The 288,358-nt window shown below is 42.1% G+C and overlaps 1 protein-coding gene across 3 annotated transcripts; it reads right to left on the bottom strand.

Annotated features, from left to right (window-relative positions):
• Positions 1–1,095: 1,095 nt before the first annotated feature.
• Stac (SH3 and cysteine rich domain) lies at positions 1,096–128,061 on the bottom strand. Of its 3 annotated transcripts, none has more exons than XM_036191763.1 (11): positions 127,701–128,059; positions 75,281–75,572; positions 46,968–47,068; positions 45,296–45,377; positions 43,849–43,964; positions 42,371–42,449; positions 32,907–32,971; positions 26,983–27,071; positions 14,451–14,502; positions 14,214–14,351; positions 1,096–2,421 (listed from the first exon to the last, which is right to left on the bottom strand). In XM_036191763.1, the coding sequence occupies exons 1-11, from the start codon at positions 127,809–127,811 to the stop codon at positions 2,323–2,325; spliced, it is 1,224 nt and encodes a 407-aa protein (XP_036047656.1). In that variant the 5' UTR covers positions 127,812–128,059; the 3' UTR covers positions 1,096–2,322. The 3 variants fall into 3 exon arrangements, with proteins under 3 accessions (XP_036047656.1, XP_036047657.1, XP_036047658.1); XM_036191764.1 differs by having other exon boundaries at positions 1,105–2,421; positions 75,281–75,539; positions 127,701–128,061; XM_036191765.1 differs by lacking the exon at positions 75,281–75,572 and having other exon boundaries at positions 1,105–2,421; positions 127,701–127,748.
• Between the last annotated feature and the right edge of the window lie 160,297 nt (positions 128,062–288,358).

The raw sequence follows: 288,358 nt of genomic DNA on the forward strand, positions 1-288,358 counted from the left end.
TCAATAGGGAGACTACATGGGAGGCTGGATGCCATATCTTCCTTCTATTCAACTTGAAAAGGCAAGCTGATATTAAAATGCAGATGTGGTACCCCTGTACCAGAAGCCTGCGGTGGATATGAGATCAATGGGATGAGTACAAGACACACGTGTTTTACATCTCTTCCAGCCACTAGGTTGTCTTGATTAAGTGGAAAATTGATTGGAGGCAGAAACTGTCTGCACTGGGTGTTCAGTTTTACAAAAGGCTGTGCTCCCAAAGGTTTTGAGTCTGTGAACCTGCTTTTACAAGCAGTATTGGATGAAGATGAAACTGAATGCTAGCTACAGGATGGGAGTAAGGATGCTGGCGACAGAATGGGAGTAAAGATGCTGGCTACAGAATGGGAGTATGGATGCTGGATACAGGATGGGAGTATGGATGCTGGATACAGAATGGGAGTATGGATGCTGGATACAGGATGGGAGTAAGGATGCTGGATACAGGATGGGAGTAAGGATGCTGGATACAGAATGGGAGTATGGATGCTGGATATAGAATGGGAGTAAGGATGCTGGATACAGAATAGGAGTATGGATGCTGGATACAGAATAGGAGTATGGATGCTGGATACAGAATAGGAGTATGGATGCTGGATACAGAATGGGAGTAAGGCATCCAGTTACTGTGAGACCAGCTGCTGCTGTAGCTCAGCTCCCGACCTCACTCTGAGCAGTAACAAAACCATTATCATTAAACAGACAAATGATACTTTGGTCTAGGGAATGAGGCTGACATGCCCTGGATATAGCCATCTCAGTCTTTAAAACAGAACAAAACAAAGCAAAACATTGGCTTTTAGGGTCTGAGATGTAGATCAGTTGGTAGACTGACTGCCTAGCATGTGTGAAATCCTGATTGAATCCCCAGCACTGCCTGCATGGGATGTGGTAGCACATTCCTGGAATCCCAACACCATGGAAGTGGGGGCAGAAAGGTCAAAGTTCAAGGTCATCCTCAGCAAAGCAGTGAGTTTGAGGCTATCCTTGGCTAAAGATCCTTGCTCCAATAAACAAAGCAAATCATAAAACAAAGTAGAACCAAGTCCAAACCCAATGATTCTAATGATTTTATTGCTCAGTGGCAAAATAAATCAAAGCAATATTAATTTCAAAGTCACTGTGAATCACATTGAAACATGTCAGTGACTGCTAGGAAGCAAGGTCTGATAGCTGGGACCGGGCTTGGGAGGAAGGCATCGCAGTGTGTATGTTCTTGTAAACATCAGTACAGGTAGAGAGCAATTTCCCTAGGTGATGTGAGCTAAGCTCCAGCTCCCTCTGTGTACAGAAAGACGAGGCATCACAGGTTCATTTCCACTTCCCACCTGCCGGAGCTGAAAATGCTGCCCTAGAGAAGAATGGATTCTAAGTTGGCTACATTTATTCTAGGATGTTTTTCTCAGGTGCTCCCCTGTCCCTGGTCCCCTGCACAGTGGACTCCTCCTCCTCCACAGAGTCCTACAGGCTGCACGAGGGAGGGAAGAAGTCATGGTCCTGATGTGGAGGGTATGAAAGAAAATGGAGACTCTCAGCCTGTTCCCAGCCCCGCCTGCTTTGGGAAAGAGCACCCCTTCTGAAAGGGCTGTCTAGTCCCCATACATAAGGACTCCTTCCCTGCCCTCACTCCCACTTCTTACTGCTGCTTGCTTCTTTCTGGGCCTCTGACTCGGCTCTGTCACCTCTATGAGTCATTGAAGTAGCAAGGACTCCCCAGCAAGCATCTGTAGGTAAGTCAGATCTCTGCCCTTGGTACCGTGTCGGTTCAGCCCTGCCTAGGATGTCCTCCAAGGACTGAAGAGAAAGAAAGAACAATCCTGCCAGCAGAGTCACAGACTGAGCAGGAGCTGGAGTGAGGCCTGGGATGTTGGCAACTGGGAGGTTGGCCTTCTAGATTCTCCGCAGGAGTCGTCATGTTGATTGGCCAGCATTGGGGACAATAATCCGGAACCAGAGCAACACTTGGCTACTCAGATCCAAACTAGGACCACACCATGACCTGGAGCATACTCCAGCCTTGCACAGGTGGGCAGGGAGGGAGCTGAGTGCTGGGGCAGCCTTGGCCAAGGCCCACTTACTGCCCCCAGCAGCCCTCAGCTCTGGGATGCTGCTTGGGCAGCCTGGATGTGCTGTGCAGTGGGTCTGCTTCCAGATTGCTACCACACACAGTCTCAGCTATTCAAATCTCCCTGTTCCTGGGCACTTGTCGGGGCAGCTGCTCCTCTGGGTGGATGCAGTGAGATCAGCAGAGCTGGCCTCCTGCACTCGGAGGGACTGCCACAGTCACACATTTGCCAGTACATCCAGCGGGACGAGGCCTCTCTTCTTCCCACTGAGGACTCTGATGAAGCCGTCCTGTTCTTCCTCAGAAGTCACACAGATCTGAGTGCCAGGGGAGAGAGAAGAAAGGCTTCAGTTCAGCAGGAACAAATGGGGACCTGCAGCGTAAGCTGCTGCTGACTGAGGGTACAGGAGGAAAGGAGAGGTGGCTCGGGAGGGGGGAGTCGGGGGTGGCAATGTGAGGAAATGCTCACTAAAGCAAAACACACAAACCTGGGTTTGGAACCAGGCCCCAACACAGAATATTTTCCAGGATCCAGCTTTTGAGTAAGGATTAACAAAATGGTATTAAATGCTGTGACTCCCTGAAGAGTCACCATAAGGGGAGAAGGACAAAACTATCTCATAGACCTGGCATGAAGCATGCGAGTTTTCAGCATATTATGCTGAAGACTCCAAATAATAGCTGTCACTCACTGGTTCCTGCCCAGTGCGTGGAGTTTTGTATGTGAATTGGCTAACACCAGGAAGCCAAGGGACAATTTCATTAGTAGCTCCAGGCAAGTAAACATGAGCATCTCTCATATTCCAGAGCAGGCACCTGTGTGAGACTTCAAAGGAGACCGTGAAAATCCATTCGGGTGCCCTTGTCACTCACTGTTCACAGGCCAGTGAAGGACAGAGAAGGGGATGGGACCAGATGTGGGAGAGGTTCCTGGGGAGGGTAGTTCTTTTTTCCTCCCTTCATGAGCCACCTCCACAGTTGAAAGTTATGCCTTAGTATGTATTTCCCAGACCTAGCCTGAGGCAGGACCGAAGAGCTACATGGAAAGGGGCTGCTAAGAGCCTGAGAGACACCGCAGTGGTCCAGGGAGGGAAGAAACCAGGCAAGAGAGAAGTCACAGGAGTTCTGCACTCAGATGGCCCCACTTTGAGATAAGGAGATAAGAGATGCACAGAAGTACAGTTGAGGCAGCGCTGCTTTCCTAAGGGGGCTTACTAGGAAGGAAGGAGCTGGGAGTGTTTACAACCCAGAGGTAGCAGCACCCACCAGTAATGGAACCTGGATGAGGTTTCAGCAGAGCCCAGAGCTGGATGTGTGACCCCTAGGGGCTGGAACACACACGGGCTGGTATGTGAGCTGTGTTTCAGAAACCTGACTGCAAAGAGACTTAGCACCCTGGGAGGAGTTAATGTCAGAGAGGGGGGATATGCAGAGTGCCACAAAGCCCAGATGTCTGTCATCTGTGAGACAGAAGTAGCTGGACAGACAGACAGACAGACAGACAGAGGGTTCAGTGTGGTCAAGACAGAGGTGGATAGGTGAAGGCTGGAAGAGGAAGGTGGAGATCACTGTCAAGGCCTGGAACACACTGGAAATAGAGGCCATGCTAAGCCCTGCTAGGCCCTTCAGCTCATGTTCTGATTGTCTCGGTGGCTAGAACTGGGTCAGAGCCAAGCACTAAATAGTCACAGACAGTGGAATGGGACCAATTTGGTCAGCTTAGAATCGTCTGGGTCACATGGGATGTAGGTGGATCACAAGACTAAGGCTCGACCCCATGCACCACAGCTAAAGGGCAAATGTGACAGGAGGCAGAGGCTAAGGGGTTTCCAGACAACAGCTGAAGGGATCAGATTGACTGGAAATGGGATCGTCTTAATTCTCTTCGACCCCTTGCCACAGCCTTTTGTTCCCCTGCCTTCTGTTCCTTCTGTACCCTCTTTCTCTTGCTAGCTAGAAGACTTCTTAAGGGCTGGCTATATTTTCTCCCTGCCCAGGCCAGTACAGTCACTGCTGGGGCAGACCTGGTCTGGGCACACGGTGTCAGCCTCTATGGTGGAGATGGTGCAGTGCATTCTCAGGAGGGACACCCTGCCCCTACACAATGCATGGCTCCAGCCATCTGGGCCAGCTATGACTTGACCCTTTTTAATGTGGGGTGAGACTGTTTATGGTCTCCTAATTTTAGTACTGAATTTCTTTCCAAGGCTATTTTCCAGAGCACAGACTCTTGCTGGGTTGGAAGCTCCTGCTTTGGACTTAAACTCCAGACCCCTTAGTCTTTTGCCATAGTAGTCATCATCATCACCACTATCAGCAACTTTAAAATGATTTATTAATTTAGTTATTATTTACTTTTGTTTTATGTGTATGTTTTGCCTGCATGTATGTATGTGTACCACTTGTGTTCCTGGGGCCCAGAGGTCAGAAAAGCGTGTTTGATTCCCTGGAACTGGAGTTAAAATGCTGTCAGGATTGGCCATGTGGGTGTTGGGAACCAAACCCAGGTCCTTGGGAAGAACAGCAAGTGCTCTTAACCACAGAGGCATCTCTCCAACCCCACGTTACACTTTTCAACTGAATATATGTGTGTATCTCTGTGCACACAAGTACAGGTGCCCATGGATGCCAGGAGCATCAGATCCCCGGGAGCTGGAGTTACAGGAAGTTGTGAGCTCCTGATGTGGGTACTAGAACTGAACTCGAGTCTTCTGTAAGAGGAGAATGTGCTCTTAACCGCTCTTTCCAGCCCCCATCATCATCGTCTTCAGGCCGTGCATCTGTGTTTCTTCCCTGGGATTCAAATCCAGTGAGCTGGCTGGACTTAGGCTAATGTCTTCAGTGTTTCTGGGAGGACTCACTCTGTACTAGCCACGGCTTCCTCTAATGGGGCAGGTCCCAGAAACAAGACAGATGGAATATCTGCTGTCAGACTTTGGGTAAAGGTTTTCCTGCTCTCCCAAGAGGTGTACTCAGAACATTTCCTCCATTGTCTAAAAGGGATTTGTTAAGTGTCTGTGGGCATCTGTGACCTGTAGTGGGAGGCAGCCAACTTTCTGGAGACCCTAGAGGAGAAAGGTGACGGAATTTAGATCTTTGCCATGGAGTCAAGACAACCCACAAACCACACTGCGGTAGACCCTCATTGTGCGTCTTAAAGGAAACTTGTGAGGTTGAGTCAAATCAGTCTCCTAACTTGTGATGTGCATGTTTGCTATTGTTGTCATAACGAATTATGGCCAACTCAATGGCATTAAGGGACAACAACCTACTGCACTGTGGTTCTTAGGGCTGATGGCATGGGACTTGACAGTTTTTTTTTCTTTTTTCTTTTTTCTTTTTTTTCTGTTTAGAGTTCCAAGGTCAAGGTTAAGGAGGACAAAGGACTCTATTTTCTTTCTTTTCTATTTCTCCAGGGGTGAATTCAGTTCAATGTGCACTGAATTTTTTGCTGCTGTTGCTTGTGAGGCTGAGGTTCTCACTTCCTCACGGTCTATCTCCCAGGGGCCACTCTCAACCGCTGATGCTACTTGCACTTGGGCTCTGTTCTCCATCTTTAAATAAAAAACAAAACAAAACAAAACCCAGTGGGTAGAGTCATTCTTGGGCTTTGTCTTTCTTGGACCCACCCTTCTATTGTGTCTCTCTCATGCCTTCTGCCAATGCTTCTCCCTGCTTTAGCAGGATACATTTCTGTCCTTCTGGGGCTCACACAATTAGATTTGGCTGTCCATCTGACAGAAGAACTAGTATCAGGGTCCACAACCTTCATCACATCTGCCAAGAGCATTTTGCATAACATCTGGACTAGCTTCCAGTGCTATAAGCAGAACGGCTCAGGACAACACACCATAGTGCCCAACATCAGAAGTCTTAAAGTCCAGCTGTTTCTCAGGATGGAGTCTCTTCCTCAGATCTCAGAGGCGATGCGTCTCACTGTCCCTTGCAGCTCCAGGAAAGTCTACCTGCTTTCCTTGGCTCACAGACTCATATCCTGTCTTCTAGGCCAGCACCACAGCATCTTCAGCTCTCTTTGACTTCTGCCCTCATCTCTTTTTCTGCCTCTGACCTACTGATTTCCTCTTAGAACTTCTGCATTTACACTTTCCCCACTGAGATAATGCAGGACAGTGTTTCCCCAACAAAAGCCTTAGCCATATCTACATGGTTCTTTTTTTTTTCAACATATAAAATAGGATGCTCAAGGATTAGGGCATTAGGGCAGGGGCAGCTTTGGGGAGCTGTTGTCTGTTCAATAAAATTAAAGCCTTGAAAATATGCAGGAAGTCTGCTTATGCATCTGAGAGGTTGACATTCTTTGGTGTAGTTGAAGATTCACTCTTGATGTTATAGTGTAGAATCTCTGGAGGTGAAAAGAATCATGGGATGCAAACGAATTCAATGTAAAGGCAAGAAGGTTGACTGAAGAAAAGCCTAGGAAGAAATAACATTTGCACTGAAGCCACTGGGTCAGTCACTTTCCTCACTGCTGTGGTAAGATGCTTGACAAAGAAACATAAGGGAGGGAAGGGGAAGGGGAAGGTTTGATTTGGCTCACAGCTCTGTAGAACCAATCATGGAAGGGAAAACATGGTGGTAGAGTGTGAGGTGCTTGTGTCCCCAGTCAGCAAGAAGAGATAGATGGGTGCTGGCACTCTATTTGCTTTCTTCTCTTTATGCAGTCCAGACCCCGAGTCTGCGAGATGGAGCTGCCCACACTCAGGGTTTGTCTTCTGTCCACAGCTCAATATTTTAGGAAACACTCTCACAGACCCTCCCAGAGGTGTGTCTAAGGTGACTCTAAATCCTGTCAGGTTGTCAGTCAAGATTCATCATTCCATCCACATAAGAAGCAATGAGAAACTGACTCGAAACTGAGGGAAATTCAAGTAAAATAGGGACAACCTTGAGACGTTCACTTAGGGAAATAAAAGAAATATACGTGGAAGATGTTTAAAACCTGGAAGGGAGATATGGTAAATTAGAGATGCACCAGCAAAAGGATTATTAAGGTAAAGGCTGAAGGCATAGTAGGATAAATTGGGAAAAATATTGATCACATATCACAGACCATGTGTAATTATTTCTTCTGCTCTCTTGATAGCGTAAGAGACTATGAAAAGCACATAAGCAAATTATATAATTGCCCCATAGGTCTGTGATAAAATTACAGCCTCTTTTCTATTCAATCAATGTAGAATAGCATAAAATATTATTTACCTCTCTAACTTGACAGGCATAAAAACTAGTCATGTTTCATTCTGGCAAGAATACAGTGACCTGGGTATTCACGAAAACAGGGATGGGTAGAGATTGGGACCAGCTTTTTGGAGGCAGTTTAGCATAGATCAAGGATGGTAAATGTCTTTTAGGTGGAGCTGGTCACAGTACTTGCTGCCAAACCTGATAACCTGTGTGTGAACCTTGAGACACACATGATTGAATGAGAGAACCAACTTCCCCAAATGATTCTCTGACCTCCACATCCATGCTGTGGCGTGCATACATGCACATACCACATGCAGACATACATATACACACAGGTATACACACACAAGTCAGTAAATGTACAAAAGTCTCATATCCATTTTCCTGTAACTTCTAAAGTCTGAACTTAAAAAATAATCAGAATTAGAGAGAAAGATTTAACTTCAATGCTGTTCATTGTAGTTATCAATAATAGTTAAAAATAAAAAAGCCTCTTGAATATACAGGAGCAGCAGATATTTAAACACATTTTTTGTAGATCTAGACCAGGGTTAGCAAACTCATTCTGTAAAGGGTAAGTAAATATTTCAGGCTCGCAGGCCATGCCATTTCTGTTGCAGTGGCTTTACCCAACCATTATAGGATTAAAAAAGATACAGAAGTCTATACATACATACATACATACATACATACATACATACATACATACATATATATATAATGTATGTGTGTGTTCGTGTGCATGCACGTGTGTATGTGTGTGTGTGTGTGTGTGGGGTGATGCTAAGACAGAACCATGAGTATATTAGGTAGGCATCTGTCCCCAGCTCCAGTGTAGACACATTCTAAAAATGTTATTTAAAAGACAGAATGGGGACTGAGATGACTCAGTGATTAACAGTTCACACTGCTTTTGGTTCTTCACCCCCATTATCAGCCATCACAATCTCCTGTAACTCTAGCTCCAAGGAATAGGATGCTTCCTTCTTTCTGGCTTCCATGAATATGACACTCATGCACATACTAACACATGTATATATATTTTAGAATAAAAGTAAAATCCTAAACCTTATAATAAAAACCATAAGTTACCAGATTTGGCCAGTGTGCCAAAGTTTGCCACTCTGATGTATGTACAACTGCTAAAAATTATATTTTGATGAAACTTAATAGAATTAGATAGACTAAATAAAATATGATATTAAGCTATGCATTAAAACGAAAACTTGCCATGAAATATATCAAAGATTTTAATACTAATAATAACTTGATGGTTTAATTGTTTTGGTTGCTATTTTCTTCTATCTTTAAAAATATTATTTTCTCAATTTCCATATAATAAACAAATTTCAGTTTTATAATCTAAAAATAATTTCTGGTTTAATTTTTTTTGCAATAGCACAAGGAATCCATGAAAACATTTCTACAGTTATGACAGAACCATGGATGATGTTATAAAAATGTTTTAAAGGAATTTAAAGATGATTAAGTAAGATTATTCTTAAGTTTAAAAAAAATGAAGAAAATTCATTCTGTCAAGGCAGACTCCTACGTGTTCATAATGGATAACTTAATTCCATCTGGAAACTAGTGCTCTGTGGATAAACAATGTAATAATTATGAAAGATTAACCTCAGAAACAGAAATGTGATTTAATAAAGAAGCATTGCATTTATTTTCAGAATCAATTTTCTATTTCTCTGTTAATGGCCACTTGTCTCTTTAAGTTTTTAGAGTTATAAATATCACACTGGCTATTTTCTGTTGCCCGCAGGGTGCCTTACACTGGTCTTCACCATTGCAGATGACATTCCCCATTGAGACCTGTTCTGAGTTAGGATGGTGGGAAATGACTTTTGTTAAACACCCATGGTGTCCAGGCACCATGCTGTCTCTATACAGGTGGCCACACTGAGCTCTCAGGTCTGCATCAGGAAGATGCTGCTATAATGATTTTTTTAGGTGACATTTGGAGGTGACTATCCAAACCACACAGAATACAGATCCATTTCTACATGACTTTGGCACCAATGACCTTCCTACTGTGTTACATTTCTTTAAAAGGCTTTTAAAGTTTACACATAAATTAATAATATAAGACGTTAAAGCGGATGTCAAGTTTGAACTTTTTTATTTGTTATTATTATAACATCGATTTTTTTTTTTTTTTTGAGTCAGGGTCTTACTATGTATGTTGCCTTGACTGACCTCAAACTTACTATGCAGACCAGGATGGTCTTGAACTCACAGAGACTGGCTTGTTTTTGCTTTCTGAATGATGGGATTAAAGGTGTGCTTCACTGCTGTGGGATGTTCTGTATGTCAAATGCACTGCTCTGATTGGTTAATAAATAAAACATTGATTGGCCAGTAGCCAGGTAGGAAGTATAGGCGGGACAAGCAGATAAGAGAACTGGGGGAAGTGGAAGGCTGGGGAGAGACCTGCTAGCCGCCGCCATGACAAGCGAGATGTAAGTTATGATAAGCGACATGTAAGGTACCGGTAAGCCACAAGCCACATGGCAAAGTATAGATTAATAGAAATGGGCTGAGTATAAGAGTAAGAACTAGACAATGGTAGGCCTGAGCTAATGGCCAAACAGTTTAAATAGCGTCTGTGTGTTTATTTTATAAGTGGGCTGTCAGACTCACAGGGCTTGTTAGGGGCTGGAGAGAAGTTCTCCAGCTACACTTCACCATGCCCAGATTTAACAATAATTTTTTTTTTTTTTTTGTGTGTGTGTGTGTGTGTGTGTGTGTGTGTGTGTGTGTGTGTGTGTGTGTTTTGAGACAGGGTTTCTCTGTGTAGTTTTGCACCTTTCCTGGAACTCACTCTCTAGACCAGGCTGGCCTTGAACTCACAGAGATCTGCCTGCCTCTGCCTCCCGTGTGCTAGGATTAAAGGCGGGTGCCACCACCGCCCAGCTGACAATAATATTCTTAAATTAAGGCTTTTGTTTTACCTTATGTAGCCCAGGCTGGCTTAGACCTCCTGATTCTCCTGCCTTTACCTCTCACACACTGAGATGACAGAGCACCACCTCAGCTCAGCTCAGCTCAGCTCAGAGGATTTTCTGTACTTGAAAAATAAAACCTAACCATCAGCATCCCCACCCCTTCCCTTATCTGAGTTCATGTCTTCAGTGAGCCAAGTTGAGTCAGAAGAAGTAGTGTGTGTTGTGTGGGGTGTGGGGTGTACATGGCATTTAGAGATGTGGCTACAGCATGGCGATAAAGTGTCCAAAGCTTGAAAGAGAGCAAAGTGCCCAACAGGGAGCCAGCTTGTGTGAGCAAGGGTGGGAGGGCCTGAGAGGAATGGGAGAGGGTGTGATCAGGGTGCGTTGTGCGAAATTCCCAAATAGCTGATTAAAAACGTTATGCTGGGGGGTGGGAATGTGCTCAGTAGAGTTGCTGACTTGGGTGTGGAGGCCCGTGTTTGTGTTTATATTCTTGCCTGGCACTCACATGTGCCCCTAGTAAGGCACATAACCTCTGTTGGAATCTGTTTCTTCTTTTGTAAAATAGAAACACTCCATGGTTAATCCACACAGTTCACAGGGCATGTGAAAAGAAAACGTGGGACCTAAACGTTATATATACCCGATGTTAAGCACCTTCCCTGCTTTATTCTTGGAGATGGGGATCTCTTTGTGAACCCGCAACCGGGTGATTTGGCCAGTCTTGCTAGCTGCTTTTCCCTGGGGGTCCCTTCTCCACTTGGCTTCTGGGAGGGTGCTACAGATCTGAACTCCTGTCCTCACACTTATACAGTAAGTACTTTACCTGAGCCAGCCTCTCCCTGTTGTTTCTACTACATTTTCACCCCACTGAAAAAGACCCCGCCTGTCTTTCCTGGGCCTCTCTTCAAGGGGGAAGGTTTGACACAACACATGACTCAGGGGCTCACCACTGTCCAAGCCTAGGTCCGTTCTGCTGTGTTTCTTCCTGGACCTTTGGTTTGGCATGGGCCAGCCAGTGCCACTGGCTCCTGAACTTCAGGGTCTCCCATAGTGGTGGTGGTGGGGTGGCCATGGTGAGGGCGAGGTAAGGTGCTGTGATAATTTGATCTTTTGTGTACTTTGGTCACACCTGATCTCCTTACTGTTGTCCAAGCCTGAGTATGGGTGGCTGAGGACCCTCTGAACCTGTGCCTCTGCTCTTTCACCTTTCAGAGCATTTTCTTTGAGAGCTGTCCTCATCTGGGCACAGCAGTGACTGGACTCTGATCTGTATTCTGTCTACAAAGTTATCATCCATCCTCCAAAGCCCTCCTCTAAGGAAAGCCTTATTGTTGACTACCCACGGTCATTGTGTGATTGTCTCTAATTCTCACCATTATGAGATCACTTTGAAGATCATCATTCCTTGCCCAGCTTTTCTCCCAGTGCATAGATAGATTATTTTCAGGACTTTATTGCAGAAAATGGAATTATAGCATGCACAGGGCTGAATAATTTCCAAGGCTCTCACTACATAGTCTGAAGTAACTACTCAAACTGAGTGGACTGATGCATGCTAGTATTTACAGAAAGCCAATTTCACTGACTCCATGTGCTGCTGTTGTTCAGATATATTGGAAAACAATGCTCTGATTTATTGGTAGATTATTTTATTTTTAAGAATTGTTATTTACTTGACTCTAAAAGAAATAGACAATAATTTTTTTCTCAAAGCCCCTTTTCACATTGTAAATTAATTTTCTTTAGACTTTCAGGCATTCTATTGACTAGCCACAGTGAAAGATGAATCATTACATCATTACTTTGCATGGAACTTCTTCTTCTTCTTTTTTTTTTTCTTTTAACATTAGAAAGCAAGCCCAGGGCCTGTGTTCTATCACTGAGTTACCTTCCAAGCCTTTGCTATTTTGACACAAATTCTTGGTTGTTATGTAGTTCAGCCTGGCTTCGAACTCACTATCTATGCTGACCTTGAACTTGAGATTTTTTTTTTTTTTGCCTATATTTCCTGAATGCTGGAATCTTGTGGTGTAAACTACATGTCTGGTGTCAGGAAGTATTTGTCAATTTGATAATGTTATTTGGAGCCACATAATGGAAAAGAAAATGGTTGATAAAGTTGAGTAAAACAGTATTTTAGAACAATAAATCAGTTATTAAAAAGTAATGACGGATGGATCATGTGTGTGTGTGTGTGTGTGTGTGTGTGTGTGTGTGTGTGTGTGAGACTTAGCAACTGTCTTTGAAGATAACTCCCCCAAATGGGGGAGGAAATGGCTCAGTAGAGAGCACCTGCTGCTCTTGTGAGTACTCAGGTTCCATCCCCAGCACCCCCATAATGACTCACAACTGTCTGTAACTCCAGACCCCAGGGGAGCCAACAATGCCTCATTTGGCCTTCACAGCACCTGGCATGCACATAGGACACAGAAATCTGTGCAGGCATAGTCTCCACATGTATAAAATAGAATAATAAAATTAAATAGATGGTGTCCAGGGTATGTTTGGGGCAACTGTATTGAATTATGAATGCATGTTTCATTCTTTACTTTCTTGTAGACTGAGCCTTGTAATTTCCACATTTTCAACTAGAGATACTCATTGTCTTGAGAGTTGCCAGAATGACTGCATGTCAAGAATGCTGAAAGAGGCCAACTTCCTGAACAGAACCTTGAAATCACCTATGAGACTGCATTGAGAAAGATTTCTAACTCTGGTTTCCCACGTCCTCTTCTACCTTCTCCAGAACAGTCTTGGAGATTTGAGCATGTCATTTTGCCCTCAGTGAAGGTGAGGTTTGTGACTTGAGAAGAAGTAAACAGGGTGGAAGAGGACACATGGAAGAACATGACAGCGCTCTGAGCTGTGTGGTCCTACCTGTTTCTATCTATTCCAGAGCTGAGATAAGGAATCCAGAAGGAAGCAGCTTCAGGACATTATAGACGTAGAGGGCTCAGGAAAACGAACAACCTCACAGAGAACACTTCATTCAACATAGCACTGAACGAAAAGATATCAGGAACCAGTAGATGAGTACAGGGAGATGGCCAGTCTCTGCCTGAGATAGTTTTCAGTCCGTGTTTTGTTTCTGTCTTACGTTATTATGAGATGTGTATGGACTTTAGGGACACATAGAGTCTTGGAGTCTTGATACGGAGATCTGAGAGAGTTGTGTGATTGGAGCCAACACACCAAGTCCTGGAGCACAGTAGCACACCATGACGAAGTTCTCCCATTATGTATTGGTGGGTACAAGCCCATAGTAAAAACTGGAGTAGCTGCTACCATCAGTGTCTTGTGATCCTCAGACACAAGTGCAGGGTGAGATGTTCCCTTATGATACTGTGAAGTTATATATGTATCTTCTCTGACAGAGACCACTAAGTATCTGTGGTTTGAATGAGAAATGTCCCCTATGGGCTCATGTGTTTGAACATTTGGTCTCCAGTCCATAGCACTGCTTGGGGGAGGTTATGGAACCTTTAAGGAGGTGGGGCCTTGCTGGAGGAAGTATGTCACCAGGGGCAGGCCTTGATGTTTTATAACTTATTCCCACTTCCTGTTCCCCTCTCTTCCTCTTCCTCTTTTTCTCCCTCTTCCTCTCCTTCCCTCCCCCTCCCCTCTCCTTTTCCTTCTCCCTGCTTCCTGTGTTTGAATGAAATGTGATCAGCCAGCTTCCTGGCCCTGTTACCATGCCTTCCCAGCCACTATGGACTCTAACATTCTGAAAAATCTAAGCTCAAATAAATCCTCTCCTCTCTATAAATTACTTTTAGTTGTGGTATTCTATCACAACAGTAAAAACTAACTCAAACAGCATGTTTCCCGGCCTTTGGTTTTGCATGTCAGACTCTACCTACCCCCACACCCTTGGCACAAGATCATCTTTTCTCCTTTGTCCCAGCTGTGTATGTGTGGTGGCGCTGGCGTTCTTTGCTTACCTGGTTCTCTTTCAGTGTTATCTGTCCCTGGTCCTTGCAGCCAATGAAGGTTCTAACACACCTATAAATCCTCTCATGCTGCTCTACTCTCTGAACGAAGTTGGCTGGAAAGAAACCAACCCTGTCCCGAATCTTTCCCTGAAATGGAAGAGGAGGCGTTCAGTGGCAAATGGAACATTTATTGTTACCGTCACCACCAAAGGACTCTTGTTTCTTCTTAAAGACTGAACTACCTACTTTCCACCAGTCTTCATTGGAGTCTTCTAGAAGAGTGATCATGTCTCCTGGCCTAAAAATGAAAAATAGATGAGTTGGGTGGGGAAGTAAAACGAGGAAGGGAAAATATACTTTAATGTGAGATAGTTTTTCATTTACTCAAACTATCCTAAAATAAATAGAAATAAAACAACTACTATTTCACTGGCTCTTCCCTCCCAAGGAAAGGGAAAGCAAATACAATTTTTCGTGCCTTATTGTTTTTAAATGGTGATTATCTTTACTAGTAGTACATGAAGATCATAGTCACATTTCACAAGTGCCCAGAGATTCAGTAAGTATCAAGGTATGTTTTGCTCTGAATCTTCCATCTTCTGTATGTCCTACCAGATTTCTCCTTGCATCTATTTAGATATGGGCTGTATTTTGCTTTTATATTGTTTAGTACCTACATCTAAAGTCAGCCACTCTCTTTATTATTATCTTTATTTTTGATGGTTAATTCATTATCACATTGACTGGATTAAAAAACACACAAGTGGGACTGGGGAGATGGCTCAGTGGTTAGGAGCACTGGCTAATCTTCTGGGTTCAATTCCCAGCAACCACATGGCGGCTCACAACTGTCTATGATGTCAGGTCCAGGGGATCCAACTCCCTTAGACAGATAGACATACACACACACACACACACACACACACACACACACACACAGAGGCAAAACCCAATGCACATGAAATAAAAATAAATAAATTTAGAAAAAGGAACACATGGGACATTGGTGTGGCAAGGTTTCATGTATGTTGACCAGGCTGGCCTCACACTTGGTATGCAGCTAAGGATGATGAAAGGCTACATTTTCATGTTTGTCTCTTTATTGGCCAACACCGTTCCTAGGGCCAATCCAGACACAAGAGACTAGTAGTAGGCTCCACACCTGTGAGAGGTGCTGCACCACCTCAAGCTAAGGAGCACAGATACAGGGAGGGAGGAACTTAGAGATCAATGCAGCTGTGCACTGCAGAGCCAGCATCAGGGCTCTTGCCTACTTTGGAATTTGCTCCTATACTTAGGAATTTATATTTTTTCTGAGTACAATTTTTATTTTTTAAGACCTGCTGCTCTTGTTCCAGTGCCTAAGAACATCAAAAATGAGTTTCTTCAAGAGTGCTTCCACAGGCGGCGGCAACGCACACCTGTAATCCTAGCACTCGGGAGGCAGAGCCAGGCGGATCTCTGTGAGTTCGAGGCCAGCCTGGGCTACCAAGTGAGTTCCAAGAAAGGCTCAAAGTTACACAGAGAAACCCTGTCTCGAAAAACCAAAAAAAAAAAAAAAAGAATAAAACAAAAACAAAAACAAAAACCAACCAACCAACCAACCAAAAACAACAACAACAACAACAAAGCAAAGAGTGCTTCCAGTACCACACAAATAAAAAGAAAGACTGCCAGGAGAGGACAAACCCTGGGAAATTCCTGACAGGGAGCAGCAAGCCCAGGCAGGGGGAAAAAGTGACTAATAGCTGAAGAATGGCAGGCCACTGTGGCACAGCCTGGGCATCCGAGCATCAGGATGCTAAAGCTAGGGGATTGCCTTGTTCAAGACAAGCCTGGGCTACAAAGTAAGTCCCAGGCCAGCCTGGGCTACAATGTAATATCAGTGCAGTACCTCTGCCTGGGTTGGACATGGTCCTAGGGTATTCGAACCCAGGTCCTCATCCCCTCACCTTAAGTCCTTAGACACTGCACCATCTCCTAGTCCTTTTCTTCTTCTGAAGCCCATTGACCCCTGACCTCTGGCTCTGTGGGAACGGCCGTATTTTCCTTTCACAAAACTTAATTTTTTTCTACAATTCATGTGAATGCTTCAGGATTTAGAATCTCCCATGAAAGTGATGGATCATTAAAAGATTAGGAATGCAGGCAAAAGTCACAGTTCCTGCCCACTCTGTTACAGCAGCCCCGCAGCAGTAAATACAACTGACATTTTGCCATTTCAACAGTCACAGCTGCTTGCTGATGCCACTGAAAGAGAGATGGCTGAAGAAAATCGCTCTTTCCCAGGTGAGGGATTTAATTAAGCACCATGGATGAAAGTCATTGTAGAAAAATCTTCTAAGCTCCAACAGATTTTATTTAACCCCGTAACCTAAGAAACGGCACATCAGTATCAAATGCAGAGGCTTTGCTGATGGTTTTTTAGAGGCCTTAAGCAGGGGGTTGGAGCCGGAGACTAGGAAGGTGCCTTTCCTAAGGATAAGAGAGGAGGAGGCTTGCATTAAATTTTGGTATCAGAGACAAGCTAGAGAAACACTCTTTAAAGTGCTCAGAACACCTATCCTGTGCTAACTAAACTATCTACCAGAAAAAGGCACACACTGGAATATCAGCTATAATTTTATGTGAAATAACATATATACCCCTGACAGTATGGTGAGGATTCTGTCTTTTCCAACAAAAGATCTTGATCGGGACCAAAAAAGTGCTTGGTAAGTGAAGAGTGTTACATTGATCCATTTATTATTTGCTTAAAAAAAAAAAAACAAAAAAACCAACTCTCTCCCTCATTTAATAAATATCCACAGAAGGTAGATTCTGAAAGAGTCATCTTCCTACACATTGCAGAATAAAATCCTTGCTTAGAACTTAATTTCCATGCAAAAGATGAGTTATAAACAGGTAAACAGAGAATAAACCATTTAAAACAACGTAAGTGATCACACCTTGTCTTAAAGTCTACGATGGAAATAAACAAGATTTGGCAGTGAGAAGAGAAGTGGATTCCTACAGAGGTGAGTCAAACTACCTGCTCTTCTGGCAGAAATAGCTAATGCTGGTGTCTCTTGCCTTCAAAGCCAAGACAACAACTTTCTACGTGTGACCCCCAAAGCTGGTGGGATCTTCTCTGTTCACACCGAGCCACGAAAGCATCCTTTTCCATGGAAACTGAACTCTTACTTTTTTTTTTCCAAACTGAGTGCCAGGAGGTAGATCTGGATGGACATGCTATGTTAGGGGCACTGTAGTGATAGGGGACAGTCAGGGGCACCTTTAGAGTTCATCCTAAAGGAGCACCCCACACTTTGTATTAAGGGAGTCTGCATATTCACAGTGTAAGCAGCCCAGAATGTGATCTAAATGGTCATTTGGAAGGAAGTGAGACGCAGCCCCACCTTGGTGCATTCAGAAACTCCTGCCACTTGGAGAGGAGATGATAAGGAGAAAAACACTCAGGTCACAGTCTTACTGACAAGGCTGCTGAGTGGCTGGCTTGAGGGGCAAGACTAAACTCTGGGGTGATGGCCTCTGTGTCCACTCCCAGTGTCTGGCTACAGTTGAAGTGGAAGAACACTATTTAGGATTTTGATCCACTTTCTTTACCTGCTCTCTGGGTAAAGCATGATTTAAAGATTCTATCTCTGTCTCTGCTTACTGGATGATTCTCAGTGACAGGGGGCATAAGCTGCTTTGGCATTCCAGTTACAGTAAGACCACGCAGTTGCATAGTCTGTTTTATTTAAACAGATGCGTTGGCCCATTTTTGAGGCTCCAGCTAGAGTTTGCTCAGTTCTCTTTATCAAGCACCCGATTAACTCACCCATCCTATGACTTCCCTTCCTGGAAGTTATTACTGAAGATGGCTTGATGCTTTGTGGATGAGAGTTCCTAGAGGTAGTAGGTTGGTCTAAGACCCCACTGCCACTCTCTCCCCATGGCCCGTGTAGAGCAGAGGCTCTTAGTGGAGACGCTCTCATTCCCTGATAAAGCCACTCTTTGAGAGAATGCCCCTCCATTGTTGGACAGCAGGAGGATTGGGGACATCTTTGCCTTCTATTTGGAAGTTAGAAAAATGATCTTCACTCCTCTATCTCTGCCTGAATAGCCAAAGGAGATTCTAGGACGTCAAGCTTCTATTTTCTGAGTGCTTATGACTTTCAGGTCTTGCCTATGCACCAGAAACACAGAGATGGCAAGATTTCTCTAAGCCTCTGTTTCCTTGCCTCGAGGATGGGTTTAACTTGGCAACCTCTGATGGTGCCTCTATTTTCCTTTCAGACAAACACTATCTTTCTACAAGTGAGATGAGGAAAGGAAGGGGCTTAGAGAAGCCTCCTCAGAGCTTAGAATTCCACAAGAAAGGGGTGGGCAATTGAAGGAGTAGGGAAAGAGACACAATGGTTTTTATTTTTAAACACTAAATTGCATTAATAATTAATTATTCAAAATATTTAGGCATCCACAACAAGTGGTGGCCATCATTGCTGTTAAGCCACAATTGCTGTCTTCAGGATGTTCACAATCGCAAAAGCAGAAGTCTATAAACTGGGAGTTGACAGTAAGTATCTTCCATGAGTGAGAAACAAATGCCAACAGAACCAGGGTGGAACTGGATCCAGGCAAAATCCCAGGCACCTATGCCCCTGATTCTCAGCTATCACAATGCTACTCCTTAAGTTTATATGTTATGCATAATAAATACTTTATGGGATACAGTTACTTTGCAAAGTTGTTCTGTGGATTGAGTGAGAAAACATATGGAAGTCTTTGGCACTATGAAATTGCTAATTCTGTCCCAAGCCTATCATTTTCCACTTAAGAGTTAAGAAGATCTAGTGAGTGTGGCCTTCTTTCTCTCTCTGTCTCTCTCAGATGTGGTCTTTCTATGTTTCCCAGACTGGCTTTGAACTTGCAATCTTTTGCCTTAGCCTCTAGTGCAGCTGGGGTTGCAGAGGCACGGCACTGCCCTCATTTGTTTAGGTCAGGGACAACTAGTAATGGGATGTTTGCTTCCTTCAGTAGCCTCAGACCTTGGTCTTTGGAATGATCCAGAACTTGGGAAGGCTTCCACCTCTCTTCATGTAGACCCAGTCTCTTTGCATTCCTCCTGACCACAAAGTAACATTAAAGCTGGGCTTAGTAGTTGACCGTCCAGGTGCCTCAGTGCAGTGGTATTTTTGTAGGGCTAAACCCAGCAGATAACCTGGAGCTGGAACAATGCCCACTGCATGAGGTGGGCATGGCCAGACACGCTCATGCACAAGTCAACAGAGGCAGAGAGATTTGACTACTTACATCAGGTTCAGCTGCATGGCTAACTGCAGGATATCAAGCTGCCTCTAACACTACTCATGGCTTATCAGAGTGCATGAGAGTCGCCCATGTCACTCTGCAGGCATTTTGGACAGTTTTGATATTCTACATCCTAGCCTATTTATTAGACAAAGAGAAGTCCACACCGAACTTCCATTAACACCACCACTCAACCAAAGCAGATGTCCTTGAAAGATCCAGCCAATGGGCAAAGCAAAGGGAACCAGCCAAATTACTCTGTTCATCTGAGATTTACTGTTGAATTTTTTTCACCAGACTCATTTCTCAATCTTCATTAATCTGGTCCAGAATTGTTTACAGTCTGGGCACATAAGCAGATCATCAGGAACCCCTGGACTCTGCGATTTGATTCCCATCTTGAACCTGAGAGCCTGTTTGCATTTTCTTCCAGATTCTAGCAAGAACATTCAGCTAAAGGACCATTCAGAAGATTTTGGGGGAGCTGTTCCTGAACTGTTATGGATCACGCTCTCTAGAACCTAATTGGGAGAGGCATTTGAGCGAGAGGGAGGCTGCTAAACACATTAGTGACATCCACGAAGGTCTGGGTTTCTTGACATAGTGCATCCTCACAACATAATATGCATCGGAGACTTTCCTCAAATAGCCTTAATTGGATTTTGATGTCCTGGCGACTGTGAAGATTATTTTTAAATCAAATTGGTGCATTAGAATTACATTTAGTTTTAATTAAGTTGATGCATTTGCCAAGCAGTAATGTACTCAGAGAATGGAAATGAGACACCAGGGGAGTCTTCTGTCTCATCTGTTTTGAGTGTTCCTTTTTTCTTATTTTACATAGGTGCATATAACTGGCAAGGTGAAGGACATTAGAGAGGGCCCAAACATGAATGCAGGTCTCTTGTACAGAACCAGGAAACTGGGGTTCTGTGTGACAAAATAATGGACAAAATAATCAGGTCATTGCCTTCCTTTTTAATGGCTTTGTTATTTTTTTGTTTCATAAAAGTCATTGAAAAATTATAAGGATGCAATTATCACTGTCCATAGAAATGCACCAAGAGGGTTGTGCCTGCTACAATCTAGTTGGGATACCCCATGAATTCTGGCTGTTCTTGCATTGAATTGTAAATTCCCACCAGCCGTCCCCACTGGGCTCCCTCTGAACCAGGGGCAGCATCTTACCAGTCCTCTCATGTATTGGTGAGTCAAAGAATAGTTAGGATGTATGCTCACTGCATAATTGCATGAGAATCACAGTTTGATCATCACTATAAAATTTCCGTATCTAGAGCAATGAATGATGTATCATGAGCACAGCCTGCAGATCATAGGCTCACAGGTCAAACCTCATTCTGTTAGACCTATTGCAGAGTAATGTGTATGATGAACTCAGGATACGTTACTACATTGTCTGAGCTCACTGTCCAACAACAAATCAAGGAGTATAGATGATGGGTACAGGTCTGCAGGGATAAGAAGGAGCTTCCAATCTTCTGCAGCACAGTGGGCTGACTGTGGTCAGCAACAGTTAACTTCATTACACTTTTTATATTTAAAAATAGTTACTGGAGATGATTTCCAACACTCCCAACACAGAAATGATAAATCTTTAGGGTGAGAAGTGTGACAATTAGCCTGATTCAATCAATATATACTATATACATCTACTAAACTATCACATACTATCTTATAAATACATGAAATTATGTGCCAATGAAAAATAAAATTAGGACTGGGGAGAGAGCTTGGTCAGGAACTGAGCTTGGTTCCCAGAGATCACGTTAATAAAACAAAGCGGAGCATGGTGGTGCACACTTGTAATCCTAATGTAGCATAGCAGAAACAAGCGGATTCAACAGCCTACTTGGTGAGTTCAGGCCAGAGTGAGACCTTGTCATAAGAAATAAAACTGAACATAAAGGCAGGCAAGTCCTAAAAAAAAATACTTGAAGCTATTCCCTGCCCTCCACATGTACATGTGCATATACCATGTACATCCACACACACTCTCACTCCTGCACACACATGATGTCCACACACACATTAAAAAAATGACTCAGGTCCTCAGCTTTTTCAGAGAGGATCCTGATCAATATCCACATAGGGTGTTAAGAACAGGTGGGGACAGAGCCAGCCTGGTCAGCCTCCCCGGGCTCTGGCCCCAGCCTCTACTTTCTACCCATATTTTTAATGCTGGTCCTCCTATCCAGTCTCCCAGATGATAGGGAACCATAGGCTGTGTCACTGGCAAAGAACCAACAGTTCTTTGGCATCATATGCCAGACCTTCTCTGGGTTGGCATTTGGCCCCTGCTTGGTGCTTCTAACTGGATATATCTAGTTCTGGAGTTTAAGTTTTTCCTCTTTATCCTTTACCCCATAATCTCACAAGCAGACTTCAGCAAGCTGAGTGCGGATGCCGCCTCTTTGTAGAGCCTTCTGTGAAGTCCTAAGACTGGGTGGCCCTCTGGGGTGTGTTGTAGCACCAACAGTCCACCCTGTCTAGCACCTCACAATGGATTGTAACTTCTGTGCTCTTCCCATGCCTCCCTGCACTATGACCCACTGAGCTCAAACAACGGACAGCTCCTTGGGAATACATCCTGGAAAAAGCCATATATAGGTTAAAGTCACTTTCAGTTCAATGTCAAATTTAGAAAAGAAAATTCAGAAGAGATGAATTCAGGCCACCTATCTCCAGGGGTCCTTGCAAATATTAGCTAGTCAGACTCATGCTTGCTTGATTTCATTCAGACACTAGCTAACAAGACACATGCTTGCTCTCATTCAGACTCACCCACAGAATATCAGAGACTTGATGTTTCCAGGAGCCTGGTGATTCACAATTCTAAATCCTTATTTGGTGTTAAAGAGATGTGTTTTACTCTGAAACTCTCTCTCTGTTTAGGCATTCTGACATGCACAGTCTTTAATTCATATCTTCCTTAGAATTTAATAATATTGAAAAAGCAATTCCTTCTTCACCTGCCTTGGCTCCTAAGCCTGTCTCCATCACAAACCTGCCATTTCTTTTCTCCACCTGAAGAAAAATGGCCATTATCATATAAATCTGTTTGAAGAGAACTAATAAAAATGAAAATGACTTAGATGTGGAACGTCCAAGTGGATTCTTTAAAATAGACACTACATGGTCACTGGAATACGTATCTGAACCTTTCATTTTTTTCATTTAGTCTCCACCCTTTACTTGTGACTTTCTAAATACTTTGTGCCAGTCATCTCCATCTCCTGATGATTCATGAAAGAACAAGCTGGCAAAGTCATCTAGGTTATTTCTACTGATTAAGAACAAAGGGCGCCCTGTGTGAATAAGAAGAAATTAAGCCTTTTTTTTTTTTTTGACAAACTTCTCATCCTCACAGCTGTAGAGACACTGGGGCTGGTTACACTGTGGTTACAAGGTTGAGTTTCCCAAGGGAGTTTACAAGGGAAGCAGATAGAACTAAACAACCCCAGAATTGTGTGAATGCAAGTTGAGGAAAATTCTCTGAAAGAAATAATCCAGAGTCACCAGGAGAAGATGCTCCACAACCAAGAGATGCTGTGGTGGGTCTAAGAAATTGAAGAAAGTCAAGAGGTGGACAGGTGTGTGTGTATGTGTGTGTGTGTGTGTGTGGTGTGTCTATGTGCATGTGTATGTGTGTTTATGTATGTGGTGTGTGTGTGTGTGTGTGTGTGTGTGTGTGTGTGTGTGTGTGTGTGTGATGCAGCATCAATAGGATGACATAGATTACAGAAGGGAAAGATCCCCTGTCAAATGGAGCTATGGTTCTTTTGTGAAGGGAAAAGAGAACAGAATCCAGCAGGAATGAGGCTGCACAAGTTTTGAGTCTCCACGATGTTTTAAATCCAAAGACAATGGAGGTCACCAGGGCTTTGAAGCTAACCTGATTACTCCGAGGCACCTTGTACACGTTCAGGGGTAAAGCAGACAGCTTGTGTCGCTTCTCCAGACATGTGGGGTCATTTAACTGTATGAGTGACTTGCCTGGGGCTTAAACCCAGGCCAAGTGGTGCTACACTTCACATTCTTAATCATTCAGTGAATTCATGCTGCCTGTCCCTGACTGCCTTCCTTCTTTCCCTCCTCCCTTCCCCCTTCCTCCCCTCTTCTTCCTTCCTTCCTCTCCCTCCCCCTCCTTCCCTCTATTCTGAAGATAAAGAATCTACCTTTGAAGATCTTTGGAGTTGGCTACAGTGGCACATGCCTATCATCCCCGCACCCATGGGCCAAGGCAGGAAGACTCTGATTTTGAGGCCAGCCTGGGCCACAGAGTAAGGCCTGGTCTTAAAACAGCAACAACAAAAATAGAACAATACAAACAAAATACAACGATATATAACTGGAATACATTGGAATTAAAATGGTAAGGCTTCTACAGTGTATTGGATACTATCACCTTTTGTAACCACCTCATCCTAGAAGCCTAGACTTGATAATCCTTATTTCCCATATGAGGGAGCTGAAGTTCATAGTTGGACTTTCTGCTCTGTTGATGGATGAGAGCAGGGGAGGGAGCCCTTCCACATGACTCATCGGTTTAGACGAACCTATGAAAATGGCACTGTGCCCTTGACCACATCAGCCATGCTCCAGCCATGATGAACAGTAGGGGGTCACAGAGTGGGAACACAGAGACCAGGCAGCACCCTGACAGCAGTCTGGCACACACTCAAGGGGTTGGCTGTACTAGGTTTCAGACCAGTAAGTAGAGAACGAATATTGAATACATTCTGGACGTGAGGGTCAGGGAAGCCTCTCAGGCTGGCTGGAGGCCAGAGAACACAGACTTCATTCTCCATGGGGACAGAGCTTTGGGGAGGCAGTGACAGGGAGATGCCCTGATCCAGGGATTGCAGGAGGAAGGTAAGTTAACATGGAGGACCACGGAGAGGCCTGCACCACTGGTCTCTGGGAGATAAAGCTTTCTTGTTACCAGGTCGATCTCTAAGGCATCTGTTAAGGCCATGACTCATCTGCTCTGACTTTTGATAGCTGACTTGGACATCTGGGCCTTTTTTGTCCCCAAATTCACATTCCCAACATTTCTTATATGTTATTCCTTTGCTTTCTTTCCCAAGGAAGGTACCAAGAATGCTGCCTGGGGTAGGTATGCAGACAGATAGGAATAATATCTTATCAAATTGATTTTTCCCCTTATGGTTTGAGGAGAAAAAGATAATTTACAAAATCCCAACTCATTCAAGGAATTATACCCAGTCCTCTCAGTATTACCTTGAATATGCTAAGCAAGCTCCTGGCTTTTAAAAATAGGAACCACAATGCCTTGGTTTTTAAAAAAAGTTAAGTAAATAAATAAATAAATAAATACAAGTATGATTTATTATTTCGATCTTGCAGCCTATAAAATGCAGTCATTTCATTCTTGGGAATGAATAGCTCTGCTTGCCTGCAAGCAGATTGTAAATGTTGGAGTCGTGACCAGACATCTTGGATTTTAATGGCCTGCAACCAACAAAAAATAAACACAGAATTACGACAGCCACCACATAGGCAGACACTCTTTAATGTCCTTGGTAACATTCGGTATCATTCTGCAATTGCTGTCAAAAATCAGGAAAATTCAGAACACTAGCCTAACAAAGCTGTGGGGTCAGCACACTAGGGAGTTCTTTCATTTTAAGTTTATTTGTGTGTGTTCATGTGTCTGTAGGTACCCACGTGTGTGCATGGGTATGTTGCAGAGGCCAGAGGACAATTTTATGTATTGTTCCTGAGGAACTATCCACCTTGATTTTTGAGGTAGGGTCTCTCACTGGCCTGGGAACTTTCTGGTAGATGAAGATGGCTGGCCATGGAGTCCCAGAGGTCCATCCATTTTTGCCTCCCAAGCTCTGGGTCTACAAGCCTGTGGCACCATATCTCCTCCTCCTCCTCCTCCTCCTCCTCCTCCTCCTCCTCCTCCTCCTCCTCCTCCTCCTCTTCTTCCAAGCAGGTTCTGGGGATTGAACTTAGGTCCTTGCTCTTGTAATGCGAGCACTTTGCCGACTGAGTCATCTCCAGTACCCACTGTAAACTCCACACATCTGAATGGCAATCTCAAGGAACTCAGTGCATTGCACCATCACCACTCTTGCCTCCATCAGCAGATAGTCAACTGGGGCATCTCCTGAGGGTCCCATAGCAGTCACGAGGCCACAGAGGCTGTGATCCAGGGGTTTGGACTGTCTCTGATGAAACAGAGACCACCTGGAAATGCTATATCTTCTCCCAGCATTCTAGGACAAACCAGGCAATGCTCACACCCTAGACAATGAGTTCATTTCTGGCAAGTTTACCAAGTGAAGGAGAAAACTCAGAACTGTTGTGGCAGCAGTGTAGGGTGGAGAATAAAGTCAAAATCTGCACAAAGAAACCAGACTGGAAGACCTTTGCACCAAGGCTGACATGAGTATACACAGAGAAATTGAAAAAGTGAAAGCATGCCCCATAAAAGGTGACAATCTGTCAGGCACAGGTTCTGTGGATCCTCCTCCCTCATCTCTGGTTCATTACTTCCTTGAAAGTAATGATTTTTGTTTGTTTGTTTGTTTGTTTTTTCTTCTGCAACATATTTTCTCTGCTACTACGTATCCCTGCCAATTTATTGTTTGGTGGCACAAGCCCCTGGGAATTCCAGAGAATGCCCTTCAGACTCCAATCTTCACCCATAGTGGTACTTGAGTGTCATCATCTGAACAGAAAGGAGAAGCCTGAATGCAGACCCTGACACTACTCTAAGAAGGCCCAAGCGTTCCATGGAGGCAGACTACAGCAAAGCTGACCTGAGGCAGGAGATTAACCCTGACAGTTGTAGTGCTAACATCAATGTTAACGTGGAAATACATAAACCTTTTGATTACCTATTAGACTCCACTGAACGTCAAGCGCATTCAACGTTTAACCTTCATGGAAACTCTCACATTCCATGGGCCATGAACCAAAGAAGTGCTTTGCAAAGTGTGGTCCCCAGACTAGCATCAGCACTACCTTCAAACTACTTACAGACACACACTCTCTGCTTCCCCATAGACCAGATGAATAAGATGGTTGGGACAGAACCCAGTAAGCAGCTCACATACCAGTCTCACAGATGAGCCGATGCATAAAGACATTTATGAGTCACTGTTCTAATGATTCCCATGGGATTATTTTTGTTACTGTTGTTGTTAGTAGTGGTAGTGTGTGTTTATGTGTGTGAGTATGTATACGTGCATGTATGTGTGCACATATGTGTGTATAGTATATGTGTGCATGTGGAGGTCAGAGGACTACATTGGGAGTTAGTTCTCTCCTTTTATCATGGATTCTGGGGCTTGAGCTCAGGTAAGAAGCCTTGCTCTTACTTGCTGAGCCACCTCACTGTCCCCACTTTTTCCCTTTTTACATTGAAAGTACCACTTGAAAACTGTCTTTCATTCATTTAATTTTAACTTTATAAACTTTTATTTTTTACCTCATTTCCAAGTCTTCATTCTCTTGGGGCACAAATCTGTACAAGGCAACGTAGGTGTTCATCTGTAATGGGTCTTTGGAAAGAGGTGCCTGCCAGAGAAGATAAAAAAGATGAGCAAAATTGAGAGAGGAAGGAAAGGAAACGGACAGGAGACGTGACTGCCATCGAGTGTCCCCATGGAGCTCTCAGGAGTCAAAGCCGATGGCTGTCATTACGTCTTCCCTCACACCCTTAGCTTTCTATTGATTGATTGACTGAGACAGAGTCTCTCTTCATAGCCCCGGCTGTCCTGGAACTCATGTTGACCAGGCTGGCCCTGAACTCATAGAGACTCACCTGCCCCTGCCTCTCTAGTGCTGGGATTAAAGGTGTGTGCCACCACACCAAGCTCCTTAGCTGACTTTGAATTTTGGAGTTATACTCCACTACAAGCTATTTGAAATGCTTGGAATGTGTCAGAAATAGTCATTTTCTTCAGGTGATTTTTTTTTCTTTGACATAGTTCTTCATGAAAAATGTCAGAAATGGGAATATTTTCTTCCTATTTTTTCCATTTCAAGTGTGTGTGTGTGTGTGTGTGTGTGTGTGTGTGTGTGTGTGTGTGTGTGTGTGTGTGATGCATATGTGGGGCTCATGTGTGTGGGTGTAGGCTTACATTAGAACTCATCCTAATCACTCTTCTACCTATCCATTGAGGCAGGGCCTCCCAGTCAAATCCAGGGCTTGTAGATAGAGCAAGTTTCTCCCATCAGCTTGCTCTGCAGAGTCCCTGTTTCTATCTTCTGAGGCTGGAATCACAAGTGAGCCTCCATGCCTGCCTGGCTTTTATGTGGGTGATAGGAATCTGAGCCCTGGTCCCCAGGACTGTGCAGTAAGAACTTCAACTACCAGAACCATCTCCTCTCCCATGTGAGAACATTTTCTCTGAAAAAAAGAGAGACATATGAACAGGGACAAAATAAATTTTGCTTCCCCAAATAGACTCTTATAAAAAGATTTATTCATTTGTTTATTTAATTGTATGTGTGTGTGTCTCAGTGGATGTATGTGCACCACCATATATGCAGTGAAGGCCAGAAGGGGGCATCAGATCCTCTGGAGGTAGAGTTACAGATGGTTGTGAGATACCTCATATGGATGCTGGGAACTGAACTTGGGTCTTCTGGAAGTGTGATGTGAGGGTAATTTTTATGTTAACTTGACACAAGCTAGAGTTATTGGAGAAGAAGGAGCCTCAATTGAGAAAATATCTCTTTAAGATCCGGCTGTAGAGCATTTTCTTAATTATTGATTGATGTGGGAGGACCCAACCCACTATGGGTGGTGCTGTCCCTGGGAAAGTGGTCCTGGGTTCTACAAGAAAGTAGGCTAAGCAAGCCATGAGAAGCAAGCCTGTAAGCAGCATCCCTCCATAGCCTCTGCATCAGCTCCTGCCTCCAGGTTCCGGCCCCTCTGAGTTCCTGTCCTGACTTCCTTCCATGATGAACAGTGATGTGGAAGCACAGAAAGCCAAATCAACCCTTTCCTCTCCAGGTTTCTTTGGTCATGGTGTTTTATCACAGCAACAGGAACCCTAACTGGGACAGAATTGGTACCAGGATACTGAGGTATTTTGACAGACCTGACCACATGTTTTTGGGAGGATTGTGGGAGGAATTTCAAACTTTGGACTGGAAAAACCATCGAATTTTCAAAGCTTGGTGAGCTGTTCTGTGGGAGCTTGGAAGATTAGAATGTTGAGGGTGCTGCAGACAATGGCAGCCTGGCTTGTGAAGTTTCAGAGGGAAGTATGAAGGAGTCCTTTCATGACTATCAGGGCCATTTGCTATTTTGAGCTAAGAATCTGTGGTTCTTGTTAGCTGAGGCTGAAGAATCAGCTGGAATTAGCAAGATACCAAGACCACTGACATAAAACCTTTGTTTTACTGGGACAATTGATGCTGCTTAGCTGGGGCTGAGAAATTTGTGGTGTTTAAGAAGAGACCAGCATTACTGAGGTGAAATCTTCTGGGAAGATTCAGAGTCAGCACATACATGCTGCATTCTAGAGGCTGTCAAGGTGCTGGCAATTGAACTTGGTAGCATAAGAATCATGTAGGTGGTGCTGGGTTTGAAGCTGTGAAGGGATTATGGCGAGCAGCTGAGGCTTGGCATTATGGCAGGGTTGAAATCCCTGAGGAGAGCCCAGGAGAGGCTATTGGTGAAAGTGCAGCCAAGTTGCACAAGAGACCCCAACATTTTGGAGATGCCATTACCATGGGATGGCCGAAAGGAGCAGGTATGCAGTGCAGCCGGCCTGAGCCTAGGAGACAAGGTGTGTGTGCTGCAGAGCAAGGAGCCAGAGAAGTGACCCAAGCCCTTTGGAGGAGTCCAAAAGATCATTTGTGAATCCCAGACGTTGGACACTGAGATATTTACACTGTTGGGTTTGGGTTTTGTTTTATTCAGATTGTGACTGTGCCCTGGTTCTTCCCTTTTGAAGTAAAAAAGTATTTAGCTTAATTTTGATTTTTATGGGAGCCCACAGAAGAGATTTTGAACGTTTAAAAGATGGGAATGGAGGGGAGGGGCTGGGGGGAAGGTGGGAGTGGGGGCGGGAGGGGGAAGGACAGGGGAACCCATGGCTGATGTGTAAAACACAAATATAATAAATAAAAAATGGAAAAAAAAAGATTTTTTAGATTTTTAAAGAGACTGAATTTTATTTAAACTTTTTATTGATTCTTTGTGAATTTCAGAGACTGAATATTTTAAAGGGAATGAACTTTCAATGTGTCTGAATTTGTAAAGCCTGGGGAACTTTCAAAGTTATTTATGTTTTTAATGTGAGATCTTGGGGGTGAATAAAAAAGAAAAGGAAAGGGTGTGGCTTAATGGTGATGTATTTGTGTTAAGTTGACAAGGAGTAAGTTGTGCTAGCTAGTTTTATGTCAACTTGATACAAGCTAGAGTCATTGAAGAAGAGGTAGCCTCAATTCAGAAATTCCTCTATAAGATCAGGCTGTAGGCAAGCCTGTAGGATATTTACTCACTAGTGATTGACAGGGGAAGGCCTAGCCCATTGTGGATGGGCTACCCCTGGACAAATGGTTCTGGGTTCTATAAGAAAACCATGAAGTTTTATCACAGAAATAACAATCCTAACTAGGACAAGTAAGAGGTGCTTTCAACCACTGAGCCATCTCTCTGGACCCCTAGCACTGACTTTTTATCAGTTGGTTGAAAGTTGGTATATAATACATCAAAGAGCCCCTGTACATTCATGTGGCAATCAGAGCATTTGTGGTGAGGAAAAAGCATAGATTCGGGCATTAGACTGGTAGCCTATGTCATAGAACCACAATCTACTGACTTGGAAATCTTGCAAATATTAAAATAAAAGCTGTTAATTTTGATAGCTTACTGGCTGTCTGGTATTTTATTATTTGTATTAACATAACTTGACTTCACCACAAACTTGTTAGATAGATTTTACTATAGTCCTCAATTTATTAGACTATAACAGAGTCATGTCATATAAATATTAGCTATTATCACTGACCAAAAATTGTAATGCTATAGATGCATTTACATTTTGCTTTTGTTTTTTTCGAGACAGGGTTTCTCTGTGTAGCTTTGTGCCTTTCCTGGAACTCACTTTGTAGACCAGGCTGGCCTCGAATTCACAGAGCTCCGCCTGGCTCTGTCTCCCAAGTGCTGGGATTAAAGGCATTTGCCACCACCGCCTGGCTACATTTTATAATATACAAGCTAAAATGATATTTTACATACATACAATTGCATAATACTCTTGAGTATATTATATAATATAGTGAATATATTCTACTTATGAATATAAAGCATAAGAGTTGTACAAAACTATATTGCAGCCTTTTGAACCCTGCTATTAATTTTTTACATTTATTTATTTATACTTTACTATTAATTTTTTACGTTTATTTATTTGTGTGTGTAGCCTGTGTACTCCAAAGTATACATGTGGAGGTCAGAGGACAACTTAGAGAATTAGTCCTCTCCTCCCACCATGTGGGTTCAGGGACTGAACACAGGCCAGCAGGCTTGGCAGCAAGCACCTTTACCAACCCAGCCATCTCACAGGCCTTTCAACTTGAATTGAAAGGAGATATGATATAGATATGATAGGACAAAAGGGTAGATTAGTGAACTTACTTCTAAAGAGCAATAACTCATTTAAAATGTTTTACATTGGTATAGATTTTAGTCTATTGATACAAACTTAAAGTTAATTTTGTTATAGTGTGTGTATTTCTACTCTTGTTTAAGATATTATGTTTGTACAGCTCATTTAAAATTGTAATGGACAATTAAAAATAGATTAATAATAACTGGTCATCTATGATAATCATACTCATAGCCATGTTAGTTAAGTTTTCTAGGTATACACAGAGATATTTCAGATAGACAGGTAATCTTCAAACACTTCAAAGGTGTACAGAATATGGCATTTAAAATATTTTTAAAATTTAGACTTTCTGGACAGTGAGACATGTCTGCTCCTGGCAGCACCAATTCACTTCAGAGAGGAGGATGGGCATTGAAGACACTTCATATGGAGTTTATCATCACCTTGGCAAAAATAGCCATTTGGGCAAGAAACTGTTCTTGCCTGGACTGCTTGATCAACTGGATGCGCAGGACCCATAGAAAGGTGATCACTGAACTTTGCTTGACAAAATGATCCTTCAGGTTCCTGCTTTGCAGAGGAAACTGCCAGACATTCTACAGGACACTGAGAGAAGTGACTGAGAGACTCTAGCCTTGTGGGCTAAAGACAAATGCCCAACTTTACAAAGGAACATTAGGTGACTGTCCAGGCTGCCAGCTGTCTCTGTCTATACTTGCAAGACTCCCGAAAAATGCTTGCATCCTTCTCCCAGTTCTCAGGTAATATTATATCCTTCTGAGGCCTTTGATATGGTTGAAGACTAGATAGTTATAATTTCCTCAGTTATGATAAAAGATAAGTTAGATATGAAACCTTAGACTCACAAATATAAGATAGATAGGATATCTTCTTTAATATTGTAACTGTAATTCTTGCTTGATAATTGTTTTATTATCTAAAATTTTACTATATAAAAGTTAAAACCTTGCTTTAAAAAAAAAGAGAAAAGGGAAAGTGCTGTGGGATATTCTGTATGTCAAATGTGTTGCTCTGATTGGTTAAAATAAATAAAGTGCTGATTGGCCAGTAGCCAGGCAGGAAGGATAGGGTAGGCGGGACAAAGAAGAGGAGAAGGCTGGGAACAGGAAGGCTGGGAGGAGACACTGACAATCACTGCCATGAGAAGCAACATGTAAAGATACTGGTAAGCCATAAGGCAAAGTATAGACTAACAGAAATGGGTTAATTTAAGATAAAGGAAGTAGATAACAAGAAGCTTGCCACGGCCATACAGTTTATAAACAATATAAGTTTCTGTGTGCTTTCTTGGTTGGGTCTGAGCAACTGTGGGACTGGCAGGTAAGAGAGATTTGTCCTGACTGTGGGCCAGGCAGGAAAAATCTAACAACATTGAATGTATTGTAATTATATGTGTATATATGAATGGATATATCTATATAACAATACAAGCTTGCATACAATAGCATGCAATGTAGTCATAATATGATTTGGTGATTAACACATTGTCTTAACTTACAGTAACATATGACAGACAATTGTGCATATCATAAATGCAATGTTCATTTTCACCTTTTATATGCTGTGTTATTTATTATGTGACACCACATCATGCTTCACTGGCACTTATTGTTAGCATGTTACATTTTTCTCCAAATAATTTTAAAAAATGGACATGAAACCATGGCACTCCCTATAGATTTTGTGATTCACTTGAGTGATGATTGGCAGTTTGATCCAGGAACTCTCACCTGATCTGTGTTCTGTGATTTCTACATACCTGGTGGTTTATGGTCTTTACTTGGTCTCTGAAGTCATCGGTGCCATTTTCTGGATATGTAAACACTGAAGGAGGAAAGAGAGCACAGGTGTTTTGTGTGGCTGGTAGCCATGTTTGGGGACATGCATGATGGGCACAGTTCTGATTATTCCCTGAACTGGAGCTTATCATTGGCAGTTTCCTGCCCATCCCTGTCTTTACCTCCCTACCTTCAATCTTCTTTCAAGATGTTCTCCCTGCCTCCTCATGCAACATCCTTCTAACCCCAGTTGGCACACCACAGTCTGTGTGTACTCAGTGATACCTCCCTGCCATCACTGGCCAACTGTGTGTTCTAAACTAGGTCTCCTTTGGCGTGTTCTCTCAGAAGCAGAGGTGTGTTCACTGTGTGGAATCACTTGAGGAGACAATTCCGTTCCTTTGAATAACCTTTCTTAAACACCAGAATCTTTAGACTCAGTAATGTGGTGGTCTTAGTGCTGTCTATATTCTGTTTTGAAGATTGAAGCGTTAGATTTAAACCTCAGAACACTCCCCCGACCGCTCACTTCCAATGTACTGAGGCCATAGGCCGGATCTTCTGTGAACTTATTTTTGGACTGTGTAATCCTCTTCCATGTGTGCTGGGGCATCAGCTTGAAGGCATTGCCTTTGATAATGAAACTTCTCAAGATGGGCAGTTCTCACTGTCCAGATGCACACTTGTCCAGAGTTCTCACCATCCAGATGCACACTTACCCAGAGTTCTCACCATCCAGATGCACACTTGCCCAGAGTTCTCACTGTCCAGATGCACACTTGCCCAGAGTTCTCACCGTCCGGATGCACACTTGTCCAGAGTTCTCACTGTCCAGATGCACACTTGTCCACAGTTCTCACCATCCAGATGCACACTTGCCCAGAGTTCTCACTATTCAGATGCACACTTGCCTATAGTTCTCACTGTCCAGATGCACACTTGCCCAGAGTCATTCACAGAAACCTAGTGAGTTTTACTTGCCAGATATGGTCCAGTGACCATGGGCATCTTGTCATTCTCACTAGACAGATATTCCTTAGATAAATTGAGGCAGAAGGTTCCAACTTATGCAGTTGATTTGGTCTATAAATTATTCTACCATTGGGATGGCTTGGCATTTTAGAATAACATATTTATTCTTCATTCTTTTCCTTTACAGCAAGAAGATCAGCACACGATGGTACATACCACAGGAATCCATATGATCTGGTTCATTGGTGTCCTGATTCTCTCTACTATTTATTTATTAATTTAGTTTTATAAAAATTACATTGTGTGTGTGTGTGTGTGTGTGTGTTGCACACCACAGTGTGCCTTTGGAGATCAGAGGACCACTAGTAAGAATCAGTTCTCTCCTTCTACTATGTAGGGCCTGGGGATTGAACAGGTCATCAGACTTGGAGGCAAGCTCCCTTACCCACTGAACATCTCACCAGCATCTCTACTGTTAGCATAGACTGAGGAATTCTATGTTTAAAAACACATTCAAAACAAGGGTTCCTGCAGAAGTACTAAGGAGTCTTAACTCTCCAGGGTATTCAGTTTATAATTCTAGAGTTTACAGTTTCATCAGCACAAGGATGCCCAAGATGCCCATGTGCTACCAATGGAGCAGCACGGAGTCCTGGAAACTGGTCCCTTCCAGTTTGCCTGAAACATTTGGTCACTTAACTTGGTTTTTACCCATTGAAACAAGGCAGAGACCAGCAACACTTTTTTCTAGTGTTACATCATCTCCTCAAACCCTGGTATAAGCATTTGGTTCTGTAAGTATAAAACTACCTTCTTCCCAAAAGAGTAGTAAATAGTTGAAAATGGTAACATGCAAAGAGGTTCAAAGAAGGGAATTCTACCGGGTGAGTCTACAATGTCCAGTCCAGTTTGGAATGATTGTACAGTCTTTAAATTTCATATTATTTTAGCTTCTTATTGAATATCCATTGGGTCTTATAGTTCAAAATGTGTATTTTTCCTGTAAACAGTTGAGAAAATTATTTGAAGTGACCTTAAGTTTTTCAGCTATACAATCAAAAGCAGAATACAACCAGGAGCAGAAGAAGTTTGAAAATCTATTACCTCAAGCCATTTCTTCTTCTTCCAAGATTTTATTTTATTTTTAGTTGTGTGTGTGTGTGTGTGTGTGTGTGTGTGTGTGTGTGTGTGTGTACACAAGCACACATGAGTGCAACTGCCTGTGGAGGCCAGAAGACATTGTCAGATCTCCTGGATCTGGAGTTATAGGTGGTTGTGAGCCACCCCACATGAGTGTTAGTGATCAAATTTGGGTGGGTGCTAGAAACTGAACTCAGGTCCTCTGCAAGAGCAGTATGCCTCCCTCTCCAAACTGTTTCTGAAACTAATTTGCAGCAAAGAGGAGAAAAGTAAGCAGCTGTCTGTATACTGAACAACTATGTATGCTGCACAACCAGGAATACTGCACAACGTGTATACTGTACAACATTTATACTGCACAACGTGTATACTGTATAGCTGGGTATACTGCACAATGTGTATATTGCACAAGTGTGTATACTGTACAACATTTATACTGCACAGCGTGTATACTGTGCAGCTGGGTATACTGCACAATGTGTATATTGCACAAGTGTGTATACTGTACAACATGTATACTGCACAGCGTGTATACTGCACAACCAGGTATACTGTAAGCTATTATTTTTGCTGCTTTAAAGTGGTTTTTTTTTTTTTCATTTTCCACTTTGCAGACCTGTGATATCCATGTTCTTTTTCTTTCAAATGATACTATGCCAGGTTACACTAGGAAATTATGGACCCAAATTTGAGTTCTTGGTCTAATTCCAATGTAGCTATCATGCAGTACCTTTTAAAAGTACAAAACTGGCTTCAGCTCATGAGAATTTTACTTCAGACTTTTGCATCCATATTCAAGAGAGAGCGGCCAGCAATTTTCCCTTCTCCAGCCTTGTTTGGTTTTGAAGTCAGTATTGTAATAACCTCGTAAACCAAGTTAGAGAATGCGCCTGCTCTCCCCCCCTGCTGTGCTGTCGTTTCTCGGAAAGACTTTATGTAATGTGAAAATTCTCTATTCCTTCATTGTTTGATCGAATTTACCTAAGAAGCTGTCCAGGCTTGGTAGTTTTGCCATGCAAAAATGTAAATATTGATTTGGTTTCTATAAGGGTTAGAAACAACTCACAGTTTCTACTTCCATTCCTCTGCAATTGGGCCGCAGTCACTGGTGATTTTGGTATCAGCTCATTTAAAGTTTTCAGGCTTTTCAGAGAGAATTTGGTCACGACAGTCTTTTCTTCCAGTGTGCCACATTCCTCTTTTAGTTACAGCATCTTGATCCCCTACCCTCTTCCATCTTAAAAATTGTTAGAGCTTATAAATTTTATTCTCTTTAATATCCACTCAGGATTTATTGTCCTGTCTTAGCAAGTTAATGGTATCTGCTCTTATCTTTATTATTACCATTTTTATGTTGTTTTTGGATGGGAGTATCATATTTTGTTTTCTGACTTTTTATTGACATGTGTATATACATGCTCACATGTGTGTGTATGGTGTATGTTCATGTGTGTGGTTTGTGTTTGTGTGCACGTGTGTATTTTGTATTGGGTGTGTTTTGTGTGTGTATATGGTGTGTGTTCATGTGTGTGGATGTGTGCATATGTGTATGAATATTTACGTGTGTTTTGTGTATGTATGTATGTGTGTTTGCGTGTGTGTGTGCTGATGTGTGTGTGTAGTCTGGAGGATAGCCTCAGGTAGAGTTCCTAGTGCTTTCTCTTTGATTGGTTGGCTCCTTTTTCCCAATCAATTCATTCAACTTTTGTTACCTTTTGTAGTTTGGAAAGTTTGCTCTATTTTACTATTCCTTGTGGAGTTGTCTTGGATCTCAATGAAGCACATTTTAATAAGATCTAAAGTGAAGTATTTTTAAGCTTCCTGCAAACAATTTGAGGATCACTGAATGTCCATTGTCTATTTATAGATTGGCACTTTAGATGCTTTATAACAACATTTCAAAGCACTATTGCTTTTTTTTTAGGTAGCCAATGTATGCTTGCCTAGATTAACTGTACATTTGTCACTTCCTTTTTTCCCATTTATTTATTATTACATGTGTAGATGATGTGTGAAGGTGGCAGGCATGTGCAGGTCATAGGGCAACTTTCCTTATCCTCAGTGGGATGTGGGGATCAAGCTGAGTTTGCCAGGCTTCCATAGCAAGTGCTTCTACTCACAGGCCCCATCACAGGCCCCATCACTCTCTTTACTGTTCATCCCTTCTTGTCAGAGTGTCAAAGAAAATGGCCTCTAAAGGAAGGGCACTATTAGGAGGTGTGGCCTTGTTGGAGTGGGCGTGGTCTTGTTGAAGGAAGTGCATCACTGTGGGGGCTTTGAGGTCTTCTTTCTCACGCTTCATTCAGTGTGACAGTCAGTTGACTTCCTGTAGTCTCTGAGTCAAGATGTAGGACTCTCAGATCCAACACCATGTCTGCCTGCATGCTGCCATGCTCTCTGCCATGATGATAATGGACTGAACCTCTGAAACTATAAGTGAGGCACCCCAATTAAATGTTTTCATTTATTAGAGTTGCTGTGGTCATGGTGTCTCTTCACAACAATAAAAACCTAAACTACAACACTGTGATCACTTTAATGATGATTCCAGGTTAAGAGTCTTTCCTTCCTCCCTCCCTCCCTCCCTCCCTCCCTTCCTTCCATCTTTCAATGCCATTTTACTGTTAGCTTCAGCTGTAATCTGTAAGACACTGTACCATTTCCTTCCCTCTGTGTGTGACCTGCCTTTCAGACCCATCAGTAGTTTGCTGTCTTGGCAGTTCTGTTGTGTCACAGAGATACCTAAATGTGGCACTGAGGAATGGTGTCTTCAATTCGTTCTGCTAAGTTCTCAGCCAGAATGTTCTCTTATTCCCATCTCTGTGTGTGCGCTTCTAGAGTGTCAATTGGGTGTGCATTGGAATTGTCCACTCTCTTTTCACAACATGTTTAATTTTTGATTCCAGGTCTTTGTTGCCCAGGGTATTCACTATCTTTATTGGTTCTGTATTTCTAGATTCTATTTCTCTCTTTAGCTGTGTCTGATACCTTATTCAACTCACCAATCACACTTCTACTTTACAGTATTCTAGAAGCTCTCTTTGGAGAGAGTTTTCTTCAAATTTTCATATTTGATCATCCCTTGTTCTTTTGTTAGATTTTCTACACTATATTTAGCATCATAAACATAAATGACTATGTAATTGTTTGATAACTCTAATATATATGCCTCCAAGGCTCTGATGTTAAATTAATTGATCCTGCTACCTCTCCCTGAGAGTAGCACATGTTCAGGTGGGCTCTATGGCTCAATGGATAGAACAGTGGACTTCCTGGGCAGTGGTGGCGCACGCCTTTAATCCCAGCACTCGGGAGGCAGAGCCAGATGGATCTCTGTGAGTTCAAGGCCAGCCTGGTCTACAGAGTGAGTTCCAGGACAGGCACCAAAACTACACAGAGAAACCCTGTCTCAAACAAACAAACAAACAAAAAAAGGACAGTGGACTTCTAGAGCGATAGCGGCACATTTTCCTGCTTGGTGAATTTTGATTGTTAGATTATGTTTGTTGAAAGCTTATTGTGGGGATTGTTTGAGTACTTGATTTAAATTCCATAGACAGGAGTTACCTTTGCCTTTGTGCATGAATTATGACCTGATCTCACTTGACAGTTTAAAACAAAAATTCTTATTTGCTTTGCTCTTACAGGGAACATGGATTCAGACTGTAAATTCAAGAAGGAAAGCTCTCTCTCTCTCCCTCCCTCCCTCCCTCCCTCCCTCCCTCCTTCCTTCCTTCCTTCCCTGCCTCCCCCCTCTCTTTCTGTTCTGTCTTCTCTCCCATTCCTCCTCCATCTCCTCTTCTTCCTTTCCCCATTGGTGACAATTTACCATTTGATATTTAGAAAAAAACATATGTTAAAGACAAAAGTCAATGTTCAAAACCAAAATTTGCTTATTTTTTTTTCTGGGCAAAAGTTCTTCACTCAAATGCCAACTGAGGCAACCTCAGGCTTTGTGACATCCTCAAGTGGATGTGACTGGCTCAGTCTTTTTGGAAGAAAACTTCTAAGAATGTGTATTGCTTATACTCTGCTCCTATTCCAGGGAAACCATGATCAATAATGTCCGAGTGAAATGCAGCCATGGAAGCCTGCTGGGAAGGCTGTTACCTGCCATTTTGAGCAGAAACAGGCAGCTGCCTATTGCTTCTCAGTTTTCATGTTGCTTTGCTATGAGTGAAGTATTTAACAGTGAAGCCTAGGGTGAAAGCCAACACCTCCCCCATCTATATCTATGATAGACCCAGGAGAGCTGAAACAGGACTTGGACCTGTCCAAGACAAGTCAGGAGAGGGAGTGCAGGCTGCAGTCTTAGCAGTAATGACATTAGCATGAATGTCTACTAAGGAGGCTGGAGAGAGGCATTCCTCAAGAAACTTGGCATGATGTTTGACTGGAAGATATAACATGTATGTGAACTGTGTGTGTTTTTTGGACATGATGAAACATGCCATTCAGAACTGTGACCAGTTCCACAGAACTTCTGAAAGGCCAGACCTTCTTGTCATGATCAAGAGGACCCTAAGGAAACTAGAACATATCAGCATGCTTTCTCTCCATTATCTCAGACACTGCATGGATGAGGGATTGGGATCAATCAAAAGAGTGTGGAGCAAACTGCTGCGGAATTAATCCCCTCCAGCTGCTAAGGCATTGTGAAGAAAGCTATTGCTGATCAAAGGGCTTGTACATAAATCTCTAAAGCTTGTTGGCAGTTATAGTTTGCTATAAATGGATCTTTCTCTTCCTATTACTTGCTTTTGTTTTTTTTCTTTTCCTTATTCTTTACTTAAAAACAAAATAGAGATGGGCTGCTCATGTAGTTTGGGCTGGCCTTGAACTTGTGGTTGTCCTGTCTCTGCCTTCTGAGCATTCAGATTTCAGGTGTGTGCTCTCATGACCAGTCCCACAAGTGAATTGCCCATTAACATGGAACAGATGGAAAACAGTCAGTTTCATGTCTTTGAGTGTGTTTGTTCCTCTTTCCCCATCTATTTGGAATGTGCTATGGGAATATGTGTGTTCATGTTAGGAGTGAGAGAAACCCAATGCTCTAACCCAACTTCTCAAACACCACAGATCATATATACATGCAGACTAGGTAGGTCTAGCTGGCCTGGAATTCTGTCCTTCTAACAGGGTCCCAAATGATATGAGGCCTGCTAGTCCATGGGCAGGTAGAGTGGGAGTCTCTGCACTGTGTCTCTGTTTTGGGGAGCTTATGAAGAATTCATTACTAGTAATCACACTTCATAATTGTAATTTCCAAGTCCAGCTCTTTGCAATGTATAAGTCTGTTAAGAGCAGTTGGTGGAATACCTCTCTCATTAAGGGAAGTCTTTACTATCAAATGGATGAGTATAACAGGCTAGCTTTGATGGGGTTAGACCTGGATGGCTGAGACAGAGTCCAATGGTAGGCATGTGATGGTTGTTCTAATGAGCTATAGGTAAGATATGGAGGTGTGTGAAGAAAGGGGGAGACAAACCAAATACAAAAGACTTTGGCTTAATCAACTGGTTGAGTGGTGTTCCTAGTTCCTGAGCAGAGACAGATGTGGGAGAGTCCATGTGGGTGGGTGGGTGAGTGAGTGACTGAACAGACCAAGAAAAAGCATGTGTGTTTGTTAATTTTATGGAGCATGTTCTGAAGCTAGAAACTAGGCCAGAGCATGAAGTCCAGAAGGCCTTATCTGAAGCCATACAAAATCTGCATACTAAAAACCAAGCCAAAACAAAACAAAAAGGTAAACACTTTACACAGAAAAAGGCTGGAAAAACCCTGGCCAAGGCTGACTAGAACTGGCCACTGGTGCAGGCATGCTGTTTCAAATCCATTTGGCGCTGCACAAAATCTCCATGCCCTTGGGTGGAGAGTTAAGATGCTAATGAGGCACCTGAAGGATGGAGTGGTAGATAGAACCATGTAACAGAGCTTGAGCAAGATGGTCCATGCTGTGCAGAGGAGCCTGAAAAGCCCTAGACTTTTGTGTACGAGGCACCACTGAGCCCCTAAGCCATCTCTCTACTCTGGCCAGCTTCCCCATCCTTTCTCTTTAATAAACTATCTCTGGTTCCATTGCAAATATGTGTCTGTCTGTTTGGAGACACAAGAATCCAAAACCCATCTTGAAGTACCCAGGAACCCTATCATCAGCCAATATTAGTTCCACATTCCAAAGACTGGGCCTTGTGGGCTATAGATATCTAGAGAATCCTAATGCTGGAGATGAAGCCTGGCTTATTGTGTGTGGGTGGCATTACATTATTATATTCAAAGATCACGGCAGCCTTATGGATTCGCAGTTATTGAAACAGCACTTAAAAGCTGCTTCTCTTACAAGCACTGATTCTCCACTTGGGCCCACAAGGTAACTAAGGCAAGGTGTGAGAGCCCAGACTTCCTGCCTTCATTCTGCTGTAACCTTCTAGCTGAGAATCCTACTAGTACAGTGTGTGTGTGTGTGTGTGTGTGTGTGTGTGTGTGTGTGCACATGCATGTGTATGTGTGTACACAGGTGCCCATAGAGAATCCACTGGAGCTATAGTTTTTTGAGCTGCCTTACATATGTGCTGAAATCCGAACTCTGCCACTCTGAGAGCAGTCAGCTCTCTTTACCACTGACCCAACTCTCCAGCCCCCACATTGCTTTTCTTTTTTTCATGTGTGTATGTGGGGGTGGGTGAGTACATGCATATGCATGTTTTTATATATGCAGTACAGATGGGTGTCCAGGTTTGAATGTACATGTGTGTCAGTGTTTGTGGAAGCTGATGTGGCCAACCTCTGCTATCACTCCTCAGGTACCACCCACTTTTATTTTTTTAATGTAGATTCTGGACATTGATCTCAGGTCCTTGTGCTTTGAAGGCAAGCACTTACTGAGATACTCCCTATCCCCACAGTGGCTTTTGAGTCTTAATAATCTAGAAGGACTGGAATTTGTCACACTCTCTCTGACTGGCACCACTGCCCACCTAATTCAGGTATCTCAGATATGGCACAAAGTAATGTCCACAACATCAGGTTTTGATATCTAATCCGGGTCAGTGGAGGAAAATCTTATTCACAAAAGGGTTATAAACAACTCCCAAGCCTTTTAATGGCTAGTCCTGTAGGTCTGAGAACACAGGAGACAGGGTGGAGGGAAATGGAGTCAGGGCATTGGAATTGCCTGAAATGGACACCCACCTTTCTTCAAGAACACCGGGCTCTTGCCCATATCATATTCCAGAGCCATCAGTGAATGAGTGGGGTATGAGAGAAATGGACACAGCCTTTGCAGGCCCTGACAGTGTGCTCAGGTCTCTCTGCAGGGTAGTCCCCCACTCACCACTGTTGCTGCGTGTCCTGAGGTCAGATCCATCTCCTGGGCCATCAGCCTCTTCAGGAACTTCCACGAGCTCTGATGTCTTGGAAAGAGGAGACAGCACAGAATAAGCCAGTGAAACATGATGTATCATGGGCCAACTGAGTATAGAACTTTAATGCCAGTACTGGAGCTAAAGAGGAATTTGCATAATATTTGTGAATTTTTAGCTGTTATAAATGGTCCATCATAAACTGACATGTTAAGTGGCATACAACTGTCCATAAACATTCACACACTTTGGCATGGTTTTTATTTATATCACATTTAGCACTGTTTCTATGGTTCTTCCAGTAGGTGAATTAACATCACCATTTGAACTTCAAATGAGAGTGATATCCTCATGAGAAGGTCATGAGGTAAAGTCACAAATTACAAATTAGGGAGGGCTCTGTTGGTAAAGTGGTTGCTGTGGGAGTATGAGAACCTGAGTTTGGATCCCCAGCACTTATGTATAAACACGCATGAGGGACAGGTGCTTATAACCCCAGAGGTGGGGAGGGGCACTGGGACAAACAGATCCCCTGAGCTTGAATTCACTAGCTGAACTGGTGACTTTCGGGGTTACTGAGAAACTCCATGTCAAAACAAAGGGGGGGGGTGAGTAGCAAGTGAGAGTGTGATAAAGGAAAACACTTTACCCTGACCTTTGGCCTCCACATGCATGCACATACATTTGCATACCCTCACATGAATATAAGCATACACTAAAACACATGTACAATGTCACAGGTAATATTCTAAATGCCTCGAGACAGTGTCTGTTGGAGCCAGACACTTCCCTTTTACTATCAAATCCTTCAGTGCTCACATGAAATGGCTGGTATAATAACCCTGACACAGCTGTTAAGTTCTCGTTCTTAATAAAATAGAATGAGATATGTAAGTGTGTCTTTCAGGAATGCTGCCCAGTGCTTTCTTCTCCACCAGTTTAGTCTTTAGAAACAACTGAACCAAAGGGTGTGGAGCCCTGTCTCCTTCCTCTTTAGTGTCCCCTACAGTGCTGGCAAACTATCCACTACTATTCACCCTTACCGAGTAGAAGACAAACCTAAATGGTGTCAGTGAAGTCAGTGGAAGGACAGCTTTCAATGAGTTTAAAGATGGCTTCTTAGGAATTGTGTGGCATCAGAAGGCTTTCTAGTCTCACATGCTCAACTTACGTTCCTGCTCTCTACTACTGGATGTAGGAGTGCACAACTGTTTGATACTAAGCTTTGAGCTCAACAATTCATTGAGGTTGGTAGCCAATGAGTTTGAGGCAGCTGCTGTGTGTCTCTCCTGGTGCTGGGGTTACAGATGCATGAGCTGCACTGGCTTTTATGTGGGCTTTTGGAATCAAACCCAGGTCTTCATGCTTGCCTGCTAGTTCTCAGCCAGCTCAGCCAGCTCCTTCCCTTCCCACCCAGACACTTCATGGAACCAAAGATGGCATCAGTTACCGAGGTTCTGGGGGGTGAGTCAGAACCACTGCCTGAGCTGCCCTTCTTCGTTCTCTGGGCCAGGGAAGTGCCAAATCGGAGGGCCTCATACACGGGGTCCACCTTATTGCCACAAGCTGCAAAAGAAGAAAACAAACACCCATCTCAGAGAGCCCAGCTGACCCAAGAAGGTGGATCTGACCAGGGGCTTGTGTGCTTACTCTTTCCTAATGGATGAGGGCTCATATCAAATGCCCTTGCTCCCTGGTGGAACTCCAACAAGTCCAACCAGGACTAGGGTCTACACCATCTTGCTCTGGTTTCCCCAGGGAACCTGACATGTCCGACTGGAACTCTGTCCCTGATGTCTTTCTGAGTGGTTGGTCTTCCTCTATTATTCTTCCCACTAAACTTTGATGGTTCTTCCCAGGAACTGGTTTGTTTTCTACAATTAGAAGCTCTGATCACTAAGATACTTAGTCTTGAGAGAGAAAATTTGAGAACAAGTATTCTTAAACAACTAGCCCTGATATATTACATTTCTAATGAAAAGCTATCTAGTTTATTATTTCTAGTTTAAAATCCATCCAACTAAAAAAGCCACAGGTATAGAGGCTTCTGGTACAGAAAAACAAACAAAAGTAACCCACTCAACTAAAACAATATATAGAAGCCAATTAAAAGATTACATGAAAGAAGATATCCCCACTATACAGAGGGCACTTCAATAAACAGTGTCATTTGCTGAGTTTCTACTCAGCATTGATATATTACATCACATATATACTGCCACATATTATATATACTATTCTGTATATATTACATAAATATATAAACAATTGTGAAAAGTAGTGACCATTGGTCCCATCTTAGAGCATAGGGCAGAGAGTTCAATGACACTGTTGATAAATGGGAGCTGATTCTGCACCTGGGCTGCAGGATGCCATGCCCCATGCTGATGGTTGAGTGGGAATGTCCTTTTATGCTGATGGTTGGGCAAGTGTGTTGTCTTGTTGCTGAAGGTCTGGAAAGTATGGCGTCTACTTTTGAGACTCTTCTATTTTTTCTTTTTTTTCAAGACAGGGTTTCTCTGTGTAGTTTTGCGCCTTTCCCGGAACTCACTTTGTAGACCAGGCTCGCCTCGAATTCATAGAGATCCACCTGGCTCTGCCTCCTGAGTGCTGGGATTAAAGGTGTGTGCTGCCACCGCTGCTGCCGCTGCCGCCACCGCCGCCGCCACCACCACCACCACCACCACTACCACCCAGTGAGACTCTTCTATTTTTAAACTCCATCAGGGAGATCATGAAAATATATTTCCTCTCCAGCAAATTAAGTAGAGCTAAAGAGCAAACCACCACACAGATAGCCAAGGCTACCCCACTGGCTTTGTAGCCCTTAGAGGGTCGCTGTCCTCATTGACTTTGCTGGTAAAATCCCACCTCGGTGCATTGCTGTCCCAACTCACCAATGGGCATAACTTCTTTAATGCATCCAAACTGTTCATGAATGAGCAAAGGGGAGCTATAGTAACGCCGAAATCCCTTTGGCTGGAGAGAGAATGAAAAGGAGAAGGGCTTAATGTCAGGAGATGGAGAAAACCAAGCAGGAGTCCTAAAGAGAAAGCCCATTGATGCCTCCCTTTACTGACACAGCCTGTTAACATTATAATTTACCACTGACAGGGGACAGGGGAGAGAGGAATAGATGGAGGTGAACAAGCTAATGTTCCATCTAGAAGGCAAGCTCCCAGCTTCCTGTCCCATGCCTCTTCTGCTGTGCCCTGTAACCTCACTACAGGCAGAACCCTCACCCCCATTCCAGGACAAATCTTACTGTTTTCCACCACACCTTACTGTGGGTGCTTCAAACTATAAAAAGCCTACAGAGGAGAATGTAGGTGTCAGGGCATGTCCAAGGCCCTCATATGTTTTCAGAGTGTCATCCAGAACCATCAACCTTGCTTTCTAGAACCAAGTTAGGTTCTGTCATGTTTCTGACCTGTGATCTTTCCTTTGGCTTGTGGGAATTACCCTGGGACACATAGAGGGGAGCATGTGACAAGATTTAGAAGAAGAGGACATTGCAAGCCAGAGTTACTGGATGCACTTTCTAAGAACCTAGATTTGATATACCTCAGGGTTGGAAGGTAACCTGGTGACCTGGACCCTGCAAACATCCATGAGTCCTCATGTGGATGTAACCGTCTTATTCAATAAGAAACACAGAGCCAATTGCAAAGTTAAAAGCCAAGAGGTCAGAGCAATAGCTGAGAGCTGAAAACCTTACCCTTCACTGCTGTTCTGTCTTTCCTCTCTGCAAGAGTAGCAACTGGTGCTCATCTTTGAGTACTACAGAGACTGGGGTTAGAGGCAGCTCCCTCCCCTGAAGGCAGGTCTTTGGTGGTGTTACATCTGGTGTTAAGCTACCTACTACTCATCATGAACTCCTTAGAGTCAGAAAAGACAACAGCATTCCTTTCTGGGCTGGGCTTAACAGTTTCTGAAGACAGTCGCTCATTCTCTACAGTGGACATTCTTGGTGTAATACTTCGGTCACTCTGGTTGCAATGGCCTTCAAGTGTGTTCTGGGGTGCATTGAGACTGACGGCCACACTCCTAGGTCTGAGCCGAATGTGCGTAGATGGTGAGATCTCCTTTAGTTTGACCAATGTGACTGTTACAGGGACACTCAGGTTGGGGGTTAGCTTCAGTCTTCTCTCCACCCCCACTCAAATAACAGTTAATTAATCACCTGATAACCAAGTGGTAACCGAGTAAAGCAGCATAGTTTGCATGGGCTGATGGGGGTTCCTGTAATGTTGAATTTTCACTCTGAAGACCTGAATTGTCCCAGGTGGAGAGAAATGAAGGGCTACAGCTGAGAAGGTCCCCCGCTAAACGCCTGGCCCTCTCTGAGGACTGGACTCCCTTCCAGTACAGGCCTTTGGTCCAGAGATCAGCACATCTGCTCCTTCACTGGGCCACTTAGTTCATAGCCTTCACTGGGTGGCAGGCTAGCATTTCTGAGGATGCTTCAGAACTCCTGAGAAGGGGTTCATAGGGTGTGGCATCCCTGGGACAGACTCCTGGGGACTCTGGGCATAATGTTCCAGGGCGCTGTCTGGCACCAGTACTTACCAGCTTGCCCATGCACCGCTGAGGTGCCAGCCCATCTGCACACTTGTGATGGATGCTCATCTTACAGGCCCCACAGCGCAGTCCGTGCTTAGCATGTGTTCCTGTTGGGCACACAGCAAACATTGGTTAGGTACAGCTTGCCCTTTCCTGTGGTCTGGTCTGAAGTCACTGAAAGAAAGCAATACTGCTAGCCAGTTAATTCGTCCCTGAGAATTTTTCTCCCCAGGAAACTTGAAAAATAGAAATTTATGATATATCTTTTCCCACATCCCACATTTTCTTCTTAAGGTATCCACTCTGGTTTCTCCTGTTTTATGTTCACGATGTTAGCAAATCTGAGCCACCCATACTGTTTGTTTGTTTTATTTTGATTTGTTTTTGGAGACAGGGTTTTTCTGTGTAGTTTTAGTGCCTGTCCTGGATCTTGCTCTGTAGACCAGGCTGGCCTTGAACCCACAGAGATCCGACTGGCTTTAATCCCAAGTGCTGGGATTAAAGGTGCGCACTACCTCTGTCCAGCTTCACTCATACTTTCTTTGTCTTAATTCAAGTTAGCAAAATCCATGTTCTCTACTGTTCAGGTAGGTTGTCCATCTGTTCTCTTTCAATCCTTGCTGAGTCATGCTGGTCCTAACATCTTATCCATTCTCATCTGCTCACCATGATGTGTGTGTGTGTGTGTGTGTGTGTGTGTGTGTGTGTGTGTGTGTGTGTGTGTGTATTATGAGTTGAGGAAAGCTTGCAATCCCTTGTGCTCATGAGCTGTTAGCCATGTGGCTTTCTTTCATTTCTCTGGATGAGTTAGCTCCAGAGTCCCTTAGGGTCCTTACATGCACTGCTTTATGTATCTGCAATGCTGTTTTTGTCTCTTTAGTTGGCTAGTGACCCCTCATGCGTTGACTCTGTCATCTATACCAAGCATTTCCCTTCCTCTGCCCAAATATTTGTCTTCTTTTTCCTCTTCCTTTTATGTCCCTATCATCCCCCTCTTCCTCTTTCTGTCCCCTCTTCCCTTCTTCCACTGTTCTCTTCTCTCATCCTCCTCCCATTCTCTTCTCCCCTCTTACTTGCATCCTGTTACTCTCATGCTTCTCTTTCTCTCCCCTCCAATTCTCCACCCTCTCCTTTATCTCCCCCCCTCTTCCTCCTTCATGCTGGAGATGAACCTGGGGTCTCACACATTCTAGGTATGCACTCAAGTCACTGAGCCACAACCCAGCCCTCCTAAAGCTCTTTCTTACAGCACCCTGCAATTATCTTTTATAGCATTTATTATAACTAGCAACAAGCGTTGACTTGAAAGCTTGCTTTGTCTTCCTTTCCCTCTGGAGGGTGAATTCACCGAGACCAAGGACAGTGTGTGTTGGTTTGCTGGTATAAGCCTTGCCCTATGCACAATGCATTAAATAAATCAATGAACAAATTCCCTCATAGTCACAGCATGCAGTGAAGCAACAGTGGCTGATGTGAGGTACTTCACGAGAGCAGACTCTTCAACATTGCAGGAGTATTCAAAAGCTGGAAGGGAATGTGAAGTTCTATCTGCATTGTTTAGTTTTAAAAATGAAAAGTCCATTCAAATACCTCCTCTCATTTTGGCAGGACTGCTCAACATATGTGGAGATGAAGATGGGATTAATTACATGATATAACAGAAATGCAAGGATCCATAGTTTTTCAGGGAAAAACAATGGGTAAGTCATTGAATGGGCAGAGAACTAGAAATCTTTTGAAAGATGTCACCTGAAAAGTCCCTCCAGGAAGCACCATTTAACAGAGAACCTGTCTCTGTTACACCTGAAGACAGAAAGCTGCTCTCTGTCTGTTTCTGCCTGCACCCTCCCATGTGTGCGAGAGGTATGCGCGTGTACACACACACACACACACACCACCACCACCACCACCACCACCACCACCACCACCACCACCACCACGACGAAGGCATATTACTTGTTTATACACAGTGGTAGAAAAGCCCCCTTTGTTTCTGAAAATAATCCTTCAGGTGAAGCATGCTGTTCTTTCAAAGGCTGGCCTTGGAAAGCAATGACTTTTCATTTTAATTCAGAGCCTGCTATTTGTGCCTGTGTGGGAAGGTAAGCAAGATCTTCAAAGGGAAGTTGCTTGGCTGTGAGCTAGCCTCTGAAATGGTGTCATTATAAATGATGGTATATTTTCCTTCATCTATATATTTCATTTCGCTGACTTCGGTTTTCCGGCCCGCTTTCATACTCTGCTGCTTGGTATGAATCAGACCACCAGCAATTACTCAGTGTTAGGTGTTCCCATTTCCACCACTGTGTTCCACCACTGTGCGGTGACAAGCTTGACTGAAGGGGGAAAGCTTCTACTCGGAACTTCAGAGAACAAGGAGGGAGTGATTTGGATCACCACAGTGGTCCTGGTTTATTCTAGAATGATCTGGAGAAGGCCTGGCCCGACTTTGTTCTGTTACTCCCCCCTCCCTCACCAACACCGAACATATGTTACCTTTTTGTCCGACTAGAGAGAAACTTAGCTTTGGATTTTAATATGAACACAATGGCTCTTCAAATTAAAAAATGCAACCACATATTTCTGTTCCCTTAACTACTTTCCTCATCAAATGAGAACCCTCTCTCCACAGGGTTGCTAACAGAGCAGGGTCATAATGAGACATCCTTTGACTCATGAAAAGACACAACCCTGTCTCAAAAACAAGGCGATTATGCCTGAGGAACCAAACCTGAGAATGTCTTCTGGCTTCCATAGGCATGTGTGTGTACACATGTATATACTTGTGCACATCTGCATACTCACAAGCACACACATGTGCACAAACATATATATATATATATCAACTGCACTTAATATTCTTACTTCACTATAACTATAGTTCAGAACAGTGTGATGTACACAACACCCAGCACCATGTGACTGTCTAGGCCTTGAGGCTCACTGCTGCCCAGCTTCAAGAAGGAATGTTTTACAGTTATATTGATAATTACCCTGGGATATGCTCAAAATTTGGAGTACAGATTTTACTGAAAGTGTACAAACATTCACCATAAAATGAGGAACTTACGCACATGAGAGGATTTCAGAGGAGCCGGTGTGGTAGATAGCTCAGTGTGTAAAGGTACTTGCCATCCAGCATGACAACATGAGTTTGAACTGGTAGAAGGGGAGAACTGACTCCTGCAACTGTTCTCTGACCTTCACATAGAAGCAGGGTACACACATCCCTGACACACCAAGCAAACAAACACATACATGAAGGTAAAACTTTTAAAAGAAAGGAGTGAATAGGTTTAAATATGTAGAAACAAAGATGTCACCGGATTTCAAGTAAACAGTACTGGATTGGTACAACACACTCAGTCATATCAAAGGCCCAGGAAAATTATACTGGGAAGACAGAAGTGAGTTTAATATTTACCTGGAAGAAAGAAAGCTAGTGAAAACATGGTAAGCATGCTTAACAAAAGACATGAACACAGGATTTCACAGAGGCAGTTTAGAAACTGAAGACCATAGAACCTCAAAAACAGTCAAATCCTAAAGTTCTGGCAGAAAATTATTTCCAGCCTAGGTTTTTACACCCAGGTAAATTGCCAAACATAAGTGATGGCTGAATACAAGTATTTTCCACAATTTCGATCTTTCTTTAAAATACTTTCTTTCCATGTGCTCATTCTTAAAAATAGCTACTGTAGAATGTGGCTTAAAAATGAGAGAATAAGTTAAGAAATTAAAAATCACTAGATGTAGTGTAGTGGAGACATGGGGTAAAAGTGGGGTCTCCTGTGTAACTCTGCAGTAGTCCAGGCTAGAGCTTCCAGATGATGGAAGAGGGTAGGCTGAAGAACAGAATAAAGGAAATAGAAGTTTAACGACTTTGGATTTTATAATAGATACAGCATTTGACAGATCTGTGGGAGTGTTTATAAATTACAGAGGTATGAAAAGTTAAGGGAGTAGAAAGGGCATTTTTTAATTTGAAGGAAAATAAAATGTGTTTAAGAAAGTAATGCAATCATAGTAAAACATTTGAATTAGAAAATATCAGTGATTACTCATAGTGCCTAAACTGACCTTCAAACTTACACAAAATTGTGATTTTACTGTTATTCAGAAAGGGCAGAACAAGGAAGACAGAGGCAAGTGTGTCTGGTGGCCTGAGAGATGAATCCTTGTCTACAGCAGGAAGTCATCAAATGTATTAATCAGCACAAAGAGCAGAAGCGTGTCCCTGAGAACTACAGATGTGAAGGTCACGAAAAGCAATGAGGACATGATGGAAGACACCATTCTGAGTCTGTGATGAGCTGCTTTCCACTGCTGCACTTTAGGGCCATCTGTCCTCAACTAAAACCTGTATTATGACTCGAGGTGGATGAGAGGAAGGGCAAGGTGACTCAGAGGGTGAAGGGGCTTGCTTCTCAGCCTGACGAGGAGTCGATATCCAAGACCCACACAGTAGAAAGAGAGAACCAATCCTGCAAGTGCTTCTCTGATTTCCACATGAATACCCTGGCCCAAGAGTTCGTGCGCGCGCGCGCGCGCACACACACACACACACACACACACACACACACACACACACACACACAAAGTGTTAAAACAAAAAATGAAAGATAAAGTCTCTGGAAACAAGACCAAGGAGATGGTTCAGGGGTTAAAGTCCTTCCTGTGCCAGAGTGAGGATCTGAGCTTGGATCCTCAGAACCTGTTTAAATCTCGTTTGCCTTGTTTCCATAGCTCACACGTGAAATCTCAGCATTCCTATGGAGAGATGGGAGACAGAGATGGGATCCCTGCAAGCTGGTGCTCCAACTCAAAAATACCACCCCCCTCACACACAGAGTAAAAACTCTATGCAAAGACTGATTTTTTCCACCATTCTGGTAGCTACACTTATGGGATTAGAATGATATGCTATTAATGAAAATTATTAGGTATGTATTTTAAACAGTTGGCTAAACTGTTTATTGTTTCTTTTTATGGTACCGGAGATTAAACTTACAGCTTTACACATGACTGACAAGGGCTTTAGCAGTAAGCAATTCCCCTAGCTCTCATTTTCTGTTTTTGCCTTTTCTCTTTTGAGACCATGTCTGGCTGTCTAGCAAGTCTGGCCTTGAATTAACTATGTATAATTCTTCTGACTTTTCCTCCTGAGTTTTGAGGGTACAGGTGTGCGCCACCACACTTAGATTGCCTAGATCAATTTTGTAAGGAGGTTGACATTGAGACATTGCTTAACTATTAGGAAAATTCCATAAAATGTCAAAGTTAAACATAAAATAAGGCTTAACAATTGAGAGCCCTAAACTACAGAAATAGTTTGGAGGATGGAGAAAAACCACCTTAAAAGAAAAGAAATCCAGCCTTTCTGCTGTATTGGAATTGGCAACAAGCAATGGTTAAAAGTTATTTCTATAAATATTTAGATTGCTTAGGTTTGTTCCATTGTAGAATTGTGACTACATATCATCAATGAAAACGAATGTAAATCAGATAAGAAAAAGTGCTTTTTAACTATGATTCGGGAAAACATTTTTTTTTCTCTTGAGATAAGACTCAAACATGCTATGTAACCAGGATACCACACTTTCTACATCAGTCTCCTTAGTGCTTGAATTACAGATGTGTGCCACAGTACCCAGCTTGCTTGGGAAAAATATTTCAAAATGTATAATCCTATATATAAACATGAACATCTATAAATACAGCAGTTCACCCATATCTGCCTGGGTTATCATTCCCATTTTATGCCTGAGTATCAAATTCTAAATATACTGTTTTTATTCCTGTTCATTCACATGGTAAGGCTAATTTATGAATGATTATGAACAGTCAAAGCAGCAACCATAATTAATAGTAAAATAGGAAAATTATAACATATCATAATTAAATTTATGTGACTGTCCCCCATTGAAAACACTTCATGAATTGTACTTATCCTCTTCTTGTGATGGGAGGTGTCATAAAGCCTGTATGTTGAGGTGAAATGGGATGAGTGATATGGGCACCATGACAGAGTCGGTCTGATAACTGAGATGGCTGCCGTGTGATGACCAGGCAGGTAACTTACACAGCTTAAGTCCACTAGATGAAGAGATGCTGTATTCCTGAGCAGGGCAGTGTGGCATTCTACCACACTAGTCAGAAGAGCGTACAATTTAAAGCCTATGACTTATTTACTTATAGAATTTTCCATTAAAAAATTTCAGATTATGGGTGATTATGGGTGATTATAGGTGATTATGGGTCACTGAAATTTCTACCAGTGGGGAGACTATATATTTTTATAATACATACACACAAATTACATATATTATAATTACCAAGCAGCACAGGCAGGGTATGGGATGCATTTCCACTGCATTTACATGCCAGTTCTCTTTGATATAATGACATGGAGACTATTTCTAAGATCTGAAAGTCACACAAGGTCAACAAAGCCAAATGAAGCCGTGAAGCACAATTCTGCCTGATGGTATTTGGACAAAGGACAATTTGAAAGAAACTTAAATGTGTTAGTTTGTCAGTGAGTACAGAAACACACATAGGCATCCCTGAGAGGAAGCGCACCATACTTGAATTCTTACCTTGATTCTGAAGAATTAAAAATAATTGAGCTACTGGGAGGAGTAATTGCTTTCAGGATTCTTCATTTGATTAATAAATGAGCCTTGTGTTTCGTATGTAAACTGTTATTTTAACGAAGGAGGCGGGGATAGACACAGCTGGTAGCTGCTCTGGAAAGAATGAATAAATGTGGAGGGTGTGACACACTGGCTGGGAGCTTTCTAGGCCTTCTGTGGTCTCCCACCCAAGTACTAACCAGGCCCAATCCTGCTTAGCTTCCAAGATCGGTGGAGATCTCTCTGGTGCACTCAAGGAGATAATGGCCCACGACTCTTCCTATTACCTCAGTAGTGCTCTGAGGTAGGAATTTCCACCTGCCCTTTCTGTAGAACTAAGGCCTGGGGACAGGAAACTGGTTGGGAAAGAGGATGAGGGTCCAGTCTAACCTGCTCTGAAACTTAGCTCTCTTCCTTTATGGGCAGGCTTCTGCTAGCCTTTTGTGAATCAACAGGTCTCAACCCTCATCTGTCCAGATTTCCTGAACTGAAATGGAAAGCAATATTAGAAAGACAGCCATGACCCCACTGAAGTCTGACTGTATCTTATGATAAGAAAATAAAAATACAAGTATGATCAATAAGAATGAAGTCAGTGAGAAATAACAAAAATTTCCAGGTTTTTCTGAGATGATTCTGGGCCTGCAAATGAACTATTACAACATTTTCTTCCAAAGAGGCATCTGGTCCTATTCCTGGATGAGTACATAAGTAAGAATAGGCCCCAGGAGCTGGAGACAGCCCAAGTTCAGTTCCCAGCACCCAGGTCTGGTGGCTCCCAACAGATTGTAACTCCAGTCCCAGGGGTTCTGACACCCTCTTTTGGCCTCCTTGGGCACTGACACACATGTGGCATACATACACATAGACCCAAATACACATGTATATAGCTACATAAAAATAAAAGTATCTTAAAAAGAGCTCTCTGAAGCCAGGTGGTGGTGGCACACACCTTTAATCCCAGCGCTCGGGAGGCAGAGGCAGGCGGATCTCTGTGAGTTCAAGGCCAGCCTGGTCTCCAAAAGTGAGTTCCAGGAAAGTTACACAGAGAAACCCTGTCTTGAAAAAAACCAAAAACCAAAACCAAAACAACAAAAAAAGATCTCTCTGAGGTGACAAATATGAAGCCACCTTTTTAAGACTCTCATAGGTTTAACTGGCCTTTAGCTCAGTGTAAGCCTTTGAAAACATGCAACATGGAGGTGAAATACACCAATAATTCTTCCCACTCCACATGCTAAATCCTCTAAGTTGATGACTGCTGACAGGAATGTGACAGCCAAGGCTGCAAGAGTGTTAGCCATGATGTCTGCATCGAGGTTCCCAGGTATGCTAGCCATCTGTTCAGGGACTTGCTATTTTATATTTTAAAATGATAGAGGATAGTTCTCCGTTAGTCAAAGTTGTGTTCTAATCTTGGTTATTTACTTTTTTTTGGTGTGTATGTGTTTGTGTGTGTGTTGCCTATTTGTGAGTGTGTCAGTGTGTGTCCACTGCACACACATGGGAAACAGAGCAGAATGGCAAACATCTTCCTCCATCTGTTTCTACCTTCTACTCTTGAGACAGAGCTCTCCCGGTGCCTGCAGCTTGCTGTTTTAGCTAGCCTGGCCAGCAAGCCTTGGTGGGTTTCCTGTCTCCTCCACCTAGTGCCAGGGTTATTGGCATTCACAGCTTTACCAGGTTGTTTTTTTGTGGGTACGATACTGGGGATTTGAATTCAGGACCTCATTCTTCCCCACTGAGCCAGCTGCAAAGATTTTGGTTGATTCTTACAATACTGAGGTTGTAAGACAATGAGATACAAAAATAGGATGATTGTTTAACAAATTACAATGCCTTCTACACATTAGCTATATTTGGATGTTCATGTCTGGGTATTGTGTGCATGTATATAGATGTGTAATTTATGAAGACAGCATGGCAGAGTGGAAAAAGTTGGGCTTATACTATTAAAAGGTTTTGACAGCAGTTCTGTGCTCTGAGATCTAGAGAAAAGCAGCCAGCTCTGAGTCACTGACAAGCAGGTGGCGATAAGCATAGCGTCACCCCCTGAGCAATGACTTACTCTGGGGTCACAACTTCAGATTCCTTAAGTCTGAGCTAGCCATATCAAACCTAAGAATGGACATAGCCATTTAGTGCAGGTCTGTGTGCACCATTCTTCTTATGTGCACTGCCTCCATCCCTCTGCTTTATAGTTACAAATAAGGAAGGTGGTCCTTGCTCTGCAGAAGTTAGTCTCAAGGGGCTGGAGAAATGGCTCAGCCATTATGAGTACTTATTGCTCTTGCAGAGAACCAAGTTCAGTTCCCAGCACCCAAGAGGTGGCTCACAACTTCCTGTAACTCCAATTCCAGGGAATCTGAAGACCCTTTTGGCCTCTGTGGGCACCAGGCATATGGTATACATACATATAGGCAAAGCACTCATATATGTAAAACAAAAATCTTTAAAAAAGAAAGCCCTCCTTAACAAAAGTTAGTCATAACTACATTTTCACATGAATAGGTTATAAAATACTAATGAAATGCATTGTTTATAGAAGAATTCACTCCACAGTGAAGTGAATCACACTTATCAAGCGTATTAATAGTTTTCTTTTGATAATATTTAAATTGCTACATGATTGTTTATTTAATACTCATAGGAGAAATTCATTGTTGAAAACACTCTATCTACTTGTTGCAAATCATCTTGCTAGAAGTTTTAAAGAGTCCTGGCCAAATTACACATGAGAATTATGTGGATGTTATGAGTTGGGTCTTCTAGGGAGTTGTCCAAGGAGCTGCATCAGAAGGCTCCACCCAAGATGGACAAAGAGGAAAAAAGCTACAAAAGAGGAAAAACCAAACCAACCACAAACCAATTCAAGATAAACAAGCATGTACTCCCTCACAGGACAGAAAATGGGCCACTCAGGTGTGGAACTTATATCAGGCCAGGACCTGGGAAGCCATGAGAGTGTAGCAGGAATATCATGAGTACAACAAATAACAACATTGTTGACATGGTACTTCATTGCCAGGCTGGTGCTATGGAGATGGGGAAGACAGAAGCTGCTGTGGAGAGAACCCTGGGTTTTGGCCTCTTCTACAGCCCTTAGGAGGAACAGTAACAGAATCATTCTCCTCCTCTTACCCTGGAGGAATCTCTCCCACATGGAGCTTCCAGTGTTAACTATGAGATGCCCAACAGCACGAGAAAACTTTTGTGGTATTCAATGTGATATCTACAAATCATGATTTGGAGTCAGTTGTGTGAAGATGTATTTACCTAGAGGAAAGCAGATAATTCTCCGTCCCTCCAAAAATACCTGCTGTGGGAATCTGGGGATCTGTCCTCTAGCAAAGAAAAGTTCCATGGTCAAACCTTTCCACGGTAACAACAGGAAAATGGATATAACGGGAGGCCATTATGGAAACAAAATAAGCCAGGCTAAGAACTCAGATAATACTGTAGGCTTTTCTCTCATGTACAGTGTCTGTCTGTGTATCTATCTATATCTAATCTATCATCTATCTATCTATCTATCTATCTATCTATCTATCTATCTATCTACCTACCTATCTATCTATCTATCTATCTATCTATCTATCATGTATGTATGTATGTATCATCTATCTATCATCTATCTATCTATCTATCTATCTATCTATCTATCTATCATCTATGTATCTATCATCTATTATCTGTCTATCTATCTATCTATCTATTATGTATGTATCTATCTATCATCTATCTATGTATCTATCTATCTATTATCTATCTATCCATCCATCCATCTACCTACCTACCTACCGATCTAAAGCATAGAAAGGGGGAACAACAGAATAGAATAGTGGAACATGTATGACATGAAGCAGAGAGAGGATGACTTGGGGAGAGGAAAGTGAAAAGAAGAAGGGGTGAACAACAGAGTATAATGATGTAGACATATACAAACATCACCAAGAAACTCATTACTTTGTATATTAAATAAAAACTGATTAAAATAAACAAGACAAATATGGAAGTGTGTGCCCAAGAATGGCAAAACAGTTCTGAAAATTAATCTATTAAATCGCAGTAGTGATTAAACCAGGACATGGCTGGTACTAGGACAAATGAACGACATAACCAATAGTGTGGATTGAAAGAGCCAAATAATATCTTGAAGAAATCAGTGCTTGAGAGAGGGAGGGAGGTATAGAAGGAAAAGAAAGAATTCAGTGCCCAGTGAAAATGACTTCCCCAACCAGCAGTAAAGGAAATATGCACCAAATGTTGGTGAGGCATCAGGTTAATTTTTGGTGAAAATAACAGGTGCTTATTTAGAAGAAGTTTGGAAATAAAGTTTGGATGGGGTAAGAAACTAAGAGTTGAAACTAATAAGTTATCTGAAGAAAATTTATGCACTAGCTTATTTATTCTAAATAAGAGTGACTCTAAGTACAGTTTTGTGATAAAGCAATATACCAAAAATATTAATTAACATTGATCACATAAAAAAATAGTCACAATGGTTGGTAGAGTGCTTGCCTAGTGTGCACGAGGCTCTGGGTGCTAGCTCATGCTTTACAGTACAGTAATTGAAAGGTGGAGGCAGGAGGATCAGGAGTTCAAGGTCATCCTTGGCTACATAGAAAGTTCAAAGTTAACCTTTACTAAATGAGATTTGGTCTCCAAACAATAGCACATAGTGTGCGCATACACACACACACACACACACACACACACACACACACACACACACACACGTTGTAGAGAGAGAGGGGTTGAAAACTATTGTTTGTGACACCAATGATATTACATAGGACTTATGAACTGTCCTGTCCTTACAAGTTGAAGAAATAAAGATAAAGAGCTAAAGGCTACAGTATCATCCAAAGATATGAACCTGCAACTAACAAAAGAAATGGATTTGAAAATTAATCATCTAATAAATGGCAGTGGCTGATTTAATAACCAAAGAGTTAGGGGAAAGGATATAAAGTTCTATATTGTTCCCCTCTACCAAATAAGCAGAAATAAGCAAAAACAGTCACTGTTTGCATATGGCATGGCTAATACTCTCACACACTGTAGCTAGGAGAGGAAAATGACATCACTTGTTGCCAGGTAAACTTGGGACAAGTATTTCCTTGGTATGAGTCTTTGTTCTAACCATCAGAGACTTACAGAATTTTCAATTCCAGGATTGGGTCTTAGGAAAATAACCATATTTGCAAATAATTAGCAATAAAAGCTCATATTAGCTTTACTAATAACAGTGAGATATGTAAAAAAAACCAAAATATCACAAAATTGAATAGTCGTAATCAAAACTTGGTACATCCATAAACAAACTAGATTTTTGGCCAGTGAGAGAATTTTAAAATTAAGAATGGCTGACATGATGTTTATAATATAATGAAAAAAGTGTCATCCTCAGAGCAAAAAGCTCCCAGTCTTTAGAAAACTCATTTAAAACAGTCATGCACATGCATATTAAAAGGCAGACATGGGCTCCAAGCAAACTTCTAACATTTGTGGGTGGTAGGCTTATAAACCTTTTCAGTTTTGTTTTGCTTATTTGTATCTCCTCTTTTTCCACAAGGAATGTGTTTTCCCTGTAGTAGGAAACACAGCTGGGCATACATTTGAAGGGAAGGGGGGTATTTTTGAGGAGTTAGAAAGTAGGGTCATGTTGAAACAAGAGGGACCGTGGTGGCAGTTTGGGTTTTGGTGTCCCCATCATCGGGCACGGCACCTTAGAAGAACGGTGGGGTCTGGGGAGAAGGCCCACTGGGGAAGGCGCTGGCTGTGCACAGAGGAGGACTTTGATTCACAGCAGCACCCTCGCCAAAGCCTCCTGGTTTGATGGTCTTCTCGGCACACCACACTGATGTTAAGCAGACACAGCTCAGTTCAGGCTCTCCGTGACCTGCTGTTTTTCACCCTTCCCGAAAGAAGCCCTAGACTTCTCCCTGTTCTCCTTGTGGTATGTACTAGAAGGATCTGGAACTTTGCAGTGAGAACACCGTGTCTTAGATAGCTCTAAATGCTATGCATCAATCAACAGGTTTCTGTTAAGAGGAAAGAAAGGGAATGGGTTTGCTATCTCATCTGAATCTAGTCATTGTGCCCAGTAAAAACTGGTTAAAAATGACCTTCCTCTACCCTCAGTTCAACTCTCAAGTTAGGGCCAAATCTTCCAGGAAATTGAAGTGTGGAGACTCTAAGGTAGGAGTCTTCAGTTTCTCTCCACCTTATTTAATGAGGCATGACTTCTCAATTGAACCCAGAGCTCACTAATAGGCCTGGCCCAAACTAGCCACTTTGCTTTGAGGATCCCTTGTCTCTGCCATCCAACTGATGGAATTACAAGTGGAATGCCTGCTTCATCTACTCTGTGTTTATGTGGGTTCTGGGGATTGATCCCAACTCCATCCTCTCTTGCTGCTTGTACAGCAAACACTTTAATCACTGAGCCATCCCCTAGCCCCTCACCAGGACTTTGAAATATCATTAATCAAGCAGAAAGCTCCTATAAACACTGAGAAGACCCCTGGGCCATCTCTCCCTGCCTATGTCCCCCATTCTTTCCTATAGAACATAGTCTCCAACCCTGTCCTAGCTTAAAAAAAATTAATGGCATTCATTGTTTATAAATGCCTCTGTTGATCTTTCCTATTTCAGTTCCTGACGACTAGTGGAAAAACTCTCCTTCCCTCACCCCTCACCCATACTTGCCTTTAAAAATAGCAATGAGAGTTGGGTTGGCGCAGGGCCTCCTGGGTTTAGAGTTCGCAGCCTCTGCCCCTGGGGCCATCAGTTCAAAATGTGAAACATGGCTGGTCAGCGTTTTGTCTGGGATGTGTGTTTGGCTTAAGCTTCCAGAGGAGGTGTCCTCTGAATGGCCATGTTCTCATGCTCATCTGGGGAACATTTTGACTTGATGGCTTGACCCTGGTATTGACACTCTAGGCTGCTGTTTTCTGTTCCCCTTTTCCAAAAGCCTGTTTTGACGCCATTTGCTTCTTTCAGACTTGTTCTTTTTTTTTCTACTTCCATATTTTTAAATTTATTATATTTGTGTTTTAATTTTACACATCAGCCATGGGTTCCCCTGTCCTCCCCCATCCCACCTCAGCCTTCCCCCCAAGCCCCTCCCCTCCATTCCCATTTCAGACTTGTTCTTGGAGCTTGAGGCTGGAGAAATTCTATTTGTCTAGATTGCCAAAGAGTAAGATGACCAGTCCTTTCCCTCCAAGGTGCTTTTAGAGAAATTGGACATATGATTGATAGCATGCCTTCTTTTCTCACATGAAGCTATTATTTATTTTTAGTTTTAATTTTACAGTGCTGGAGATGGAACCCAGAGTCTCACACATGCCAGGCAAATGCTCTGCCATTGAGCCACATCTCAGCCACCTTTGACAATTTTTTTTTTTTAATGAGACAGTGAATCCCTATGTTGCCCAGGCTTACTGTGAACATCAGTCATGAGCAAGGTTCCACTTTGCATTAATCTGATGGGCCTGAGCCCTTACCTTTGTTGGTTATTGGAGGTTTTAGAACAAGCACATCAAACTCAGGAGCATGAGGATAACTCTTTAGATGGCAAGGTGGGGTCAGCTCCCTTGAGATGAGCACTAATGTGATGTTAGCTTGTTTCTGAGAGGGCCGTCACCAGAAGAGTGGACCAGGGGACACAGATGGAAAGAGAGGGACCAGTCACCAGAAGAGTGGACCACAGGACACAGATGGAAAGAGAGGGACCAGTCACCAGCACAGAGTGGACCAGGGGACACAGATGGAAAGAGAGGGACCAGTCACCAGAAGAGTGGACCAGGGGACACAGATGGAAAGAGAGGGACCAGTCACCAGAACAGTGGACCACAGGACACAGATGGAAAGAGAGGGACCAGTCACCAGCACAGAGTGGACCAGGGGACAGATGGAAAGAAGTTCTGTGGTGTAGGAAGCTGATGACACAGGACTGGGAACTGACTGAATTGGTAAAGGGAAGCACGGGACCTGAGCTCAACCCCCAGCACCCACAGGAAAAGCCAGGCAAGGGTGGCTGGCACTGGTAATACTGGCACTGAGGGAGCAGAGATAAGGAGATCCCAGTCAGCCTGGCCCAATTAGTGAACCCCAGGTCAGAGTGAGAGACCCAGGTCCAAAAGCACAAGGTGGCTGGGCCAGAGAGATGGCTCATCAGGTAAAGGTGCCTGGTGAGCTAGCTCAATCTGAGTTCTGTCCCCAGGCCCTACTTGGTGGAAGGAGAAAGTTGACTCCTGCAAATATCTTCTGATCTCTACACATGTGCCCTGGCCTGCACGTGTGTGTGTGTGTGTGTGTGTGTGTGTGTGTGTGTGCACGCAAACACCCACACAAGTAATAACTGCAATAAAATTAAAAACAACACACAGAGTAAACAGCACCTGAGCAATGCCATCTGCAGTTTACCTCTGTCCTTCATGAATATATGCATGTACATGCACATATATCTGTGCACACCAGCACACACACACACACACACACACACACACACACACACACCACCCCACATTTCCCTGACTGGAGGTGGAGGTGTGTGTGTCCATGTGGTGTGGACATGTACATGCACATGGACATGCACATGCAATTCTATGTGACCATCCTGTACTTGTACACTGTCATGCTATTGAGACACAGCATGGGAAGGAGCTGTAGGCATCTGTATTTTCTTTCCAGGCATGATCTGCACTTTATTTCTATGGCTGGGTAGCTAGGCAGTGTTTAATAAGTGATAGGGAACATACTTCAATAGGATTAGTCATGAGTTCTCTTTTCCCCACCCCTGACCTCAGAAGGCTTTAAGCCCCAGATGTGTACACTTGCCTGCTCTGTTTTATACTACTGACCCAATTCTGTCACTTATGATGTCATGTCTGTTGATGCTGCATAACCGTAGGGACCATCCTAAAGTAGGTCAGTGGATCAGTGACTGCTATGGCAACTGAATGGCTGTGTAAGACACTTTCTCCAACAGAGCTCCCAGTATGGCGAGCTGGAGGTGATGCCCTATTCCTGTACACTATCAGCCTCAGATCTGGAACTATTCATAAGTCAGAAGCAAGCAGCCTCTTGACACTCATCATGGCTTCATCTGAACCTCTGGTTGGAGGCAGAGGCCAGGCGCTAAAGCTCTGCCATACTGGTAGTTGGCAGACCCTTCCAGGGCCACTATGGCTGTGTCTGCCTTCTCTCCCAGTCCCTTCTTCCCCAGCTCCACTTTGATTGACCCGTTCTCCTTTCCTTCTGCCCTGGGAATGCTGGATAGAATAAAGAGAAATTAGGATGAAACACTGCAGGAAGGAGGGTGTATTCAGGGTAGGCATGCTGCTGTTTGTGTTCTGTCTAGGTGGTAAATGATGGTAAAGTACTCTACATATTTAACCGAACTTTGTCCTGAATGGCCATACACCCTCCTCTCTCTGGCTGGTTATTTATGCACTGAAGCCCTCTTCATAGGCATTCCTTATTTTAGCTAAGGTGTGAACTTCAGACCCAGCTCATCTCTGGGGGCAGAACAGCATTACTCTCTTGAAAGATCACCTCCGCACTGTGGTTCAAACACCCCTTAGACACTCGGAGCATCGTGATCTACTGTGTGAGGGACAGTTTCCTCCCAGAGCATCACTTCTGTTTAGGCTCTCCTTCCAAACTTGGCCACTTAAAACTCCAGCCAATTAATTACTTATAAAACAAACAGTTTGCAGGAATGGACGTCCACATTTTTCTTACATGGCTAAGATAACGGCAGTGTCTGGAAAATTGGAAGTTTGTACTTTCCCAAGAAGAGCTGTGCATGCCTGTGAAGACCCTTGTTTTGTAACTTGACCTTTTATATCCCATACCCCTTCTCCCCTCCCCTCCCTCCCTTCTCCCTTCTCTCTCTCTGTTTCTCTCTCTCTCTCTCTCTCTCTCTCTCTCTCTCTCTCTCTCTCTGTATAGATAGGCTGGAGGACAAACTCACATTTCATTTCTCAGAACACTGTCTGCCTCATTGTTGAGACAGTCTGGAGTTTGCCAGTTTGGCTAGCCTAGCTGGCCACTGAGCCCCAGGCCTTCCTCACAACTGGGATTGTGAGTGCACAACACCACACAGGGCTTTTTTACTTGGGTTATGGAGATTGAACTCAGGTCCTCATCCCTGCAAATCAAGCCTTTATCAACCATGCCATTTCCTCAGGCAGCCCTCCTGATTCTTAATAATGATGAGATGTTAAAGGATAGGACTGAAGGCCATTTTCATGACACAAACTATCAGCTTGCATGAAGGTAGGGGAAACACACTTAGGAAACATGTAGAAGTATGTCCAATGTCAACAGATTCTGACAGCTCTTCTGGATTTCTGATTTATCCCCAAATGATACCAAAATGGGGCTCAGATATCTCCCTCCAGTGAGAGCACCCAATTCTGATCACCTGCACAAGTGAGGTTGTTTGTCTTGGGAGGCCACTGAGGTCCCGTTGAAGTCCTCTGTCTGCTACCTGGAATCTTTCATGTAGGAAGGCTCACAGCTTTGTGTATTCACAGGGCAAAGCATCTTCTCTCTCCTTTCTAAACGGCTTCTATCTTTTTCTCTCACTTTCCTTGCTTGAATTTATGAAGCTTTTGCATTGTTTGTCCCCAGACATGAAGGAAGGGCTGCTCAGACAATGGCTACTGCGATTACCCACAGTTCTGCTTCATGATTATGAACACTGCTCTGTGCGCCACTGAAATAACAAGCTTAATTCTGATAATAATGTTCTTCATTGGTTGAATGTTCATTTATCCATTCTTCTAATCACTTACCAGTTCACACCGGACAAGTGACAAGCTTAACTGTAGTTGGGGACACCACAGAGAGCAGGACACACCAACTTCTACTCTCTGGGATGCATGTTGTCACATGAGTCATTTGCTGGTTCTCAATGACCAAGTTACCAAGATGATGTTCTTCACTCCTTTCTACTATGCCATAAGTCAAGATGTGCCTTGAAGGCCATTAAACAGGTAAAAATCAACCACAAATAGTGTCTGTGTCAGTTGTGGCTGATAACCCAGGGAGACCAGATATTGCAACAAAAGAGTCAAAAGTAAAATTTGCCAGCAACCTGGAACAATATTTGGTGAAACAAAAACAAACAAACAAGTAAATAAATAAAATGTCAGGATTAAAATCTTTAGCAGAAGCAAAGGAGGGCAAGATTGACTTAATTATATAAAGCAAAAGTTTCTAAATTTTTCAGATTTTTCTAGACTAACATATGGAGAGAAAACATGTTAGTAGCTTCAGGAAGAGCAACAGACAGAGAAATAGTGGAAAGAACACACGAGGGACAGACATTAAGTGAAGCCTGCATGAATATGCCCCATCTATCAAGCATCTCTTAGCGAGGCATGTGGGGCTCTTCACATTGACTCCCACATGTATTCGGTTTCTAGCTTCCTTTTTGAAACATTACTCCAAATGTAGCCTGAACAACCAGAAAACACATTTTTAAGGATAAAAAAACAGGTGGTGAATTGAGAAATCATTTAAAACTAGAAATGTTTGAGAGCTTGAGATGTATAAAATGTGATGTTATAAAATGTATATACACCTTAAGCTCACACTCAGCCAGAGGCAGGGATTGTAGAAAATTTTAGTAACAACCAAACATGGGTTTGCAGCTGTTGCTCAGTGGTAGAACTTTTGTCCAGCACATAGGAGGTCCTGGGCTCAATCCCCAACTCCACAAAAACAACAAAACAAAAACCCAGTAAAGTCTGGAAAGCGCTGTTGGTAGGTGTAAATTTAGGATTAAGAGTTTGGTAAATATACCTGGGATAATACCACATTTACTTTTAATCAAAATGCTAAATACTTGAGAAATGTACAATAAGGAATGGGTATAGTTTTAGTAGAAGAACGTTCAAATATTTTGAAATATGAGCAATCATTAAAAGAAAAGAACTCAAGCTGCATATAGAACTTGCACACATGTGTAGACACACACACACACACACACAGTAGGGGGATGAGATGCACATATTCATTATTTTCAATTAATTATTTAATTTCAGATATACCTATCTATTTGTGTGCATATGTGTGTGTGTGTGTGTGTGTGTGTGTGTGTGTGTGTGTGTGTGTGTGTGTAGAGGAGAGCTTGCTGGAATTAGTTTTCTCCTAATACCATGTGAGTCTTGGAGTTCAAATTCAAGGTACCAGGCTTGGTGGCAAGTGCTTCTTGCCCTGTGAGCCGTCTACTGGCCCCAGAAAGCCAAATACTTCACAACAGATGGAAATCCAATTTAAGAATAAAAGAAAAGTTCAGCCAAAAAATCCACATAAAATTCCATCATGTCTGCTTTCAAAAGAGCACATAGCAGAGCCTGGAGTGCCCCACCAAGCTCCACAGTAGAGCCCCACACCCATGGGCACTCAGGCAGCTCTGGTTAAATTCAGTGGGTCACAAAGCAAAACAAAAGGACATGACCATGGCCAAAGGTCTGGAGCTGGGGGAAGGGGCTGGTGACAGGAATGGGGGGGACATCTGACAAGGTCGGGAGTGAGAGTAATAAGAATGATTGCATACATGTATGAAATTATCAAAAAAGAAGAACCACAAAAAGTTAAGCCCAGTGAGAACATATTAAAAAGTGGACAAGCTGTAACAGGGAATCCATCACTAACGGCTAGATAGACTAGTATGGCATCTTTCTCAGGTGTGGATTCTATTAACAGCAAAGGTGTCCCTGTGAGGACCTTTGTGCACTGTGCACATTTGTGTTAAAGCATGTAACAGAGAAGAGATGGGAGATGAGGAAGCCAGGCCCCTGTGCCAATTTTCTTCTAGAGCTGGCTAGGGTCTGATAGCCCAGCAATAGTCCCACATTCTTGTGCTAAAACCCAGTTTTCTTTAGTAAGTTTGGAAACCATTTTTCCCCAATTCACTTACACCTTTATTAAGGCAGAGTTTCAGGTAGTCCTGGCTGTTCTCGAACTCCATAGACAGCTAAGAATGACCTGGGATTTCTGCTCCTCCTGTTTCTACTTCCCAAGTGCAGGAATTACAGGGTAGCTACCATGTTCATTTTATACTATGCTGGGGATCTAGCCCAGGATGCTATGCATAGTAGGTACCCATTCTACCCACTGAGCTACATCTCCAGCTCTCCTCACTACTGTTTTTTAAATGTTGTGTGTCAGGTGATTGCCTTGCAGTTGTTGTGATGATACATATACATATTAGGACTGAAAATATCTTCTAGGAATTTATCAAAGTCTAGGCTATCTGAGAAATGACATGGAAATTCAGTGAAAGTAGGTTATCCCTAACAACCAGCAGATAGGTTTTAGCTAGTCCTCAATAGACTTGGGATCAGTCAGAAAATAGTATCTAGAACTTTCCACAGGAAACACATTATCTATGGCAAAGCAGGAAGACACTATAATGGGTAGTCCCTCTCAACCTCCTCTTAACTGGCTTTTCTTTAGGCAGTGGGCCAAGGATTTTGCCTCTTCAAAATGGCGACATGTAGGCCTACATGATCCCACAAAAACTGTTTGCTCATAGCCAATATTTCCATGTCTCCTTGGCTGTCTAATCCATAAATCTATTTCTGATGGAATGTGTGTGTGTGTGTGTGTGTGTGTGTGTGTGTGTGTGTGTGTGTGTGTGTGAGAGAGAGAGAGAGAGAGAGAGAGAGAGAGAGAGAGAGAGAGAGAGAGGTTGATTTCAGTATCATCTTCTATTTTTCTGCACTTTACTTTTTGAGACAAGGTCTCCCACTGAACCTAGAGCTGGTAAATTCCAAAAGGCTAGCTGGCCAGCCAGCCTCGGGGAACATCCTGACTGTGTCTCCCCAGCACTGGGGTTACAGGTATGTGTAGCTGTGCCAAGCTTTTTATGTAAGTGCTGAGAATTGGAATGTGGGTCCTCATGCTTGCATGACATATACTTTATCAACCAAGCCATTTCCTCAGCCTTTGACATAATCAGAGAGATATTTTAAATCCATAGTTATTGGCAGCATCATAAAAATAATAGGAGAGGCAGCTTTCAAAGTATTTTGTGCTTCCTTCTTTTAGTAGAAAGGTACTGAGTACCAGCCATGCACATTCTCAGACATTCTGCTTGAAAACAACATTGAGCCTGAGATTTAAATCTTCATAACTTTTCAATGAAATTACCTTTGTAGGAATTGAAAGGTCCTCCAAACTGTGTGTGTTAGAGAGACACACTGAAATGTATTCACTAGTGACCAAATGGCATCAGGCATTAGAGAAGCAGGGGTCTTAGAAGGGAGAGTCCTTAGTAACAGCTGCAATCTCCTACTGTGACTGCCATAGCATCCCCATTGCTCTGTTCACCCCTCCCCCCCAACACACACAACCTTGTATGTGTGTGGAGGTCAGAGGTTAGCTTTGGGTTTAATTTTTAAAATTTAATTGATTAATTAATTTATTGAGTAAGAATCTCTCACTTGTCTGGAGCCTAGTGCCCGAGTAGTCTGGGTTGTCTGATCAAGGAACCCCAAAGATCCTCCTGTCTCCATCTCTCCAACACTGAGACTGAAGCATGCACCACCACATCTGGCCTTTGTCCATGGGTCCTGGGGACTGAACTCAGGTCCTAATGCTCGCATGGAAAGCATTTAATGGTGGAGCTGTCTTTCCAGCCCTGGTTCTGCTCTCTTTTACTTAACATGCTTTGTCTAGCCGCAACACGATTCTCTTAGAAAGGACTAGATGGGAAAACATGGGAGGAAATCTGCCTCTGATGGACAGAGAATTGCTTTGCATTTGTGTCCTGTAATGTTAGTGACAGAACTGGGCATTGCATGCTATCAGAACTGATCATATCTTTGAGGAACTTACCAAAGTTTGGGCTGTGAGAAATGACATGAAATTTCAGAGGTAACAAGTGTTTTCTGCAGAACTGGCAGATATGTTTTAATTAGGTCTCAGTAGATTTTGGATTGGCTCAATGGAAGGACAGAACAATAAGGAAGGACATTTCATGGGATGTCAAATGCTGGAATGCTGAAAATAAGCTGAGAAAACAGAATCCAGAACTTTCTATGGAGAATAGGTTGTCTGAGACAGGACAGGGACAAATGGCCATAGGTCAGCATTCGTCCCACCTTTTGTCCCGTGTTCTCACAGTGTCAGTGGGCCAAGGATTTCACCCTTTCAAAGGGATGGCATTCAGAAACATAGTGGTACTACTCAGGAGGCTTCTGTTTCATATATTTCCAGGAAGGCTTTAGAGATGTTTTGATTTTCTTGTGTAGAAGTTGTACAGCCCTAGAGAATTGTTCACTTAAATGACCACAGATGCCCCTGAGGTTCTTTCCCTATAAGAATTCACAGACTTTATATTTGATTTTAGATATTCCCTTCAATCTCTGTTTGGCCATTCTCATCCCCCCACAAAACCCCAGTTACTCAGTGCACATGCACTGCTTTTTTCTTTTTAAATTTTGTTTTATATTTATATGTATATATGTTTTTTTTCCCCACTGAAGAATTGGTTAATATCTAGAGCAGTGGGATACATTCAGAATAGGTAGTGAAATGGTTAAACTAATGGTCAAGTGCTCAGCAGAAAAGTCTGGCTTGGGTGTATTTCCTAATGTCAAATGATTTATTAGAATGATGATGGGTCTATCAACATCAGGGTCTTCCTGCATCTTAAATGCACTCTCAGCCAAGGATGCTACCCTGCTGATGAACGATGATGGGTCTATCAACATCAGGGGCTTCCTGCATCTTAAATGCACTCTCAGCCAAGGATGCTACCCTGCTGATGAATGATGATGGGCATGGTGGATCCTGTTGGTGCCTTGCTCATATCTTGTCCATGCTGGTGTAGAGATCATTCATTCACTGCTAAGGTACCACACATTCCCCCATTTTCACTTTTTCTGTAAGCTAATTAGTCTTAACCAAATAGGATCCTTATTTTCTGGATGCTACATCCCCCTTCCTCCCATGGCAGCCATGGCCCGTGACTGGGTGATGGGATGTGTATAGGGAAATCCCTTGTCTCTGGTGGGACTCTTTAGTTCATTGGGTCTGACATAGTCTGGGTAAGACTAAGTCTCACTTAGTGCCTTCTCTTGTCTGTTTCTTTGGGGCTCCTTGAAAGGGCACCCTGTATAACTAACACACAATAATCCTTACCTAAGACAACACTATTATTATTTTCCCTTCTGGAAAACTTGGGCAGTTATAAAAATCATTGATTCTTTTTACAGTGACTGTATAAGGAGCCTTGAAATTTTAAGCAAGGAAATCCAACAATTTTTCTAACAATCTGTCCATAAAATCTGAGTCTGTTTAATATGCCATGACTTCTAAGTAGACTACAGCTAAAACCATTAAAACTATTTTAAAATAGTCTTACAAACATGGTATCTATCAATAAACAGAAAACTTGGGACTTGTAGAAAAAAAATTTCCTTAATTGACAGAACAGACCCATGCCTGGAGTTAGTCATATTAAGAACATGTGTTTTATGTTCATGAAAAAGCTGGGCATGGTGATGTAATCTCAGCACTGAGGATACAGAAACAGGAGGATGCTGGAGCATGCTGGCCAGCCAGTCTAGCCAAATTGTTTAAGTTCCAGGTTTAATGCCAGACTATCTCAAAAAATAAGCTGGAGTACAGATGCCCAATATTGACCTCAGCCTCCATAAGCACACTCACACATATGAACATATACATGAACACACATAAGCATGCACTTGCACACATACACCCCACATACAACTACATGTTGACCTATTGCGTCATCACATTGGCTCAATGCTCCCTTGAGTGAATCATTGCCAATACTCAATTCACTATCAAGGCAGAATCCATTAGGTGTTATACACAAAAATGGTCCTCTGACCCTCACTCTCCTTGTCAAGCCTTATGGATTTCTGGAGAGGATCTACTTGGAGGAAAAGAGGTGTTCTTCTGACCAAAGACCTTGGTCAGTTCATAATTCTCTCCATCTAAGACTTAGTCTTAAGTCCTGTTGTCACAGAGGCAAGGCATTCATCTTTGGAGTTCACAGGCACACATGACTGCTTGCTTCTCTCACATTTCTATGAAAGGTTGAGTTGTCTATCATTGGCTGGAATAGGTGACCAATTTTTGTAGGAGGAGCTAGCCTAAAGAGGTGAGACTATATCACACTTTCTACCCCCATGTCTCAGAGAACATTGAGGAAGAGAAGGTAGAGAGATTGGAAGAGCTGGAGAATGGGGAGACACCAAAGAACTATAGCACTCACTAACAGCCTCTGGTCTCTGCACAAGACCTGCAAAAGCAGTATGGATAGGGGTGGGTCATAGGAGCTTCCACTCCGAGCTGAGAAGTGACTGACAGTTGATGATGGTAGGAGACAGAGAATTTGTTTTCTTTAGTGGTGAAGGGGTTAAACTCTCCCACTGTCACAACTGAATTTAGGTTCCAGTTCTCTGAGAAAGGCAAACGTGTCATTTCCATTTATCTACAAGTTCCTCACATTCAGGGTCGAGGGAGAGAACAAACACAGAGGACCTAAGTCAGCCTCACAGTGTCTCAAGGACAAACCAGCAGCCCTCTTCTGAGACATGTCCAAGCTTGTGCAGATGTGTCCAAAAACGATAAGACTTAAACCCAGCCAATTAGAAATATACTAATGTGATTCCTACTTGCTGAAACCAATTACATAGCTGACCCTGAAACTCCCCCTTAGCTGTGCTTAAAAGGAGCCTACATGTCCCTCTCGGGGTCATCACCATTTTGTACAGGTGAAAGACCCCACATGCATGCCGGTATAACAAACACTCTTTGTTCTTGCATCCTATTTGAGCCTGGGGTCTTCCTTCAGCATTTCAGCTCACCCTACAGTGGTATGGTACCTAGTGGGTTACCCATGCTGCAGTGGATGGCCACACCTGTATATACAGCCAGCTCTAATTAGACACAGCAAGGTTTTTTTTATAAAAGTACATAAAATTGGGAGAGAGAGTTAAAGGATTTGGAAGGAGTCAGAGGGGGGGTGAATACGATTGAAATATATTTTTTGTATGTAGGAAATTCTCAAAGAATAAGCTAAAATATTATACTGAAATGTTTTTTGAAATTCATCCACAGCACCCCCACCTCATAAGCAAGAATGAAGAGCAGAAAGCCTTAGAGGCAAGACTATAGACAGGCTAGAGGTCATGACCCAGAATTGCTTAACCCACAGGGTGTGGGGGCCAGCTCATCAGGGAGCACCTCAGGCATTAAGTTTGAGGGAAGGAACTTGCAACAGATGGTCAGCTATGAGCCTGTCTTTACTGGTCAGTGTTCCCCTGGTGGACATGTAACCTTGGCAACTTTAAGGACACGTGTCAACAAGGCACACCTAAGGTGTCTCACAAAACCAGTCATGAGTGTACTTCTGTCTCAGAAACCTAGAGGGGGAGGGGAATGCCAGTCTCCTCTTCTTCCTTTCCAAGAAGCCTCTCACATCACTTCTGTCCCACCTCACATCTTTTAGTCCTTTCCCTGCTCTCCTCAAAGAAGGCACTAGTTTGCTTTGTTAAGTCCTTTTTGAAAAGATCAGGGCAACTTGTTGACTATTTTTCTTTTTTCCTTATTCTTTTGAAAGATGAAAAAGCAGTAGGGCTGCAGAGATGGTTCAGGGCTTCTTCCTAATGCTGTGACCCTTTAATACAGTTCCTCATGTTGTGGTGACCCCCAACAATAAAGTTATTTTCATTGCTACTTCTGTAATTTTGCTACTGTTAAGAATCATAACGTAAATATCTGTGTTTTCTGATGGTCTTAGGTGACTCCCATGAAAAGTTCATTAGATCCCAAAGGGGTTGCTCACAGGTTGAGAAACACTGTTTAAGGGGGTAAAAAGTGCTTGTACAGCAATCGAGAGGACCTGAGTTTGGATCCCCAACCCTATATAAAAGCTAGGAACAGTGGAGGCACATATATGCATGTATGTATGTATGTATGTATGTATGTATGTATGTATGTATGTATGTATGTAGTGCTGGAGGGGTGTTGGGATAAGGCAAGCAGATTCCTGGAGCTCTATGGCCAGCCAGGCTAGCAGAAAAGGTGGGCTTCAGGTTTAGTGAGAGACCCTGCCTCAAAAACTAAGAGTAGTGATAGAGATAAGACCTGACAGTCAACCTCCAGCCTCCACACGTGCGCGCGCGTGCACACACACACACACACACACACACACACACACACACACACACACATCTCACCCCTCCCCCCACTATTTAAAAAAGGATTTCAATGAAAAAGGCACCTAGGGTACTTCCTTAGCATTCATGAAGACCTGGGTTTGATCCTTATAAAACCAGGTGTGGCGGCACACAAACGTAATCCCAGTCCTCTGGTGGAAGGAAGGCAGGATGATTAGAAGTTTAAGACTGTCCTAATTAGAGGTAATTAGGTCAGCCTGGGATACATGAGACTGTCTTCAAAATTAAAAATAATTTAAAAGGCAGCTGCATGGGGCTGGAGAGATGGTTCAGCAGTTAAAAACACTTGCTGCTCTTTTAGAGGACCTAAGGTCCATTCCCAGTACCTACATCAGGAGGCTCACAGCCACTTGTAATCCCAGCTCTGGACTCTGAGCACATGCAGGCATGTGCACCAACCCCCCACCAACAACACAAACACATACTTTTTTAAAAAGGCAGCTACAATATAAATTTAATTCAGACAAAAGCAGTGTAACCTTCTTTAGTACAAAGTCTTATAAAATTGTTGCTGTATTTGAGGTGCCCTGAGAAGCCCCTTAGGGTAACGGCTGTGACATTCATTCCTCAGAGGTGAACGCATCTCCATCACTCATTCTTAAAAACACATGTTCCTGTCTTTTCACGTGAACCACAGTGAGATCTAAAATAGACGTTCATCACCTCTCTCAGGGCTATGAATAGAAGTACCTTGAAAAGGCCTGGTGGCAATTGAAAGTGACGCAGGGGATTCAGAAAGGAGGCATTCAAGAAAACCAAACAGGAGGCAGGCTACCTATGTACTCTGAGCAGGGAACACGAAGGGACCCCTCAGTCTCCCACACTGGCAGCTGGGTGCCACACTTCACGGTCAAATGGAGGCATGAGTGGGTGGGAGTTCTAAGAACGAGCTGCATCTGCCAGGCAAGGAGGTTGAAAACTCCAAAGGCGACCTAAGCATTGGATCATACTGCTGACCCCATTCTCCATGTCTTCATCCATGCCTCTTTCCAGGTGGCTGGAAATGTCAAATTTCCACCCTCCTGACTGTGGGGTTTCTCATTCAATTTCTGCAGCCAAAGGAATTCATCAGGAGTCACAGTGGGACACCTCTGGCTCAAGGACTCAAGGTGCTTGCATTCTGCCTCTTGTCCTCACCAGGAGAATGACATGACAGGGCTGGGCCTCTGGCTTATGGGAAGAGTGAGGGACAAGGACAAGAAAAGATACAACTAACTACCTCACGGTGTCTTGGTCAGTCGGGCTCTGTCTGATTTGAAGACGCTCAAATGAGAATTGAAAGATGGCTAGTTTTAGTGCTGGGATTTCAGGATCATTAAGTGGTGTTATAATGGAAATCTCTTGATTAATACAAACCTTGTTTTGTCAATGTGGCTTGTTTGGAGAAAGAACAGGGAGAGTGGAGAGTAAAAACAGAGCGTGTGAGGCAGTCAGCCTTGTCAGAAGACGTGGACAGGTCTCATAGCTATGAGACCAGTAGGACTGATGTTGCTTCTGACTTAGAATATCCCACCTGGGAATGGAAGGGCCTAGAACCAAAGCCGTGCTAGTGCACAGCTGTACCTCCTAATACGCTGTCGTTTCAGAGAGATGGACTATTGCAAGTCCAGAAACAAATGACTTGGGTCTACCTTTAATTCCCTAGCCACTGATTGCCCAACTCTGTATTTGACCTGACAGCCTTGTGAGACTTGGAGGTAAATAACTTCTGGACTCTACAATGACCTTAAACTTTCACTAACCCAAAGGCTGAGCATGTCATTGATGACACTTGAGCTTGATGGCTGAGACCTCCCTGCTTTTCTGTAACATGGCTACCTGATGATCCCATCCATGCATTTAAAAAAATCCCTTGATTTATAACTTTCATTGTTCTATTACTCTAAAAACTTCATGAAACATCAAAACATGGAATTTGGGGTAATCTAAATTTGTGTTTCCTGGACCATGGCCACTAATATTTGGCTCTAGAATGAATTGTCTCTGATTCTCTTTTATGCTGAGACACCCCTTAACTGGACCTTGACAAAGGTGAGGGGATCATAGAGCATTCCACCTTCCTGGCCACACTGGCCATCACTTATGTGTCTGGTTTCAGTGATGACAGACACAAACATTTCAGGTCTCCTCTGTCCACCTGGCATATCAGGCTCAGGAAGGTACATGGGCCACATACAGAAAAGGTGAAAGGGCACCAGGCTCCTGGTAGAGGGTGCCAGCTGATGCCTTGGCTACACCTGTATCCCAAACAACTTCTCCCTTTACCTGGCCCTGCTCTTCTATGCTTTCCACAAGTCCTCTTCCTTAAACCACTCCCCACATGGACCCTCTTGTGTCTAACTCTCTGAAGCTCAGAGTTGGTCCGTGGGTCCCTGAACCTGGGCACCCAGCTCTCACTCATCTTCCCAGGGGCGTTATAGCTGTAAGGGGGTCTTACCCACGATCATGTGGTTGCAGACATCACAGAAGGTGGGCTTCTTAAAGACATGCTCCTGAAAGGTGTGGGCCTTGGTGCTGCTGCCGGGGTGCAGGCCAGCCCTGGTGGGCATGGATGCAGGGCTTCCAGGAGTAGGTATTGGGCTGGGGCCTGGGCTGGGGCCCGGGCTGGCCTTGGCCAGCAGGTCAGCTTGCAATTTCACATCACTGTTGGTTCTCGGGAAGAAGTCGTCAGCACTTTTGCTCCGCAAGCTCTTGGTCTTGAAAGAAAGTGACCGTTTTAGTTTCTGGAGCTGCAATGCAATGACAGGACAACTGCTCTTATGATCAGTCCTGATCAGTACTCCCGTGGCGGGTACAGCCAACTCTGCCCTGTACTGACCCATGGACACCTTAGCCCAGGAGGCTCAGCCAGGCCAGCGTGGGTGGTCCAAGGCCAGCAGCTAGCTGAAATGGGACTCAGTGGTCCACCCAAGCCCATTTGCCAATGAGCAGAAAGCGGCTCCATCTGCCCTATTCCATCTTCCTCTCACCCTTGTTCCTCTAGGTCCCACCAACGTACTGTCTCAAGTCCCAGGATGCTGGGGTTTTGACCTTTGATCTTTTGAGTTTGTGCAGTTGGAAATGAGTTTGAACTCCTGGGTGCCAAGGCTGTGTGTGTAGTACTGTCTTTCTCTCATGACTAGGTCTTATGTCATATGACCATAGCTATTTGTCTCTACAGACAGCATAGTATATGAACAATGTCTCCCTCTGATGTGACATTAATCTGGCTGACTGGTCTCCAGGGCACAAGCTTTCTAATCTGTATGTATCTGAAATATGTGGTCAAGAAATGTGTGTGTGTGTGTGTGTGTGTGTAAGGCATGCCTGTATGCCCATATGGTGTATGTGTGTAATAGATGCTTCTGCATGTGTATAGTATATGTGCATGTACATATGTTTATGTACATGTATGTGTACCATTGCATGGATGTGCATGTGTGTTATATGTGAGATATGTATGTATGCATGTATATATATATTTATATGTGTGTGTGTTGCATATGCATGTGCCTGTGTATATGTGGTGTGGGGGAGTGTGAAGTACATGTGTTTATGTATGTGGTGTGTGTGTATGACTCAGTATTTCAACAGCCTGTTTAGCTTTCCTGGCCCCTCATGTGTTCTTGCCCTGGTTTTCAGCCTCAGTAAACCACATCATTTCTTTTTGCGTTTGGGACTTATGAAGAGACACCAAGTGGATTGAGAAGACTTCTGGACTTGAGTTCAGAATGCATTCCTAATCCAATCCATGCTGATGCTGGGGGGGGGGTGTGTGTCTTCTGGAAGCACAGATGTGAACATAGGAGTCTTACACTTAAAATCCTCTAGGGATTTTGTCTTAGGCATAAACACTTGCTCCAGTTGAGTGTGCTGCTGCAGGCCTAGAACTCTAGCTACTCAGGAGGCAGCAGCCAGTGGATCACAAATCCAAGGCGTGCCTGATTTGCAAAGTGAGTTCCATTCAGCTTTGGCAATTCTGTGTCTCAACAATTAAATGATTAAATGGTGAAAAACAAGACTGAGGCCATAGCTTTGTGGCAGAGTGCTTGCCTGGTATGTGTGAAACCTTAAGCTCACTCCCTAGCACTAAACAAAGGGCCCGACCCCTGCTGTGTGGACTCTGGGCCCTCAGCCTGGTGAAGGTCTGCACCAGCACTGGTTTTGCTCAGTCATGGCTCCCTCCCAGTTGCTTACACATTTCATTATCAGCCCTTAGCACCCTGTCTTCCCTCCACCCAGATAGGAGGAGTGAACAGTGTACTAGTCATATGGCTTTCAGGGGTCAATACACCTTTGAGGGGGCCTCCTTTGGTAAGTATTCACCTGTGGCCGTTCTTTCTATTACCCAGAACCACACCTGTGCAGCAGCTGAAGTCATGCATGAAGGTGCCCTGTGCTTATGGGAGTCTCTACAAGTGGGGACGGGCTCCCTGAGGACATGTAAGATGAACGCATGGGGCAATGTCAAGCCTGCCACTTCCATCCCTACCTCTATCCTGACCTTAGTAGACTAGGCAGCCACTGTGGTCATAGAATGGACACAGCACAAAAAAGCCACACTTGGCCTCTAAAGAGTCCTATCAATTTGCAGTGTGACTGTACAGTGATTCACTTTAAAAGTAGAGCATATTTTCCATTCTGGGAATCTTTTTAGTTTGAGGATTCTGCCAGTCTTAGGGACAGAGATGAGACAAGATCTCACGTCATAGCCTGGGCTGTCTTAGAACTTACTGGACAGCCCAGAATAAGCTGCAGGCTATTCTCTTCCTCAGTCTCCTGCTGAGAGCTCACATGTGAGCCACCAAGGCTCTTGAACTTTTATTTGATTTTACTTTACTTTGCTGTCAGGTTGATGAGATGGATGAGCACATAAAAGGCACTTGTCATCAAGCCTGATGACCTGAGTGCTATTTCTGGGACCCACGTGAAGGAAAGGGAACTGATTCTTACAAGTTGCACTGTGACCTCCACATATGTACTGTGCTGTACATGTGTACACGTGTGTGCATGCACACACACACACACACACAATTGTATTTTTAAAAGTTGACTGTATGTATTTCCTGAGGATTGTATCATCATATGAGGACATTTCATCAAAGTATGTTATAGGTTGAGCACATTAACAACGATTATTGTCATTATTTGTCTGTCTATCCTAGATTTCTGGCACCAGAGTAACAGATGAAAATGTGTTATATCTACACAATGGGATTCTTTTTAGTCATAAAGAGGAAAGTAATGTTGTTTGCAGGAAAATGATGTCACTGGAGATAATCACATTAAGTAAATTAATCCAGTCTCAGAAAGACAAATAATACGTTTTGTTTCATTTGGGGTTCTTGAATTTTATATAGATGTATGTATGTATGTATGCATGCATGCATGTATGTATGTATGTATGTATGTATGAATGACTGACTGAGAGTGGCAGCAAGACTGGGGAACAAAGAGAATTAATGAGAGTGAAGAAGGTGGAGTGATAGGAAAGCAGGGGGCAGAGCTCTAATCTAGTTGTAAAGTAGGACTCTGTGGTTCCTTTGGAAGCCTGCCAAATGCTTTTGGGATCAAATCTGTGATAACCTGAGGGATTATGAGAGACAAGACTCATGAACTTGAGCCCTATCACCTCCTGCAGGACAAAGTACTCTAGCTGAGACCATGGCTTCCCAGCCCAGTCCTCTCCAGACTGTCAACCCTACACACTCACCAGCCAAAGACGGCAGGAGTTGAGGCTGTTGAGCTGCATGTCTGCGTTACCTACAGGGCAGTGCATAACCAACACAGGAGTGTAGGCTGGGAAGGACTTATCAGAACCTTGGAGAAATGAAGGCTGAAGGAGGTCAAGTAACCAGCTTCAGGTCAAACAGCTCTTGAAGACCAGGTTCAAAGTTAAACCGGCCTTCTGCTGACCCTAGGCTCATTCCTTTCTTCATCAGTGAGTCTCTGGGTGTTGGAAGGAGTGAAAAGCAGTTACCTCAGGTCTCAGGAACACAGGACTTCGGCTGCTCAGTGAGTGTGTCTAGGGCTGAGGAAGTAGGTCTGTGGTCTCCAGAAGTTTACATGTGATGACAGGGAACCCTCAGCACTTCCTTTCTTTGCCCTCATGTGTGTGGCTGGACATTGTGTCAGGTGAGGAAGTCTGCCCACTTCTAGAGCCAGAGATTTTGTCAGAAGCCTGTGAGACATTTCTTTGTAAGATGAATTGTTAAATAGTTTTATTAATAAAAAACCTGGGTGAAAGCTGAAAGATCAGAGAAACAGAACAAGCCACAGCCAACCTCACCTCGCCAACTCCTCAGCTGAACCTGTTTCCATGAATCCTCAAACTGAAAGCCTCTGAGTCCTCATCCCTATGGGTCTCAGTTGAACTGCTCAAAAGCCTCTAGTTCCTGGTCCTCACACCTTGTATACCTTTCTGCTTCCTGCCACCACTTCCTGGGATTAAAGGCGTGTGTCCTTCCCAAGCAAAGACATGAGATCCCAAGTCCTGGAATTAAAGGCATGTGCCACCACTGCGTGGCTCTGTTTCTGGTATGGCCTTGAACTCACAGAGATCCAGATAGATCTCTGCCTCCTGAGTGACAGGATTAAAGGCTTGTGTACCACCACTATCTGGCCTCTATGTCTAATATAATGGCTAGCTCTGTCCTCTGATTCCTAGATTAAGTTTTATTTGTTAGTGCACAAATAAAACATCACTGTATTTCTTACTGAGGTGATTGCTTGAAACACATGCCCGCTGATGAAATAGGATCTTCATTGCAAGTTCAAACAAGCACTTTCTTCATACATCCCCAATGGAGCAAAAACCAGAGAGAAAGATAGAAAATGAGGAAATACAGGTAGAATGTGATAAGCACACAGGTCACAAAATGATGAACTCCTCTGTACAACCACTAAGATACAGTTCTATTTAAAATATTCCTTTTTAAATAAAAGAATTATAAGATGATTTTATGCATCTGTGTGAGTGTACCCCATGTAGGTGCAAATGCCCCCAGAGGCCAAAGAAGGTACAGGGTCCCCTGAAGACGGAGTCACAGGAACTAGAGCAGCCTGACATGGGTACCCAGAACTGAACTCAGGTCTTCCCCTGAAGATGGAGTCACAGGAACTAGAGCAGCCTGACGTGGGTACCCAGAACTGAACTCAGATCTTCTCCTGAAGACGGAGTCACAGGAACTAGAGCAGCCTGACATGGGTACCCAGAACTGAACTCAGGTCTTCCCCTGAAGACAGAGTCACAGGAACTAGAGCAGCCTGACATGGGTACCCAGAACTGAACTCAGGTCTTCTGGAAGAGCAAGGTGCTCTCAACTATTGAATATTCTTTTTTTTTTTTTAAAGATTTTTTTAATTTTATTTTTATTTAAAGTATACATTTGTCTGTGTGAGGATGTCAGATCCCCTGGAACTGGAGTTACAGACAGTTGTGAGCTGCCATGTGGGCGTTGGGAATTGAACCTGGGTCCTTTTGCAGCGCTCTTAACTGCTGAGCCATCTTTCCAGCCTCTCCATAAATATTCTTAAGTACATTTTCATGTGCCAGAAATGACTCAAACCTCACTTCTTAAAATTGTTGTAAATTTGATTCATTTATGTATTCATTTATTGAATGATGGACCTTGTACATAACAGTCTACCACTGAGTTACAACTCCAGACTCACTTATTAGAAGGCTCTCCAAGTAGGGGATCATTCATTCCCTTATTCATTAAATAATTCAGTAATGAGTATCTTCTTCTTCTTCTTCTTTTTTTTTTTTTTTTTTTTTTTTTTGAGACAGGGTTTCTCTGTGTAGCTTTGCACCTTTCCTGGAACTCACTTTGAAGAAGACCAGGCTGGCCTCGAACTCACAAAGATCCACCTGCCTCTGCCTCCCAAGTGCTAGGATTAAATTTGGTTGCTACCAGGAGCTAGGCATAGTACTCAATTTTGGTGATAAAACAGTGAAAAAATATTCAACAACAATGAAATTGATCTCTTTAGGATTTAAAGTCAAGTAGGCAGAGGAAAAATGAATAAATGACAACATACTTGGGTGAGGACTTAAGTTACAAAGGGAAATAAAAAGAGATTCAGGCTTTACAAGGTCATAAGAAGGCTTATTTGACCGGTGACATTTGAGCAAAGATGTGAAGAAAGCAGTGGGTATGACAATAATGTTGTAGGAGAGCACTGTGGGTAGTGGAAAACAAGCAGAAAGACGTTGGTAGCTGGACAAAGCAGAAGAGCATTGTGGGTAATGAGAAAGCCTGCAGCAATGGTCCCAGGGAAAAAGCCATATCCCTGCAGCAACCGATGAGGATGTGGCAAGATCAGTGATCTAAATCAGCTTCAGTTGGGGCTTCCTTGCTAGCCGTGGCAAGGGCAGTGGAATTTATCCCAAGGGCAAGAAAGTGGCAAGGGCTGCCTTTTTTTTAAAGGGATGCTCTGGGGAGTTTTTGAGAAACAGAGGCAAGACTGAAGCAAGGAGACCTGCTGGGAGATGCCTGCAGTTAAGTGTCTGGCCAAGAGGGGATTCTGTGGGGTGTGGTAAGACACACTGGGATCCCAGGCACATTCTGAAAGTGGACCCAGGCATTTGCTGAGGGGTTGGATATGAATGAGTAACTCTAAGATTTCTGATTAGTGCAACTGAGTGAATGGAGGCATGCCCTTTTACTAGAAGGAAGAACATCAGAGAAGAGAGACTGGGAGGTCTGAGGTGCTTATTTAGAATTCAAGGGGAGCCAAAGTATTGGTAAATAGATACATGATTTTGGCATTCAGGAGGAAGGTCCGAGCTGCCTAGTGAGTGGGAAGCCATGAACATATGGATGGTGAACAAGGCCATGAGACCAGTTGAAATCATTACAAATGCCATGAGCAGACCCTAGAGAGACTCTGTCTGAAGACAGAGCTCAGGATATTGCAAATTTATGTGAAAAGAAGAGTCATGAGGCAAGGCCATGGTGTTTGAGAAGAAGCTGCCGAGGAAGGAGACACAGAAAAAGGGTATTATGGGAGCTACAGGGAAGGAAATGATTCAGAGAAGGCTGGAAAGCCAGTGGGGCCAACTTAACCCCAATTTAAGTTGATGAGGTTTAGGGCTCGCAAAGGAAGGCCTTAGAGAAATCTTAGCAACATAGCAGATTCAGGGATGCTCTGAGTGTGCGGTAACAAGGTTTCAAGAAAGACTGGCCAGAGGGGAAGACAGCAGAAGTGGTGGCAGGTGGGCAAAGACAGTTTGAGTTTGCCATGAAGCTGATTAGTGAGAAGACAGTGGCCAGTGGGGGCTGTAACATCTCAGTGTTGTCTGGGGAGCATTTTGTTTAAATGCTAGTTGTTTTTAAGCTACTTTTAATCTGATGGTGCATAACAGGAGGTCACTGTTGGAGCTCTGTCCTTGACTAGAGGATAGGAGGTGGGTGTAGTGTACAAGAGCAGAGCTGACTAACAGTGACACAGGCGAACTGGTAGAGCTGTTGCTGGTTGTTTACAGGTGTGTGTGTGTGTGTGTGTGTGTGTGTGTGTGTGTGTGTGTGTGTGTTGTGTCTGTGGTGGTGTGGCCCACATACATGCAGATGCATGGAAGGTAGAGAACAACCCCATTTGTTGTAACTCAGGTGCCACATCAGTTTTTGAGACAGAAAGTAGTCTAAGCTGGCTAGATAGTATCCTCAGGGATCCACCTGTCTCCACTTCCCACAGTGCTGGGATTACCTGCACATGTTACCACGTCCAGCATTTGTTTTTAATGCAGTTTCTGAGGATACAAATCAGGTCTGGGCACTTGCAAGCATTTTATTCACTGAGCCTCCTCTAGGCCAGGGTAGGGATCTTCTGGTTGTTCAGAACATGAGTGAAACCAGGACAGAGAGGGCAGAGAAAGTCCAGCTTACAGACAGAAGAGAGTGTGCACTCCGGACCAATGTATAGTGGGAGGCACAGAGCATCTACAACAGGTCACTACCTATCTGGCAGACGAGAGACTGGATGTGACAATTAAAATGCCTTCATACAGAAGTCTCTGACTTCAAAGCCCTCGAAGCCAAATAAACTCTAGCGAGAACGCAGCTCACCTTCACACTCCTCTTAGGAAAATCTCTCAGCTTAGCACAATTTGTCACCCTGGTGCCAGCTGGGATTTTAGCAATGATCTAGGCAGCTGCCATTTGAACAGCACTTAGGTGGCAGTTAATTAGGGAATGCAGAAGTCAGGCGTCCTGAGAGCACATGGAGAATTTAGCCTGAAGGTGACCATAATGCAGACATGTTGCTTCACCAGTTGGAGAAGCTGCCCTTGCAATGGAAGCTAACTAGCCAGAATGTGGTTGATGTTCTGAGCAGAACCTCAAGTCTGAAGTATGTGGGAAAGTGTGCTGCGAACCAGTCTGCCCACACAGGCAGCTACTAGGGAGGCACACATTCCCTGTGGGCACTTGGAGCTTAGGTTCATGCTCGTTCAAGCTAAAACCATCAGCTGCCTTTACAAACATCTTCTCAGCCATCTAAAAATGCATCAGTAGCACACTGGCTTTCATATCTGGATTCAGATGAGGTCATCAGAAAGCTGTTGACGAGCAAATCATCCTGAATTTCCCTATGTGAGCTACATCTTGGTTTTGAAAATCAACGTGTTTTTTCCTCTTGACATTTTATGTCCTCTAAAATAGTTACATTTCCCATTGAAATAGTCACTGGCTCCTTTTTTTTTGCCTGTAAAGATATGATTAAATCAATTGATGATCTAAGCATAAAGGGAATGAGTTAATGAGGTGATTAACCCTCATGTGTGTGCATTCCCTCTGAAACACACTCTCTTTCACCCTTCATTAACCTCATGGACCACTAACTGCATCTATTTCAAGTCTGGCTGATGCTGTGGGTTGTAAGAGTGTTTCCAAACACACTCAAGGATAGTGGGCAGACAGTGCAGTGCATTCTGGGCCTTGTAAAGTACAGGGCTTATGGTGAGCTTTCCAATTTTATGCTGAGTTTTTATTGTTGATTAGCTGTATTACTTTCATTTGTGCACATGTGTGTGTGTGTGTGTGTGTGTGTGTGTGTGTGTGTGTGTATGCATGCACACACACATTTGCATGTATGTGGAGGCCAGACCTTGGGAGTTTCCCATCTTAGTTTTTGAGACAGGCTCTCTCACTGGATGTGGAGCTCACTGATTGGCTGGTGGGCTGGTTAGTCCCAGTTCCTGTCTCTGACTTCCCCATGCTGGGATTACAAACATCTAGCACTATCTGACTTTTTAGGTAGGTTCTGAGGACTGGAACTCAGGTTATCATGTTTGTGTGGCATGTACATTATTGACTGAACCACCTCCCCAGCCATGTCTGATTTCTTTCATTGCAAGCACAAAACATTGGAGGTTAGATCCACCGCAGTTTAGATAGTGACTTAAAAGTCAGTAATTTTTCCCTCTGTTTGCCTGGCTCTGTGGCAAGCATGTTAGTAAACAGACAGGTAAAGCAGCATTTATTGAATAGGACTGACTGCATATTCTGCTCCCTACAGCTGCATGGTTGAAGCAAGTCTCTGAAACTTCGTGGCTTGAGTCCCACCAAGAAAGGGGAAAATTACCATAGTGCTTCCAAATTCCCTCACAGCTCTGACCCTGTAGGGCACTGTAATACAGAAGACCAGAGTCCATTCTTCAGAAGCATACAGTGTGCTCCTACAGACAAGCAGCAACGTTGAGAACAATCCAAGGAGACACAAGACCATCTACCGATGTCACCGGGTAATAAGTAGACTTCTATTGCTGCCAAGTCTATTTAGTCAGAGAAAGGGAGACATCAGTAGGGGCTAGAACAGTCGGACATCCTTTACAAGCCCAGAGGTGGATTCACTTCTGGTTTTTGAGACATGGTCTCATGTTATAAGTTTAGGTTGGCCTTAAACTTACTATGAAGCTAAGGATGACATTGGACTTCTGTCTTTGTTGTGGGGCTGTTCTTGATGGATCTAACTCATCCAACTTTGTCTCTAGCCACCATTTCAGACACATGGACACAGCCAGAGCACCACCAACCCCAAATTTCTACTGACGTGTTAGCTATTCATGTCTTTGTTTTTCTAAAATGACTCCAGGGTATAATGTCAGCAAAGTCATACATTGTCCTTAATATGATATCAGCATAGTCATACATTGTTCTGAGTATGATGTCAGCATAGTCAGACATTCTCTCCTGAGTATGATGTCATACAGCATAGTCATACATAATATCTTCAGAGATACCTCCTTGCAACGAAAATCTGTGTATTGAGAAGAAATGAGGTGAGAAGCCACCAGTGGTTAGGAACAATGTAAGCTCAGAGACTAATCTCAGTGTAAGGAAATAGTCTGAGGTCCCATTGGGTACTGAGAGGAGAGGGATTTACAGTTAGATACCCAGCTTCTCAGTGGATGGGTGAACAGAGGTGGTGACCATGATGGATCTGGGCTGGAAAAAGCAGGAGGAGGCAAATTTAGAGGTGATTGGAGCAAAGAACTTTGGGTCACAATACTTCTAACTTGACTGTTCATTGTAACTTTGCCATTATTTTTTAACTTGGAAAATCACCAGCAAAATTTACACTGCTCTCTAAGGTATATGCATGAGGGCTCCTTATTATCCTGAAGGAAGGCTTGTAGAGTCAGTTACCTGATGCAGCATGAAGGGATTTTGTGGAGTGTTTCTATGACCCTCCTTATCCTTGGAGTCTTACCAGGGGAAGCCTTGTCTAGGAGGCACAGAGCCTGAACTGGAATTGTAGGTGTTGACCCACATGACCTACCAAGGGCAGTCAAGCCAAGCTGGAAGATACCGCAGTCACCAAGTGTAGTGGGTAGCCATCCCAGCCTTGGCCTGGAAGTTCCAACCCCTAATGAGGCTTCGCTAGTGGTCATGCCCACAAGGCAGGGCTGAGGGAGGAAGCTGAAGACCCAGGATCGAGAGGTTTCTCTTGGTTCCAGGACCCTGGACGCTGGAGGTAGACTGAGCAGAGTTCTCCAGAGAACACCGTCGGACTGCGCCATACCTTTGCCAGACCCTGCAACCTATCCCTTCATTTGTAAGTTACCCCACAAAATAAACCTCCCTTTTAACTATGTGGAGTGGCCTTAATAATTACACCAATAACCAAGCCCACTACATGTAGCCATACTTGGTTTCTTCTGTTCCACAGGTTGTTGCTGCTGTTGCTGAGAGAAGCTAGGGAGGGGGGTCAACCCTGGGGCCAATGATATTTCTTCTCAAGAGTGAAGAGAAGAGCTTGACTCTTGACAAATGTTGGCTCCGTGCATCATGGAAAAACCATCTCGAAAGCACATGACAGGTTTAGGTTATGAGCCCTTCTAGAATTTAATTCACAGAACCCACTGACTAAATAACCAGAGGGATAGAGAATAAACATGTACACTTAAGTACAACACAAAGCTTGGTTTATTAAGCATGGCCTTGTAAATATTAGGCACCCATTACTGTCCGAATTGTGTCCTCCTAATTCCTACACTGAAGGCTTAACAGTCCACCCTGTACCTCAGAATGTGACTATGTTTGGAGATCTGGTTTTTACAGAGGTAATTAAAGTCAAAACAAGACTATTACAATGTGCTCTAATCCAATCTGACCGGTGCCCTTACCAGAAGAGGAAATTTGGAGGATGGGGAGATGGCTCAGTGGGGAAAATTTCACCTCACAAGCATTAGTATCCAAGTTTCCAGCCCCATATAAGAGCTGGATGTAGAATCATGCATTTGTAACTCCAGCACTTTGGTGACAGAGATAAGTGGATCACTGGAGCTCAATGGCTAACCTCCAGCTGAATTGGTGAGCTCTAGGTTTAGTAAGAAACCATGTCTCTAAGAATAAATGGGCAAGCAAAAGAGGAATGGAACTAATATTGACTTCTGGTGTCTATGCACATGAATGGGCACTCATACCCCACCCCATACAAACATGCATGTGCACACATGCATGTGCACACACACACACACACACACACACACACACACACACACACTAAAGAAGATATTTGGACACATAGACACATGAAGGAATGACGAGGTGAGACACAATAAGGAGGCAGCCCTTTGCAAAGCCAGGAGACCAAAGCCTCAGAAGAACACAATATATGGATATTAGATCCCAGCCTATGGAATGGAGAAAAAAAATAGACCTGTTATTTCTGTCATTCAGTCTGTGGTATTTTATTATAGCAATTGTACCAAACTAACAGGGTCCTTAGTAAAAGCTTGCTGGGGGACAGCACTGCCTCCCTAGAGTAATGGCTGTCTATCAGAAAGCTGCCCTGAGGAGGCTCCTGTTCTGTGCTTGGTGCTGTCCCTCACACATCCTCTTAGAGTATAATCCACTAGGTAACAAGGATGGACAACCAGGCAGGCTGTCTTAGCCTATTACCTTGGACATTTTCATACATGTGCTCCTGGAGAGTTTTAGCTCTGCATCTAAATCTCAGCTCAGAACTTCTGCCCATGTCTTGCCAGAACTTTCTATAACTTCAATACAAAGTTCAGTATTCCATGCTTCGAGGTGCCTTAGTAACAGGCAACCACATCCCTGCTACATCACTGGGGCTTCATTCTGCCCAATATACTTTACACTAAGAGGTATGGACTCTGCTTCATGTCTGTCTGCATCTTCACCTAGTGGAGTTTCTGCCATGGGATGGGTATTTTGTTTCAGTACATGAGTAAGTAGGAGAGTGCACCTTCTGTATCAGAAGCTTAGATTTCCCATATTTATTGGGGGTGGGGATCACAGAGTCATCCAAACAGTGCTCTTGCTTTCAAGACTGAGTTTTTCTTTCTGCCATCTTTAACTCCATTCTTTGCCACAGGCCATAGCCAACTTCCTTTCTCTTCTCCAAACCTGTACAGAGGTGTTTTCTCTGCACCTGTGGTGGTACCTGCCCTTCCCTGTCTCCATACTATATCTCTGCAAGCTATTTTATAGCACTGTGTGCAGTAGAAGGAAGTAGAGGAAGTACATCCTCTTGACCCCGAGGCTTAAAACCAAAAGACTTCAGGAGCCCAAGTGTAACAGTAGGTGGTGGGTGAGGGGAACATTCTCAAGGCTGGGGCACCTTGGTGGTGGTCATGCAAGATCAATGGATAGGGTCAATCCAGAAGATGAGGATATAGCCTGGAGGTACCCCAAGGACACGGAAGGGACATTTTTCCAGGATACATACGTCAGCCATGATGAACACAGAGAGAGCACTGTTCTGAGCAGGTTCCCAAATGGTCTCACCATGCTCAGGCTGCTTCCTGTGGGCACATAAATTAGCCTAGAGGGATCTCAGCAGTCACAAGGAACATGTGTATACTCTGGGGGTGGCCCTGGACCTGAGCAAGGCTTGTAGTAGGGCCTTTGTAGGTCATATGGCATGGTTAGATTCTTATAAAGATCCCTGAATTGCTGGCCCTTGTGCCCTTGAAAACAACACTCACATTCTCTTCATCCAGACTCGAAGTAGTAAACAGCCTAGCATTTGACTCAGTTTATAAAAAGGCTGGTCTCTTCTCAGGCTTCCTCATCTCTCACTCTCTTCAGATCTGTGCCCTGGCTCTGTTCCACTTGGCTTTTCAGGGTGCTTTTTTATCATATATATTTTATTTTAAAAGAATTTTATGCCCATGGAACATTGGCAAGAATAGTCCCAGGAGTGCAGATCTCCCCTTTAGCAAGACTGAACAGTTGTTAATAATTTGACAATATTTGCTTTTCATATCCTTCCTTCTGGCCCAGCGATAATGATTATGATTATTAGTGTCATTGCTATCATTGTTAGGGGATACATTAAACAATCAGTCCTCAACATTTCTGAATTCTTCGGTACATATTTCTTTAGAAGAAATATGAAAACATACTACACATGAATGCAATTTTGTTATTCATACCTGGATTTTGAAAAACTGGAAAGTGATGTCTCAAGAGTATTAAAAATATACTTCTTTAGTATCTCATCCAGGCAGGATTGCATATTCCTTTTAGTTTTCATGTTCTTAGTCTCATTTGGCCTGAAATAGTGTGTTGGGTTTTCTATGACTTTGGTGACATTTTCTTCTTTAAAGAACACAGAACTTCTGTCTTGTAGAGTGTGCTGCAACCTGGGCTTGTCTAGTGTTTCTTCACAACCCAGTGAACTTTATACGGTTTGGAAGAGATGTCACGGGCTTGACACTGAGCCCTCAGTGTACAGTGTCAGAGGAACTTAAAGCCTGGCTCAATGGTATGTATGTATTGCTTTGTTTGTTCATTCTTTGACTTCTATGCTTGAGGAAGGTCTCTGAAAGGGCAAGCCATTTCCACCATCTTCTGACCTTTTATGTTTCAGAACCTAACACATTATTGATGCTCAATAAATCCTGCTTGGAAAAATGAATCCAAGTGTGACCAACTCTAAAACTTGATATCAGGCTTGCTAAACACTCTTAGTGGATTTGGAAGTGGAAGACTTGGGGTGCGGCAAGTGGCAAGGAGGGAGAGAGGAAAAGCCAGGCAGAGTTTGCCTGCGGGGACAAGCCACAGTTCATTCTTCCTTGGAAGTTCTCATCCCAGGGACACCTTGGCGAGGTGTCCACAGATGGGGGAGGAAGAGTTTGGTGGCAGGAGTGGAGACAGCAGGGTGCTGTGGATATCACTCTGTATAAATAAAATACTGATTGGCCAGTAGCCAGGCAGGAAGTGTAGGTGGGACAAGCAGAGAAGAGAATTCTGGGAAGTGGAAGGCTGAGGCAGAGAGATGCTGCCAGCTGCTGCCATGGCCATGAAAAGCAAGATGTAAGGTACTGGTAAGCCACAAGCCACAGTGGCAACTTATAGACCAATAGATATGGGTTAATTTAATACAGAAGAACTAGATAACAAGAAGCCTGCTGCGGCCATACAGTTTGTAAGCAATATAAGTCTCTGTGTGTTTACTTGGTTGGATCTAAGCAGCTGCAGGACTGGTGGGTGAGAGAGATTTGTCCTGACCATGGGCCAGGCAGGACTGGAGAAAACTCCAGCTACAGCAGGGAATTGGACTCGCATTTTGTTTTAATGGAGTAGACTTCATGGTAGAAAATGAGACCCTTGTGATCAACAAAGAGGCAAGAGCTGACCCACAGCTTTAAAAGTTGATGAGAGGAAGAACAGATTTCATCCCATCATGTTAGAAAGTGAGAAGAGAAGAACAAGGCCAATGGGTGAGGTCCTGGCATGGAGTTCAGGCTGTCATAAACAGTTGTCTTTATCTGTAGTTCAGAAGTTCTCTTTATAGAAACCGCTGACTGGATCTAAAATTATCAGCAGGGTGAGAACTTGAACCCAAGTTTCTGAGGCCACATCTGGGAGTCTCCTCAGAGCCAGTATCTGCTGTCTTCAATTTTAGGAACTCAAGAGAAAACTTGGGTCTTGAGAAAAAGTGGTTAAGGAAGTCAGTTTATATGCTGACTACTTTGTGTACCTCAAGTAATACATGTGAGCCTTGACGATTCATTTTCAATCCACAGTGGAGCATCTCCATGGCTGCAGCTGAGCTCACAGTACTTAGCTAATGGTTTTCTATTAAACGGCTCACAGCTTTAATGGCTGCCTAGAGAATCTGAGCAGCAAGTCCACCCCCAGATCTGGGTAGAGTCTTAGCTGATGCTTTCCCCAATGAACAGCCAATCCAGCAAGAAAGACAATTGCTGAAGTTTCCTTAGCCAAAAGAACAACAGAGATTTTGGTTTGGGTTTTGAGATGGGGGTCTCTCTATGTAGACAAGGCTGGTCTGAAACTCACAGAGATCCTCTTGTCTCTGTATCCTGAGTACTGGGATTAAAGGCACATGTCACCATGAGTGGTAAAATGGCATAGATTTTGATGAAGATACCAGAAGGTAAATATGGTCAAAGTGCATGATATGCTTTGATAAAAATGTCTTTATGAAACCCAGCACTACAAGCAATGAATATATGCCAATATAAATATTAAATGAAGAAATATTCTAGAGTTAGATTATACCAAATGAAAGGGGGGATACCTACTCATCTCTCATTTTATGCTTTAAAATTACATTAACTATCTACTTATTATTTATTTACTGTATGTGTGCATGTATGTGTATATGTAGGTATGTTAGTGACATGCCATCTTGTGTGTGTGTAGAGATAATAGGGCAACTTTTAGGAGTCAGTTCTTTCTTTGCATTATGTGGGTCTTAGGGATCAAACTCAGGTCACCATGCTTGGCAGCAAGAGCCTGACCTTCAGAGCCATCTTATCAGCCCAAACTACTAACTTTAAACATTGAAACAAACTTGATATGTTGGAGAATAATTCTAAACCTTTCAATCCAGTAGGTTTGAATCTGGGGTTCCATTATCTATGAAAGCACAGCTCAGTGATACATTGCATGACATTTCTGTTTCTTGACATTTAATTTTGAAAAAATTTTAGTCATATGGGCAAGTGGCAAAATAGAGGCACCCTCCTATGCCTTTCCTTGGGCCTTCCCAGTTCATGTTTGACATGACCACCATGTATGCATCACAGCTAACATATGAGAGATGCTATGAAACTACCATGCCATTATAGACTTACTGAAACATTGCCTTATGAAAAGTAGTTGTCCTGTCTCCTTTCTTTCTCCAGAAGAGAAGACACTTAGTTGCTCTCTATCTTCAGTGTCCTCTAGCCCATGGCAGGTCCTGAGTGGTTGGGTGTCTCTCAGAACCATGACTCTTTCTAAGGCTTTTGACTAACTCTTTTGTGACATGTCCATCAGTTTGGTTTCATGTGATGCTTTTGTTGAACATCATTATTCTGGGACCTCCTAAGCATATAAGGTGGTACCTGGTGTTAATGTATTCCATAGCTAGTGTTAACTTGGCTCATTGGGCTGAGGTGATAGTTGCTAGGTCATTCCACAATATAAATAGGTCATTTCCCTTTGTAGTAGTGAGTATCATGTGATCACAGATAAGTACAGCTCTCTGTACTGTTTCTTCTAATCAGAACCTCTATTGAAGGGTCCGTGAATCTTGCCTGGTATTTTCCAGTGGTGGTGTTCTGTTTCCTTAAGTCCTGCTGATACACTGAATGAAGCTATGAGATTAAGGAGTTCTCTTTTGCCAGACATTTTAATTGTTTCTAGTACTTGAGGCAGAGACCTATAGGGGCTCACCAAAATCCATTTTTAAAAGTTCTCTTGTGGGTATGTGGTTAGAATACATTTTGCAAAACATGTTTGCAGTTATACTCAGAAATGGCCCTGAGTTCCTGCTGTGGATATACTCAAGTGCTGCATGTCCTTCTGAAAGAGGTATTGGGGCTGTGTGTGTCTGCATCACTTCCTCTTTCCATACTGGCCTCCATATGGATGTGGTGGAGATCCTATTCAACCATGGGATGTGTGGCAATGTACAAGGAGGAATGTCTTGGAAGAAAATGGGCACACAAAATACCACAAAGAGCAGAGCTGTTCTCACTATACCTTTCCTGGAAGTGTGGGAGAGAAGGGAATATACATCTAGTTTTAAATCTATATTAAATCTATATCTACTGGGGTTCTTTGTTACAACAACTTACCCTTACCCTCTCGTATACTTCATGCTACAAATGGCAATGGAAAGAACACTGCACCTGCATAGTTCCCTACACTCCTAAAACTATCTAAGAGCTATAATGCTAGAAAGTAATTTCCTTGGCCAAGTCAATGTAGCAAGGATTAGCTGTGTGGAAAGGTGACTTTGGGGCAGGGGCATTTGAGAAGCTGTGGGGAGAATACAATACAACCTCAGAAGCTGGAAATCACTAAGGACTGGGTTATTAGGGGAAATAAAAAGAAACGAAAGGAGAAGAGCTGTTGTAGAAAGGTCATCCAACGGTGAGGCGAGAGGCTACATGGGCTAGCCAGGGCAAGAGGACCCAAGTCCAGCAGCACGACCGGCCATGTGTCAGGTCAGTGTAGTGAAGAGGCATCTTAGGTCCTGCCAAGTGTGTGTGTCCTCTCAGAACCTTCTAGTAACAAAAGTGAATGCTGCACATGCTCACAGGTAGCAGCGCAGTCCACACACCCAGAGAAGCCCTTAGCCTCACTGCATACTCATCTGCAGCAGGAAGCCACGCAAGCCTGATGTCTACCCTGAGCATTCTGAATGTGGGCAAAGGGCCGCTGACGAGCAGAAAGAACCAAAGCAGTAGGAAGACAGTGCAACTGAGGCACAAAGACCCTTGTAACTGGGATAGTGTCAATAAAGTAGAAGTAACTGATGTGAACAGAGGTCAGCAAGAAGGTTCTCCTGTTACAAAATCTGACTTTTAAGAATTTTTGTGGGGTTGGGGATTTAGCTCAGTGGTAGAGTGCTCACCTAGCAAGCACAAGGCCCTGGGTTCGATCCTCAGCTCAAAAAAAAAAAAAAAGAATTTTTGTATCTTTAAATTTTGTGTGTGTGTGTGTGTGTGTGTGTGTGTGTGTGTGTGTGTGTGTGTGTGTGAGAGAGAGAGAGAGAGAGAGAGAGAGAGAGAGAGAGAGAGAGAGATGTAGCATGAATCTTAAGTGTTCTTATTAATGAAACTCAAACCCGAGGCCAGTTATTGGGGTGAATGCTGGAAGATCAGAGAAGCAGAACAAGCCACAGCCACCTCACCTTGCTAGTTCCTCAGGTGATCCTGTTTCCTCAGGCTAGAAGCTTCTGAGTCCTCATCCCAATGGCTCTCAGCTGAACTGTGTTGCTCCAAAGCCTGAATGCTTCTCCAGCCAAATGCTTAACTAAATTCTTAACTAACTACATGCTTTACTCCTTTAGTTCCTGGTCCTCACGCCTTATATACCTTTCTCTTTCTGCCCCCACTCCCTAGGATTAAAGGTTGGGTTTCTGGGATTAAAGGTGTGGGTCACCAAGTTTAGCTGTTTCTAAAGTGGCCTTGAACACAGAGATCCACCTGGCTCTACCTCCCAAGTGCTGGGATTAAAGGCGAGCACCACCACCGCCCAACTTCTGCTATGGCTTACTCTTCCCATTTTCTAGCCACCATTTGTGGCTTTGTTCTAGTGGCTGTCTGTTCTCTGACCCCAGATATATTTATTTCGGGGAACACACAATACCCACCACATTTCCCCTGTTTTTGTCTAAAATTAAAAAAAGGTTATAACTAATACAAGAAAAATTATCCAATAAGTATATACAATATATACAGTCAAGAATTACATTAACAATGTCTAGTCCATTAACATTTGACAAATTCAGATAAAAACTCCATTATATATATTAACAATGTCCAGTCTAGTAACATTTGACAAACTCAGACCAAAAAATTTTCATTACTTACCTTATTTAAAATAAGTAGTTCCTTTTTAAAAGTAGATTCAAAAATTGATCTTTTTCTAATCATATTCATATTTTCTCTTTTTTCATTTCATAAAAGTTTCAATAATCTACCTTTTGTCATTTTTATATCTTTCCCTTTTTCTTTTTAGTGTAGATTCGATGATCTATCCATTTATCCTATTATTTCTTTATCTTTTTTCTCAGGGTAGATTCAGTGATCTACCTCATATCTCTCTCTCTCTCTCTCTCTATATATATATATATATATAGAGAGAGAGAGAGAGAGCTCATGCATGCATGTGCATGTGAGTACAGATGCCTGTTGAGGTCAGAGGGGGATTTGGATCCCCCGGAACTAGAGTTTTAGGTGGTTTTGAACCACCTGAAGTAGGTGCTTGGGAAGCCAGTGCTTGTCTGTGTACTGCCCCCTGAACAAGCAATCTCTCCAGCCCCCTGTTACCTATTCTTAATGAAACAGATGACACAAAACTTAGAAATATTTAGCGGTAATGGACGTATCCTGACTTGTAATAAAATACAAGTGAAGCCGGTGGAGGGGTGACATCACCTTGTATTAACATCCTCATTTATAGGGAGGAAAGCAGCAGTGGATGTAGCATAGTGGTACTGTCGTCACTGCTGGCCCCCGCGTGCCTGTGTGCCCCATTGTGCTCATTGACTTTATCATCTCCTGTAACCTGCAGTCAGTACAGGAGTCCTGGTCACCACCCTCCTGTAGGATGGGAAAGGAAGTGGCTGTGCGATTCCAGTCCTCAGTGTAATAGGGGAACAGTGACTATCCTTTGTGGGGTGGCAGCGTGAGAATTTACACTAGACTTTATAAAGGAGGGTGGTGCCAGGGTGATGAAAGGCACTCGGCTTTCAAATCTGACAACCTGAGTTGGATCCCTGGGACCCACAAGGCCAAAGAAGAGAACTGGCTCCTGCAAGTTGTCCTCTGACCATGTGCACCATTCACCATGACTGCGCACGCGTGCGTGCGCACACGCGCGCGCGCGCACACACACACACACACACGCACACACACGCACGCGCACGCGCACACACACACACACACACACATTTAATGAGTGAATGTAAGAACTTTAAAAAAAATAAAGTGTTTATTTAGATCTTTGCTACAGGAAGTTTTAAAGGTGGAGCAAACCTCTAACCCTGCCTGTGACCTCTAACCCTGCCTGTGACCTCTAACCCTGCCTGTGACCTCTAACCCTGCCTGTGACCTCTAACCCTGCCTGTGGCCCCAGGACTTAGGAGGCCAGAGAGGATGCTGAGGGTTGCTGTGAGTTGCAGGGCAGTCTGAACTACAGAGGAAAATTCTGCTTCAAAACACCACAACAAAAAAAAGGAAAGTTTTTTTGTTTGTTTGTTTGTTTTTCAAGACAGGGTTTCTCTGTGTAGTTTTGGTGCCTGTCTTGAATCTTGCTCTGTAGATCAGGCTGGCCTCGAACTCATAGAGACCCTCCTGGCTCTGCCTCCCAAGCGCTGGGATTAAAGGTATGCACCACCACCGCCTGGCTGAGAAAGTTTTAACAGTATCCATTAGCACATTGTATACAATTAATTGTCATGAATTTATTAAAAGCCCAGAATGTTGGCTCATGACTGTAACTCCAGTACTTAGGAGACTGAAGCTGGGGGTCATGAGTTTGGGGCCAGTCTGGGCTACACAGTAAGTTCCAGGTCATCTTGAGCAGCATGTCAAGATCCTGTCTCAAAACACCAAACAAACAAATAAGCAATTTTTAAAAATTATCAGCAAAAGTTCACATATCAAACAAAGACTGAATTAAAATGAGAAGAGTGGTAAGGAGCACACAAAATTCCAGAAACAAGCTACAAAATGGCAGAGGAGGAAGTGAAATATAGGACAGTGAATGACAATGAGTTACATCGCCACAAAGCAAATTTAAAAGAGACTGAAGAGACCCTAAATATTAGACAAGAGTGTTGAGGAAGAAAATTAAATTCCGAATACTAACAAAAGAAAATATTCTGATAGACATGTTAGTACAAAATCTAGTGAAAGAGATCAGTGAGGTCAAGGGTGAAGTCAGTTATTGATGGATGCTACATTATAAGATAAAATGTAAGAGCTGAGTGTACTGGGAAAGAACCTTCGTTCCAGTACTCAGAAGGCTGCGGCAGGAGGATTGCAAGCTCAAGGTCAAGCCTGGGCTATTATAGAAGATTTGCTCAAAAGAAAGGAAAATGAGGCTCAAATAAGATAATAATGTATATCACTTTTATAAATGGAGGGCCCTAGCATTGTTATGTAGTGAACTATTTGCAAACAACTGTAAAATTTAAATAGAATCCCAATATCTTATAGATTCACATATGAATAGAAAAAAATTAAAGAATAAATGGACAAGATGCCAGAGCATATATTTTTGGCTAAATTTGAAGACACATAAAGAAACCCATAGCTACCAAATACTGTTTGTTCCACTGACCCACTAAAAAGTCATTTAAAAATGTTTTAGGGGAGGGTTTTGTAGCCTGAATATTTTCTATTTTTTCTTATTAAAAACTATATCAAATTGTTTTATTATAGTGTTACTTAGTAGGTAAACTATCACTATACATAAAGTTAGTTTATTTTTTTAATATAGGAACAAAAAGCATGTGTGCGTGTGCGCGCGTGCGCGTGTGTGTATGTGTGTGTGCGCGTGCATGCATGCGTGTGTGTGCGTGTGTGTGTGTGCGTGCATGTGTGTGTGTGTGTGTGTGTGTGTGTGTGTGTGTGTGTGTGAGTGTGTGTGTATAGAATGAAACAAAAAACAGGACCGCAAACACGACGTGTGGGTCTACATAGAGTTGTTCCGGCATAAGAAGTATTAAAAAATGACAAATTGCATTCTCTCCTGACCAATTCCCAGTTGAATTGCAAGTTTAAATGTGCAGGAAGAAAAATAGTAAATTAAAAGGGTAGAAACGACACCCTGGGCAGAAAAAGAATCACAAATAATAGGGAGAACATTTGTGGGGATCATGATAGAACACAAATCTTGCAAGTGTTTAACACCGATTGGCAGCGTGAGAGAGAACTGTGGTGAGAACCTACTGGGATCTGTGAGTTGCTGGTCTCAGCAGCTAAACGTGATACAGTGAGAAAATCAAAATGAAGGTGAGCAGCATGGCTTGTGTCTGATGTTTATCGACGAGCATCTGGTAGGAAGTGGGGGCTTCTGTTTGTACAAGAGATTTGCTGCTGTCTGATAGTGAAATGCTGGATTGGTGTGTAGGGTTTTAATTAAAAGGGAGTAGAAAGGCTAAGAACTAAAGAACATGTCACATCCTATTGCTTTTGGGTCACCACACTGAAAGCCAGGTGCCACTTCCTCACCCTGTAATTAAAGAGCCCCACAGAGGCCAGCTGGGTCACTTTCACTAGAACACAAGGCCCTTGAGAGTGGAGTCCTGTCTGTTTTGTTCACATCTGTTACCCAGGTGTATAGAGCTGCATAAAGTGGCTTCACTCACCACCTGGGGATGCCTGGCACTAGAACGTGGCTGGCCTGAGCTGATGTGGGCTATAGAGCCCCAGATGTGGGAGACTCAGTGCAAAATATCTAGAAGCATTTTCTTTTTATTGATTGTCAGATTTTCTTGTCTGTTTGTTTAGATTGTCACATACATGACAACTTGTCCTCAAACTGGCTATATCGCCAAGGGTGAACCTCAACTTCTGATTATCCTACCTCTGCTTCCTGAGTGTTCCAGATGTGTCACGCTGACCAAAGAAATGAATTCAATGGAGCTTTTAATTAATAAATGCTTTATCTTTTGCATTGATTTTTCAGTCTCGTGTCCTCACATGTGACTCCAAGTGTCCAAAGTGTCCTATTGCTGAGGAAAGGGTGGCTTAGTGGGGAGGACTAATTTAAGTTTACAAAGCAAGACAGACCATGAACAGAACACTATTTACCTGAACACAGATTTCATTTGTGGAGCACATTTACTACTGAGTGCTAGCACATTACACACATTCTTATATTTTTGGTTGTGAGCCTAGCCTTTAACAGCTGAGCCATCTCTCCAGCCCTACACAGATTCTCTCAATGCACCTCCTTACCCCTCTATGAAAGGCCAGAATATCAACTTACAGATGAGACGGTGCCACTCAAAGTCAGAATAGCAAGGTCCTCCATGAGGAGCTGGTGAAGCCAGGGGTCAGTTCTGCCTGAGCAACCCTCATCCATTGTTTCAGCCATGATCAGCCAGCAGGGTCTTCAGCCTGCCTCCCAGTCTCTGTGCTCTGCATGGAGATGCCATCACCCTTTCAGAATGCCACCTGCTCTGTTAAGATCTGTAACAGTTGGAGCTTGTTTGTATCTCATCTAAACCTGACTGTGGACTTCCTATGGGTCAGGTGGGTTCTACGTCTTTGTCACTAGAGTCCCAGTGATCAATGCTGACATGTCTGGTACACACTTAACAGTGCTTAATGGGCAATGGCTGCCTGGATCACCTGGGCTGCTATGATGTCACCATCATTCCAGCCAGAAGCAGGCACTTCTTGCATCTGCCACACAATGCTCTCCTATCCCATCAACGGCTCGTCCCAGTTTCTGCTGCCTTATCATTCAGCTTTCACCTGTCTTGCCACCACCTTTGTGATGATTTGTATTTAATGTCATCTTGGTTGGATTTAAAGTTACCATGGAAAGCCGTGTGTGTGTGTGTGTGTGTGTGTGTGTGTGTGTGTGTGTGTGTGTGTGTAGGATTTTCTAGGTTAATTGAGCATTGATTGGGGAAGACCCCCAACCCCACAGCTATAGCGGGGTGGCATTATGCCTGCTATGGGCTGAGGTCTTAGATTGTAGATAAAGGATAGTGAGCTGAGCACCAGCATCCATCTTCTCTTCGGGTATCTGTCCCATTATCATGTGTCCAGTTGTCTCCAGCTTCGACTGCTATGCTTCCCTGTTACAATGGACTATTGCCTGAACTTGTAAGTGGAAATAAACTCTTCACCCCTTAACTTACTTGCTTTTTTATTTATTCATCTATCTATCTATCTATCTATCTATCTATCTATCTATCATCTATCTATCTATCTAGTATTTATTCACAGAAGTCAGAAAAGTAACTAATAGAATTCTACATTGTAATCACCTTGTAAGATTGGATTGGGTTTTGTTAGCTTTGTGTCCTCTTTAATGCCTTTTTCAATTTCTTTCCCTTGTAAGGTTTTGCTTTTCCTCTAACTACAAGACTCTGCAGATTGTTTATCCACCTTCCTGGTTTTTTTTTTTTTTTTTTTTTTTTTTTTACAAAATCCTCCTCTTACTCGGAATACCAATGCATCCAGGTTTTCTAGGAGCAATGAATGGCCAATGACATGTACACCAAGTGCAGCTCTCTGCATATATTTTGCTTCCCTGATCCAAGAGAGAAGGCTACAAGGCTGGAGAGAGGGCCCAGTAGATGAGAGCATATGCTGTTTTTACAAAGAATCTGAGTCTGGTTCCCAGCACCCATATCAGGCAGCTCACCACACTGTAACTCCAGCTCCAGGGGATCTGGCCTCTCTTGGCACCTACACACATGCACATACACACAAAATATTAAAGCGAGAAAGGGACTGTTGCATACCTTTGAAATACTAGGGGATTGGGAGGCGAAAGTTATCATTGGGTGTGGAGTCAGCAGTTGAATCTAGGTCTTCCAACTCCCAAATCCATGCTATGACATTCCTAGTTACTTCATGGCAGGGTTTATTCTTTATTCTGAGCCCACATCCCATGCCTTCATGGATGTTGGGGGACCTCTCATCATCATAACACGATGACCTGATTCTGGAGCAACACAGTCTCCTGAACTGAGATGCTATGGTCTTGTTGCCTATGGTGGAAGTACACCCTGTTGACAAGAGCCCATCCACCTGCTGTAGATATGTCTTTTAAGAGTCCAGTGGGAACATTTGCCGGCAGTATTGTTTGATCCTGATCATTCTCCCAACCTGGGATAGGAATACATTCTGTGTATTTGAGGATCATTAAGGAGGAGGGGACTGAAAGGGGGAGAAAGCAGAGGAAGAGGTGTCTGTAGGGTCTGGCTCCCATGGAACCTCAGAGGAGACATTAAGGGTTTGGGGTTTGTTCTCAGTGTGATGGGAAGTCATTGTCTGACTCTGTGTAAGAAGGATATTAAAAAGACTGCTAAGTTATACATGGAATGAGCCAAGTATTTCTATAGACAAATGACAGTGGTGTACTAGTTCTAGCCAACTTTTTGACATTGTGGCATAATGTCATCCCCAGAGTTCACTTGAGAACCATGTAATAGAGTTACGAAAAGAATTGCAAAAATAAAATCTCACAATGCTTGCAGCAAGTTTATCATTTGTGTTTGGCCATAAGCATAAGACTCATTTGGCCACGGATCATGGGTTGGACATGACTGAAAGCTGTGACAGTGGAAATCAGATATAGTGACATGGTCTTGACACATTTAGGAATTATAACCCACTGTGGTCCTAGTGGTTGGAGATGGGCTGTGACAAAGGGACAGTCAAGGATGAATCCAGACTTTTGATTTGTGTTATTGTCACTGGAAAGGTGGCTGTCAACATGAAGAGGATGTCCAGCATGGGGAGGGATGGCTGGTAGGAAGGTGGTTCTCATACATAGATCATCATTTGATGTTGAGGTCATGAGTCCCTGAGATGGGAAAGGGGTAATGTAATAACCAAAGTCTGATTTTTTTCTAGCAATAGGCAGAAAGTTTCCATCTTTTTGTGACTTTAGTCCCCAGCAGTGAGCTCCCATTTCCTTAACATGGAGTCCATTTCTCCTCACATATGCCAAGTCCCTCTGTACCTGTCATACCACACAGAATAGAGAAGGTCTGAACATCCACTACTAACCCCTGCCTGTCAATCAACAAACAATTCAGTTATTTCCTTGCTTATGGACAGAGACAGAGACCCAATTCCTGCTATTGAAGGGGCACATAGACACTTCAAGACCACAGAAAAAAGGAAGAAGAGGAGTCACCAGGAAAGACATCTAAATCCAAACAAAACCCCAACTCTCCTAGAATGGGGGGTCTCTCCATCTTAAGGGATGGAGTGGGAGGGGGCTTCTTTAACAGAGAAGACTATCACACCTGCCATTACACTTGCACCTTGTGTGGTGATGTTCTGTTTTTTAATTATGCAACTTACAGAGAAAAAGAACCCATCTGCTAGCTGGTATCATGATGACTATTAGACATTTCTGTGGAGCAGAAAGAGGCTCCAGATGCCCTAAACATATGGTTCTGAATGCCAAACTGTTCTAAGGAGCAAGATGGCAAACTGTCAGAGTTAACATGTTAGCATATCAGAGCTAGGAGTGTTAGTATGCATTTGAAGGTAAAGACAAAGATCGAATCCCATACACATCCATCTCCATTCATCTCCATTTGCTATTGAGCAAATCAGTGGATTACCAAGAACATGAATATGCTTGATGAACTGCATTGACACAAGCAATACATCAGTTCATTCAGAAAGGGAAGTAATCACTTTTAAGATTTCCCCCAAACCAAAAATACACAAATATATACATACATGAAAGCATCCTGGAGTGTAGGAACATAGAAAATGGCAAAAGTCTCTAGGGAGCTGGCTTTCCCAAACAGTCCAGTTGCCTAGGCCTCAATCCTGGTTTTGATTCCAAATAGCTCTATTAACTTCATTTGGAATGGAAAATGTAGGCTGCTGAGCTAATTCAAAGAGATAATCCCCTAAAGCTCTTAGCACAGAACCTGGGACAGAGTAGCAACGCAGTAAACACCAGTTAGGTGCTTTTCCTTACATGCACAGTAACATACATGACTCACTGTGTCTGTCTTCACATCCACATTCTGATGAGCTTATGCCCAAATGGACACCAGCATACCTGCATGGCTCAGTGAGCACACACAGGTACACACAGAGAAAATGCCTTCAAATTTCTCATTTCCCCACTTCCTGTCTTGCCTGCCTCTGTACTTGATAACACTCCATCTTAATGCTCTTCAAGAATGGAAAGATTATTTTCTCTGTCTTCTAAGAGCTGGCTGTTCCCCCTAGGCCTTCCATAGCTCAGAGCCTGCTGCCCTCTTGAATGAGTGGCAAATATCCTCAGCAAGTCATTTTCTCTAAAAATAGACCACCCCAGCTGATCTTAACTGTACGTCTCATCTCCATAAGCCTTCAAAGAAAAGAACAGAGTCCATTCTTGAAGGGATTTCATGCTAATCTGTCAGAAGCAACATGATTCAGTGACACGAATAAACCTCTCCTGAGTGTCAGCAGGATGTCCCACTTTCAACTCCTGTTATTGGATTCATATAAAATGGACGTGTACAGCAGGTGGATTTCTCCAGACACTGCCAATTGAGTGTTCATTCTATCTGGCTTATGGGGCTATTTAGCTAAAGTTCTTCACCTTGGCAATTTAATGCATGACTTGCTTTGGTGATTTCTTCCTGAAGATGTATGTGGGTGGATTTAGTGAAGGTAATAGTCAAGCCATACTCACTTTGTAGGATCCAATGACCTTTTCTTACCCCTCCAATTCTATTAGGCTTTTGATGGGCATAGTCACTTGGCTTTCTGGAATCAAGGATCATTCAGTTTACATCACCCACACTGCTGAAGTGCATGCATTTACAAAAACAAAACAACACAGAGAATGCATTTTAAAATCTGGAAACTCAACTGTTAGTCCAGGGCTAATGGGGATGAAACATGAATTCTATATTTATCCCAATGACCTCGGAATGCTTAAATCAACTCAATCAATAAATCATTCTTATTTGGATTGATCTTCTCTATATATCTGGACCTGGGGCATCAAGTCAAGAAATTGTAATTCCCTCAGTAATCATTGGTCAGAATTGTAATGAATGTCCTTTTTTTTTCTTTGAGACATGGTTTCTCTGTGTAGCTTTGTTCCTTTCCTGGAACTCACTTTGGAGACCAGGCTGGCCTCGAACTCACAGAGATCCACTTGCCTCTGCCTCCAGAGTGCTGTGATTAAAGGTGTGTGCCACCACCGCCCAGCAAATGTCCTTCTTAAACCAATCACTTTACTAGACTTGGCTTAGTTAGACCAATCGCAATTTGTCTGGGAGTATATCATACAGAGAAAGGTTGATAGAAGAGTAGAAGCTTTTCATTAGAAAATTGGAAAAGAAATAAATAGCTAAAGGGTTTGTCTACCATCTGTCTGTCTATCTATCTATCTATCTATCTATCTATCTATCTATCTATCTATCTATCTATCTATCTGTTCCTTTTCTGATTTTCTAATGAAATGCTTCTACTCTTTTATTAACCTTTCTCTGTATGATGTACTCTCAAACCAAGCATCAAAGAGACAAATTGTGATAATCTTGGGTCTGTCATTACTGGTGGTGGATGGAATTGTGGAACCACAGTAAAATTGTCTTGCTTTAAAAACTAAAGTAGGGGTTGAATACTCTTTCTTTTTGCTTGTCTAGAGTTGCCTTTATTTTTTTTAAAAGGTTTGTTATCCTCGATTCTGAGACCAAGAAGACATTTTAAAACCAGGCGGGTGGCTTTGAATGCTTGCTGTAGGCTTTAATCTGAACCTGTGTCCTTTGGTGGCTGTCTTTTCCAAAATCACCCCAATAACCTGACATTGGACTCCAGCTTGAGCACACTGTCTTTCAGGTTCAGAAACCATGCTGCCCTTGACTTTGACTCCTTGTCTACTGCCTCGCTGCTTCTCATTATGAGAAGGTCATTTGTTTTTATATCTGTGGAGACATTTCAGGATTTTTCTCAACTTTGTAGTTTACAAATGCTACCATGGTTTCTTTATTCGCATACAGTTTTATTTCAGTGTTATTATTCATTTTTTGCTGCTCGATATTTATTAGGCTCCTTTAAGATGAATTCATACATCTCATTTTCTTTGTCCTGTTCTTAATTTTTCCTAAGATTTCTTTCTCTTATTTAGCAGTCTTCTCATTCCACTTTGACCATTCTTTCCCAATGAAAGATGCTGGCAACCAGTGTCTACATTTAGTTTCTGTACATTTTATTCTATGACAACTTCACAGATTATCTTTCATTTTACTGACTCAGTCTTTAGGTTTGTCTATTCTGTTTTTGAGACCTTCCATGGATTTTCAAGAAACTGATTAGTTTATTTAATTCAAATATAAAAAATTTGAAATTTTCCCTTTCTGAAAACTCAATTTTAGGCACTAATTATCCTTTCTCTTAAAAACAAATAAACATCTATTCTTTGGGGGTGTCTATACTCCATGGATCTTATGTGCAAACTCTCTGTGTTCTCTCTCACTTTCCTGAATGGGTGTTTGCCTTGTGGGCTCCAGCCCTCTGTAGTCAGTCATTAGTTGTCCATTCACACTTAAAAGTGAAGTTCTGGCTTGATTGTGTGCAGCCTAGTGAGTTTTCTGTGTAGATAAGGCTCTGACTAGAATGATCTGAGCTAGGGAGGCCAACAGACAGTCTCTGCTCTAGGAAATGTGGGCAGGTCACACATAGGGATGTGTGGAGGGTTCTCTATGGCATTTGGATGCTCTCATCATCCTTCATTTGTCTTTGACAAGTTATGGTTTTCTTACAGTTGATGAGTATACTTGGATTTGTTCCCTCTGCCCGGCCCTCTGAGTTTTGTCTGGGTGGCTTCTTGGGCGAATGTTACTCATTCTTTAAGTAGACACCCTGAGCCTGCATCCTTGGGCAAGTTAGTGAACTGCTGTAAACCTGCCTGGATCTGTAAGGTGAGCCTAAAACATGCACAGTTTGGGGAAGTGCTGTAAGGATGAGATGAAGAAGGCATGGACAGTGGTGTGCAGTGAGTACCAGGATGCACTACCTTCTCCACTCCTGCCCGCCCCTTCAATCTTACTCAACCTTCTCTTCCCATATTCTCCCCTGATCTTGCATTTATATTTATATTGCTGTTTTAAATAGTCATTATTATACCAGCACCTGGACCATATGTTAATTATTTTATTCATTAATATAGTTTTATTGAATATATCTTCTTGCTTGGCCTTGGAGGGAATTAAATCTGAACACAGAGGTCAATACATTCCTTACAAGCTTTATTGCCACAGGAATGTGGACACAGAAAGATTAAGCAAAGAAGCAAAACAAACGGGTAGTCAGAGCCAGAAATGAATTTTAGTGCAGACTCCAACCAGCTGTGTGATGTGGGCAAACTGCTTCAGTCTACTCTGCCTCTGTGCCTCTGAACTTCCCTCATCTGGAAAAGGGGATCAAATAAAGTAATGGCTATAAGTCAGTGTGCACACTCCAAGGGAAATGCCCACTCATGTCTCCAAGGCTGTTGCAGATGCAGGCTTTTGCACTTACAAGACCCCCAGGTTTCCTGTAATCTTGGGGTTGTCACTGTTATCTTGGGGTTCATAAAGATATTTGAGCAAGGAGCTCCTATTTCCTTGCACACCATGCCCCACAGTTCACATGCATCACTGTGCATGCTGTGACAGTTCCCAGAACACATGTCTCTGCCTTCCTAAGGCACAGAGAGGAAACATTTTCAAGATGTCTGGGATCCGCAATGGGGAACCTAAGACTGCTCAGGGCTGCAGCTCTCTCAGCATCATCCTTGTCCACACTCCTAAAGCACTCGGTGCAACCTCACTAGACACTGCAGCACTTTAGTTGTAACTCCAATCTGACACACTGCTATCAGGTCCTTAAGGTAGATTTCTGCAAGGTTTTGGAAGTAAAGCAACTTAGAGCCCTTTTAAAAAAATGATTCAGAAAGGCAGGAATCTTTTTCTGAGCATAAGAAAATATTAGGAATATGTCCAGGAAGGCACTTTATGATGTGGTTGAACCATCATGTATCATTGAATTTGAGCTTCTCGAATTCACGGCTGGGAGTTTCCTTTGCATCCTCTGACCCTCCAATGAACTGTTTGGTCCTTTATTTCCACAGAGGCAAGGTGGACTGTAGTCTATAGTTGGGGAAAGAAGCATGGGCGATGAAAGGCTGGGCCAGTCCAGCATGGCCACTGTAGTTACCTCCAGGCCAGCTGAATAAATGCTGGCCATCTGTGAGGTGACAGAGACTGAAGCCAGAGCCTTTATGCATTGAAGGGATGATTTTGGATCAGCTTGGATCTGGAGAACACCTGCATATGGACCTCAGGCATGCAGAGTCAATGTTTACTCCAGGACAGTGATGCTCATGGTGACAACGGTACCAACAGCGTCTCTGCCAATTGATTCTGCTCTGCAGCTTGGTAGCATGCTGGGGAGTAACCAGACAGCTCTGTGCTTGAAAGCTCTCAACTCCATCTGCCCTGTGTTTTGAAGCACATACTTATAACAGTATCCTGAATTGTAGGTCATGGAGGAGGGAAGAGCCTACCTTGAATGAAGAAGTATGGGCAGCAGTCTGATGGAGGGGGGAGCTGTGGTGCTCACAGAGCCTCAAATAGGGACTTACCCCCAATCTTCAGCAGCTCTGCCTCGCCGATCTCTTCAGAGGCACCCTTGAATTCTAGGACCTTTCCCCTTTCTTCTATGAGATCTCCTCCATCTTTCACACACACACACACACACACACACACACACACACACACACACACACACACACACCAAGGTTCTGTTCCAACTCTGTGACCAGGGTCTGACTGGTATGAAGTTTCAAAAGCCACACATATCGCTTTAAGATAGGGATGGCTATGAGGTAGGCTTTTTGTTCCAGGGTCTGAAGGTGAGATTAGGTAAAGGGGAGACTCAATGAATGTGAAGCCAGGGCTGTGTTCTACCTGCTTTCCTTCCTGCCCTGCAGCCATCTCCAGATACCCCTGAGAGGTCACATGTTGAGAAATCTCATGTGACTCAACCTCTGGTTTTACAGACCCTCTCTGACAACAAGGTGTGAGGTACTAAGACATTTAAGCTCCATACCTAACACAGCTCTAGCAACTCATATGCTGGAGGAAGGCATCTTCCAGGTCAGACCTGTAGGATTTGACCAGTGTGATTGCTTATGTCTCCTCTCTCTTCATCCCTTTCTTTTCTTCATTAATAAATATTATTTTATTTATGTGCATATGTGTGTGCACCTTCTTCTCTGCATGTGCACTCTGTGTATACAGTTCCTCTGGAGGCAAGACAAGTGTGTTGGATCCCCTGTAATTAGTTATAGGTGGTTATAAACTGTCTAATGTAAGTACTGGGAATCAAACCCAGGTCCTCTGCAAGAGTAGCAAGTACTCTTAAGCCTTGAGCGATCCCTCTAACACCTTTCTTTTTAATTTTAACTTTGTTTCTATATCCTTAGGACAGTCTTATTATGCAACTCATAATTTGGCAGGTGATGTTTTAGCCTGACCACTGTCAGGCAAAGTCAACGCCGCTGCTCTTCTCATTGAGTCCTCTCTGTCCCCCAACTGCCACTGAAAGTCTGGGAAACAGATGCATAGGCTCAGGGAGCTCAACAAGGCTTTACACAGCTGCCCTACCAGGCTGTGCACACTTACAAGGGAAAGTGCAACTAATAGTCAGGTGGGGTTCTGATAGGATACTAGATGGCCTGGCATTTTGCTTTTGGCTCCTGGTTTAATGCAACTGCCATCATCAATATTTGAAATTGATTATCAATTGTATACAGAAATTATCAATCAGACAGGCTATGAGAGAAGCCACAGTACATCTAACCATGAGAAGAGATTAACAAGTAACATTTGAAACACTATATAATTTCTCAGACAAGTTCATGCAATCTATGCACTTGGGCGATCCAGACAGAAGGCTTCACATAGTGACTGAGGGGCCGAGGAGATGTTTCAGTAGGTGAGAGTGCTTGCTTTGCAGGTATGAAGACTTGAATTCAGATCTTTAATACCCATGTGTGTGTGTGTGTGTGTGTGTGTGTGTGTGTGTGTGTGTACATGCGTGCATGTGTGTGTGTGTGTGCATGTGTGTGTATGTGTGTAGAGATGGAAGGATCATTGGGGCTTGCTGGCTGCTCTTTCAGATCCAGGTTCAGTGAAAGACCCTGTCTCAGTGGAATAAGGTAGAGAGAATGATAGAATAGGATGCCTGACAGCACCCCTGCCTTCCAGGCATATATGTGCATATATCAAACAAATATTACCACCACCCCCATTTGAGATGCTGCAGTGGGCATAGCCATGATTTGACACCAGGTATCCTGATTGTACTCTATGTTTTTCTTGTATTCATGCTCAGATATTACAAAACATGCTTCAGTTTTCCAAGTTGGATATTTTCATTTTGTTTTGCTCTATTTCACTCAGGCAACTTTTTCAGGGAACAGTATTTTCATTATTTCTCTATGAGAGAATAGAAGAGACAGAGGCTGGAATAACGCTTCACATCTGCTCAATAAGACAATAGTGAAACCTCATATCAGGAGATTGATCATTTCACAGTTAATTAGAAGGCCCACTGAGGATGGTTAACAGTGACCTGATCAATACATTAATTATCAGCAAGGATGCACTAATTAAGCAAAAAGGTACCTGAAAATTCAGCCTAGCCAACTTGGGCTTTAAAGGAAATCTAAGAAATATTAAAACTGTCAGGTACACAGGATCTGATAAATCACTTATGGGAAACTCAGAAATGAAAAGAAAATATAAGCAAAACTCCAACGAAGGACTAATCACTAATAGCTAAACAGAAATGCTCAGAGCTGGTGCTGGGGGAGACAGTTCAGTGGATAAAGTCCTTGTGGTACAAGTATGAAGACCTGAATTTGGATCCTCAGAATCCATACAAAGCCAGGCATAATGGAATGTATCTGTCACCCCAGCTCTCCAACCATGAAGTGGGAGTTGAATACAGGAGAACCCCTGGAAACATCCTTCCAGGTCACCTCCCTTCCCTCCTGTCCCTCAGCTTTCACATGACTAATGCTTTCTTCATTCCATATTGGTTTCTGCTTCAAAATGACTTCGTCATTGAATCCTTTCCTGGTCTCTGCTTTAGTCAGTTCATGCTGCCTGTAGTAAGAATAACAGCAGCTGGTGGTTTTAACAGCTGGCAATAATCTCTCAGCATTCTGGACACTGAAACTCCAAGGTCAGAGTGTGTATCTGGCCAGCGCCTAAGGAGGACTCTGCTCCTGATTCACAAATGGCTGTTTTGCTGTTCACTCACATAGGAGGGAGCTGAGAAAGGAAGCAAGCTCTCTCTCATCACCATCACAGAATGAAGCTTTACAATATGGATCCAGAGGGTGACTCAGGTATTCAGTTCAGGGCACCATAGATCCTATGCAAAGAGCTTCCTCACTGAAATGACCTGCTGATCATCTGTCATCTGTATCTCTCCAGAAGTGCAGCACAGAGTAAGCAGGAAATTGGCTTTTCCACATGATTCTGAACAGAGGGACATAGAATCTAGCAGGCCGAGAAGTATTTTCAAAAGACTCATTGTCCTGACTGAAAGTGGAGCCCCAGGAGCCAGAATGGCTGAGGGCAGGTTGTGAGAGCAGGTGATGAGGGCAGGTGTCGAGGGAGGGTGAGAGAGGGTGAGGAGGGTGGGTGATGAGGGCACTTATAGTTTAAATAGCTCTGTGCTCAGGTGGGGTGAGAAGTGACCTCAGAAAAAAATGCCAAAGGGAAAGAAACACCAATGTTCAGGGAAGTGGAGGCTTCCACAGGACAGAGTAGAAGACAGGACCATGGGAAGGGAGAGATTAAAGGACTCAGAAGTGAGGCTATTGACAAGATTATGGCAAGTTTTGGAGTGAATTCGAACTTACTAAAGTCTCTCCCTCCAGGGGAAAGAAAGCCTGCTTGGGGTTGTCAGGGGAGTGTGATGACAACATCCAGTGGAAGAGCTGAAGAAGATTTTACAGGGGTGACAATAACATGGAAGAAGAAGTCCCTAAGAACCAGGTCTCAAAAAGCACAGCCAACCTTTCATAGTCTCACAGGGACTAGACATCTGAGTAGAGAGTGGAGGACACACCACAGAGGAAGACTAGACATCTGAGTAGAGGGTGGAGGACACACCACAGAGGAAGACTAGACATCTGAGTAGAGGGTGGAGGACACACCACAGAGGAAGACTAGACATCTGAATAGAGAGTGGAGGACACCATGGAGGAAGACTAGACATCTGGGTAGAGAGTGGAGGACACCATGGAGGGAGCTAAGGAGGTTCCACAGCTGCTGAGGGTGGAGTGGAGGTGCTCATCTCTGGAGGTAACTGAACATAGACCCACCAGCAGACATGCAACCTGAGTGAGAAGAAAGGATCCCCAAAGTTACAGGATGTTCCTGACAATTAATCCCTGGGTAAAGGTTATGACAGGATTTGTTTCAAAGATACCAAAGTCATCTCGTCTCACTTAAACACAGACTGTGCTGGCGGAGGAGGGATGTGTGTTATTGTCAAGGGCACATACTTCCTTGAAGGTATTTTGGAAGACAAGAGAGCAGCAGCATTCCCTAACCCTCTGAGTACCACAGGGCCCTTCTTCTCTTTTGTCTTGTATCTTACTTCAATCCTTTGTTCTACAGTCACAGCTGCTCCTAATCTGAGAAGAAGACCCTGACCAAAAACTAGCTGAGAGGGAACATTATGACCAGGTCACAGGCATATGCCTCATTTTACGTCACAGGACAGCACTTATTAAGAATCAAGAGACCTCTTGTTTCCTGTCACTTGTTGTCAAATAGCCTGTCTTTGCTTTGACTTCCTCAAGACAATCTTGCTTTCTAGCCTGGTTGATGAAGTGGATGAAGAGTATCTATGGTTGATCACATAAAAACTGAGGTGACATTTGAGTGGGGAGTAATGATTTTAGTTGAATATGAGTTGATTTAAGATACAGGTCTCAAGAAGTTGTCCAAAGAGCAGTGGATATATGTATGATCTAGGGCTCCAAAGAAAGTTGGCCAGATTGGATATGCAGAATTAGGAATGTTCAAGTGGTTGAAAATGCAAGAACAGGTAGAGCTATTCCAGTAAATCTAGAAGGACTTGGAGGAAGAGAAGGGTATGGGCTGAACACAGTGTTGAGGTAGGGCACAGAATATGAAGGGTGGGTAGAGATGGAAGGAGCAAACATAAGATTAGACAGTGTCACTGGGCAGCGGTGGTGCAGGCCTTTAATCCCAGCACTTGGGAGGCAGAGCCAGGTGGATTTCCATGAGTTCAAGGCCAGCCTAGTCTACAGAGCAAGATCCAGGACAAGCACCAAAGCTACACAGAAAAACCCTGTCTGGGGGAAAAAAAAGGATTAGGTAGTGTCAATGTGAATGACAGGATGGAACGCAGAGTAGGAGGTCTTGGGGGAGAAGGGTCCATTCTTTCCCTAAGGTAGTGGTCTGAGCAGTGGTGTTGACTGCTTCCAGCTTTAGATTCAGACCTGAGGGACCAATTCATATAAAAACAGAGAGCTTCACAAAGGGTGTTCCCAGTGTGGATGCCAACAGGGCTACTTCTTGAGCTAAGTTGAGATAGGCTGGGGGGAAGGTCCTGCAGCTGTCCTAAACACACCCAGAGATGTTACGAAGATTCAAATGAAATGCAATCTTCTGGCAAAATAAAAAAATTAACAAGTTTGACTGAAGCCAATTTGTATTTTTAAATACTACTACTAATTAATAATAATAATAAATAATGATAATACTAGAAGAGTGTCTTCACCTTTTATTTTGAGATGGGTGCTAACTTTAGACATCACTGGAAGCTGTTTTCCTCCAAACATTCATTCAGAGAGGAGGGGAATTCTAGGCCCTATTAAGAGTTCTATAAAGAAAACCCAAAGCATCCATGGCCTTCCTCCAAAATCATTTTTTTAAAGTTTGGCATATCCTTAAAAATGAAACGTGACCAAGAGCACCAGGCAACAGATAAGGAAATAATCTCTCATATGTATGTAGATTCAAAAATAATAGCGCATTGGCAATCACACTACTGAAATTTATTAAAAGAAAACCCTGTGGCCAAGTTCTTGTGCCAAGGACATAAAAATAATTTAATATTTCAAGATATCTATTAATATAACCCACCAGATAAAAAGACCAAAGGGCCCAAAACAGTCCCTTGATGACTTAAGTGCCTGAAGCAATTCCATACCTGGTCCTGATGGAAATTCTCAGTAGGCCAGGCATATGATCTGTCTCTAACCCAAAGACCCTAGTGGCTTAATTCTTCACATGATGGGGAGTGTGTAGTTTGCATGAGAGGGATCCAATGGGATGAATTAGCTGGAAGCTGACTGGCCTTGAGAATTGAACTTGCATAGTAACCAATACTTTTTTCTCAAATGAAATTCCTGATCTGCAGAAGTTTTCAGAGTGGCTAGGGATATCAGTAGAGTTAATGCCAGCCCCTCAGTACCAGCTGCAAGGCATTGAAAACTTCAGTGACTCTGTAAATAGGTCAGGTATGAGCCTGATGCCTCTAGTAATAGTCACTGTACTGGGGGAGTTGTAATTTCCCTAACAACTGCACTTACCTGGCCCTTTAAAAAGAGGGCTGTAGCTCCAGGTCACATTACGATCATAGCTATTATAACTGCCTCATACAAATATCCACTCCTGGGTAGATCCCAGGCACTCAGCATCCACTAATTGCCTTGACTCTAATGGCAGTGCTGTGGGAGGTGTTACAGGTTCACTTTACAGAAAACACGGTACTGCTCTGGAAAAGGAGGGGGCTCTTAGCTGACATCCCAGAGGTACAGTGAGAATTGAACACAATGTCTGACTCCAGAGCCCAGTGCTCTGGACCAGTCAGAAACACAGCATTCTATTGTTTGTTTATCCTCTCCTCCCCTCTCTCATTGTGTGTGTGTGTGTGTGTGTGTGTGTGTGTGTGTGTGTGTGTGTGTGCATATTTGCACGTGTGTGTGCACACCTGTGTGTGCAGGTCCATATGTCATATGTGTGCTTGCATGTGGAGGTCCAAGATTTCCGTCTCCTATCTTCTTTGATTGCTTTCTACCTTATTCCCTGAGACAGGGTCTCCCAGTTGGACCTGAGAGAGCTCACGGATGGCTCATAGTATAGCTAGCTAGCTTGCCCTGGAGGTCCCTTTGCCTGAGCACTAGAACTACAGGCAGGTTGCTGTGCCCACCAGGCTTTAATGTGGGACCTGGGGCTCTAAGCTGCCATTCTTACACTTCCTCAGTGAGAGCTTTAACCAAGACATCTACACAAGCCTTGTTTATTTTCTTAAGTAAATTCCCTTGTGGATATTTGAGTTTGCAACACAGTGGCATATGATATGACAGTCAAGTGTCTCCTCTAGTGAAGCCAATTTCACACTTGCTTCTTTGGTGTGACAAGGAAAATCTTCTTACTTCAAGAGAAGTCCCTAACATGGCACCCCTTCCTTTGTCATATTCCTCATGTCTGCTCCATAATACCCTCTGATCTGCATCTATTTCTTCTTCCCATCAACCTCATGATGATCCATTCACTGCCCCTCCTCTTTTCCCCCCTCTCTCCCTTCTGCTCCCCTCCTCCTCTTCATTGAAATAACACGAGATCATGCACTATTTTTTCTTCACTTCACACAATGTCCTCTAGATTCATTCATGCTATGGCAACACATATCCTTTTTAAAGACTGAACAATTATTTTTGTTATTTACACATATGTGTAAAAATGTGTGTGTGTGTGTGTGTGTGTGTGCGCGCGCGCGCATGCGCGCGCGCTCGCGCGCATGCATATGCTTTTGTGTCCATACAGCTCTCCATCTCATTATCTACCTACTGATTGTTGTGACCATATCTGGCTATGAACATGGGAGCACAGATAACTTTTCCAAGGTGGTGACTTTGTTACCTTTGAGTATACACCCAGAAGAGAGCTTGTCAGATCCTACAACAACGGTATTTTTCACAGTGATTGCACCCATCTCATTCCCAAGAGTGCACAAGAGGGTTCTCTGTGTACTTCCCTGTCAGTGTTTATTGCTTCCTGTCTTTATGTCAATAGTCATCCTTAGGTTTTGACGTTGTGTTGTGGTTTTATTTTTTCGTTCACTTCATGCTTAGAGATGTGAGCACCATTTCATGCACAGGTTGGCTATTTTTAGTGTGTTCATTAACGAACAAGAAATGGACTCTTGGCTAATGAGATGGCTCAGCAGTTAAGAGCACTGGCTGCTCTTGCAGAGGACCCAGATTCAGTTCCCAGCATCCACGTGGTGGCTGGCAGCCACCTGTAACTCCAGTTCCAGAGTATTTAATGCCATTTTCTTGTCTCCACAGGAACCTGTACTCATATGTACACATACACACATTCAGTCTCACACACATACACATACTAAATTAAGAAAAAATAAAAAAAAATGGAATCTAAAAGATCTTAGATTGCAGAAGTGTATAAAAATGAATTCCCTATGTGCCAGCTATAGAAAATACAAGCAATGGTTCCTAATGCCAACTCAGAGTATGAAATACTCAGTGCTGGGCTGCTAAGGTCCATGTCCTCTCCTGAGTCACTTGTTAAAGCATAGGTATCAATGGGATGATAGGAAGAGGCAAGACTTTGGGAAGATGAGAACAGAACTGGAAGTGAATTCTTAAGAAAGAAACTAGTGTTCTCAGAAAAGAGGTCCCCAGAACTGGTCTTCCCTCCCTCCAACAGGGAGGCATTAGAAGGCACCATGTCTAAACCAGGAAACAGCCTCACCAGAGCCGCCTCTGCTTTTACCCTGGACATCCCCACTTCACAGCAATGAGAAGTACCTTTCTGACATTTGCAAAGTCACCGCTCAGCTTCTGCTACTGTGTTCTGGAACCAAACACGTGCAAAGGAAATGGCTGAGAGAGAATCATTAGAATATATATAAAATTTCCAATAATTTCTGAAAGGCATAAAACCATTTCAAAACCAAGTAAATACATTATATTCCTGGATAAAAATCTCCTTCCTGTGAATATTTTACTAAGACACTAATAGACATATTGCACAATTACTTTAAAAATATTAGGATTATTTAAATATTTTTTAGTTTTTTTTTAAAATAAAGTTTATTTAAAATAAAGTTTAACTGATATGTAAAACATCTAAATTGTACGTATTCATGAGTTACTATGTGATATGCAACTTCAATGTGTATATAGATACAGATATATCACATGATATTTAAATGTGAGTACACACACCTATCCCCTTCTCTCTCTTTATCAGTTCTTTAATGTACTAAGATGTGGTTGGGCAGGATAAGGAGTTCTGGGGAACTCTGACACACCAGGGTGCCTATAAATAGTGATCACATGTGGTTTATTTAAAAAAAAAACAAGAAAGGATTTTAAATATTTTCCCATAAAGAATATTTTAGCCAAAGCGTTATTTTTGGAGTGAGAATATAGCTCAGTGGTAGAACATTTGCTTAGTATGTGTAGGTCCCAAAACTGCAAAGAAAAAACAAAGATATTATTTGTATAACTCGGTAGAAAAACAAAAAGGCAAATGCAGATCACTTACTAAACCTCCAGGACGGGACTTCTCCTTCATCTATCGATGTCTAGTTCAGCTTTTTAATTTTTATTGTTGTGTATGTGTCTGTGTGAGTGTGTGCATGTGATGATAAGCATGTGATGATGCTTTGGAGCTGAGAAGAGGGTGTCAGATGCCCTGGAGCTGGAGTTACAGATGGTTGTGAGCTGCCAAACATGGGTACTGGGACCTGATCTCAGGTCCTCCAGAAGAACAGCAAGTGCTCTTAGCCGCCACGCCATCTCCCCAGCACCCATCAAAGCCCATTTAAAGTATGTGCAGTGCAGAACGAAAAGATACATTTTAAAGTCATCAGAATAGAACAGATGATTCCAAAAATAATCTAGTACATATTACCATTTATTACATAATAAATCTACCATTTCAATTCATTGAGAAAAGAATAAATCATTCAGCAAATGGTTTTAAGATACTGACTAATCATTTGGGAAATTTAGAATTATTTCATACCTTACAAATCCAAGATAGTTAATAAAGTGTGAAAAATAAACTTTTATATGGTAATGATACAGAGAAATATAGAAATATAGATTAATATTTTTCTGTCCTCAAGATGATGGAGGCTTTCCTAAATATAAATGCAAAGAACACATAGCTAAACTTGAGGCATGTTTATATGATAAAAATAAATCTATGTTGAAATGTAATAAACAAAACTGAAGAATAAATGGCAGTGTGAGACAATGTCTGAAGTGCATAAGAAAGACCACTGCTTCAGTGTGGGTAGATAATTCTAAAAACAAATAGGAAATGTATGTGTAGGGTGAAAAAAAATGGAGAAGGGCATGAACTGGTCATTCACAAAGGAAAAAAGACAAATCACAGAATGGTGTGAAATAAAATCTCATCTACAGAATATATGTAATTAGAACAGTAATAAAAGTCAATGCTATTTTTGTCCTTCCGATTTGCTTGTCTTTCCTTCCTTCCTTCCTTCCTTCTTTTCTTCCTTCCTTCCTTCCTTCCTTCCTTCCTTCCTTCCTTCCTTCCTTCCTTCCTTCCTTCCTTCCTTCTTTCTTCCTTCCTTCCTTCCTTCCTTCCTTCCTTCTTTCCTTCCTTCCTTTCTTCCTTCCTTTCTTCCTTCCTTCCTTCCTTCCTTCCTTCCTTCCTTCCTTCCTTCCTTCCTTCCTTTCTTCCTTCCTCATCTCAGGCTGAGGTTGAATGTAGTCAGCTTCCTACTTTGAATTCCTGAGTGCTGGTTTTCAGGCATTCACCACCACACTTAATTAAATTTGCTGATTTCAAAGGATGTGATACCAGATACTCCAGCACAGAAACCACCAGTCCAAGTTAAACAACAACAACAACAACAAAAACGGACAAAGGTGCTTACCAGATCTTTTCCCAAAGAATATATGTAAATGACTTATGAAAACAAGGAAGGATGCTGAGGATGGCCAGACATTAAGGAAACAAAAATTGATATCACAGCAGAATGCTCCTTTAAAACCATTAAGATCGCCCACAACAACTAGATATAAAAATACTGGGCCCTGGCAAAGAGCTGGAGGAACTGACTCTGCTGTGTCCTACTGGGAAAGAACTAAAATGATACAGAAAATGATACGATAATCCCTTAGTGAGCATTTCCACTTCTGGTTGTGTAAAGAAGAAGAGTGGAAGAGCTGGAGCAGATTCTGTCTGTGCCATCTCAGAGCAGCATTATGAATGATAGTCAGAGGTCCAGTGAAACACGAGTTATATTAATATAAGAATAAACAAAATGTATGCATGTGTGTTAAAAGTAGAATATTATTCAGCCCTCAATAGAAGGGAATTCTCACATGACACAACATTGAGGAACCTTGATGGCATCATGTAAGAGAAAGATGCTGTTCACAAAAGGGTCAACATTACACGAGGTAGCCAGAATAGCCACAACAGATGAATTTATAAGGAAAGTGAGTAGAATTGTTGTGTTTACTGGGAGCCTAGGGGGAGGTGGGTCCTAGGTAACCATTGTTGACCAAGTATAGCGTGTCAATGAGGAAAGTTTTAGAGATTGATGAGTGGTGATGGCTACACAACCATGTGAATACACATGATGGCACCAACTGTATGCTTAAAATGGTAAATTTTACGATCTGTGTTTTATCATACATTCTGGTTTTGGCTTACAGTTCCACAGTCCGTTATGAAAGAAAGCTAAGGTAGGAACTCAAGGAAGGAACATGGAAGCTGTCACTGAAAGAGAAGTCGTGGAGGAATGCTGCTTACTGGCTGGCTTCCGGTAGTCGCTCAGCTAGCTTTACTATAGAATCAAGGACTACTTGCCCAGGAGTGGCACTATCCATACTATCCGTACCAGACGGCATTCTCTCATATCAATCATTAATCAAGAAAATGCCACACAGACTTTCCCATAGGTTGAGCTGATGGAGAGAATTCATCAACTGAGGTCCCCTCTTCCGTAGTGACTCTAATTTGTGTCATGATTTGAGCCAGCACGTTATAGTAAAAACAAATCTGGAGTGATGGGTTTTGATAATTGTTCTTTGGAGGGCAAACCTAGAAAAGAAAGTTGAACTCAAAGCAAACTTCTTCTCAACTCAGGATGATGGGGAAGAAATCTTAGCTTAGACTTGAGGTAGGCAAAGTTGATTAAAAAATATTTCCCAGGGAGGCCATTATCACAGATTTGCCCACATAGACTTGAGGCTCAAACTTATGTTAAAAAAAATAGTTGGTTCTAGGAATCCTCAAATTGGAAAATTAACAAATCCATTTCTCAGTTGATGGTAGCCTGAAGACTTGGAACTCGGGAGTGGAAGATATTACTGGAAAACTGCTTATTATAAATTCCATTCTCTCAAAATAGGTATTACCAATTTTTTTTTTGCAATCCCCATCAAAATCCTAGCAAGTACTTTTGCAATTCTAGAATTTATTCTAAAATGTGAAGAGCCAAAAATGTCCCTCCATAAGTCAGTTTGATAAAGAAGAGTAAGATCAAAGCAGCAGGGCTCAGTCTACCAAAACCAGAGACCTCAATGATAATGAAGTCCTGATGCTTGAGACAGTACCATATTTGGACAAAGATATGACCATTTCATACGCACAGTTGAACTGCTCAGGGCACAGGTGGTAGTGCATCCATCACCAAGTCTTGATCTGTACTTTACACAGTACCAACAAAAAGCTGTGAAAGCTGTGTGGATCACATTTCTTGGATCAGCCACGGAGAACAACATCACGATTCTGAGCAAGCACACCCATGAACTGGACCATATGAGACAAAGGTTAAGAGGAGCTGGGAAGATGACTCAGTCAGTAAAGCACAGGGACCTGAGTTCCATGCCCAGCATCCACTCAAAACAAACAAGCAAACAAACCTGTAAACACAGTGTGGTGGTACGAGACTCATAAACCCAGCCCTGGGAAAGCAATGATAGGGAGATCCGTGAGGACCACTGGTCAGCCAGCATAGCCTGCATGGTGAGGGTCAAGCTAGTGAGAGACCTGTCTTCTGAAAAATAAAGGTAGCCTCTTCTCTGGGCGGAGACTATTTCTTCTGCTCTTAGCATTCCTTAGTTGTGTGCAGTTCTTTGCATAGGGCTGAGGTCTCTTGAGCTTTCTCTATCTGCGTTAGCATGTTTATTGGTGGTGTTCTTGTTCAGCTCATATTTAAGCAGTCATGTTGATGAGACTTGATCAGTGCAGCTTCTGACATTCCTAGGAGACACAACCTCCCCACCTCACCCTGATCTTCTGGCTGTTACAATCTTCCTGTCTCTCTTCTGCAATGAGTCCTGAGCCTTAGGCACAGGAGTTATGTTATAGACATATCAGGTCTTGGCTCTACAATGTACATACACATATATGCTTGTAATTATAATTCATGTAAAAAGACATGAAAGTTAGTAAGGAGGGTTTGGAAGGCAGAAAAGGAAGGGGGAAATGATGCAATTATACTACAGTTAAAAAAATGTTTTAAAAAGGTGGACAGCAGAACCACACAGACAGATAGACACAATGTGTGAGAGAGAGACAAGACAGACAGACAGATACAGAGAAGAATTTCTGCTAAGCCAAAGAGGCCTTCTTCAGAGTATGAGAAAATGCATGCATTCCATCTATCTCTTTCTCATATCCAGAATATATAAAGGACTCCAATAAAAAGGAAGTCAGTCTAACAGGAAAGTAAATAAGACATGTAAGCAATTATTTATATATATGTATGTATGTATATGCCAATAACCATGTGAAAACCCATGGTTTTATTGGCCATTGAGGATATCATAAATTAAAATATTTTGTGATTACCTACGGCACAGTTAAAAAATCAGAAAGACAGATGATACTGAGTGCTGGGAGTGCTGAGGGACTGAACTGCTGCTTGTTGCTGGCTTGTTGTGTATTGACACAGCCCTACTGCAGTACAATATCTACATATGCATATACACACACTATGATCAACCAGACTGCTCATAGGTATAAGCCTAACAGATTAGTTCCTATACACCACAGAGGGTATGTACAAGAATGATCACAGCGGAACTGCTTTGAGCACCCAGACAAAAGAGACCACCCAAATAGCTCTCATCAGTAAAGTGGGTAAACAATCATGCCCTACTCTCACCAGGGATAATGCACGACACTGAAAATGAAAACATGGCTGCTGAAGTGGACCAACATATTGTAGAAAGGAAGAACCAAGCGACTAAGTGGTCCACATTGATGGATGCATTGGTCAAAATTTCCAAAACAAACAAGAATACTTTACTTAGTTAGGAGTGAGGAAATTGCTCATCTTTGAGAGGCGGTGACTAGAAGGGCATATGCAGGATATGGGATTTTTCTGGAGTGTGAGACACATTCTATTTTGTGATTTTTTATAGTGGTAAGCCACAACCAAGAGGGCTTTTTAAAAAAATTCATTGAGCTATAAATTTGTTTGCATCTTTTATTGGGATGTTGTGTTTGAATGAAAAGTTTGTTACAAAGGAAAGGCTGACAGAGGAGTTCTCAAGGTCCTGGTAACAATGAGAATAAAATGTACAGGCCCAGGAAATTCTCATGAAATGGATCGAATAGCAAATATATGCAATGCTTATGCATCAGGATGCAGGTTTTAAAATTTTTCAAATGTGTGAAAGCTGGGAGAGAACCTAGATGTGAAAAGCAAATGGAGCTGATAAAATCAAAGTAGTTGAGCAAGGAAATGGGATAAATGGAATATTATACCAATGATTTCAGAGGATGGGAAAGTGTGTCCAGAAAGAGCAGGTGGAAGACAAGGCATAATGCATGTGTGAGAAAAGTCTTTTCCAATTTTATTTTCAGTGTGTATCAATCCAAGAAGGGAAATGTACTTGAAAGAAACAGAACGAAAACATCGAACAATCCTTATCTCTGGGTGGATGTGTGATGCGCATATTTTCCTTATTTAAATTATTTTGATTTTCCAGCTGTCTGCATAGAATACCTTCTATTTTCTATGCATGCAAGTAATATAAATAGGGATAGAGTCAGTTCATGAAACTAGCCACTTCTGAGGAATGTTTTAAATTATTTAGCAACATGGACAACTATAAGAAGGCTGCCTTTGCCAAAGCCATTTCTTTGGTTCAGTAGGAAATGTGAAGAAGACAAAAGATATAAACCCTTCTCATTCGGCTGGAGTGGGAGGAAGGTGACAGAGGAAGATGAGTGTTGCTCTTTTGGAATTCTATAGTCCTTAGGGTCTAGAATAGTCCAATGATTGAAGAAGCATTGAAAAATGTGGTGATACCTGGGATTCAGCTTAGGAGCTTATGCCTGCCCTGGCTTCCCTAGTGATTTGAATACATTTTGCTTTATCTTCTTCCTTTGAGTAGAAACTGAATTTCTTGTCTACCATCAAGGGAAGCCAGGGCAGGAACTGAATCAGAGACCATGGAGGAACATTGCTTCCTGGATTGCTTCCTCTGGCTTGCTCAGCTTGCTTTCTTGTGTATTATCCCAGCCCACCTGCCCAGGGGTAGCACCATGCATAATGGGCTGGGACAATTAGTAATTGATATAATACCTCACAAACATGGCTATAGGCCACTAAGATCTGAGCAATTATTCAGCTGAGGTTTTTTCCTTCCTAGCTGACTTTGGGTTTATGTTGACATCTGACGCTATAACTATGACACCCAAGCTTGGAGACAGTGCCTATAGTCAGAGAAGTGGCAACTGGGAGGAGGTTGGGAATTTTGTCTATCTGACTTCAAAGCCTAGGATCCTTTTGCAACATCTAGATGAGAACTTAGGTCATGTCCCTGATGGCTGAAAATCTCACATTCCACCCTCGTATGGAAACATCTATGCTGTCACTAAGTCAAATGGGAAAAAAATTCAGCTATTGGGACAAGTTTTTTTTTTTTTTTAATTTTTTTCTTCCCCTTTGGTTCATTGATTTCTGCCCAGGACTCTGTAATTAAACTAGGCTATGGTCTTTCTGGAACAGTTAGTGGAACGATAGAGGATGGGACACACATTAGTGGCTTTCAGAGTTTTCAGTTCAACTAATGGAAAGAAAAAAATTACAATTACATTAAACTTCTTGACTCCATGTGCTTACAGGAATTGGCTCTGAGGCTCTGAAGAAATCATCCTGGGATTAAAAGTGAAAGACTTGGGTTCTCAGCTAGGAGCATAGCCAACAGCCAATAACTATTTAACTTTCTGTGCTACATCATCTAGGCAACTTACTGTCCTTCTTTAGAGCCCTATCTGATAGGGAAGAGAGAGAGAATTTGAGAGCACCAGAGTCTTGAAGGCCATATGTTCTCATGAAACTTATATAAGGTACACATGCTTTTCCCAGGTAACACAAGTGCCTGTTGAGGTCTTAAATGTTTATTTACTCACAGATTTCCCACAGTTTTGTGCCTCTAAAATACTCTATTGACCCCCAATGACAAAAACATCTGTAGTATATGCTAATGGGATCCTGGGTTTACCCAGAGTTCTTGTCTTTTAGATATGCAACTTGAAAGATTTTCTGGTAAAAGGATCTGCTGACCCAGAACTTGCTTTAAGATGCTCCTGTGTCATGGGGGGGGGGGGTCTTGGTGATGGGACAGTTTGTCAAACATTACTCTCCATGAACTGATAGCCAAGGAAAGTTGTTGGTCAGATTGATGATGGATCTTGACACTGTTTGTCTCCCTTTGTGAATGTTGAAATTTTCCATATAAATAGGTTGACACAATACAAGGATACATTTTTTTAAAATACCTGGAATAAATGTTCTCTAGTGTTATCAATTCCAACACTCCATCATTTAGCTTTCCAAGGAAGCTGCAAAGAAAATGGACTTCTAGAGACACTGTGTGCCCTTGTTTTATGTCTGGTGGTGTTTTGTGTATTTTATGCACTCAGACACTGTGTGCATGTGCTTGCTGCTTCTCATGATGCTGTATAGACCTCTGGACTAGACGGTCTCGTGTGTCCTATTTTCCAGGTGGTTCTTAGATAATGCACCTAATTACTTCCACACATGTGCTTTGGGTCGAGAAGTATATAAGGATAAAGAAGCCAAATAAGAGTTGCCATCGATCCCACAGCCTGGATGCCTCCCAAGCAGTTCAAGCCATTCAATTGTCTCACTTATCTAGAGGGCCTGATCCAGCTGGGGGCTCCACAGCCTTTGGTTCATAATCCATGTGCTTCCATTTGTTTGGCTATTTGTCCCTGTGCTTTTTCCAATCTTGGTCTCAACAATTCACACTCTTACAGTGCCTCCTCTTTCTCAACAATTGGACCTGTCCTTAGTGCATGAGCTGGCTGTTTGGAACCTTGGGCTTACACAGGCACACTTTGCTCAGCCTGGAAGGAGGGGACTGGACCTGTCTGTACTGAATCCACCAGGTTTAAATGAATCCCCAGGGGAATCTTGGCCCTGGAGGAGATGGGAATCGAGGGGAGGGGATGGAGGGAAGGTGGGGGTGGGGGCAGGAGGGGGGAGGACAGGGGAACCCATGCCTGATGTGTAAAATTAAAACACAAATATAATAATAATAATAAAGACAGTTTCCATTAAAAAAAAAAGAGTTGCCATGGATCATTTCTCACAGCAATGTGACTTGGTTTATTTACTTGTTTTTGAAGTATTGTGGATTGAATTTAGGGTCTTAAGTAAGCTAGACAAGCATTCCACCACTGAGCTACAGCTCTTGATTTCTTCCTTTTCTGCCTATGTATGTTTGTGTATGCACATGTACACACATGTGTGTGAATGTATATATGTGTGCTTGCATGTGGACACCAGAGTAAACCCTCAGATGTAATTCTCAGCAGCTATCCACCATACTTTTTGAGGCAGAGCCTCTCATTGGTCTAGAATATGCCAATTAGGTTAGGCTGGCTGGCCCATGAGATCTATAGATCTGCCAGCTTTGCCTCCCTAGCACCTAGGATTACAAACAGGCACCACTGTGATTAGCTTTTTAAAGGCAGGTTTTGGGGATCAAACTTGGGATTTCATGTTTGTGTGGCAAACACTTTACTAATAAAACTGCCTCCCCATCCCCATTTCTTTATTTTCTTCCATTCTCTCTTTGTTTCTTTTTGTTTGTTTGTTTGTTTTGTTTTTCTTTTTCAAGACAGGGTTTCTCTGTGTAGCTTTGTGCCTTTCCTGGATCTCACTCTGAAGAACAGGCTGGCCTCGAACTCACAAAGATCTGCCTGCCTCTGCCTCCTGAGTGCTGGGATTAAAGGCATGTGCCACCACTACCTGGCTCCAGCCCCATTTCTTAAGAAGACATGACTGGGTTGACAAGATGGCTCAGTGGATGAAAGCACTTGCTTCTAAGACTGACCATCTGAATTTGATTCCCAGAACCCATGTGGTGGAAGGAAAGACCTGACTCCAAAAGGTTGTTCTCTGGTCTTCACACACATGCCATGGTATGTGCACTCCTGCAAGAGTTTTTGTATACACATAAACACATAAATAAATAACTATAATGAAAAGACTATAAGTGTGATGATCTGTGTTCATAATCCTAGACAAAAGGAATGATGAGGATGAAGAAAAAGAGGAAGAGGAGGAGGAGGACATGGAAGACATAATGTGTTGCCAGTGACCTCTCAGTGAAGTTCTGATCTCTAGGATGTCAAGAGGAAGGGCCAATATAAGCAATGCATGAACAAGATAGGTAAAGATAGAAAATCCTGACTCCAAGGTCCAGTTGCTCAGGTCCTGCTCTTGCCACTCAAGAAGCTGCATGACCTTGGGTAGGTCCCTTATCTTTCCAGAGCTTCCCACTGCTCTATCTGTGAAATGGATGTAACAGTAGAATCTTCTAGAGTTGAAGATTGGGGTTGTACCTGAGTAGAGGGAGCATTTTAGTGGACACTCACTGTTGTCCTTGCCACTAAGTAAGCATAGAAATTGATGAAATCAGGTAAGGCAGAGAACAAAGTGCTGTCTGAGCTTGCTTCTGGACTGTCAATCAGTGGGTGTTCCCCCCCCCCCCCCGGACTTTTCAAATAGCTAGTACTTGTTATTTTTATATTTAGAAATTCTCTTTCTCTCTGTCTCTGTCTTTCTTTCTTGAGATGGGGTCTCAGGCTATAGCCTTCCTGCTTCTGCTTCTCAATTGTTGGATTAAAAGCCCATGGCCAGCTAAAACATATCTCTTAAAAGTAATTTTAAAAGTCCTTGAGGGCCAGTGAAATGGCTCAGTGGATAAAAACACTTGCTTTAAGCCTGACGATCTGAGTGTGATCCCCGGGTTCCACATCATGGAGGGAGAAACCTGACTCCTGCAAGTTGCCTCTGGCCTCCACACAAACACTGTAGCAAGCTCATGCTACACAGACATTAAATTAATAAATATGTGTGATGAGAAATTAAACAATTATATGAACTAAAAATCTTTTCAGAGAAATTTCAATGCCCTGTAGAACCTCCACGATGCATCTTCCAGATGATATTTTTTTTAAAAAATGTGTTTAGCTGCCATATCATAATTGTGTTACATTATGGAGTACATGTGATATTTTTTATATATGAGTCTGGAATTTAATATAGCTGATAAACATGTCCATCATTTAATTTACTTGACATTTTTGGGATGTATTTGAAATCTTTCTGCTTATATTGGAGTGTGCACATTTGGACCCACACAACCGCTTCCTGGAAGAGCTCAGTAGGGCACCATCCCGCTCTTCCTGTATCTTCCCAGCAGGCTCTCTTCAGGGCGTAGAGCCTCTTAAAGGCCAGTGATGTTCACTATGCACACTGCTGGTCTCACCAGCTCCTGTTCCAAGCCATCTGCCCCTCCCCACTGCTCCTCCACATCAGCAGGCCAACTTCTTTGGAGGCAAGTGAACCCCCTCAATCCAGTTAGGAATAGCACTGTTTGGTATCTAGTTTTTTAGAGTCTGCTCTGTAGAGCTCATGTCTACTGGCTAGTAGGATGCCTAAACCACAGTGGCAAACTGAGACACTCAACAGGCACATAGATGACTTAGAAAAATGGACGTTTACAGATCTGAAATCGTAAGCCGGATAAATTGGTGGGTAATTATGGGCACTGCATAGAAGGTTTTTGCTTTGCCAAATGATTTACATGAGGACATTTATAAATAGCAATCCCATGCTGTGTGTTTGAATCATGCTGCTGTTTTACCCAAAGGCTAAGACCTTTCTAGAACACACCTATTGCAGGATGGCAGGCCCAATGCAAAATTTACAAAACAAACACTTTGACTCTTGTGCTGAGTTATGCCATTTACAGAGCTCCAGATCACCTCTGAAACGGTAGCTGGCTCTTGGCCTCTCTAGAACTGGTGGTCAATGGTTGACAAGAATGAGTTCCATTGGGTTCCAGGTAGAAGAGAGGTGCTGTGCACAGAGAAACTGCTTTGGAAAGGACCATCTAGTGTGGTGGATCTTGCTTCCCTAGCTCACACAGGGACAGGATAAGTCTGTCAAGGCACCAGCATAGTTAGGAAATCTTAACCTCTTCCTCAAATAGTCTTGTCTGCCTTTCCAACTGGAATTTAGAGAAGTTGCCACTAGTGTCCAGATGAGATAGCCAGGAATTAAATTGGGGCAAGGATTTTGGTCTTCGACCGCCATCTCTGATGGTTAACTATTGACACTGTAAGTGCACAGTGCCAGCATCACATCACGCCCATCACCAGTACCTCTGAGCTGTGATGCCATCCAAGGTTGCACAGCAGGACCCCAGGGTCCCACTTGTCTTCACTCTTGTCTGATCTCTAAATTGGCATCCCTTTGCGACATAGGAGTACTTCCTCCATTCCCCGCAGTGCCCCAGGTCCTCACAGAGACCCATGCACTGCCATGAGCCTTCCACTTAGAGGACTCTATGAAACTAACTGCAACTCCATCTTGCGAGGTTTACTTTCCCGGCGGGGTTGCCATTTGGCTCTGCACAGTTAAGCAGCCACGCTTTACTTGGTTCTCTTCCAATTTTTCCAAACATGTGCCTGGCACCCACGCAAGTTTCAGAGGAAATATAAATGTGACAGGAGACGTGCTGTGGGCTTGGTTTTGTGTATATGTGTTAGTGTGACTCTTAAAAATGACAAGTGTTAAGTTCTACAGAGTAGCAACTTCTACCAGGGGAAAACTAACTTTCTTACAATCCCAGTTACTTCTCTTCGCCTCATGTATTTCTTTAAACTCTTGGCATCTGAAGTTAGGGAGGCACCCTAGTAAGCAAAGGGTCCCTGAGACCCCAGGATGAGGCACACTTTGTGGGCTCAGTGCCCAAGCTTTCTAAAGGAATATCCCCAAGCTGTCTTAGTCTTTCTGTCCCCAGAAGCTACCAGTACCCACCCACACTGGGGACACAAGCAGGTTTAGGGCACGCATCATCCTAACTCCCTCTCCAGCCTAAGGAAGCCATCTGGGCAAGGGGTAAGGGTGAAGTGCCTGGGCTCCCAAGGCAGAAGCGCTGCAAAGGTTTGTGTTTTGGGGCAGCTGGCTTAGCATGAGAAGCAATTGGGTCCTGCTGGTCCCAGGTCACTGGGGATGTGTCCCAGCTTCCCTGGCACGGGACCGCAAAGGAAAGGTGACAGAGGGAGAGGGGACTTGGTGTTTCCCCAGGGCAGGCGCACAGTACCTTGGATTCCAGGCTGCTGGTGGACGCAGGAGAGGGCGGCTGCTCTGTGCCGGTTGCCTCCCCGGTCAGCCCGTCCCTGCTGTCCTCGCGGGCTCCACTCGGAGGGATCATCGTGGCGGCGGGAATGGTGTTGGGCTCCTGAGGGGAACCGCAGGCTCGATTGCCTTTGCGCTCCCTCAGTGCCGGGTCCCTGGGTTGTCCATCCCGCCAGGCAGCGGCGTGCGCCCTGGGGCCTGGCCTGGCCGGGTCCTGCCCACCTCCCGGGCCTCCGCCCCGCCCCGCGCAGCGCCCGCGGCCACCTCGCCCGAGATCGCGCGCGTCGTGACTGCCGACCACCGCAGCAGGCTGGTGGGCCCAGGCTGCCCCCCTGGAGGACAGGAGGCGGCGGCTCGGGGCGGGGCTGCGTGGTTTCGTGTGGGGGAACCCTGGGCGGGCGGGGGCCGCGCCCACCCCGTCAGTGCCGGAGATCCGGAGATCCGTGCAGAGTCTGGTGATGTTCTAAGAGAAATGCTCAGCAAACCCCTAAGAACAGAAAGCTAGTACAAACAAGTGCTACGGGCCACTTTCAGCACCCCCCCATCCCTGGCCCTGAGAGTGAAGAGAGATGTGGTGGCACTTAGCTTAATTTATAGTTCAGTGACAGCAGGGACTAGTGTGGGCGTCCTCTGACCTGTGGGCACTGCAATTTCCAATGTTCCGCTTTGATCTAAATCAGGCAGATAATACGCTTGGTGTATGGACACCTGGTCCCCAATTTCTCCCGCTGAGCCTCACAGGCTCACTATGGGTTTGGCACTGTCACTTCCATTTATAGACGAGGAAACCGAGGTTTGAACCCGGTTGCTTGAAGTCAGTCACTCAGCTATAAATGGCAGAGCTGGGACTTGAGAGTGACTGGGGATTTTCAAACCCTTCCATTTGGACTGTGGAGCCTGAAAGCTAAGCCAGGCTTAGTGAAGAGGAAACCCCGGGCTGCTGCAGGGCTGTGCTTGTGTTTAAGACCTGTTTAGACTGGTGAACTGAACTGCTTTACTGGATCTTTTGGCAACAGACCCTGAGCATCACTGGACTGAGGCACAGGAGATCCGGTTTGTCGTACAAACACGACGGGACGGAGTATGTAGCCCAAGGGAATACTCCTAAATTTATAAAAGCCTTTCCAAAATCAGTACAAAATGCCCTGCGTATTTTTATCTCTTTAAAAAATTAAATTCGTCACTTGTATTTAGACTATAGAGTAACGGGGCTCTTAGTGGTTTTTCGTATGTGCGTATAGGGCCTCATTCCTATTTACTCTCCTTTGTGGTTCTCCTCCAGCTCACCTCCAAAATCACCCAGGAGGCTGATGTGGGAGGGCCAGCCTGGGATAAGCGACGAGTTCTAGACTAGCCTGGGCTCAAAACGTAAAACAACAAAATGGACCAAGAACAAAACAATCCTACGACCCAACAAAACCCACAAACTCCACTGTGACCCAGCCCAGCCCTGTTGGTTAGCCTCAAAGGTCTCAGGTGTTCCTCCATGAAGCACTGTGCTGGATGGGGATGAAGTTCTCACAAGCCTGATGGCACACCAACCACCAGCTTTAGGCACAGCACAGAGGACACAGCACTGTATCGGATCTTGGGTGGTGCCTGCTTTGTGAGAGACTGTTTATTAGAAACTGCCTCAGCATGAAGTAAAGCCTCCACTTTTGGGTGTGAAAAGTGAGTGAATGAGAGAGAGAGAGAGAGAGAGAGAGAGAGAGAGAGAGAGAGAGAGAGAGAGAGAGAAGCAGACAGACAACTGTGATGAGGGACAGTATAGGACTCAAGCAAATATGTGTAGATGGGAGGCCTGAACTAATACAGGGAGAGCCAAGGGAATATCCCACAGAAGTGAAACTTCCAGGGTCCTCAAGACCTATGCCTTAGGGAGATAGCATACCCTGGCTTACAATAAGAGATAATTCTTTAGATTTTGTTTTGTTTTCTTTTTTAGAATTGAAGATGCTACCCCTTGTTCCCCATCCCTCACCCTTCGAGTTTTTGTTTTGTTTTTTGAGACAGGTTTTCTTTGTGTAGCTTTGGAGCCTATCCTGGAACTCTGCTGGCCTAGAACTCACAGGGATCTGCCCTACGTCTGCCTTCCATGCTGGGATTAAAGGCGTGCGCCACCACCACCTGGTGCTACCTCTTGTTTTAAAATGCTCAGCTTTAGTTATCAATAGGATTAAGTGAATGATATAAGAAATAGTGTCTTCTGATGGAAACAGCATTTGGTGCTGGGGTTCAAACCCTGAGCCCCTGTACCTGTTAGGTAGATACTACACCACTGCGCTCAGCTCCATCTCCTATTCTTTTTCTTTTGAGGTGGACTGTCATCATACTGATGAAGAATAAGAGAAGTTAGCCAGACCACAAAATAATTCACTAGAGGAAAACACAAGAACAAAGATTTGATTTTGTCCTGGGGTTAATGACCTTTTGCCTCAGCCTTACAAGAAGGCAGGACTCCAGGTCTGTGGGATTGTAGGAAAGCTGCCTCCTTGGATCTGACTGTAGCTTTGGTGCCTGGGAAGATGGGTCAGTTGGGAAAGTGATTAATGCATTAGTACCTGAGCTCAATCCCCATAATCCATGATGGGACTAGTGACCCACACTAATGCCAGTGATTAGGAGGTGGGAAGTAGAGGTAAGCAAATCCCTAGAGCTTGCAGATTGGCTAGCCATGCCTACTTGGTGGAGTTCCAGGCCAGTAAAGACCTTGTTTTAAACAAAAGATGGAAGACAACTGAGAAATGACACCCACAGTTGTTCTTTGATCTACACACACACACACACACACACACACACACACAGAGAGAGAGAGAGAGAGAGAGAGAGAGAGAGAGAGAGAGAGAGAGAGACTGACAGATACATGCACACACATAGAGTGTGAGAGAGAGAGAAACACACACACACATACACAGAGAGGGAGAGAGATAGGGAGGGAGATCCTTTGTCTTATAAGTAATAGTTGCCTATGGCTTCTCAAACAGAATCAAATCTTTGGTCCTGTGTTTTCTCTAATGAGTTTTTCTCATCTCATTTTTTGTTCTCTATCTATTATTCTTCAATATCTATCTACAAGGGTTTACTACTCTTTGCAGTCTCCCTCCTTAGCCCATTTATCTCACTTAGGCTTCCAAGTAAGTTCCCTGTTGCCATGGTACCCTTCCCTAAGCAATCAATGGCAAAGTGGGCAATCCTCTGACCAGGTGTCTCAGTTAGGGTCTCTATTGCTGTGAAGAGACACCATGACCATGGCAACTCTTATAAAGGAAAACATCTCATTAAGGTGGTGGCTTGCAAGTTCAGAGGCTTAGTCAATTATCATCATGGTGGGAGCATGGTGGCTGGGAGTATGGTGTCATGTAGGCAGAAATGGTGCTAGAGAATTCTACATCTTGATCCAAAGGCAACAGGAAATAGTCTGTCTCATTGGGTGTGGCTTGAGCACATATAAGACCTCAAAAGCCTGCTTCCACAGTGACACATATCCTCTGACAAGACCACATCTCCTAATAGTGTTACTCCCCTTGGGGATCATTTTCTTTCAAACCACCACACTGGGTGAGGATTGATGCTAGGGTAGGAATAGTTCTCTTGTTTCTCTAGCTGCTAGACACCCTGATGGTTACAAGGATGCTGGCCATATATAGTCATGAGCTCTAAAATAGCCTGGTGTTGGTAACCTTCCTTGAACAGAGGATCCAGAATGCATATGGAAAACAGTGAGATTTAAAATCAAATAAGCTCAACCTGAAGAATTTTACCTTTATTGGCTCAGAAGAGTCACTGATGTCCATGACTGTGGGACTCTGTTCTAGTTTGTGTGTCTGTTGCTATGATAAAAGACTGACCGAAAGCAACTTGTGTCAGGAAAGCATTTATTAGGCTTATAAGTTATAGTCCATCATCAGGGAATCCAAGGCAGGACCTCAAAGTGGGAACATGGAGTCAGGAACTGAAACTGAGACATTGCTTACCAACTTGTCCACTAGCTTGCTCAGCTGTCTTTCATGCAATACCAGGCTTGTCTGCCTAGGGAAGATCACTCCCATATCAATTACCAATTAAGAAGATGCCAAACACATGGCCACAGGCCAATTTGATCTTGGCAATTCTTTAACTTAGATTTCTTCCCCCCAAATGACTCTATTTGTGTCAAGTTAAAAGCTGAAGCTAAATTTGATAAGCTCACTGACTTCCATGGGGTAAAGGATAGTCAAAAGGGAGTTGTATTCATATCCTCTCTCTGGGGGCAGGCATGGAGTGACCAGAGTGAGCCTGGACTGAGTTTGTTGTTGTGGGCTCCTGGCACACATGAAAGAGCTACATCTGAGGCAGGAGTTGAAAGTGCTGCTGCTTCTGGTCTTGGATGGCTTTATCTACTTCCAAATCCTACAGTGACCACAGTATCATGTTTGTTACAGAGGATTCCTGGACCCAGTATTGTGGGGACATGGATACAATGGTGGGAATGCCTACAGGACAGTGATGACAAATGAGAGTGTGAGTGTGTTGTCAACCCACAGAGTAGCTCTCCGTGACTCCTGCTGAGCATGATGTTCTTTGTCTAAGACTGTCTCATAGGCCGTGCTGGGTTATTTTTGTTAACTTGATGCAAGTTGAAGTCATCTGGGAAGAGGGAACCTCAACTGAGGAGTTTTCCCCAACAGCTTGGCCAGTGAGTGTGTATATGGGGTCATTTTCTTTTCTTTTCTTTCTTCCTTTTTATTTTTTTAAAATTTAATTTACTTTTACATATCAGCCATGGGTTCCCCTATCCTCCTTCCTCCTGCCCCCGCCCCCGCCTTCCCCCCAGCCGGGGTAATTTTCTTGATCAACAGTGTTGAAATTCCAAGCCCCTTTATGGGTAGTGCCACCACTGGGCTGGTAGACTTGAGTCATATAAAAGAGCAAGCTGAGCAAACCATGAGGAACAAGTCATGGAGCAGCACTCCTCCATGGTCTATGCTTCAGTTCCTGCCTCCAGATTCTTACCTTGAGTTTCTGCCCTGGCTTCCCTTAATGATGGACTATGATTAGGATATGTGAGCCAAATAAACTCTTTCTTTCCCATGTTGTAGAAAACTAACTGGGACACACCCCCTTCCTCTATTAGTAACACTGGAATGGGACTTCACAGAAGGCTGTAAGACATGTATTAGGAGCTATGGTGGCATTTTAGCTGTGGCTGCTGAGTTACCTTACTTCTATTGCAAGCTCATAGGTTCAGGGAAGAAAGTCTCAACTTTTCAACAGGACCCTATGGTTTCTGAATTCCCCATATGATCCTTGTCATTCTGGTGGCTGGATGAAGATAATAGCCAACAGATGTCTAGAGTGGTTGGAACTTTGTCTTCACAGACTTGATCTGGGAACCCTCACTTCTGCTTCATATGCTTGTCTGTTAATTTATAACAAGGTCAGAGCTCTCTTCCTAACCATGCGTATTTCTATTTTTTGCAGTGAGAACTCTGGAGCACCTAGGATGTCATGCTCCTGTCTTCTCCCATCACTTTGCTCTGAGTTTGGGTTCAGAGTCTGTTTTCATTCCATGACTTTTGACTTCTTCCAGATCCATTTGGTGAAAAAAAAGACAGGATGACTGCTTGCAAAAAGCAGCCACGCTTATTAAGACTATAAATGTGTGCAAAAGAAAAAGGAACATGGAAGATTGTTGGGATGCTTAGAGAATAAGCTGCTGACTGGGGCAAAGGAGAGACACTCAAGGAAGGGCTGGTTCTCAGCACCCAGTGAGTTGGGCACTGAGCCTCAACTTCCTCATCTGAAATAAGGTAATAGAGATAATAGGCTCATTGTGGAGTTTTTGTAAGCATTTAATATTTAGTCATAACATGACCTGAAATATTATTATCTTCATTGTCACCACTATGGCATCATCAGCATCATCACCATGACATCATCACCATGATCATCGCCATCACTGTCACCAATCTCACAATCATCAATCACCACCATCATCAACTGTAACATCATCATTTTCACTAGCTGTATGACTTTGGAATTAGTTTGATTTGGGCTGACTGTTCATTGTTCATATCTATGGTACCACCCTAAAATTAATAGTTACTGTGTGGGGAGCAAAGAAATGGTGTTTATTTAAAATTTCAAGCATGTAAATTGAACTCATCTTTTGAATTTTAATCCATTAGCATGCAATTAACATTTAGCTGTACATAGTGTTTTGTCTTATAATTTCTGAGTTTAAGAGTCATAGGATTAAGTCCAGCCTGGTCTTTGTGCTCATCAGAAAACATGTGGCATACTCTGTTTCCAAACATCAGTGCTTGCAATTGCCTTAACACAGTGGCTAAGCTGTTCCCACAGCCAGGACTTTGTGTTTGGGGTCCATGGACTTACCTACTATCTGAAAATACTTTTTTTTACCTTCAAAAACGTTTACTTAATCTGTGTGCATGCACCCATAAATGTTCATGGGTTCATGAGTGCTATGGAGCATGTATGGAGGTCAGAGGACAACTTGTAAGAACCATTTCTCTCTTTTCACTAAGTGGATCTCAGGATGGAACTCAGGTCATAAGGCTGATGGCAAGAGGCTTTCTCCACTGATCTAGTTGGTTCCTGTTTCTTTTCTTGTTTGATATCTTCTAAAGTATAAGTCCCGTGGTATCAAAGGCCTTCCATCTCTTCTTCATGTGTCCTTGATGCTTAAATGTTCAAGTGACAGAAAGTGCTTATTAAATGAATGAGCAGATAAATGATAAAACATCAGCACTGGAGAGAAACTTACAAGAGATAGTGAAAAAGAGTCTGTAGAGGGAGAAAAATCAAGCCCAGAATTCCACTAAATGGATTTGTATTAAACTAGCTTCTAATGACTTATCATTATGCCCATAGATTATTACATCTTTCAACACTTATCAGAGATGCTTCTACTTGGAGTAGTAGCAATTAGAGATTCACAACTAGTCAAGGTAAATAAGAGAATAAGAGACTGTAGAATACTCAGACCTAACCAGGACATGTAGATAATACTCCCTCCTTCCAAGGCTCAGAGATCATTGTGGAAGAGAGGGTAGAAGGACTGTAAGAACCAGAGGTAGTGGACAAGTAAGGAAACTGTTTTCCACACACAGGGAATTTGCACATGGGCACTTACAGTGATTATAAAAGCATGTACAAAACTTGTACAAACTCAAGCCAGACAAAAATACCAGCATGGAGAAGGGAGGTGGGTACAAAGCCCCACCCCTAGCAGAGGGGCTATTGGCAATTGCCAGTTGCTGGGAGAGGGAGAGTCTGTTTTCTTCAAAAGTGTCTCCCCCCAGGTGGTCAACAACATTCCTGTGGAAGGCCACACATTCACAACATTGGAGTTGATACATTAAAAAAAGAGGACACAAAGTAGGGTGGGTAGGGAAGGGAGTAGATCTGGGGGAAGTTGGGGAGGGGAGTGAATATGATCAAAACACACTGTAGAAAATTCTCAAACAACTAATGAAGATGGGGGAAAGGGGGACAAAATCAAGCTCTGTCAGAGCTATTACTTGGCTAAGCCAGGTTCTATGGAACAATGAGCCACTGTCTGTTCCCTTGCTCATCTTTCACAATGGTTGCCGCTCTCTTCACCTCCAGAGTAGGACAAAATGATCAACTACATGAGCCTTTTCTCCCAGTTTTAAATGTATTATGTTATGTAAAAAATTCCTGTATATTTTAATAAATAATAGTTTTATCATTGTTTAATCAGAATTCAAAGGAAATGCTGAAGAATATCAAAATGATGTAAAATTCCATATCTATTTTTAAATAATTATTAATTTAATAATTTCTTATTAATATTTTGATAAATGTCCTTTTAGAAAGCATGTGTACATATGGATATATTTAAAATTTATATTTGCTTATATTTATATAAAATGATTTCAGGGCATTAATCATTTTGTTACCCTCCCCCTTCCCTTCAATAGTATGTCTTAGACATAGCTTCATGTCAGTACATGTACATGAATACATCATCTTTTAAATCTTGTTTGTATTCTGCTGTATAGATACACCATAACTTATTTTTGAAACACTATTTATCTCCTTGCTAGGAATTGCTAGAGAGCAATTACCAATTCATGATCTCTTTTGTCCCTACATAGCACGGTAAGTACTATTGGACAGGCTTAGAAAACCAGTGTATGAGATTGCATAAAGCAGGCAAGCATCATGACTTCTTCAGTAGGTTTGGTTAGGTGCAGAGGAAAAACTCTTGCCTCAGCCAACAGTGGTATGCTAAGACATTGAGACTGTGTGAGAATTCTTCATGGTATTGAGCGCACTTGAGGATGAGATAGCTAGTTGAGGATGAGAAGGACTTGGGGAAAGTTCTAGTGGAATTTGAAAGAGGGACATGATTTTTGTGGAAGAATAAAAGGAAGCAGAGAATTTTATGCAGAACACATAGTGTTGATGCTCATTTGGTGAAACACAGGTGCAGCTTCTTCAGATGTGTATTAGTCAGTGTTCTATTGCTGTGAAGAGACAACATGACCATGGTGACTCTTATAAAGAAAAGCATTTAATTGGGACTGCCTTAAAGTTCAAAGGTTTAGTCCATTGTCATCAGGCAGGAAGCATGGTGATGGAGAGGTAGCTGAGAGTTCTATATCTGGATCTGCAGGAAGAGAGAGACACTGGGCCTGGCTTGAGCATTTGAAATCTCAAAGCCCTCCCCCAGTGACACTTCCTCCAACAAGGCTACTCTTCCTAATAGTGCTACTCCCTGTGTGCCTATCAGGGCCATTTTCAAGCTTCTTTCTTTCTTTCTTGTTTTTTCCTCCTTCCCTTGGGTCCTCCCTTTCTTCCTTCCTGTGTGGCCATGAGTCTGTGTGTTCCTGTGCATATGTGTGGAGGCCACAGATCAGCCTTGAGTGTTGCTCCTCAAGACTTTACCTTGTTTTTGTTGAGGCAGAATCTTTCACTTTCCTGGGTCTCTCGAAGTAGTCTAGGCTGGCTGGTCACCAAGTCTCACAGATCTGCCTCTGCAACACTGGGAATACAGGCTTGGGCCACATGCTCAGACGTTTACCTGGAAATTTACTCAGGTCCTCAAGCCTGCACAGAAAGTGCTTTACCTGCTGGGCTGTCTCCTAAGTCCCTTTTCTTGTGAGCAAAATCAACAAGTCAAGTCACACTGGATACACAGATGACAGAGGCCAAGACAGAGAGACAAAGACAGAGAGGGAGTGAGACACACAGAGAGACTGCTTAGAACTGAAGGAATTGTTTGAAGAACAGTTTTAAGTGATTTCACAATCTTCAGGAGGGAACTTGGACTCAGTCGGTCTAGAAGCTGTCTTTATTGTGATTACTACAAGACTATAAAAAAGCAAGCATGTCAGAGGGATTGCTGTAGGGTTCTGTGTGTCACAGAGTGAGAGAGAGCCAGAAGGCAGAGTTCTGAGGGACATGAAATCTTCAGTCTGCTGGAAGACAGAGTACTGTGGTCCTTATCATGGAAGGAAGTCATTCCATGTGTGGGGCTAAGAACTCACCCCCAGACATCAATGGGCTCATTTACAACCTCTAAGAGGTTATGAATATTTGATGACTCTTGAAGGACATCATCAGAAGTGAGCAGCAAGGCTGACCATAAAAAAAAGTCATTCCAGTAAAATTGATCAAAGTTGCTGCTCTTTACCCATAAAGCCTTGAACTCACTTTGAAATGTGCTCTGAACACCTGTAGAACCATGCTTAGAGCAAATGACCATAAAAAATTCTATTATGTTTCCTGGATAGGTCTTCATGACTGCTTTGTCTTTCTGCCTGCTGTGACCCTCTACATTCCTCCAATTGCCCACTTGGCCGCTGTGAGCCATCCATCAAGCACTTGACAATTGGCCTGGAAAAGATGACTCAGGGCTCAAGTCTTAAATGCCAACTCTCTCCTCCACAGCAGAAGCAAACTTACCCGTAAGGATTGTATTTAAAAACATACCTATATTTCATCTGTCTTTTGTCTTGCAGAGTTGGCTAAAACAATGGGAAATTTTTATCCTCCTCAAATGTTAATAATAATGGTGTGATAGTTAATAATCATAGCTTATCAGAAGCAGGTGGAGTGGGATACTTGCTCTCTAGGGCCAACTCTCAGAATGACCTCCAGATGTGGTTGGGATTACCTTGTTTCTTCTCTGAAATGAACACTGCCTAAATGCCAGAGTCTACCAACAAAATGGCCATTTTTTAAAGATAATGAAGTTATTAATGTTTGAATTGTGAAAACTACCCATATTTTAAATAAATATTTTTAAATTCACCATTTCTTCAACATTTGAAGAGTAAGTCACCAGGGTCTGTTGGTTTTTTTGCTCCCTGTATGATCCAAGAGCAAAGAACTAGTATTCAGCTTAAGATACTAAGAACAGTGCAACATAAGGTAGAGATATGAAAATATATGAAACTTTTAAGTCATTGGTTGATTGGTCAAAAGTTACTGACATCTGCTGTATACCAGACATGTTCATTTGGTAGTTCTAAGAATATTGAGAAGTGTAGGCACAAATAATGTCCTTGGGTCTGAAGACAAGGCTTTGGTAAACTTGTGCTGAGATGCCCAGGGCAAGTTCGTTACAGAGAACAATGAAGGGTACATGGAATTCCCCAGGGAAGTGATGGGCCACTCTGCCCCTTCAGATTGGTGCTCATCCATGGTTATTTTTTCTTGTGGTGTATTGGAGTAGATATTTATAATTATTACTTTGAGAGGTTGCAAAGTAACCCAGTAGGCCATGCTGTCAGATCAGTCTTTGTAAATCCTTTCTCATTTTAATTTATGTAATTAACTGTCCCAAACTTATTCTAATCCTCACTTGAAATTTCTTCTTTCCTCATATTTACCACAATTTTAAAAGTCTTAGATATGTATGTATATTTGAGAAATACATAGAGTAAATTAGTGCATATAAGTGTTTTAAATTGCATAAAACATATTGTGCTTTGGCACAGTTCCTTTGTAACTTATTTTAGGAAACTGAGTTTGATTTTTGACAACAGCATTAGAAGTAAAGTTTATGAAGATTATTTAGGCCCCATGAATATCCACATTGCTGATTACAGTCTTCTCTAGTACAGAGTTCTCATCTCTGTTCCCAAAATACTTTTGTAAATAACCCAATTAACTCATTAGTTTTTTGGATTTTGATGGTCTCTTACTTTGGTCTACTGTCCATTCCCTATCTGGGGTGAGTAGCTATTTGCCCTTGTTTCCCTAGGAGTAGTGACACACAGCAACTGTGTAAGAAATTATGAGCATGTCCATGACCAGCCAGCAAGTAGCATCCTCCAAGGGTCCTGCTGTGTATCTATAGCTGTGAAGTAATTCCTTGGCCAGAGGTAATACTGTGTGACATAACGAACAGGCTTGCCACAAGTTCCTGCCTTGACTTCTCTCAGTGATCTGAAATTGTATAATGAAATAAACCCTTTACTTCCCCAAAATCTCTTTTAGAAATAGTATTTTATTATAGCCCCAGAAAGGAAAGCAGAACAACATATAGGCATGAATTAAGATTTCTACTCTTTTTCTTCAGTACTGGATGCAGTCATCCTTATTAATTTCATCATAGTCTTCATTTGCATTTTTGATGACTAATCAAACAAAATACCTTGTTATGTGATTATTGGTTGCTTAAGCACTGCTGCAGAATGAAAGAAACAGACATAAGCTAAGTACGATGGCACATGCTTATAACCCAGCACTCTGGATGTTGAGGCAGGAGGATCCTTAGCTTATCAAAGACAAATGGCTCCAGGATTTTAATTTAGGACCCTTCCCATGGTATTAGTGGAGAACTCTTGGGAGAGAGTGGACATCTGTTTTCATCCTGCAGTGGTGAAGACCCTCTCATCATCCTGCACTAGTAAAGACCTCTCTCATCATCCTGCAGTGGTGAAGACCCCTCTCATCATCCTGCAGTGGTAAAGACCCCTCTCATCATCCTGCACTGATGAAGACCCCTCTCATCATCCTGCAGTGGTGAAGACCCTCTCATGGGCAATCTGGATTTCATCTTCCACTTGGCAGTGGTGTTATGCTACCTCCCTCCCTATTCCTATCAGAGAAAGCCAGCTCTAGAAAGAATTAAGTAAAATTCAGTGTCATGGGACAGTAGAAAAAAATCTTGTGTCTCAATAAAAAATCCCTTTTTATATCAAGAAACTGGAAGATGACAGGTAGGACACAATGTGGAACTACCAGCTATACATTGACAGGGTGTTAGAACTACCTAGTAGATTTGAAGGAAGCTGATGGAGACATTTCAGTTTCCCATGACAAGTACAAGTGAAATGTAGCTGAAGTTTTCCTGGTCCTGCCTGGCTCCCATAGCCCTGAGGCCACTTGGACCCAAGTAAACACACAGAGGCTCATATTAATTAAAGCTGCTCAGCCATTAGCTTAGGCTAACTATTGACTAGCTCTTACACTTAAATTAACCCATAAGTCTTATTTATGTTTAGCCACGTGGCTTGGTACCTTTTCTCAGTTCTGCCTTTATATCTTGCTTCCTCTGTGTCTGCCTGGTGACTCCTCTCTCTGCCTCCCTCTTCCCAGCATTCTCCTCTCTGCTTATCCAGCCTATACTACACTTCCTGCCTGGCTACTGGCCAGTGTTTTATTTATCAACCAAATCAGAACACCACACATTCATAGCATACAGAACAACATTCCCATCAGTGAAACGCACAAGACAGAAAGCTTAGGACTTGGAAGTCTTGGCTCACAAAGGGTAGATACAAGGAGAACCAAATGGAAATATGAATCAGAGACAGAAAATCTGAAACAAGAGTCTCCATCAACACTTCAGTGCCAAAAAGGAGTGACAGGAGGAGGGACCAGTGAACAGGAAATTGCAACAATTGAAATTACACAATCTGGAGAGCAGCCAGAAAAATAGATGGAAAATTGGACAAAGCCTGAGGGTCCTGTGGGACTGTAATAAAAGTTAACCCTCACATCACCAGAATCCAGGAAGGAGAGAAATAAAACATACATTTAAGGAGACAATAGATGAAAACTTGCCACATTGAGTCAGAGACATAAACTCACAGGCTTAAGAAGATGAACCATCAAAATCAAGTAATAGGACCCCAATTAAAATATAGTTAAATTTATGAAAAGTAGAGACAAAACCCTCAAAAGAATCCCGAGAGAGAGGGGAAAGGGAGGGAGGGGAAGGGAGAGAAGGAGGGAGGGAGGGATAAAACCAAGATTATTTCTTGGCAGAAACCATAGAATTTGAAAGTAGTGTGGGGTTCCAAGAGCTGGAAGGACAAAACTAGCACCCCAGAATCCCATGACAGAGAACTATCTTCCGAAACAAAGTGAGGAGTCAAGACATTGTCAGATGTCTTGAACACAATAAGTGTGATGGGGAACTTTCATTGCCAACATGACTAGGCTTACCATCAACATGGAAACATATCTCTGTAGCTATGAGAAATTTTTTCACAAAAGTTTAGCTGAGCATGAAAGAACCACCTTGAGTGTGAGCAGCACCATCCCATAGACTGCAGCCCCAGATCAATGAAAGAGGATTAAAGTGAGTTGGGCACAAGCATTCATCTCTCACTGCTTCCCAACAGCATGTGCAATGTGACCAGTTGCTTCTATAGCTCACTGCCACATCTTCCCCGTTGTGATGGACTGGATTTCTTCAAACTTCAAGTCAAAGAAAACCTTCTTTCCTTGAGTTTTGTCTGAGATTTGGTCTCAGAAGGAGAAAGGTAGCTGTTGCAGAAACCAAGAGAATGTGTCACCAGCACAGGTTGATAATAATGGCCAGGGAAGGCAACAGAATGAACTGCAGCAAAAGGAACATGATATGGGGGGAGGGCACACAGTGAGAACTATGGGCAAATATACTAGACTTTTATTGTCCCCTAAAAGTGTTGGGGGATGTTTTTGTTTGGCTGGAACCTCCAGCTCATTCCTGCTTGATCCTGAAAATCCCATTCTTCTCTCTCTCCAAATCCTGCCCTCTCAGAGAATCTCCAACAAAGAAAAGCCTCCAAAAAGCCCAGTTTCACATTCTTGGCAGCAGCTGCAGCTCCTCCCCCAAAGTTGCCAGTAGTCCAAGACCCCACCTAAAGTGGTCAGCTTTTGATCATACTTGGGCACAAGTCCAGCTTATGGAGGACATCATGTCATCACCCTTCACCTATAGGGCATATAAGCTCCCTACTTTAGTTCAGCCATGTGGCTTCTTTTGGTCCCAATTTCTAGGGTTGGAGGACTCATCAGGGAGTTGCTCTGCTCAAATATACCTGTTCTTTTTCTTTTTCAGTTCAGCTTGATCTATCTTACTGTGTTGGTGGAGAAACCTGTTATCAAATTATAGAAAACCTATTAGTTTTCTTCTTTGTTTGAGACAGGCAGGGACCATGTGTCCCAGGCTGCCATAGAACTTGGTTTGTAGTTTAGGATTATCTTGAACTTCTGATCCTTTTGCCCCCGTGTAAATGATAGGTTTATAGGTATGAGCCATCACACCCCTCTTTCTTCTGAAGTTTTCTAAATCAAGTTTGTGGTGAAAGTGAATATCTCAAAACTGTGTGATGTGGCTTTAAATGTGCATAAATGAGATATTGAAGACAAATTTATTACATGTGGGAATGAGTAAAAGAAGAAAAAGTTCTTTACACTTATCTTCAAAGTGAAGACAACATACTACACATAGGAAACATATATTTAGAATGCCTGACCTGCCAAAAAAATGCTATGAGAAGAGATACATGTAAAATTGCTACAACAAAAACCACAATGAGACTGTCTAAAGCATTAAATGCATGATCCAGGCACTGGAGAGATGGCTCAGTGGTTAAAAGTACTGACTGTTCTTCCACAGGAGCTGGGTTTGACTCCAAGCACCCACAACGTGGTTCATAACCATTTGTAACCCCAGTTCCAGGGAATATGATACATTCTGGCCTCTGTAGGCACACCATGTTCACCCACTCACATAAAATAAAATGCAAAAACAGAAAATAAAACCTCATGATCCATAAAAGGAAAACCTGGTTAGCTAAACTTCATCAAAGTTAGAAATTTTTTATTTTTCAAGATCCTCTTGAGCAGTCACAAAGGAAATAATTACAATCAATATAGCCAACAAATGAGAATCTAGAATTTATTTTTAAAGAAATATCAAAGTTAAGCAGTGCAAAACAACAGTAAATTCAATTAGAATGGGGACAAATGATAGGAAGCATTCCCTGATACTGGGGCATGCACAGAAAATAAACACATGAGCAGATTATAATGCCATAGGCTATTAGAGAAATGAGAATTAAAACCTCAGTGAGATGCTAGGACATACCTGACAGTCTTATAAAAATAGTGACAATACCCAGTATTGGTGAGGACGAGGAGAGACTAGATCAACCAGATTTCCTTGGTGAAAATGTAAAATGGTAGTTACTTTGGATGGTAGTAAGTTCCTTTAAAAACTCATGTTGCTACTATAATGTGACCCAACAATTTTACTCTCATGCTAATTCCAGAAGAATAGAGACTCATGTTCTCATCTAACCTTTACATGAATGCTGTGATGGCTACTCTTGATTGTCAACTTGATACACTTGCAAAGAGAAAACACCACCTGAAGAATGGCCCTGATCATATTGGCCCATGGGTATGTCTATGGCACATTTTCTTGATTACTAATTCATGTGGAAAGGGTGTACCACCATAGGCAGCACCAATACCTAGGCAGATATTCCTGGACTATATAAAAATATAACTGAACCCGAGTCTGGGAAGCAAGCTAGCAAGCACAGTTCCTCCACGGTTTCTGCTTCAGTTCCTGCTTGAGCTTCTGCCCTGACTTCCCCCAATGATGGGTTTTGACTTGCAATTATAAGCCAAATGTCTTTGCTCCTCTGAGTTGCTGTTGGTCATGGTAATTATCACACCAACAGAGAGCAAACTGGAACAAATGCCCCAGATTTGAAACAGCCTGGCTTTCCTTCAGCGGTCATATGCATGGGTAATAGGAGTGTAGTATGACATATAAATCAGTAACAAAATTAGTTATTGATAGTTGTTAATCAACAAAGGCCAATTCCAAAGCAGTTGCAGTCTACACAATTCCATTTATATGATGGTTGTGAAATTAAAGTTATAGAAATGAAGAACAGATTAATTGATTGTCAGGGTTAAGAAAGGAATAGAGAGGCAGACAGAAGTAGGTGTGGGCATACATGGACAGTTTGGGGAAACTTTTTGCATCTTGACTGTATCAAGGCCCACATTCTTATTGTGCTAGTGAACTATAGTTTAATAAGACTTTACCAATGAAGACACTCACAGGATCCCTGTAGCAGCATATCTTATATACTTATGTGAATCTGTAAATATTTCATGATCAAAAATATAAGTAAAACAAAGATCAACAAAATACATAAGATTAGTCAATAGATCAGAAAATCTGGAAAATATCAAAATTTGCCCCTAGTGTGCCTTTGTGTCACTAAACAAAAATCAAAGCAAATAATGTGGCCACTTTCATCTATGAGCTCTGTTAAGAGAAGAAAAAAAGCAACATCTTTTATCTCTAGGGAGAGTGAGGAAGTCCACACTCTCACACTAATTGCTCAGTTTCTAGAAAATTGCATGTTGCAATAGCTATTTAGATGAATAATTCAATTGTAGAATACTACTTCACTTTGGGGGATTAATCACACTCTACTCAGGAAATGAGTCTGGAGTCAGTAAGAAAGAAATTATTGATCCCTTTCTTCATATTCCTTTTATCTACACAATATTTACACACAATCGTTGGATAGTTACATCACCTATGATGGACTCATCCTGAAAGTGATGTATGAAAAATAAATATGGAAGAGATTACAAAAGTGAGCTTTCTGGCTTCAGCTTGGATATGTAAAAAGGCTACATAATTTTGTCCTGCTAAGAAACAAACAAATAAACAAAAATGCTAAGCAAGGGCAAAGACAACAGACTTTCCTTAGACTCACCGGAGTTGTCAATCAAGGCTGTAGAGCACAGAGGATATTCTGAGAGGGATATGTACCCAGAGACTCAGATGTACTCATTTAGATAGAGTTCCTGGAAGAAACATAAAATAAGGAGTGTTTTCTATGAATTGCTGGAGGCTGAGGGGAAAAGGCTTGGGAGTGGGAAAGTCCCAGGGGCTGGGCCTTAGGGTAGATGCCTGATGCTTTCCTGGTTTTGTTTCTGAGAACACTCCCAGAGAGTCACGGCCTCAATTTAGAAAGCTTCCTCTGTGATTGGGAAAGGGTGAGGGGGAAATGACTATCTCCCATAGGTACATGTAATTGCCACATCAGAAGCAGATGCTGTAAAAGAAACCTTTCAGTTTTACTTCATCTAGACAGGAGGATCAGTGCCAATCCCCAAACTCTTGTAGCTTTCCTGTCTCTTCAGAGGTGATGGAGTGAGAAATGTTTACCAAGGCCACGTCCTTGGAGCATGAGCCCACTGTTAAATGACTGTGATGTAATCACCTCACAGGGTACTTCCTTTCCTCCATTACTTTATCAGCAGCCAGCAGCATCCCATGGAACAACACTGGGTTAGAGCAGGCAGAACTATCAAGCTCTGACTCAAGGAATTTGTAGAGACACTTAAAGTAAACAGGGAATACAGAAATCAGAAACAAAAACATCAGAATAATTTGAAACCAGGCACTCCTACATCAAACATTAAACATAGCACAACTATTAGCAAGATTCATGCTTAAAATCCACAAGAAATGCCTATTTGTTTCAGCTCCTGTTATACAGTATTATGTCAGACTTCCAACAAAAGATCACAAGGCATACACAAACTCTAGAAGGAGATTGAATCTAGTATTAAGAGTTAATGCAAACATTAAGAACTGGACTCAGATATGACACTGGGGTAGGGCATCAAGGGCCCTAGTAGACAGATACACACACTACATGAGCACAGTTGGGTGACATCTTCAAAGACAAAGAAACACCAAGAAATGAGAAAAAATGAATAGAAACAAAAAGTTAATTTCAATTGAAATAGATAGAGAGATTGATGGTCTGTTGAGTAGACTGGAAAACACTGAAGAAAGAATGTGTGAGTCTGTCATGACCATTAGGGTGTTTGGTCATCCGATCACCAGAGCAGGTCAGCTCAGGCACTCTCTCGACCATTGCCAATAGTCTACAGTAGAGGTGTCTGTGGATTTCTGGGGACCTCTCTAGCACTCTGCTTCTTCCTAATTCCCATGGGGGTCTTTATTTTTCATGTTATCTCTTGATGGAAGCAGATGCAGAGATCTACGCCCAAGCCCCAGGAGGGATTATATGAGCAAGAGACATTGAGACCATGATTGGAAAAAGCACAGGGACAAATAGCCAAACTAGTGGAAACATATGAACTGTGAACCAATAGCTAAAGAGTCCCCATGGAACTGGACCAGGCCCTCTGGATAAGTGAGACAGTTGATGAGCTTGAACTGTTTAGGAGGCCCCCAGGTGGTGGGACTGGGACCTGTCCTTGGTACATGAGCTGGATTTTTGGAACCTAGGGCCTATGTTGAGACACTTTACTCAGCCTTGGTGTAGGGAGGAGGGGACTGGACCTGCCTCAGCTGAATCTACTGGGTTGGGCTGACTCCCCAGGAGAGACCTTGCCTTGAAGGAGGTGGGAATGGGGGTGGGCTCAGGGGGAGGGGAGGCTGGGGGGTGGGAGGAAGGAAGACAGGGCAATCCATGGCTGATATGTAAAAGTAAATTAATTATAAAATTAAAATATTTTAAAAGAGAATGTATGAGTCTGAAGACCTATCAGTGTGAACTTTCCAAAGGTCCCTTTATCATGACAGCCCTGGAGAGACCAGGTATAGAGAGAACATACTTCAGTAGAGGCAGCATACAACAAGCTTATAGCTGACATCATTCTAAGAGGAGAAAAACTCAAAGCATTTCCACTAACATCAGGAAGACAAGATTGTCCATTCTCCACTCCTTTTCAATATGAAGCTCCAAGTCTTAGCTAGAAATAACATGAGAATGGAAAGGGGGTGCAAATAGGAGAGGCAGAAATCAAACCATTCTTATTTCCAGATACGAGTCTACAAGTGAAGGAATCCGAAACACTCCTCCAGAAAACTCCCTCAGATCATTAACTCCAGCAATGTGACAGGATATGAAATTAACACACAAATTCAGTAGCCTTTCTGCAGACCAATGGCAAACATACAGAGAAACAATCTCATTCATACAAACATACACGAAGGAATCCCAAACACACAAAGGAAACAGTCCCATTCATATAGAAATATAAAGGAAACAATCCTATTCACAATAACTAAAACAAACTAACAAAAACCTTGGAATAAATCTAACCAAGGAAGTGAAAGACCTGTACAATGTAAACTTTAAAACACTGAATACAGAAATAGAGGAAGACTCTAGAAGATGAAAAGACTTCCCATGCTCATGGCTGGGCAGGATAGATATAAAAATGACTATCCTACCAAAAGCGGTTTCCACATTTAATGCAATCAAAACTGCAGCTCCATTCTTCATAGGAATAGAAAACAAAAATCCAAAAATATGTATGGATTACTGGCCATGTTAAAATACTGCCAAATGTGTGTTATGTTCCCAAAGAGCTTATGATAGATAGTGTGAGGTTATAAATGTGTGGAGAATCCACTGTCATATGACATGGAACACGGTGGCTTAGGAACAGTATGGGGGCACTGTGGCTCTGTAACTAGAAATGTAGAACTGGAATCATCCAATGGCTAGTCAAGGAAGAATTTAGCTGATGAAGTTGAAAGCAGCTTAGAAGGATGGAAGAACTGATGGTGGATGTGCAAGGGCTGCAGGAGACTGATCTATAGCAGAAAATAGCATTTACAAAGACACAACCATGCGCAGCTGTGGTTCCCCTTGCTTTGGTTTATTTACATGCTGTTGAGGTTGCTGCAGAATAGGGATTTCTGGAATATCAGGAGTGAGTGAGCAAATTCCAACCTCAAGCTGTTATTTTATGACTCAGTGAATATAAGGACATAACAAGCAGCTATGCTGTGTTACTTGGGATCTCATGGCTATTTATCTTTTACTATCCATTACCTATCATATATCTACCTAGCTATCATCTATCTACATACTTTCTATCATCTGCTGACATGCCATTGATCTATCTCTACCTATCATTTATCTATCTTCTGTCACTCACCTGTTGACTATGTATGTATGTATGTATGTATGTATGTATGTATGTATGTATGTATGTATGTACCTACCTACCATCTATCACCTATCATTTATCTATTTATCCATCTATCTTCTGGTCATCTATAGTATTTATCTCTAACTTCTATATCTATCTTCCTACCCATCAACCATGTAGCCACACACCTATCTAGTCATCTTTCAATTGGTTCATTTAGGTTAATCTGTCTTCCTGCTCTTACTAAAAATAGAAATTCAGTTTTCAGATAGCGACTGGGTAGTCTATCCCTAAGTAAATATATGCTGTCCATTCAACTTTCTCATTATATTGAAAGTGATTCCTAGACTCCTGTATCTATTTTTGTATGCTGAGAAGACTTCCTTTATATTCTTATATTCTTTACCATTTCTTCTTTCTTTATGGGATATTTTCCCACTCAATTCCAACTGGAGTGGGAAGAACTTTTATAAGTTAACCTAATGCTCTTCCCTGTCTTCATCATGAGAAGACTGAGCAGATAGATACCCAAGCTGTGCAAGGCCATCCTATCCAACCTGCTAGCCTGGCCTGTGCTGTATATGACTTCTCTTGACTTTATAACACATTCCCTTTTCAGCCTATATGCTCCAGATCCTTATCCTTCAAAGCCCTTACTGCATTAAATAAAAGGAAGATGCTCCTGAAAACAGTACCCGTTAAGAAGATGGGAAGTAAGGACTATGCCTTATCTGTCTTTAGAGAAAGGCTTTGCAACTTACCATTCTTAAACCTGAGTCTTGCTTCAGAAGTTCAGCTGGAGGCAGTGTCACCCTCTCTGTGCTGAGTACATGCAACCTCTCTGGGAAGTGTCACTGAAGATACTCAGCTCTCCAGCAACCCACCCACCTGTCACATTTCAGTTAACACATCTAGGCTAAACTATTCTTATTCTCCAGACAACTGTAGCCAGACAGTATTTTGTGGGAAATAGAACTAATTGACTAGACATATGATCCTTAATTCTCATGATATTGGAATTACAAATGTCAAAGTAGAATTATTATTATTATTTTAGATTTTTATTTTTAAGTTCTTGTACAATTATTTTGTGTGTATATTGAGCATATTCCTCACATTTGGTTGTTTTCTCTCCATGGGAATTTCTATTAAAAATTGGTATGACTATTTATTTATTTATTTACTTACTTACTTAGTGGGGAGGTTCATGGGTGCATGAAGCAAGGTGCCATGTGGTGGTCAGGGGACGTCTTGCAGGAGTTAGTCCTATCCTTGTACTAGGTGGGCTCCAGAGATCAAACTCGGGTCATCAGGTTTGGTGGCCAGTGCCTTTGTTTGCTGAGCCATCTCAGGAGGTCAAAAACAGAACCAAAAGATTGAAGAGGGAACCACAGTCTCAAATAATTCCCCCCCCCCCCCTCTCTCTCTCTCTCACACACACACACACACACACACATTACAAAATATGTAAAAGAAATTTGCCTGGTTTTATTTTATTTTTTTTTAGTGTGTGCATGTATGGGGTGCATGTGTGTGTAATGTGTAGCACGAATCTTAGACGGTCTTATTAATAAAAACAAACCCAGGGCCTGGTATTGGGGTGAATGCTGGAAGATCAGAGAGAACCAGCCACAGCTTCCTCACTTGCCAATTCCTCAGTTGATCCTGTTTCCTCAGACTAGAAGCCTTTGAGTCCTCATCCAGAATGAATCTCAGCTGAACTGTGCTGCTCAAAAGCCTAAAAGCGTAACCAGGCTTAGTTCCTGGTCCTCATGCCTTAAATACCTTTCTGCTTTCTGCCATCACTTCCTGGGATTAAAGGTGTGAGTCACCATGTTTGGCTGTTTCCAGTGTGGCTTTGAACTCACAGAGATCTGGATGGATCTCTGCCTTTGGAATGCTAGGATTAAAGGTGTGTGTGCCACCATTTTCTGGCCTCTGTATCCAGTGGCTGTTCTATTCTCTGACCCCAGATAAGTTTATTAGGGTACACAATATTTTGGGGAACACAATATCACCACAGTAATGTGTGTGTTTGTATAAGCCAGGGCACACATGTGTTCAAGTGCATGTGTGGAGGTCAGAAGACAACTTGGGTGTTGGTCCTCACCTTTCACTTTGAGTCATGATTGTTTACTGCTGCATACCCTGGGCTGGATGGCCCTCTGACTTCCAGGGATTCTCCTGCCTCTACCTCCCACCTTCTCAAAGGAGCTGTTGTTATAGGGGCTTGCTACCACATCTGGCTTTCCCTGGGATCTAGGTAACCAGAGTCAGCTCCTAAGGCTTTTAGTATGTAACCCATTGAACACTATTTCCAGCCACATGATTTCAAAACTAAAGTTATTTTCACTGAATCCTGCTTCAGTGTGGCTCTGTTTTCCAAACTGGGGAGGTGACACTAATATAGGACCCTTGAGTGACAATGTTCAATGGTAAACGTGGGAACTCTGGGTTACTTTCATTATGGTCCCTCAGAGAAGAAAACGCAAGCCTCCCACAGCTCACCGGTGGTTCAAGGGCCCAGCAGGCTGTTTCTTCCTTTGGAGATACTTGACCAGAGTCACACATGTCCTTAACTTGAAGTAAAGGCAGGCAGCTCAGACTAAAGAGAAATTGTTACAGTTATAATATGGTTGTATCATGAGTCACTGTGCCTTAAAGACATGATTCCATTGTTTAAAAATCCCTACGGCTATTAATAACCCTAGGCCGTGGTCATGGAGTTTTCCCAGAATGCTCCATGGCAATTCCTTGCTGTCTTTCTCATTGGATAATAAATCATCTTCCTGGTCAGTAGTCTCTGGTCAGCGTTCTTGTCCCCACAGACAACCTGAGCCACCATGCAGGGAAAATCAGTGACAGATGGCCTTTGTCACCAGCTTCCCTGATCATCACCTGTACCAAGAACTGGATATGTTCTCATCAATCCTGTGCTTTCACAGGCCTTAACAGTATCACTCCCTCTTGGCAGATGATGATCCCATGGCTCAGATTGGCAAAACCTGCCCAAGAGCTCACAGCTATTCTGAGTGCACATGTGTACTATTTGACCTTCTAGCAGTGCCCTCTTAGGCTGGGAAATCCATGTGGGGAATTCAGACTGGTTCTGGTGACATAAGCTCTTTATCTCTCATCTGCAGGCACACACAATTACTACCGTGATATGAAGTTGTTCAAACAGACTGCGGAGACTGATGTTGAAAACATAAACAAGGTTCTCATTGGAAATCTCTTACATGTGTTGTCTTTGCGGCTGACAGGTTGGTGCTCACGTGTATTCCTCTGCTTGTATGTTAGCTTCTCTTGGGAAGCAGACTGAAGCCCCTGTAACACAGCAGTGTCTTGAGAAATAGTCATCGGACAAACCCTCAGAAGCTGTCTTTGTTTGTGGACTATGAGGAGCACCTTGGGGAGATTAATGGGAGCCAGGAGGAGCCTGCTTAGATTAGCACACATTCATTAGAAAAGGAGTATTACAGGGTTGGGCTGGGCTCGGTTGGGAGCACTGGTGGGGTGCTTATCTTGCATGTCTTAAGTTTATGTCAATTTGTGGCTTCAGTTGTGAGCAGCTGAACTTGCGTACACTCACAGCTACTAGAAACAACTTGGAGTTACTTAACACAAATTAAATCTACATTATTGAAAAGGAAGAGTCATGTGGTTTCTTAATTGTGTTCCATTAGTGGTGAATTTTAGTTTTCTGAAAATTAATATCTTTATGTTCAAGATAAAGAAGTAGGAAAAAATCTGATCACTCACCATGTATACTTTTCCCCCAGAGGCCATTACCAAACCTGTTATCTAGTTACCTATTCTTTCCCTTGTTTCTTCGAGAGTGATGGGCGAGGAAGATGATGTCATAGAGAACAAGTCAGCTGCTAAGACTTTGCTGAGCAGGGCAGTGGGAAAGACAGGGGCAGGAAGGTGCTAGAACAGGGGCCAGTGCTGTGGGACGGCCTTTCTGTATGCTGTGAATATGCGTTGCTACCATTGGTTAATAAACAAGCTGGTATGGCCTATGGCAAGACAGGTTATAGCCAGGTGGGAAATCCAAGAGAAATACAACGAGGAGAATGGTGGAGTTGGGAGAAGCCAGCCTGCCACCCAAGGAGTAACATGTCATGTGGCAAAATATAGATTAATAGAAATGGGTTAATTTAAGATGTAATAACTAGCTAGCAAGAAGCCTGAGCCATAGACCAAACAGTTTCTAATTAACATTAAGCCTCTGAGTGATTGTTGTATAAGCTGCTGTGGGCCAGGTGGGCCACAGAAAAACTTCCGGCTACAGGCCAGCTTCCTGTAAAATAGTGGTCACCCTTCTAGAAGCCAGATCTCACAGTCTAAAGGGGTGACGTCATGCCTCCCCTCCACTCTCTCTGGGACAGAGTGAGAAGCATCCCATTCTGTGACATCATCCTGTGCTGACGTCATCCTGTGCTGTGACAGCATCCCTTGCTATGATCAGCAGTTCTCAATTTCTGGTATCTGACTTCTCTATCCTCTTTGTCACTTACCATGTGTTGTACTAAATCAGGTGATGGCGACTTCCTGCTGGCTGAACTTATAAAATCCTGGACTCCCTTTGTTTGGGGGCTTTATTTAGGGGGATTTGCACTAGAGAGTCACTCTGAAGTGGTCCCCCCGGTTCCCCTAGGCCTCACCGTTTTTTCTTCCTCCACCCCATCACTCTCTCTCCAATGAAGCTTCTCTTCAGGTTGTAACGGGACGCCTTGCTTCCCATTGAAGGCTCCAGCATGTTTAGGTCCCAATACATTGTCCTGTTTCTAATGTTCTTCCTTTCAACTTGAAGCTTGAGACCCTTCACCCAGTAAAATGCATCTTCTTGAGGGGAATTATGGTCAGTTTTCTTTTTGGAGCAACTGTTTTTAATTGTTACTTCTTTTATTATATTCAACATAGAGAAGGAGAGAGGGGAGGAAGGAAAAATGGAAGGAGAGAAGAGAGGAGCACCATGAGGAACGCCCAAAGAGAAAGGGAATGGGGAAGCAAGAGAGGACGGGAGGGAGGAGGAGAGGGAAAGAGGAAAGAAAAACTGAAGTTTCGGAGGAAAATCTCAAACACGGTGTATCAGCAAATACCATTTACAAACTGGCATGAGGCATCTAGATAAGTTTAAGAGACAAAACGGGCTGGAGATGTAACACAGCTGGCTTTGGGAAACAAAATGTGGTAAATGCCTGTTACCTCAGAAAATTTGAGGCCAGCCTGGGCCAACTGTTCTCAAACAAACAACAAACCCTATCGTTTATATTTGAAAAAAACTGTGGGGCTATAGTGTATATGGTGCACACAGCATCCTGCATCTTCTGCCCTGACCTCTGGGATATTAAATTCCAGGGTAAGAACATAACCAGATTCTGAGGAAACATTTAACCTCTAATAGGTTCCCAATGTGTTGTCCTTGGCTACAAACCAGAAACTTGGAATATGTTATTTGGAAATAAGCAATTATGAAGTTACTTTCCCCTGCTTATGTTTAAGGATATGGTGACAACTTACAGACTTTATTAATGGTTTCAGAGGATTTATTTTTAAGCATAACTAATGTTTATTTAATCAGTTTCTTCCAGTGATTTATTTACCCAGTTCATCAGAAAGGGCTTCAGAGACTCGGTGCAGCACCTTGGGACTCAACTATCCAGCTCAGTCTAGTGTCAGCATGGCTGGAAATGGAATTCCTGTCACAAACTGTGAGCCCTCTAAACATGAGAGCCAGACGGTCAAAGTCTTAAGTTACATCTACTTTGGAGGAAGAGTGCCTCCTTCTAACACATAAAAATGAAGGAGGCTTGATAACTGGAGATAGAATGCAAGCCGTAGAGGTCCATCGTGGGCAACACTGTCAGTATCTTACCATTCAGGTTGAAGGGGAGAGTTGAACTCTCCATTTGATGACTTTTGAGAGGTTTGATGGGGTGCCAATTCTGTGGGGTGTTTACCCACCAACCCCACAGCTCCCCAGAGTTTCCTTGAGTGTGAGCATCAGGAAATATTAGATAGAAGGATTTATAGTGTGGAGATAAACAGATAGAAAATGCAGGATAGCCTCCAGAGGGCCTGGAACCTTTTCCAATGGGCCCCGACTGTCTCTGCCCCAGGGTATTTATAGAGACACTAAGGGGTGGAGCAAAAGACCTCCTCCCCCAGCACAGCCAAGTGCAGACCATTTCAGACACCTGCACTCAGGCCTGTGGTCCTAAGCATCCTCTATGCAGACATGGTAGGTAAAGCCACCGAGGAACCTGAAAACAGGCTCCCACAGCCAATCTGTGGGAACCAGCAGAAGGCACATCTTATGCTGGGAAGAACAAGAATGTTCAACCAACATTGTTGAAATAATTTTTTTCACACAGCTAAGAAATGTGAAAGAAGTGCCCGGTGGTGGTGGTGCACGCCTTTAATCCCAGCACTCGGGAGGCAGAGACAGGCAGATCTCTGTGAGTTCAAGGCCAGCCTGGGCTAACAAGTGAGTTCCAGGAAAGGCGCAAAGCTACACAGAGAAACCCTGTTTCGAAAAACAAAAAACCAAAACAAACAAACAAAAGAAAGAAATGTGAAAGAAAATAATGTTGAGGGGTTGCAGATAACAGACTGGATTTAGGTTATTAAGTGAGCCTATCACTTAGAAACTAGCGAGGCTGCCACATCTAAGTCTACCTAAACAAATGTTTTCTCTAATATGGATTTAGCAGTGGCTTATGGGAAAATTCTTTCCCGAGAATGCCCAGGAGAAACCAATGAGAAATTTCCATTTATTCTGATAAAAGGGACTGCTGGGAAGGGGCCAAGGTGGGGACCAGAGGCCTTTGTGCTCATAACTATTTTCTCTGCTCTGACAGAAGCTCGATTAAGGAGAGAAGGGTTTATGTTGGCCCATGGTTTGAGAGGATACAGCCCACCTTGCATGAAAGGCATTGGTGGGAGTGGTGGTGGCTGGTTCCATTGCTCCAGCAGCCAGGATCAGAGAGGGAGATGGTTGCTAGTGCTCAGCTGGCTTAATTATTTTTCCTTATTTAGTACAAGAAACTCAGTATAGGGTACCACCCACACCCTGGGTATGTCATCCCCCCTCAGTTAAATTTCTCTAGAAACACCATCCCGAGTGATGCTAAATCCATTCATATTGACAATGAAGATTAACCATGACAGCCACGCTAGCCTAGCAAGCCAGCCTGAGTCTTAGGCTCTTTTCCTGGATCTAAAAGCTTTCCATGCCAGAAAAGGGAGGCAGGTTCAAAGAGATGAAACGAATTATTGAAATAATTGAAGGTATTATCATTTTTTCTATGTTATAGCACCTCAAAATGTTGGGATTAGGACCTAATCATTTGTTCAGCTCTGAGGACTGTGGTTATAGTCTGGGCTGTATGTGCTCACATGAGGGAGGTCAGCCACCAGGTATCATAGTCTTGCTTCCTTCAGCAGGCTAGCCTGGGTTTATGTACAAGGTGACCTCAGGTTTCCCAGAATACAATAAAAGGAAAGCCCCCATTAATGCTCAAAAGCATGCCGAGCTTCTGCTTGTCATAGTACAGATGGCTTAGCAAAGAGTTGATTCCAGAGGTAGGAAAACAGACTCCTGCTGACTGGACATGTGCAAGAGTGGTGTAATAGAGGAGGACAAGGATCTGGGATACTTCTACTTCGATGTTATTTTTATGTCTCCTGCAATGTCCACATTAGTGGTTTTTTGTTTTTTAAGAAAAATTAAATTAGATGCACAGAGTAAGAAATACCTTTTGTGTTGACTTGATTTTCAGCAGTGTTGGGGAAGGAGCATGGCTGGCTGAATTGTCGTAGAACATGCATGGGAGGCAGCGCTGGAGGAAGCAGGGCTCACTCGCTCCCTATAATTCTAATTGCTTTGTGGTTTAAAGGGCTTTCATTTATGCATTTTGCCTAGCACAGTCATCTTGGAAGACTATAATAGTACAATATTAATTGTGATCAATCATGTTTTAATGATTTATTTTATGTTATTGGTGTTTTGTCTGTCTGTATACCACACGTGTGCCAGGTACTTGTGGAGACCAGAAGAGGGCATCAGATTGCACGGAATTAGTTACAAACCATTGTGAGTCTCCATGTGGGTGCAGAGAATTAAATCCAGGTCTCCCGGAAGAGTAGTCAGTGCTCTTAACCACTGAGCCATCTCTCTGACCCCATCAATAATAGTTTTGAATGTTTATGGTCATCTTTATTCTTATCCTATTCTTTCATTTTTGCTTTTTTATTTTCCCCACTTATGTCCATTTGCTCCCGGATCCAGTGTGACACTTCCCTCTTCAGTTTCCCATTCCTTTGGAAGCGTAGCACTTGGGCTTAGGAGATGGCTCAGCAGGTACATGCTGCCTGGCAAGCACTAGGGACTGAGTTTAGATCCCAGCACCCACATACATGCTGGGCATAGCAGCTCATGTCTGTAAGCCCAGAAGTCCCTTCTGTTTACATAAATACAAGCATTGTGCCATCTTTCCATGTTACTGTACCCGCCTCCCACCAAATCACTGTCACTGCTGGTGCATTCTGGTCCCTCTGCGATTGCGCCTGAGTTGGAGTAGTCAAACATACGCTGCTCTGCTGGGCAACCTCCACATGGTTTTCCTTCGCTTGGAGGTTTTAAAATCTCACTTTGGCAACATATTTTGCATGTAGCCTATTCTTTTGCAGGGATCAACTGATGTAACCTGTTACAGAGTTTGTGTCCCTGATTCACCCTTCCCTCATGTGTTCATGAGTGTCCTTTTTAAAAAATCACTTTTCATGTTATTTTTGACTGGAATCTCTCACTGAATATGGATCTTTCCTCAGCTAGGCTGACTGACCAGTGAGCTTCAGGGATCTGCCTGTGTCCACAGGCACATGTCCCCCTCCCCAGCCCAGGTGTTACAGGCACATGGCACCATACCCTGCTTTTATGTGGGTGCTGGGGATCTTGACTCATTGAAGCCCTTTTCCCTATCTTTTATGTAAGCTTGCCTCCACTGATTAAATCAAGCAATAAAAGCCAATAGAAAGTCAAAGAGGAGTCCCCTATTTTCAATATAAAGACAGATGTTGCATTTGGAGGCTTTTGCATAGGACAGTTTGTTTTATCCTGCAAATACAGTCTATTGTCACTGGATCAAGCACCCTTCTTTCACACACAGTCATTTTCTCCTGCTTCAGGAGAAAGTCAGCATATTTGGCATCCATTCTAGACAGAGATTTGGAACAGTTAGAGCCACTCCCACAAACCCAAAGGGAATCGAATAATGGCAAACCTGGCATGACCTACCCTAGGCATCTGTATCCCTTTGGCAAAGTCAGTTCCTACAATGAGGTGTTCTTTATCTTTCTCCTTTGCACCCTCCCTGCAATGTGAGTCTATTCTGGTTTCCTGCTGTGTTTTCTAGCCCACAACCACCTACTTTGCTAATTGTCTAGCTGGAGGCTTTAAAAAATTCCATAAGTATCATCATAAAGAAATTTCCTGTGTGCCTGTTCTTTATTAATATAATGACATTAAAGTGTGGGGATGTTATTTAGATTTTCTGCGGGGGAGACTGAGTAATGTTACTCATTCACCAAACAAATAAAGTAAATATTAACCTAGCTAAAATTATAGACATCATGACTAATGCTACAGGAATGTATGTAAAATACTGTGAATTCAAAGATTAGACATAACTTCTAAAGTTGAAGTGAAATACTGACAGTCTACTGCCTCTTAATTTGTTCTTTATCGCCCTTGGAGACTGGGAAACTTAGAATATATCTTTTGTTTAGAAAAGACATGGACTCAAGGGGGACTTCATTATTAAGTTCATTAGATTTCTAAGCTTATTAATTTGGAAAGAATCATGTTGAACAGTTACTCTACAGTAATAGAACATAATGTATTGAAATGTTGCATTGTTCTATAATAACTCACTTGGTGCTGAGAAGAAATTATTTTTTTGCTTAGATGTATGTTAGTTTCTTTATATATCTTACCTATAGACTTACCTCAAACCATACAGTTTATGTAGTGTATATCCCAAATTAAAATGTAGGAAAATAGCCTGTCATCCTAGCTCTGAGGCAAGAGGATTCCCAGGCTAAAGAGTGAGACCCTGCCTCAAAGGGAAAAAAAAGAGAAAAGGAAGAAACTAAGGGAGAAAGGAAGGAAGGAAGTGAATAAGGAAGGAAGGATGTGAAGAAGGAAGGAAGGAAGGATGTGAAGAAGGAAGGAAGGAAGGAAGTGAAGAAGGAAGGAAGTGAAGAAGGAAGGAGGTGAAGAAGAAATGAAGAAAGTGAAGAAGGAAGGAAGGAAGAGAAGAAGGAAGGAAGGAAGAGAAGAAGGAAGGAAGGAAGGAAGGGAGGAAGGAAGGAAGGAAGGAAGGAAAGGAAGAGACAAGGAGAGAAAGAGGAAGCTTGGAAATTGAGAGTGAGAGACTAAACACTGCATTCTGAATTAACACCAAATATGGCCAAAAGTTAGGTCAGATTTTCATTGTTAACTAATAATTTACAAAACCCACTATGTAATGAAATGGTCATATTTTATAGTTTTTCTCTTAGTTATATTCCCCCCCTTTCTTCCTGTTTGTATAAATACAAACAAGCCACATAACATTATTAACACAAAATTGGGGGCAGTGGAGGAGACAGACTTTTTCCAAGCAAAGTTGGGGTTGGGGTCCTGTGTGTGCAGCATGCAAAGGCCACAGCCAGAACACAGATGGATCTGTAGCTGAATGTTTTCCTGTGTCCCGCCTGGTCCGCAGCCACTCTGACCTAAGTAAACACACAGAGGCTTATATTAATTAAAACTGCTCGGCTATTAGTTCAGGCTTTCTACTGACTAGCTCTTACATTTAAACTCAGCCCATTTCTACTAATCTGTATTGTGTTCTATGGCTTTACCTGTGTGCCATTACATGCTGCTGCTCCCTGGATGGCTGGCTGTCATCTCCTGACTCAGCCTTCTTCTTCCCAGAATTCTCTTTTCTGCTTGCCCCGCCTATACTTCCTTCCTGGCTATTGGCCAATCAGGATTTTATTTATCAACCAGTCAGAGCAATGCATATTCACAGCTTACAGAAAGACATCCACAGTGTGGGTCTTTTCCTCTAGTGAGGTGGAGGAAGTGATGACATGGGGCTCCTGGAAGGGAAGGGTGTAAAAGTGTAAGATGTGATGGCATTCTTTGGTGATTTGTGTAGGTTCAGGAGAAAAGGGAGCCAGATGGCTTCTGGGATTGGAAAGGGAAGAGCTGGAGAAAGGAGCAGCTTTGCAAATGGGTGATGGGGAAGCCAAGGGCACAGAGTTTATAGCAAGGTAAGGAGTTGAGTCCTTGAGTGTGCAGCAGAAAGAGAAAAGATTGAGTCTGCACAAAAATACAGTGGGAAATAGAGCTGGAGTTTGAGAGAAAGTACTGGGAGTGGGGTACAGAAGGGAATTTGTTGGTGGGTCAGAAGGAAGGTCCTGATAGGGTGGAGAAAAAAGCCACTTCAGAGAGAACTGGAGCTGAGAGAGTTTGGTGGGGATGGGAGGGGTGGGTGGCCAGCAGGGTCAGAGTCAGCGGAGGGTTCTCTTGATAGAGTAGGATTTGGTAACAGTTTGGGATGTGGAACAAGATTGATGGGGGTGGGGAGGAACCTCTGACCACTTGCACAGTTGGTACACAAGGAATGAAATGAAATAAAGCACATGCTGTTACATGTCTAATGCACACAGTAGGTGTTTAATTCAGCAGCTGAATCAATGTATAGAAGAAAAAGTTGGGGATATGTGGTGATATTGTTTCTAGATGGGATGATGCTCTACAAGTATGATGATGTTCTATGATTTTAAAAAAATTACTAATTTTTACACATATGAATGCCTACATGTTTGTGTATGTGTGGCACCCACAGAGGCTAGAAGGGGGCATCAGATCCCCTGAAACTGGAGTTACAGAGAGTTGTGTCCCATCACGTATATGCTCAGAACTAAACTTGGGTTCTCTGTAAGAGTAACAAGTACCCCTGACCTCTGAGCCATCTCTCCAGCCTCCAGTTTTAAGTTTTGTTTTTATCACTCTGATATTTGATATCTGAGCGAGAACAGGCCAATTCACTCCCTGTAGTTTGATTTCTTCATTGTTAGAAATTATGTCATCTGGGGGGCTGTCAAAATGACCAAATAATAAAACTGTCTTTGAAAGCTTTTTGCACTGTGGTAGATTTTATATACATAGTTTCATGTTAGAATTTGTATCTTAAAGGCTCATGCCTCAGGAAAGAGCACTTGGACAAGGCCAACCCTGATACAACCCTGATAATTCTTTAGTCAGTACCAGAGATCAGGCACAGCACACATGTGACCCCCAGTCTCCATGGCAACAGACAGAGGTGACACCTGGTCCAGGCCAGGCTCCCTGGTCCTGCCTAGAATGGCTTTGACATGACACAATGGCTCAATTTGAAGATTGCCTCAAGGGTCTGAGTGTCTCAGCAGTGATGAGTGTGACCTCAGCTGTGACGTTCAGCAGTTGACTCCATACTAAGTACTTTATAAAGAAAATGTGACCACATGAAATCACTGTGTTTATCAGAAAGCTCAGAGGATTGTGATTTTTATAGGCAAATACATGAAACTCCATGTTGGAGAAAACAGGGCAGAGCAGTTTATAATGCTGCGCACCGAGTCTGAGCTATGCTAGCACCACCCCACCCCCTGTCCTAATTCCTGGCTTCAGACCTGTAATTCTTGTAGTGAGCATTTTCTTAGAGTTGGTCTACAAAATGCAGTGGTCCATAGGAAAAAATGGGGCACATCAAATGCAGGAGTGCTCTGAATTCATTTGGAGGTTCAGTGCTGATGATGTAAATTGCCTTGGTAGGACCACCTAAGGGGAGCTTTCTTTGGAAAGTCTATTTTTAGCTCAGAGCCTGGGAGAAACAAAGAGGCAGCAGAAAGTGTGCTCTTGCTTGACAAATGACAGAATGCAAACACCCTGGAGTGGGCTTTTACCCCTTGCCTTCAACCCCACACTTAAGGGGATTAAGGGAGAGGCTGGATGTTAAGGCAGATTCCCGGAGAAGGCTGTATAGTATCAGATTCTGACATGCTTGAGAGCCCTGTGCTTCTTAATTCCAGTTCAGATTTCTCTACTGTAAGGGGCTGGGAGAGAGCAGAGAATTTAGACAAAGCAAGCTCCCCTAATCCACTGACATTATCTGCACAGCAGCTACCTTTTCAGTACCTGAGCTCTGTCCCTCATCAGTAGGCAAAGGGCAATGAAGGCCCCTGAACCCTCCCCCTTAAGGCCTCCGTCTGCTTCTCTTGTCCTTGAAGAAATGATGAAGAGAGCTATAAAGTAAAAAGAACAACAACAACAAAAACAAAACAAAACAACCCCCCCCAAAAAAAACCCAGAAAAACAGGATGCCATCTCTTGTCTGGACTATGGAAATCTACTCCCAAACAACTTTTTTCATTCTCTTGTCCTGCCTATTCTTCTGAATAATGCCAAAGGGGTATTTCCAAAACAAAGTGATCCTGGATCCCTTGCAAGTCTCCAAGCTTCTCAAAGAAAGAACCCCTGCCCCCTTCCTTTTTCACTCTTAGCTTGGGACCCATGCCTGATACATATTTGACTAATTGGGTAGAACTGAGGATTGTCATTCATTAATGTGCCTGCTAACACTTCTTCCTCCGTCTAGGTGGAAGTCTGTGCATGGTTCTCCCACCAAGCTCTCTCCTTGTGAATGTCCACAGCCCATGTGACCTCATAGTTCATAAAACATTCTACTCTTCAAGTGTATCCCTTGGGGTAAGAATTTCAATACCCAACAAGGTTTAAGATGAGGAGAGCTAGCTAAGCTTTGCCCATAGGTTCCCTTACCTCTGGGATGTTCTACTGGCCAACTTACTTGTCAATGATATCCCTATGGGTTGCTCTTGAAAGTCACTGATATTAGACACCTGTGACCAACAAGATGGCCATATCAGGTGACCCACTGCTGTTCACTGTGAGCCTATTCAGGGGGATGTGGTGGGAGTTGTCACAGCAATATCTGCCTCTAGAAACTTTGAAAGACATGTGTATGACACATTGGGCTCCATAGGATAGAAACGGCAGATGATATCAAATATATAAAGCTATGAGGCAGATTTGCTACTTAAAAAATCCAAGTTCTTTTCTCCTTGGAAATTCAGATGGACAGCATCTCTCATCTCTCTTGCAGTCAGTCATGGCTTTATTATTGACAGCCATCTTGGTTACTTTTCACTGCTGTGTAGAGACACTGTGACCAAGGCACCATATAAGTGAGTTTATATGTTATAGATAAAGCTTGCTTACAGTTTCAGAGGGATGAGTTCATGATCATCATAGTAGCATGGCAGCAGGTAGTCAGCTATGGTACTGGAACAGTAGTACTAGCTTCCATCTAGATCTGCAAGTTGGAGGCAGAGAGAGAGAGAGCTAATTAGGAATGGCATGGGCTTTTGAAACCTCAAAGCCTACCCACAGTGACACACCTCTTTCCACAAAGGCCCTACCTCCCAATCCTTCCTAAACAGTTCCACCAACTACAGACCAAGCATTCAAATATATGAGCCTGTGGGGGCCATTCTCATCTAAACCATCACAACATCTAGTCCATGTGATTTGAGAAGATAAGATAGATATTAATGTCAGATTTCATCCCATAAGTGTTTCTCAGTGCTCTTAACTTGATCCAGCTGATTTGGGGAGATCATTTGTGATTATTTCAGACCCATGTGCTAAAGGAGCTTAAGATTACATTAGCCTACACCCCAGAATTACCTTGCCTTGTGCTCCCATGTGAATGAGACACAGGCTTTTGCTATGTTGAAGCCATTTTTGAGTTGGAGTTTATTTGTTACAGTAGCTAGCTATATTCTGATACAGATGGTTACTTAGTCGGGAGTGGGGGTGGTGAGCCTGGTAGAAAGGATATCTGAGTTAAGACCTGAAACAAGATTCACTCGTATTGAGGCCAAGGATCCATTTCAGGAATGAAAAGGAGCCAAGAAGGTAAGGAAATGTGCCACATGACACACACATCAAGAGGACTGAAGCTGGCCCCTGTAGAATCTTTTAATCACACTAAGGATCTGGCTCTCTTTTCATGAGGGCCATTGGGGAGTCTTGAATGAATTCTAATAGACAGAAATAACTGTATAGAGTGTCTAGAGTTGTTTTCTATCCATGGACACAACTCAGTTCTTTACATTTGTCTTTGTACACATTTTCTTAAGCTCAAGAATGAAAGTACTTATGAAAATTAAACACAGTCAAATTCTCCTTTCTTCCTGCACCAACACCTTGAAGTTGGGCTTTCAAGAGCCAAATCCTAGGCAGATGAGCCTGCTCAGTCACTTCCCTGATGCATAGGAAGAACCCTCAGAAGGCAGAGGAAGGAAAGAAGCCATTGTTGGAACATATGCACTACTCACCCCCTTTCCTCCCTAGAATCCCCTCCTTTGCTTCCAGTGAAGAGTATGAGGAATTGGTATTTGTTCTTTGTGGATCCACTCCTCATGCACTTATGGAACAAAATCTGGTGAGATCCTACTTTGTGCAATGACGTGTTTTAGGTTCTAGGAATAAGGTGATAGTAAATGTGACAGGCAAAGACCATGTTTAAAGAGGATTCAGTTGAGAATAAACCTAGAACTCAGTGCATGAAAGACAATCACTTGTTTTCCCAGCAACATTCATAGACAGAAGATTTTTTAAATTAAATTATATATAATAATTGTTATTAGTAATTATTAGTTATTCTGCAAAAACAACGCACTGACCCTTTAAGACCTGAGTAAAATGTGAAAATAAGTTCTGATCCACCAGAGGAAGAGTCTCCCAGGGAAAGAGGGACCAGAAGGAAGCCCTGAGTGACAGAGTATGTGGCATTCATGAACAAGCAAAAAAGAGTGACAGTGTGGAGGGCCCAGTACCCAGGGCTGTGCTAATGTAGATATTTGCAGACATCTCATTTCCAGGAAAAAGAAGAAATGACAAACACAAAGAGATAAGGAATGTGTGACCTCCCTAAAGGAAAGTAGGTAAGAGAACAGTCTATAAGGGAGATCAAATTTCAATTATGTTTAAAAAGTAAATAAGCCATAATTAAAAAATTAAAGGAAGATATAACATCAATCATCTCACTAAACAGAATATATCAATAAAAGGTAGATGTTATATTAAATGTCAAACATCAGTAATTGAGTTAAAGAATACAATAAGTGAAATAAAGGTGCATTAAAAGGAATTAATAGTAAATATGAACTTATGGAGAGTAAGTGTGAAAACAGTTCAGTAGGGATGATAGAACCCAAAGACGAAAACAGTCAAATGAATGAAAGAAAATAAACAGAGGCTGAAAGATACATGAGACACCAGCAGGTGTCAATGTCCATGTACTGGGCATGCCAAACAGGAGAAGGAGAAGTGAGCAAGACTTAACTGAAGAAATAAGGAGGGAGTGCTTCCCATGTCGATGAACAGCAAATCCAGGAAGCTCAAGCAATTCTGAGTAGGTTAACTAGGGAGAGATACTCATAAACAGATACGTTATAATAAAGTGCTGGAAGCGAAAGCTGGAAAAAGAAGGAGACCAGCAAGAAAACAATGACTCATTGTCAAGGAAGCCTATGACTCTTATTCAAGCTAAGCTATGACATTTCCATAGAGATAATGGAAGTCAGCAGACACTGGGATAATAGGTTTAAAGTCCTGACCATGGGGGAAATACTGTCTATTAAGAATGCTGTGTGTCCAATAACAATGTCTTGTTAAAATAAGGGTGAAATGGAACAAATATCCACAAACTGAGTTAGTTTCTAGCAAATATGATAAAAAAAAATCAACAGTCTTCTGGCTGAAAGTAAGTGACACCTGATGGGCATCCAAATCCTCATGAAAAAAGAAGGGGGTACCAGTGACTAAGAAGAGGCTTCCTTCTCTTCTAGAGGACCCAAGTTAATTTCCCAGCACCCTGGTTGGGCTGCTCATAACTGCTGGTTAACCCCAGATCTAGGATATCTGGTGCCTTCTTCTGTCCTCTGTGGACACCTGCACTCACATGAACATAACCTTCCCCCACAAACACATATAAATAAGTAATAAAATAGATCTTATAAAATTAGATAAAGTGATAATTTTAACAAAACACAATTGGGCCAGCAACATTTTTTAATGTAACTATATAATAGTTCAATACAAAGATGAAAGAAAATAGAATTTTGGAAGTCATTATTTCTATGTCTAATTGCAATTTACAAGTCAGAAACTAATTCTAGTAAATTGAAATGTTTATTGTGTGTCCCAGAGTAAGCACTAAAGCTGACTAATAAAACAGCTAACATTATTGAACAAGTTAAAATGCTATATTGAAAAATATCCATTTGATGCAAAGGAAAAAAATAAGAATAGTAACAACAAACCCCCCAAAACCATAAGATGCAGATAACAAAAACCAAAATGTCAGATATAAGTCAAATTTTAACAGTAATAACACTGAGTGAGAATGAACAACTCAGTGGACAGAGATTATTGGACTGAATAAAACACTATATGTGTTTCACAAGATACACTTTTAATTGAAAGATACAAACTGAACAAAAGAGAGGATAGTCACATAAAGAGCAACTATGAGAAAGCCAAATAGACTAATTCCAGATTAAAACATATTTTCAGCAAATTACGCTTCTTAAGACAAATAAAAACATTTTTGCAATGGTGAGATGGTCAGTTTGTAGGAAATCTATAAATTATAAACACATAGTTACTTAACAACAGGGTAGAAAATACACAAAGCAAAATAGACTTAAATGCCTGGACAAATAGAGAGCTCAGCTGTAGATATTCAATACTTTGCTTTCAATGAATAATAGAACAAACACAAAGAAGGTATGGGGCTGTATGCCAATAGGGTCGTTTAAAAGACAGGGTCTTTCTCTTCTACATGAAGTTCTATTTAAACTTGTTGACTGAAACCACTGGAGTTGCCTTGTGGAAATAGCAGCTGAGCCTATAGGAGATGTTAGTTTTCTGGGTGGTGGAAAGACTGGTCACTCAACACTAAGCAATGACTTCTACTCCTGTGGATTCCTGTTTGGAGGCAACAAAATACGCTATTGTTTTAGCTACTGTCCTTATGATTTGAGATAGCATCTCACTGTGTATCCCAGGCTAGCCTGGAATTCAGAATGTAGCTCATGCTGCCCCTTAAGCATGTATGGGATTATAGCAGCACTGCACAGGTCCTTTGCTGTCCTTTAGGACACTTCAAGTGTAGATTTCTTTCCCATACATCAGAAACTTCTCTAACCAGGGCTCTGTGTGTACTACTAAACAAATATTCAGTTAAAGACTGTATTTATAGTGTATTTATAAAGGAGAATAGTAGAAAACCCAAAAGGAAACAATCAAAAAATTCAAAGTAAAATGAGAATTGAGTCAAAAGAGTTTGACTCAGGCCCACTGTCTTTACAGTATCAGGTATGTAATCTTAAGTAACATACTCAAAATTTGGTATGTGACCATGAAGGTACTTGGCCTTCTTAAATCTCAGTTCTCCTTATCTAAAACTGAAATGGAATGATGCCAAGATTTTCCAAGGACTAAATATAATAATGTAAATTAAATGGAAATGTGAGGAATTATGATGAATGCGTTCATTAGTCAATGAATTATTCAGTTTATTCTTGAGCCTAGGACAATCTCAGCCTTCATTTCGTTACATGCAATTGGTGTACCTATATTAATTGATTATTCTGAATTGAAGTATGGAAAAAGAAATGATTAACAGATAGTGTTTTCCAGAGAAGCAGCTCCACAATGCTGTTTCAATTTTGAAGTGCCATGAAGAGGCGTTCCTTGGTGGTTAATATTGCATGCATTTTACTAGATAGTTTCTCTTGCTTTTTAAAAAGCACTTTGTGGATTCACACGTAGCATGTGGTTGATAGTCCTTTCCCCTTAATGCTAAGAAGTTCCGTATCAATTTGCATCCCATCCATCTCCAGTTGAAACCTCAGACCTCAGGGAGCTGACTGTCATTTAAACTTCCTGTGATCAGGCTTTATTGTCCTTTGCCCTGATTCTTTGATCTATTTGATCCTGTTGTTTATATTTCCATCACTTTTCTCAAAGGATTAGGAATGGGGTAAGAAGAGATTGCATAACACTTCACTGGAGTTCCTCTTTTATTCTGTCTTTTCTGGGCTGGGCCAGCTTTAGCCTGGAACAAGCAGAAAAGGAACCAATCTAATTGTAAACTGCTCCGTTACTCTGACCAGGTCTCACTTACGCTTGTCATCAGGAGCACAGTGACACATCTCTCACCAAGGTCCTTCTGTGCTCATCATGCTGATAGGATTCCAGGAAGAGCAGTGTGGACACAAAGCCACATCTTTCCTGATTTAGATCAAGGTCTATTGGGCCAATTGCAGCAGAGGTGATGCCCTGAAGGAAGGGCATACGGAAACATCTGGAAACAAGCTTTTTGTGCCAACGTTGGGTGGGAGGGAGCAGGAAGAAAAAGCTAATGCATTACCAATTGCATTGTGGGACAGAAGGCCTATATCTTTGCCACTGCTGTAGTTCCAACTCTCACTGCAGTGAAAAAATACCTCATGGGAAGGGAGGAAGGACTTATTTCCGCTGACAGCCTTGGGATGATCCATTGTGTCCACCTTGCTTGGCAGGAATTGGTGGTGGAGGAAGCTCTGAGATAGTTGGCAGGACTGTCAGGGTGGTGGCTCACTCCTGGGTGGTTCAGAGGCTGCACTATGAAGTTCAAGGCCTTCTACCCAGCTTTCCACTTTCTCCTTTTCCATCATATTAATTTATTCTTTTCCCCTTCATTTCTGTATGATATCCCTCTTTCTTCTTTTATAAAAAGATTGACTACGACCAATAACAATCTATAACCAACCCCCTAAACAAAGACAAACATCCATAATCTATTTTTTGGAAATGTGGATGTAGTTCACTAGACTACTTCCTGCTGATTGGAAGCACTGGTAATCTTCTGGGGATCCTGGGAAAATTTAGGATAATGGTTAAGTCTTGGCTGTAGTATTTTGTGAGGCTGAATCATCTTAGTCAGCAGCCTTGAAGCTCTTTTGGATGTCGGGTCATCTGGGCCATCATTTTGATTGATGTTTAGACTTCTTGCTCTGAAAATACATGAACTTTTAAGTAACATGTATCTTTGTACTGATACAAACATAAGCTGTGCATTGTACCTAGGCCAGTCAAACTTTTCTATTCCTTTTCTCAGAATTGAAGCCCCCTGCCCCTTGACCGCTGATAATTAGAATGTGGATGTGACAGACATCTACTGTGTGGCCTAGGAAACAGCAGAGTGGAAAATTAAAAGCTACAAAAGTTCTGAGGTGACTGGGTAGGCAGAGGAACCTATTGCCTTAGGACTACATGACAGATTAAAATATAGGTTGACAAGGCGGCTCAGTGGGTAATGGCTCTTGCTGTTGAGCCTGATGGTCTGAATATGATTCATGGGACCCACATGGAGAGAATCAACTCCTGCAAATAGTTCTCTGACCTTTACACACACCATGGCACCTGCACACACACACACACACACACACACACACACACACACACACACACACACAAATATAATAAAAATAAAAACAAGCTAATGCATGCTTGAAATACAAAACATAATTGTTGAAGACATACAGAATTTTTAACTTAAAATACAATACAAATAATGATAACTAGTTAATTTTATTGTGTGTTTTGCAGTTCAGTACACAAGGACTGAAAGACATCCCAGAAACAAGAAATACTGGAGTTTTCGTAGATTTAATAGCTACAATGAATACCTGAATACATGCATACACACACACACACACACACACACACACACACACAATTTGCAAAGAAGATTCAGAAAGGAAGTTCCTTGTTACTAAAACAAACAAACAAACAAACAAGCAAACAAACAACAAAAAGAAATATTGGATTATCACCTAAATAAACTCTGATTTTTTTGAAAGTTATTTTTTCAAACTTAAAGTCCAATGCAACTGTTATTAATTTGTAGTATCAAGGCCCAAATTTGCTGCCTATAAAGAGAAAGACTTAGTGTATAATGTGATTACTTGATTGAAGTCTTAAGTAAAATTACCTTTAACTATGCCCTGATCACTATATATTGACTGTAAGTTTTTAATTAGTGGTGGTTGTGTAGTTTAACAAGTACTTCAAAGTGCTACCATAGATCCCTTTTGACAAATGTAACCAACATCTATAAGAGACACAGAGCATTTTTACCTCATAGGAAGGTCTCTCTTGCTCTATAAATCTTCACATGAATTCCTTAGAATTACTAGGGATACACAGGACACCCAGCAACACACCCCTGTCGCCTTCACCTCCACCGTGATTCAGAGGACCCTTGAACATGCTTCTGTATCCTCCCACCCTGTGCCTGATGTTGAACATTCCTTGTGCCTTGTAGGGGTGACTCCACTGGCTATTCTGACACCTGGCAGGATGGGTGATAGCTTACATATTGCCTCTACTTCTCCACCATCATGGCCTCCCTGCTGCTCCCTCTCTTCTGCACTATTGCATCCCCAGTGGGCTTGGGGGGGACAGCCCTCACTAATCAATGTGCCCCTTCACCTTCTCCAGTCAGAAAGCAGACATGGTGGCTAAGTCTCTGAGACCGCTCATCTCTCACCAGGGCTGGTTTTTGCTTCCTGTTGTCTTGACTCTCTTTGTGGCCTAACCCTGCAGAGGGCCTACATTTCTCTCTTGCCAACTTTGGAGCCATTGTCAATGGAAGCTAACTCCAAGAATGTAACTCCAGATAACCATTTGATTCACATACTTCCAGGCTCTGTGTTTCCCCCAGGCCCACCTACCGATGTGCTCTGTAACCAACTCAAGCGTCATTTTTCTGAGAGAAGCATTTTTCTGAGAGCTTCATCCTGGTGTGGGTTCAGATCAGTCACATGCCCTGTGTTGTTATGGATCATTCAGTCTGTTCTTCTGGTTTCTCCCAGTGGATGCATTTGAGTGGGATGGGATCCTTGTTCCCAGTCTGACTCAGGCATTATCTCTAGATTAGTTGGTGAAGCTGTTTCTTCCATTAGGATGATGGGCATCCCTGCTTAACTTCACGGGAGAAGGGGCATGGCCACTCAGACCCCATTTGGAGAGGTAGCAGCCCCTCTCATGCCTGACATAGTCTTACTTACATAATTTACAGCCCTTATATCATTGTCTTAGAAGCAGAGAACAAGGATATGTGATTTAAGAACAAAGCACTCTTCATAAAAACAAACAAACCAACCAACCTGCAAGGGATGGCCAGAGGCTAGGATGAGAGCAAGGAAGAAGAAGTTGATGAGCAAGAAAGATGGCAACAGGAAACCCGGCCTTGGCCTGGTGGCTTGGGGGCTAGAGGAGGAGGAGGTAGGGCACACAGCACAGTGGGGAGCTGTCCTGTGCTGAAGCAATGTGGAGGCCAGCTTTGTGCAGCTGTTCAGTCAGTCACTGGGTCTCTGAGCTGTAGATGAAAGGCTGAGTGGGACCCTGGTGCCTCGTGTCTTGCCACAGGCTGTTCTATTGACCAGTAAGTGGGGCAGATATTTCTTACAAAAGCTAGAGAACAGAGGGTGAGGTGAGTGAGGTTCAGCACTGTTCTCCTCTAAAGGAATGTGACCTGAGCAATAATACAGGCATGAATGACAGGGCCAGTGACGGCATAGGAGTGATTGATCTAGGGGACCAGCAAGGCCAAGTGTTCATGTGTTCATCACTCTTACAGCAGAAATACAGCATTCAGTTCATCATTCAACTTGTTGAAGCATTTAGGAAAGGAACTCCAGCTGTATTTAGCCCTCCATCTTTTCCCCATTGTGAGGATGCTGAGCCAGAGTTCTACCAGGGCTGAGAAGCAGCTAGAATTATAGCATTCAAGCCTGCGTGCCTCCCTGCCTTCTTCCCTTCCTTCTTTCCCTCCCTCACTCCCTCCCTCTTTCCTTTCTTTTGACTGTGTCTCTTTGCTCTACAGATTAGATTGACTTTGAACTCATAGCAATCCTCCTGTCTCTGCCTCTAAGTGCTGGGATTCACATACTCTGGCCTCAGGTACATGTGTAGCAAGAAGTACACACATCTAGAGAACTGTTAAGAGGAGAGAGGAAACCAAATGATCTGTGAATCATGCAATGCGTTTCACTCAGCTAGACCCAGGAAGCCCCGAAGTCAGCTGCAGGAAGCAGGTTGGGTTTGTTTTATTTTATCTTGTTTCATTTCATTTGCTTTCATTTTTGAGACCAGGTTTCATGTATCTCATGCTCACCCCAGACTTGCTAGCTATCCTAGGATAACCTCGACCTTCTAATCCTCCTGTATCGACATTCCAAGTGCTGGGGTTACAGGCTCGGGCATAGTATACTTGTCTGACCTTTATTTTCCTTTCTTTTGCAACAGAGGCTGCAAGATGACCTTGTGCCTGTTTGCAATGCCTCCTCCAGTCCATGGTGCTTGCTGGGATACTGAAGGTTGACACTTATCAAAAGATAGCTTTGTTGTAGGCTCAGGACTAAATCCACACAGGTCTCAGTTAATGGATAAGGACACTGAGAATGAGAAGGTTCCTATAGCTTTATCCAAAGATACATGTTTCATAAATGTAGCATAGGTGTGTCTCCAGGCCCAAAGCCCCTAGAGTTGTATTTAACCATATGCCTTCTATTGATAAGAGTAAAACAGAAAGGCTAAGTCAGTTTGCTTCAGGATCAGGTCCCAGGAGTCTTCTCTGTTGAATAATTATGTTTCTATCAGTTAAAACACATTGTCTTAAAGTATGAGCATATGGAAGCAGGGGGTCAGCAAACACCCTTTTAAAGAGTCAGACAGTAAATATTTTAGTCTTTGTGGGCTACTAGTCTATATTCCAACCATTCCAGCATCCTCTTGTCTCAAGAAAATAGCCAGTGATATCATGTCAATGATATCATGTGTGGCCAGAGACACTGTGTCAATCAACAGACATGGCTGTCCTGCAAGAAAGCTATAAGATAGGAATTTCATGTAATTTTCATGGAAATATTCCTCTCCTTTCCCAGAGCCATTTAGAATGTAAAAACTATGCTAATCACTCAGGCTGCATGAAAATTAGAAAATGGAAGGATTTGAACTTTGGGGGGTGGGAAGAGCAAGTGAGAGAGAGCTAGAGATAGATAGATAGATAGATAGATAGATAGATAGATAAATATAGGTATAGATATAGATTGATTGAAGAGAAAACACAAACCTTGATAATAGTTTGAACACTAAATTCCTTCTCTCTATAGATTTAGCCATGTTTTCTGCTTTAAGTTCCTGTTTGAGTTCCTGCCTTGGCTTCCCTCACTGCTGAACTGTGACCTGGATGTGTAAGTCTAGTAAAGCCTTTCCTCTCTAAGTTCCTTTTGGTCACAGAAACAGAAGGAAAACTGGAGCAGCAGACATCAGCCTGTTGTGCTGCTGTGTCTCCTGTCACACACACACATTGTTTAGCTGGTTTTCTCCTGTGACTTTCTGCTAATTCCACCTGTCTGTGGCCCATGCCACCAGGCTTTTCAAAAAAATAAAGGAACACATTCTCTTCTGTCCACTTTAAACAACAGATCATGGGTTCCCAAAGCATGAATGATCAAATCTTCGTAGCAAAGGTCATGATCTGCCACAGGAGGCAGCATCATCTCTGTCACATGTCTGCTCTATCTGGAAATGCCTACTGTTTTAGGGCTCTATAGATAAAGAGAGTTAGTGGCACCAGAGGACAGTTAAAAGTCCTAGAGTCTCAAATGTCTGAGAAGCAGAGCCTCTGATGCCAGGGCAAGGATATCTCAGCTCCAGGAGAGAGTAAGAACATTCAATCCCCTTCCTGTACCACCCAGGCCTCAACTAACCAGATGACCCTTGACTATATTGGTGAGGGCCATCTCCTTCACCCATTACCACACCACTGGCACAATCCTCTTCTGGAAACAGTCTTGAGGATACACTAAGAAGTGAGCTTTACCTAGGCATCAGGGTTTCTCAGCCCAGTCAGGTTGACAGAGACTATCAGTTGTTACACCAGCTTTCTGTTAATGATGCTAATCCACCTTTCTGTTGATATTAATTATGACTATTATTATGTGACCATGAAAGACTTAGTTCCTTCCTAAGGGAAAAAAGGCCCCAAACCCTGTAATTTATTGAACACATCCACTGTCCTAATCTAGCTAGATGGAGACATGTTGGCAGGAAGAACAGGAGACTAGTGTTTTAGCTGCCAACATGTCCATCAAAGATGCAGCAACTGTTCATTATTGACAAAGTTTAACTACACCTGCATGGAAGTGATTGCCACTAGAAACTAGAACCAGATAGTGTGGGTGACAAGTCCAAGAACATAGTCATTAAGATCTTGTATCTCACGGAGCCCCGGGAATGAGGTAAAATTGGGTTAAAAAAAGAAGTTCTTAAAACCTTCTAAGTCCCCCTATACTTGTCTGCAAATCAGAGCAATGTTGGCAGCGTTGTTGCTGGGCTGTTGAGCAGTTTAAGTGGATTGCTGCATTTGACCAGCATCTACTTCACACAATTGCTGAATTCCATAGGGTTGTTCTGAACCTTCATGCACTTCAAACCCTAATCTCTTTTTAAATTTTAAGAAATACTTCAGAACTGTGAAATGATTTTCCTCAAGGCCATGCAGCCACAAAAGACAGAAGAAGAGAGAGGAGAGTGAGTGAGTGGGTAAGAGAATGAGAAAGAGCAAGAGTGAGAGACGAGCAAGAGAAAAAGTCAAACTTGAATCTTCTAACAAATTTTTATTATAAAAAGACTTGCAAAACAACAACAACAACAACAACACACCAAAATTAACTAGACCCCAAATCAATACATCTCAGTGAACTTCTATACAATTGGAATAGCCATTTTGCAGCTGTGGATAAGTGCATAAAATTAGTACTCAATAGTGTAAAATACAATGCAAAGTTCTACAGAATATTTTAAGGTTTATTATGTATTTTATATGTACGCACGTTTGTATGCATATATGCATATGTACCACTTGTGTGCAGTGCTGGAGGAGGCCAGAAGAGGGAGTCAGATCATCTGGAACTGGAGCCACCATGTGGGTGTTGGGAACTCAACCCTGATTTTCTGCAAGAGCAGCAAGTGTTCTTAACAGCTGAGCTATCTCTCCGGCCACACAAACATGGGTCTTATAAGTAAAATGAGGTAGGGCCATTTATCTGAACAAGAAGAGTGACATTCAATATCCTAGTCAATATTAAAGTCTCAATGACAACTAGAAAATCCAGAACCATGCCTAGATTTCTGGAGTTCTGTCAGTGCAGGCTGGCTCCTGTTCTTAGTCACCTTCTGCCTGGAGGATGGAGCTTCTTTAAGGAGATTGATTTGTGACTCCCAGAATCACTAAACCACTCATCTCAATGTAGCCATGTGATTGGGGAGAACTGGAGCTGAGCCATTTTGCTAGAAAATGATTAAGACAAACTCCAGGAATATTGTGAGCTTATCAGGACAATCAATTCCTCTAACAAGGAAGTGAGTCACTCTTGATTCTTTTCCCTCTAATTAGACTCAGAGCACTGAGAGCTTTCCATGAGCGATGGCAGTTTTCTTTCACCAAATGTATTTTTCACTTTGCAGTGGAGTATACTATGCTTTCAGAAGCTTGTGCCTCCTTTGTGGCCTTCTCTCACTTTGTTCTTGAAGGTTATTAGCATGGGAGCTTTTAGACACTTGCCATGGTGATGTCAGGACACCATCGGGCTATCTCTTCTGGGTTCTTGTGATTTGAAGGTACATGGAGACGGAGAAAGGGTAGACACACGGGACAGGTGGTACACATTGATAGCTGCGAATAGCTGATATGTGACCATGGGGCACGTAAGTAGCAAGCAAGCAACTTTCAATCCAGATGTCTGCATGCATGTGCTACATGGTGTATAACTATGAAAGAAGCCAGTATGCTTCCTAGAAGATGTGCTGTGGTTTGAAAATGAAATGACCCTCATAGGATTGTGTGTGTAAACACCTGGAGCCCAGCTGGTGCTGGTGTTTGGGTAGATTATACAGCCTTTAGGAGGCGGGACCTTGCTGGAGGAAGTACGTACGTCATTTGGAGCAGGCCTTGAGGTTGTAGAGCCTGGCCCCACTTCCTGTTCTTTTTCTCTGCTTCCTGACTTCCAGGCTGCCTCAAGGTTCCTGATGCCATGCCTTTCCCACCATCATGAACTACATCCCCCTCTGGAACTATAAACCAATGTGAACCCTTTTTATGTTGCTTTTCTTTCTGCCTTGCAGAGCAAGAGTAGTTGGCTCTAGAGGCCTGACAGGACCAGATCCTGCCTATTTGCAAGGAAGGCCTGTTTGCCAGGGTTGGTACTCAGGTGACTTCTGGAAAAAGAGCTCTGAACATTGGTATGGCTATCTGGCCAGAGCAGTGCTATTCTTCAGAGGCATGGGACACAACATGCCACCAACTGTGACTCCTGCTGAGTGTCTATTCCTGTGCCTGGTGCCTTGACATGCCGAGTTAGTCATTCAGGTGCCTGTTGAACCACAATGAAATTGCAAAACAAGGCTTGAATTTCATTTTGAATTTACTCCATAGCAAACATTTGTTCCCGTGGTGACAGGTGGCTTGGGTGACTGCACATGCCAGGACCCATGAAGATGGACTTGGAGGCAGCCAGGTCACGGAACCTCTTTGTTCCTCTTTCTTATGTGGCCACATTGAATAAATCCCCCTTTCCTTCTTTCCTCTGATATTTTATGTCTTAAATTGGTCAATTAAAGTTGGTGGCTGAGCTTGGCTTGTTAGCTACCAGGACCCAGGCTCTGACCCTAACAACTCTAGTGACTGCTTGAATGAATTGTGGCTGGTAATTAATAATGATCCTCTAATGCTGACTGATTCCCAGGACAAGTGTGCCATGCTAGTGTCAGGTGAGGTGGACAGATGAGGACCCTAAGCCTCTTGACAACTTTCCTGCAAATCTGAAGTTATTCTAAATCAAGGCTCACCTGATAATTATATGGGCTGTTTAGGCCTGAAAATGTCTGCAAAGACTCCTGGCAAACTTGGTGGGATGCCGCAGTGAAAAGGGGAGAGCAGAGCTGGTCCACTGGGACATGTTGGTGTCTGAGCAACTCTCGATGACCTTGCAGGTGTGAACAGCCGTCTTTTAATCCCCCCATTTCCTTTATTGAGAAATACATACGCATTACTAATTTCATTGAAAGTTCTCAGTCCTTATTCTCCAGTTTCACTTTTTATCATTTACAGATATCATAATATTCATATTTAACTTATTGTTATTAATACATTTTGTTAACTTCCAAATATCCAATTATGTTTTCTTAAAAATAAATTGCTCTTGCTCAGCCCTGCTCTCTTGCATATACACTTCTCTCTTCTGTCATGAGAACCAGGAGCAAAAGAAACTAAAAAGAAGAAGGAAACCTTTCCTTGATGCTCTTCAGTGTTGTGTAGCAATGAGAACAAAGAAAGCAATTTGCTTATTGTTTTTGGAAACCTGAGGATGAAAGAAGCCACCTTTGTCTTTTGTTAATAAGTAGAAACTGCTAGGGGAGTCTGAACACAAAAGTCAAGTCACTGTATGCTCTAGTATGCAGGCAGGTGAAAGGACCTTATCTTCCTCTCAGAGCACTGCACTAAGTCTGAGATTTTCCGCATGTGAAACAGGCAACCTTTCCACAGCTGTCCGAACTCCTTGCTCTGGCCGGGTTTTAGGGCCTGAGAGGAAGGAGCATTTTTTTTTTTTTTTTTTTTTTTTAAGCTGAGGATCGAACCCAGGGTCTCTGCCACTGAGCTAAATCCCCAACCCAGAAGGAGCATTTTTAAGCACTGCACTCACCAGTGCAGCCATGCCTGCAGTTCTGTCCTCTGAACCAGCTGTCCCTGCTGCCCGCTGTTTCTGTCAGAACGAAAGCCCGCTTACTGTCGTGGAACCCTCTCCTACATATTTAAACAGTCAAGTTTAGGCATTTTCCCCTTGGGGAAGGATTTCCATTCATTTAACAGTCCTTTACCAATAGGGGACTTACTTTATGAATCGGGATTTTATTCCTGGGTTTTTCTCAAAGTTTGATCATCCTAAATTGTAGAACCTCATATTAAATCCTTGTCCAGAAGTGTCTACTGCTCACCTGGTATGTGTGGTGCCAAGGCCTGAGTGACAAGGCTTTGACTCTCCAAAAGCATGTGACATGTTACTACTTCTAGATTCTGTAGATTTATGACAGGAGCTAGCAATGAGGTAAAGCTATGTTCCCGGTGTAAATGGCTGATTCCTGGATTCTGGGTTAGAAGGAGGCAGACATATCCATACTGTGTCCTCTCTGAGAGCCACAGTAACCCAGACAGCTTTTCATATAGAACCCAATGCTAGCAGGAATCCCTGCCCTCCGAGGACAAACATAAAACTGAAAAAAGCACCCAAATCTCAAATTCTCTAGCTGAAATACAGGGGGGATAAAGGAGGGGTAAAGGCAGGAAAGGAACCCAGAATCCAAGAATATTTCTTTCCAAACGCTCAAGTTTGGGCACATGGAGACTACATGATAGAAAGAAGCAGTCAGCAGACTTTTACAAAAAAATGGTTACCACAGATGTGTGGTCTGTAGATGCAGGTGGTGTAGGCTTGCTGTGTGGGTGACAGAAGGACACTCATGTCACTTCCTGGGATGTGGTCTTCCAGAATAGTGAACACAGCCAGGTCTAGTCTGCACACTTGTTACATTCTGGAAAATTCAGGTGCATTTAGATTTGTGCAAAGCTGTCTCAGAGTTTATTTGTAAGATGAGTCATTGTTCAGATTCATCTTGATTGTGGGCTTGATGGAGAAGAGAGTACAGGATTAATTAATAAGGCTCACCTCTGGATGTGTTCTCTGAGGCCACTTCCAGAGAGGATTGACCAAGGGTAGAATACACTCTTTGAATGTGTGCGGGCAGCACCATCCCGTGGGCCAAGGGGGAGGCAGATCAAATAAAAAGGAGGGGAAGGAGAAAAGCTACATGTAGATGTTCTCTTTTTGTGCTTCTGGATGCCATGTGTCCTTCCATCAGCCTGCTCTGCTTCACCACAGCCCAGGTCTCAGGTCACTAGTAACCAGCTTCTGCCCACATGAATAGCCTTAGAGTCACCTGACAGTCCTGTGCATTTCAACAATGGCATGCAAGTAATTCAGCACTCTGAATTTTAAAAAAGCCCTCGTTTGTATCATGTACAAATTTGTGTTCTGAATATTCCACAGTGGCTGAGTCCAAACTACCAATAAAGAATAACAAAACCCCTGCCAAAAATTGCTATTATATTACATTTGTTAATATTTTCCTGAAATTTTCTGCACCAATATTCAGAAAGTTGCTTACATTATTACTATTACTATTATTATTATTGTTGTTATTTTGGAGCCGAGGATCGAAATCCAGGGCCTTGTGCTTGCTAGGCAAGCACTCTACCACCAAGCTAAATCCCCAATTTCCCCCTTTTTAAAAAAAGATATATTTATTGTGTATACAACATTCTGCCTCCATGTATGGTTGCAGGCCAGAAGAGGGCACCAGATCTCATTATAAATGGCTGTGAGCCACCATGTGGTTGCTGGGAATTGAACTCAGGACCTCTGGAAGAGTATAGATAGTATTCTTAACCTCTGAGCCATCTCAAATGTAATGTAAAAGCTGCTTTCATTGTTATATGCTGCTTTTTACCAGTGCAGTTTATATTTTGGAAATATTTCTTCTTTCTTTCATTGTCTTCCTCAAATTTCTAAATTATCTATAGCTGGCAAATGTTAGTGACTTTTAATTTACAATTTCTGTTGCAGTATAATTTCTAGGTCTGGGCATAGTGGTACACACCTTTAGTCCCAGCACTCAGGAAGCAGAGGCAGGGGAATTTCTGTGAGTTCAAGGCCAACCTGGTCTACATGGTGAGTTCCAGGCCAGCCAGAGCTACATGTAAGATCCTGTCTCAAAAAATGCAGATAATACAATTAAAATGACCATCTATGTGCTCAGAACTCAGATTAAGAAAATGGACATCATTAGATTTTATAAACTGTATATGTGCCTCCTCAATTTTATCCACCCCTGCCTCTCTTGCCTATAAGTCCTTAAAATTTACTATAATCATTCCCTTTTATTATGATCTAATGCATATATTTCTATGTTTAAGTTAAATATTGGTCAGTTTTTGCCTTTATTCTATGCCTGGAACGACATTGAGTATATTGTTCTGAAATTGTCTGACTATAATTTCAGTTTCATCTTTACTGATGTGTGCAGATGAAGTTCATCACTTTTCACATGTGTTATGACTTGCTAAGCCTTCTTGCTCTTGAGGGATATATAGGTGTTTCCCAGTCTTTTCTTTCTTGTTCATGGGTGTGGTCATATCTCTGTGTGAGTGTGCATGCATCTGCACACATGCACATGGAGGCCAGAAGTCAGTGCTATGTATTACTCTCCACCTTATTTTTTTGAGACAAAGTCTCTCACTGAATCTGTATCTCTTCAATACAGGAAGACTGGCTGGCCCACAGCCCCAAGGATGCACTTGTCACTGCCTCCCCAGCACGGGGATTATAAGCATGGGCCATTGTGCCCAGCTTTTTTACATGGGTTCTGGGGATTGGAGTCAGGTCTTTGTGCTTGTGTGGTAAGCATTATACTAATTGAGCCAATTTTCCAACCCCAAATGTCCATTGTCTTCCTCAAATTTCATAAAAGTATATGTATATGTATGTATATAATATTAACTTCCTTTAATATCCCATTGTCTAATGAGTTACATTCAGAAGGGACTGGCAGTTAGGGCTTCAGTATGAACTTTGGAAATCTGAACACAGGAGCCATCACCCCAGCCCTCCATTTAATCCCCTGTACATCTCCCCATCCTCCTATCTTACCCCTGTGCATCTCCCCATCTTACTCTCTGAGCGTCACTAGCACCCATTTTTGTGTGTGCCCTTAGTTAACCACAGGAAGAACATAATTTTACATTTATAGATTAAAGTGTCTTGCTTACACTCTCTATGACATGCCAGACACCAGCTGTGCTGCTTTGGTCTGTGTTGGCAGAGCAGATGTGGCATGCTCTCTCTGATTTCCCACAGCTGTGTGGCACCATACTCTGGCAGAGCCAATGCAAGAATATGAATGGTCCATAAGACTTAAAATCATTGTCAGTATGGTCTGCCCAATGAGAGAACATCTAAGTACAGAGATGATGGGGAAAATTTTGCTTTTGTAAGAGGAAGTCACCACTCTGTGTGCCATGAAGGATGCCATGAAGGTCAGTCTGTGGTTTTGGAGAACTTAGGAAATAACAGTTGTGATTTAACAGAGTAAAACTGGAGATATAAAAGGGACCCGCAACTCTGTCATTCAAAAACATACATATGGGCTGGCCAGATGGCTCAGCAGGTAAAGGCGCTTGCTGGCAATCCAGATGATCTGAGTCTGATCCCTGGAACCCAGATGGTGGAAGGCAAGAACAGATCCTGTAAGCTATTGTCTGATCACCATGCACACGCTGTAGCATGCACACACCCACACATGTACATATACACATAAATGCTTCATAAACATAAAATATTAAAAGTCTATTTACTAGATATTTATTCTTAAGGAAAGTGTGTGTGCAGTATAGGTTGTCAAATTTTCAAATAATGAATATGTCCATGCAAGGAGCACCCACATAGAAAGCACAGCTCTGTGTCTCCAAGCTCTTCTTGGGCTTTTATCCAGACACTACTTCACTCCTTCCACACTCTGCCACCCTCCTGACTTTCAGCAGTGCACATGAGTACTGGCTCTTGGCCCCTTCTGTAAACTGTACGTGCCTTTTGTGTCTGGTTTCTTTCATATTTCTTTACGGGTGCTGTTCATATTGTTTCATGTAGTTAACGACTCTCTAACATTATTAGCACACACACACAAGCCTTTTAGAAGGCATTATGTATTAAGATATGCTTCACATTTTGTTCTATATAGTATCCAATAAAAATTACAGGTTTTTGTATCGTTCTAGATGTATGGCTGTTTTAGTTTCATTTCTGTGGTTGTGATAAAATATCCCAGCAAGCAATCTAATGGAGAAAAGGTTTAATTCAGCATACAATCTCAGGTTATAGTCTATTACTACAGCGAAGCCACGGTGGCAGGAGCTTGAAGCAGTATTACATCACACCACAGAAGAAATGTATGCATGCATGCTGGCATGCTAGCTTGTGCTCAGTTCTATTTCTCCACTTTTAAACAGTTCAAGACTCCCTGCCTAGGGAATGGTGCCACACACAGTGGGCTTCCCACATCAGTTACCTTAATTAAGCCAATACCTCACAGACAGGCCCACAGGCCAGCCCAATGTACATAGTCCTACAATCCAACCCAGTGTAGACAATCCCTCACTGATATCCCTTCCCAGATAATTCTAGATGATGTCAAGTTGACAGTTATGGCAAATCATCATAAGGACAATATCTTCTTCCTTGCCTGTTCTTCCATCCTATGTTAAACTGTTCCTCAACTTATACTGACTTTTCAATCCAGATCCCTTCTTGCTCCACAAACTGTTCTCAGGGGCAGGGTTACTGACACAGATTCATAAGGCTCCTTATGCTGTCTTTATTTTAATGTGCCTCTTTATTGCTTCAAAACTACAAATTTGAACATATCATTTGTTTGTATTCTTTGATGGCATCCTGTCTGGAAAACTGATAAAATCAGTTTATGTATGTATATATGTCTCCCCAGTGCTTGGGTGACAAGCTGGGATTATGTCACCTGGCTTTTTGCAAGGGTCCCAGGGATCGAACTCAGGTCCACATGCTTGTGCAGCCATCTCCCCAGGACCCCAGTCTCACTCTCTAGCAAAATTAAGACATGTTTGAAAGTTTTGTGTGGTCTGCAAAGCAATCACACTAGAACAGTGGAATACAGAGATTGAATGATGGTCTGCACAGACAGAATGAACTGACAGACAGGCTGAACAAGACTTCTCCTTGGAACTCCCAGCTTGGGAGGCAGAGCTTGGCAACCCCCATCTGTGCAGCATGCACTGGGGGGTGGCCAGCAGCAGGAACATCTTTTGCTCCAAAGGGATTACATAGGAGTCAGTTAATGAAGCAGTTATAAAAAGAATCCCATGATGTGAGCAGGTCACAGGTGCCAATGCTGGTTGACTTGGGAATAAATTAAAGCTAAAAATTAGCACTTACAGGACACAGTCCTGATTCACGAGAACTCTGAGAGCCAGCTAAGTGGCTTTGGCAATAATGCATCTGCTTTTAGCTGTTCTAGGAGAAATTTAACCCCCTCAAATAAGACCAGCAAGTGAAACAACTCCCAAGAGAGTCTCTCACAAGACTCTGAAGTAAAGGAATCAGAACCATGCTGTTGATGATTGAAAAATAGAAAACATTACAGATAAAAATGACTTACAGCTGGAAATGCCTCAATTTGCAAAGCACTTTTTCTGAAAGTGTGAAGACTTGAGTTAGATTATCAGAACAAAAGGGAATGGAGTAGGAAAGTGATTTCCTTACTTGGGAAGGTTCAGACCAGCACAGGTGAGCTGTTAATCATTGTGGGGATCCAGGGAAGGCACTTGGGTGTGTTTGGTTTGTGTACCCCAGTGGCAAAGGGAAGGAGATGACTTTTCAGTTGTGTACTGATAAATCATTGCCAAAGCCTTTATTCTAGCCTTCCTAAATCTGAACTCAAGTCTAAGGCCTGGAATGCAAGTTCATCTGTGTGTTTAGTTGCTGACTGTTACATTTCAGGCTTGGGGATGTCCTGGGGACTACAGAATTTTATGAAATTATTTTTGTAGATAAAGATTGCTCTTTTTAGAAATAATCAATTGTGGGTAACTATGGCAACTAAAATATGTAGCTTTTCCCACCCAAGAGGAAGCCTGTGTCTGTGTCCACTTATCTCTTGAATCTGACTTTTTATTCATAGAAAGCAGCGACAATGGCATTGTGCCAGGCCAGGCCTAGTTCCCCAGGGACATTGCAATGTCCACAAGTTGGTTAACATCGGATAGGTTATCTGATTGAGTTGGCACTACAGAGAGAACATTGAGTCATCATCAACTTCTCAAAGCCACATCTGGAGGGGTAAGCCAAGGACCATGCCTGGCATTTCCTAAGTTTTCTGCCATTCCATTTGGGAATAGAGAGCTCATTTCAAAATTATTTGGTATTCTTCAATGTGTCTGATCACATTCAAGGCAGGAGGTTGGTGACCTCCTGTGAACAGTTCTCAGTGGGACTAACATATACAAAAGCTACTCTGGTGAGTCAGGACCTGGTTCCTGCACTGATTGATGGGAAGACCCATGGCAATGTCTTTGGATTTCAAGGCTTCACTCTCTGACCGTGACATGAAGGGATGCAGTGTTTCCAGGGTCCCCTTGAATATGATGGGGTCCACTCCCAGAAACTCCTTCTCATTCTTCCACTTACCAGGTAGCATGTGTTTCTGTTTCAATGAGAAGTGACTTCTTATTTACATGGTTTCATTTAGTTTTAATTACAATAGTTACTCATATGCCAGTAATTCACCTTTAGTGTACAAAGGAGAGTTCAGATTTTAAAAATAACTTATATTCCAGTATTTGAAATACAAATATTATAATGGTGTTATCAGCCCCTGTGGGGTGTGTGTGTGTGTGTGTGTGTGTGTGTGTGTGTGTGTGAGAGAGAGAGAGAGAGAGAGAGAGAGAGAGAGAGAGAGAGAGAGAGACTCTTTTACCATGTAGATAAGGATAACTTTGAACTTCTGATCATCCTGCCTCCAACTCTTGAGTGCAGGGATTACAGGTGTGAGGCATCACTACATCAGATGTTATGTAGTGCTGGGGACAAAACCCAGATCTCCATCTATACTAGGCAATCATCCTACCAACAGAGCTATGTCCTCAGCCCTCATCCATATGTGCTTATCTTCAAAACTAGGAATGTAACATGTTTGTTGCTCTTCATATGGATTCTTCCCATGAAAGTGTATCCAGGTCTACAAGGTAAGTTGGTGCTGCATAGAATCTTATGCATGTCCATGATTTATTGATTTTCCCATCTGCCATGTCGCATATGGGCTATTGTTAACTTTTACCCATTAATAATACAACATCCAGAATAAAAATTTCCTAAATTTTGGAAATAAATTTTTGAAAAGTGGATTACTGAGTAGATCTCTAAGGAGGACTTTTGCCAGAAAATAACAAAATCAGACTGTAAGTTTAGAGGCTTCAAATTGGAGTCATTTGTTAGTTACCATTTCCTGAATTCATGGGACACTGGGAAATTCTAAAGACATGGACAGCCTCTAAACCCCCTACTGAAACTAATTAAAGTGAGGGTCTCCAGGGCAATCTCTGATGCTTTGCTTGGTGGAAGCTTGCAAAGCTAGTTTCTGACTAGTTTATTTGTTTATTGACCCAATTAGAAAAGTACCAGAAATAAGGCAATTTCCAAACCCTGTTCCCATTAGCTGCAGATGATGGGAGTCCACAGCTCTAAAAGCACATTTTAAGATCAGTAAAAATGAGTATCTAGAGACATACTCTCCTGCTTTATTTCTAGACAGGCATCAGAATTTTAGTTTAGCCTCAAGAGAAAATTCAAAAGCCCATAATAAACAAAAGTAGATGCAGTTAAGTGTACTGAACGCTCTTGCAGATGACCTAGGTTCAGTCCCTAGCGCCCACACTGTAGCTCACAACCACTTATAATTCCAGTTCCAAAGGATTCAATGCTCTTTTCTGGCCTACACAGGCACTGAATGCATATTGTATACATATACATGCAGGTAAAACATTCATATACATGAAAGGTAGGTAGTGAGGGAGGGAGGGAGAAGCAATCCAGCTAGCCAGCAAGCAAGCAATCAGAGCTATCCTGGATGAGCAACCACAGAATTCGAGCACTCACAAGCCAGGCACATGAACACATAGCCACACATTCCTCCAACTGTTGCAACTGCTCACTTTCCACACCTCAAGCACACCTTTTCCTGACTCCAAAAAGATGTATCTATCTCATGTACATCAGGTCAGTCAGAGATTTTAACCTTGCATCAGTTATGACTTAAAATATACACATTCATCACACTTCTCGCCTATCTTTCTGATTGGTTTGTGAGGTGTTTGGGGTCAGAACTGTGTTACATCGCTTTGACTACATTGGGAACATGAGAAGAATTGTCATGTTATTGACTATGCATTGGACACTGAATTAAACATACGTGGCCCAGGAGTTAGTTAAACTCTTGCTGCCTCTCCTCTCTTGGTTATCAACAGGGAAATAAAAGTCATGTTTCCTGATCAGGGTTGTTTGCAATGCAGGATGTTAAGCCACCGTTGTCTCTTCTGGGTGATCATATGGAGACTCAGTATTGGTACTTTAGATGCTGAAGCTAGAAAAGAATGGCACCACAGTCATGTGTCAGTTTTCCATCCTGCAGTTAGTCATAGGTCTGGGGTTCTGGAATGTAGGATGTTTAGTTTTGATGTCAGGAAATTGTCAACCCTGAATGAGTCAGATGACAATGGTCCTGGATGACAAAGCTCTCAGAGGTAGGGAGAACCATCATGGGGAGAGTTGAGTTTAGAAGTCGAGGGTCAGTGAGAAGATCTGAGCACACCCGGAGGGAAGGTGACTCCAAACTTGCCAAAGATGCTCTTGTCCCAAGTGCATCTAGAAACAGCAGAGAACTGGAGCAGAAGAGGCCACTCTATCTGTGACCTTGCTCATCTCAGAAATATGGGCTGCAGACCAGAGAATTTCTCATGTCTGGGACTCACTAGCTATTTGTATTGTGCAATAAAATGAGGATAGAGGGATGGCTAACTAGCCACTGATGTTGAAAGACTGAGAAAGACATAATTTAGACCACAGCAAAAAGTGCAGTGCTCTGGGAGAGAAGCACTGAGGGACTGAGGACACTCTCCAAAGGAGAAAAAGGCACTGGGCACCATCTTGGGTGGATAGTACCATTGGGTAGATGAGCAGTCCCTGTATATGTTGAGTTATATGCAAGGAAATATAGGGAGCGAGGCCATGGTCAAGACTTATTTAAGGAGCTTCCATTGTAATAGGAATCACACAAATCCATACCAATGTCCTACTTATAGAATTAACATGGCAACAGATGAACTATAAACTGAGGCATCTTAAAAAGAACCAAAGTCCTTAGGGTCCCAAACAGAGCTGTGGAGGCAGAATGGAGTGACTGTGTGTCTGCACAAGGGAGTTTTAGATGCAGGGTCCATATGCTAGTCAAGGAGATTGGTAAGTAGAATAAACCTAGAGTCTTCCAGAGCAAGAGAAAATGGACAGACCACTTTCTCATGTGGTATTAGCCTTCCCTCCCAAACTAGGACAGAGAGGATCATGTCTGAATGGAATGCCTTGATTCTTTCCCATCAGCAGAATAATTTCATATAGCTATGATGAGGGATCTTCAAATCTTGTCCTCAAATTTGGTCAGCACCTTCATTCTCATTCACTGGGTCCGTGTCCTGTGAACTTCATTCTGACGGGGGTGACTCCAGGTCCAAACGTTTTCCTTAAGTAGGTACCACCATTCTGTCTTGTTTCCTAGATGTTAATCAGCTTTGGGGAGATTCCGGTAAGATGTTTGAAATCTACTAAAGAGGCTGGAAAGCAGCCACAGGGGGGGATATAGAATTTATATGTCCTTGAAGGCAGATGACTCCTCTGGTCACTATGGTTGTGGAGTCCAGAGCCCATTCAAGGATGTACTCAATAGCCAGCAGAGTGAGTTGGGCAGTTAGGGCACACGCCACTCTGTGAGAAGTCAGCCACATGGAAGTCTGGCTTTTTCAGCCACTTTGAAAAGACTGGTCATGCCTCTCTAAATGCTTAATAAAGTGCATCAGCTTTATTCTGTCAGATGGAAAGCACATGCCATGAATGAGGCTGTCACTTAAATGCATTCCTTCCTCAGGACTTGCCAGCAGGGGTAGTCTTCCTGCGGGGCACTCTAGATCTGACAGGGTCTAACTGTGTGTCAGGGGCACTCTCCCTTCAATAATAAACTACTTTAATCATGTTATATTTGTTCAGGGAAAGCTGATCAGGACTCATTGACCTGAATATTAGACCTTCCTACCAATCTCAGAACTGTAGCCTTGTCTGCCTTCTCCTCAAATTCCCCCTCAAGCCTAACAAATAATGCTACATATTAGTTGGATTGTAAAAAAATAAAATAAAATAAAATAAAGATATTAATGATGTTCCCACCAAGATGTTCTTTCAGGTCTGTCCTGGGCAGAGTGAACTGGTCTCATGTTTGAGACCACATCCTGTTGTGTTTATTTCACAGTGACACACTTCTCACCACATGGTGGCTGTTGGCTAGTTGGTGCTCCCACGTTATACTACGAGCTTCTCTAAGGCAAGGGCAGGGGGGAAATATTTATTCATTATCTGTTGACTTTTACCAATCCATACAAACCTGTGTCTGAGAGACGTGGAGCTGAGAACCTGAAAGAACGGGGGAGACTACAATCAAATGCTGCGGACAACTTCACTTCAGTTTCAATGTACTTTTATATATGGGTGAAACAAAGAAAGCAATGATATAAGGAAGGTTGTTTGAGTCCAGAAAACAAGTAAATAAATGTCAGTAAGCACATACTAAACATTAACAGAGCAGCCCTTTTCCAGAACTTTCCCAGGACAGACCAATTTAAATACAATTGCCTGCCATCATGTACTGTAGATTATATCTGGGGAGCATGAGAGCAATGTAGAGGCCATATCAAGACTCAGGGGACAGTAAGGACAGCATTGACCATGTCCTTTCACCAGAATGGGTTCTATAGCTGTGTTCTGACATCCAACAAGAATACACATGTCTTACACATTGGATGTAAATATTTCACACAGGAAGCATGAAATCATGCCCAAGTAAACCAGGGAACAGAATGCACCTGAGGTAAAAGGCCCTGGCTGGGTGGTGGTGGCAAACACCTTTAATCCCAGCACTCGGGAGGCAGAGCCAGGCTGATCTCTGTGAGTTTGAGGCCAGCCTGGTCTATAGAGCGAGATCCAGGAAAGACACAAAGCTACACAGAGAAACCCTGTCTCAGGGGAAAAAAAAAGACCCTCTGCCTTTTTCCTTGAAGCATCTCTTATATTCCCCCAAAGTATTGCTCACCCTAAGTCATTCTTTTGACCATGTCCCGACAATTATCACAGCAGTAGATAAGTTCTTAGGTTGGCCTATTTGACTTCCTCCATTTAAGTTCCATAAGACATCAGCACTACTTGTGGCTATTTCTGAGTCCAGTTTAAGGATCATGGGCAGCAGGGCAGGAGCATGCCTGGCCTGAAGCCCTGCCAGGTCCCACCTTTCCCCTGACATGAGACTTGACTTTTCCATTTGCAGTTTGCAGTAGATGCCTCCCAGAATTTCCTGTGCTGCAGAAGCTTGCAGAGAAGATGGCAGTGCAGGGTGTCCAGGTTAAAAACACTGAAAATACAGCCTGGTCTATGCTTTTCTAGGAACAATCAGTCCACAGTTATCATTACAGGCCTGGAATCATGTTTCTGGGGTCACTTGAGTGAAAGACATATATATATATATACACACACACACACACACACTCATAAGTATTGTAAGAGTCAGAACTCTCTAGATGAACAGAAGCAATTAGGTAAATACATATTAAACAAGGTTTTATTGCATTGGATTGCATAATATTGATTGAGTAGTCCCGCAATGGCTGTCTTCACAGTAGAGAGGCTGAAAACCAGGGAGCTGAAATCCAGTCCATGAGTCTGGATTCCTCTAAGTCTCAAGTTGGTGCTGAAAGCCTAGAGGATGCCTAGAGACTGGTCTTTGGTCTTCAGTCCCTGATGGAAGCCCAAAGAGGCTGGGTTCTGATATCCAAAGGAATGTAACAGTATCAGCTGCTGTGACAGGGTCAATAAGCTTGCCAGTGAGATATGAAGGTAATAAGGCAAAAGGCAGAAGCTTTTCTCTCAGAATTCCTTTTATCTCAGCTGATATCCGAAGGGGTAATTTGCATTTAAAGTGGGTCTTCGTATTTGAAATAACTGGATCAAGAAAATGCCCCACAGGGGAGTCTTGCAACTTTTCTCTCAGTCAGTTCTAGATTAGTCAAGCTGACAGGCAGGATGAGCCACCAGACACCATCTTAGTTATATTTCTACTTCTGTGAAGACACCATGACCAAGAAGTTTATTTGGGCCTTACAGTTTCAGAGGGTTAGAGTCCATAACCATCATGGCAGGGACATGGCAGCAGGCAGGCAGGCATGGCACTGGAGCAGTAGCTGAGAACTTACATTTTGATCAATAAGTGCAGGGCAGAGGGAGGGAGATACAGGGGATGATGTGGGCTTTTGAGACCTCAGATCCCATACCCAGGGATACCACCTCCTGATGCTTCCTCAAACAGTTCTACCCACGGGAGGGTGGGGGGGGGGGGGGGGGGGCACGTCTTCAAACATAGAGCCTATGGGGAGCACTCTTGTTCAAACCACCACATACACATACAAACACATGATGTAGAGAATATAACTTTCACCCACGGTTTCCCTCTGCTTCCCCATGCCATTAAGATAATTTGATTCTAAAATAAGCAAGCCTTGAGTATGTTTGACTGATTTAAAGCTTGGGAAAAAAATCTCACTTAGGCTATATTTTAAAATTTCTAGTTGAGTAATTCATCTCCAGCTTGATTCCAAGCAGAGCACTTGTGCTTCTGTGTGCATTTGCATAGATTTTTCAAATCACTTATAGGCCTTGCTACCCAGGTTATGTAGTTGTTTTAACATGCAATAAATTAATGACATCTATTTTACTGATTTACTTTTGTTACTATTTATGTGGATGTATATTTCTGTGTGGGGGTATATGCAACTCAGTGCAATGCCTGTGGAGGCCAAAAGAAGGTGCTGGATCCCCTGGACCTAGAGTTATAAGTGGTTTTGAGCTCTCTGGCATGAGTGCAAGGAACACAGCTCTGCTCACCTAGAAGAGCAGGAAACTCTCTTAACCACTGAGCCATCTCTCACCCTTGAACATGTTTTGTAAAAAAGAATCCTCTAGTGCCATAGATTGTTCTTCTGGGACTTATCCAAAGAAATGACAGGCATTTATATCTCATTCCTAGATTTATGTCTAGGAATGACTCCCCTTGAAATACCATTCCATTTTTGATTCTGGCTTCTGTACCCTAGTCTATGCATTAGCAGTGTCCAAAACTTACTCAGGTGTGTTCATTATGCCTAGTGTAATCCAAGGACATAGTAAATCCTTGGTGGATGTGTAAGCTCTTCTACATAGAACAAATGTCAATTATGCCATGCATTCATTCTGTACCTGCAGAGAGAATGCCATTTCACCATATGCCCGGAGGCGGCAGGGTCAATGGAAGACAAACAGAACTGTGAGAGTGTGAGCTGAAGCCGCTCAACCTTTTCTCTCTCTACACTGATCATCTCAGGTGTTTGTTGCAGGAAAAGGGAAGCAGACTGACACATTTTTGCTTCTGGTTATGGATCTTAGCGTGGAATTGCTGCTCCTGGCTGTTTTTGTCTTATGACCTTTAGAAGCAGTGTCGTGAAGAATTCTATCTTTACAATGGTGTGTTGTTTCACTGTCCATCATTCGTCTCCATTTATTCATTATTTCCTACAATAGCACCCGGCAATTTCTCTGTAACATTCATACGTTTCTTTTATTAGATTCCTCCCAAAGTATCTTGTATTTCAGGTTCTTACTGTGAATGGGAACATAAAATACTTACAGTTGGTTATTATTGGCCACTAGAAATTCTATTAACTTTTTTTTTTTAGTCATATTGCAGTCAGAAACTCACTCCCTGCTTCTTTTATTCCCTGAGACAGGGTTTCTCTCCGTAGCTTTGCACCTTTCCTGGAACTCACTCTGTAGCCCAGGCTGGCCTTGAACTCACAGAGATCCGCCTGCCTCTGCCTCTCGAGTGCTGGGATTAAAGGTGTGCACCACCACCGCCCTGCATCACTCCCTGCTTCTTACACTCTGTCTATGTAGGCAAACACCATGTCTTGGTCCAACTTCTCAGTCTTGATTTTATCTAACTTTGAACCATCTGTCTCTTCCCTGTCATTACCCTATCTTACTCTATTAGTGTGCTTTCAAATCATCCCCTTTCTCATCATTAGCGCCTCCCATACTTTGTTTCCCATCTTCCCTTTTCACCTGATCTCATGCTCAGAAATGCTCCTTTTCTCTTAGTGAGTTTTTCGTGCATGGCAGTATCTAGGCTTGTCTGGGTGGGCCTTCTCTGGCCTTTCTGGTTTACAAGTTGCATCAGTGTCTTGTGTGTGCACACCACAGGAAGTCTGCCACACCCTGAGGCTACCATCTAGAAGCTTCCATTTCTTGTCTTTGCTGTCTTTCTGTCCATTTCCCCAGGACCTTCACATACACAGGGTCCTGGCTTCGATTGTGTTAGCTTTTGCTGACAGCCACACGTGGCTGTGACTCACAGAGTTATGCAGAAATCTCAGTCAGATAATCATCTAGATGGTCATAGCCTCCCAGCTTTGAGAGGCTTTCTGTTGTTGTAATAGTTTTTTTTTTTTTTTTAAATAAAAATGTAGCCTCTTGGAATCAGGACTGTGCTTGGTTATTCCACTGGAGCAAACAATTTCAGTTTCACCTAGAACTGAAAGGACTTAACTCTAGACTTCCAACAATAGCAAAATGTGTTTTCTTCATTTGTAGCATGTACTAGGTACATGTAGTGTGCACTATGAATTAAAAAAAATACCTCACTTTTTAATCTCTGCATATTGTTTTGGAGAAAGAATCTCATCAAACACCAGTTCTCTTGAGTTATCTTCATACGTCTGTGTATTCCAAAGAAACTAAAAAGCATAACATAGAAAATGTTAATTGGCATGAGGCAAACAGATCTTATACAGTGCTTAAGGACATTTAGAACTAAAGTCCTCTGACTACATGGCACTTTCTCTATAGTTTCCTTCATAGCACTGCTCTCTCTATTGCCTTTACAGGAAGAAGTGGTACATTAGACATTTTGGTTCAATGGAATTTCATACCCACATCAGTTACTTCTCTCATTGCTGACAACACCCCCCGCCCCCTGAGCAGAGTAGCTTCAGGAATGAAGGGTTTAACTTGATTGTTTGTGGGTACAGTCCCCCATGATGAAGAGAGTTAGGGGCAAGAACATGAGATACCTGATTACATTACACCTGTAGTCAGGAAGTAGAGAGAGATGAATGTTGGGACTCAGCTCACTTTCTCATTTTAATTCAAGCTGGGACCCCAGCTAATGAGAGGACAATCCCCATTTTTATGGTGGCCCATCCATCCTCAGTTAAACCATTCTGGAAACATCCTCATAGATACACCTACAGGTATTTTCATGGTGATTCTAAACCCAGTCCAGTTTACAAGGGATGTTTACCATTACAACACTACAACTACAGAATCATTTAAGATGTTGGAGATCTTAGAACTGAGTTGGAGAATGGTGTATTTTCTCTCCTGCCAAGAAAAGAAAAGCAGGTGGTTCATACTTATAACACTAGAATTGAGGAAGCTGAGACATGAGGCTTGACACAATTTCTAGGCCACCTTGGAAAAGACAATGATCAATAAGGAGTTTCAAGCTAGCCTGTACTGTAGCGTGAAATTCTGTCCCAACATGCAGCGTCAACAGCAGCAGCAGCAACAGTAACACGACCTGGGTGAGGAGAAAAATGATGGTAACTGAAGCAGGCTGTGTATCTGGGTGAGCAAGTCCTTCTAGGTAAAGAAGTTTTCTCTGGAGTTGGTGAGGTAGTTCAGTGGGTAGTAAAGACACTTGCCTAGCATGCAGGAGGTCCTAGGCTGAAGTCCCAGTACTGCAAAACCAACAAATCAACTAGTCATTGTAGAGCTAATGACTAAGTTTACCGGGAAAAAATCATACTGAGGAAGGAAGAGCCTTACATCCCCTCTCCTTGTGATTTTTGGTTATTTTCAAGTTCTCATATCTACTGTTTTTTAAGAACTCAAGGGAAAATAAATGCTCTTTGTTTACTAAAACAGGAGAAACAGTATCATACCATGTGACAGCTGTCTCCTTCAAGCACCCAGCCGCAGGACCTTAGAGCTAGTTTCTCATGCTGGGAATCATCCTCTCTGGCTGGCCCCATCCCAACACTGTAAAAGAGTCACAGATGGGCCATCCAAGGTCTACCCCAGCTCTGGGTGCTCAAGCACATAGCTTTCATGCCTTAGGATTCCATTACTGTTCTGTCATTCTACGAGAGGATGAGTCTCAAAATGTAACAAATGCAAGAAATATTATGTTGACTGAGTAGGTTGTATTTATGTATTTAGAAATATATATGTTATATATATGTATATATAACAATAAGTAATGATAAAAGAGGCCACTAATTTGAAAAAGAGCAAGAAGGTATATATTGGAGGGTTTGGAGGGAGAAAAAGAAAGGATGAAATGATGTAATTATAATTTCAAAAAATAAATAATTTTTAAAAAATGTAACACAAGCACCATCAACAACCAGGAACCTCACACTCTGAACATCTTCCCCAGACACATTGTGATATTACTTTTGTGCTGGGTGGAAACAAATTGGAATCACAGAGAGACAACTACACAACAGAACAAAGGACTGAAGAGGTAGTGAAGTTTTGTTCCCAAAGGCCACCCTGTTCTGGCCATTCAGAGACACAGACACTCTGTGGTTTGTATGCAGTATGGCAAGTAGGGAAGGTGCATCCTGTATAGGCAGCCTACTCGCCAGATGACTCAGATTCTTGATTTGTGACTGGGTGATCATATCCTTCCTTGCTCGGTCTCCATTAGCTTTGATGTTAATGTGTGTCTAATACAAAGCCCACTGCATATTCTCAATGATGGTGATCTCTGTCTATGTTCTCTCTGGTATTTGCAGAGAGAAAGGCAATCTAGCAAGGTAAATATTCAGACAAAACAAAACAAACAACAAAAAGCCCCCCAAATAACAATTCCTACTCTCCAAAATGCATGCAAATTCTAACTTTGGAACTATTTTAGCCAAAAGGAAAATAATCTACCTCTGGAGGCAGGATTATTTCTATTATTAAAAAAGCCCAAACACCTTTCTAACAGCATTGACCCTGCATTGTGTATGTCTCCATCTTGTAAATAAAAGCAGAGCCGCCCAAATGTTGCTTTCTTTAGCAAGTTCTTTTTCCTGTATTTTTACTGGGGGGAAGTATATTTTTGATACAGATTCTCAACACATAGCTCCTGTTGATCTCAGACTCATGATCTCTGGCCTTGACCTCCAGAGCACTACAATTGCAGGCATGCACCAATGTGCCCAGCCTACTGAAGAAATAAAAAGAAAACAAATGCAGGAATAAGTATGGAATGAGAGTTTCTCCTTGGGTAAAGGTTGGGCAGAAGAAAAAGACCAGGTCTTTAAAAAGTCCATGCATGGATTGATGTGCCAGGCTATTTTTGCAGCAAAGGAAATGGAAGGTCCTTGCAATATCAAATGAACATAGAACTTGGGTTCATCTTAAGGAAGTTCCACAGAGAAATCTCATGAACCCCATTCTTCTTTCCACATCTACTATGGATGGCTGGTTTAGAAGCCTTACAGAATCATAAAGAGGGAAGTCAGGTGTGATGTCATTTCCCCTTCAGATTAGGTTGTGTGGGCATCAACCTTTCTTCAGGTATCAGTTCTCCATGGTCCAGAGCTGGGACTTGGACGATTTGCTCTAAGAGAAAAAGTTTTACCAGTTCCTCACAATGGTTATGTGCAGTACCATGTATAACTTGTTGATGACTAATAACAATAAGTATCCTGTTGTACAAATCTTAAATGGTCTTACAATAAAAACCCAGAGCCAGATATTGGGGTAAATGCTGAAAGATCAGAGAGACAAAGGAACAAGCCACAGCCAATTCAATGAATCCTCTGACTGAATGCTTCTGAGTCCTCAGTCCTCTATTTCGTAGTGCTGGGATTAATGGCATGTGCGCTTCCCAAGTACTGGGGTTAAAGGTGTGTGCCACCACCTCATGTAGCCCAGTGTGGCCTTAAAGTCACAGAGATCCAGACGGGCCTCTGCCTCCACAGTGCTAGGATTAAAGGTGTGTGCCACCATTTCCTGGCCTCTGTGGTTAACTAATGACTGGCTCTGTCCTCTGATCTTCAGACAAATTTTATTAGAGACAAAAAAATATCACCACAGTATTATTGGAAAGTTTGAAAAGCAAAACTCTATTTTTCTTGAATGCAGTATGGTAAAAGTAAGATTTACAGAGTTCTATATTAATGAACATTTATTCAGTGTTTGATGTGTACCAGTTTGTGTTGTAGGCTTTGGGCATTACTTGGGAGAAAAAGCCTTTGTTCTCTGGACCCTGTATGTGAGCCAGGCAGGACAGACTATAACCAAGACAACCACTCTCTGATTAAGGTAACTTTAAGAGAGGATATTTGCATGTTGGCATTAAAATTGGTAACAGGATGGCAAGACAATTGAGTGACTCAGGTCAGGTCCTCAGAGAAGGCTGCTGAGAGGAAGCGGCAACTGAGTTGAGCTCTGCAACAGTCCAAGGAGGGAGAGAGTAGAAAATGCTCTACACAGCCACTTCCAGATCAGAGCAAGTGTGGCAGTCACTGGGCGTGAGAGTCAATGGGCATGAGGGTTAATCCCTTGCTTGTGAAGTACATCTGAGCACACCCCAGAGGACACACATGTTCCCATCTGAGCAGTACAAGCCTGGAACAAAAGGGTGAAACATGGCTTTTACTTGTTAGATACCAGAGGAGAGGCTGGATTGGGCATTTAATGACTTTGTGTATGATTCTCTTTATTTGGCAATGTCCTGTTCAGCTAAAGAGGACATTGCTACTTAAATTATGTAAATGCCTATCAATGATGATTTTGTTTGAATTTTCCACATTCCCCTTGTTTTCCAAGGTGACTATTTTCAGGTGTTGAGACATCTGAGGTAAACTCAGGACAGACACAAAGTCAGGTCATATGGACTGTTCTAGCAGGTATCACTTTCAGAGAACGACTCTCCATGCTCATAACAGCTTATGGGTGGCTGAACTACTCCTCTCTGCAGGATGGCGTAGGCTTGCTGCTCTTTTTAAAGAAACTGTTACTTCAAGGCAGAATTACAGGAGCAGCACCCTTGCTTTTTGCAATAGCTTCTCATTGCCAATGCAGAGTCTCCTTAACACATTAGCATTTCAAAATGTACACAACAAATGCATAATAGTAGTTATCCAAAATAAGCAACATGCAACATTCTAGACTAAAGACAGAAAGGCCTGGTCTCTCTGAAAGTTCATTTCTTGGAGCTGGAGAGGTGGCTCAGTGGTTAAAAACTCTTACTGCCCCTGCAGAGGACCGGGGTTCAGTTCTCCTCACTCTCATGGCAGTTCACAGATCCAGGGGTCTGACATTGTCTGCTGAACTATGCAAACACTGCGGGCAGATGTACGCAGACATACACACAAGCAAACACTCATACAAATAAAATAAAAATAAACATTTTAAACATCCACTCATGTTGAAACAAGTGTTGGCTGTTGGCTGAAATGACCTCATAATGTTTGTGAGTACATTAGTGTGAGAAAGCAATTTGACAATTCATCTCAACAGTTCTGAAAATGTTGCCTCCTCTAATGCATAGATTTTACCCAGAGAAATGTAAAAAAGAGAAATTAAAGAGTGGAAAGATATTCCCTGACACGAATATATCTTTTGTGACACTGTCTACAATACACAGGGCTAAAATGAAATGGAGTCAGTCCCTTCAAATAAGGACTAATGGCAGCTCACCTCTGGAAGGGGATCTTGATAAGCCATTATGCTGACATTTAAATTAATGCTTAGATGATGATCAGGCTTCATGGACAAAAATCCAAGTGGTAACATTTAAGCCAATAAAGCAGAAAGGAATCAGGCTAGCTGTAATAGCCTTTATAATATAATAACCCTGACAGCACTTTAAAAATCCCATCCACACATTTGAAGCTGGCAAGGTATTGCTCTGTTAGCATAGTGAACATTTTCTTTTGATGTTTTTCTGTCCACCGCATTCTCATAATAAACAAAGCACACCTTAGTAGAGACTCTGTCTGGAGACCCGCTTTGATCTTGGCATTGAACATACCTTTCCTGGGGCCCTTTCTTCTGCTCACGAGACAACCTTGCTCTGAAAAGGGGAAGGAAGGGCTGAGGCAGCCAGAAAGAAGATGAGGTGGGAACTTCCTACAGTATGTGCTTTACCCAGCCATGTGGATGCTGGTGGCCCACCTCCTACGGGAGCTCCCCCTCAGAGTCTGCAAGGGGGACCCTGTCATCGCAAAAGGCTTCAGAGGGCCTGAAGTGAGAAGCCTTCCACTTGCAGCATGTGGGGAACTGCAGCTTATGCCACAACTGTAAGAGAACTTCCAGGGGCCAGCCAAAAGGCCATGGGAGAGGTTTGATTCTTCAGCACAGAGACACCAAAAATAATCCTACTTCCTCTCTATCTAGCCCACAGTTGTCAGTCCCAATGGGATGAGTGTTAAAAAAAAAAAAAAAAAAGGCAAGACGTTCCTGCTGCTTATTGTCTCACTGGCCACTGCTACCAGGGTTAGCTTCCAGACGGTCCTGCCAGACTACCATCCATGCACACACACTAACACATCATATGGCAATGAGGCTGCTAGTAAGGATATTAGTCAGCGATGGATTACATGTGTGTGCACATGTGTGAATGTTCCTATGTGCTAAGATTCACATGCGTGGTTCAGCTGAAGCTATGACACTCCCTTGAACTCATGGTGCCAGGGCTTCATGTCTGCTATGAAAAGCCTCTTTACTTCTTTTTCATTTGGGATCATTGTTCTGTGTACTTCCTCTAATAATATGATCCACATTTTTTACAAAAGCAATTTTCATATATGATAAGTTGTCTCCAAAGGTGAAATAGTGAACTCTAGCAAGGGAATTTGGGAGAAGGAAACAAATTTTTCATACCATGCCTGTATAAGTTAATGTTTATGATGGAAATACATTACATTATATAAAGCAGCTTGTAACTTTATTATAAGATTCTACTAACCTAACTAGTAAAAATAAAATAAAACAAAAAACAAGATCAGGTTTGGGGAAACAGCTCAGCTGGTGAAATTCTTCCTTTAGAAGCCTGAGAACTTGAGTTTGAATCCCCAGCACCCATATTAAACAAGCGAACAACAACAAAACAAATGGGTGTGACAGCTTGCTTCTAACAGCAGAGCTGAGGAGGCAGATTTCTGAGGCTCCCTGGTCAGTCAGCTTAGTCTATGTAGTCAGCTTAGTCTGTGCAGCAAGTTCCCGGCCAGGAAGAGACCCTGCCTCAAAACGAAGGTAGACTGCACCTGAGGAATGACACCTGAGAGTGTCCTGTGGCCTCTCCATGTGTGCTCACGTGTCTATCCATGCACATGTCCAACTGGGGGGCAGGGAGGAGAAGTGGGGAGGAGAAGGGGAGGGTAAAATTAGGACTTTAATTTTTTATCGGTAGGCCTGGAATTTCAAACTTAGCTACTGAAATAGCTTTCCTGCTCTAACAGTAGCTCAGCATAGAGGTGTGGTATTCTGATGGTTTTTAAATACACCTGGAAAAACAGTTACTGATATTCCAGATATAGCAGGGTAACTTGACTGGACTCCAGCTAAGCCTGTCTTGTTCAACTCAACTGTGCTGTCATGCCACGTAAAATTCTCTTTGCTTTGTACAGTCCGTATCTTCCCCAAGTTACCTGTGACTAATGTTTTTATCTTGCTTGCTAGTAAAGCTACTTTTTAGGTGTATTTTATTATAACACGGTGCATGAGATTTAGAAGCCGTTTTTGTGCTTGGCCTGTGCTTAACTGATGGGCTTCAGTCCTACAGATGAAGTTTGTTTTGTGTCTGGACTTGGAATCAAATTTTGTTACTTTAAAATATAGCACTCTTTTGGGAGTTGGGGTCAGGAAAGTAAAACCAAGTGTGATACAAGTGTTTTCAAAGCATACATGAATACACACACACACACACCCCATATATATTGAGTGTCAGAGTTTTATTCTATGAAATCAACACATGTGGCCAATTCCACCCTCCAAATATGAAATTTTCTGATGTGTACACATTTAACAGCTTATGAAGCATTTTTAAGGTGATTTATGCTTGGGTATTTGTACCACCATGACCACAATTGTTGAGAAAAGAAAATATGTTAATGCAGTAGTGTAAGTGGGGAAGTATAATATCCCATGGGGTGTATATTCCTGTCCCAAGAAGTATTCAGATCATGAATATGAAAAAGAAAACCAGTATTTTAACATTTCTTACTAATCCTTTGTTAATTTAACAAGCCCTCTTTTGACCTAAGAGATAGCAAGATAGAGACAGGACATTCTCTTGTGTCAGTTAACCTGAAGGAGGAGTTTCAGTGTGGTGTTCAGAGACCTGTTAGAAGGACCACAAGTATTTAAGACAATTGTATTATAGTAAATATTGTCTGCATGAGTATAAATGACATGCCTGTTTAGTGCTTTATATTAATAAAGATTGCGACTTTTGCCAAAAAAAAAAGTAAAGATGGATCAGTGGTTAAGATTGCTCACTATGCAAATATGTGACCTGAGTTTGAATCTTCAGCTTCCACATAAAAAGCCAGGTATGGCTGTGTGCTATAACCACAATGTTTAGGAACAGATGCAGGCAAATCCTGGGACCTCATTGGCCAGCCAGCCTATCTCAAACAGTGAGCTTCTGGTTTGGTGAGCTGCCCTGTCTCAAAGGAATTAGGTAAAGAGCTGAAAGCACAAGTTTCTGTCTGGCCAGCAACTCCCACATACCTGGCAGTCGCTTCCCAAATTACCACACAGAGGCTAATATTAATTATAAATGCTCAGCTGGTAGCTCAGGCTTATTACTTACTGGCTCTTACACTTAAATTAACCCATAATTCTTATCTATATTTAGCCACGTGGCTTGGTACCTTTCCTCAATACAACATTCTCATCTTGCTTCCTCTGCACCTGGCTGGCATCTGCCCTGACTCTGCCCTTCTTCATCTCTGTCTTCAGTTTGATTGTATCCTAACCTTATTATGCCTGGCTATTGGCCAAAACAACTTTTCATTAACCAGTGAGAGCAACATACATTCATAGCATACAGAAAGGTCCTCCCACAACAGAGACCAATAGAGGAAGACACTTGACTTCCATCTCAGGCTTCCACATGCAAGTTGCGGGATAGGAACATACCTGCACACTCACATGTGTGCACCCACATATAAACAGCTAGATTCATAAAGAAAAGAAAACCAAAAAGATCAAGAGTTTAATGGCATTGATTTAAAGTAATAATAAGCACAATTTTGCAGAAACTGCCCCACAGAGCCTGAGTTTGGCCCCTGATGTGTTGGACACAGTTCGGTGAAGACTCCAGCTGCCACAGGCTCAGCTCCTGCTCCACATGCTTGTGCTATGAATACATAAACCTTTACCTCTCTGTTTGCCATCTTTCAGTTTGCCACTACCCAGTGTAGAAGTGCCTTTGAACACTAGTGTGCATGTCTACTCTTTATTTATAGGCCACTTGGAAGGAAGTACTGAAACAGTGATGTAGACACAGAAGTTGTGTGGGATAGACAGGTCAAATGTGGCCTAAATATGACATCCTTACTATTTACAAACTGCTTAGGAAAAGCAACTTCAAACACCATTGGGATATTTAAGGAGTAAGTTTGGACCCCAAATTCTAATTAGAAACATCCCTGTCGAAGAACATCTATAGGATAGAAATTAAAATGTTAACAATACTATGTCATAAGTTAAACAGTGAGAAAAACCATGGAACTAATTGGTAGAATTAGGATAGTAATAGGTAAGGGTTGGAAAGATTTTCAGATAGATTTTTTTTTTTTTTAAACTTCATTGTCATAGAAGGGTCCCATGTGATATATGCTAGGTGTTCTTATAGATGTGTTCTGGTGTGCATAGTGTGTGTGTGTATACATGTGTGCAGATACTTGTGGAGGACAGAGAGTAACATCAAGTGTCTTTCTTGATCACTCTCCACCTTGTATTTTTTTTTTTTGAGACAGGTTTCTCAACGAACCCAGAACTCATCAATTAGGCTAGCCAGCCGGCCAGTGAGCTCTAGGGTTCTGTCTGTTTTTGCTATCCCTTCCCCTGAGATTATAGATGCAAGCTGTTGCACCTGACCTTGTTAGTGGGTGCTGGGGATCCCAACTCAAGGCCACATGATTGTGTAGCAAGCAATTTATCAACTGACCCATCTCCACAGCCTTCTCTCCTGTGGGCTTAAAAGGTGTGTTCTATGAGTTATGCACATGCTGTATGGTGATGGGACCTGCCATGTGCTCTTCAGAACTGAGTATAGTCTTGAGGCTTCAGTGTTTTTCCATGTCTTCAAGGAGAGAGGTTGGGCTGCTGCATCCATTAGGCCACAGCAGGTCTCCACAACCACAGTTTTAAACTCATTAAGGTCCTGCAACTCAATTGCTTAGCTCCTTGTTTCTTAATTGCCAATTTCAACTTCTTTATTGCCACTTACCTGAAGCCTCACATTTCATTTCCCAAATGGCCCTTGAGGTCACCTATTTTCCAAACACCGGGACAGCCTCAAGTGAGAAATGCTAGCATGTAGAGAAGAAAAGCAAAGGCAATCTGAATATCTACTTGTTCTGCCTAGCATTAAAAACACACTGTGTCAAACAGTGCCTACAGGAAGTATTTAGGGCAACTAGCTAATGCCATCTTCAATGCATTAAAGCAATGCTCTTGGAGCTGGCCCCTGCATACATTCACATGTAAGTGTCTGGGTATATCTGTGGGTACATTTGTATGCACATATCCATACATTTATAAAATCAGATTGAGGTGGGATAGACTGATAGTTGTGACCTGAGAAGAAGAGGTTGGGGGAAGCAGGATGTCCTCTGCTCTTGGGGTCTGATTTACATTTACTGCTAGGAAAGGAGACTTTGAACTCCACTGATAAAGACCTATTGGCTTACAGACAGAATACATGTTTTCCAAAAGGCATCTTGTCAAAGGCAATAAATAAATTGCTCTTACTTAGTGCTGGATGACACATTTCCGGAGACACTAAATGCCATGTAACTTTGTCTCCCCCCACTTCCCTGCAGAGACCTGGTGATGTCCTATAATCCACTTCACAGCTTTGTTTATTGAGAAACATTCTTTAGCTTTTAATCCTGCTACAAATTACACTCCTTGGGCAACCTTAGAAAGGAGGATTACAGTTTGGTAGCAATCTTTAGTGCCACCAAGATTCCATATATACCAACTGTGAAGAAATCCATTTATGACTCTCTGGTAGGGACACCCACACTTGTCTTATCAATGTGTTTTACCTTTTCCCTCATGAAGCATCTTTCTTTCTATTTTTATAAACTGCTTCGTATTTGAATGTCTCTGAAATTTGTTTCTTTGTTGAAGTCCTGAATCTTGGATGGGTGCTTCTGAAATGAAATGCCCAGGCAACAGCTGTTGGTGTGGGTTGGAGCTGTGTTCCTTTTGCTGGCTACAAAGTAATAATGTAACAGGTAAACCCACAACAGGGTGAGGAAATGAACTCTTGGCAAGATCCGTGTTGATTGGTGATTTGGATTCTGTGTCTGCATTTCTCTAGTAATTTATTTAACCCTCTGATGCAAAACAGAACAGACTCAAGAAGATGTATGTTTAGTGAACATTGACAGGGGATATTATGAAACTGTTCAGCATAAAACTGGTGCAAAACAGAAGATCATGAATTTTTAAATGTCCAGTTAGCCAACATTAAAGTTAACATCCAAAACGTAAGACTTACATCCACACAACTGACTAGTGGACTGCGCATAGAAAATGTTTAAAATTGACTCTGTCCTCACCCTTGAGTTCCTGGTTATCTGTCTACTTCCTATTTCCTTATTTCTATTTTGACTCTCAGGATTCTAGCTGCAGGGAGCCTTTTGTGGTTGTCCTCAAGTAGTGAGCCCTCACGTCCAAGAGTGGTCTTAAATGTCAACTTGACACAACCTGGGACCGTCTAGGAAGAGTCTCAGCGAGGGGTGGACAGTCCGTGGGAACTTGTCTTGACTGTCTTAGTCAGGTGGGAAGACTTGGGGAGGACGTGTTTGGGCGTTCTGGGTTGTGTGAGAGTAGAGAAAGTGAACTGAGTACTGAGCATGCATGCACTCATTTCTCTGTCGTGACTATGGATGTGATGTGCCTATGTCTGCTTTGATTTCCTCACAGGAATGGACTATAACCTGGAATTGTGAGCTACAATCAGCCCTTCTTCCCCTAAGTTGATTTTTCTCAAGTATTTTTTTTTTTTAACCACAGCAACACACAGGGAACCAGGACAGGTTCTAAGCATTGTCCCTTCGGCTTTCTCATCTCATATGACTCCAGTTGAGTGTCTCTTTACAGCTCAGATTGAAAGGACTTTCCACTCTGGGTCCCTGTTCCCCTCCCTGCTCCTGACTAACTTACCCCACTACATCTGCAGTGGTGTAGAAGTCCTATGTTGGCCCACGTTACCCAGGCAGCATCTATATCACAGCACCTGGTGACTGTCTTATATGTGCCTGCTGCACTGACTGTGCCACCCTCGCCCGTCAAATGTACCTCAGCTCCTCGCTGAAGCTGGCACACTTGCAGGGCCCAGTGGCTCTTTATGGACTGTTGAAATGGTTAAAGGCAGGATGCTCACACTCTGTCTCCTTACTTGTTCACCCGAATTTCAATCATATAGTGATGAGGGCCTGTAGTAGTTTCTCCTTCCTCGCTCTCTATAGCTATGTATCCTTTCCCAACTCACTCATGTTTTCTTTTTAAGAGCCACATAAAATTCTGTTGAATGATGATTATGGTCTTAAAAATTATATCACTTTGACATATATTTGTATTCTTTTGAAGCCTTTGTTTTCTGTTGGAAATCACATCATAGGGAAGATTCTTGACGCTCCTTCATTGTGTTACCCTCACCGTTTCATAAAATGGGTTCCTTAAAGTGGGATTTCTGGGTAAGAGAAATGAACATCTGTTTTTATTATATTATATTGAATTTTCCTAAAGGATAGCATCATACTAAACTCCCACACATGTGATCTCATGGCTCCCACTTTACCGCCAGTATTGGGTACTACCACCACGTAGTCACTTACCAATTTGACTCATGAAAATATATTCCCACTATTTCCATTTTAATGTTATTATTGTGAAGTCTGTGTGTGCAATGGTTTGCTATTATTCTGATTATTGTTTTTCTATGACACATTCTCTAATTTATTTGTTTTCTTTCCTCATTTTAATAGATTTTTCAATGACAGATAAAACCATTGATAATTGCACTGATTATTAAGAGCTATTTGTGCTTGAATTCTATGTCCATGTTAGTATATTTTTCTGGTTTGGCTTTCATCATGCAGCAATTTAAAATGTATCTTGCAGTCAAGTCTGCCTTTGAGTCTAAAATGGGAGCAAGGGAAAGGCAAGAGTGAGAGAGGGCAGAGGAGGAGGAAGGCAGAAAAGGAGGAGGAAAAAGAAAAAGAGGAGGAAATTTTTCATATATTTTCCTTCAAATAATTTCATTATTTTATTTCTGTGATTTATAAATGTCTTTTTTTGAGGATTTTTTTTCTTTTGCATATTGGCGAGGCCAATGATGCCAACAATTATTAATCTCTTTATTCTTTTCTCATTACTTTTTAAATGGGCATCTTATTAAATATTATGATTCTTTTCTCTAAATAAATTTTGTGTGCATATTTCTGTGTATAGAGGTCCATATATATGTGGCCAGAGGTCAGCCTTAGGTATCATTCTTCAAGCACCATTACCTTATTTATTTATTTGTTTGTTTGTTTATTGAGACCATCTCAATGGCCTGGAGCTCATCCATTAAGCTGGGTTAGTGGGCCAGAGACCCCAGGTTCTTCTTCCCAGCATTGGGATTACTAGTGGGTGCTTTTTAATGTGAGTTACCTGATAGAACTGAAGAGTTTTTAATCACTACCCCAAATGCTCAATAAATGACACTGGGCTACGTCATTGTGTTTGCATGCCAAACATTTTACTGAACAAACTGTCTTTCAGCCTCTGTGATTACTTTTAAGCCTTCCCCCCCCCAATTTTGTAGAATAAAATCGGCAGCACCATTGTCATTTTGATTTACCCTATATAAAATTGAGAGCAATGATTACATTAGCATGTCCAAAATATTTTTAATGTTTTTTTTGAGGGTACTGCTGATGGCAGGTTAAATCTTTTGTATCTATAACCTGATAAGACATTTCATTCATACACTTATTCAACAAACACTGCACATCTGGTGGTGTGCTAGGTGACAATTTTCAATGGTGAGCCAGCCGACCATCACAAGTACAGAAGGTCTCACTGTCTGTGGTGATTGCCCTCCTTCTCTGTCCCCATTCTGGTAGAGGTGCTTTCTAATAATGTGACCGCACAAGACATTTTATTTCCTTTTTTTTTTAATTCCATTTTTAAAAAATTTATTTTGGGACAGAGTCTTAGCCCAGGCTGTCTTGCAACTCACCATCCTGCTGCCTTAACTACCCAGGTGCTGAGATTGTAAGCATGGCTCCATCATTCTGAGTTCTATTTAATTCTTGAGTCTGTTTTTCACCTGAAAAATGTACCTGCTTTAGAGCACAGATCTGGGAATTCAGCCACTTACTCGGCCATTTAACAGCTGCTCTTTAGCGACTAGCAATTAGTGGTGCCCTAAGTGTATTTAACTCTAAAAGATGCCATTCGTCTGTCATCATGGTGGTCTCTCCTAGTTTCTCACAAATCGAGAGGTAATTTGATCAGAGGACAGAATATCAGGGGGTCCTTAGAGGAATAAAACAAAATGTCAATGCATTAAGCTCCAGGCACCAAATACATAAATTTACTCAAAAAACAGAAACTGTTATGTGCTGGTAGTAATATCTCTGGGATAGGTGTTGACATTTAACAGTGATTGTAACATGAAAATAATTAAAATCACAAAGTAAGTATTTTTTTCCCTTTCTGAAAATTTGCAACAGTAAAAAGTTAACCTATACTCTTCTTAGTAGTGGCTTCCAGAACAGCAGCAGCAGCAGCAGCAGCAGCAGCAGCAGCAGCAGCAACAACAGCAACAACAACAGCAACAAGGACACAAAACCTTAGCACCCCAGAAAGCAGTTTGCAAGCTTCTGGTGTGAAGTTTATCCTGGCAGGGTCCTGAGAGGCAAGGTGAGCTGAATAAGCTTGCCTTTTGTGTCTACACCATGGCTCATGGAAGTTCAGCTTCACCTGTTGTGCCCCTGAGCCCTGCCTACCAATCCGAATGCCTTCTGTCACTTCTTGTCTCTTCTTGTGAGGAGGCTGGTGCTTAAATAAGTAAGGTTGCTTTGTTGATGCTCAGATAAATCCACTTCCCCCTTCCTTTTCAAAGAAAAGAGACAAAACCAACCCTTTTCCATTTGTTCTTTGAACTCACTACTTGTCCTTTTTTTGTCTGTGTGGATGGTGTGAGCATGTGCCTGATAGGCGTCATGTCTTAGGGTTTCTATTGCTGTGAAGAGAGACCGTGACCATAGCAAGTCTTACATATTATAAGGAAAACATTTAATTGGGGCTAGCTTACAGTTCAGATGTTAGTCCATTATCACCATAGTGGGGAATATGGGGGCATGCAGGAAGACATGGTGCTAGACAGGTAGCTGAGAGTTTTATATCCAGATCAACAGAGAGCAGGAAGACAGAGAGTAACACTGGGCTTGGATTGAGCTTCTGAAACCTCAAAGCCCATCTTCAGTGACCCACTTTCTCCAACAAGGCCATACCTCCTAATAGTGCTACTCCCTGTGAGTCTATGGGCGCCATTTTCATTCAAACTGCCACAGGAGGTGGGGAACCAGACAGAATCTGCCTCTGGAAAAGAGAAAGGCAGATGTTTTCAAAACTGTATAGAAGCTCTGAAAGGCTACAGGTTCTGGGTGTTTGGATCCCACTTATCCTGGGCCTTATAAACTTCCTGCAGCAATAAAGATATTCTAGAGAGATGCTTGTATCTTTCCCTTGACTATTGTGTTATTGAAACAACAACACACTCCAAGAAGCACCTCCAAGTTAAACCTAATCTTTCTATCACAATATGAATATGAACTTGGTGGGGTGCCACTGAGCCTTCAGGCTCCTCTTCCTGATTTGGCCATGTTGACTGGATCTCCCTTCTCTGCTCTCACTGGTTTTGTTGTCTTATGGAGAACAGGTAGACGGTCCTGGGTCATTAGGGTGGTCATGGCTTGGGTGCAGACACATGATACTGCAATTTCCTCTGTACAGGATTCCACAGGAAGTCCTGGCTTTTCTGTGGCACAAGTGTTGAACTTAGGAGTTTCTTCGACTCTAAGAAAACAAACATGCTAACGGGAGACTTGCAGATCTTGCTTGCCTGTTCCAGTTTCCAGATGCAGGTCTGCCCTGGATAATTCACTTTCAGTGCATCTTGCATGCCTAAGAGTACCCAGTGCTAGGACCCTGGGACACAAAGCTACTCTAGTCACCAGTGTGAGCTGAGCCTCTGTATTTGCAAAGTGGCTGTGTGATGATCCCACACCTTTCCCTAGAGAAGTCACAGCCAGCCAGGCTCTGGGGTTACCTATGAACTCCCCTCTTTCAACCAGGGTTCCTTTCTTCAGAGCAGCTGTTCTTACTGCCTGCCCTGGCCTTTGCACACAGTCTTACCATGAAACAAACAAAGTCCAGGGCTCTGCTGCCTTTAGACTTGCTTAGGCCATCTTTGAAATCAAAACCTGTGGATTTCCATTTATTACCGGAGAAGTTAGAGTCCTGGGGAATTCTACTTGGAGAGTTCTTGCTTCTTCTCTTTTCTTCAGGATCCATCCTTTCCCAGGTTTAGGCCAGTGTTCCTCTGAAATGAGTCCCACGTCTTCAATGGCTCACCTCTCTCATCATGTGTGCAGATCTCCATCATACCAGTTTCTCCTTCACCAAAGCCTGCAAGATGCCTGAGGACAAGAGTTCTTACTCTTAATTCCAAGATCCCATGTGGTCTGGACTGATGCCCATCCCTTATTGCTGAGTGAGTTTATAAAGAAGGCAGATCCCTTCAGAGTTATCATTTTTGTCTCTATCTCTGTAAATTACAAAAAGAAAGTCAATATATATATATATATATATATATATATATATATATAGAGAGAGAGAGAGAGAGAGAGAGAGAGAGAGAGAGAGAGAAATAAGCTACGTATTTCTTGAGGGTTTATTGATTGTACTTCTGCCTTGTACTCTAAATGACTTGCATGTAATTTCCACATTTACCCATACAACAGCCTTTGATAGAAGTTTCTATTGATGTCCCCACTTAAAGAAGGAGGAAGTTGAAGCCTCTGGTTCAGGGTGTGGAGGAACAGGATGGTAGCCATGGTCATCTGGATTCAGAGCTTGTTTTCTTACAACTTATTAGACCACACTGAAGTAGAGACTAGAGTCTAATGATGATGGGTCAGTGACAGGCAGACTCACACCTCAACCAAGCCTGCTTTGCTACCCATTCCCTTTGCCACTCTTTAAGCCAAAATCTCACACCAGCACCCTTGAATGATGGACTTGAGGGATAGCTGGACTCATTATTTGTTTCTCCTCCCAAGAGGCCACATTGAGTAAATCTCCTTTCTCTCTTCACCATTATATGTATCTTTAATTAACACATTGGGAATGGGTGGCCAAGCTTCATTTGTTGGGACTGACTATCAGAGCTCAGGTATTGACCTTAAAATCTCTGGTAATGTGAATGCCAGGAGGGATACACTGGAAATCATGTAGCTCAGGATTATTATACTGTGTATGGAATAGTATTGGTAGATAGACAGTGACAGGGAAAGGGGAACCACACAACCTGAAGCAAGACCTTAAGAAAAGAGGTAAGGCAAATAAGCCAATGAAAGAGAAAAAATGGAATGATAAAAGTGGTTTATACAGAACAGGGCGTGGAAAGTAGCGGAATGGAACAAAGGTGACACAGGACAGAGAGTGAGCTGACAGAGAGCAGTCTGTGCAGGGTCACATATTCGTTATAACATTAAGTGTAAGGGAGTTAGTTACACATCATAATTAAAAGCACAAATTGTTATATTGCATAAAATAAGTGGTTCCTATTCACTCTTGACAAGAAACTCAGTTTAAGTACTGGTGAGAGGGTTCAGTGGTGGAAATCACTTACTACTCATAGAAGAGCTAAGCTCATTTCTGACACCAATGTCAAGAGTCTAACTACCACTTGTAACTAGTTCCAGGGAATCTAGTGCCCCCCTTTGGCCTTTGAAGGCACTGCAGGCACACACACACAGGCACACACACACATACACACACACTTGCATTAAAAATCTATAAGCACTCACTTTTAGGTAGAAAAACACAAATATATTACATTTAAAAGCCTGGAAATATATGTAATGTTGATAGAATGGTGACATTATTATGAGGAAAAATATAGTTTAAGGTAAAACCTACTTCCTTAGAGAAAGGTGCTCACAGATGAAGTAGATCCTAATTAGTCTTAATAATGAAAACTCAGAGTCAAATATTGGGGGAAAAGCTGAAAGATCAGAGAAGCAAAGGAACGTCCACAGACACCTCTTATCTCTCTGACTCCTCAGACCAGAAAGGGCTGAGCTCCTGTCTCTGCCCCGCCTTATTATTTCCTCCCTCCAACAGCCATATCACTTCCTGTCTCCTGTTTGTACAGACTCCAGACCTCTATGGTTAGCTAGTAGCTAGCTCCACCCTTTGATCTTCAGGCAAGCTTTATTTGTCAGAACAGAAACAAAGTATCACAACACATGTCAGAATCATGCAGGGTCAGTTAATGAAGAGTAGATAATAATCATAAACTTTCATATGGCTGATAAAGTTCATACTGCCTCATCAACAATTGAAAGAATTGAAGGGAGAAATTTAAAAATTCATAATTTTTAAAAGTATTTTAACTTTTTTGGTCCCCAGAAAATATTAGAACAAAAAGATAAAAGAAATAGAATATTAAAGAGTTACATAACATAGGCATTCATCTGGCCATAACTCACATTTATAAAACACTGTCTAAAACCATAAGTACATTTAAAGTTTTCCCAATTGTATAACTGAATTTAGGATCAAGGAAAATAATTTATGAGGTTTTTAAAAGATGCAAAGCACACAAAGACTGCATAGGGTTAATTAGAAGTCAAGGGCAAGGATTTCTGGGCAATTCCCAAATATTTGAAATTTACTAATAAAGGAAAAGTTTAAAAGAGGTTGATATTATGTAAAAGTGAAAACATTTCAAAATGTATTATATGCACCTAAAATGCCACTCAGAAATGTAAAGACTAAAGGCTTATATTAGGTAATGGATCACAACTCAATAACTTCCATTTCCCCTTTAAGAGAACAGAAAAAGAGGGGTCATGGAGGGTCACACCTTTATTTCCACACTTTGGATGAGGAGGCCAGCAAATCTCTGAGAGTTGGAGGCTAGCCTGGTCTACATAGTACGTTCCAGCGCAGCCAGTGCCACACAGTGAGATCCTGCCTCCCTCCCCACAATCTCAACAACAAAGGAAAGAAAGAAAGAAAAAAAGAAAAAAAGAAAGAAAGAAAGATATATGTATATATAAAACAGAGCAAATAAAACCCCAAAGAGTAAAAGGATGTGATAATGATTGTAAGAGAAAAAGCCCAGGAGATAAACTCAGAAACCAAAAGAGAAATGTCCATTGTCATGAGCTATTGCAGGCCAAGATGCAAATACAGCTTATAGCAATTGATAATTCAGATGTCAACTCACTATAGAAATTGAGAACTTCAAACTCAGACGGCTGCACTAAACATTTAGGATATGACAGCAGTTGTATTAACACACACTCCTTTCTGCTAATCTCTGAGAGAAAAGGCTGCTTGGATGATTGTCCTTGGAGGCCTATGTTTTTCTGATTACAAAGTTAGCTGTTCCATCCCATGGGAAGAAAGCTACCTCTTCCTAACATAGATTTGTAAATTCTTGAACCTATTCATCAATCATTTATCAAAACTCCATTATGATCAAACAGAGATTGTGTGAGAAATGGAATACCCAGACACTAATCAATGTAATTCAATGTTGAAAGAGACTCACAAAGTGGTCATCCCAACGGATCAACCCAAAGTTTTGATAAAAGTCAACAGGTATAATCCAGACATAATGCTCTTCAAACCAAAAAGAAGAAGAAACATTTTATCTGGAAAAATGCCTTTAGCTACACAACCATCTGTGATGGTGGGAAACTGAATGTCTCCCTTTGAGGACACAGAAAAAAAAAGCAGTGACCCCCATACCATTTTCTCTGAGTATTCTAAGAGAGAATCTAGCCAGAGCAATGAAGCAATGGAAACCAAAGTTAGGAAAGATCTGGAAGGAATTTCCTTTATTTGGAGGCAGGATAATTTGAGTGTAAAACAGTTCAGGACCTACTAAAACAATACTAGAGTGAATAACCCAGGGTCATCAGGCTGTAGGGCCAATATACAAAACCAACTGGTTCTTTATGCTAGTAGCAGTCAACTGCAAATGAAATCAGAAAACGCCACTTACTGTTGGTAACAGTCTGTAGTTTGTTGCTGCCCCGCTCTTCCTCTCCACACTTAGGAGCAAGAATTGTCCCTGGCTCATATTCATTTGTTCTCCATCCACCTACTAATAAATCCAGAGAAATCACATTCCTGCCCTGACATCTCTACCAACATCCTGCTCCCCTAGACCCAATGCTTTCCATCTGGAGGCATGTTGCCCTATTTGTAACAACCTCCATTCTTTTTCATTTTTAAATTACATCTTTCTCTTGATTTTCCTAATATCACCAGGGGAAATCCACAATACATTATCCAGATTATATTTCAAAACTTTTGCTGGATCTTGGGGCTTTCTTTATTCATTTAATACATATGAACAGAGATAACCATTGAGTTATATTATATTCTGAGGTCAAGCTATATGCTCTTAATGCAACATGGCATGAGGAAGGGGGATTTGGGGCTTCTACCAAAGATCTCAGAGCCACTCTGACTTCCAGAGCATGAGTAAAGAATGGGTGTGTCAACATGGCTAAAGCCTTTGGTTGCCAGTTTCTGAAGAAATGGACGCCATCTGTAGTCTTCCTGTCATTGCTGTTGGAGTTAAAAACTGCAGCGGATGTGTGGATGAACAACTCAGGCAGTACTTGAGTTCATGTTCAATGGCCTTCTACACTCATATCCAAACCTGAAGGTCTTTTCAGATTTGTGGTGAACAATGTTGGCTAAAAGACCATCAGTTCAACTAAAGGACACATAATAATAGTCATGTTTTGGTGTTTAGTAAATTTCAACAAACTATTTTTGTTTTAATTTAAATTTTTAAAGTTTTGGTTTTTAATTAGCCTACACAGCAATGGGGTTTATTTCCACATACACTTTGTCTTGGTCGACCCTCCATGCTCCCTCAGTCCCCCACCCCCTCCTCCTCCACCTTTTTACCTCCTGTGAACCCTTTCCACTTCCATATCAAATGTGTTCTATTACCCTCCACCTTCCCATAGTCCCTCTTTGTCTTCTGTCACAGTCACCTTTCTAGTTTTGTGACCTAGCAATTGCTTGCTAGCTTCTGTACTGTCAGTTTCCATGTTTCAACTTCTGACCACCATTTCCTGTCACTTCAGCAGGTCACTAGATGTCCACTGTCAGAACTGTCTGATTTCCCCCACATTCCTTGTCATGTCTGATTTCTCTCTACTCTGCATCTTCTGCTGTCTTTCATGTTTTAAGTACCCACCCTGTAGCCCAGAGGCCATTGTCTCAGCCATTCTTTGGACAACATTCAGAGTTCTGTCACTCAGTGGATTTTCTCTGCTTTACATGTGTACTTAGAAAGAGTAGTACTTCAGACCTAATCTGAGTTTTGGAGAAATGGATTCACGCCAATAAGAACACATCAATAAACCCATGCACACACATGTATACATGTAACCTGTGCATATAAATTAGCACTGTGGCCCTATTCTGTATGTGCCTGTATATGTGTGTGCATGTGTGTGTATTCATGTGTGTGTGTGTGTGTGTGTGTGTGTGTGTGTGTGTGTGTGTGAGAGAGAGAGAGAGAGAGAGAGAGAGAGAGAGAGACAGAGACAGAGACAGAGAGACAGAGAGAGAGAGAGAGAGACAGAGAGAGACACAGAGACAGAGACAGAGAGACACAGAGACAGAGACAGAGAGAGATACAGAGACAGAGACAGAAACTGAAATAGAGATCTGTGCATACTATCTTCAGTTCAGTGTTTCTTTTCTCCTGCTGTGGAGATTTCTGGTGTAGGGAAGGGAAATTTGGATAGTGAGGGAATTGGTAAGGAACAAAGGAAACAAGGAATCTAAGGTAAAGTACTGTGGTTGAAAGATTAGCTAGCATGCAGTGTATATATTATAGTCTCTGCCTGGGGTGTTTTGTGCTGAGCGGCCTGATTCCAGTATTACCATATCTCTGGGGCATCCCTTTGTCCTGAATACTAATAGTATTTGTTTCCCTGACTTTTTCACCCTACCTCAGTATTTTAGTCTAGCTATGAGCTGCTCCCATCATCAATCATGCTGAGATACATACCCGCCTTCACTTAGGCTGAGGGATCATTTTGTCTCTATAAGCAGCTTTACATATTTTTTCCTTTGTTCCATTTTTTGTGTAAGAATTTATTTTCCTGCTTATGCAGTTTCTGGGGTTTTCTTCCTCCATGACAGCACTCTCACATGGTGACTGAATGCATGCCAGCATCTACACTTCTACACATGTGAGCACGGAACATGTAAATTCTGACACAAGCTAGGAAGCTTAGTCAGTAAGGATGAACAGAAAGACTACTGGCTAGTTTGTGGCAGTATAGACCCAGGTGTGACAGACTTAGTGTAAGGGGCATAGCAGGAGACTAGAACCCTATGGTAGGAAATGAGTTAGCTCTCAGGTTTTGACAAGGTGTGATTGCAGATTGAGTCAAACACAGGAGGAGGGGCAAGGATATACCCAATGCAGGCACGGATACTGTCATGGTTTTCTAACTATTGGGTTTGCAGTCACTACTGTTCATTGTAAGGCGACATGGAGAGTGAAGTCTGGTGTAGGTGAGTGTCTGCAGAGCATAGGTAAAGCTGAGTGCAGGAATCTCATCCCTTTGAAACTTTCACATAAACAAAAGCAGGTACTTTCTAGATTTCTGGTTTTCCAGATGTTCTGAGAATCCACTGAGACTTCCATCTACTGAGAAGTCATCAGTTGAAAAGCCCTGTGGCAGGTGTTGAAGGAGGCTTTTATATGGGGTAACCATGGACAGGAAGAAAGTTCGTGTAGGGACAGCAGATGAGTGAGTACTTAGATAAAGACTCACTTCACTGGCACACTGTGGATGTGTCACCCTTATTACAGAGTAAGTGGTCAACACTGGCAGGTTGAATTATTGCAGACTCTAGGCATTGTTTCAGGACTTGGCCTCCAAAGCTCATCCTTTATAAATACCCAGAGAAGAGAACTTTCCATCACTCTGAATGGGCTGCATAGATGTGATTTTATTTTAAGTCTTTTGATGGTCTTATGCTCTATGAGTGGGTCCTTAGATCAAGACCTTTATGCACGAGCCAAGTGATGAGCTAAGAAGCAATGGGATATGAGATGTCCATGGCTTGTACAAAGCATCACAGATAGATGGCCTCGTGGAGGTCAGGTTGAAAGTCAAAGGGATGAATTATTCTTGTGAATGTAACAGCACAAGACTGTCAAAGATAATGTACTCTTACATTCCATCCAAATTCCAGTCAGAAATGGGCATATTTCTAGAGCAATAGAGTATATTCCCAATGGCATGAAATCTGTCTATCTATCTATCTATCTATCTATCTATCTATCTATCTATCTACCTATCTCTACTAATCATCTATCAGTCATATCTTCTGTCTCTCTTACCTGTTTGTCAGATACCTATTATCTATCTAGCTTTCTTCTATCTTCTGTCTGTCTGTCTAGCCATTCCCCCATACATACACACATTCTTTTGTTGTTGTCTCTGAGCTGATACTCATACACACACACACACACACACACACACACACACACACACATACACACCATCTATCTATCTATCTATCTATCTATCTATCTATCTATCTATCTATCTATCCATCCATCCATCCATCCATCCATCCATCTATCTATCTATCTATCTATCTATCTATCTATCTATCTATCCACACAGGTATATATGGATCTATATATGGAAGAGCATGGTTTTTGTTTTTTCTGAATTTGGTTACCTCCTTAATATAGTAATCTAATAATCATCCATTTTCTATAAGTTTCATCACTGTGGTGATCTATTGTGTAACCTAATAAAATTTGCCTGAAGATCAGAGAACAGAACAAGCCACTAGATTAAACATAGAGGCCAGGCAGTGGTGGCACACACCATTAATCCTAGAACTCGGGTGCAGAGATCTATTTGAGTCTCTGTGAGTTCAAAGCCACCCTGGACTACATGAGATTGACTCAGTCTAGGAGAAAAAACAGAGCAAGGCAGTGGTGGCACACACCTTTAATCCCAGTACTGGGAAGCACATACACCTTTAATCTCAGGAAGTGATGGCTAGGTGGAGAAAGGTGTATAGGGCCTGAGGAGACAGGAACTAAAGTTTTTTTCAGCAGAAGTGTGCCTTTTAGCTAGAGGCTTTTTCAGGTGTCGGTGAGGTGAGAGATAGTTGTAGCTTGTTCCTTTGTCTATGTGATCTTTCAGTCAGCATTTATCCCAAAATCTGGCTCTGGGTTTTTGTTATAAGACCATTTAGGATTCATGCAACGTATTACTTTATCCCCCCCCCCCCACACACACACAAATCAAATTCCACTGTGTACCCCATTTTTGCTGTCATTCACCTGTTGATGGGCATCCGGGCAGATTACACTTCCTTAAGACAATGAACAGAGCAGCAGGGAAGATGGATGTTTAAGTGTCTCTGGAGGGTTTAGTCTTTTGGGTGCATGCTCAGAAGTGGTATAGCTCAACCATATGGTAGTTCTATTTTGGTGTTTTGGGAAACCTCCATACTAATTTCCATAGTGGCTGCCCCAGTTTACACTCCTGCCAGCAGTGAATAAAGGTTCTTCTTTGCCCATGTCCTCATTAGCATTTCAACAAATGATTTTCTAATGTGCTTGTACCAATTCACAAGTCTCCCCGGGGTTGCACTGGAGTACTAACAGCAACTGGAGTTTTTAAATGCAAACATAATGGGGCATAGGGGCATCCAATTGCTCTTTAGATTTGCATTCTCTTTTACCTAATGAAATTGAGCTCATGTCTCAACTTGTATAGTTTTTGGGGTATTTGATTGTGTGAAATGTCTGTCCAAGCCTTGTTTTCTATTTTGGGTTGTGAGTTTCCATTTTGTAGACTGTTAGGGAGAGAACTTAGCAGGTTGGTAGGTTCTGAAGGGGCCCTTGTGGACAGCACAGTAGCTGTCCCTGCTTCCTGTTGGTGTGAGTCACCATAGCAAACTGGTTTTTATGTCACTGGTGTAGTTATGGCCTAACACGTGATTCTCTTCCAGAGGGGACATGTTTCCAGTGCATTGTCTCACTCTTCAGCTCACCTTCATACTTTTTCCTTTTGGGTGGTTTTGTTTTGTTTGTTCATTTTTTTTTTTCTGTAGTGCTGGGGGTAGACTCCAAGGCCTTGAACATTTTAGGAAAACATTGTACCACTGAACTACTCCCCAGTCTAGTTTTTACAGTTTGCTGTTTTGAATTTTGTTTGTTCATTTAGTGTCTGTGTGTGCCTGTTCGTGTGCACACAGATGTACTTGTGAAGGTCACAGGAGAACTTGTGGTTCTTTCCTTCTGCCATGTGGGTCCTGGAGACCAAACTTGGGTCACCAGGCTGAATGGCAAGCTCCTTCCCACTGGGTGGCCTTGTTGCACTCTTCAAATGGAATAATTCATTGAAGAAAATTTCTTAATTTTGAAGAAGTTCTATATCTACCCATTTGTTGCTTTTTGTGTCTTATTCGAGTCTATCACATTCAAAGTCATGAGTATATTGTTATGATTTTATTTGAAAATCATTACTAGTTTGTCTTACATTTAGATGAAAAATGTCTCTAGTATTAACTTTTGTATATATTGTAAGTTGAGCATCAAGATTATTTTATACAGATATATAATGGGCCCAGCAACATAATTTTAAATTCCATCCTCTACTTATTATTCTAAAATATATTGCTCTTAAATGCACACTTAGGTGGTCATCTCATTTTAGCTGCTTCTGGGATGTTCTTGGTCTCTTGTCTTTTGTGTGTCTCTGCACTGATGCCACACTGCAGATTTAACAACTCTGGAGAGAGGGCAATGTGAGTCCTCTCATTTAGTGTTAGCTCTTCTGCACAACTGTGCTTGCGATAGTTAGCTGCAGCATGTTCAGATAAATATTAGAATGCACTTGCTAATTGAAAAAACCTGCTGAGGACTTACGTGTGTGACTCTGTAAATCTCATTGGCATTGCTCATGGGAGCAGAGGTGAGCAGCTCTTTACAGGAGTGCCAGAACTTAGCAGTGACTAAGCCACTGAGGAAAATGTCTCTCCTTCCTCCAGAAACCATTAACTGTTAGATACTCAGAGAGGGGTGGGGCCTTATGAACTGGAAATTCTAACTGGGACTTCTGAGTATTTCTAGATCAATATGAGGAAAACCTACATTTTTATACCACAAGTCACTTTGATCTATGAGTTATACCCCCAAGCTGTGAAGATGTTCTGTGATTTACTTTGTAGTTTCCAAAATAATATTATTATATACTTCTTAGATTTTGATAAATTATGTTCAATTATTTCTTTCATGAAATTTTCCTATATTTTTCATTAGAAATAAATCTGGGCCATTGATTTCATATGTAATTATTTTTATTAAATCCACTCCTTAATTCTCATAGGTAACAGATTTGTTTTGTTTTTCATCAGGTTATGTCTTCTGACTTCAATTGCTTACTGATTCTAAGTAAAAGGTATACATGAAATGAGATTCTAAATAGATGTTGGAATGTATATTTTATTTGAGATATAAATTATGCATAAATATGTACAGAAATTTCACTCTATATGTGTAGTACAAAAGTAATTAAGTCCTGAAATGATTTTAAAGATCAGAAGGTCTAAAAATATCCTTTCGAAGGTTGAATGTTATAAAAAAAAAAAAAACTTACATTATTAAGTACATTTCCACCACTCTCTCCCTCCTCCATAAAATGCAAATGAAATGCTTTCAGGAGATACAGACAAGGATCTCAAAGTTTCTATGGCTATTTTTGTGGCTAATCTTGTTTTATTTGTTCCCTGTGCATAAACACACTCATTTGATGCTGAAATTTGAGACAACTGCTCTGCTTAAATCCTTGTTGATCTATTATGGAGGAAAAGAGGTTTTATCTTCCCAGGAACAGATGGTGAGCAATTTGATCTGATTGCAGCCAACATTCAACTCTTGCTGCAGCTAGAGCTGCAGAGAGGGAATGATCCTTTGCTGACTTGAGTCCTAAGGTCCATGGCACTGATAAAATCCTGTCATTAACCGAGAATTACTACCAGAGATGTTGATCATAATTTCTAGGCCTATGTATTTGGTTTTTAACTACAGCAATATATTCTGTCTCCTCAGGAGGACTGAATACTGTAAAATCATATGCCACAAAAATACCCCTAACTTCTCACTGAAGTTGATTATGCCCTCCAATAATCCTTTTTGATTCTAAATGTCTGGATTAGAAGTCACTAGTAATGAAGGGACTCAGTGTGACCAACACAATTAGATAAACATGTTGTAGACTGGCACCCCAGTTCAGCTTTCCAGCTTTTCAAACAAGATGGCTCTGTTGCTGTGATAAAACTCCATGACCTAAAAGGAACAACATAGGTGAAGAAAGGGTTTATTTTCCTTAGAGTTCCGGGATATAGTCCATCATAGCAGAGAAGTCACAGTGGCAGCGGCTGGAGAGAACTGTCACATTACCTCCACAGTCAAAGGCACGGAGGACAAGTGTATGCTGCCTGCCTGCTGCTGCTGCTGCTCAGCTAGCTTCCTTCAGTCTTACACAGTTCAGGGAGAAACCCACGAAATGGTGCCATCTACAGTCTTCCCACCTCAATTACCTGTCAAGATATCCCCCTCACCCCCCACACACAGATTCTCCACAGTCTAACCTAATCTAGGTAATTTCTTATTAAGACTCTCTTTCTAGGTGATTGATTTTAAGGTGAATTGAGTTAACAGTTAAAACTAACAACACAGATATTTATTTTAGAAGTGCCTAAAGCTAAGGTTTAGAGGTCCTGAGTGCCCAGTCCATGTTCTACAGCCAAGAAGTAGACTCTCTGCAGTTGGAGCACAGGCTTGTTTCTGGTTTGGCCCGTAACCTTCTTTTGCTGTTCCTTCACCCTGCCTGCACAGACAGGGGTCATTACCCCCGTGATTCACTTATCCAGGCAAACAAGGGAGACAAGTGTGTAGCATGAATCTTAAATGTACTTATTAATAAAAACAAACCTGAGGCCAGTTATTAGGGTGAATGCTGGAAGATTAGAGAAGCAGAACAAGCCACAGCTACCTCACCTCACCAGTTCCTCAGCTGATCCTGTTTCCTCAGAATGGAAGCCTCTGTGTCCTCATCCAAATGGATCTCTGCTGAACTGTGCTGCTCAAAAGCCTAAACATTTAACCAGCCAAATGCTTCTAGTTTCTGGTGCTCATTCCTTATATACCTTTCTGCTTTTTGCCATCACTTCCTGGGATTAAAGGCATGAGTTACCATGCCTGGATGTTTCCAGTGTGGCTTTAAACTCACAGAGATACAGATGGATCTCTGCTTCCCAAGTGATGGGATTAAAGGTGTGTGCCACCATTTTCTGGCCTCTATGTCTATCTAGTAGCTGTTCTGTTCTCTGACCCCAAATAAGTTTATTAGGGTCACAATATTTTGAGGAACACAATACCTGCACAGAGAGGGGTCATTTTCCCTGTGATATACTTATCCAGGCAAACAAGGGAGACTTGTGCATGTTCTAGGGTAACAAACAGAATATGTGGGTAAGTTTTATTTCTGTTCACAGGTATATTCTACTTATAAAAGCAGAAAACAAGAAGCCCAAGGCTGCAGAATGGGTATCAGAAGGTTTATTGTTCCTTTTCATTCCTTATGTATTGTTTTCATTTTTAATCTGTTTTGATCTCTGTATAATACAAGTTTAAAAGTCTAAATAACAGCCAGAGGAACACAGAAAAATATCTAAGCTATAAAACCATCACATAAATACAGGTGAGAAAAGTTTACTCAGGGAAATAATGAGGACTTACTCAAAGAAATCTACTTTTACAAGTCTCTTTAAATTCTAGCATAGTAGAAAATTGTCAATGTATTTCCTATTTTGAAAGTGGTTTTGCTTGGAAAATTGAAACAATGTGAATAGGCCATTAAATTCTTACTAACATGGATCCTACTCTGGGCTAGCTGTGGGGTTAACATGACCTTTGAGTGGGATTTTCACTATTGTATTTCACTGTTGATTTTATTTAGCCATAATTGTAGGAACTGTACTGATTTGTTTCATTTCAATCATAAGGTTGAATGTCAATTTGTATTTTAGTATTTCCTATAGTCTAGTTTGTGTCTATTGCACAGTAGCCTCTCAATACACATTTGCTGATGAGTTCTAGTTTTTAAAAATTCTAAAGAAAGATGTAACATTCAATGTAAGGATAAAAGATGGATAATAAAGAATAAAAAAGTATACTGTTCTGTTAGTTATTTCTACAATATTTTCATGAAGTTGAACTGATTTCACTCTCACTTTGTAAAGAAGTAAACCATGGCTTAGAAAAGAACATTATTCATCTACTATTAAGTTCATGAGCCAGGACTCAAGTCAAAGTGTGAAGGCCACAGTATTCATATTTGATGTTATCAGAATGTAGCTTTACCTTTGAGAGCTTTTATGACATCCAAGGTTGTTAAATATCAGTGCATGTAGTCTTCCTGATGCAGCCAGCCACCATTTAGAAAAAAATAGTGCTTGAAAGCAGAAAACAGAGGCTAGGATGGGGCCTGCAGTACGAGCCAGTGGGAAATATTAACATAAAGTCCCAAACGGGTGAGGCTTCAGGATACTGGGTTTAAGCATGTCTCTCTTATGTTAAATTTGGGAGACTTCCAATGAGTCTAACTCTGCCAATGAACTTCCCCAAATGGGTCTCTGGTATGCAGTTCTGTGTTTTCTTCCATTCTTGAGTTCATATCTCTTTGGGCTCTACTTCAGAGATAGCTACTTAGCAAACTTGAATCTTCTCCTTCCTTAGGTTGTTTTCCCAAACCATGGTCTTTGTCATGTTTGGCTCTTCATTTATTTAAGTGGTGGTTATCAGAGCCCTCTATATTTTCAGCATTTGATGCATATATAATATACAGCATATATATGTCAAATGTGTGTGTGTGTGTGTGTGTGTGTGTGTGTGTGTGTGTGCGTGTGCGTGTGTAGGTGAATGACACATGCATAGTTCTTACACATAAGAAATTTACAATTTGGTGAGGAAAATGGACAATAAACAAACAAAGCAATGTAGGTGTATAAATGTATAAAATAACTGCTAAGAAGTAAAGGACCTAATTTCAGTGATTAAAGCAATAACATTATATACTCAATAGTGTGAGAACCTGGAGGCAGGAACCACTGAGGAGCTGCTTGCCCACTGGTTCTTTGGCTAGTTGGAGAACATGTTTGAACTGTGACTAATGTCAGCTGTAGATATTACCCAGATCCTGGCAGAAGCATCAACATGAAGGGGAAGGTGGCGATTGGGTGACTTCCTGCTTTTCTTGGATTATTTGGGTAACTTTTGCTTCCACCCAGACAGCTATTCTTCAAAGAATTTCGACTGAGATGGGGGTTGGTTCTGAGTTTGTTCTCTTAGGGGCTTTCATCAAGTGAAGGCCTTTGTTGAGAGTGATGGCGCTTTTGCTCCAGAAATGTGTAGATTTCACTTTTTTGTTAAAGCTCAAGCCAAGTTCACTTTCTGAATAGATCAATACAAATTTTCCCCACTATTCTGATTCCCTTAACATGGGCCATTTGCTGGATGATTACAGCCTCCAAGCTGTACAACTCTTAATATTTCTTACCTTTTAAAGATAAGAAAAGTTAAAATTTTGTTTAAAATGTAACATTTTTATTATGAGGAAATACTTATATATATATATTTATTTGTTTATTTATTTTGTTCTCCTCTGTAGACTGCTGGCAATAGTTGAGAGAAAGCCTGATCTGACCTAGTCTGATGATCAGATGGCCAAACACCCTAATGGTCATGCTGGAACTCTCATCCAGTAACTGATGGAAGTGGATGCAGAGATCCTCAGCCAGGCCCCAGGTGGAGCTCCAGGAGTCCAATTGTTGAGAAAGAGGAGGGAGTGTAAGAGTGTGAATTGTTGAGACCAAGACTGGAAAAGCACAGGGACAAATAGCCAAACTAATGCAAGCACATGAATTATGAACCAAAGGCTGTGGAGCCCCCAACTGGAGCAGACCCTCTGGATAAGTGAGACAATTGAATAGCTTAAACTGTTTGGGAGGCACCCAGGCTGTGGGACCGGGACCTGTCCTTAGTGCATGAGCTGTCTGTTTGGAACCTTGGGCTTACACAGGCACACTTTGTTCAGTCTGGAAGGAGGGGACTGGACCTGCCTGTACTGAATCCACCAGGTTTGAATGAATCCCCAGGGGAGTCTTGGCCCTGGAGGAGATGGGAATGGAGGGGAGGGGCTGGGGGGAAGTCGTGGGGGCTGGGGCGGGAAGGGGAGGACAGGGGAACCCATGGCTGATGTGTAAAATTATAACACAAATATAATAAATTAAAAAAATAAAGATAAGAAAAGTTAAAATTTTGTTTATAATGTAACATTTTTATTATGAGGAAGTACTTATATATAGTTATTTGTTTATTTATTTTGTTCTTCTAGGGACAAAAATGTAGACTCATGGGGGAATTAAAGCAAAATTCAACAGGGTCTAGGAAGAAAGGTGGCTTTATTTCTAGTTTAGTTGCATTAAGTAAAAATGGAAATTGGGACCCATGGTTTGCTGTGGTCCAACCGAGGGAAACATTGTAGACATATTGTACTTCTGATCTATTTCCAATGACTACATCACTTTAAAATGGATACCATGATGGGTCTTTATTTCAGGCTGGTCCTCCTAACCCCACCCTTTGAAGTCCGTCCAGATTTTCTGCAGCCACTGCATAGACCACCACGACTCCCAGCCATTCTCACTGCTGTCAGTCTTTCTGTTCTTATGATGTCATCTCTTCTTAGGACCTTTGTCCTGGTTCTCTCTTGTAGAGACAATTTAGTCTCCTACAGAGATTCATTTCCCTTCTTCTGTGTATTTCTTTGGCTCCTTTTCAAATGTCTTAATTGCTGAAACAGCTCTCTTCTCTTGATGCTCTCTTTAAGACCTGTCAAGTCTGAGTCTGTCTTTCTCACCTACATCACTATGCCTGACCTTGAAGACCTAATCCTCCTAATATTTGGACTAATTATTATATTTCAAACTTTCTTTTTATGAATTGGCCTTTGCCAACTCTAGTATAATAGTCTACCTTTCCTTATTCTGACACAGACGTGACTTTTTAAAGCATGTGTTTCTACTGACTACTAGGATTGATCTTAAGCTTTCAATCACACTTCTTTTGAAAAGATGCAGAATCCTTTTGTTTGCAAGAATTTCCTATACATTTCCCCCATATCTCAAGAAAATGGCATGTTATCCTTAAAATGAGAGTGGTATTATCCTGTTACTTCAAAAAAAAAATCTACTTCTTACTTCAAAAAAATAAAATCTACTATCTTCTTACCTATGATTGATTGAAGACTGGACTTGAATGTCTGAAGTCTCAAGACATCATTAGAACGAAAACAAACAGGAACCCCAGTGTTGTGGTTTGAAAGCTTGTGAGTTTGAGCTCTGTATTGGAAGGTTGTGAACCTTTAATAGATGGGGAAACTTGCTATAGAAAGTGGGTCACTAGAGGTGGGCCTTGAGTTTTTATAGCATAACCCAAATCCTGTCTACTCGTTTGCTTCCTGAATACAGATACAATGTAGTCAGCTGCTCCCTGTTCCTGTCCCCTTGCCTTTCCTGCTGCAGTGAACTGTGTCTACAAGTCTGAATAGCCACCCCCACCCTTTGAATTGCTTCTCATGATTTATTTGGTCCACAGCAACAAGAAAAAGTTACTAATATACCTAGTCACCTTGAATATATACAAAGGGCTTTCTTGGACTCCACAGTGACATCACACAAAATCTAGCCAAAAATACTTGTGGTTCACAACCATAATGTTCAGCTGTTTAAAGGAATATCATAATGCTCACTAAAGCCTGGGATAATACAATCCTGCTTCTAACTTCCCAGGAAATCCACACGAAGCTCTGGCTCTGGCTCAACATTAAGTTAGAAGACTATTGCCTATTAAAACCCAGGCCTAACCTGTGTGTCATTCAGTAATGCTGCTTAGGTGGCTCCAAGGGGAGTTTGTTTAAAATCTGAGTGTCCCTGTGTGCCCTGGCTTAGCTACCCTCTATGGATCAAAGCAGTCATCAGCTACAATGACTGTCCTAAACTATCACTTACTAAAAGTCATTTATAGAAAGTTGTCTAGACTTAGATAAAAAACTGGTCATGCATATACAGCCTGAGCCCTTCTAAATCATCAAGGTAAAAATCTCACAATGGAAACTCCATAAACACAATATCTATTATTCCTTTGCTCTTTGCTTCCCAATCGATATTCTCTCTCTCTCTCTCTCTCTCTCTCTCTCTCTCTCACACACACACACACACACACACACACACACACACACACAGATATCACAGCTCACTGCTTGCATTTTGGGGTTTTGAAGGAAACCAGTTATGAGGCACTCATTAATATATACAAAAATCCAGGTAGGTTTAAGAAACATAGTTTTGATATTTTTATTATTACTGTCATATTTAATTATACAAACTAATGGATTACATGTGGTTTTTCCACACAGGCACTGTGTCTTGAGACTCATCCTCCTTTCTAATAGATGAGACTGATTCAGAGTGCCACTCATATTTGGAAATGATTGAGCATCCTAACACAGACCTTACACCCAGGAGACATTTGGCCCATTGAGCTGTGGCCATTGTTTAGAACACCCAAGGAGTCACTTCTTAGAAGTCCGCTCATGGGAATGTCTAAGGGAAACAAAGACAGATCTTTCCCCTCCTTTACATATCCTGAGTCCCAAGTGAAGAAGCCCAAGGGGGTAAAACCAATGAAAACAATACTGAGTGTCATGCCACATGCCTGTAAGCCCAGCACTTACAAGGATGAGGCAAGAGGATTGCTATGAGTGTCAGGCCACCCTGGTCTATATATCAAGACCCTCTGTCCAAAACAACACTAACAACAAAAGAAGATTAAAATGGTTTTGTTTTTGACTGGCTTGGAACTCAGCATGTAGCCAAGGATGACTTTGAACTTGAGATCCTCTCACTTCTATGCCCTGATGCTGGGATTACAGAAAAGTATTACTTACTTTGGTTTTTATCTTGTCTGGGGAATGTACCCAGGGACTCTCACATGCTAGGCAAATATTCTACCAATTAAGCTCTATCACCATCGCCCCCCACCAAAAAAAAAAATCAGTTAATTTTCAGTGATTTGATGAGCAGTGAGGTAGAAAACTATTTCCTAAAGCTCTTAGGACACAAAAGAGAATACTTGGATCTTGAATACCCTGGTTTTTCCCTTGCCTATTATCCAGGGATATTCTTAAAACTGCAATGGTCTACAGAGTCCTTGATCAAATAGACAATGTTAATTCATGGCAAATTGGTGACATCAGCATAATTATATCTTATCTCTGACCCTTTTAGTAGATAAGATTCATGAGTAGTGGTAATAGACACATTTATAAAGAGCTACATGACTTGCAAATAACAGGGATGTGCATTACCTCATTCCTTTTAACCAGCCTCAATGTAGAGCACATAGTCCTGCTCTAGGGAAAGGAATGACTACAGGAACCTCATGACCTTTTGCCTAATGTCCTAACAATGAATAAAGATGAAAGGAGTGTGGTCCAGGCTTCTGTTGGAAAGCAGTTTTCTTAGCCTTTCCCCCACTAGGACTTTAATAGTTTCAAAAGCATGATTGTTAACAGTGTGCATCTAAGAAATAAGATGAGGGAATGCAGAGGAGGCTCCTGAAATCCCATCTCCCCAAAGAGAACTGTGAGTTCCTTCCCCATCATTGTGACGGAATACATGGAGTAAGGTTTACTTTGGCTCACAGCTTTGTAGATTTCAGCCCACAGTTGACTCACTTGATCATGAGCTTTGGTGAGGGAGAATCTTGGTGGTGGGAACATGTGGAAGAAGCTGCCCAATTCATGGTAGACAGGCATTGGAGAGAAAAAGGCAGGAGTCAACAGTAAGATCTGCCCAAGATCCTGCCCCTAGTGACCTCATTACACCAGCTAGGTTCTACCTCCTAATGACCCTCCAAGACAGAATGCTAGCTGGGGCCAAACATTCAACTCACAAACTTCTGGGGAGACACTTCACATCCAAATATCAGAAATAAATACTTTTCTTCATAAGCATAGAATTGCCTAGCTTGCTAAATGTTCAAGTTGTGTCTGACTCACGGGCTAGTGGCTAGCACTCTTGTCTTCTTTTCAAAGTCAGGTGATAGTTAACATAGGCAAACAAGAGCTACAGAATTATCCCATCCTGTGGCTTACAGGACACAGAATTCCTTTAGTAAACAAATGACCTTTAGCAAAATACAATATGCTTAATTACTTCTATTCAGTGTGGGTATAATATTGTCTCAGGCCTTCAGAGACTAGTTTACTACTACTTTGTCAAACAAGAAGAATTCTCCCAAGTTTAACAAGACATTGGTTTGTTGGGACTGGAGACATCAAATTGTAAAGGCAGAAATTGATCTGTTTACAGGGCTGCTGTCAGGGTGATTCAGAATGCCTGAAAGGATCACATTGAACCTGTTCATAAATTAATCATCATCATTATGAAAAGTAGAGAGAACAAACAGAAGTTTGTAGATTGCTGAGGATGAAGCAGGTAATCAGATGTGCTTTAAAAAAGATAGGAACATGGGCTGGAGGGATGGTGCAGTCAATAAAGTTTTGTTATACAAGTGTGGGGACCCAGGTTCCAGTAAAGGCTGGGCCTAGAAGTGTGTGTCTGTAATCCCAGTGTGGGGACTCAGGTTCAAGTAAAAGCGGGGCACAGAAGCATGTGTGTGTGATCCCAGTGTGGGGACCTGGGTTCTGGTAAAAGCTGGCCACAGAAGTATATGTCTGTGATCTCAATTTAGAGACCTGTGTTCTGGTTAAAGCTGGGCATAGAAGCATGTGTCTGTGACCCCAGCACCAGGAAGTCAGAGACTGAAGGGTCCTCCAGCTCACTGGCTGCTCAGTTGAGGTGAATCTGTAAACCCCACAGCCTCAGAAAATGAGGTGAGAACAGTTGAAGTCAACACTTGGTATTGACATCTGATTCACACACACACACACACACACACACACACACACACACACACACACACAATGTGCAGGTATACCTGCAGGCGCCTGTGCACATACCCATCCCTATGCACACACACAGACATACATGCATGTACACACCCCCATGCAAATAAGACAGAGAAAGAAACAGAGAAATAGACACACACACACACACACACACACACACACACACACACACACAGAGAGAGAGAGAGAGAGAGAGAGAGAGAGAGAGAGAGAGAGAGAGAGAGCACAGAGGCACCATTTCTTCTTCCTTTCTGTCCAACAACAGTGGAGAAACTACACTAAACCCACCCACGTTTTGAAATGCACCACAAAGAGCAAAGGGCACATCCCAAACCCCTCCTGCAGCATTTGTCTCCAAAGTCACCTGTCACCTTCTCAGTCCCAGTCCCTGTTGACCACACTCTGAGTGACTGTCCCAGTGTGTGCCACTCTTCTGTCTGTCTTATATTTTCTTTTCCAAGGAGGTTTCCCTTTAAAGGCATTTATGAAAGATGTCTTCCTCCATGCTTAGCTGAATTGTCACTCCCCTCTCTGAAGCTCTCTCTGATTCCCTCTTTCTGAGGAGACCCTTCTCCCCTTCTTTCTGGGATTCTCCAAAGCTGCTGTGGAGCACTGCGCAGAGCTTGGGGGGTCAGGAGCAGGGGTGTGGTGGTTTGAATGAGAATGGGCCCCACATACATTTGCGTGCTTAGTCTTCAGTTAACAGATTTCTAGGAAGGACTAGGAGGTGTGGCCTTGTTGGAGAAGTGTCACTGGGAGTGGGTTTTGAGGTTTCAAAAGCCCACACCAGGCCCAGTGCCCTTTCTGCCTGCAGATCCGGATGTAGCTCTCAGCTACTTCTCAAGCACCACATCTTCTTGCATGTCCCCATGCTCCCTGCCTTAATGATGTCGAACTAACCATCTGAAGCTGTAAACCGACCCTCAATTAAATGCATTCTTTTATCAGATTTGCCACAGTCTGTGAGTAATTAAGACGGGAAGGAAGTCTTGTGTGCAGGTTCCAAAGCTTATTTTATGTTGAATAAAACAGGCTGCATAGTAATGAGCACACACAACAACCAAAATGGTGTTTAAATACGCATCAAGTGTGTGATTTCCTGTAAAAATGATCCTGGGGGCTGGAGAGATGGCTCAGGAGTTATGTTCCGTGGGACTCAAATGGCCAACACTCACTGGGGTTTACAACTGCCTGTAACTCCAAATCCAGCTGTATTCTTTTGGCCTTTCTAGGCATGCTCAGATACATGGTACATATACACACAGGGAGCCATACACACATATAAATAAAAAACAAGAATAAGCATTTAAAAATAATCCTGCTTAATGCTCTCACTAAGGAAAAATATAAGTCTGCAAGTATTTTCTTATTCTTAGGCTTCTGATTTTTTTGTTTTTTGTTTTTTGTTTTTTTCCTTTTTAAAAATTTATTATATTTGTGTTTTAAATTTACACATCAGCCATGGGTTCCCCTGTCCTCCCCCCTCCTGCCCCCACTCCCACCTTACCCCCATCCCTTCCCCTCCATTCCCATCTCCTCCAGGGCCAAGACTCCCCTGGGGATTCATTTAGACCTGGTGGATTCAGTACAGGCAGGTCCAGTCCCCTCCTTCCAGACTGAACAAAGTGTTCCTGTGTAAGCCCAAGGTTCCAGACAGCCAGCTCATGTACTAAGGACAGGTCTGGGTCCCACAGCCTGGGTGCCTCCCAAACAGTTCAAGTTATTCAGTTGTCTCACTTATCCAGAGGGCCTGCTCCAGTTGGGGGCTCCACAGCCTTTGGTTCATAATTCATGTGCTTCCATTCATTTGGCTATTTGTCCCTGTGCTTTTCCAATCTTGGTCTCAACAATTCACACTCTTACACTCCCTCCTCTTTCTCGACAATTGGACTCCTGGAGTTCCACCTGGGGCCTGGCAGAGGATCTCTGCATCCACTTCCATCAGTTACTAGATAAGAGTTCCAGCATGACCATTAGGGTGTTTAGCCATCTGATCACCAGACTAGGTCAGATCAGGCTTTCTCTCAACCATTACTAGCAGTCTACAGAGGATGTATCATTGTGGATTTCTGGGGACCTCTCCAGCACTCTGCCTATTCCTGTTCTCATGTGGTCATCATTTATCATGGTCTGTTATTCCTTGTTCTCCCTTTCTGTTCTTGATCCAGCTGGAATCTCCTGCTCCCCTAAGCTTTCTTTCCCTCAAACCTTGCCCTTCATTATTCCCACCGTCTACAGAATGGGAAAAGGTCTTCACCAACCCCACATCTGACAGAGGGCTGATATCCAGAATATATAAATAACTCAAGAAATTAGACATCAAAATGCCCAAAAGTCCAATTAAGAAATGGGTTATAGAACTAAACAGAGAATTCTCAACAGAGGAAGTTCAAATGGCTGAAAGACATTTAAGGAATTGTTCAACATCCCTAATTATCCGGGAAATACAAATCAAAACAACTCTGAGATACCACCTTACACCTGTCAGAATGGCTAAAATCAAAAGCACAGAAGACAGCTTATGCTGGAGAGGATGTGGAGCAAGGGGAACTCTCCTACACTGCTGGTGGGAATGCAAGCTTGTACAGCCACTTTGGAAATCAATATGGTGCTTCCTTAGAAAATTGGGAATCCATCTCCCCCAAGACCCAGCTGTAGCACTCTTGGGCATATACCCAAGGAATGCTCAATCATACCACAAGGGCATTTACTCAGCTATGCTCATACCAGCATTGTTTGTAATAGGCAGAACCTGGAAACAACCTAGATGCCCTTCAACTGAAGAATGGATAAAGAAAATATGGTACATATACACGATGGAGTACTACTCAGCAGAGAAAAACAATGACATTATGAGGTTTGCAAGCAAATGGATGGATCTAGAAAAAATCATCCTGAGTGAGGTAACCCAGACTCAGAAGGACAAACATGGTATGTACTCACTCATAGGAGGATACTAGATGTAAAACAAAGATGACTAGACTGCTACACAACTCCAGGGAGGCCACCTAGAAAACGGGACCCTAGGAAAGACCCAGGGATTGCCCAATGACAGAGAAATGGATGAGATCTACATGAACAACCTGGACGGCTTCTGATTTTGAATTTGCCACAAAATATTAACTCAAAGCCAGGTGTAGCTGAGTAGTTCATGCCTGGGGTCCCAGCGCTGGGGAGTGAGGCAAGGGCATTGCCATTTTGATACTGGCTTGGGTTCCATAGTGAGTTCCAAAACAACCTAGTTCACAGAGTGAGGTCTTGTCTCAATCCCCACCCTATTCTAGTCCCTCAAATTTAGAGGTTAGAGTAATTTTCGGCAGTCAAAATTGAATCTTTCAAACCAAGTCTCCCCAACACACACACACACACACACACACACACACACACACACACACACACCTCTTCCTTCCTCCACTCTACTCACTTTAAGAGACAAGGTCTCACATGCAAGTTTGGGCTAGCCTAGGACTAATGATCCTCTGCTTCAGCCTCCAAAATACTGGTATTACAGTTTAGACCACACCTGGCTCCCAATCTTTCTTCTTGACCTTGAATTTCACCTGAAATAAGAAATAAGAGCAATTAAAAAGTAATTTAGGATCATACTATTAAGTATAAAATAACATAAAGTAACAAAAGCTTTCAATTTAAGAAGAGTCAAATTGAAGAAGTTTAAATTATATATCAACTAATATTAAAACTTGAATGGACTATGGTAAAATTATATTTATCAGGGAAAGTTTTTCTATTCTAAGAAATTCCACACTAATTTTTTTGTTGTTGTTGTTTTTTTTTTCGAGACAGGGTTTCCCTGTGTAGCTTTGCACCTTTCTTGGAACTCACTTGGTAGCCCAGGCTGGCCTCAAACTCACGGAGTTCTGCCTGAGTGCTGGGATTAAAGGTGTGCGCTGCCACCGCCCGGCTACTAATTTTTTCAAGGTCAGTTAACTGCAAAAAGCATTTTGTTGTTTCTCTCTCTTAAGACTGTTACTGTGATTTTCCCTTAAAAAGTTATCTAAAATTCTTGTATGTTTTTGATGAGACATTAGCATCATTTTAAAATCTCCAAATGTACTGAACTTCATCCAGTATTTTTCATTTTAAAATATAAGATATTCTGTCTCTTTTCCCTAAAATTTGGTTTTCCAGCTACTTTAGATATTACTGCCTGAAGTGAGTCTGAATTTATTCAAGGGAAAAAAGTCTTTCTTAGTCAAATTTCAAATATGATTATTTTTCTGAACATCAATTACATGTGCCAAATCTGCAGCTATGTATTATTTTGGATTATTCCCACTGGTTTTCTAGAAACATAGAAGAATGTAGTCCATGGATGTTCTTTTGTAGTGTCTGATGGCCTCTGGGTTGGAAGATGCTAAACACATTCTGACCCTTCCATTTCTCCCTGTCTCTCTTCTCACTCCATGGGCACGTTCACAATTGTCTCAGCCTTTAGGTTTAAAATATCTCTTCAAAGACATCTCCTCAATGAGTTCCTCTGATGCATGTCTTACTCTTGTTATGTACTGACTCACTGATCTTTTTGCTGTGTTACTCACTTAATTACTTTATGATTTCTCCTATCATGTTTTTTTTTTCTTTTTTTCTTTTTTCCGGAGCTGAGGATTGAACCCAGGGCCTTGCGATTGCTAGGCAAGCACTCTACCACTGAGCTAAATCCCCAACCCTCCTATCATGGTTTTAATAAATGATAACATTGTGCTTATTCATTTATTTACTTTCTGTTGTAATCTCTGACTGTGGCCCTCACAGGAACAGGAGATGTGTCTCTCGCTGGTTGTTGCAGTATCCACAACACCTAGCACAGAGTCAAACATAGTCTATACCAAAAATGTTTGATAAAAATGTAATATGAGCCACATATATAAGTTTAATTTTAAGAGACACATTAGAAATCCAAAGAAATGAATGTAATTTTAATAAACATTTTATATATCTAATTTTATTTTAAGATTATTTGATATAAAAGCTTATTGGTGAGATAATTTATATTTGTATTGCCTTAGTGTTCTTCCCACTCACATTTATGTTACACTGAAAATACAGCTCTTTATGTACTAGCCTATAGTCAGACCATCTTTGGACCACCAGCTCCCAAATAGTTAATAAAAAGTCTCCATGTCATTATTTGGGAGCTTTGCTTGAGCTTGTTCCTAATTAGCTCTCATAACTTAAAATTAACCTGTTTATATTAACCTATATTCTGTATATTTAATTTCCTCTGCATCTCACTGGCAAGACCGTGCCCTTTTGATTCCTTCTTAGAGTTCCTATCTTTGTCTGGAAGTCCTCCTATCCTGTCCTGCTTAGCTATTGACTGTTCAGTTCTTTATTAAACCAATGAGAACATGCCTTGGAATAGACATATCTTCACAGTGTACAAGGTGATTTTCCCACAACATTCCCCCTTTTTTGTCTAAATCAAAATGAAATGTTTTAATTCTAACACAATACATAATAAGAACAATTATCAGGTAAGAATTATATTCACAATGTCCAGTCAATTTGTATTTGGCAATTTTGGAGAAAGTACTTTATTATCTATCCTAATTGGTGACTCCAAAGTTTTATACTTAAACCATGTTCTATCATAACTTGTCTTATTAACATAAAAATACCTTTTTGGACCTTAAAACAGTTTGTTAGATAAACAAATTAAGCTTTATGTCTGTCAACCTTTATAAACTTTACATCTCTTTTTGTGAGTTTCTTTTTTGAACTTGGTAACAAAGAAAATGGTAAAACCATAACTATCTGATCTTCAACACCATCAGATACCTGAGAAGGATTAAATATTACCTGAGTAAAGAGGAAGTGCAGAAAAAGCAACTTTGAAAACTACAGAAATGACAGAGACAGCTGCCTGCCTGGAAAGCCACCCAGGATTCTTCTGCAACATTGGGGCACCCATCTTTGTTTTATAGGCTTCCTAGACTATCTGACAGACTTTTCTGTGAAGCAGAAAATTTTGAAGGATTGGACTACCTTGTCTTGGCAAAGTTTGGCAGTTGCCTTCTTTTGTGTCCTGCTTGTCCAATCTGGATGGCATACTGTCAGCAGTTGAGGCAAGGACAATTTCTTGCCCAGTGCCTAGCTTTGTCATATTTATAGCAAACTCCATATGGAGGATCTTTGATGCCCATCATCTTCTCTGAAGTAGATAGGTACTGCCAGGAGCAGATGTATCTCACTGTCATGAAAAGTCTTATGTTAATTAAATTAAATTAAAATATTTAAGTGCCATATTATGTAAATATCTGAAGTTTTTGGAGGCCTCCCATCTATCTAAAATACATGAAGCTAAATAAAGCTCATTTCTGTCTACATCTAAACCCTTACTACAAGCTTGATCATTATCTTAATTATCCTAAACAGTCTGTAATAGTATCTTTCAAGGACCAGTACTTTACATTACAATTTTAAATGAGTTGCATAGATACAACACTTTATAGTATGTTGTAATAATAATAACCTTAAATTTGTATCAATATACAAAAAATCCATACCGATGTAAAATATTTGAGATTTAGTAGTTGCTAGTGAATCCTCATCTCTCTGATTCCTTCCCAGAGTTCCTATTTCTGTTCATAAGTCCCATCTATCCTCTCCTGCATAGCTATTGGCCATTCAGTTCTTTGTTAAACCAATCAGAAGGTGCCTTGGCAGAGATACCTCTTCACAGTACACAAAAAGATTATCCTACAACACTAGCCATTTTTCTTATGATCAGTAGCCATATACACAGCTAGTGTCTTCCATGTTTGGGAGCATGATTCTAGACTTTCACTGCATGTTTGTCGAGTGCATGAAAGTTACAGTCTACTGAACATGGGCTTGTGGTCAGTGCCCTGTGAAGTCCCTGCAGATTTCATTTATCCTTTGCAAGTATGCTCAGCTTCTATGTGTTTCATGGCTGATAGCTAATCCTGGCTGGCTACAGAGGATTGCTCTTGGATTCTAGAGCTTCATTTTTGCTCAGAAAAGTAGGACTACCTAAGAATGTTGTGTCTCCTTTACCTAGACAGTAGAACATCTGAATAGCCTAACAATGGTTGATTCAGAAACAGAAGAGCCAAGCTCTTTTGCTTCTATACTCCTGAACTCCCTGAAAATCAGGTTGAGTCCAGGGCTTTGTCAGAAAGCACCATTTTGGTTTCTCCTTTCCCTTCTGTGCTGTATCTTCCTACTACCTTCACCCCCAACACTTCCCTGTAGATTTCTCCAGGGTTTTTGTTAAGAAAGTACCTGCTGGTGAATCATTGACTCTGCTTCTGAAGTACTCAGATGGTGAGGTGGTCCTTGACACACAGTTATCACCAGTGTACAGGCAAGGGAGGAATGGATTCTGTGTTGGGAATAGCCCTCAGGCTACTACAGTTTCTTGTCTCAATTACAGTGCACCTTCAGACATTTTTTTTTCTTCCAGAGCTGAGGACTGAACCCAGGGCCTTGCGCTTGCTAGGCAAGCGCTCTACCACTGAGCTGGGTTCAGTCCTTTTTTTCCTACCTCTTCAGTTTGAATGTCCCACCTAATCTTATTCTGCCTCACCACCGACCAAACAGCTTTATGTATCAACCAATCACAGCAACACATATTCACAATGTGCAGAAAGACATCCCACAGCAACTAATTGCTTATCTTCATTAATGCAACTCAATATATTTTATCAATTAAGTATACATATCAAATCAGTTTTCTTCCCTTTGTCATTTTAACTCTTGCCTGGCTCCTCCCTTTAGGTCTCTGATAAGACCATCCATATAAGCTCTTGACAAATTACATTGACCATGACTATGTAAGTGGAAAGTAACTGTAATTTCTGAGTTTAAATATGTGTTAGTTAAGGCTGCTGTTGCTGTGATGAAACACAATTACCAAAAGCAACTTGGGAAGGAAAGGGTTTATTTCACTCACGTTTCTCTATAACAGTTCAACACTGAAAACAGTGAAGGCAGGAACTCAAACAGGGCAGGAACTGATGCAGAGACCATGGGATGGATGCTTCATACAGGCTTGCTCATCATGACTTGCTCAGCCTGCTTTCTTATAGAAACCAGGACCAGCAACCTAGGGATAGCACCACTCCCAATGTACTGGGCCTTCCATATCAATCATTAATTAAGAAAATGCCCTACAGGCTTGCCTACAGCCCAATCTTACAGAGGCATTTTCTCTATTGAAATTCCCTCCTTTCAGATGATGAGGCACAAAATGTTCACATACTCATTTTTTGTTCCTATGCAATGGTCTCACTATGTAGCTTAAGCTGGCCTCAGCATTCAGTCCTCTTGACTCAGCCTCCTGAGAGCTGGGATTATGGGCATGTGTGGTCCATCATCCACGGTGGGACACAGGTTCTTCATCTGGACTCCAGTGTGGTCCTGGATTTACATGGATGTATGCTAATGTCCATCTGTATCTAGGGGAGAAGACCTGGACCTTTCACTAGCATCTCAAAGGCACTATGGTAGTCAAGCATTAGGACCAGTTGCACAGGCTTGTACTGTGTGATGTGTTTTCATACATGCAGATTCAGCATCCACTCATCATTACATTATTAATTAATTAACTATCAGTTCTTCTCTATAGTGATGGTCCAGAGGCTGGGATCCAGCCTCACTCCTAGCTAACCCTACCCCCAACCCCACCTAGTCAGCAGGACAGGAAAGCAGTCATTAGTAACTTTCTTTTGAAAGATGCCTGTTTTCTCTTTTGTGATTATGAATTCTCAGTGGAGCTAATTTCATATTCTCCTGCTTCTGCCTTTGACCCTCTTCTGCTCCAATCTTGGGGAATTTAAGGGCAAAGATCTTCCTCCATCAAGATGACACATAAACCACTTTGGACCAATTTACAAATTTGGAGGCACTGGGCAGGCACCACCCTGGGTGACAGTACTTCCTCCTGCCATGTCCTCATTTGAGCACAGCTTCAGCTGTCCAGCATCCTCTGTACTAAGTCAGGAGTGCTGGGCACAAATCTGGAGTCTTTACCTTTGATCACTGACGTTCTTTTTTTCAGAACTCTGAATTAATGGCCGCACTACTGTTACTTAGCTAATGAAATAGCCTGCTCTTGTCATCAATGTGTTGCTAAAAGAGAAACTAATGGCCTTTGTTCTCCTTGCCTGGGAAATGTGAAGAGTGCTGTGGGTTGACTGGAATGTCCATGGCAGAGCCCACTGATGGGCTGGAGTACAGTGCAAAACACTGTTTTATAGGTAAGGAAACTGAGATATACACAAATAGTTGTAGACTGTTCCACTGTAAGTGACTTCCAAAATGGTTTCTCACAAGCAGAGAAAAAAATTTGCTTAATGAGCTCTATGACTCCAAAGAATGCTAAAAAATACGTTAAATGGAAGTCTGTGCAGCTTTCTACATCTAGAATTCTCTATATTTTGAGGACATAAAAACAGACTTGAACGTCCTCCCAGAGTGCTGGTTCCTCTCAGGACATAGATGTCAGCACAGTACAAAAGGCAGGAAAGAACTGGGCCGGTGAGATGGCTCAGAGGGCATTGTAAGGGCACTGTAAGGGCACTGCATTAACCACTGTTCTAGTGCTGTGGTTTATTGTTCCAGTGCTGTTTTTATCCCGTGACAGCAACTTTGATAAAAGAAAGCATTTAATTCAGGGGTTGCTTACAGCTTCAGAGGGGTAGTCCATTAGAATCACGGCAGGAGTATGGTGACAAGCAGGCAAAAATGGTGTTGAAGAAATAGCTGAGAGATACATATTGATCCGAGAGAGAGAGGGAGAGAGAGAGAGAGAACCATTGGGCCTGGTGTGGGCCTTTGAAACCTCAAACCCACTCCCTACTCCCAGTGACACACCTATTCCAACAAGGCCACACCTCTTAGTCCTCCCCCTAAAGCTCACCCACTGTTGATCAGTCATGCAAATGGATGAGTTGATGTGGGTCACAGTCACTGAAACCACCTAGGTGCTTGCTACCAAGGCGGATGACCTAAGTTTGATTCCTGGATCCCACATGGATGAAAGTGAGAATTGATGACTGCAAGATGTCCTCTAGCCTCCACATGTACACTGGGACGCTACAGATGCACTTCCCCCAAATAAATAAATACTTCTCAAAAAGGAAGTTCTGTGCCACTGTCAGGCATACAACAATGCGTGTGCACCCTCCCATCTACATGCGTACAGCTGAACCTTCACTCTGATCTGGATCGTAAGTCTGGGTCAGGAGGACCCTTGTGCTTTCCTGAGGTACTAGGCATGGGAGCTCACAGATAGCTGCACACATCCCTGCAGTCAAATATGCACAAGCCCTCCCAGGATGGCTCATCATTTATAAGGCAGAACAATTCCAGGCATCCCCTGATTCAGTCTCCCACTCTGCCAATTGGAAGGACAGCAATGAACAAGCAAAACTCTGTCAAGTGCCACAAGCTTGAACAGACAGATGTGAAATTGAAATTATAGAGTGCTGGATTCATGTGAAGTTTGGCAGCTTTGGGTGGAATCATTGGCCTATAATTACTTTGAAATTGATAACAATATTGTAATTACACTCAGAATTATAAGTACACCCCAAGATTGTGCTAGTCTAATCTAACATGAAGATTACATGAGTGGCTTCCAAAAGGATTTCTCACAGGCAGAGAAAAAAAAACATGCTTAATGAGCTCTGTAACTCTAAAAATGCTAAAGAAAATAAATGTTAAGTGGAAGTGATGTGACTTCCATTTAACTGTGGACTTAATCTTGTGCTCTACAAATTCATATGCTGAAGATCATGAATCCTTGAGTTCCTTGAGTCTGGAGATAGGACACTAAGAGGTAACTAAGGTTGTAAGGTTGGGGCTCTGTTTGGAGAAGACTGACGAACTAATCTAAAGAATACTAGAGGTCACTCCAGCATACAGAAGGAAAACCCACAAGGAGATGCGGAAGGCAACTGCTTGTGATTCAGGGAAAGAGCCCTCACCAGATATTCGCTCTAGTGGCACTATGATCTTGGACTTTCAGCTCCCAGAATTGTGAAGAAGAAGAAGGAGGAGGAGGAGGAGGAGGAGGAGGAGGAGGAGGAGGAGGAGGAGGAGGAGGAGGAGGAGGAGGAGGAGGAGGAGGGGAAGAAGAAGAAGAAGAAGAAGAAGAAGAAGAAGAAGAAGAAGAAGAAGAAGAAGAAGAAGAAGAAGAAGAAGAAGAAGCATCCAGACAGAGCAAAGCTTGTGGAGCATGCTGAAAGTTCATATACAAAACAAGTTCACACCACCAGAACCGGAATCATGACACAATATGGCCAGCACAGAGCCCTCATCTGTTTCATTAAATGTCAACTCAGGTTGACTTTGAACAGACGATGTTGGCTGTGTCTGGTTTTGCCCTTTCATTAATAAAAAAGAATCACAGTGTATACTCCCTTGTGTTTATTGTTTTGCTTAGCTATGATTCTGTGGGCTCATCTACTTGGGTGGACACATTTTGATACTTTGTTCTGCCTGCCTCACATGCTTCCATTCTCCCAGGGCCATTATTAGCATCTTGCCTAGGAGAGTTTGCATCCTTGCCCTTCCTGGTCTTTCTCTTCCTATGTCCAGTTGTCTTATTTCTTCCCAAAGACATCCTAAAATGGTCATTGGTCTGATACATGTGAACTTTACACAAGGGCAGTTTCTCAGTGGAAAAGTTAGTTCTTGTTTATATAAGTATACATAGGATTAGTGATGGCAATAAGCCATTTACAGCCCTACTCCTATTGCCTGTCATTCTTTCAGCTCCAATGCTATTTCAAAAAGAGATGCTCCAAAGAGCTTCAGAAAGAGGCTGTGGGATCCAGGAAGGAGAATTTCCCATTTCAGGCAAGAGAAGGCTGAGGCAGAAATCACCCTTGCAGAACTGGGAGGCTTCTCCTCTTTATCTCCACATGGCCTGCCTGGATGATTTTGCTCTCACATCCTCTTTCTCTAGTTTCTAATGAGTGATTGTTAGCATGTCTCTAGCCTTTTATCTCACAAGCTCACTGCCTCAGAGCACAACTGTTATAAAGCATCAGACATTACAATGAATTCCTTGAAAACCAGTTCCCTGCAAGACAATGAACTATTTTCTGTCTTTTCTTTCTGATTTTTCTCTCAGCCTATTAGGGCCATTAAAGGGGAAGGAATAATAAAATTCAGGTGTCTTATAAATACATAATAGCAAAATGATAGGTAAGAAGCAATTGTTCTGAGAATAAATGTTAAATGGCAGAGTCACAATGCTAATTTCCAGTATTCACAATCTTTGGGGAAACATGGAATTCTAAACATGGAAGAGCTAGCTGCCTGCATAAAGAGCAGCATGGCATCTCAAAGCCTTATGCATTCCCTGGTGGAAGAGAATGGTTGAAGCTGTGGCTCAGAAGCCACTCCTGGGCCTTCTGGCTTCCCATCCTCTCAGGAAGATGAATGGAGATAACTTCAACATGCACCCAAACTGCTTATTAACACAGATCATCCCCAGGGGCTTTGGACTTGACCAACTCCATGCCAAGAGAGCTGCAGGCAACAATGTAAGTATAGAAAAATAGATGCCTTGGGTGGGGGTCCCTTGAAATAGCACCCAAGGAAAGATTTGTGTGCAAGTGATGTTTAAGGAAGTGTTTCTAGAGGGACCCTGAAAAGAGGCCGGAGAAGCCAAGAAGAGAAAGAAGTAAGCAAAGGCACGCAGAGATCAATTCTTAGCCTTAACCCACCTGGAACTCTTGAGGCCAGCTATGCCATGAGACAGTGGTAACAATCCAGGGAACAAGAGGCTTCACTTATACATTTCTCTACCTGGTGTCTGCCCTAGAGAGGGGAGTGTAAATCTCTTAACATGCTGACTTCTTTGGTGTAGGTAGATGGGATTGAAGAATGCCTGGGACACCTGTGAAGAAGGGTTTGCTGTTCAGTGTGCTGCATGCCATGTATGCACATGTGCATAGGTAAAAAGAGGCCCAGACACATCACAGTGGAGCAAACGGACCAATTATTTTTAAGAGAGTGGCACCAAGATGGTAGGGACATACGTTAAGAGTGAAGACACCAAGGTGTAGGGACAGAATTGTGATGATGACCAGGTTGGTTACTGAAGCAAGAGGAGACAGGGATCTGGGTGTGGCTCACTAGGCTCCACAACAAGACCAAGTGCATAACAATATTGCTGATATGAGTCAAAGTGCTTCTCTTAGGAGATGGTCAGACCCTACCATCATGTGACAGCTTAGATACACAGTCTGGGTTTAGACTTGGAACCCCTGGAGTGAGTCTGCACCCTAAGAAAATGGAACCGATAAGATGTCTCTAGCTCTGTTCAAGCCCAAGCTTGTCATTCTATTGGGGTTGGGGAGAGGATGGTGGGATACTTGCCCCTCATCACTGGCAATGATCCTAGGTTAGGAAATAGGTAAGACATTCCCACAGGCCATGTCTAGAGCTGAAGATCCTTTTGTTTCTTATATGCACCCCAACCTTTCATAGCTCAGGGCTTTGTATTCATTGCTTGAAATTCATTTTCACTATGATTATTTTCCTTTTATTTCTACTCTGTTTCTATTTATGTCTGGTCTACTTACAACACTTTTGCTTGGTGTTCTAAAGCTCCTGATGAGCAATTTTGCCACAATAGGTAAGTAAGATTAAGGAAGTTCATTTCAGACATGTTTATTGAATGTTTCTCTATATAAGATATTTTTTTGCCACACTCTAAATGATTCATGAAGTATTCTGCTCTGATCATTCTCCTTGAGGCACTGAGAGTTAAGAGCAGCTTTGTAGCTCTGTCTTAAGCCTAGAAATAGGGAGTCTCCTGAGGATATACTGCATAGATAATTCAATAAAGGCCCTCTTTAAATAGCTAGATAAAATACAGGACACAAATATTGCTTGAGGCATAGTTCTACTAAAAATGACTTATTTTTAAATTCTGTATTTACCTTTCAAAGCCTAGCACTTCTACCAAAAGGTTCTGAGTACTCTCTCTTCGTGATCATCCATTCACAGGACCATGAAGGCTCGTCAGGGAGTGGAGAGAGGGGTTTGGAGAGCTAGGACAAGATCCGCTTGGGGAATTTTTCCTAGCTCTGCCCTGGGGATCCCCAGCTAGAAATTCACTCTTTGAGATGGTATATATCTACACAATGGGATAATAGAATCCATTTTCCAGTGTGACTGCTGGGTGATAGATGTCCAGGGAAAAGAAACCTCATCTCTCCCTTTTTCCAGTAAAATGTTAAGTTTAAAATTCTGTTTTAAAATTATTCCTTTTATTTTGAGATTATAATAAAATTACATCATTTCTCCCATCCCTTTCCTCCCTCCACACCCTCCCATATAGCCTTTCTTGCTCTCCTTCAAATTCGTGGCCTCTTTTTTTACATCGGTTGTTGCTACGTGCATGTATGTATACGTATATACATATATAATCCTAGACACAACCTGCTCAGTCTGTATAATGTTACTTGTATGTATGTTTCCAGGGATGACCATTTGCTATTGGATAACCAACTTTTGTTTTCTTCCCTGGGGAAGACTGTTTCTCCCACTCCAGCATTCCTCAGTTCCCTATGCTCTTTGTGGAGGGCTGGGCCCTCATGGCCTTTGCTCGGTTCACCTCAGCATGCCTGTGATTGTTGTCCTTGTTCAGCTCACGTTTGGGAGTCCTGCTGGTGAGACTCAGGGATGAGTGTAGCTTCTGACATCACTAGGAGGTGGTCTCGTAGCAAACGCTGTGTTCCCCCCGCTCTTGGAATCTTCCTGCCTCCTCTTCCACAACGATCCCTGAGCCTTATGTGTAGAAGTGGTGTTCTATATGTATCCACTGGGACTGGGTGCCACAGCTCTGCATCTTGACTGGTTGTGGTTTCTTGAGGTGGGCTCTCTCACTAACCTGGTGTTGGCAAGTTTTGCTAAACTGACTGGCCAACAGACTTCTAGATCCTCCTGACTCTGCCTCCTACATTTGTCTTCAAGCCCTGAAGGTTTGCTTTCTGTTTGCTACAATCAATGGCTTTAGAGTTCCATAGAGCTTTAAATTTGGTTTATTGAAAATTCCATTTCTAAGATTTCTAATTATCTCTAAGACTCTTTTCTGTACTTCTTGTTCAGATCTTGGATTGTCTCCATCTGCCCCTTCTCTCAACTAGTCATTATCACCTTTGAGGACACACTGATCACTTAAAAAATGATTTGTGAGTGATTTTTTTCCAGGATCTCATCCACAGTTGGACATACGTTTCAATCTTTATACAAGTCTTCTTAAATTTTATTTTAATTTTTATTCTGCATATGGATGTTTTGTTTGTATGTACATCTGTGCATCACATTTGTGTCTGGTGCCTGTGGAGGCCAGAAGAGGCCATTGGATCCCCTGGAACTGGAGTTAAAAGTGGTTTTGAGCTACCATTGTGGGTGCTGGGAGTCACAGCCTGGTTCTCTGGAAGAGTAGCAAGTGCTAACCATCTCTCCTGCCTTGAGTAATAGGATTCACAACAACTGAGATGAGTCACATCTTAGTGTTGAAGAAACGGCAATAAACAGCAAGTCCACTCAAAACTAAACTCAGTTGTACGTGCAGTTATTTATTTGGAGCTCTGCATTGGGGCCTTGACAGATTCAACTTTGTGGTTCTTCTGCTTCTTCTTCGTCTTTGATAATGAGCATCTATCTTTCTTATTTGGATGAGGAGTCAGAAGTTATCCTCCACTGAAGCAAGCTCACACTCCATATTTACTGCATTTTTCATGTGACCAACACCTTTCTGTCTCATATACTGGTCCATGACGGAGAAACTTTAGTCAACACACTTGATTCATATCTTGCAATGCATAAGTAGAGTGCAGATTTAATCTGGAATTTCAAATGAAATTCCATTTTTCAATTAAGCATATGCATTCATTATGCTGGAGTATGTGTGTCTATTTTCTTAGCAAGACTTACTTTCCTAGCCCAGTAAACATGAGCCTCCCTTGCAGTTGCCAAGGAGACTAACTTTTGCTGGCCCTCTTAGGCATTGCTGCAAGCTCTGATGGGCCCCCTGTGTGCATTCAGAGAAACCATTCACTTGGCTGGTTTTCCACTGGAAAGTAGAATCAGTAATAATAGGGAGTTCTGCCCAGACTCTTCTTCCTCTGGGACCCAAAAGAGCAAGAACTTTAGTCCTGGGGGGAGTTAGGCAAAGTGGGATGACTGTGACTGTATTTTTTGACTCACTGTGGGAAACCAGTGACTATTAGGGAAGACTTTTTTGGAAGTGACAAAAACATCTACCCTCTGAAATGTGTTCTGAAGTAGATCATACAAAACAGAAATTAAAAAGGCTTCAAGATATTTAGAACACATTCAAATCAATGTTCCAAGGCTATGGAGATGGTTTAGCTGGTAAATTGCTTGCCTTGCAAACACAAGGACGTGAATTTGATGTCCAGAACACACATAAATGCTGGACATAGTGGTGTGTTTTTTAATCACAGAGCCGGGAGGCAGCGGCATGAGGACCTCTTGGGCTTGCTGTCTTGATAGTTTAATTTAATTGGTGAGCTCTAAGCCAACGAAAAGTTCTGCATCAAAGAAGGCAGATGTCATTCTTGAGGATGATGCCCAAGGTTGTTCCCTGGCCTGCACATGCACACACACTGGCATGTATCCAATAGACACATAAATACATAAAACCTTTTCAACAGTGCAGACGGTTGCTACCATCACAGGAATAGTCTCTGTGGAGGTGACATCTAGGAGCAGAGTAGCTAAGGCAAACCCTTCTGTTGTCAGAGGTACAAGTTGGTGCAGAGGGACAGAGTGATTGCAGTTTTCGGTCTATGATTGTAGTTTTTTGAAAGGACCGAGAAACACAGATTGAAAAGAGGTTGAATCTACACTGTAGATACACTGCATTGTGGTGGTGTTGTGTTCCCCAAAATACTGTGCACCCTAATAAACTTATCTGGGGTCAGAGAACAGAACAGCCACAATATTAAACATAGAGGCTAGGCAGTGGTAGCACACGCCTTTAATCCTAGCATTCCAGAGGCAGAGATCTACCTGGATCTCAGTGTGTTCAAGGATACAGCCAAGCATGGTGACTCATGCCTTTAACCCCAGGGAGTGATGGCAGAAAGCAGGAAGATAAATAAGGTGTGAAGACCAGAAACTAGCAGCATTTGGCTGGTTAAGCTTTTAGGCTTCAAGCAACACAGTTCAGCTGAGAGACATCAGTCTGAGGAAACAGGATAGGCTGAGGAATTTGCAAGGTGGGGTAACTATGGCTTGTTCTGTTTCTCTGATCTTCCAGCATTCACCCCAATAACTGGCCTCAGGTTTGATTTTATTAATAAGAACTTTTAAGATTCCTGCTACACTGCACTCTAAGGGAAGGTCTCTGTTCTTAGAAAGGGAAGTGACCCCCAGTTGTTGGTGCCTTATGGAGGGTGTGTGTGTGTGTGGGGGGGTTATGGAATCTTTAGGAGGTGGAGCCTCACTGGAGAAAGTATGACACTGTTCTCCAGGTGTTCTCTCTCTGCTTCCTGGGGGTGATGTAATGTGATCAGATAGCTTCTGTTCCCTCCTGTTGCCATCTCTTTCTTACTATTATGGACTCTGACTCACAGAAACTATAAGATGAAATAAACTCTACCCCAAACTGTTCTGCTGTAGGAGTATTCTATAAAAATGACAGGAAAGAAACTAATTCAGTTTCTCCTGATAGACAGTTGACAGTCCCCTGAGATTTGAATATGAGAGTGAATAAAAACCTTATGAAAGGGGCCAAAGAGATGCTCAGTGGTTAAGAGCACTGGCTTCTCTTCCTGAGTGAGGAGCTGGGTTTGATTCCTCATTCCCAACACCCACAATGGCAGTTCCCAACCATCTGCAACTCCAGTCTCAGAGGGCATGGCAACTGGTGCACAGACATATGTACAGGCAAAATCCAAACAAACCTTACTCCATTTGACTTGAGAAGATGAATGGGATAATTTTCAGTATCAGGATTACTAGGAGAGTGAAGTGAACAGGTATGAGTTGGTGAGATCATGGAAGACATTCTTCATTTACACACATGTTCAAGATGATGAGTCATGGGCATCTGTGATGATTAATCTTAGTTGTCAACTAGACCTCATCTGGAATTGGCTGAAGCCCCAGCTGCTGAGTGCTCCTAGGAAGGATTTTCTTAATCAGATTATTTGAGGTGGGAAGACCCATCTTAAATCAGGCCACACCTTCTGGTGGCAGCTCAGATGAAAGGTCATGGGAGGAGGAAACTTACACCCTGCTGGCTTTCACTCTCATGGGCAATGTCTTCTATCCTGTGTCTGTGGCCAGTATTAAATCCAACTTCTCTGGAATTCTAATGTAGACTGTTGTACAACTACCAGATTCTTGGCTTGCTGGTTGTGGGACAGCCACCACTGGACTACCTAGACCACAGCCTGTGGGCCACTCTAATAATCCCATTACATATATTCATTCTATCAGTTCTGTTCCTTTGAAAACCTTTATTTTTAAAAAAATACACAATATATTTTGATAATATTCTTTCCCCTCTCACAATTACTCCTAGATTCTCCTCTCTACCTCCCTACCCATCCAACATTAAATTCCATCATTCCTTCATCTCTCTCAAGAAAGGAAGGAAGGAAGAAAGGGAAGAAGAAAAACAATAAAACCAAAAATGTGTGGCTGGGGAAACAGAGTCCAGAGCTAGTGAGAATTTTTCCCATGAGGCTTCAGGCAGATGGTATTAGCACTGAATCCCCCCAAATGAACTGTGTCACATCTAGAAAAAAGAGTAACTTGGCAGAATGTTATGTGATAACATCAGCTGGATTAGAAGCTAATAAAACACAGTCACATCATAAGGTGTCAGACTGGTGGCATTACAATGTAGAGTTGTGTGGTGATATTTGGTTTATGTTCTAACAAATAAAGCTTGCCTGGATATCAGAATGTGGAGCTAAGCCACAAGTTAACCATAGAGGCCAGGCAGTGGTGATACTGATCTTTAATCCCAGCATTTAGGAGGAGGAAACAGTAAGATTAGGAGTTCAAGACCACCCTGGGCTACATGAGATTGATCCAGTCTAAAAGAGAAACAATCCAGGAGGCCCACGTCTTTAATCTTAGCACTTGAGATCTCATGCCTTTAATGCCAGGTGAGGCACATGCCTTTAATCTCAAAACTAGGGAGATGGATACAGGAAGAGATATGGCTGGGTGGGGAAAAGAATATAAGGCTAGAGGAGATAGGAGATCACCCCTTTTATTGGTCTGAGAATTCCTTTATTCCTCTGATCTTTTAGCATTTACCCCTATATGTGACTCCAGGCTTTTATAATTAAGACCAATTAGAATTTGCACTACAGAGTCTAAATTCCTAGTACAATCAGAATTACACACCCATGAGCCTTTCTGTATCTAGGACTGAGGGTAATCCCCAGAGCCTATGCCACCAACTAATGGGGTGTTAGTACCCATCCTACAGAAACCAATTGTTGTAACGATCAAAAGTGTGATGTGTGAGAAGTGTTCTGTGTTCCTGAAAGGGCTTTATCACAGGGTGTTGCTGTGCGGCATCTCTATTTTTTTCCTACACATTACTGGGGGAATTGCTGGAGTAGAAGGAGTCTCCAGAGAAGAGGGATGGTGAATGAGACATGTTAATAAAGATTATTAACATGTTTCTCAGATCGGGGCTAGTGCCTCCTAATGTACTTCCCCATCATGGCCCATTAACTCACCAGGACAGGCAACTTTGGTTTCTCATGTTTCTGTCACCAGGGTCTAGTTCAGGATGATGCACGAAAAGCAATAAGTACTAATGAGTCACCGAGAGAATGGAGGAAACGGGTACCTGATTTCTTAGTGTGCCTCTTAAATAGAGTGAGAATACAGTTCTCTTTCCCTGGGGTAGACTTACCCAGAATGTAGTGCTCTGGATAGTGGTAAGCACAGGGCTGATCTGGACCCACTTGTCTCATTGACTAGGACACCATGTCTGTTATAACTCCCATCATACAGGCTATGAAATGGTGGTCATTACCTGACAGTGCACTTCCTACAGTGAAGCATGCTTCAGTGCAGACTTACAGGGTACCCACCATGTGTACTTTGCACCCTTGACCATCTTTCCATGACTTCTTCGTGTCCACACCTTCAGAATAGGGTTGACCTTTCACAGAGTCTCTGGGCCTATTCCTTTGAGATATGCATCTTGGTGAGAGATAGTCAAAGTGAATGTTTCAACTTCTATAGTTTTGGTGTGAACTGTCCCTCAGAGTCACGTGTTTGAACAGTTGGTCCCCAGTTGTGGTGTATTTAGAGTGGATGTGGAATCTTCAGGAGCTAGAACCTAGTTGGTGTAAGTGGGCTTCTGTGAGGCAGGCTTTAGGGGTTATAGCTAGCCCCTTTCAAGTCAAAAGTATCTGCTTTCTGGTTGCTGAAAAGGTGTAACCAGATGCCACATTAGCTACCCCTCCCCATCACGACTTCCCCACCATGATAGGCTGCAAACTGTGATTCAGAATAAATCTCCCTGCCCTTTAGCTGCTACTCCCAGTTATTTTTCAGAGAAAAGAAAAAGTAACTGATAAGTCAGGATTCTCTTAAGTAATTTTCTCTGTATACTGTTTGCACTTGCCAAGCTAAAACAATGTATTCTGGGGCTGGAGGGGTGGCTCAGTTAGTCATGAGCTTACACTGCAAGAATTAGAACCCAACTCACATTAAACAAATAAAATAGCTGGGCATGATGGCATGGGTCTGTGACTTATCTTCAGGGAGGTGGAGGCAAGTGAATTTGTAGGCTGGTAGCCAGCATTATTGGTTAGTTCCAGACCAATGAGAGGTAGACAGTGCCTGAAGCACATCTCGTGAAGAGGACCTGAAATTGTCTACTGGCCTTCATGTGCACACACATGTGTACACACACACACACACCCTCTCCACCCTCCCCCTTCACACTAGTAGTGTATGACAAGATTCAGATTTCAGAGCATGAGATCAGCCTGCCTTGAACTTGGAGGAAGGGTGCTAGAGAAGAAAGCTGGACTTCCAGACACACGGAAAACATCCAAGGGACCTGTTCCTGTTTCTGTCACTGACTATGGAGCAAAACACTGGGCAGGTGCAGCAGAACAAGGGCCAACGAATAGCAACAGCCTGGAGCCGAGCACTGGCTGAGCAGGGGCATCTATTTTTGGCCTGAAGCCTGTTGAGTGGGGATTGGCAGCTCTCAGCACGGCGTGATGCCTGCTGAACTACTGCAGGAGTGGCACTTCCAGCCACTTAAAAAATAACCCTGAGTCTCAACACAGTGGTCCTGAGCCTGGAAAAGCTCTTTTCACTCACACTTTCCTGTATGAAACAAGGACAGTGTCATTATCCCTCATGTTCTAACTGAAATACAGCTTTTAAAGTCCTTTGCCTTTAGCACCGTATCAGTCTTACAAGAGAGATTTGATGATCATTCCAGTACTGCATCAAGTATGTTTGAGAAGGGATTTAATGATAACCCTGACTACAAACTTGGGTCTGTCCCGCTCTGTGTGCCTTCCCTTTGCCCTGCCTTGTGCAGCACAGTGGTCACTCTAGACTCCACCAGACTCCCCCTCTCCTTGTTAAGTTGTGGGTTGTAACTACCTCCTTCTGTGGCGATGTATTGTTTTTGCTTTAACAAATAAATCTTGCCTGAAGATCAGAGTGTGGAGCTAGCCACTAGAGGCCAGGCAGTGGTGGCACAGACCTTTAATCTCAGCACTTGGGAGGAGGAAATAGGAAGTGATAAGGCTGGACGGAGAGAGGAAGTGAAAAGGTGGGGTGGAGACAGGAGGACCGCCTTTTCAGGCTGAGGATTTGGTAGAGGGAAGAAGTCTCTCTAGCGGCTGGCTCCTTTGCTGATCTTTCAGCATATACTCTGATACCTTGCTCTGGGTTTTTATTATTAAGACAAGTTAGAATTTGAGCTACATTCCTCAGTCCTCAGACAAGAGGAGTCTACATATTTTCTAGAAATCTCTGCAAATGTTTGTTTTTGTTATAAAGCAGTGACACTATTGGATGGAAGGTGCTTAGTGCTGCACAGCCACCTTGAAAGATCTTTCAACATTTCCACTGATAGTTTTATCATATCTGTTAAGAATTTACTATTCCATTAGAAACTTTGAGATATAGAAAACACCCCACTTGACCCACAGTCATGTTTGCATATATATCCACCACATAACAACCAAAAACACTGATGTGTTTTGTATTTTGAAATATTCCAGAGTCCCCATGCCACATTCACTCTCCCATTCATATATCTGGTGTATCAGAAAAATATAGTTTCACCGGGTGGTGGTGGCACACGCCTTTAATCCCAGCACTCAGGAGGCAGAGGCAGGCAGATCTCTGTGAGTTCAAGGCCAGTCTGGTCTACAGAGAGAGATCCAGGAAAGGCATAAAACTACACAGAGAAACCCTGTCTCAAAAAAACAAAACAAAACAAAAAAACAAAAAAAAAAGAGAAAAAGAAAAGCTGAAAAAAAAGTTTCATTGAAGGTAAGGCAAAGGGCAACATTTAGCATAGTAATGTACTATTTATGTATTCAATGACATTGGATCATCTTTTTATGTGTTATTAAGTTAAATTTATCACAAAATAATTTAAATCTTTTAAATAATTTTAAAATTGTGTATAATTCACAAATGGAAATATTAGTGTTGATAATCCATGGAGTTAATACATTATTATTTCTTTATTTTTTAAAGATTTATTTTATTTGTGCTTATGTGTTGTCTGTCTGTTTGTCTATGTGTCTGTGTCTGTGTGTATGTATGCCATGACTGTTTGAGTACCCCACAGAGGTCAGAAGAGGGCATTGGATTTACTGGAGTTGGAATTCAGATAGCTGGGAACCTAACTTGGGTCACTTGGGAGAGCAGGAAGGACTCTTAACCACTGAGCCATCCCTTCAGCCCCTATACTATTATTGAAAAGCATAGAATCAAACCATGAATTCAAATGAATCCCCAACCACACGGCATTGTGTGAACCCAGGCAGGCAAAGCTCTTTACTTCTTCAATCTGTATAAAATATCATTAAATATCCCCTCACAATAGTGGGAGTTCATAAGAATACCATGCCTTAAGAACTTAAGCAGAGGAAGATGTGAATAGTACATCACATAGTTAGATGAGTACGAAATATAAGCTGTCATTTTGTCCTCATTAATTTCATGCTGCTTTAGCAGCTGTTCATATCAGGGCCTCAAACTTGCAATTAGCAGGGTTGACTTCAGCTTAGGAGTTGACTTCAGAATTTATTCCTAACAGTCAGCCATCTCTAGCATAGAAATATCTGTGAAGATTAGATGAGGGATCACCCAGCTCACATGTTGTCTGAACATGGTCAACATTTACTGTTTGTTGAATCAGAAACTTCAATTACCCTGAAAAGATGGCTTGCTGTCACACTACTATCACAGGTGTCTGCTTTTGGAAAGTCTGGAGGTTCATTATTTAAACTATTGTGACATAAATTGAGGAAACACTATAGATCAGCACCGCCACATTGAAGGATAATTGGGCATAGTTGGTAAAGTTGAAGAGCATATTTCAACTAAATAGTAGCATTTCTGAAGATTTCTTACACATATGCAAAAATAAGAAGTTCACCCAGAAGATGTGTACAAGAAAATTAATTGTAGCACAGATTGTAAAGAAATAGCCCAAGGTACTGATTAGAATTTTGTCAACAAGCCACAGTCACTTGAGAGGAAGGAATCTCCATCAGGAAAGTGCCTCCATCAGATGGTCTGTAGTGAAGTCTGTGGGGCATTTCTATTTTAATTAATGATTGATGTGAGAAGGCCAGCTCACTGTGAGAGGTGGGAGGTGGATGGCTCTGGGGTGTATAAGAAAGTAGGCTGAGCAAGCCATGGGGAGAAAACCGGAAGTAGCATATCGTTTTTGGTCTCCACTTCAGTTCTTGCCTTCAGGTTCTTGTGTGAGTCCTGCCTGCCCTGCCTTCCCTCAGTGATGGATTATGGCAAAGAAAGGTGTGTGTGTGTGTGTGTGTGTGTGTGTGTGTGTGTGTGTGTGTGTGTGTATGCATGTGGTGTGAATGTGTGATTTCTTTTTAAGATGCCTTCACCTTCACTATGCAGCCTATAGTTAGCCTTGAACTTGTGATCTTTCAGCCTCAGCCTCCCAGGTAACTGGGAAACATGTGCACACTGCCTTACCTGCTTCTCTGATACTCTTTCTTTGTAGGACTCTATCTGATGCCAACAGCTGTTTAGGAAGCCTGACATGCACAGTTAAGGGAAGGATACTCCTTCTTTTTCTCACATTCTTTTACACATTTTCCAACATGAGTGGTTTTCTATTTGTGAAATTTTTAGAATTTTATGTGTATGAGTATTTCACATGTATGTCTGTGCATCACCTATGTGTTTGGTGCCAATAGAGGCCAGAAAAAGCTATTGGATAACCTGTAACTATAGTTACATATTGTTATGAGCTACCATTTGAGTGCAGAGAATTGAACCTGGGTCCTCTGGAAGAGTAGCCACTGCTATTAACTGCAAGCCATCTCTCCAGCTCCTGTGAATTTTTTTTCCTGGTCCAACTATTATTTTTAATTGTGAATACTCATACTATTCCTTATATAGTCATGTGAGTTTCCCCTATCAGGCATCTGAAGGCAAGACTTATGTTTTATATTGATTATTTATGTCTATTGTGTGTTATATTACTTGGTATATAGCGTTTGATGAATATGTGTGAGTAAATAAAAATGCTTGCATGAGCATTTCACTCACAATGCAGTTAATAAAAGGACATGTAAGAGTGACATGTTTCTAACCAGTGTGGCAGCTGTCTATAGCAGAGATATCTACCGACTTCTCTGAGCCTGTTCCTTCAACCCTGGCATTCCCAAACTCAGGGGCACATACTACAATGTGTCATCTATGGGCCTTACCCATAGCTTGGGATAAATAGAACAGTAATATGGCTCGTGTCTTCCTTGTAGTTTTGGAGAATAATATTTACTAAGATATTTGATAACTAGACTGAATGTCTATGATCAAGCCTCATCTTATCACTAAGTACATGAATGCAGTGATATCTCCCTGCAGGGTGGAACTACTTACTTCCTCATTCTCTAGAATGCTGCACCAGATGACTGCAAGGAACTGTCCAAAGCCTATACCTCCTATATAGAGGAACTGTGACCAGTGACCATCTGAAACACTGTTGTAGAGGATCAGACCCCTCACCCTACTTGGGGCATTTTTGAAGGGTAGCCATTTCTCTTCACCTCTCCCTGGAACCCAGCATCTCCTTTTACCAGCCCCATTTCTTTCTTTCCATTAAAATGCTACTTCCAAGAACATTTCCTAGAAGATGGTTGCTGTGTTGATCTTCAGAAGTTTCCTTTCCTGGAATCTTAACTCTGTGGTAGTTGATGCTAGGAACAGTCTAAGAAAGATGCTAAGAATGGATTTGAGATTCATATCTCTCACTACCCACTGGCTAACAAACCCCATGAATACTCCTGATTAGCCCCTAATGTAAGGCATCCAGCTGTCATTAAAATATATGTCCTTGGTTAATTCTGAATGGAATTCTGGTGCTAGAGAATACACAATCAGAAAAAAACATTTTGGTATGTTCAAAATATGTGTGTGATACTATATCTCATACTATACATTATATTATATAAACTACAAGAATAATGAAATTATGTCACTGTTGCTAGATGTAACTGATTCTGTGGGAAAAGAAGAAAATCTAATCATGGTTAATGAGCAATTAAAAGCTTAGCATGAAAGTAGTGTACAAGATGTTTATTTCTATAGCCATAGGGAAGATGAAGGTATGGACCAAGATTAGGTCTTCATCAGAATAGAACAGAACAGCCACAATATTAAGCATAGAGGATAGGCAGTGGTAGCACACACCTTTAATCCTAGCATTCCAGAGGCAGAGATCTGCCTGGATCTCTGTGAGTTCAAGGCCACACTGGAAATAGCCAAGCATGGTGACCCATGCCTTTAATCTCAGGAGGTAATGGCAGGAGGCAGAAAGGTATTTAAGGTGTGAGGTCGAGGAACTATAGTTGGTTAAGCTTTTAGGCTTTTGAGCAGCACAGTTCAGCTGAGAAGCATCCAGTTTGAGGAAACAGGACCACCTGAGGAATTGGTGAGCTGTGGCTTGTTCTGCTTCTCTGATCTTCCAGCATTCACCCCAATACCAGGCCCTGGGTTTGATTTTATTAATAAGACCTTTTAAGATTCCTGCTATACCTGAACCTCTGTGCAAATCTCTCTGCAGCTTTTCTCACTGGGCATTGCGCCCCTAGCTTCAGGTCACAGTCTTATACCAGGCACCTTGAAAATGGATGTTGCCATGCTTATCCACCCCCCTCAGATATTGGCCTTTGTAACTTTTTTTACTACAAGAAGTTTGTTGTAAAATGTATCTAGAAAGAGATAGAGAGATGGGCTGAAAAGAACTAGAGCTCAGAAGAATGTCAGCTGAGAAGAAATCAGAACTGGTAGGAATTAGAATTAGAGCTACAGAGTAGAATTAGAAAAAACACGACCCAAACAGCTCATGTGTGGAATTATTCAGTTTCTAGAAATACCCTCAGATAAAAAGTCCTAAGTCTTGTTTTGCTTTGCTATGGGTCTTTTCTCTGAACTCTGTTTGTAGCTGTAGAGCAGGACTCCACAGTATACAGTAGAAGAATTTTATATCTGTTCAAGCACGTGTCCTCCCACCATGCTCCATCGTCCTTGGTGACTAATCAGTCCTCTTTATTCAGTCCTGTGTGGGTCAAATTGAGGTTGCCTACCTCTGGGATCACCTTCCATGGCTCAGCTTTATCTATCCTCGGTCACCACATCTAGTTTCTGAAGTTGGGTGTTAATGGAATGATACTGACATCATCATTTTCACAAGCCACCTGTTTTATTTGAAGTCTATGCTCAGAGTTGCACATAGAATATAAATTCCACATGACAAACTAACATTCAGAGTTTTCTTTTTATATTCCATAGAATGTGTGATCTCTATGTTATACTTGTGGCATCGAAAATGTATTTTGTATAGAGTTAAGAATGTAATAATTACATTAGTGTGGTCTACCCAATATAATAGAGTTGATATAATAAAAGTAAAAGAAGAGGAAAAATTTCATGAACATATTACTCATAAAAAACTGTAAAATCTATACTCATATCAGACAATTTATACTTTAAAGCATGGAAAACGAACAGAAGTAGGATTATGCTATATTATGTCAAGAAGGGTCAGATCACTAAGCATATAACATTTCTAAATGTGTGTGATGTGTCAGCACCACTCCATTTACACCCAGCTTTAGCAACTAAAAGGCTCATGGGACTGAAATGAAAACTAGACAGATGGGACTCACATACACCTTTCAGACTTTGCTCTGTTGTCTAGAAAAATAAATAAATAAAAGCAATAAAAAAATCAGTCCTGGTGTAAATAGAGCATGCATCATTAATTAACTTGGGTTGAACCTTACAGAGTATTCCACTCAACAGGAACATAATACACTTTCTTAAGTTCAAATGGAATATGTTATCAAATGTTACCATTTAGAATCATAATAAAAATTTTAGAAATTTTAAAAGAGTTGAAAACTTACAAATTTTTATTCTTTAATGGAACAAAATAAGAATTAAGTAACAGAAAATTAGCTGGAAAAATATCAAAATAGTTGGAAAATAAATACTCTGTTCTGTACTATTTACTAATGACTCAAGGGTCAAAAAAAGAAATATCAAGAAAAGCATAAAATTGTTTAACATAACAAAACTAAAAAACTGAACCAGCAAAATTTATGACCTATGCTTTAAGCTATGCATTAACTAAGGAGAATTTATAGCATTGAAAGCTTATGTTTGGGGACTGTAGGGTGTAGCTTGGTGACAAACTTGGGCCTAGCAGCTGAAAGTCCCTAGACTTCAGCCTTAGCATGCCTGAAACAAAACAAAACAAAAAGCCAAAATGAAAGTGTGAATTGGGGCTAGAGGGATGGCTCAGAGGTTAAGAGCACTGGCTGTTCTTTCAGAGGTACTGAGTTCAATTCCCAGCAACCACATGGTGGCTCACAACCATCTACAATGAGAGATCTGGTGCCCTCTTCTGGTCTGCAGGCTGAACACTCACTGTATACATAATTAATAAATAAATCTTAAAAAAAAATAAAGTGTGAGTTGATTTTCAGAGTCTATGAGATTAACAAAGCACAAACTGGAAGGCTTAAGTAACAAACGTACTGTTTCACAGATCTGGAGCCCAGATGTGTGGGATCCAAGTGCTGGCAGGTCAGCCCTTCTGGAGAGTTCTGAGGAGATGGCTCTTCCAGGACGTTCTTAGCTATAACTGGCAATGTGTCCATATGGTATTGCTGTGTGCATACCCATGTTCTGTGTTTTCTTCTTTATCTGGAGAATTGTAACAAACACCATATTGGATTAGAGATCACCTTACTTAAGTATGACCTCATTACTAACTTAACTAATTAATATCTTATCCCAAATAAACCCATGTTTCAAGATTTTCCAGGTTAGAATTTCAATATACAGGAGAATGGGGAACACAACTCAACTCAAGAAATCTTAGAACAGAAAGGGAATCTAAAGTCAACAACCCAAATTTCTACCTTAAGAAATCCCCCAAAGAAAACCAAACAGAGAAGGAAAAGCAAAGATAATGGAAGAAATCAGTTGGATTAAAATCAATGAAGATTATTTATGAAACCAAATTCTTACTCTCTGAGACGATCAATGTAATTGATACTGGTCTTTAGAAGGGACAAACAAAATATAGAGCATACAAATAACCATTGCCACTGATGAGAAGAGACAGCAATAGAGATCTCTCATACTATAAAAGGATAATTAAACATTTCAAACAAATGCACACTTAAATTTGATAGTTCAGATGAAGTGCAGTCATTTCTCAAAAGTTGTAATGGTTTATAGTGGTTGTCAACCAACTGGACAGGATCCAGACTCACCTTGCAGTGAGTAGGTCCACAGGGGTATCTTAAATGGGACTAATTGTGGTGAGAAGATTCCCCTTTAATGTGGGTGACATCATCTCCTGGGCTGGGTGTGGGGCAGAATTCAAAGGAGAAATTGGGCTGAGCACCAGTGTTCATTTCTGTCTCCTTGTTGCCTGTGGATGCCATGTGGCCAGCTGCCTAACCTCCCTGCTACCATGCCTTCCCTTCTGTGCTCAACAGTGTCCTCCAACTGTGAGCCCAAACCCCTCCCTCAAGGGGCTTATGTCTGCTATTCTGTTATAGCAATGAAGAAAGTGACCAGTGGACTACTCAAATTCAAAAACGAATTAGAGAACTGAATTCTATTAAAGAAATTGAAATTTCAATTAAAACAAATAAATGAATGTTGTTTGAATTTTTGATTGTCCTTTAATAAAAAACCTGGTACCAGATATTGGGGTAAAAGCCAAAAGATCAGAGAAGCAGGGCAAGCCATAGCCACCACCTATTACCTCACCAACTCCATGAATCCTCTGACTGAAATCCTGAGTCTTCACCCCAAAAGGGTCTCAGCTGAACTGCTTTAGTTCCTATTTCCTCACACCTTATATACTTTTCTCCACCCTGCCATCACTTCCTGGGATTAAAGGCGTGTGTGCTTCCCAGTATTAGGATTAAAGGTGTGTGCCACCACTGCCTGGCTCTCTTTCCAGTGTGTCTTGAACTCACAGAGATCTAGATGGATCTCTGCCTCCCCAGTGACAGGATTAAGGATGTATGCCACTACTGTCTGGCCTCTATGTCTAATCTAATGGCTGGCTTTGTCCTCTGATCCTCAGGCAAGCTTTATTAGGGTACACAATATGTCACCACAAAAGAAATTTCAAAAGTAGAAACTTCCTGGATCAACAGTTTTTGCTGACAAAAGCCAGCACAGTGGAGAGGTCCCCCTCCGGTGGAGACTTCCTTCAAGATCAGTTGGTCTATCAGATGCTGCCTCATTAGGTTCTACAGCACCTGAGATACAGGAGATCCAGAAGGCTGCCCCCTGGTGGTAGGGAAGGGAGAATCCATTCACATAGAAACTTCAGCTCCTTTCCTCCGATGCACTGTTTTGAGGACCTTGGAATTCTTTCTCATGTGATCCTGAGCTGGCTACTGGGCACTCAAGGGTTTCCTCCTGTGCATGCCCTTCTGCTCAAAGGTTCTTTTTCGAATGTGTAGATGTGTAGGTGGAGCTTGAACGTTCTTTGAGGTGTCTACACTCATGGGTCCTAGATAGCAGGGGAACCTTTGTATCCCGTCTGTAGAGATTTAATGAGTTTTACTGAAATGACTAAGGCATCACTCACTGTCTGTCTTGCCTGCTAATGTGAATCTGATTCTTGGAAGAAACTGGCTCTAGAGTGATACTTGAACTGGTAATAATCAGAGCACCACTGTAATTGACAGGGTCCTTAGAAGAAAATAAATTCAAGATCACGGTATGAGAAATTTTAGGGAAGAACATGCTTGCTCCATGCTGATGAAAATTCCCCCATTTATCTTTTGAATTTAATTGAAACAGCATTTTAAAGAATTGTCAGGCAAGCTTTGTTCCATTCCTGTAACCCACAGTCATGGCTATTACTCAACTTCAGAATGAATTATTCCCAGTATTCTCTTTGTCAAGGAGGGGGGGGTAAATACAGCAAACAAGCACACTAATTATTTAAAGGAACACCAGGAGCAATTAAGCTTTTTCTATTAAGACCACATGAGCAAAACAGGTGAAAAGTAATGTACAAACTGTCTGCCATTCCTATGGTTTCTTGAGTCTTTAGCAGTCCATGCTACAGGTAGGAAGCTTACATCACATGCAAATTTGGTGGTTAGAGAAGATGGGCTGCAACCTTCATGGAGCTCATTGGCTTATGGTCTTTCTTGAGGACACATCAGTACACCCACCTCACTGATGCAAAGTTACAGGTCCCATAATGTGTTCCTTAGTTATGGATCTTCCATTAAATAAGTGCTGATGCCTTCAGTTATAAAAATTTAAGTTTTAAAATTGTGTGTGTGCAAGTGTGCATTGTGTGTGTGTGTGTGTGTGTGTGTGTGTGTGTGTGTGTGTGTGTACATGTGGAGAACAGGTGCTTTGGGAGGCTAGAGAGCATCAGCTTCTCCTGTAGCAAGAGTTACAGGCAGTTCTGAGCCTCCTGACTTGGGTACTGGGAATTGAACTCAGGTCTCTCTAGCCTTTACCCACAACTTTTAAAATAATTTTCAAAATATTTTTTGAGATGATAATATAAAATCTCACTTCTCTCCTCTCTTTTGTTTCCCCAAATCCTCTCATGTATTCTTCCTTGTTATCTTTCAAATTCACAATCTCTTTTTATTAAATTGTTATTATATACATAATGTACACACATATGTTTATATATACTTCTAATACATAAATACAACCTCTTCAGACTATATAACATTACTTGTATGTATATGTTTTCAGGGCTGGCCATTTGGCGTTGGGAACCCAACTGGTATGTTCTTCCTTGAGGAAGACTATTTTTCCCACTCCCAGTAAGGCTCCAGCCTTTAACAACTAACTTTTAAAATGCCATTAACTGTTGAACAGCAAACAGTGATATAAAATATATTCAACAATTGGATTGTTGGCATCATTTAGTTAAAAACTCATCTCTGAAATAAGGTAAGCAGGAGTGTGGAGAGATGGCTGGATGATTCAGAGCACTTGCTCCCCTTCCAGAGGACCTGAGTCTGCTTCCCAGCACTAATGCTGAATGACTCACTACTACCCGTAACCCTAGTTCCAAGACATGTACCTGCATGTACATGCCACACACTCCCAAATTAAAATAAAAGAATCTTAAAGTAAGACAGTCAGGCACATGATCATGAATTCTGACATGAAAAACATTTAACTTATATATTTATTATAACATGTAGCACAGATAATGTAGAATGTAGATGTGTATCAATTGGTTAAATAAAGCTTTTTTACCTTGAATAGGCATGTTTACATGACAAAGTTAGAAGAACAGTCAAGATTTCAATTGAATTAACATAGTGTCTTAGTTTAGGGCATAATTCTTATAAAGGAAAAACATTTTGTTGGGTGGCTTACATTTTCAGAGGCTCAGTCCATTATCATCATTGTGGCATGATGGCAGGCATGGCACTGGGGAGTTAGCTGAGAGTTCTACACCTTGTTCAGGCAACAGGAAGTGGTCTGTCTCCCTGGGTGTGGCTTGAGCATGTGTGAGACCTCAAAGCCCACCTCCACAGTGACACAAATCTTAAAAAGGTCTTACTAATAAAAAAAATAAAATAAAATAAAAAACAACCCGGAGTCAGAAATTGGGGTGAAAGCTGAAAGATCAGAGAAGCAGAACCAGCCAGCCAGCCTATCTCACCTCACCAACTCCATGATTCTGCTAACTGAATTTGAGTCCTCCCTGGAAAGGATCTCAGCCAAACTGCTTTAGTTGCCAGCTTACCTCTATGAAATCCTCAGTCTAAAGAGAGACCCTTCTGTTTACTCACACAGTGTACACCTTTCTGTGCCCGCCATCTCCCTTCCTTCCTAGTGCTGGGATTAAAGGCATGTGCCACCACACCTGGCTCTGTTCCCAGTGTGGCCTTGAACTCACAGAGATCCGGATGGATCTCAGCCTCCCAAATGCTGGGGTTAAAGGCGTGTGCTACCACTTTCTGTCCTCTATGTTTAACATAGTGACTGGCTTTGTCCTCTGATCTCCATCAATCTTTATTGGGGTACACGATACATCACTACACACTTCCTCCAACAAGACTATATCTACTTCAACAAGGCCACTCCTAATAGTGCCCCTCTCTTTGGGGCTATTTTCTTTCAAACCACCACACATAGTTTACCTATAATTAGTATGAAACTATGGAAAATACAATTTAGGAAGAGTCTGAGCACTCTTATGCTCATGGCACACCGGTCATTTTCTAGTAGAAGACATGGAGAAAAAGAAACCCTTAAGTAGTGGAAACTTCTAGAAATTTTAATATTTGAAGGTACCCATTAGATTAATTAGCAGATGAGTTATTCATTCAGCCGTTAAGGTCCTGACTGTTCCTTTGAGCTCATCATGTCCCTTCTGTGTTAGAGCTCATGTCTGTGTGCTTTTCCTCTGTATCCTTTGTGATTGTTTTCTTCTGGTGTCGAAATCTTTATTCTGCTTCCTTAACATATTTAAATAATGTCTTTTGCATTTCTTATGTATACTATTACCTTCTAAAATCTCTAATATTTCTTTCTTTTCCTCTATATTCTTTCTTTCATTTAAGCCACTTGCAATGTAGAGGAATATATATAAAATATTAATATATTAATATTACCATATATTAATATGTTGCATTACTTTGGATCACTAACAAGGTCTCTTCTTCTGCTGCTTATTACATTATCTTTTTTTCCTGTGTATGTTCCTTTCTCTTTTCTTTTGAATTTTGTCTCTGACTCCATACTAAATACTTTCTCATAGAGCTGGTCATTCTTGATTCTTGGAAGCATACACTAAGTTGATACCAGGAATTGTTTTTTGAGGTGGTATTGTGGTAGGACTGGATGGTTGGAAAACTGTTTTTGTTATCCAACACACTACTGTAAACTGATCAAAGACCTGCCTACCTATTTGGGGGACCACAAGAAGACTTGAGGACCTCTTCATCTTGAGCTGGCTGATGCCCCAGAGGAGCCTTCCTCTCTCCTTCGTAAGAATGGGTGTGTGGGTGGGTCTAGTAGCAGAATGGGTAAGGAGCTGCGAGGTGGCATTCTGCAGGCTGACTCCACCTCAGGGTTTGCTTTCCTGCCTCACCCTTCTGGCCCTCATGCTTCATTCTCAAGGTCCATGATGTTCTGGGATAATGTTTGAGAAAGTGAGCATCCAGGCCTCTTCCAGGGCGAGACAGACATCTCTAGGGGTCTCTAGGAGGGATAAGTTTCCCAGGTCTTAGAAGCTTTAAATCTGTTCTGTGGTCTTCAGTCCCATCTGTCTCTCTCACCTCAGAAGTGCCTCATAGGGGAAAAATGTGTATGCATTTGGGATGAATGGGACAGCAGGAGCTCCATTGTTTCTTTCCCATTTTCCATGTCCCATCAGCTCAGGTTTTATTTAGCCTCCTGTGTTCTGACACTTGAGTACTTTCTATTTTTATTAATGTTCCCATCCCCTCTCCTCCCCACCCTCATTCTCCTCCTCCCCTCCCCTCTTTCCACTCTGCCCTTCCTTCTCCTCATCCTCTGCACCCCCAATGTGTCCCTGTCATTTTAATCAGACATACAAACTATCAGAAACAACAGCGATATCATTAATTCGTCACCTTCTAAAACCTTCATTAAAAAAAAAAAACAACCATTATTTGCATCAATGGAGCTTAGAGACATTTTAAAAATCAGAGCAAAGTCTCAGACACTGTAAAGAAACAAGAAGTTCAAGCTAGTTTTTATAAACATAGTATTGTTTCCAAACAAAATACCCTGAAGGAATTGTTTTGCTCTTTTGTGCACTTCAAAATAAAGTTTCCCAAAACTTTACAAGAGGATTTCTGCTTTTGAAGAGTAAAAGGGAGCACCAGGGAGATGTCTCTTTCCTCAGTTTACCTAGCTTACTCTCTATTGCTTTTCTTCATTTACGTCAGGGACAAAATGGCTATTCATACACATTCATCAAAACAACTATTCTCAAATAATTCAGCACTTGCAAATACCTGTAAGCATGGGCTGCTATTTGCAGCAGATGTGGTAATGTTAGGGCCTTGTGGTCTGAACGAGAATGGCCGCAGTTGGCTCGTATGTTTGAATCCTTGTTCCCAGTTGGTGGAACTGCTTGAAAAGGAGTAGGAGGTGTGTCACTGGGGGTGCGCTTCGTGGTTTCAAAAGCATTCCTGGTTACTACTCTCTGCTTCATTTTTGTCTCAATAGGTAAATTAGCTACTGCTCCAGTACCATGCCTGCCTGCTTGTTGCCATGCTCCCCAAAACGATGGTCATGGACTCTATACCTCTGGAACCATGAGCTCTAAATTAAATGCTTTCTTTTATAAGTTGCTTTGGTCATGGTGTCTTATCACAGCAACATAAAGTAGCTAAGAGAGAATTTTGTCCTCATCGTGACATGAAAATTACAATGATTAGAGAAGATTGTGATTGATGAGCAATGGTAGCTACTCAAGTACATGGATGAATAATTAAAGATGTTGACTCCAGGGACCAAGTTCAATTTCAGCTTGTTGGATGCTAAAGCAGAAGTTTCTCTGAAACTTGCAGTTTCTGGGAGAGCACAGACCTTGCTTTGCCCATACCACATAGCTGAACCTAGTTTGTCTTGGCCAGCTTCTCTGCTTCCCACCAAGGGCCTCAGTGTGAGGTGCTCTAGGGACCTTGTTAATGCAGATCCTGATGGAGCAGGTCTTCAGAGGAGAGGAAGGATCTAACCAGGTCCCAGGGGATGAAAATGCTATGGTCCATGCACAGTTCCCAGACCAGCACAGTTTTCCATGACATCACCAGTATAATGTAGCACTCCATATGGGCACTTCCAATATGTGTGAAAGGCAAAATGTCTTTTCCAAACAATTCCAAGAGTTGTGTGCAGTTGCCTCCTGTAAGAATAAATTTTAAAAGGTGCTAAATGGAAGTCTAAATATTATGGAAGTTTTAAGGTAGAGAAGATCATAAATATTCTGTCTTGCAAACAGCCTCAGACAAGAGAGGAACTTTATATATACAAACAAGGTGATGGTGTGAGGGATGGGGTTTGGGGAAAGCGACTGGATCATAGAGGGTAAAGACCGTGTGAATGGAATTAGTGCTCATACGGAAGAGGCTCTGGGACCTTGTTTGCTTTACACTGAAGGACCCAGGAAAAAGGCATTATTATGGGACACTAAACTGGCCTTGACTTTGGGCACCCTATCATTCAGCGTTCTGGAAAATAAACTTCTGTGTTGTTTGTAAGACTTCCAGTCCGAGCAGACTGAAGAGACTAGGACAACAGACAAGCTCCGTTACTACAGTGGGAACCGGGCCAGTGACTAGACTCAGGGCTTCAGACAGCGCTTATGGAATTGGAGAGGGAAGTTACGGCTGAGCCCCTCACCTCTAGTTCAAAGAAGTACAGACACACTTTGGGTGTTGTGTGGCTTTCTGGCGTTTAGTTTGTGGAGGCAAAAGTTTCTGCAGTAGTCCATTGCTCTGCCAGTAGTCTTACAGCAAAGCTGCTGAAAGCATCCTTGCTGATTTCTTCGACCTTTCTGTTTTAACACGGCCCCCAGCATCGTTTATCTTACAATGCTGTTGGTGTCTATCTAGTATTTACTTGCTATTTGCCCTAGTTTCGGTCTGTCCTTGCATTAACTGTCTGCTCTTTCTTATTTACTTTGTTCTGACATTAATTATATTTATTTTAAATTCCCAGTTTGGGGATTCCTACATCTACACTGTGTTTGAATATGGTTCCGATGATTTCTTTCTGTCCTTACTGTTTGTTTTGCTTGTTGCACTGTCTTGATTGCTGTTGAGAACTCGACGTGACACCCCAGCTGGTAGCAGAAATGGGGAGTGATATCTTATGCTAATCTGACAGCCTTGAACTGCTTGGATAGTCTCATCATCTGGGTGCTTCATCTTCATCTGCACCCTGGCTGCCCAGCAAGATGTGATTCCCATGAAAAATGGTGTTCCCCCTTAACAGCACCTCTTTCTCAGGGAGAATCTCCTGGCTATTTTTGACTAACACACCTCTTCCCTCTCTTGCTAGGGTATACAAATTATTTCTCAGTTCTTCCTATGTGAGGATGTAAAGTGTTTTCTGCAAGTAGAATTGGTCTAGCGCTGTGACTAAATCATGGAGGATTGCAGACCGCCAAGTTCCCGTAGTGGCCTCCATGTGCCTGTACAAATCCCTATCTAGATATGCCTCCCAGTTTACAGATTCAGAAGTACCTGAGCCATCCTTGTTGGTTCTCTAGATGGGCCAGTCCCTCCAGGTCTCAGGATGTGCTGCATTATCTTGATGCTGGACCAAGATGAGTCCACTGAGCTTGGTTGAGTTTTCCCTTGTTGTAAAGATGGGAGGGATTCATATTTCTTATTCTTTTAGCGTTAACTTCACTCTATGTATGTTCAAGAAACCACTCTTATGACCATCACTCTAAATATCTGGACTACCTTCATGCCCGTATCTGGTGTCACTGGTAATATTCGGTATTGCTAGGTAGATAATACTCACTCAAGAACTGTGTGCCCATATTCATGGAAATTTTGGATTTCTTTCTTTTTCTCCTCTTTTTTTGTGTGATATCATTGTCCAATTTCAATGCCAAGGCTATATAGTACTAATAAAATGAGTTGAGAAACATCCTCATTTCCATAAAAAAGTTATATAAGATTGGATTTATTTCTCCCTTAGATAATGATACCTGTAAAGCAGCTGGGCAGAACTTTCATGGTTAGAAAGGGGGATATTCTTGCCATTTCAATGCTGTCCATAGCTTTTAGATGACTTTGGTTCTTCTGATACTTCTTTCAGTAGTTTTATAAGCGTACTTCTCAAGGAACTGTCAAATACATTCACATAAAAGTTTCAACAATGGCTGTTTATTATACCATTAAATCTCCGTGGGATGCAAAGTGATGAGCACAGATCTTCAAAAAGAGTGGGTGGTAAATAATAAAGCAGTGACTAGAGTATCGGTGTCTTCAGAAGAAAAAGCTGAGAGCGACTGTGACTGTTGGTCAGTGGATCAGAGGGAAGAGCACAGACATAATGAGGTCAAAATAATATCCTTGTTAATACTCTAGCATCAGTAAATACTGTATTAGTAAAGCAGATGACAATAACAAATGAAAATGAAATATAAAATTTACAAATGTATTATCAACTAAAGAGTGAAAACCTTCTTAAAGACCAGAATAAAACAGAAAATGAGAGTATAATGTATAATTAAAGTAATTTAGTACATTATAAAATAATTAGATGTTAAAATTCAAAATATTAAAATGATATATGGCCTATAAGCACACATTAGTAAGCTCTACTCTCTAATTAGCAAACAAAATTTCTTTCTAATCTGATCATAATGCAATCTCAGTTTTCTTTTTTCTGATATAAGAAGACAGACTCTAGAAAACACAGTTTTGTTTGATTTAAAAAAAAAACAACATGATTACAGACATGGTAATGATGAACAAGTTAATTTAACCATAGAGTGGGGAAAAAATCTTAAGAGTACTTTTTTTTTTAACATGTCTTTATTTGTTTGTGTTTGTGGTGTGGGTGGGGTGTGTGTAAGTATGTACAGCAGGGCACAAGAGTGGGGGCAGAGGACAGCTTATGGGAGTTGACCCTCTCTCTCCACCACATGGGTTTTAGTCATTAAGCTTGGTGATGGACAGCTTTGGCCATTGAGCCATCTTGCTGGACCCATGAGCAGCATCTTCTTTTCTTGTCTTTTTAATTTTTTTTTTTTTTAATGCTGGAGGTCAATCCTGGGGCCTTACACATGTGAAGCGAAGGCTTCAGCTCTTAGCTACATCTTCACATCTTACACATGCGAGGCGAAGGCTTCAGCTCTTAGCTACATCTTCACATCTTACACATGCGAGGCAGAGGCTTCAGCTCTTAGCTACATCTTCACATCTTACACGTGCAAGGCGAAGGCTTCAGCTCTTAGCTACATCTTCACATCTTACACATGCGAGGCGAAGGCTTCAGCTCTTAGCTACATCTTCAGCCCTTAAGACAACTTGTTGTAAGAAAAGTGCCAAGAAACCAAGAGAAGTTTCAGCCCAACAGCCAGGAAAAGCTGGGGATTCAGGTAATGTCGCTTCTGAACCTGCTGGTCCAGCGTGAGTGGGTAGAAACCACAGTGGCTGTGTGAGTTAGGAAATGTCAGTTAAGCTTCAGAACGGTTATCTAATGTATCCCCTTAAACACGTGTGTTGGAATCTCAGTCCTTGATGCAATAGCAAAGAAAGGTCTCTTGGGAGGTGTCTGGGTCATGAACAGATTCATGTTGCTGTGCGAAGGGCTGGCAAAAGCAGGCTTGCTCTCTGCTCTCCACCAGGTGAGGGCTGGCAAAAGCAGGCTTGCTCTCTGCTCTCCACCAGGTGAGGGCTGCCTTCATGCCCACTCTGCTTCCCCTAGTGCTCTCCACCTTGTTGTTTGAGGCAGGGACTTGCACTGAACCAGAAGGTCACTATTTTAGGATAGTCCAGTCAGTGAGTTCCTAACATTGGGAGACAGATCTAGGGTTGCAGGCACATGTGGCCATGCTCAGCTTTTTATAAGGGAACTGGGGATTTGAACTCAGGTCTTCATGCTTTCATAGCAAGTGCTCTTACCCACTAAGCTATCTCCTCAGTTGTTGATTTTTTATTGCAAATTTCACACACACACACACGCACACACATGCACACACACACACACACACACACACACACACACACACACCACAGACAAACCTACATATATCATTTTCTGTACATAAATATCCCTCCGTGTGTACAAATAGACCCATATATGCTTGCAAAGATGTTAGTGAGCTTAAAATAAGTGGAAAGATTCTGAGTGATTTATAGCCATGGCTATTAAACTAATTTAATGTAACACGAAACACAAATGCAAACAAGTACTAGATCGCCACTGTGTTTGAACCTTGCCATCTGATAAAATGTCCATTCACAAAGAATGAAAAATTTGATTTGTAAAGGATATAATTTCCTAACTCTGAATTTCCCAATTAAAAAAAGTGATAATAAAGGCAGGGATCTTTCAGGAAAATGGCAGACTCAAGCCCTTTGTTTCTTTCTAATTTTTCTTTCCTCCAAGTCATTCTTACTGAGCAGGGACCACAACCAAAGACAGAAAAGAGAACATTTTTTCCCTCCTGCAAGAGTAGCTCAAAGCTCTGTTTTCTCTTTGAGGAACAGTAGACAGGAGAGGAATATTTTAAGCAGTTAACACACAGCAACACACCAGGCCAGGGAAGATCACTCCTGAGCTCCAATTTCGACACAAATTTCATTCTTTTAGTTCTGATTCTTTTGATAACAACCAAAAACCCATACCCTGTGCTGGCTAGGAACCAGTTTCCCGAGTGTTACTTGCTGGGAGAAAGTTAGAAAGCCTTCATCCCCATGCCCTCCTACAGTTCCATCTGCATGGGGTTCACCCAGGTGCGCTGTGGCTGCTCAGTGTCCTGCACACACACTCCCAGCTTGGGAGCCCTCCCACTCTGAGGTGAGGATGCCCACCCACCTCTGCTCTCTTGCACATACCACCAACTATTTAGGGGAGTCACTATCCAGTAGGATTGCCCTTTAACCTATACAGGAATGAAAGAGAAGTCAAAACTTCCTCCTTTCCGCTGAGAAGGGCTAGCCGAGGGCAATGCATATGGGATGTCTGAGAGTCTTCACCACTGCTTCTCTTCTGCCAGGTCACCTATGTCTGTTGGCCCCTTCCTCTCATCTCCACATCCTGCCTGCATCCTGCTCTCTGGGATTACTTCCTAAACTCTGGGGAACCCTTGTCTCAGCCTCCACTTCCAGGGAAGATAAGCAAGGAAACAGGTACAGCAGTACAGTTGTCGCCTTGTACAGCTGCTGTTGCAGGCTCCCATGGGGCTTCAGGGATGCCTGGGCCTGGGATAGAATGCCACTGTCATCCTCTGGCCCTTCTTTCACGCCTCCTCTTTCCTCTGGGAAGGTCTCACTTATGCCTAAAGTAGAACCGAGTCTCAGCATCTTGGGGGGGGGGCAAGCTTCAGAGAGTCTTGGCCCCATTCAGGAGCCCCATTGCTCATTGGGGCAGATCTGAGCAGGGACTTAAGCTACCACAGATGCTATAAGTTCCATCCTCACCTAAAGGCTGAGGAAACCAGGCACTGGGATCATCTAGGCTGGGGTGGGTGAGGGTAGTGAGGCCTACTTCTGGTAGAGTTGAAAGCAAATGATACACAAACATGATGTTTTTGTGGAAGCAGATAATGTGAAGCACCACACAGTCAATATCCCACAATGTAGGACTGCTGCTATGCAGCTCCTCTGTCATAACATGCCAGGACTGCACCTTACATATACAAACCAAGATAATAAGGGCCAATAAGGAAACAGCCTTTGTGTGGCTTTGTCCCACTCTCCTCCTCTGTCCTAAGTCTGTCTGTTCAGTCTGTCTTGGACTCAACTTACTCCTTGCTATTTTCTGACTCTTGCCTTCCTGCCTGTCTGTCTGTCCACGCTCTAAGATTATGCTGGACAGAGCTCTTACAGGCCTGCTCAAAGGCCACTTGCTGAAAGGAACAGCCCATCTGAGGGTTCTGGGCAGCTGTTCTGGGGCCCCAGCTATGCTCCTGGGAACACTTCCTTTGAAACTCTTGGTGTGATGAGGGCTAGGCTCCCCACAGTAAATTACTGAGTTAGGAGATTAAGCATGGCTAGTATAGACTCTGCTTAAACGAGGTTTCTAATTTGATAAACTGTGCATTGTAAATTTTGTTGATGGCTGATAGGATTCAGAACCTACAGGTCTTATCAGTGAGATCCCATGTAAGTTCTCCTAGGACTTGTTAGAGGAGACACATATACAGTTACTCTGTTACCATGTACACATATGATCACATCTTATATACATACAAACATCATACAGCTGCATTCCAGGGCACTTCCTGCTATATGGTACCCATACTCTTTCCACAAAGAAAGATTATACATTTTATATCTCTTAGTGTTATTCAATTACTCTGTCTCATAGTAGATTTCCATAAGGCATTTGCTCACAAAAGTTTAGGGGAATTTTCTTGCATATGTGCCTGAAATTAAAAGGGCATAAAAATGAGCATGAATTAACTTTTGAAAGTCATCAATTTGATTCATCAAAACACATATACTTGAATAAGTTGAAATTGATGGGAAGAGACAGGCATGATTGACATTTCTGGTGACAACTTGAAGTAGCCTTCAGAACTTGACATGAGAATTTCAAAGGAAGAATTATTTATCCTGTTAATATTTTGGAATAAGATATATAGAAATTTAACAGCAAATGCTCTGGTCTTTCCCAAGAACACTGAACAGGCACAATTAATCTAGCTAACACTGAATGTGCTAGGCACTTTTGCTTTTTCAAACTTTTGGAGAATGCTGTGGCCAACAGAGGGGAGGGACTTTGCCCCAGGTCACATGGCTTGGCACTAGCAAAGGCAGAATAAAGGTGAAGCTGTCTGGAAATACAGGACATGGGCACTTCCATAGTCTGAATGAGATCCTAATAGTGCCATTAACTGGAGACAACAAAAGTGGTCACCCATAAGAGACTAATTTTTAGGAATAGGCATGTAAACACTGAGTCATTCATATAGCTGAAAGGATTGAGGGTATTTCCATAGGATGATATGGAAGGAATCTACTATTCTGGAGAATTTTCTGTTCCTCCCCACAAAGATTCAAAGCTGAAATCTTCATTGCAAAGATCAGAGCAAGGGCTGGGGCCTATAGAAGGTGCTAAGATCATGAGAATGGAATTCTTATGAATACGATTAGTGTCCTGTATAGGAGAGACCACAAACAGCCTTTGTCAGGAACTAAATCCGCTGCTATCTTGATTTTGCACTGTCAAGCTTCCGGAATTATAAAGAACACATTTCTGTTCTTTATGAGCCATACAATCTCCAGTAGTCTAACGACTCACACAGGCTGAGGGCACACATGCCATCTTCAAGGACAAAGCCAAAGTGAACATGCACTAAACTTTTCATTAAAGATTATATATGTGTTTATGAATATTTATGCACACACATATAAACGTGGACACACATGCATGCACCATTGCACATGTATTTGCTTATGCACCAGGGAGGCTGGGAAGATCAGATTCTGAATGTGGAGAGAAAAGTATAAGCTTTAGTACTTCAATTCACACCTCTGGGGATGTTTGGATTATTGTCCCCCAGGTTGGCTATAAGGCAGATTTTACTGCTTAAAATAGAAATTCTACTCCAGATAGATCCAGGAAGCTGCACTTCCCTGTCAATAAGTAAATACTAGATCAACAATAGTGTTTTCACTTTCTGTGGAATCATACAAAAATATTTAAATCGCACTGGAGTGGTTCTGATTGAGGTCTGCTGGCCAGGTTGCTTGGCTTCCTCGAGTGTTCCCAGTGGCTCAAAGCCAGGTGAGATCTGCCCCTGTGCACACCTGACCTGTATCTGTGATGCAGCCACTCACAATTGAGGCCAGAGAAAGAGTCTATCCGTGCACAGAATAGTGAAGGGAGCTAAGATGCATATGGTAACCTTGCTGTGTCTCCTTTCAGAAAGGGGGAGTGAGATTTAGGAGAAGTTGTTGGTTTTGACATTTTATAGGTGGAGATTATGAGATCATTACAAACACAGTACTGGTCTTAACTGTAGAGAACTCTGCTCTTCTGTAAATGGTGACATTTCAGCTTTATGAATGCTTGCTGTGTGCTCATTTTCAGTGTCCAAATTACATTCGCTTGAGCTTTTTTGGCTCTGTGATAGAGTAAGAGTGGGGGAGGCAGCAGGCTTTTGGACAGATCGCTAAATTAAAGTGTGATTGCACCAGAATCAATGTTGACTGTGTGCAGGTGAGCAGAATCTACGTGCTGTGGGCTTACTGAATGCATTTTCACCAAAGGGAGCTTAAACAGGGAAAAGGAAGTGGCTAACAACATGTAGTATACTTTTATGCCAGGCACTGCCAAATATTTCCAATATAATTCTCACAAATTACTTACTTTGAAGTAAAATATTGGGAACATTTTCCAAGCTAGTGAACAAAAGCCGAATCAAATGAATTTAGAACTTTCAAATGCGCTTGTGCCGGTCTCATAGCTTCCAGCCAAAGAAGCGAATGACTCCGAAATTTAACAAATTCCTTGCCTCTCAACCATGCACACAGCTGCATAAACGCGTCAGCCCTCGAAGCAGCCAAGAGGCTCAAAATGCTGACCCTGGGAGAGCTAGTTCGAACCACTCTATTTTTACTACTACTATTGCCAGTTGTGATAAAGCCCAAGTTGACCACAAAGGCTCAGCTACTCTTTTCCCAAGAGCTTGAGCATACTTTACATTTTGTAGAATCTAGGTTGCTTTTGTAATTTGTGTTGGCCAGGAAACATCAAGAATACAATAGTTGGGATTTAAAACAATAGGCCCCTAAAGCCTTGGAACATCTGGTCCTTACCTCTGAGAGCCCAGATGCTGTATGCAGCTCTGGCTGATCTTCTCCAGGCTATAAAACATGTACAGAAAGAAGCCCAGTGCAAGCCAGGACCAACCAGAGGGCCAGTGGGTGAGTTGAAACCATGCCTCATCAGACTGAAACATCAGATTGCTGCAATCACTAGAGCCACCTGATACAGCAGAGGACAGGGATTGCCTGGTGAGCACAGCCCAAACTGCTACCTTTCCATATTGGAGTAAATGAATGATCATTGCTTTAAAACACAAGACGGTGGAGGGGAGGGTGTAGTTTGGATCCCAGCATTAAAAACAATAAACTAACAAAAATGGAAATAAATATACTAAAAAGGATTAGTAAAATATATTTTAAGAATCATAGCTGGTTGTGGTGGCACACACTGGTAGGATTTGCTGAAGGATGTGGAGGCAGGATGATCATGAGTTTGAGGCCAGCCTGGACTACACATTTTTTACCAAAAAAAAAAAAAAAAAAAAAAAAAATAGGATCATCATTCTCTTACTCTTAACTCTGAGAACATCAGCAAGCTACTCACCCTCTCTGAAGACTTTTCATAATCTGCTCTCAGTGACGTTTTGGGGAGCTGGTAAAAATATATTTCCAGAGTTTATTGTACCTGAGGTATAGGAAGCACCAACGAACACTGCTGGTTTCAGACAGAAAATTGATTTGGAGTTAAACTCTATCTAACATGGAATCTTTGTACTGAATAGCTCTGTGGGCTGGGGAGATAGCTCAGTGATCAAAATGCTTGCCTGGTAAGTTTGAGACCAGAGTTCTGATCCTCAGAATCTATGTAAATGCTCGGTGGATGTGATAGGGACTCATTTGTAACTACAGCCTCACAAGACTGACACAGGATTCTCAGAGCAAGCTGGCTAGCCAGACTAGCCACGTAGATGAGCTCTGGGTTTGATTGAGAGACCCTTTCGATGAGTAAGGTGGAAGAAACAAGTGATTGATGATGATTTATGGCATGGACCTTGGTCCTCCATATACATAGCAACCCCTCACATGTGCTATATGCCCATCCACATGTAATTGTGAGCACACACACACTTGTACCTCCTCACACAGTAAAATAAAAATACTACTTAGGTATATTAAAATGCTATACTTAAGAAATAATACTTTGTTATTTAAGCTCCCAAAGAGCAATGAGAAGCATAAATATTAAACAATGAGATACTAAGTTAAAATATATGTTTTTGTTAAGGGTGGAACTTAAACACCACAGCCAGCATTGAAGATAGCATTAAATAGTTTTAAGAGCCGGGCGATGGTGGCGAACGCCTGTAATCCCAGCACTCGGGAGGCAGAGGCAGGTGGATCTTTGTGAGTTTGAGGCCAGCCTGGTCTACAGAGCAAGATCCAGGAAAGGTGCAAAGCTACACAGAGAAACCCTGTCTCAAAAAAACAACAACAACAAAAATAGTTTTAAGAAACTCATCATATCACAGAGTCATTTGTCACAATGACAGTTTTTTTGTTTGTTTGTTTGTTTGTTTGTTTGTTTTTGAGTTTTTCAAGACAGGGTTTCCCTGTGTAGCTTTGCGCCTTTTCCTGGAGCTCATTTGGTAGCCCAGGCTGGCCTCAAACTCACAGAGATCTGCCTGTCTCTGCCTCCCGAGTGCTGGGATTAAAGGCGTGCACCACCACCACCCAGCTTCATTTTTTCTAATGCTTGTCTTCAGACTTCTAGGTTACTTAACAGTAAGTCTTTTAACTGCTGCATTTCCTTAACGAATTAACTTATTACATATTTATTTATTTACTTACTATGTATGTGTGCCATGGCTGGTCAGAGGACAACTTGTGGGAGTTGCTTCTCTCCTTCTATCTTGTAGGTCATCAGGCTAGTAGCAAGCACTTTTACCCATTGAGCCACCTCACTGGTCCTTACCTGTTGATCTCTAAGGCCTCAGACTCAAAGTTCAGGCTCTTGCTTCAACAGCTCTCATTCCTTCCTCTGTAGAACCTCCACGTCAGCTTAGAAGGTCTTATGCTTTGACCTCATTTTCCTGCCCATGTTTGCTTTGGAGTTGAAGATGAGAATTGGAGGGGTTTCATTCCTAGCACCCACATGGGTGGCTCACAACCATCTGTAACTTGCTCCAAGAGATCTGATGCACTCATCTGGCCTCTCTGGGAATCCTTGCACACACAGCAACAACACTCACCCGTGTGTGTGTGTGTGTGTGTGTGTGTGTGTGTGTGTGTCCGTGTATGTGTGTGTATGTATGTATGTATGCAAGAAAAAAATCTTATAGTAAGTATATATAAAATGTATACAAAATACAATATGCTTTATGTATTTAAATGATTTCAACAATCATTTTACTTAAATTGATTTACATGCCCCCATAAGAGCATTTTAAAACTCAGGAAAAAGTAGGAAGTGTGTTAAGAGCGATATTTCCAAGTGTAATGTGGTGCTCAGGAAAAGAGCCCCCAAAGGAAGGACTGGGGCCAAGCCACTCTTGTTATTCTCTTGCTGGAATTAAAGATAATGAGGTAAGAAGGGCTAGCTGAGTTCTAGCCAAGGTTACGATCCAGATCTCCAGAATGTGCTAATTATGCTGTGTTGCTAATCATGGCAGACCACAAATTATCCTATGTGAAAGATTAATGGTGTTAGGCATAAATGGAATTTAATAACTTTATGATGATGATTAATTATAGACAAGTCAAAGTTATGCAAAAGGATGAATGGCCCCAGTTCAGGCTGGGGTTTAAGTAGGCTAGTTCAGAGTCCCAGACTGTCATACTGGAAAATAAGGGTCAGAGCAAGGAAGGGTGCTTTTAGTTTAGAAGATTTATATCGAGAGCCAACTAGAATTTGGTGATTCATCCACACAGATTCTCTCTCTTGAAGGTTTACCAGGTGTAGAGAAAGTGCTGTGCCCAGAACTGAGTGAGGTTTGTGTGGAAAAGTTTGCAGATGGAGTTTCTACGAAGCAGAATGCTACTAAAATGAGAGCTCCATCAGTCCAGGGCAAGACAAACATGCTTGTGAGTCTCCTCTCAGTGAACAAAGGGCCCAACAGGGTGGAGAGAGAAGACTATGTCGTGTAAAGAATTGTTTAAGAGAATTTTAAAAAAAAAAAAAGGATGTGATTGAAGAGGCTTCCCTGGGAAATTACTTCATATTTCTATAAGATGGGTTTAGGTGACATTAGACATACCTGGAAATTGGAGTCCTGGAAATAGTAATATCCTCCAAATGACTAGGTAGATGATAGCATTTAATAAAAAATATGGAGCTATCTAGCAATATAGTTAATAAAAAAGAACAAAAGAAGTTCCTGATAAAAATTGCTACTTGTCTTGAATACTGCTAGGAAAAACAGTTAGAGATCAATGGGGGATGAGTTGAAATGTTAATAAATCCAGAGAGAAATATTTTACACACATACACACACACACACACACACACACACACACACACACACACACACACACTTTACCCAAGAGACATTTACCAAAGTCCACTGCATCCCAAAAAGAGTAGAAAGGACTGCCCCTGATCCTGTAACCAGCCTGAAAGAAATGAATAAATTCAAAAAAGTCACTTTATCTGACTATCAAAACAATGAACTACAACAAATTAATGTTTCCTCAGGAATCTAGGCTGGGAGAACAAAAGCCTAGAAATTATTCTCTTCAGAAAAGATATTCACAACCTTCCAGAGACAAAGACACATGACAGGCAGGCCCACATCTTGACCATGACTGCCTAGATATGCCCATCCCAGGCTTTTTCTATGCCTTTTAACCTTAAAGATGGACTTGGGAGGTAACTGTCTCTCTTTGTTCCTTTTCTCAATGTGGTCATGTTAAGTAATTTTCCCCTGCCATTTCACTATTAATTTTTCATTTTAAATTGGTTTCTTGAGGATGAGTAGCTAAACTTGGTTTCTTGGGGTACCTCTGTTTGCTAACAGAGGAATGAAGCATAGTAGAATATGAGTTTCCCTTCTGAAGAGTCCACAGTCAGTGAGTGAAAGGGTGGAGCTAAGATTTCAAGCACAGTAGAAGTGACATGGGAGAGGTTTGAGCTGGATATCTGGAATCTCAAAGAAGATAACATAATGATTTCCCCTGGATTCAGAGAAAACTTGTCTTAGTCCATTTCCACGACTGTGACAAAATACTTTTGACTGGCTTTACTATAAACAACAGAAATTTATTCCTCACACTTCTGGAGGTTCAAGTACAAGACAGCCACTTATTACTGTATGGTCAGGGCTTGTTCTGTGCTCCATAAAAGGCACCTGTTGTTACCTTCTCACCGGCAAAGAGACAAGATTTCTGAGCTATCTTTTAAAATAGCATCAGTTCCATTTCTGAAGGCTCCACTCCCAAGACAGAAGCATACCCTAAGAGCCTCACCATCACATATGCTGGAGATTATTTTTCAGTCTCTGACTTTAGGAAGAACATATGTCAATCACCATGGTAATGTGGCAGTTGAGTTCATGTCAGAAATACATATCAATAGTAAAAGAAAGGTATTCATGAGAACAAGGGAGTCTTCAAGTATGGGATGAAGTCAGCCTTATGTAATTAACACAAATTCATGTTGCCTTTTCTGAAAGGTAAACTATCAACGACAACAAAGTTTCTCTTTTTATTACCTTTATGTGTGTGTGTGCTCCCTTGCACATGCATGCATATGGAAGTAAAGAACAGTTCGTGGGAGCTGACACTCACCTTCCACCATGGAGGGGATCTCATTTCTGTCATCAAGTTTGGCTTCTCTGACCCAACAAAAGGTTTTAAAGTTCCACCTACCTTAGTTTATCTGAAACTCTTGTGTTTATTTTTTATCTTGTGCATCTTAATCTCTTTCCAGACACACATTTTACCTAATTTCCTAGCATCTTGCTTTAAAAATGTGCATTTGGACATTTCCTCCATTATGTGTTATAGTTCCAACTCCTACAAATTGTTCCTTTACTGCCACATGCACCTGAGTCGCTGAAGTATTCCTAGAAAGACCCAGAGGTGGAGGGGTTGGTTTGTGGGTTCTAGTCATTTAAATAATGTTAATGGTTCATATGTTCTCAACACGGCTTCAGCCTACTGCTCCCATCCTCATATCAACCAGCAGAGCACACACACACATACACACACACACACACACACACACATACACACACACACACACACACACACACACAAGCGCAGGAAAATATATGAAAGTTTTCCATCTAATATTTGGACAGTTTGGTGTTTTCTTGGCAGGATCTGGAACACTAAGTACTGAGCACAGCAATGCTAGGAGAAAGGTAAGTATGCAATTGTACATCAGCTTACCTGAAATAGTTCATGGAGACTTTTCCTATTAGCATAAGGAAAACAGACCCAGACTTTCTAATCCATTGTAAATTTTATGTTACTGCTATTCACATCTCAGCTTACTTTTTGTACAACCCCATGAAAAGCTCTTCATCTCTGAATTACACTAATGTAGGTCATCACCAGAAAAAAGATACAACAGCCACACACACACACACACACACACACACACACACACACACACACGTATGGTAAATCATTACGAAAGGCGTTCTTTACCAAATCCACATGGTATGGTACTTTTTCTTGTACCAGTGAGGAAATGGTGATGCCAAGGATGCTGTTAGTTGCCAGTATCCATAGCTGATAGATTTCAGGGATATCCAGGGTGTAAACCTATTTATCCTCCCCCCAACACCCTCGTTCTCCTGAAAGCTGTATCTCCAGAAGATCTAAGCCAACTCACATGTCTGAATTGTGAGACCAAATGAGTGTCTCCCCCTTTAACTTGTTTGGGCCAAGCTTTTTGTCACAATCATGGAAAACTGACTACCATAATGTTAATTAAACAAAAAAAGTTCTGGTTAGGAACAAGAAGAAGCTGGTCATGTGTGCACCCTATGTGACACTCCCATCAGAAGGCCTGGGCTTGGGTCTAGGGGCCAATTACTCTTTAGCCTATTGTCATACTGAACAAGAAATGGAAACTTTGGATCATAAAGGTCTGGAGGTCCAGGAGGGAATGACCATGAATCAGCATTCAGCAAAAGGATCTGGAGAACACTGACTCTAGAAAGGACTACAGGGTTCATGAGGACCTTACATCCATTTCCTGAATTTGTCCTGAGATGCAGGAGGGTCGAATGAACACAACCCTGGGAGGTAGATGCAGGACTGGTGAAGACAATGTTTCTATCAGCTATGTTCATGTCAGAGTCTTAGCTCTCCTTCCATGAAGATGGAGAACAAAGAATCAGTTGGTGGGTGAGTGCAGCGGTAACAGGAGAGACTTACAAAAAGTGTGGCCTAATAAATTCTAGCTTTGGTAACATTGGGCAACCCTGCATCCAATGGGTTAGCCTGCTGAAGACATGTTTTGAATGCCCCAAGGTGGCATATAAATACAGTTGAAACCTACCTGTTTGTTTGTTTGTTTTTCAGGAAAAGCATCTGTCTTGGGGTTGCTTAAGTAGAGCTCTAGGATGTCTTATCATTTCCCTAACCAGAGCCAAGTTGTATGGATTAGAAAGGATTAGCATTGAGCAAAGAGTCCTTGGCTTTAAATGATGAAAAATATTTGCCTAGAGTATTTTAGAGACAAAATTTAGTTCCTAATAAGTACATTGTATTTCTGTACTTCTCAATGCATAGGACATCCTGTCATGGCTAATAGCAATCACTCATCTATCTCTCCCTCCCTCCCTCCCTCCAACAAGTATTTACTAGATATTTACATTTTTCCAAGTGCTCTTTTGGAGGATAGTAATGGGGATTTGAAAAGTAACATTTGAAAAATTCTTGTCTTTATGATCTGCACATCCTAACAAGAAGAATTAAAAGGGAATAATCTGGAGTCAGGTGTGTTCAGCCTTTTGACATTGCTACAGGACACTTTTGTCTACACAGTTTCTGCTTGAGAAGTGCTAAATGGAGTTTTACAAAATTGCAAAAACAAAACATCAATGTTTTAACTAAGTTCATGATTTTGTGTTGGGCTGGATTCACAGCTGTCCTTGGCTGAAGGTGGCTGCATGTGGCCTGGAGCCACAGGTTGGACCCACCTGATGGTGTGTTGTAAGAATAATACAAGAAATAAAACTATTACTTGAAAAAAAAGCAAAGATGTACAACCATTGTTTAGGTCACTGGCCTCTTGATACATCCACTTCCTTCTGAATTAGAAAAATGACAGAGCTAATGGAGGCCAAGATCTAACCATTTCTGTGACCTGAACAATGGCATCATTTCCAAGCCTGCCGACCCTCACTGCCCTCACTAATTCTCAGATAAAGATTGTGACCTGAAGGGGCTCAGAGGTCCTTGGGCAAAGGATGGTTAAATTGAGAATTAAACGTCCATCTCCTTGCTTTCTATCATAGAAAAAAGAAAACTGTCTACTGACTAAAGGAAATTAGAAAAAAGCTCTAACAGAAACAGCAGAAACAAAAACTATGCTCAATTTACCACTGGGCTCACTTGTCTTAGTGGAATGCCTGGATATCTTTTTAGAAAAAAGGATAAAACAAGGGTTCACTGAATGCATGAGAATGCCCCAGTGACCTCGAGAAGCCATGCTGACCACTTATGTCTGAGAATCATCTCCCAACTGGTCATTCAGCTTTGTTTTTACTCTTTGTCTGTACAGCATCAAGGTGAACTTTTTGTAAGAGAAATCCAATGAATTGTTTTTCAGCAATCGTGCTCAGAAGCTGATCTTAAACTCCTACCACAACTTCCCTTCCACTGGGTCCTTTATTCTGCTCTCTCTCTTCTCACTAACATGATGCTCCCATGGGCTTCCTTGCTACTTCTGGGGTGTGCCGCACATAACCCCTTCCCAGATTATTTAACTGGTTAAGTCCTTCATGCCATTTAGCACTTGACTTAGATGGAACTTTCTCAAAGAGCTTTCCACCAATCCAAGAATCTTAGGCATCAAGCCTGCTTATCAACATACTTTCTTCTGTTTCCACAGCAGGACTGGTCACTGTCCACAAATAACATGTCTTTTTGTTTAAAGTGTGTAGACTTTCTGTCCAATTATATCAATGTAAGATGTGTGAAGCCAAATGCCCCATTTGTTCCCTTCTGCTGTAGCTTCAGCCCCTGAGTAAGTGACCCTCCCTTATACAAGAGCTCATCATACACATTGGATGAACAACAGGCCAAAATTGGGCCCTATAGAGACAGAGTTCTCTTGAGTTCCAAGAAGTTAACTTGAAGTTAGTGGAGAAAATTGCCTTGTTCCACTTGATGTGTGTGTAGCCTTGGGCTGAGAGCTCAGCCTTATTTTACCTGTTTCCCCAAAGAAGCTCTTTGATTGAAGGGTGCGAGCTTCAATTGATTTAGAATATTACTGAAGTAATAGTGTCTATAGATAACACTGAAAAGAATTGTGTGCCTTTCACATGTGATTCCTATTCACTGCCTGTCCTACTCTAAAGTCCCTGGCAGAACAGTCTGATAGATAGAGAAAATGTTAGGTTTTGACCAAAGAAAGTAGCTAGATGGCCACAAAAAGGATTATTTCCCTAGGAGAGGGGTGTGGCAGGTATTGATTCCTGTAAGTTCTTTATGGATCTGCACAGGTCTATCTTGTGAAGCATAAAAGAATATGCAATGACAGAATTCTATAAAGCAGTGCAAGGGTCTGCAATCCTCCCACCCATTGCTTAGAAAACAAAATCCTAGGTGGATTTCAGCCATGTGGATACCAGCCTTGGAGCATTCTACACATTCACCGCCAAGATGTCCCATGTGTGCCTAATGAGCGGAATTTAATCAAGTGTGCCCGTATGGCATGAAGACACATATTGGGTAATGGTTAGTAAATGGAGGAAAGGGATAGAGGTTGAACACATGCATACAAGATTCTTCATTGATAATGAAATCTGCATGTCCACTGGTGAATTCTTTTGAGGATGCATGGTCAATTACAACCACTGCTGTCCATTATCCACTGACTATACATAGACTATACTTCTAAGCAGCTGAAATGAGTTTTGTGCAAGGGCCAAGGGTGAAACAGCCTTATGGAGGCACAAAGGTCAGGCTTTTGTGTGTGGTGAGAATTATGTTTAGGGGCACTGCCATTGTCTCTGAGGCCTGTCTTGTTCTGGCCTTTGGCTCTTATGGCAGTTTATGCTTTTCTCCCGTCCTCATTGGTCAGGAACTGACCCAGATCTCCAGCATCACACGGGCTCCTCTCAGAAGGGATGTTCCATATATGGGGCTCATAGCCTTCCCTTAGAGTTCAGCCAGAACCCACTTGTCTGCCCAGCCTTCCAGGCTAATGCCTCCCTCAATGATACTCACTGATGTTTTTTGTTTGTTTGCATGTGTCTCTGTGTGTGGTGTCCTTTTGTATGTGTGTCCACATGTGTGCTCATGAGTGCATACAGAAGCGAGTGGCAGGCATATGGAGGGCTGAGACAGACATTTCTTAATTTCTCTTCACCATTCAGTGGGGCAAGGTTTCTCCCTAAATCTAATATGCCAAGGCCTCTCACTGAACACAATATAGTTAGTCTGACTGGTGAGCTTGGTCTCAGGGTCCCTTGTTTCTACTTTCTCTGGAATTATATGGGGAAAGGGAACTCCCTACCTACTTGATGTTTATGTGGGTGCTGGGGACTCTAAATCTGGTGCTCACACACACACAGTAAGCACTTTACCCACTGAACCATCTCCGTACAAGCATTATGGCATGAGTGCACCCCAACAGGTGTGCACACACACATACACACACACACACACACACACACACACACACACACACACATACACACTAATAAACATTAAACTCAAAAATAAAGGTCTGTGTTTGAATTAAAATTTGAACCTGCAATCATGATTGGAATAGCCTGTGAACACATACAGGGTTGCACAGCTCACTCTGAGCATATTATAGGCTGCTCAGTATGCTGACTGCAGAAGGAGCTCCTGATGACCCCAATTTACTGCTATTCTGGCTGATCGCTTGACATTTGCAAGAAGAGTGTTAATTAACCCTCCTCTATTGGAGACTTTCACAGGGTCTGCACATTCTCCACATTGCCTCTGTGAGGTGGCATGCTGGTGCTAGCTGATGCTGAGATGGCTGTCTAACTAGGAAGCAGACTGTGGGCCTGTGCTCCCGTGTTGAGGAACATTCAGGTGAGAATGAATGCAGTTTGGAAGTATGTGACAGGAGCATCAAGACACACCTCCCTCAAACGGAATTGGCAGTTACAAAGCAATGAGCAGAAAAATGCATCATTGGGAAACCTCTTAGTCCAAGGCATCACTGTGATTCAGTGTGCATACAGGGAAGATTTCTCAATAGTTCTGATGTTCTTGGAAATTACACACAGTAATGTGTGTGTACGTTGTATTGAGGTTTTTTTTTTTGTGTGTGTATATATACCTTGTGTTGTGCTTTTTGTATGTATGCATAGTGATATTTTTACACATGCTCATATAACCTTGTGAAATGGAATACAGGCAAAATATTCAGAAGATACAATCAATTTCTACGTTCTCCCCCTTTATCAACTATAAGAACTATTTACATACTTACATAAATAAGAGTAATTATCCAGGACTCATGAAGTCTCGTTTAATCCTACATGTTGAGAACTACATCAGGGTCATCGTGAATATTGACACAAAAGGGTAAATAGTCATCCAGTTGGCTCAGTAAGTACAGGCACCTTGTGCCGAGTCTGACAGTCTCTGTTGGATCCCTGGGACCCACATGGTGGACAGAGAGAACATATTACTAGGTTCAAATAAACATGCCAACCTGGTGGGAGTATTGTGAATTTCTACAATGATTCTTATTTTATAATACGTTTATATTTACAGAAATATTTGCTAAATGATGAGTCTCATGGATGGAATATTTAGTTTCCTGCATTATTAACCTGTGTGTTATGCAATCCATAATACCATAGACCACTTTCCAATTTATTTGGATATTCTATAACTTCTTCATTAGTATTTTACACTCTATTGAACTCAAATCCTGCATGTATTTTTAAGAGTCATTCCTGTTCTTCATGTTGTATTTTTATTGAAATTTCATCATTAATATTAATGTCTAATTTCAATCTTCCCTTGATGTCACATAAGATAACAACTGAAGGCTAACTTGATGGCTCAGTGGGTAAAAAGTGTCTGCCACTAAACCTGATAACCTGAGTTCAATCTCAGAGACCCCTGTTGGAGAGAGAGAACTGACTCTCAAGTTGTTGACCTTTGACCTCTATTTACATGCCATAGTGCAAACACACACTAATGTAATTAAAATTTTAAATAAAGAAAACAATACACTAATATTGCTCCTATGGCTTTGCTATACTGTATGCCTATGAGTTCTAAGATATTTTAATTGATTTTCTACACAGATTATCTTTGAATGTACAGCTTCATTAATTCCTTCTCCAATCTGAATACCTGCTCTTGTATTTTATTGTATTAGTTAAGGCTACCAGTTTGGAGTTAAGGGAATGGTACTTGGTATGTGGTAGAAAGAAAATCCAACAGTTGTATGAATAAAGCTCAGTCTTGGGTGCTCATGGATCTCCTCCACCTCAACAAGTTCCCCACAGAAGCATTACCTCCCACCTCATAAGATAGGAAGAGTGCTGAGAGCCATCATGGGAGAAATAACTTTTCTCTAAGAGGCATAGCACCCTGTTGAAGCCTTTTCCTCAGAGAGCAAAATTTTATGATGGAGAATGTTCTATTATCCTCGTTTTACATCTGGTATACTTACTCAGCCATTACTCTTCCACTTCCCCATAAGGCAACTGTCTCAGATCTTCACCTTTGGAGCAAGGAAAGGATTCCAAAGGAAAACATCAGAGACCTGTGGGAGCTTTCTGAGACTGAAGTCCTCAGAAGTTTCTAAGTACTAAGACATTGGGTGATACTCAGCTTCCAGAAGGCAACACTTACCAGTTACTGTTTAACAGTCCCTGATAGTTTATAGTTCTAGCAAATTTTTTGGTTTTTTGAGACAGGATTTCTCTGTGTAACTTTGGAGCCTGTCCTGGAACTCTCTCTGTAGCCCAGGCTGGCCTCAAACTTATAGAGATCTGCCTGCTTCTGCCTCCCGAGTGCTGGGATTAAAGGTGTGTGCGCCACCGCTGCCACTGCCCGCCAAATTCTAGTACTTTAAGCAGATGTATGCCTTACTGATGTCAGAGCAGCAGTTGATTTCCATGAGATTTTAGTTCTCCCAGGAGACAAGAAAAATCATCAGCTTTGAGTTAGTTCACATTGAGTTGAAAGGCAAAGTTCTCAGATTATCTTCCTATTACGTGGGCAGGTGAGTAAATACACCAGTCTTTATATTCTGGAACTTAATGTAGAAATCTCATGCTGGTTCAGAGACCTGCTCCACTTAAGCACTGAGCTCTCCGCTAGACACAATCTAGTACACACTCTGAAGTAGTCACCAAGGGAAGGCTTGTGGCTCCTCATTTTAAGGGCAGGCTAGTTCTTTGCCTATGTTGGAACTGACACCTCCCATGCTTCTGAGAGGCACACTCATTCTCCCTTCCTAAGGACTTGACCCTATGGTTGAAAATCTCACTTTACCTTGCTGGTCTTCAATTATGAAAAGAACCCCCCCCCCCATTACCAAGCTAAATTGTTTCTCTCTGTAACTCGGTTGTCCTAATTCTGAACAGAGGTGATGTCCCTACCAGAGTCTTCTGTGGCTTCTGTGTCACATCTCATGACTGATCACCTCTGCTGACACCCCTCACTGCTCCCCATGTGATGACCTGATTTCTATTCTAGACGATCTTCTTTGGGTGGCTTCTCTTTTTTTTCAGTGTCCCATATTTGATGTAGCATCCAGGATTAAATGCAGTCAAGAATTCCAAGGGCTTGTGGGTTGGATTTATGTGTCCCCAGGGATAGTGTGTTTGGGACACTTATTGCTAGTCATGACTGAAGAACAATATAATAACTGGACACTTACAGTCCATGTAGCTGAAACACAGATCCATCAACTTGCTTTGGGATGACCTTGAACACTTTATTTATTTTTTTTAGTTATTTTATGACTTTCATAATTATAATCTTTCTCTTACTGATTTTGGCATGTATGGGGTAAAAATCTTTATGGAATGATAACTTAGCCTGGAAATGTTTTGGTGACTTTTTTTTCTTTACAGAGAGGCATATTTGTTACTGTCTTTTCAAATTCAATTTTATAAACTAATTTAATAAAACAGTTATTTTTCTAGGACAACTGGGCTAAAAATATTCTCCAGTCCATCGCTTCTCAAGTCTTTGAGCTTAATGAGTCCAGACAGGTAGAATAAAGAAAACAAAAGCATTGTGCTCATCATCTTTTGAAATCTGCTCCTGGTCCCTAACCTTTCTTGGACTGAACACCTGCCACCTGGTGGTTCATACAGAAACTCTCAGGACCACATTGCCCCCTAAGAATCCAATTGTGGGACTTACAAAGGCTCAAATATACCTTATTAAAGTACTGTCCATCCTTCCTGTATCCATTCATTAATTCATTCATCTATCCAATCATCAAATACACAGTAAGTTCACACCCCCATAAACAGACAGGTACTTGGTGATGTGGGATGGGGATGAAGGCACCATGTTTAAAACATCTTCATGGTCAGTTCATTCACTAATGGACATAATTTTGGAACTTACACAAAATTTTAAGCCATATTAAATCATTGCTATGTTTAGTATTTTAGTCATAGAGTTTTTGGCTTGCACTCTTCCTTCAAATCCACCACCCATAATCTGCTCAGAACCTTCCAAGCCATTCCCATTCTGGGCTTAGAGCTTTGACAACTTGACCTCCCCTCTTTTCCCTGCACTGGAATTTTTTTCTCTGACAATATTGCTAATGTTTCATTTTAGTAAATTATGGGATTTTATTATAAGAGCTATAAAAGGGCTATAAACTTCTTTCAAATGGTGCCATTACATAGTTGTCATTTTAAGTTCCTCACTTACACTAAGGTGTCTTCTGAAATGCTTGATTGTGTAACCACAACCCACACTTGAATATGCAGAAATGTGTGGTGATATTGTGTTCCCCAATATATTGTGAACACTAATAAAATTATCTGGGGTCAGAGAACAGAACAGCCATTAGATATAGAGGCCAGAAAATAGTGGCACACACACCTTTAATCCTAGCATTCCGAAGGCAGAGATTCGTCTGGATCTCTGTGAGTTCAAAGCCACTGGGAACAGCCAGGCATGGTGACATATGTCTTTAATCCCAGGAACTGATGGCAAGAAGCAGAAAGGTATATAAGGTGTGAGAACCGGGAACTAGAGTCTTGTTAAGTTTCTAGGTTTTGAGCAGTAGTTCAGCTGAGATCCATTCAGATGAGGACACAGAGGCTTACAGTTTGAGGAAACAAGATCAGCTGAGGAACTGGTGAGGTGAGGTGGCTGTGGCTTGTCTGTCTCTCTGATCTTTCAGCATTCACCCCAATAACTGGCATCAAGTTTGTTTTTATTAACAAGACCTTCTAAGAATTTGAGTTACATAAATGTTTTTGCTAAAACATCCAGGACTAAGGAATTCCTATACAAAATCAAGTTCAGAAGATCTGTTCTCACTAACTTTTATGTGACATTTGTCATTTTCCCAATTATGGATTTAGCTGCAACCCCTGATGGAGTTAGCAGTATCTACTACCTGGTCACCAACAGAAATGACAGATTTTTTTTATCCCTATTGCAGTTTTTTTTTGAGAATATCTCAAAATACTGCTTATGTTCATCTCTTCCTAACTACTATTTATTAGAACTGGCATCAATCTTTATTATGTTATGTATCAACAAAAAGACAAATACATTACTAACTTCTTACATGTATTTCTCTACTGCTGAATATTTTTATTTCAATCAAACTGCTTTTTTGTAAGCTTACATATCTTATTTAATATATGTAAAAACTTTATTCTAGAACATAGTATGTAGAATTAATTAGGATAAAGAATTGCTTTATGGTATAAAAATGAAGTGCATCTCGCTCTGTTATCTTTATAAAAATTTAACAAGAAAGCAAAGGATGGACATCTTCCCTTTCTTATATTTTTAAAGACATTATTATCACCATTGTTATTATTCATATGTGTGTTTCTGTGTGTGCCACATGTATGCAGGCTCCTGAAAGAGACCAGAAAAGGGCATCAAATCCTCTGGAACCAAATATATAGGTGGTTGTGCTCTGCCTGATGGGTGCTGAGACTGGAACTCAGGTCTTCTGGAAGAGCAGCAAGTGTTATAACCTGCGGAGTGTCTCTCCAGCATATCTTTTATATATTTTTAACACCTAGTGTTTCCTCTTTTTTGAGATGTCCTGAATATTCATTTATTCATTGTCCTCCAAAGAAAAAGAATGAGTTTGATCTCAGTGGTATGCTAACAGCATACTGACTATCTGTGGATCTCTGTTTTAGGGGCTGATTTTTCTCTGGGCATGTGTTCCCACTGTTTGATGAAGTAAAAGATATTGTCACCATTTGAATTGGTTTTAAATCACAGACACACATACACACATATACATGTTTTAGAGTTAGGCTAATATATTTTTTAAAGCTGAACATAAAAACATATTTCAAGAAATTAGAATGAATTACAGTTTCAGTCAACATGGAAGTTATTTTTCTTCAAATTAAAAAAATTTTTTTTTACTACACCAGTGCTCAGAGCTCAGAGGCTGTTGTGTAGTGACCATCAAGAGAATGTGCCATCCACAGTGAGTCGAATTCCCAGAGCCTCCACACAGTCTGACCTGTAGAAGACCAAGTAGAAACAGAAACAGACCAATACATAGCAAAGTTACTGAAAAGATAAAATTTTAACCAATCTAGACATAAAAAGTGAGCATTAATTGTTGCATATGTTATGGTAGAAGAAAGCGACATATTAATTATTGCACATGTTATTATATAAGAAAGTGACATTGAATATGGTTAGCATTAGAGGGTCTGCCCTGTGGGATGCTGCAGAACTCTATCTAAGCATTGGAGGCAGGAAGGGGGAAGAGGAGAATGTTTAGGGAATACTTGCATGAATAATGAAGGGATTCCCTGCTAGTACCAAAATGGTTTGGGAACATCCCTGGGGCTTGCTGGTACTGGGGTGTTTGGGGAGTCAGAGTTGCTGTAACA

Source organism: Onychomys torridus, chromosome 7 (genome assembly GCF_903995425.1).
Source record: "Onychomys torridus chromosome 7, mOncTor1.1, whole genome shotgun sequence".
In the NCBI taxonomy this organism is placed as follows: Eukaryota; Metazoa; Chordata; class Mammalia; order Rodentia; family Cricetidae; genus Onychomys; species Onychomys torridus.

What these genes read in the sequence shown, in the direction of transcription:
- Stac (XM_036191763.1), bottom strand. Translation starts at nt 127,811, where the DNA reads ATGATCCCTCCGAGTGGAGCCCGCGAGGACAGCAGGGACGGGCTGACC. An exon ending in CAGGACACGCAGCAACAGTG is followed by an intron (nt 32,972 to 42,370) that starts GTGAGTGGGGGA and finishes TTCCTCCTTCAG; the next exon opens with TGTTTACATATCCAGAAAAT. An exon ending in TAACACTGAAAGAGAACCAG is followed by an intron (nt 2,422 to 14,213) that starts GTAAGCAAAGAA and finishes CCTGGCACTCAG; the next exon opens with ATCTGTGTGACTTCTGAGGA.